Source organism: Pinus tabuliformis, chromosome 7, assembly GCF_031772625.1.
Source record: "Pinus tabuliformis cultivar Carrire ecotype Pingquan chromosome 7, CPIR1, whole genome shotgun sequence".
Lineage (NCBI taxonomy): Eukaryota > Viridiplantae > Streptophyta > Pinopsida > Pinales > Pinaceae > Pinus > Pinus tabuliformis.
The window spans coordinates 715,384,858-715,673,215 of NC_142293.1; the positions used below are offsets into that span (position 1 = coordinate 715,384,858).

Sequence of the window (288,358 nt, forward strand, 5' to 3'; positions counted from 1 at the left end):
GGATGAGGGATCCATATATAGATGTTTACAGGGGAGTGACACAGCTTCTGGGATTTTGATTAGTGTCATTTCACTGATATTTCTTGGTTCCACAAGGAGATTTTAGATCCCTTACTCATCCCTGGGTGAACTCAGAGAGGCAAGTGTCAAATGAGCAGTTTCTAGAAGATTCTCTGGGTTTCCACCTAGCCAACTGCTTGTGCCATTTGTCTGCTCTCACTCATCACACCCTATAGAAGGGCTTTCCAGTATGCATTGCACTTTTTGCATGTGGAAGGTGAGATGCATCGCACCTTTAGCACTGCGCAGTCTGTATGGTCCTGCTTTGACCAGTTCTGAGTAGTTTTTCATGGAGAACTTCTGGGAGATGATGTAATCAGCTGACCTTGCTCCTTTAGGGTATGAAACAAAATTTTTAGGGACTTAGAAGCCCTTGGTTTATGGACATGTATGATTGGGGTTGCACTGCCCAAATATGTCTATAATAGTTTCCCCCTAAAGCATGAGGTCGTAAATCCTTTTGATGTCGGGTGAAATGCTTTATAATGAGGATCCGAGGTTTTTTGAACTGGAAGGTGACCTGTAATAAGATACAATACAATACATTATCTTCATATTATCTTCATGATCTAGCTGAGGCAGGCATTCCCATGCTCAGCTTTGATAAATTCATTTTCATGTACATAGGACAGACAACCATCTGTGTGCAGACTGATGATTCTGGTAGAGCCATCATCCCTTAGTTTGGATGATTATCTGTGCAGCAATGATGTAGATTTGATGTCTTTATTCTCCTGAATATATCGCAGCCCGGATGGATGAAACTAGATCCGGGGTCTTCAAAAACTCGTTCAATCTTTGCCCGAAATACAAGTCGATCCATGCGAATAGATGTTCTAATGTCGAACATGGAAAGACATCGCCTGATTACTAGCCAATGATGTAAGCTGTTAACAGGCGCGAGAGGAATCACCGATGATGATGATGACCCTCAAGGTACTACAGTACAATTCACATGGTGTGAATACATGAGTTGATGTCAAACACCACGCAAAGTCTTTCGGTCAAAGGCCATTAATGTAAACCTGTCGCCGGAAGTGAGAAACTTGCCATTGAGGCATGCAAGCTTCAAAGTACTGAAAGGGTTGTTCCTAGGTCGTCTTCTTGGATAATGAGCTGATGTCGACAAGAAGTGACCCATCGTAGGAGGGCATTGATGGATCCCACATCTATGACACGGAATGGAGCAAATGATTTCGTAGAGGTGAAAACGATCTGATGATATAAGGTTCAGGGTGGCGGTCATGAAAGAATGAAGTGTGTAGGTATTGCAGTGGATGAGACACAAGCTGGGTAGGTGAATTCTCTGAACGACTTCTCTTGAACATATCGGTGACATTGAAATGGATTGGTAGCATTAACCCCAAAAGTGGATGGTACGGTGGACCAATGGTGGTATGACCGGTGAATGGAATAACCCAACCTGACTCAATCATGGTGATGGAGTGAAAGTGTCATGTTCAAGAGCGACCTGCAACCAATAAAGTTTCTTCAAGTTTTCTTCCAAATTTTCCCCAGTCATTTCTGACCAGTACCTCTTTATTTTTTTCAAGCTTGAGGAGGATAACATATTCTTGTTCTATAATTTTCCCTTCGGGAAAACCCGTCGCTATGTTTTAACGAGCCTAGCGACAGTGAAACTTGCTCTTGTCTGAATGGAAAAGTTTGTCGCTATTGTTTTAACAAGTTTAATGACAAGGATAACTCGATTCTTTTCAATTTTAGAGAGTCTGAAAAGAAACAGAAAGAAGACTCCAATATTCCTTTTTTGTAATATAATCCCTTAAGTCCGAAAAAGTATAAAACAATGTGAAAGGGATGACTTTTCGATAGTTTTAACGAGCCGAACAAGACAAACGCTCGATCTTTTTGTGTAGTAATCCCTCAGGTCCAAAAAGATTAAAATCTAGAGGAGGGATAGCACTTCCAATCACTTTAACGAGCTGGAGAGGCCAATTGCTCGGAAATATTTTCATATTTTATGAGTCAGATGAAAAGAGCTTAAAGGAGACTTGTTTTTTGAGTAACGAGTGATGCTTTCAGATAGCAGCTGGTTCCAGGTAATGTCTGGAACTTTTCAATCACGATAGTGTAAAGAAGGTGGCTAATAGGATCACTCGTCGCAGTTGTTCCTCAAAAGGGGTAAACAATCAAATGGAGGTGAATGATTAGCTAAAATAGAGTGGAAGTGATGGTAAGAACACGACCAAGGCTCAAAAGTTGATAATAATCATTCACAATGGTTATTTACTAGAGGTGGGTTCATTTTTTAATGAGCTTAAACTTTGGTGGAACATATGCTCATCGCTAGGTTTAATTTTTAACGAGCTTGAACTTCGTGTAAAACTTCTCATGCCAGTCGTATAGTAAGGATGTCTCATCGATAGGTTCATTTTTTAAGGAGCTTGCACCATTCATAATTATGCTCCGACTCCTTTTATTATGTAAGCTAGGAATGACCAATCCTACAAGTTTAAAGGGTTAAGAACCTACAGACTAAGAAAATAAATGGTCATTTTTCACTTTCATGCAAAAGGGTTTGCATGCCCCCAGGTATAGCGAAGTAGAGTTTCCCAGGTTACCCCTGAATTTGCAGACAAAACATTTGTTCTATCGGGAAAGGCCTACCTTTTCCAAGTTACCCTTCAATTTGCAGACAAAACATTTGTTCTATCGGGAAAGGCTTACCTTCTAACAGAGGTATCTTATTCTTTTCTAATCCCATTTTCCTAAATGGATGGGTGTGTCAGACTAGTCATATATCCTCTGCGGAAACCTACCCTATACCTAAAGTTTCCCTGCCGAAGTAGACCAAGGTGCATGCCCCCTGGGTTTCAATCACGACCATCGAATCACTCGCGCTCATCAGGTAGACAGACTGGAGATTGGTGAGACATTCCTTGAGAAAAAAGACTTATCAGGGATGGCATTTGACTATTAGCTATGTGTGAACCGGGGAATGAAAGTTGGTCTACGAGCTGGACCACTCTGCCTTCATGCGGAAAACACATTACTCAAAAGAGTGAGGAGACAATGGCTCCCATGCTATAAATGTAGTCACACCCAAGGAGTAGATTGTAATCTAAAGGTCCTTGGACTACCATTACGTTTAGATAAATGGTTTTCCTTCTCAAAGTTATAGGCAAACTTGGAAGGCTCCCTAACGATCGACTAGTTCCTTTGTCGAAGCCTGTCAGATTTCGCATCTTAGGCAGAAGCGATGGTGAACCAAGCGCTTTCCAAGCAGTTGAGGAAAGGATACTCATAGAAGCCCCTTCATCTATGATGGTACCAACCATGACCATTTTGTAAGTTTGCATTATGATTCGAAATGGTACATTATATGGTAAATGGGGTCTGCCTAGTAGATCCCAATCGAAGGAAACGACTAGGTTGCTTGGAGGTGGGACCGAATAAACGGCCGGATACCACTCTGATGAATTTCCTTCCTGCAGTAAAGGAATGGGCAGATTTCCCCCATGTTCATCAGAGTCTGTGTTTACGAAAAGAATTTGAATGGTGTCGTTCTCATTCTCTTCGGTGACTGTATCATCTGAAGGTAGATCTTCTGAAGTCAAGATGGGGTCTGTTAGAGTCGGTCTTGTCACCCTCCATCAGCGATCAAAGCTCTTTGCATTTGCATTAGTAGGTGTCTCATCAGTGTCAATTTTTTGCATCCCATTAGGCATGCCATAACCCTGATGGAGGAGCTGGTGTCTTTGTCCCCCTCTTGGCATTGCTGGATCAAGTCATTTCAGTCCTTAGTCACTTTTAAGCTTGTCTTGTCTTGTCTTGAGGTCAAATTCCTAGGTCTAGGGTTTTGGTCAAGATGGTTTACAAGGTCATGTCTCTGAAGGTCAAATGGTGCCCAGCAAGCCAGAGGGATGTTTTTCAAAGTCTTTCTTCGAAAATTTCTATCTTGTATAGTTAATTTTCACCTTGGATTTAAAACTCTGTTTTTAAAGCCAAGGTCATTTTTCAAATTTTTGTAAAAAGTGATGAAATTTCAAAAAGCTTCCAAGGACAGTATGAAACCCTGGCTCCCTTGCCAAGATCCCTCAGATGATGTCCCTGCAAAGAATATCAAGCAAAAGCATTAAATGAGTCAATTTCAGGATAAAGGAAACCAAAATGGTCAATTTTATAAAGTGTCAAAGAGAAACATTACAAAGTGGGTTTGGGCATGAAATTATTTCAAATCAAAGCTATAAAGGCCCAATCTCCCTCCATCGACCCTCATTGTGCATCCAAGTTGTTTGCAAGAGTGATTGAGTGAAAGATTGAGCGAATTTGGGAGCTGGACAGGCGCGTGACCCGTCAGACCAGGTGTGCGACCCGTCAGAGGCGTGCGACCCGTCAGCAGTGTTCCAGCAGTGTATTTCTTCAACGGGCGCGCGACCCGTTGGGTGAGGTGCGCGACCCGTCAGCGCCCTGCCTACCAAACCGACTGCAAATTTGTCCAAGGACCCTCCGAAATGGCCAAATTGCCAAGGTAGGCTCTCCAAACTTAAGAATGGTTGCTTGTTATGATCAATGGAAATCTTAATGGAATTTTTAAAGGATCTCCATGTGCAAGAAAGCTCCATGTTGCTGCATGTTAAATTTGTAAAATATGCCTAGGGTTTTATGTTGTTTGAAAGGTATTCCCCTTGTAATCATTTTCCCCATTTCCCATGTCATTTTCCCTATTTTTCTATATAAATTTCTCTTTTAAATTTGTAAAGAAAAATCCAAACCCTACCCCTCTTCCCTAAAAAATGAAAAATTAAGCCTTAACCCTATCTCTCATTACCCATGTAAACAATGTATATAATGATGCATATGCAATGATTTTTGCAATGTTTTTCCCTTAAATCCCTGTTTTATATGTTTATTCCCATTTTCCCTTTAAAGGTGTCCCTCCCCTAACATTCCCTTCATGCTCCTTGTCCCCCTTGAAACAGCATACAAATCAGCATTTTACAAAGCAGAAACAGCAGTACATTTTGTCCACTCTGCTCCTTAAACAATGTCAGAAACCGAGACCTATGAGCAGAGTGATGACCAGGCATCAGCTTCAAAGGTTGAGATACAGAGGAGGCCTCATAAGGGTGGAAAGGGTGGTCATCATAGGCGAGAGGAGCCCACCTCTTTGACAGATTTACAAGCTCGCCCTATTGCAATCTCATGCTTCCAGTACATGTCTTGCTATGAGTTTTGTGAGAGGATCTCTCGGATTCAGCACCACAGAGAGTTGGCTCGCCTGTTTGTTTTACACTTGCATTATGGACATGTCAACCTTGTCGGGGTGGACTTTACATTGACACCTGAGGTGATTGCACAGGCCACAGGAATACCTAATGTTGGAGAGGTATGGAATAAGCGCAAGGTGCTAGACAGTGTTCATTTTGAGCCTTTCGTTAGACCAGCACTCATGAGACACTTGACAGGAGTGTTTCCCTTCAGATTTCTCAGGAGTGAGTATGCTCCCATCATGAGGCTCATCATGCTCTATTTTACCTATGAGGGCAGATTTTCACAGGTATATTCATACCATATTCGCCTCTTGATGCACTTCACCCGAGTGAGGATGATGAACATCCCTGTTTTCTTCTATCAAAACATTGAGAAGATGGTGTCCATGATGCAGAGGAAGATCCCGGCACAGCAGTACAGGAGCCTTTACCATTATGGTTTGATTCAACTAGTGGTATTACATCAGTTGGCTCAGCAGGGCATCTCTTGGGAGGAGTTCATCTCTCGTGAGCTTTTCACGCCACCACCACCACACCCTGAGGCTATTCATGAGGAGGGAGGACCATCACAGCAGCATGACATCCCCGTCACCAGACATGTCAGCTCCTCACCTATGGTTACTTATCAGAGAGGCCAGAGGGCCTTATTTGCAGCAGCTCGGCGAGTACTTTCTCCACAGCATGTGGAAGGGGTCTCGCCTCCTTCATCGGCTCAGCGAGTGTTATCTCCACATCAGGTGGAAGGGACCTCGCTTTCTTCAGCAGCACAGGTACCAGGGAGGGGTAAACAACCCAAGATTGATGAGGGACCATCAGGTGTTCCGGATATAGAGCTTATTGATCTTGAGGTCAGTTCTCCTAGCCGAGAGTCAAAGGAGATCATTCAACACCTTAGAGCTGAAAATGATGCCTTGCAGAGGAGATTAGAGGGGGCACAATGGACAATCTCATACTTGGAGCAGCGCAACAAACAGTTGGAGGATGAGCAAGCACTTGATGAGCTGTGGAGGATTCGTAGTGACCGCATTTTGAACCGGAGAAGACCTGGTGATCTATTGCCCGCTGAGCGAGAGTCCATGCTCATCCGGGTAAATGCACACTTGGAGAGGCTGTTGGCTAGGGCCAACCGAGAGAAGAAATTACTGAGGAACATGAAGAACCATTATTGGGCAAGAATGCACATGTGCAAGGCAAAAATGAAGATGTTCCAAAGGCGGTTGGCCAAGGCACAAAAAAGGAGAAAGAGGCCTGATCCCCTTCATATCTTGGCCGAGGCTTCACTGAAGGACCAAGGCACTAAATAGCCTAGCCACAGCACAAATCCCAAAAAACATTTGAGCATTTTGGGCAAATTTTGGTTTTTTCAGGCATTTACAGGTTTTCCCCATTAACGGGTCTCACCCCCCGCGCGACCCTACATCATGGCAACTCCATTTTGCAAAAACTCAGCATTTCCAGATTTTTCATGAGAAGTTACATATGCTCATCAATGGACTTGAGATTTTATGAAGTTTTGGGCCTCCAAAAAGTCAAAAAACAAGCAAAATTTGACTTTCTGCCACATTTTTGAGTTGCAGAAAGCAGTCTTGGGAGATTGCACTTTTGGAGGGGCAAATGACCACCAAATTCAGAAATTCCAGTTGGGTTGGAAAGTAGACTCATATACCTTTCCAACAAGCCTAGTCTTGCTCAATTTTGACACCTAGAAGTGCCCCAAATGTGGTCCCAAAGGCGCGCGACCCGTCAGGCAGAGGCGCGCGACCCGTCAGGCAAACTTTGCCAGATTTCAGTGTACAGCTCAGAAAAACGCAGTTTGACCCTGTTTGACTTTTTGGGGTGGATTATTACCTTATTTGATGTAATTATTGTACTTTATTGACACTTTTACTCTTATGTACCTCTTCTAGAAGATTCATTCATGAAAAAGGTGAAAATTAAATGAATGAATTGGTTTCCTAGCTTATAGAGGCAAGTTGTTTTGACTGCCTAATTTCTAGTGCTTAGTTTAGAAGTGGTTGAAACAGCTCCTAGGATAGTGAGCTCGACCCATGGAGGCAGGGAAAGAGGTTAGATGATCTATATTATGTACTTTCTTGCTCATTTTCATGGTTGGACTCTTGAGGGAGGAACTATCATTGTATTATTCACTGTATCTCTGCAATTTTTGGCTAAGGAAGACCAGGGTTTTGCAGTCCTTTTTGGGATTCTTGTGGTTACATGTATTGATGGTGTGTTTCTCTATGTTCTTGTAAGTGTGTTATGTGAATCATTTCCTTTCTTTTCCTTCTGCACATTAAGCAAACGAAGTGTTAAAGTAAGAATTCATGACTGTCATGCTCTGCTTTTAAGTTTGTTTAATTTCAATGTTTTCTACTGTTTAAGGAGAATTAAAAGTTATTGTTTGCTCTCCTTAGCTCCTCACCTGTCATTCCTGACCATCCACCTCAATCAAAGGCATCAATACTGTCTCCTACCTCGCCCCAAAGAACCCCCTGCAGAAACTGTGTCCAATCCCCGCACCCGAAATTGCCATCCCCTCAATTTGCCACCGAAAACCCTAAAAACCCTAAATCAACCTTTTTGATCAGTTTACTAGCCTAAAATTAGTGTTACCCTATTGGTCATCTCATCCATTTGAAGATCTCACCGAGATAGACCGGAGAGAGCCCTCTCCTGCCCCGTAGGGCTAGCTACGAGGCGAAGTGGTTTGATGTTGCCTTGAGGTTTACCTTTCTCAGCCTGAGGTGAAATTTCAAGCGCTAACAGGGTCGACTACCGTCTCGACCTGTTGACTTTGTTCCGATGTGGACTCAGAGGGTTTATATTCAACGATAGGTGTTTCAACTGACACCAAAGGTGGGTCAGTCAGATTTTCAACTAGCAATGGATTCGGCAAAAGTTTCTTGTATCCAGGAGGAAGTCACTGCGGTGATGCAGGACGATTGTCCAAGACTCTTTTAGCTTCGTCCAGGAAGGGACAACAGTGGAGGGCATGATCGCCTTCACATAGTCTGTAGGGAAATTTATATTTTCCTTTTTGTCTGGTGACTTCGCTTTCACTAGTTGATGGTGTACTTTCAACATGATCATCAGAGGTTGACGACACTGGATTATGCAAGCGGGGAGACCAATCCCTTAGGATCCGTGGGATGCAAGGACAATCTCAGTGATAGTGGTCTCATTTGCATATGACACATGGATATTTAGGTTTAGATGGTGCAATGTGTGGATTTTCACTAGATGATGCACGTTTGCCCCTTTTCGCCATTGGCTCCTTCTTCTTCTTCCCCTTCCCTTTCTTCTTCTTCTCGGTTACTTGGTTTTTAGTTTTACTATCTTCACCAAGCGAAGAGGAAGAAGGAGAGGGAGAGACAAACGAAGTAGAAGGTTGGGGGGGAAATCTGGTATCATCTAGTTGCTGATTCAATTGTTCAAGAATCACAGTGCTTTGAATGACAGAGGTCGAGAAAAGCCATACCAGCAGGCCAATTGTCAGTCCTGGAAGGGACAATGTGGCCATATGAGGTGCACCAATATCTCCCCAAGAGGAGAAAGGACTAGGATTTCCCCAAGGGGAAATCCTTGGTTGGTGGACTCCATTTTCTCAACCTAAGACCAACGAGGGAACAATGAAGTTATTCTGATTAAAATAAATTTTAGACGCTTTGACACAACTTGCTTTTTCAATTTTTAAGAGTCGAAAAAAAGCTAAAGATGACTCTAGTCACCTTCGATTTTTAATGAGCTTGAAGTGACAAGTGCTCATATGGACCTTTTCCTTTAAGGAGTCTGAAAAGGAACGAAAGAGACTACTCTGGAAATCTAGACAGAGGGATTACCAAACCAATCGCAAAATTGCAGAATACTTTTTATGGTACGACAGTCAATCTTCCCAAATGTTGTGTTCAGTGCATTGCGATCGATAGGGCGGTAGACACGGCTTCCTAAGGATAAAGGATATAGCCTATTGTGGTCTCCCAATATATACTCGACGATACGTGGGAGCACAAGTCCATACTAGCACTTGTCGTGTCAAAGAGGAGGAATCACCCAACCTACGATGAAAGCGACATTTACCAGGCTTTACGATGCCAGAATACGTCTCTAGCCTAGACTTCTAGATGTTGTGTGTTAGGTTCCAAAGCATTTTTATCTTCATTGAATTTATTTTACAATTGATCTTTCTTAAGAAATTTGCCTTTCAGGTTCACCACGTGATGTAGATGTACAATTCCTAAAATGCAATCTAAGATGATAAAAAGTCGTTTACTCTTCTTTTTGCAATGAAAATCCTAGCTACTAAGGAAAGAGAAATGAAATCCTTTCAACATAGAGCAGAGATCACACACTAGATGCACTGTCCTAAATCAAAATCAACAAGCAATCTAAATGCAAATGCACATGCATGTATTTTTTTTCCGCTTTCTTAATGTGTGAATGACAAAAAGAATGCTAAATACAAATCTGAATTATCTCTTCTTTCAAAGCGACAATACTAACGATTTTCTTTTCAAAAAACGACAGGAAGGCAAGACGACACTTTGCGATTTTGAATTGAAAACTACTTTCGACACTTGAAATACTTATAAATTCAAATCAAATACAAGAGTAACAGTCTAATTGACTATCAAAAAGAGAAGTATTCTTTTCTTTGACTGAAAATGACACTTGCGACAGTTTCAAATAAAAGGACGACAGTTCGATTAAGCTACTATTTTGTAAATGAGAACTGTGAATGGCAAAAAATACATAAAAACATTCACAAATCTTTGCACAATGGAGGTTGAATGATGCAAAGGAAGGAGGTTTCTACAATGTTCTACTAATAATAGACAACAAAACTCCTGAATAAAACTAAAGACAGGGAAGAGAAAACCAAAATCTGGAGGCAGATCTAGTCTTGTCTGATCATCGCACCTGTAACATAGGGAAACAGGGATGCATCTCACCTACTGCACACGGGAGGTGCGATGCATCCAGTCTGCCTAAAGGAGAGGGTACGATGGTCTAGGAACGAGGCTTTAACTTTGTTTTTGGTCACAGTTTGCAGTTTAGTTCAGGGATTTAGGCTGAGCAAATGATAGTCAGTAACTACAAAGTATAGGGATGATCTAATGAGGTTACTCAAGCTACCTCTAGGGCACTTAGGATGTTTGCAAGTCAATTTTTCAGTTCATAAACAAACCTGGAGATTGACTGAAGCAACGTTGATCTACTTTGCATTGCATAGCAAATGCAGTTCGAAGGCTAGCTGGCTTGACTTCAGGCTCCGTCTATGGTTTATGAATCAAACAAATAGAGACAAGCAATCAAACTAATTGCTCCCCAGCGGAGTCACCATTTTGTTATCGGGAAATCTAGTGTCTATGTAGAGCTGCTAGTCCCACTAAGATGGGTAGCTATCTTAGAAACGAACAGATTATAGTCACTTGTTTTTCCTTTACGAGAGAGAGATGAAAAAGAAGCAGAGAGTACCAACCTCAGTCTTCTGCTTGGCTCCTTGCTTGTCTCCTTTCTCCTTTGACAGAATCTCGCCACTGCTTCCTTACTTGTCCTGCTTCAAAGAGCACCTATAGATTCATAGCAGCATAATACCATCAAAGCATAGAGATCTATCACTGTAAACAATATAGGATCAGATATATATTGACCATACAAATGCATATATCAACACAATATTCAAAGATACACAAGAATATGGAGGAAAACTCAACTAGCTTTATTAGTAAAAGTAGTAGAAGAGAGGATTACAACCATTTGGTCTGACCCAGCGCCATCCTCCCAGCATGAAAGCCCTCTTCACCTCATACAAAGCAAGATCACCCAACAATGTCTGCAAAGAGAAACCAACAACACTTCCTTGCAAATTACAAAATTCCAGCCCCTTGGATCTCTTAGATGAGGGATCCATATATAGATGTTTACAGGGGAGTGAGTCAGCTTCTGGGATTTTGATTAGTGTCATTTCACTGATAGTTCTTGGTTCCACATGGAGATTTTAGATCCCTTACTCATCCCTGGGTGAACTCAAAGAGGCAAGTGTCAAATGAGCAGTTTCTAGAAGATTCTCTGGGTTTCCACCTAGCAAACTGCTTGTGCCATTTGTCTGCTCTCACTCATCACACCCTATAGAAGTGCTTTCCAGTATGCATCGCACTTTTTGCATGTGGCGGGTGAGATGCATCGCACCTTTAGCACTGGGCAGTCTGTATGGTCCTGCTTTGACCAGTTCTAAGTAATTTTTCATGGAGAACTTCTAGGAGATGATGTAATCAGCTGACCTTGCTCCTTTAGGGTATGAAACAACACTTTTAGGGACTTAGAAGCCCTTGGTTTATGGACATGTATGATTGGGGTTGCAATGCCTGAATATGTCTATAACACGTATAAGAATATCTCGACCCCTATAATCACAAATATATTAGTTACATAACAAGGAGATACTATATGCTTTATCTCCCTCAACCATCAAACTCTTATCCAAAGTTTTTTTTCCATTAATTTACCTTTGCTACAACCTCTCCATGCTCTATCTCTGTCACCAAGATCAAACTATACCTATGCGATATCAGTCACTAATACTAAGAGCTTCATTCACCTCATTGATCTTTTCATTCTCTTTCCATTTACCTCTGTATGTTCTCCAGCTGTAGGAATTCGACCTCTACTCTACACAAACCTATGCTCTCCAATATGTGCATCGTGTAACATCACATTGATTGATATGATTATCTATTTAAACAATTTGATCCACTATCTCCACTACCAAATTGATCAATGCATTCACACTTTAATCACTCACAAGTCAATTCATACAGCTGTAGATTAAGTCAAGTGAACCATTTATGCAATACTACAAGAAAATACCTTGGTTACAACCCCTAGAAATCATTGGAGTGCGCACAAAATCCTAAAAACTCCACTTACAAGTAATAATTCAGGTCTCCCTTTTGCGAAGTGAGTTCGTAACACTGGTTATGTACAAAGAACCCGTTTTACCATGTCTTATAATGTAGGTTGTATTTCTAGAACATTCGTTACCTTGTATAAGGTTCTCTTGATGCTCAAAAATTGATTTGCAAGAATCTCGAAGGGCTGTAACACCTCCTACAACATTCACCAACCCTATCAAATCTCCTCCAACTCCTCTACATCATCAAGAACATCATCATAAGGGAACTAGAATGCCAAAACACATTTTCACCAATTCAGGATCATGAAGACCTAGTTGTTCAAACACCTCTGCATGGATCAACATCTTTGCATCAAGTCAACACCTCTGAATCATATCAATGATAACTCATCAATAGTTGTCCACAAATCATGGGGTCCACCATCATCAATTTGACATCAATGATAGGACAAACAATACCAAGTCCCTGTAGGGGGGAATCCATGCCAACACTACAATGTCAACATGCTCCCCCTTTAGCATTGATGTCAACCTCAACCTGATCTCCACAGCTCTAAGGATGAACTCAAAACTCTTTCCATACTCCATTCTCTCTTCCATCTTTCCATTATCTCTCCCCCTTTGACATCAATGGAAAAGGGAAATACCAACACTGGAGATCAATGAGAACACATACTAAGGAAAATAATCCCCCTGAAATGCTCACACCATGCTAACTACAGGTATAATACAAAGTGATCCCCAGATAAGAAAAATAAACACATGAAACAATAGAATCAATTCCCAAACATGTCTCTATGCATCCATGTATCCTCTCTTGTTGAACATGCTACCCTTGAACATGTGATGTGGTTACAACCGTCCTCTCCATATTTTTGTACATCAATATTAGTTGCTGCAAATGCCTCAAAGCAAGATAGAGGCCACCAACCAGACCAAAAGGCCATACAACTCATGGCCAAATGATACATATTGAGAATAAAGGGATAATACATAAGATATAAGGCTTAATCAATACATAATACATGGCTATACCAATGACTCCATAGACCCACTCATGGTTTAAGAAACTCAAGACTCTCCTAAAATCATGCATGAAAACAAGACCACTTAACCAACTAAACCAAATTATGAATGCAACAATGTTATGTGGATGATCTTGCTCACATGAGAGCATACATGGCTGATATAGATTGTCTAATACAATGCATGCCAAATACCTCTCTCTCTCATACTCATCCAATACAATGATTGCATACTAGGATGCATACATGGATGAAATATATATCCACTCCTATGCATGCCTATCATCATGACTACTCACAAAGACCTGATCCAACAAAGATAAAACATCCCATGCATGATGCTGCAACACATTATAACTCTCACACAAATGCATGACCAACTCTATGGAGACACAACCAATGATAATGATGATCATGAAAAATTACATAAAAACTTGATTCACAACTTCCAACTCATGATGACAAAAAGATAAATATGTTGTGAGACAAATGAGTGAAAGTATGAGTGAAAGCATAGCTCTCATTGAGCTCATTATACCTCCAATTAACATGTTGATCATGTGGACCTGAATGTGAAAGTAGAATCATGATCGAACATGCTCCTGCTACTACAACTCATACGCATATCCATGATACCATAGTGCTACTCATTAATAAAAAATCATGATACCTCATGCTTCCATACTCTTCCATGCACTCCCCTTGAGGCTATGAAGGAATCTCATATATTTTTGCAGTTTAAGATATCTTTCATGCAAGAATGGACTATAATAGGGGTTGATCTCTCCTACCCAGAATCTGATGAGTAATATTTCTTCTTCGATCTCTTCTTTTTTCTCTCTCTTCCCTTTAACACATACACATTATCCACTGTCTTGACTCCTTCGGCAATCACTCTTTTTTATCCTTATTTCCGGATGAAACAACCTTTGGAGTTGAAGACCACTTCCTTGCCTCCATCAACAATCTGGCTTGTGCTCAAGATATTATGCTTCAGTCCTTCAACGAGCTACACATCATCTGCACTGGTCTTATTTTCACCAAGGTTGGCCTTTCCTTTCCCCAATACTCTTGCTCGTTCATTACCTTCAAAAACAACATGTTCACTCTCGGTTCTCTTCAAAAATTGAAATATGATCCTATCACCTGACATATGGTGGGAACATCCATTGCCAATGTATCACTTATCATCCTCATCACAGGAGAAAATAGCTATACCACACTTCCCTAGTTGCTCCTCCATTTTCTTCCACATGGTATTTGGCTGCTTTCTTGATCGAGTAATCCCTTCTATCTTTCTTTTAGGTCTACTTTGATTTTTCTGCTCCTTTTGATTAGATGGCCTAAAGAATATGGAAAACTTACAATTTTTGGCCATGTTCCCGAAATAGTGGCACATATAACACTCTGCGTGACCAAGATATGAGGTTAAGGGATCTGATCTTCTATTGCTTATGCTAGACCTCCATCTCATCGTGCTAGATCTACAATCAATGACTTTATGGCCAAATAGGTTACAAACATAAAAATAACCATTAAATGAACTTGTATACCTAAATGTGAGTCCTCTTCTTGGTTGATCAAATTGCTACATAGATGTGTACATTCTGCTCTTACAAGTAGTTGTCACATGTCCAAAATTGTAACAAATGAAGCACTTGACCTCGTCCATCAAGGGGACAAAGGAGTTTTGATGACTCCTCTGAAATTTGCCACTATCAACTCTACGAGCGAATGATCTTCTAGATGTAAATGTTCCCCTCAGTTCTCTTCTTGGATGTTGTTAGTGGATTTGTTATTTCTTTCCTTTCTTGTTGTCATTTTTGGTCCCATTCTCCACTACAAGATTTGTTGGTTCTTCATTGTTGTTTTTTCTTGGTTATGAGCTATACTCTCCAAATCCAAGACCAAATCTATTCATAGGAGATCTTTTAATTTGAAGCATACTATCCAAGAGCTTGGTGCTCTTACCTTGCTTCAGCTAACCATTATTCTTCTCTAACTATTTCCTCATGGATACCACTTCACTTTCCAAGTCTACAATTTTTCCATCTTTCTCCTTTTGTTGATTGGTCAATACATCCTATATTCTTTTGGCCTCCTATAGTTGGATATTTAGGCTAAGTATCTCCTCTCTAAGTGCATTCTCCTTTTCATCAAATATCTGCAAAATCTTCTCATGATCCCTACATGTATCTGTTAGTGTACTCACTTCAAAAGATAAATTTTCAATCACTACCATTGCAGACTCCTATTCCACCTTAAGGAACATGTAATCATTCTCCTCTTCACTGTGCAAATCATTAGATCCGTCAAAATCACAACTCAAAAGTAAATCATCCATATTTTTACCTTCAGATCTGTTCTCTTATAGCACAACTGGTTTGGCTATGGTTTCATCTTTTGATTTATCTTTAAGTTCCGTTGCACCATTCACACTAGGGGAATTTGTTCCTTTAGTCCGAGTCTCCTCCTTCTTCAAGCCCTTCTTCTTTCCTTTTATTTTTTGCTGGTATTTTCTAATTCACCATTTATGCTACTTTTATCATGAACAAATATATATTATGAATATTTTCATAAATTATGCATCTTGATAAAGCATCTTGTTGCAATACCTTTGTTGAGCTAGACTTCGCTACACATTCTTCACAAACAAGATGCCAAATTTCATATCCATGAGATAATAATAAATATTTCATCTTTTCTTTCCATACCTTGAAATTGGTTGTTGTGAGCATGAGACACTCCTAGAGAATTTATTCTATAAAAAAATTCACTTTTTTTCCAAACACTCCTTGGATCTACTCTTCATCGATCAAGCTACAATCAAGTGCCTTGTTATGATACCACTTGTTAGAAACCCTAAACACTACTGAGAGGGGGGGGGGGATGCAATAGTGTGAATTATAACAAGATTATACCAACTTTTACTTTTCTTTTTACAATCATTAATTAATGCATAAATTAACCATGAACACATCACAATGTATTAGCAACAAATAGCATATATATAACCACAATCATATGAGCAACATTAATAATGAACATATAACTATGAGATCATCGATGCATAAACCATAAACCATCAAAAACACATAACGACAACACATCACTAATCACATCACACAAGGACACCAAATGTAAGGTGGAAATTGCAAGAGTAAAAACCATCGTTGACAGATAGTCTTCATCTTTGTCTCTTCGATTATCATAAAATACTTTTACATCTAATTCATTGGCCACCACTAGTGTGCAATCCATACATTTCCAATCATGCAAGCTGCTACTCACTCCAAAAAACAACATGTATGAACTTTGCAGGCCACCACCTGTAGGGAACCGCCACTCCCTCAACTTTCCAGGCCACCATCTACTAGAAGCCACCACTCCCAAAAAGTTTCGCCTAACCACCACTAGACTATCCAACCACCATTGGATGGAAGCCATTGCTTCCAAGCTTTCAGGCTAGTATGTGAAGAATGCCACTACACCCTAAATGTGAAAGCCACCACTCGCCACACTAAATTCCCCAAGCTTCAAGCACATCTCATGGACCTCATTTCATCTATTTTGAAACTATGGCCCATACTCTGTAGACAAAAAAACTCGCGAGCCTCGTTTCATTCGATTTTCACACTGGAGTCACAACATACAATAAGCACATCAACTGAATATTGTCTCTCCAGCAAAATCTCTCTGCAACAACCAATCTGCTCACAAACAATCAACATCATATATAAAACTCTTGCAACACCACAACAAATATGATCCACACATCAAATCCCCTGCATACACACTCTCAATACATTAGAAACATATCAACACACCACAATCTAAATCTCAACACTATTATGCGGTAATGATACAAGCAATGGCTCTCTCTCGCACACAACCATGTTAGAAAATCAAATCCTCATTGAAAATACAAACACTACATGAAAAAATAATACAACCAAATAAGAATGTCTTTGTCCTTGCAATTAGAAATATATTAGTCACATAACAAGGATCTACTCTATGCGTTGTCTCCCTCAACCATCAAACTCTGATCCAAAGTTTTCTACCACTAATTGACCTCTACTACAACCTCTCCATTATTTGTCTCTGTCATCAAGATTGATCTCTCCCTCTGAAATACCAATAACTAATACTGAGCTCTTCATTCACATTACTAATATATGCATTCTCTTTTCATTTACCTCAATGTGTTCTCCAATTGTAGGAGCTCAACTTCTTGAATCTACACAGGCCTTTTCTCTCCAATATGTGCACTGTGTAACCTCACATTGATCGATTTTCTCATATATTTAAAAAAAATTATCCACTATCTCCACTACTCAATTGATCAATGCAATCACACTTTAATATCTCACAAGTCAATTAATCCAGTTGTAGATTAAGTAAGTCGAACCATCTAAGCAATACCACGAGAAAATACCTTATTTACAACCCCTAGAAATCACTGGAGTGCACACAAAATTTAGAAAAATCCACTTAGAGGAAGTGACAGAGGTCTCTCTTTAGGGAAGTGAGTTAGTAACACCAATTATGCATAGATAATGTTTGTTACCTTGTCTTATAATGAAATTTGTCCTTCTAGAACATGTTTTACCCTGTATAAGGCTCTTTTCGTGCTCAAAAAATTATTTGCACGAGTCTCTAAGGGTTGTAATACCTTCTACAACATCACCAGACCATGCCAAATATCCTCCGACTCCTCTGCATCATAAATAACATCATTATAAGGGAACTAGCATGCCAAAACACATTTGCACCAAATCAGGATCATGAAGACCTATTTGGTCAAACAACTCTACATGAATCAACATCTATGCATCAATTCAACATCAAGTCAACACCTCTATATCTGATCATTGGTACCTCATCACTAGATGTCCACAAATCATGAGGGCCACCATCATCAGTTTGACATCAAAGATTGGACAAACACTACAAAGTCCCTGTTAACATTACTGTGAAAACTACAATGCCAACAAAGAGGAGGGTAAAGACATGCCAGGTGGGCACCATATGGGGACCACATGGTTGCCACATGGCATGAGCAAAGAAGTGGCATATTAATTTAATAAAACTAAAAAATGGTATAATTTGAAATCCCGTAGTCCAAACTAGGTAAAATTCTATATCATCGAAAACATGTCACTGAGACAAGTGCGATGATGAAATCTGATTTGAGTTTTGAAAAACTGAAAGAGAAGTAATTTTTTTACCACCCCATTTCTCTAACTGCACATGGGAAGTTGGGTTAGTAAGTGAACACTTCACCGAGGTTAAAGTGGGGTGTTTACAGAAAAGGGAATTTTAAGCCCTATATAAACTCTGTGTTAACCCTAAAACCACTTATTAAGCCCTAGACATTGAGGGATTACATTTATATTGTTATATTTTTATATAGGCTAGAACCTTTCATGGCCCTATTTTATTATAAATGTACCCTTTATCTCTCTCTCTCTCTCTCTCTCTCACACACACACATGAGACCTAGGCTTACGAGCATAAAATCTTGTTTGGTACATTGTATACATTGCAAAAGGAGGTTCCCCCCTCAAAGTGGATTGTAATTATTTGTTTCTTATCATTTTCAATGCACAAGATTCATAAAAAATGAGTGGACGGAGTAAGTAGGGATTTTGGGAATTACTCTTTCCTGCTTTGTACCTTTTGTTTTTTTAATTTGTTTTTCTTTTCATTCTCTTCCTTTCTTCCTCTTTCTCACATAAATTTTTTAAGGGAGGGTAAATGAGAAATGAAGTAGGTCTATCGAGAATATTATTTTTTTGTTTTATATATTCAAAATGTTTCCTCAAAAACTTGTATTATTTTTTATGTTTTCATTATAATTATTAGTAGTAGTAGCTTTATTTTTTATTTATTTTTGTTCTAAAAGTAATTATTATTATTATTACTATTAAAAACCATAGTTTTGATTTATTTTTTCTCTTTATTTATTTTGGTTATTTTATGATTTTGCTTGTAATAACATTAGTTTTTTTGTGCATGATTTTAACATTTTTGTAGTGTTAAAAGCACAAAATGAGTGTTATTAATAGCACTTCTTTTCATCTCAAAAATTGGCTTTAAGATTTTGGTTGTAATGGTATTGGTTATGGTTTCAAACAAGTTGTAATTTTAATTATGTAAAAAAAAGTGTTACTAAAGCTACTACAAGGAACATTTCTTTATTGACATGTAATAATAACATTAATAGATTATTTTCAATGCATCAATTTCTAATATTCGTTTTTTAATGACGTAATTAAGCCTATAGAAGGTTACAAAATATTGGACATATGGTTTTCATGAATTCCAAAGGGTTTGAAAATATTTGAATGTGGCATTTTATTGTTTATTTTTTAAGGATATATTTTGTCTCTTTACTTTGTTTCTTTTGTTATTGGGATGTTTCTCTCCTGCCTTTCACTCTCCTCTTATTCTCCCTCATGTGAAACACTTCTTAGTTCCTTCCGCCTCCATTAATTTGCCCCTCTTAGGGTGACATTGGCCATGGTAGGTTGTTGGATGCATCCAACCATAGATATGGAAATTTCAAGCACCAAGAGTTGAATATTATCTTGTAGGAATTGAATATGATTTTGTTCCTCTTTTCTTGCATGTATTTATGTTTTCAATCCAGTTTAAGAACTAGACTTTTGGGGGCTTTATTTAAGCTTGACTATTATTGTATTGTCATTTTCCTTAAATTAAATCATTATACCTTATCTTTAGACCTAATAGACTTCAAATGGAAAGTTTCATTATGCATTGGACTCTTTCGGTTGTGAACATTTGCATATTTTAATTTATTATAGATAATTGATATCATCCATCACTCAAAGATTCTTCGATTTTGTAATGGGTTCCATGTTTACTGAATTATATTGTATCCTTTTCCTATATTGAAGGAGGTTTCCTTGGTAGCTTGCAATAATAGATAATGTATCTAAGAAGTTTTTCTTTCTCCCTTCCTCTATTATCTTCGTGTGGGTCTTCGCCTCTCACATTTTATCGTAGAGATTTGCATCATTCTATTGTGCTTAGTTCATGACCAATGCTTTAACTCTATTACTTACAATTTTATTTTTAGTTTTAGCAAACTTGATTAAATTTCCTTAAACTTCCTTAGTCTTAGCTCAATAATTTGAACACATTTTGTATGACTGAGTTTCCAACTTATAAGGTAGTAGTATGTCAAATCTCAAAGCATGGTAAACATATTTTGCACAACATATAGATTTTTAATGCTAAAAAATATCTATCAAAATCACAACAAGGGAGTAATTTAACCTAAAAACACGTGCTATTGTACAATAAAAACATATTATTTTTTATGGAACCCTCGAAACAACCTATGTAATTTTATATTTGAAAACATAATATGCCCATACTACAATTCAAAACTTACACTATCTAACAATGAGGAGGTGCACCTTAATTCTCCCTTATAGACTAGGAAAGATGAGGAATGCAATTAATGTAGACGCATGCACAACAATTGTCTAACTGGAAGAAGAAAACCCTAATGCTAACACACCTATCTATATGGATTACTACACCGAAGCAAAGAGTATCCTCCTAGTGATTTACACCTTTCACTAAGATGGAATATCTTCAAGAAAGAGAACTCCCCTATGATCTTGTAGAACCATACCCTTACTCGTATGCATGCAAACTAAATTAAGCTCAAAACTCAAAATAGGATTGATTATTTAAATTAGAAAACTTTCTAAAATATAAAACTAAAATTAATATGGGTAAAAGTATGCATGCAACTTCTTTCTCTCATCTGCATAATAGATAGTGCACCCTCTAAAAATATTGTATAGTTTTTAGATGTAAGAGGTGCTTATCTACTCTTGAAAGATATTGTGTGGACTATCATATGATCTACTCTACCTAAAGGAGAAATCATTGTAGTTGAAACAAAATTTAAGCTACGTAGGTAAACTAACGCTCTCCATTAGTAGGGAAGTTGTTCTCCTCCATATGATTATGCTCCCTAAACATCTCAAGCTTCCCCTTTTCCAGGGGCTTAATCAAAATATTGGCTACTTGTTGACCCATAGAAATTTACCCCTTGTAAACCCTATGTTTGATGCAGTGGTACTCAATCTCAATATGCTTATACTTATCATGAAACAATGGATTGTTAGAGATTTATACACATCTATAATCATTAAATTAAAACCCACAATAGTTTACAAAGTTGGATTAATAAACTTTTCTAATAATTTATGAAGCTAGATGATTTTACAACTAGTAGAATTGATTACCATCTCTATCTCTATTAAGCTAGGGAAAATTGAAATTTGTTTCATATTTAATTAAAAAACCATAATTGAGCTCAAATTAAAATAACATCCTAAAATACTCCTTTTATCAATAATATTATTTACTTAAATAAATATATAAATCTCTACTACTTTTTTATTAAATTTACTTATATTTTTTTTTTATCCTTCATCTTTATAAAATTATCATATACCATAAAAATATAATAATAATGATATTTTAATATAGTGATAATATTTTAATATATCATATCATGTAAATACAATAATGATAATATTTTTTTTATTAAAAATATTATAATAATTATATTCAAAAATATATTTAAATACAATTACATTGCTATTACTTTTATCATTTTTTTAAAGGGATTTTAACCTATGAGTTATCAAAATAAATTCACCTATTCATCATCCGTCCAAATCCCTATATCGCAAAACTACATTATTATCGTTAATATACAACTTCTTTGAAATATTGATATTTGTAATTTTTTTTATGTATAAATTTAAATTTTTTCCCGAGTTGTAAAGAATAATTTTATTCTTATATTAAATTATTTTTAATAATATATTTAATGGTATTATTTGATAATTTAGACAAATTTTAATTAAATTGATGTATTGTTAATTTTATTTATATTTTGACTTTTTAGATTAATGTATTGTTATTCTAATTCTTGCCTTTTTTTTAAAGGATGAAAGTTTTATTGAGAAGTCAAAAAAAACATTGTTCTCATGACATTATTTATTTAGCCTATTACTCATAATGTTAGGCTAGAAACATGAATTTATATATTGCAATTCCCCAAAATTATAGAGAGAAAACCATGACCAAACCAAAGGATATTGATTAGATATGATACCTCACCAATAAGGAAACCAACAGTTAAGCATAACCAAAATAGTAATCTCATAAGGATGTAGATTCATATAGGTCTAACTAATATTAGAAAATACAATTTTTTTCCAGGGAAGGGGTTGCTCCCAATGAAAACTAACACAACATTTTAGAAACTAAATGTCACAAACAGTAAGAATAAATTGTGCATTAATATGACAAATAGATGTCCAGGTTGATAGGCTAATTCTCAACCTTGCATGGTGGGGAAAAAGGAGAACCAGGGGGTGAGCCATCTCGAGCCTAATTAGGAGACCTTCCAAATCCAACATTAAATTATTTAGTTCATCCAATGTGTGCAACAGGTTGTCCTGAGTTTGGTGGATTTCCACTAAGGCTTTACCAAGAATCATATTCACATGCCATTAGAGATCCACAATGGAGATCCACAATGTGGAGGTAATGATTTTGATGCCCAAACAAATTGCTAGTGTCTTGAACTCACAAAGTGACTCCTTCCATTATCTATGGATCAAGAAATTCTTTCCTCCCCTGGTGAATTTCTTCTTCCACATCCTGAATTTCAGATCGAACCTATGGCAGAGTGTGAGCCTAATAATTTTGGGCAAATGAATCTGCTTGAAAGCATACCCTACAACCAATTACAATGATGTGACCTCCACCTCCTCTATAGCTACAAACTTTCTATTGATTCATGGCTACTGGAGGCAGAAAAATATAGGAGACTAAGCAGTTTCTAGACCAAGGAGGAGAAGTCCTAGGTAGAGGAAGATGGAGAAATTGTCTTGCTAGGAGGGCGGTAGAGTAGAGGTGGTCTGGAATATACCTTCTCCATTGGAAAAGGACAACAATGGTGATAGGAAATCTAGAGGAGGGAAAATGTTTGTTAACGCTCAAGATGGAGTGTCTCGGTTGAAGGTTATTGAGGGAATAGGAAACAACATAAAGATGCGACAAAGGAGTAATAGAAAAGCTACAAAATCACCTAGAGAGATAAACATACCAGTGAAAGATCTAGATGCATCAGGGGAGTTAAAGCTCTTGTAGTGTACCCTTCCATCTTCTTTGATAAGAAAGACACATTAAACATTGGCATGAGTAGTGGCATGTGGGTGTGGGGGTGGGGTGAGAAGCCCCATCATGTCATCCCATGTAGACATTAAAACGACGATAACACCATGTATTCTTTATATATATATATGAGATTTAATTTAATGCCTTTTCTTTTTTTAATTATATAATTAGAATTTTATACATATGAGATGATTTGATATTATTATAAAAGTTAAATTGATTAATGTATAATAATTTAATTTTTATGATAACGGATTTTATAGGTTTGTAAATTTGCTTTATGTATTAAGTTTTTATTTTTGATTAAGATCTTATATTATTATAAAAGCTAATTTATTTATAATAATTTATTTTTTTATGATAATGAATTTGATAGGTTTGTAATTTGATATTATTATAAAAGTATATATATATATATATATATATATATATATATATATATAATATAATATAATATGAATTTGATATATTTGTAATTTTGCAATTTATTTATTTAGTTTTTACTTTTGGTAAAGATTATTGTAATTAATTTACTTTAAATTATGGTGTGTTTGATAAAATGAAAAAATATAATATTTTAATTTTGAAAAAAAAATATTTAATTAATTTTTTTTAATTAAAAATTATTTATTTAAATTTTTTCATATTACTAAAAAATCAATTATATAAATAAGAGAAAATATAAATAGTTATATATAAAGGGAGGGGGGAGTCTGTTAGGTGTACAAGGCTATCTTTGGGTTTTACGGGTTGGTTAGGTATACATGATTATCTTTAGGTTTTGAACCAATAACTTTAACATTCTATGGATTGAAATGATTAATATTATTGTCAAGTAAATCATATATATATATATATATACATATATATATATATATATATATATATATATATATTACTTATAGAAAACTACATCTATGTGTATTGTCCAATAATTTGCATTGTGGATATATATAGTAAAGCATTATGCTTCTTTGTTATTTACTCAAGCTTATTGGTAATTGGATGGAAATAAGGTTCCATATTAACATCTATATTCACATTTTATGCTTATTGTAAATAATGTGTTAAAGAAGGTGAGTTGTACCATGGTTCTATAACTCTCTTAGAGACTCCAACTACACAACAATTCAATTGAGTGAATTAATCCTCTAAAGATTTATTTCCGTCTTTTAAAAGTCATGCAATCAATGCTATTCCATGGTGACCAAAAGTTTATCTAATCACATGTAATTCTAGGTACAAATCATTTAGCTTTCGATGGAGAATGGTTCATCACATGTAATTCTAGGTACAAATCATTTAGCTTTCGATGGAGAATGGTTCTCTTGGGTAAGGTGTGAGTTGTTGCAACCCTTTTGTTTTATGCTATTGTGTCTTAGAAAGTTCAATTTCTTTTTGGGTAAAACATAAAAATGTTTTAACACTTTTTTAGCCCCAAAAAAAATTGCAAAATGATTTGTTTGTGTGGGAAGGTCGCTGCATTATTTAGCATGAAAATTATTAGCATCTTTGCTTAGTTTTTAAATAAAAAGAAATTGCAAAATATTTTGTTCCTTCTATTTTAACTTTTTTAAACTAATATTTTTTTAGAAAAATTAAACTAATATTTTTTGAAAATTTTACTTTGAAATAAAACAAAAAATATATTTTTAGACATACAATAAGATAACTTGGTTATTCATTGATTACCTGAAATTTAAAATTTGAAATAAAAATAATGAATAACCTACCGGGTAGTTTTCAAAGATTCAGATTCATTTTAGGGAAGAAATATATGCTCAGCATCTATGATTGTGCGTTCCATTTGACACATTTATTTGGACACCAATTTTTCTACTAAGATTACAAGACCAATTTTGGATCAGCGCATTACAAGAAAATGTAATATGATTTTTTGGTACTTAGTAGTGTGGTTTTAAAAATATTGAATTTTCATTCAAATAATTTTAAAATTAATAAATATGTCAAAAAAAAATTTAATTTAAAACAATTTTTTAATAAATAACCATTTATAACAAAAATCCACCATTCATATATCATTACAAACTGGATTCGACAATGAATCTATTGATAACGAGTTTGATTAATACTCTTTAAAATCTGTAAAGCTCTTAGTCGAGAGTTTTATAAACTCTGAGAATTCTTAAAGAGAGTTGGTTGCAAATTCAAATTAAAACTTTAAATTAAAGCTCTTAGTCTTTATAATAGATTCTTAAAGAGAGTTGGTTGCAAATTCTAAATTAAAACTTTATAAAATTCTTAAGAGAGTTGGTTGCAAATTCTAAATTAAACTTTATAACATTTTTAAATATTATTTTGTTGTTTTGTTCACATGTTTGTGTTGTTTGTTGTGTTGTTTTGTTTTTTTTTTTTTTAATATGATATTTTATTATAATATGTATATATTGATTTAAAAATTTATTATTTATTATTTTAATAATAATAATAATAAATTTTAATTATATAATATTTCTCAATGATATATATAAATTTATATTCAAATTCATTTATAGTTTATTCTTTAATTTTGTGTAATAAGAATAACTAACACTAAAATATAAGTTAAATAGTTTATTAATACATATTGGCCTTAGTATTATTGAAGGTGATTTGTATTCTCTTATAATTAAGCTGATTTTTTTTTTAATTTTACTGTTTAAAATAATGTTTGTCTCACTTTAATCCTAGCTCCTACTTTCTTTAATCTTACTTTTTTTTTTACTGATTATGAAGTGCATATGTGTTATTGAAATAAATTAATAAAGGAAAATTGATTAATTATCAAGATAAATGTTAGAGTTTAATGTGATCCTTTTATGTGTAAACATTATGAAGAATATACCGTCTTTATTAAATATCACGTGCCTATGTATTTTTTACAATAGTAGGTTTGTTTATATCTGTCACAGGATATTATGTGTATGTGTAAGTATATATATATATATATATATATATATATATATATATATATATATATATATTCATTCTTTGTCATAACAGCTTCATGAAAAGTTGTGATTAAATTTATTAAGTTTTTTTGTATTTTATGAATGAGGATTTGTAACTAATTTTGGGTGATTAAAATTTTTCTCGCCACCTAGGTAACTTTCAGCCATATTATAATGTCTTAAACCTATTGGCAATCATCAACTATCTAACTTATATAATTGAACTATTTTTTATTAAAAAAAAAAAAAAAATTAAAAACCCTAATTCTAAATAAAAATACCTATCAAAATAATATTAAAGTTAAAGTTAAATCTCATCATTTAATATATGTGAAAATGACCCAAAAACAAAAAACAAAAAAAATTATATTTTTTTATTAAATTTCATCCATCTAAATAATTTCTTTTATTCAAAAGAAAAAAAAAATAATTTTCATTTCAAAATAAACACATCTAATATCATTAAATACTACTCATGGTATTAAAAAAAACCACTATGTTTTCACAAAACTAGAAACTTTACAAAGAAATCATAATAAAGCTTTTGACGGGCCCATATATCTTATTTGGAGTTAGTTATATATATATATATATATATAATAAAATTCAAAATTATTTTAATTAATTTTTTAAATATTATAATATAAAAATATAAACATATTTATATTATTGTAAAATGAATATTTAGAAAATGATTGTGTTTGTGAATTTAGTTTGTCTAATTTTTTGGGTGGACACATCACTCATCATAGGGACATAAAAAATTTAAGATTATGTGAAGAGGTGTCATTAGGAGAATAAATACAATGAGAAAGGATATATTTTTTTTTTGGATAAGCAAGCCAAAATTCATTTTATTATCAGAATTTACATAAAATACTTGTAGGGAAAAACATGAGCAAAGTGTGTTCATGATGAGTTTGTTTTGTCTGCAAAAAGCTTTCCCATCCTAAAGTAAACCTAAGGGAAACCATATGGCCTTGGGTAGGAAACCAGATGGCCTCCTTGAGAGTTTTGAGACCAATTTTTTACAACATGGAGCCATAACAAAAGTATATTTAATAGAAACTGAGAGGATATGGATGACAAAAACTATAGGGAAAAAAGAGAAGTAACAAAGCCTCAGTAAGCCTTTCCTAGAAATGGTTAACGAGCTTGGTCATTTTGGTCCTAAGCTTGATCATGCTTGGCTTGGTTGCGTTGATTTTGGTTGCTCTGAGCCTTGTCATGCTGGGCCTTGTCACACTGTGCTTGGTCCTGCTAGGTGAGATATTGGAAGGGGTCATCATAGCCTTCTGGTAACTAGGAAGGGCATTCCCACTCCACAAACATGCCCTGTGTAGGTGTTGGCCTCCTTTAGAGAGGTTTCACCATTGGTGTTGTTTGCGTCAACTATTTGGTTGGCCAAGTTGTGCGCCTACACCTCATGGCCAGAAGAGACATGACTAACTGAAATGTTTTGCTTATTTTTTTACTCCCTGGGTGTTCAGGGGGCTTGGTTCCTTGGTGGATCGAGTCTATAGCTTCTGAGCCTTTTGGTGAATTCGAGGAGGCCAAAGGAGGGAGAGGAGGAAGGAATGGGATTCCCAGAGCTCTGGATAGGTTTCTCAAATTTGTTCATGTGTGAACCAGATATGAGTCTATGTCTGTGTTTTGGCTTTCCACCCCCATTCCAGACTTCTTCTTAGTCCTAGATATGGCGTTCAATCAGGTTCCCGAGTGCCCAATGGCCATTGCCTATGTTCTTGCACTTCCATGGCAGCAACCAACTAAGAAATGGATATGCAGTGGTATATCTTCGTCAAATTGCTCCTTGCCTTGACCATGCCGGGGGGAGGCTGAAGCCCACCTCATCTTTCTCCTCTTTTGGCTTGTCCCCTTTTGCGGACCATGACAATCAAGTATAAAAATTCTCTGCCCCTGGCTTTGAGCTTCTTGAACCTCGCCAACCCACGAAAACCATAAAGCCCAGCGACATGCAGAGCAAATTGAATGAGGGAATGAACATCCTGATGTCTTGATGGTAGAATTCATGTTCCAAATTGGGAGTAAATGCATTGTCCTCAATTGTTTGCCACCTTCCTCTCAACGTTGAATGAGACCTGCTAAACGCTCAGAGAATGAGCACCACGGCCAGCTCTAATCATAAATGTCTTAGACAACCCTAGCATGAAAGACATGTTGTCCATGAGAAAATGTGAAGACATCCGAATCCAAAATAATGGAAAAGAAAATTAACAATTATGAAAAAATTAAATTAAATACTAAAAATAACCAAATTACTTAAAAACCAAAAACAAAATATTAAATTATAAAATATTTTATTATTTAATTAGATTATTATATTAAAATTATATTATTATTATTATTATTAAATCAAAATTAATTTCACCATTTGGAAGAAAAAAATTTCAAAATTAGATTTGCATAACATCATGATTGACCTCACCACTCATCAACTCCAATGTAATAGACAACGACACAATGAGTCAACTTTGAAAATTTTTATATGCATATGAAATGCACTATGCAAGGTAGGATAAAGAGGACGTCACAATATGGCAATGGATGTCATAACACAACCTGCTTAAAATCCCAATAAACAGAGGCGATTTTATACCCATTAATGAAGTCATGCGGCCTTAAAAAAAATATCCCGTATATAAAATATATCTACCTTCGTCATTCACATCTTAAGAAAAACTAGAATAAAAAATATCGCCGAGTTCGTCATACAACCAAAACATTCAGTGAGATTATTTATATGCGTAGCATTCCTTCACTGACTACATTAAATATCGCCGAGTTCGTCATACAACAAACATCATCTCACAGTGGGGTTCGTTGGACATCCATATACTTCGTAGTAACTGAGAAAATCCAGAATTAGATCGATACTTACATTGCATCATCTTCTTCTTTACGCACCCACTGCAATGCAATGAAGACTGGACCAAAATTAGCGTTATTTAAACTGGTTTGGTTTATGACGGCAGGTATACCCAATTCAATACCACTAGAAGCTACCTAATCAGTGAGTAAAATTTTTTGCTTGGGTTCTAAGCATTTGCATGCGTATTTTTCAAGTATATATACAGAGAAACTCACCTTCATTTATATTATCACATACTACAATATAGCGATTGTTTATCATCACACCTCATCAGTGGACTACTGCAGGATTAACTGGGTGGAGTGCTGGCTTTGACTTGGTACTGATAATTTGCCAGTTTGACTTTGGAGAATGGAGCGTATTATTCTCAAGTGCAGGAATAATATTCGTGCGCTTTTTCTAATGACGCTGCTACTTTTTGTAGAGATGAGCTGCTTTGAAAATGCAAAAGCTGCTATTAGTAGAAAAATGATGGTGGATGATGCAAATGTTAATAATAATGATGATGCTGCTGCTGCAATTCCTCCTCCGTTTGAGCCTGCGCCTCGGCCTCAGCCTCAGCCTGCAACGACAACCGTGACTTTCTTTATGCACGACGTAGTTGGAGGACCCAATCCCACAGCAAAGCCCCTCTCCATCTCAGCAGGCAGCAGCACCTATGGATTAATACCTCCTGTTAATTCTGCAGGAGGCCTACCTAATCTGCCCTTTCAAAATCGTGGTACTCTCCCACTAACCTTTCCAAGCGGTGCAATTCCCCAGAGTCCTCTGTTCAATGGCCAGTTTCCTGCTACTTCCATTAATCCGAACGGATTTATCTCCCCTACTAATCCTTCTTTTGTCAATGGAGTCGGCCCCATTATTCCCGCAGCTACTAATGCAGGCTTGCTTAATCCCTTACTTCAGAACGGCCCGGTTCTCCCATTAACGTTTCCAAACGGATTTGTACCATCTTCTTCCGCTAATCCTCTCCTTAATGGAATCGGCATTAATGGGCAGAACCTTCAGTTCAATCAATTCCCAGCAGCTCTTAATTTTCCTTTCACCTCCCAGCAGGGTATCCCCTTCACCAATTCTCCTAATTTACTTCACCCATTGCCAAATTCGCCGTTTCCCGGACCTGGAACACTGGGTGCAGCACCACTCCCATTGAATCAGCCGGGTGGTCAGGGCTTGGGCAGTAGTAGCAGTGAGGTTATAGTGATTGAGGACCCGTTGACGGAAGGGCCCGATAAGTCTTCTGGTTTGATGGGTAAAGGGGTGGGATATTACATGGCGTCTCCTAAGGATCCCAAGACCCTTCTCATTACTTTCACTGCGAAATTCGATGGAGGATCGGAATACGAGGGCAGCACCATCGAGTTGTCTGGCGAAGACAAGACTGCTTTGGCTGAGCGGGAGATCGCAGTGGTGGGGGGAAGTGGTAAGTTCGAAGGGGCGAAAGGCCACGCCGTTATCGAGACTGTTGCCAACACCGCCGATGAAACGGTGCTCAAGTTCACCGTCAACCTCACCTACTAGCCGCATATTGTTATTTGCTGCATCCTCTCTCTGTCTTCTTGGCTTTTGCGTGTATAAATTTAATCTGTAACAAGATGTATAAGCTGTCTATAGGGAGGACGATCGTCCATTCAAAATGAATTCCCATCTTAATATTAGGGGGTTAAGTGACTTTCATATCAATCCTAAGTTTAGATTTTTTTATTTTAAAAAATAATGCTTTTTTTTCTTAATTATAATGGTGAATAATTAAAATTATTTTTATTGCGTATAATTAATTTATGTTATTAAGTTAAATTAGTTGTTACACTCTAATAGTTAGTTAGCTATTTTCTACATATATTTATTGCATTATCCAAATCTAATTACTTATCTTGTCTTTAAATGAACACACTGTTTGGTATTCAAACACGTGATCAAAATATATTTTATGTGATTTTTACCAAAAATTACTATTATAATTATTTTTATTATTTTTATATTAAAATTTATTTATTATTTTTAATTAATTTTTGAAGAGATGAAAAAAATTATATTGAAATTTGTATAGCCTTTTTCCAATCATAAGTTTTTAAATCACAACCCATATCACAAACCACACAATATTTATAACTTTATTAATTTAAAACAATAATTATTAAATTTACATTAAAAAATTAATAATTCTATAAATTATTAAAATATGTTAGAAATATAATTTATAAAATACTTTAATTGTAATTTAAATTAAACATTTATAAATTTAATTATCTTGAAAACTTATTTTATTTATTAAGATAAAACAATTCAATGATTAGTGAGGACACCATTATTACATAATGGTATTATTTTTCTTAATGGCCGTTATTTCTATTATTCCATATTATAAAGGGAATCAAAATTTTATTGACTATGTTATTTGAAGTTATGATTTTTATGGTTTTAATTTTAATATTTTTTTAAGTTTATAGGATATGTGGTATGAATTAAGGTGAGAATGATAAAAAAATTATTTAAATGTCTTTTATTTTCTTAATTTTTTTTTGTAAGTTTAGAAGGATTATATCTTCATCATGTTTAACATTTTGAACGAGTGACTTTACATCACGGAGTGCTTTAACAAAGCACTCGTCACCATCTATCCAAGACCCCGTAGACAATTTAAAAATATGTTTAATATAAATATTTTTTTTGACAAATTCAAGAAAAGATATATGTAAACTACTCCAATATTAAGCAAAGTCTTTTGGTAGAAATCAAATAAGAGAAATTTTTGACCAACGCGTTTCGAACCAAGTGGTTCATCATCACAACCAGATGAAGAGGCAGACCATGGAAAATGCTTAAATAGATAATTATGTCTCTACATTGCTCTCTATTTAAGCCTTTGCCATGGTCTGCATCTTCATCTGGTCCTGATGATGAAGCACACTTGTTGGTTCAAAACGTGTTGGTCAAAAATTTCTCTTAAGTGATTTCTACCGAAAGACTTTGCTTAATTCATTATGGATCACGGAAGATTGAATACAGAAATCACTCTAATATTCTTATTCAATCTAAAATAATAGAAAAACTAAACTAAATCAACAAAATAAATGTTTTTAGATATTCTTCTTATAACATTGTTCTTTTATGGAAATAATCATAACTATGGTTTCATGTTGATAGAACTTCCATTTTTCCCTAAGATGTTATCACAACTTTTGTCCTTTTCTTTAGAATTTCAAAAAATACTTTTTCCAAAAAAATAGTAGTATTTCATAATCATAAAAAAGTAAAAACAAGAGGTAAGAAGTTATATATCTAATAAATTGACATTTAAACATATATTTATATTTAAAGGTTATATACTTTACAATATATTTTAAATAATTTGTATTTATGAAGTGATGATTGACGGTATGTGATTCATTTCTCTAGTTCATATCCCACTTCTTAACTCCTATGAGCATTAACCGATGCAATGAGTGTTAAGCATATTATTCAAAAATCATGAGAAATTAGTCAGTTACGATTACCTCTAAGTGGACTATTCAAAAATCATGAGAAATTAGTCGGTTACGACTTCCTCTCATGGAAATGGTCGTACATGAATAACTTACTTAACGGAGTTGAATCCCAAAAAATGTGTTAGGCCCCTATATTACTAGTGCAACCCCTTATTGTTATTAGTACAACCCACTTATTATATTGATGTACCCATGTAGTGCCCATATTGTTATTATTGTGCCACATAGAAGCCCACTATTGTTATTATTGTGCCCTTACATTATTATTGTTATGTCGGCTCTGATACCAAATGTTATGAAAATAGCTCACAAAAAGATATAAAATGTAGATCAACGCCTTAGAATTGGATAAACAAAGCAAGGGATGAATGGAAGAAGGACAAAGAAGTATGGCCACTTATTCAAAAGTTGCAAAAGATCCCAATTCAAACAATATTGCCAGAAATTGAAGAGGAAGGAAAAATCATATTGGAACCTAGAGCAATCACAGAAACAAGAACCTGACAGCTATGAAATCGATCAATTTCAGAGTATCTCATCAAGTGGAAGAACTTACCCGCTGAAGATTCCACATGGGAGGACAAGAATTTTATATAGAAGCATCAAGAACTACTCAAGCGTTGAGGACAACGCTTTTTGAAGGAGAGGGGCATGTTAGGCCCCTATACTACTAGTGCAACCCCTTATTGTTATTAATACAACCCACTTATTATATTGATGTACCCATGTAGTGCCCATATTGTTACTATTGTGCCACATAGAAGCCCACTATTGTTATTATTGTGCCCTTACATTATTATTGTTATGTCGGCTCTGATTATGTTATGACCCCTTAGACTCCTATATATAGAAAGGAGGTCTTTTCATTTTTATCATCCAAGAATTGTTCATTTATGTAACGTAAAGGAGGTTGCCCCCTCGAAGAGGCTGAATTCTAAGGTGTTGATCTATCTTTTCTATCTTTTTGTGAGCTAGTTTCATAACAAAATGATATCTAATACAATGCACTACGAAAACCCTTTAATACTTAAATGGGTATTTATTCTAAAGGTTTTGTATGTTTTCATATATATATATATGTGTGTGTGTGTGTGTGTGTGTGTGTGTGGCTTTATAGTTAGTGATTATAAAATGAGTGCAAGAAAAGCCAACAAAATGTAGTAAATATTTTTAGTTTTTTTAATAAAAATCATTATATTCCATATGAAGAATATAAAAGCCTTTTACTTAGTGATTATGAAACAAGTGCAAGAAAAATCAACAAAATGAAGTAAATATATTTATTTTTTTCAATGAGAAATATGACTCAATAATGAGGCTCAAATTCATTACAACAAAGCTCATGACATTAGTGGGTATTGAACATAGGTGGGGAGGATAACATTCTTTCCTCCCACCTACCCAATATAAACCCAATTGAAAAATGAACATTTTCATGGTTAAAGCCATGTAACATTAATCTTCCTAATTCACATTATGAAGAAACCTCTTCATCCCCATTTTTTCAATGTAGTAAGAGGGAAAGTGAGTTAAAAACCCATTGGGCTAAAGATAAATCTAATTAAGCTAATGTGCATCCCTAGGAAATAAGGAGTGCACAATCATTGTTTGACAAGTGGCAAAAAGTTTTTATTTTCTATCTTAGGACAAGTGTCAATTCCTCCTTGATTGTAGACATGCATGTAATAATCCCTAACCTAACACCGTCGGGGCTAGATCTATATAATAGATGCTTGTAGAGCTCATTTTCACACTCGACATTGGAGCTCTAGCCTTCCCCATGAGATCAAGGAGCTTTGGACTTGGTTTGCAGCGCTTTTCCAGGTAATTTTTCATGTGTCACTTTTTGCTTTTTTTTTGGTCACTTTTATCGCCTTTGTCTCTGTGATTGTTATTGTCCCGTTTCTTTTCATGGTAGCTGGTGTTTCTATTATTATTTATTGTACATGTGTTTTTTTCTGTCCGTCATTTATTTTTTATAAGTGTCGCATCACATTCTTTCTTTTTTTCCTACCAATAGTTGCTGCTACTGGGACTTTTGTGCATGCATGTTTTTCCCCTTGCATGATATTTTTTAGCCCATGTTATTGATTGATATAAATCACCACAAGGTTGATCTACTATTTTTCCTGCCCTAGCATTAGATCTCGAAGTTTCTACCTCTCTCTCCCAGGCAGAATTGCACAAACCTTGAGCAGTTGCTGCCTCTCCAAATGCATATTTCACAACTCCAAGGCTCAAGATCACTCCTTGACCTCTAATATTGTGTAGTTCAAATCACTGTCTTTCCTAGCTGTGCACTGCAGTTCCAAGCCTCAACCCTCATCCTTGGCCTCTGAGACTGTGCATTGCGCAGTCCCTTCTCTCCCCTACCTAGTTGGTACTATGCATTGCATAGTCTCAACCCTCAAGCTTCATCCCTATCTGCTGAGACTACATAATGCACAATTCCACTTGCCTAACTTTCCCCTAGAACCCAAGAACTACGCAATCCTCATTCTCAGTTAGTGTATTGCTACTTTAAGTTTTATTGATTAACTCGTGTACTTAAGCTAAATTGTTTCACCATGAGTGCATTTCTCCTTATAGGTACTGCAGGTTTTGAGCTCATCTCTTTTTCATCAGTAGCCATCATCATGCCTCCTAAGAGATCAACCTCAAAAGAAACAACAAAGAGCAATACTGATGAAGTGGTTGAGAGCACTCCAGTTACCATTCCTATTCTATTTGATACTCAACTCTTCATTGAAAAGGACTCAGATATTACATGGCATATAGTCAAAGATGCGTTGACACTTATAGAATTCAAGGCATATATAGAAGATAGAAAAGTGTACATTAACATCTAATGATCACGCTTTCACAGAGCTGCTTACAAATTCCCAGTCCTACCTTACACAAATGTTATCAAATGGATATTTTAGCACTTGGATAGTAAGAGCATGACTCTCATCAATGTCAGTGGGTAGAATCTTGCTTCCTATTTATCCCATGATATTCAATTGATGTAACACTTGCCTAAGCCAGAGGGATATATGGATTCACATTTATATGCAGTCACTAGTTATTGAAATGCCGAGGATATTATCAAGACATGGGTAAATTAAGAGCTAGCTAAGTTCCATGAGACACCCAGTAATACTAACAAGACTAGATCTCTCAGAAAGGTGTTTCAATACCTGATTGTTCTATGTTGTTGAATATATGGACATAAGAGTACCAAAACTTTCCCTGAAGGATGGGTTTATAGGTTGCATTATATTTTCAATGAGGGGAAGATATTTTACTGGTTGGATATTTTAGCTCAACAACTTAGGATTAATGTAAATAATGTAAAGAATCCACGTAAGGATAAGAAAGCTAAATTCTACATGTCTGGATACTTATTGGATGGTATTTGTGCTTGAAATGCTTTTCTTGGCATGGATTGGAAATGGAAACCCAAGGAGCCTCCTATCCACATTCATTGCAAACTGCTTTTAGAGTGCAATTATAGAGGATTCATGGAAAAGTTGGCTAACCACTTCCTCAAAGTCCTGTACCTGATGATGTTTGAAGAGGAACATCGTTGCATGTCCTATGAGGAAATGGACTAAGTATCAGAAGTTACCAATTGGTTTGCCTCACTAGATAGCACTTACCTCAGGGTGTTTTGCTGTTAGAAACCATCACATTTGTTAGCAAGGTATGCCACAGATAATTTGGTCATGAAGGAGGTTTCATATCATCTAGTGACAACAATAGTACAGAGGAAAAATAAATCACCTTGACCTACTTTTCCTTTGCAAGTGGGATCCTATGAAATCAAGAACCCGAAGGTTGTAGAAGTTGAACGCACGAGTTGGAGAACTTTATGTTTGGCACCATGGCGTATCATCAGTATGATCCCAAAGGTATTTACAAGCAACATTATGCCAAGTTGAATTTTAATTAGCCATGTGGGACTTATTCTAGGCCGGAGAAGGCGAAGATAAAGAGCTACTATAATACTTCTAGGTCCCAAACACTAGATAGCCACGCAGGCCCTTCTCATGTGGCTCCAAAACTGTATACTACTCTGAAAGAAATGAAACCAGAAAAGCACAGCCTCGTGAGCTTTAACTATTAAAGGAAGGTTGCTCATAGTCCAACAAAGGAGCAAAGCCGTAATTTGAAAGTGGATCCAGTTATTCTGAAAGTGGTTATGACAGTTGAGAAAAAGAGGAAGCATAAACAAGAAGAGCAGAAGAGACAAGAAGAAGAGAAAAGACATAAGGAAGAACATGAAAAGAGAGAATAGGAAGAAAGGAAGATACAAAATGAAGCATTAAGAAGGAAGGAGGAAGAAGAAACAATGTTGAAGTAAGCACGAGAAGAAAGACAGAAGTAGTTATAGGAAGAAGAGAATAAACAACATCAGGATCAAGAGCAGGATCAGGAGAATAAACCCTAAAACAAACATGATTAGACATTATAGACCATGATACATTTTTATATTCATAAAATATTTGTCACAATGTGACGTGTAATCATAGTTGGGATTGTTTGACCGTCATTCATTTTTGTATCGAGACAATCTTTCTAAGAATGGAATGTATGACCATGGTTGATTTTCAAGTTCAGACAATCTTTGTCACAAACCCACATTGGAGGATGGTTGAATATGAATAACCGTCGTTGACCATAATTGAATTCAAAAAACATGGTTGACTATGGGTGATCATGGCCAACCTAAAATCACCATAACATGCCACGATTTACCATCGTTGTTAATAGTTCATAGTTATCCATGATCAATATTATAAACTGAATGCGATAATAAACCCAACAAATTGATACTAAAAACCCAAGGGAATGATAAAACCAACAAACAAACCAAAGGATTAAAAACCCAAGGGAACAATATTAAATGCAAGGGATTATGAACCAAAGGGATTAATAAGAAATCCAAGGGATGAATATAATAAACCCAATGTATATAAACGCAAAGAAAAATATTAAAAACCCTTAAACAAACATGGTTGACCATGGTTGATTTTCATATTGACACAATATTTGTCACAAAGTGATGTTAGGTCATGGTTGACCATGATTAGGCATGGCTGAGCACGAGTGCTCGATTTCCTTCATTGCCCACTATTTACCATGACCAATGATGTTTGATAGTAATAGTCCAAAAAAGAAATACTTAAAACAAAAATGATTAATAACCCTACGTAGAAATATTCAAACCAACAAAACAATATTAAAAGATATGAAATAATATAAAGCCAACGTATATAAACCCCAAGATAAATATTAAATACCGTGTAACAAACACACTTTTCCATGTATGGTCATGACTTATTTCCATGTTGATACAATATTTGTCACAATGCGACGTTGGATAGTGGTTAACCATGCTTCAACCATGACAACAACAAATCGAATACATTGATACCATTAACAAAAGGGAACAAAAAAGGCAACGGGACAATACTAAAACCCCAAGGAATTATCAGCTGAAGTTAAGAATAATAAACTAAAGGGAGAAACCTTATAAACATAATATATCTAAACCAAAATATAAATATTAGAAAACCCTATACAAACATGGTTCACAATCATTTTCACCATGGCTAATTTTGAGAGTGAGGCAATCATTGTCAAAAATCGACATTTCCACATATAATTTCCATATTGGAACAATCTCCATCAAAAAGTCACACATAACCATTCACGACTATGAGTTACCATTGCTAACCAAGGTTGAGTATGAACATATATAACCATGATAAAAAACAGTTGACCATGGTGAATTTTAAAACAATAGACACAAACCCATGACAAGAACATTTTTTATCCAAAGAATATAAAGTGAAAGATAAGCAATGTAAATGACTAAATAAACCTAAATCTCTCACATTAATACCGTAAACCTCAAAAATATTTGCGACAAACCATAAGTATAAATAAAAATTTGGGGTTGACTCTAAAAACCCAATCATTTAAAAACATAATAGAACAACATTAAAACAAAGAATTCTTATTAAATCATAGGAACATAAATGGAATAAGAGAAGAATTTTCATTACCAGAGAATAGAACACAGGAAGTTGAAAGGAAAAAACACATATGAATCGTAAACATTGGATTGTAACAAAAACAAAACCATTCAAAATTTGAATACCATACACATACAAGTCTTTAGATAATAACACAATGACAAACAATTGATTTTACTAACATTGAACACGGCTTGCTTTGAGTAGTTAGTGTAGGTAGAGTTATTAGCCGATCGTAGAGTAGTTGTTCCGTTTGAGTAGTTGTTTTCAATTAGAGTTGTTGGACCATTTGAGTACTACTTGCCCTCATACTCCAACTTGAACCGCTCTAAGTTATAAATAGAATATTATCGGATCACACCGACTAATATTACCTGTTTATTACAATATAGACATGATTATACTCCTGTTGGTATTTGTGTTCCCACAAGAGTTGGCAGTAGACATGAATAGGTTTTTCACTTGGATTCTATGCCCATCCCATTCTTGGAAAAGGATTTGCTAAACATAAGGCATTTACCAAGTAGGAAGACATGTCAAACTCACTTTATTCGGAACCAACATCACCAAATTGATATGCTTTAGTTGTAGAGTCCCCAAGACCCTGCGCTAGGTGAGTTTACCCCACAGAGAAGTCAAAGGTAGCAACATCTGAACCCACAATCTCAAAGGCAGGACTAGCACCAATGGATCTGTTTCTAGGTACACCGGTTGGAGATCAAGTAAACCCACTCTCACCCACCCTATTGGCTAATAGAAAATATACTATTCCATCCTGTGCTTCTAATCAAAGAGTAGTTATTAGTAGTACCTCCTAAGGGCTAAATATAGTAAGTTGATTTGGGCTAAAAGTTCTATCTATGAAAGTGGATAAGTTGAAATAGTTAAGTAAAGGTAAGGCAAGGTAAGGCAGAGTAAAGTTTCATGCTGTATTTTGGTCCAGAAAGGATTTCTCTCTCACTTATCATTTTATAATTGAATTATAAGTGAGGAAAAGAAACGATCAATACATGAACTATTATTTTCCATATTCCATGTGAAGGGCAGGTAGTGGGAACCAAAGAAGAGAATTTAAATCAACAAATAATTATTTTGTCTTCACATCAAAAAAAAATTCCACTAGCAATACAAACTTTAAGAACTTCACACAAAGCATATATTAAATAGCCTCTTCCAAAACACAACCAAATTGATGATAAAAGCAACACCATTTCAAATCAACAGCGTAATGATTGTGACCTTTAACACTCTCCAATTAGTCCCTTCTTGTTTTCTTCCAGATTCCCTTTGGTGCACATGCAACAAGTATTTGACATATTATTTCATTTCTTCTAACAAATAAACATGTTCATCAACAAAACTAGGATGAAAGCCAAATTTTCTGTTAAACTATTTACAACTAAACAAAACAAAATTTATTTCTTTGACAATAGAATGAACCATCGTGGCATAATACTGGTCATTATTTTTTTCCATATCTGCATTTCAACAAGAAAATGAAAGAATAAAATTTGTACAAACAAAGACATTAACACAAATGTATTAACTTATCTATATAAGTATAAGATAAAGATTCAATAGGTGAATACGTAAGTATCATTCCATTGGAGAACAAGGGGATCTCTGATGATGGCGCATCTGATGAACCCGCGCAAAGGATTAGGTTAACTAGGGTTTCACTGCAGGTATCTCCAAACCGCGAAGGTGCCCGGCTGACCGACATTCCCTATTTCTGCATCGTTGTCATTGGCTCCCGGCGGTCGCAGTGTCAGGTGCGTTGCCCAAAAGTGGAGGACTGCATGGATACCGAAGCGGTTGATTACTACCCTTACCCGTATCCTAATCAACCTATTTTCTATAGCCCTAATCCTAGTCCCACATCTTCTGGTTTTTTCTCACCGCACGCACCAAAACCCTCGTGCACTAACCCGGTGGTCTCGCTTCCATCCTTCTCTGCATCTCCTCACATATCTAAACCGCCTCATCTAGATTCCTCAAGACTGGACTGCCCCCCGCTCTCACCTAGAACGTTGCATCTTCTGGCTACTGTCACCCCGCCCTCCCCTTCTTTTGAGCCTCATCCATCCAATGGCATGTTGAACTCATCAAACCCTAGGCATTTCTCGGCGCCCCCTACTAGGTTTCAACATAGCTCCATCCCATCTTCTCAGGTCCCCCCACCCTCTGGTTACTTTGGAACCCTGGTAATAAGGGTTAGACCGACTGTTCAGTCAAATCAGGAGGGTTGCAAATCAGCGGATCCGATTCAAAACCACCCATCTACGCCGAGAACTAGAAAAAGGAAGGAAAGGTGTGTAAAAGCTTCGGCAAAAGACCTCACAATCTCGTTCAGGGAAGATATCACAATGGGTGAAGCCGCTGATAAGGCTGGCTCGATCGTGGTAGGGCATGTCAGGGGTGGGGCATACATAGCCAATAGATTGATCCGATGGGTACAAGAAATCTGGGGCAACACCCTAAAAGAGCTACCGAAGGTCCAGGTTCTCTAGAGGGGCTGGTTTGCTCTGCACTTCTCCAAGGGAGAGTACACAGATCTGGTTCTTGCAAGATTTTGGCACATTGAGATGGCACCGGTCCTTCTGAAGCGATGGAGCCCTCTTTTCGACCCCGAACGGGAACAGATAGGGGCGGGACCTATCTGGGTAAGATTTCCAAGACTCCCATTACATTTTTGGTCTGAAGATGTCTTTATCAGGATCGGGAACACTCTGGGTACATTTCTCGACTATGATCAATCCTATGTTCAATCCAAGAATAGGTCGATGGCTCGCATCCTGGTTCACCTAGACACAAGAGAGGGTTTGGAGGAGAAAATCACCCTAAAATGGAGGAAATATACTAGGATCTAGATCTTGGACTATGAAGGAGTCATATTCCACTACAGGCGGTTCCACAAAGTGGGGCACATCTTCAAGGATTGCCCTCTTAACAAAAAAATAGAGGATTCCTAGCCAGCTCCTGTAATGTCAAAGGGTAAGGCATCTTCCCATCTTAGACGTGCCCCAAATTCAGCCCCTCGAGTTTCAACATGGGAAGGTACTTCCTCGACCGCTGAGGACTTAGGCATGGCTCCATCACCTCCAATGACTCGATCCCAAGTAGCTGCCGAGGCTGCAAGGAAAACAGGTACTACCTCCTCTTTCTTCCCTGCTTCATCTATTTCTGTACATTATAGGACTATGCATTCATCGATAAAATATCTCCCTCCATTACTTACGCCATCTCCTCCCCCCCACCCCCATTATTTCCACCACTATTCCATCTGTGTCGTCCCCCTCAGCCTCACCTCTTTTTTCCTCCCTGGAGCATTCGGATCCACCTCACCCGTATAACCTATGATCTCGCCCTATCTCAGAAAGCCATACCCCTTTCAGCTTAGGGCTTGGCTCCTCCATCACTGAACATGTGATCCAATCTACTCGTGGCCGAAAATCTAATCTTAAAAAATCCATTCAAAGGGTTGGGGCTGAAGTTGTCTCTAGACGACAATCCACACTAGAAGGGGTTCTTAGAGCTATGAACACCCCAGGGAAACTTCTACCATGAAATGGATTTCTTTTAACTATAGGAGTATGGCTAGTGCCTCCAAAAAGCTATCACTTTGTAGGTTATTTGATGCAAAACCTGTGGACATAATAATGCTGCAAGAAACCCTAGGAGATGTTGACACTATCAGCAATACCTTATCTTCCCTTAAACCTGGTTGGCATTTTATTTCCCTTGATGCCACAGGTAGATCAAGAGGCTTAGCCATCAGATATAACCCTCGCTCCATTAAAGCTACTACATCTTGGGGAGGGGCAGGGTTTCTCGGCATGGACACCTTCTCAGCTAACCTAGGGTTAAGCATCAGGGTTATCAATGTATATGGCCCTTGTCAATAGAGAGAGGAGTTATGGCAGCATTTCCTCAACTTGGAGCTCACTTTGAAGGAAAACCTGATTGTTGGTGGAGATCTCAACTTTTCCATTGGTTTTGGGGAATCGTGGGGTTCCCATGCTCAGGTTGACCCTCTATCTGGATTTTTTATGAACTCCCTGGAGCAGCATAACCTCTTTGATGTCCCCATGATCAAACCCTTGCCCACCTGGAGGAATCGAAGGATAGGGGATGCAGCTCTGGCAAGAAGGCTGGATAGATTCTTAATCAAGGTGCCCATGTTACAACACCTACATCGTTTCAGACAATGGGTGGGCTATGGGGGTATCTCGGACCACTCTCCCATATACTTGGAGATCCTTGGTCCCGAATCAAAACCAAAGGCCCCTTTCAAATTCAATCATATCTGGCTAAAAGATCAGGATTACTGCAAGATGATCTCTGATTATTGGAGGGAAAACCCTATCTCCAGACATAGATCATTGGCTGAAGGGTTCTGTCGTAATCTCTCTCATCTCAAACAATTGTCCATTACCTGGGCCAAAGAGAAAAAATAGAGGGAGGAGCAGATACTCTTGCAGATTGAATCAGAACTAAGTATGCTTATGGATGACAACAATAAGGGATTCTCATCTGCTAATGACAGAGATCATCTTATTATGCTGGAGAAACAGAAGGAAAAGATTTTGAAGGACAGAGAGGAATCCTAGAGACTTAAAAGCAGGGCTATCTGGCTACAGGCAGGGGATGATAACACAAAGTTTTTCCAGAGCTATGCTAAGGGCAGAAAGGTAGCAAACACCATTTGGAATTTGCCCAGCCCTGATGGAGGAGTGGCTGACACCTTCAAAAAGCTATCTCTCCTTGGTACCTCTCATTTCCAGGACCTCTACAAAGCTCCCCCTGAGACCAATCTAGTAGATATAATTAAAGTGGCAGGCTTTTTCCCCTGGTTTGTAGACGAAGAGAAGGCAGCAGAGCTCAACTCACCTGTCACCTCAGCTGAGCTGGAAGAGACCCTGAAGTGGTTTAAAAAAGATAAAATCCCAGGCCTAGATGGATGGTCTATAGAGTTCTACTTGGCATTCTATGAGATCTTGGGACAGGATCTGCTTCATGTAGTGGAGGAATGCAGGTCCACTGGCAAATTATATGATGCCATCAACTCCACTTTCATTGCCCTCATCCCCAAATCGGACTCCCCTTCATCATTCAATGACTTTCATCCTATCTCCCTCTGCAACTGCCTCTACAAAATCATCTCCAAGATCATAGCCAATAGGATCCGACCTATTCTTTCTCAGCATATCTCCCCTGAGCAATTTGCTTTTCTTGAAAATCGCCAGATTCATGAGGCCATCGGCACAGCGCAAGAGGCCATTCACTCTATCAGATCCAAGAAGTTAAAAAGCATCATCCTAAAGATCGATCTAGCGAAAGCTTTTGATCATGTTAGCTGGCTTTACATCAAAATGCTCCTGATTCATCTGGGCTTCCCTCATCTTTTTACCACTTGGATCATGTCATGCATTTCTACTGCCTCCTTCAACATCCTCATAAATGGATCCGCTTCACATTTCTTCCATGCTGAAAGGGGTCTCAGACAAGGCTACCCCCTATCGCCTCTCCTTTTTCTCATTGTCATGGAAGGGCTTAGTCGCTTAATAGCTCAGGAAATCCGAAATGGCCGGTTTTATGGGCTTAAAATTGCTGATCATTGCTACCTCACACACCTCCTGTTTGTTGATGATGTTCTTATTTTCTTGGATGGTAGTATTCGAGACTCTGCTTCTTTCAGCAATATACTTCTACTTTTCTCCCGGGCAACTGGCATGCTGGAAAATCAAGGAAAATCCACCATTACCCTTGCTCACACTTCCATCCATGAATCTAGATTTGCCCAGCAACATTTTCCCTACCTCATTACTCCACTTGATCAGGGCTTCAAATATCTCAGGTTTTGGATCAAACCCCTAAGTCAGAAAATCGCTAATTGGATCTGGTTGGTCATCAAACTAGAGAAAAGACTAAAAAACTGGAGCCATTGTTTTTTATCCCGAGCAGGGAGGCTAGTGCTAATTAAATCAGTCCTGGAGGCTACCCTGGTCTTTTGGATGGCCCTAGCTTGGATACCCAGAAGTATCCTTGCTCGCCTACAACAAATCTGTAGTAGATATCTTTGGAACGGGCACCAAGATAAGAAAATTTTCGCCTGGGTTAGCTGGAATAAGATCGCATTACCCAAAAAGTGGGGGGGATGGGGATTAAAAGACTTACCACTTTTTGCACAAGCATTGGCTGCTAAAATGGGTTGGACTCTCCTCTCCAATCAAAACCTTTGGACCTCAATTACATATCATAAATATATATGGCCTCTTCAAGTGATGGACTGGATCAGGATGCCTCGATGGCAAACTACAAGTACATCATCAGTTTGGAAAGCCCTAATAAATGCTCTTTTGATTGTCTGAACCCATCTAGCTTGGTGCATAAATGATGGAACCAAAGCTCGCATTGGATTAGATCCCTAGATAGGGGGAGGGGGACGTTTCCAGCTCCCAAGGGAGCTTATTCATCACCTAAATCAAAGAGACATCAGGGTCATTGCACATATTGCTAATCACAATAACTCGACTCTATTTGGGTAGGCTTGGAAATCTGCAGATGATCTCAATATCCCGCAACATTGGCATCAGCTGTGGCATGACTACATCTCTGCTTTAAGAGAATCCCATATCAGAATTAAGGAAGGACCTGACGAATTAATGTGGTACCTCGCAAACAACGGAATCTATTCCCCAAAGGTTGGATACCTAGGTCTAATAATAAATAGAAAGCCTGAGCAACTCATTGACTGGTGGCAAGGCATATGGAAATTAAATTCGCCACTGAGAACCAAACTGTTCTTTTGGTGTGTTCTTAGCCATAAAGTCCCTGTGGGGGATGCATTAACCCGCAGAGCCATTCATGGACCACATTGGTGTGTCCTTTGCAGAAAAGCATCTGAAACAATTGATCATCTCTTCATAAAATGCGAAACTGTGGTAAATATATGGAGATCCATTACACCTGTAATTCATTATAATGGCAGCTGGGAAGGAGACAACATCGTACAAGCCTGGAAATCCTGGTACAAATCACATTCGGGTTCCAATATGCTCTGCCTCCCCTTGATCATCTGTTGGTCCATCTGGCTAGCCAGGAACAGGATCATTTTTGAAGACCAAACAGTCAGGTGGCAAATCATCAATGCTAAAATTATTTCTACATATCAGGAGCTCCCCGAATACACTCAGCCCAGGCCGCAAAGACCAATTGCACCTGAACCTATCAATCATTCCACTCCTTGGGCTTTTTTTGATGGTGCAGCCCAGGAACATGGATGTGGGGGAGGATTTATATTGCATCTCACTAAACAACACCATTTTAGAGTAAAGATGGGACTTGGAGAAGGGACAAACAACTATGCTGAATTAATCTCCCTTTGTCATTTACTGCACTTTGCATTAAGTCATGATTGCATAAATTTACAGATCTTTGGGGACTCAAATATCACCATAAATTGGTTTAATAATGTTACCTCATGCCACTCACACACACTCAGAAACATTTTGGATGAAGTTAACATTTTCAGATCTCAGTTTAACTCTATCACATGTCGCCATATTTACAGGGAGTATAATGACAGCGCTGACAGGCTTTCCAAGGAGGCCACGGTACTCCCCAGAGGTCAGTGGATAATACAGGAGCAAAGGGGCACGAATCAGTACCAATTTTACCACAAGCCTTACATAGACCAGGATTATCATAGGGCGGGACAGCCCTAATTTTTGCTATGGACTATAGTCTATTAATCTATTTATTTGTTTTGATGTATATTTGCAGAACTGTTAAAGATGTCGCCCTACGTGGTGTACATATTGTAAAAAACTTTGGTGTTTTTCTTTTTTCAAAACCTAATCAAGAAGTCACCTGTGTGGTGTACTTGAAATTTTGTTTTTCAACAGACAATTCAGGAAATATCCTGGAATTTTTTTGAGACAGGTGCCTAGATTAGATGAAAAGCAAATGAAGCATATGCTTATAAGCATCTACCATATGTAATTTTTCACAATCTAATGAAAGATTACAATTTTTTCCGTGGAAAAAAGTATAAGATAAACTATGAATCACGAATTAACTAAAAAAAAGGAGACGTTAATTTAACATGGTTGAAAACAAGGACAACAAAACAAAACAATAGCCATTATATAACCAATTAAATAACAACAACACTAGAACAAATCATTTACTCATGTAATTTTTTCTAATTATTTAATATGGAAACTTTAATAAATAACAAATCTTTTCAAATCATTGAGAAGCAAAATGAATAATTCATTTATGACCATACAATTTATTGCAAGTAAAAACAACAACAACAAAAAACATTCATATTAGTTTCAAAGCTATCTCAAAGCACTAAACTATGTTGAAGATAAGAACCTCAAAATGATATAGAATTCAATCACTTCTCCTCTTTCTTCCTAATTGTAACATAAGCACTATTTTGCAATTTTTCATAACATTGATAAGAAAAAGGTGGTGAAATTTGTAAACCATCAATGAATTTCACTATTGATATATTTGTAAATGTCAAACCCTGCCTCTCTTTATCTCCAATATCTACAATGGCTCGTTGCAAAGTCATCCCTTGTGACTTGTGTATAGTCAAGGCCCATGACATTTTCAAAGGCACTATCTAAATTTCCCTCTAATGGCAGGTGTTATGGGCACACTATTTGGACAATCCTTATCAAATGGAGCATCGGTGTACTTCTCAAAAATAACTGTGGCAAACTATGAAAGTTGTGGCGACTTTGAACTAGGTGAATAAAAAATATCTTCAATATATCCAAGCACACCATTAACTGACCCAAATTCAACCTACAAATTACATGTAAGCATGACATGCTCTTCAAGACACAATAACACTTCATGCTTCAAGACATCATCATTATTGTCAACAATTTCTAACCTTCTAGAACATTCCGCGACACATCTTTCAACCAGACACTAATGATTTTAGATTTTAATGGGGGTTATAAGAGTTCATAAAAATATACCATCTAAACTTATAGGTTATACTATTATCATAAGTTTCTATGAAATGTAAAATTTGGCATAATTAGCACTTGTTTAGAGTTCATTTACACATGACATTGTAGAGGTGAGAAATTGAGTAAATAATATAATTTAGTCGCTCATAAAGATGATCTTGCATAACAAGGTGCTAGTTTGTGGAAGCTCTATAACAAATAATATATGTGCCAAAAATGTTACAAAGACCATCTTCTCAAACATTAGGTAAACTAGTACATTCCATTAACAAGAAAAATGTTTGGTGCTCTTATTAAATAAAAATTGTTGTTGATGTCCAGACTACCAAGGTTGAGATTAAAATTTTTTGCGTTGATAATTGAGTAAGAGTCAAGATTATATTAATATTGTTATTTATTGAAATAATAAATATAATTGTTAATGTAATTTGGGGCTAAGCTCTCTACAAATCAATATGGGGAGATATTATAGTGTTCCTCTACAACCCAGTGTAAAGATGATGTAGTAGTGTCCCTAAATGAGTATAAACATTTAAATGTAAAGTACAAATATTAAAAAAAATAACACTATTTTGTATATCTGCTGATATATCCATATTTGCAAGCCAAAATTTTAGTTTTCTAGATATTCTAAAGGCATGTATTTATTATTTCTCACATTTAAATTTAAAGGGAAGTGTTTCACATCAAAAATATGTGAATTTAAATAGAAGTGTTTCACATCAAAACCGTGTTAAAATCAATGAGAATATGCATGCATTTATCTTTGCCAACTTATAGAGGAGGCGTGCATTTAGTAGCCTTTTTCTTCAATTTGAAAATAGAATTATGTTACTTGTGATTAAAACAATTTGGTAAATTCCAAAACCCCTTATGTGTAGTCAACAAAATTTATTTTGAGAAACTATGCTCCTGCATCATTAATAATGCATCCAACTAGTGGCTATAAATCTATAAGGAGAAAAATCTAAAATATGTTTTAAAATTTTATTTTTCTCCCTCTCCCTTCAAAAGTATATAGCATTATGGTTGACATTATTATCTTGAATCCAATTGGTTCTCTAAAACTTGATTTAACTTTATTTTTATAATACCATTTTTTGTTTTAAGGTCATTTTTACCTTAAATTTTTCCTATGGTTGGATCCTTTAGCTTAATTCTTGTGAGAGGTGAAACTAGCTAGATATGAAGTTCTATAGGTAGCTAGAGGGATAAAAACATTGTCTTGGGTAACGCTAGAAAGCATCTTATGTGGTGATGCACCTATAGTTGGACATGGTTGTCACGTATTCAATTAATTCAACGTACAATGTTGTATATTTCGAATGTGATAGGAACCAAGTAATTTCATATGAAAACAAAAAAAAATTCACTCATCTCCTAAAAGGTCTTGAGATATGTAATTAGATTGTGTATCCATGAGTCTAACAATTCACCCTACATTTACATCCCATATTTGGGTCATTAGATGCAAATATCCAACAAAGAATTATAAGCCATTAACCTAGATTGACATCATAGAGCCTTAGTAAGAGTGTGAGTGGCAATTATCTAGACAATGTTGGAGATAAGAGTTTCATATTATTGTAAGGAATTGTCACATCATAGTCATTTTGTGAAAATAACTATATTCAAAGACCATACACTACTAGGGAAGTGGGCTTGAGAGGGGTGAGTGGGTTTTAATGCAAAGCATTATTGACATTGATATAAAAGAGGCTTATAAATCCAATGTAGTATTGAAATGAGGCCATAGGTGTTAATGAAAATGCGCTTGAGAGATAACAATAAGAATGCACTATGTGACCTTGCACAGTCTAGAATAACTAATCATGGATAGAGTGGATAATGTTTCCACTTAATATGACATTTAATTAAGAAATGTTGATAAGAAGTAGCACATGGAACATAAGAGGAAATATTAAAGGCATTTTCTTTATACCATTTTCATTAAGTTCTTGAAACTTATTAGCAAAAGTAATTAAAAATATGATGATCAGTGCATTGAAAGTGGTATAAACCAATTTGTTCTGAACTTGGTTTAGTAAATGATATTTTTTTATGTTATTAGAACTATTTAAAACTATTTTTATACTTATGTTTATAATTATTTTTATATCCTATTCTATACATATGATTAGTGAATCAACCTACTAACATTATGACAATTCTTCTTTTTGAAACTTTTCAATCTTAATATATTTTTCTTCTTTTCCTTTTTGCCAACAATATTTTCTAGTTATATGAATTGTAATATGAATCATTACAAGGTTGTGATCAATGGTCACTTGCTTTCCTTTAATTTCAGAAAAAAAAAATTGTTAATAAAAAATGAAAATCCACAAGTTTCATAGTCTTATTGTTTATTTTCTAGTACCTTGTTATTTGTAAGTGTTGGAGGATAACTAAATATCGTGATGAAGAATGCTCTACAATTTGTTATAAAAAATAACAACCTTGCATTATTATAAAAAAATATGTGTTCTGTAATGCCTTGTCCCAGTGTAGAACACTTTATTGTTTGTACTACAAAATGCTATAACCACAAAAATATTACAAGATAATAGTGAGAGTTATAAGATAATAATGAGGGTTATAAGAGTTAATTAAAATATACCATCTAAACTTCTAGGTTGTACTATTATCATAAGTTGCTATGAAATATAAAATCTCACATAATTAGCACATGTCTAAGGTCTGTTTACACGTGACATTGTAGAGGTGAGGAATTGAGTAAATAATATAGTTCAGTAGCTCATAAATACGATCTTGCATAACAACGTGCTAATGTGGGGAAGCTCTATAACAAAGAATATATGTATTAAAAATGTTACAAAGATTGTTTTCTCAAACATAATGTAAAATATAAAATATTATATTTCATTAACCAGGAAAATGTTGGTTATTTTTATAAATTAAATAATTATTGCTTATGTCTAGACTACCTCGATTGAGGATTGTATTAATATTGTTATTTATTGAAATAATAAATATAATGGTTAATGTAATTTGGGGTTAGGTTTATATGGAGATATTATAGTGTTTTTCTAAAACATATTATGAAAAAGATGTGGTAATGTCTCTAAATGAGTGTAAATATTTAAATATAAGATATAAATATTAAATAAATAACATTATTCCATATTTGAAAGGTGTGTATTTATTATTTCTCACGTTTAAATTTAAAACAAAATGTTTCACATCAAAACTATGTGAATTTAAAAAGAAGTGTTTCATCTCAAAACTATGTGTTTAAACCAATGAGCAGATGCATGTGTTTAGCTTTGTCAACTTACGGAGTGTTTAGCTTTGTCAACTTATGGAGGAGGCCTGCATTTAGTAGTTTATTGTGTTACTTGTGTTTAGAACAATTTGTTGATGGCATTGCATATCACTTTATTGAGTCGAGAGGCTCATTCTACAGCCCAATGTGAAGACGATATGTAAGTAGGTTCATCCATCTTAAAATAAAAATAAAATATTCTCTAAATAAAACAACAATGTATGCTATAATAAAAAAAGAAAAAAATGTGCTATGCATATTTGATCATTTGTCCATATGACCTCATATAATTCCATGTAAAGTAATTAGAAGTAAAAAATAATATGTGAGTAAGATGTTTACACCTTATACTTTTCAAAAATATTTTAACAAGTGATATCAACTTCATCTATATATATATATATATAATATATTGAAAGAAAATATTTTAATATTATATAGAATAAAATTTCTAATGTCAATTATGAATAAAATATTTTAGTATTAAATAATATTGACCTATACTTAAAAATATATTAATAATAAAAAAATAGTTCAATGCACATGTTATGTAATCTCTGTAACATTCAAAAATACAATTTAAACAATAAAAATGCACATGTTATGTAATATCTATAACATTCAAAACTTATGCTTAAAAATATATTAATAACAAAAAAACAGTTCAATGCATATGTTATGTAATCACATTCAAAAATACAATTTAAACAATGAAAATACACATGTTATGTAATCTCTATAACATTTAAAAATACAGTTTAAATAATAAAAAATTACATTATTTTTTACACTTTAAAATAAGTTTGTACCCAAAAAAAATTTGATCTCAACTCATATTAAATTCGTGATTAAGCTATATCTCTATTAGTTTTATAGTTTTAGTACATTATGGAGAAATGTTAAATAATAACAAATAAATTATATATTGAATGCAATGCACCTTATGGATTAAGTACGTATGATAGATGTTGATGATGATACTCCAATTGCTTCCCATCCTGTAAGGTTTTACCCCATAGGAATTTGCCATTGCAGAACTCCGCATATCTTGTTTACATTAAAGTTTTGAGATTCATGTATTATTATTTATTTTTTAAACTAAAACAATTAATATATTTATAAATCAACAATTAAGCCGTAGCTTAATCAAGCGACATTATATAGAGGCTCAATTCACAAATCCTTACTACGCCTAACATTCTTTCCTTCTTAGTTTTGAGACTTAAATAAAAATTGCATCAGCAAATGTAGTTTACAAAGTGGCGACCTTAAGACTTAAAAGGGTGCGATTTGCGATCCCCAATTAATCGCATCGGAGAAGAAATTCATGTATTATTTTTAGGTTTAATTTAATTTGTTTTAATATAGCATAATATTATATTATACCATTTATAAAATTTATTATTCAATGGTCGAAGATTCATGCACCTGCTTCTGTAACGTAAATGGGAGGGTTGTTATAGGAGAATCTCCAAACTAGCACATCTGTGTTTACTAGATTCACAGTTTCTCTTTATGAACTTCATTTTTCATTGTGCCTTTGTGTGAATAGACCTCGTATGGAATATTAATATCTTCGCTTGCCAATCATTCTAACCACAGAGGCAAAAGAATTACTTAACGAAGAGAAAAATCCACAGTGCTATTATTGAAGAAAGACATGAGTTTTATTTGAATCTCTACTTCTCCAAAAGAACACATTTTGAAGTTACATAAATTTATTCTGACTTAACATTTATATTAGAAAATTAGTCAGAAATTTATATGAGAAAATTCAAAATATTATTTTAGTTTTTTAAAATGATATAAATTTTAAATTAATTAAATAAACATTTAAATTTATGTTTAATATTTTTTTGCATGGTTAATTTTTCATATTTTTACTATCACAATTGATCATCTCTGGCATTCCATGTAGGTAGATTGTGCCCTAATAGTCTTTTCTAAATTACTGAAATATTTTGTTTGAGCAAGAAGTAAGTGAGATAAAATTGGAGGCTGATAATAGAAAAGAAAGGTGATGGTTCTATCAATTTATGTTGGTGATAAAATAAATTTCAAAAAAATAGAAAGGAAGGTAAAGGCTACTATCCAAAACAAATTCAGACAGTTTTATCCAATTTTTCTTAAATATAACTTAGAGAGATAATTACAAATTCATATATTTAAATAATATAAAAAAATTTAGTATAATATTAAATTTAGTAAGTTTAATATATTATAATATTAAATATCAATTTGGCATATAGAAATATTCCCTTATATTTGAGTTTGAACCTATTGTCATGAGTATTATATGTGGATATTGAAACATATTAATTTAAAAAAAAATCAAAACTAAATATAATAAATTGGGCTCTCTCTATCTACACTTCAGAGCAATGGGAGGAAGAACCTATCTAAGAGACTACACCGAGCAGAAAGGGAAGAACCTCATTGACTTTTTTGGTTGGCTTGTTTAATAACTGAATGAGATGCTTATAAGACACTATTATATATAGATTAGCTAAACCAATGAATAGATAGGGTATAATAGATTAGCTAAACCAATAAATAGATAGGGTTGATTGACATAGATAGAAAGTTATAACTGGTTCTTTTGCCTTTGTAATTACAAATACCATTTTACAAAATGTATTCATACTACTTAGATATAGTTGTATAGAAGATTTTTTTATTTAATTAGTATTTTGATATTTTATAATTCAAAAATAAATTATTAATCATATTTATAAATATACAAAATTCATAATTTTTTCTCATTAAAATTTAAGTATTATATAATTGATATAAATTTTATTTAATTTTATTAATATATATTTAAAAAAATATTTTATATTTATATAAAAAATTTCGTTTGATTTCATAAATATAAATTTAATTTCTAAAATGAATTTTAATAGTATGATTTTTTAAGGTGTGTTTTCTTAGGATTTGCTTGGAATCTTTCAACTATTCCCACTGCATGGATGATGTCCGATCAGGTACCTGTTAGATAAAGCAAACTGCCAATCATGGATCTGTAAGTTGGTTGATGTACTATCGTTGATTCATCATTTGAGCTAACACTGCATCCTGTTACCATTGGGGTACATACTGGTTTAGAATCTTCCATGCCGTACTTTTTGAGATATTTGGTTTGTGAGAGAAAAATACCATCTTTATTTTGTTGAACTTGTAGACCAAGAAAGTAGGTAAGCTCACCAAGCAAAGACATTTCAAATTCTTGCTGCATTACTGAGGCAAAATTCTGACTCATGGGTTCTTCATTGCTACCAAAAATTATATCATAAACATACACATCAATTATTAGCAATTTATCAATGTCCATCTTTGTATATAGGTTGCTATCTGCTGACCCATTTGAAAAACCCTGTTGGTGGAGATATTTCTCAAGATGGTAATACCATGCCCTTGGAGCCTATTTTATACCATAGAGAGCTTGCATATAATTTTTGCATCATTTCCAAGTATGAATCCTTCTGGTTGTTCAATATAGACTTCTTCTTCTAAGTCTCCATTAAGAAAGGTAGATTTTACATCCATTTAGTATACTTTGAATTTCTGAAAACTAGAAAGGGCAAGAAATATTCTTATGGCTTCAAGTCTAGCAACAGGTGCAAAAGTTTCTTCAAAATCTATACCTTCTTGTTGAGCATATCCTTTACAAACAAGTCTGGCCCTGTTTCTAATAACTTCTCCATTTTCGTTCAGCTTGTTTTTGAATATCCATTTAGTTCCTATGATATTCTTATCATGAGGTCTAGGAACTAATTCCCAAGTATTATTCTTTTCAATTTGCTCAATTTCTTCATTCATGGCCTTGACCCAACATTCATCTTTGCATACTTCATTTACATTTTTAGGTTCGGTGGAAGATAGTAATGCTAGATAGCTTGGGGCTTCGGTAATGGTTCTTCTTGTCTGCACACCTGCTCCTTTTTCCCCTAAAATTTGAGTTTTTGGATGATTTTTCTGAACATACCTGGACGGAGTCTTTTCTTCTAGTGTTATCTCTTCTTCTGGTGCTTCATTGGTTTCTTCTTTAGAATCAGTGTGATTTGATGTGGGACAATGATCCTCATCTTCTTCGTTGTCATAACCTTCGGTTTTTATCTGTTTTGGATTTTTGCATGCTTCATAAACCACAACATCAATACTTTCAATCATTTTCCCAAGTCTTTTATTATAACATTTATATAATTTACTTCGTGAAGAGTAGCCAAGAAGAATACCTTCATCTGCTCTAGGTTCAAACTTACCAAGTTTTTCATCAGTCATTTTGATGTAACATTTGCTTCCAAAAACTTTGAAGTATTTTACAGTAGGAGTCTTACCATACCAAAGTTCATGTGGAGTTTGAGTACTATTTACCCAAACATTTTCTTAGTTGAGAATAGTGACGGCGGCGAATGTAGCTTCACCCTAGAAGGTTGTAGGAGTTCCAGATTCATCTAGCATAGCACGAGCCATTTGTTGAATAGTTCTGTTCATCCTTTCTACCACTCCATTTTGCTGAGGAGTCCTTGCAGTGGAGAAATGCCTTTTTATTCCATGTTGTTCACAAAAGTCAAAGAATTCATCCGAGGTAAATTCCCCTCCTTGATCAGATCTGAGGCATTTGATTTTGCGATCTGATTCATTTTCAACCAAAGCTTTGAAGACTTTGAACTTTTCAAATGCTTCATCTTTATGCTTTAGAAGACCTATCCAACACATTCTGGAAAAATCATCAATGTGTTAGTGTTGGTCTTGAAAGCCCTCCATCAGTGATCAAAGCTCTTTGCATTTGCATTAGTAGGTGTCTCATCAGTGTCAAATTTTGCATCCCGTTAGGCATGCCATAACCCTGATGGAGGAGCTGGTTTATTTATACCCCTCTTGGTTTTGCTGGATCAGGTCATATCAGTCATTAAGCTCTTTCAAGCTTGTCTTGTTTTGTCTTGAGGTCAAAGGTCCTAGGTCTAGGGTTTTGGTCATTTATCTCTGCAAGGTCATGTCTTTGAAAGTCCTTGAGTGCCCAGCAAGCCAAAGGGAGGATTGTAAACATGTTTCTTTGATATTTTCATCATGTACAGTTCATTTTTAACCTTGGATTTAAAAACTCTGTTTTTAAAGCCAAGGTCATGTTAAATTTTTGTAAAAAAGAATGAAATTCCAAAAAGTCTTCAAAAGTACAGCAGTAACCCTGGTCCCCTTGCAAAAGTCCCTCAGATGATCTACCTGCAAAAAGAATCAAGTCAAAGCACTCAATGAGTCAAATTCAGGGTAAAGGAAACCAAAAATCAGTGTTATAAAGTGTCAAAAGAAAAACATTAGAAAGTGGGTTTGTAAATGAAATTTTTTCAAATGAGACCTATAAAAGCCCAAATTCCCTCCTTTCACTCTCATTTTGCATTCTAACGCTTGCAAGAGAGATAGAGAGAGTGATTGAGAGAAAGGAGCAAAATTACAGCGATTTCGGGCAGCTGAGAGGGGCGCAACCCGTCGAGAGAGGTGCACGACCTGTTGGGTGGTGCGCGACCCGTCCAGGGCTCTTCCGCAGTTCAAAAAATCAACGTGCGCGACCCGTTGGGAGGGGCGCGACCCGTTGGACCGCTTGGCTGCAAACTTCAAAAAATTTCCCTAATCTTCTTCCAAATCACCGAATTTGCTCGAGGTAGGTGCTCTAAACATGGATTAATTGCTGTTATGAATGGTGGATGTCATGGGCATGCTTCTATGATCAAAATTTTGCAAGTGGAACTCTTTATAGGGCTGAAATGTTAATGACCAAATTGTGCTAGGGTTTGTGTTGTTTCAAGTTACTTTTCCCTTTGGTTGGCTTCCCTCCTTTCCCTATCACTCACATTTACATGTTCATCTCTTTTCCCATTTTATTTTATAAATGAAATGCAAATCTTTCCCCATCCCTAGCCATTAAAAATGAAAACCCTACCCCTTTCCCAAAGCATCAAAAAACAAAAATTCAAAACCCTAATTCCCCTATACCATATGCATGTGCAAAATAACAAAAACTATTGGTAAACATGTCAGCATGTTTTGTGCATGGTTTCCCTTTTTCCCCTATTAAACATGTATACATATATTCCCATGTTTACTTTCATGCTGTTTTTCCCATATGCAATAATCTTTGCAAATGATTTCCCTATTACAAATATGTGTTCTAATATGCATAATGATTTGCAAAATTTCCCTTGAAATTCCCTGTTATCTTTATATATTCCCATTCCTTGTTAAAAGATCCCTCCCCTAAAATTTCCCTCATGTTTTGTTCCCCTTGAAACAGCATAGATTTCAGCACTTTTTGCAGGCAGAGACAGCAGTTCTATTTGTCCACTTTGCTCCTAAACCATGTCAGAAACCGAAACTTATGAGCAAAGTGATGACCATTCATCATCTACAGAGGTTGAGGTACAGAGGAGGCCTCGTAAGGGTGGTAAGGGTGGACATCATAAGCGAGAGGAGCCCACCTCTTTGGCAGAATTACAGGCTTGTCCCATGGCAGTGACTTGTTTTCAGTATATGTCTTGTTATGATTTCTGTGAGAGGATTTCTCGGATTCAGCACCATAGAGAGTTGGCCTGCTTGTTTGTTTTACACCTCCATGATGAACATGTCACTCTGGCAGGGGTGAACTTCAAATTGACACCTGAGGTGATCTCACAGGCTACAGGGATACCAAATGTGGGTGAGGTGTGGCCTAAGCGCAGGTTGCTAGATTTTGTTCACTTTGAGCCCTATGTCCGGCCACCATTCGTGAGACTTTTGACGGGTGTTTTACCATTCAGATTTCTCCGGAGCGACTATGCTCCCATCATGAGGCTTATTATGCATTATTGTACCTGTGAGGGCAGATTTTCACAGGTGTACTCATATCACATTCGCCTTTTGATGCATTTCACCCGAGTGAGGATGATGAACATCCTGGTCTTCTTGTTTCATAACATTCAGAGGATGGTGCCTATGTTGCAGAAGAAGACCCCGGCCCAGCAGTACAGGAGCTTATGTCATTATGGTTTGATTCAGCTCATAGTCTCACATCAGTTGACTCAGCAGGGCATCTCATGGGAGGAGTTCATCTCCCGTGAGTTTTTCACAGTGCCACCTCAGCCACATCATGAGGTCATTCATGAGGAGGGAGGACCATCTCAGCAGCCTGATGCTCCGGTCACTCGACATGTCAGCTCCACTCCTTTGGTCACTTATCAGAAAGGCCCAAGGGCCTTATTTGCAGCAGCTAGGCGAGTACTATCTCCACAGCAGGTGGAAGGGTTCTCGCCTTCATCTTCAGCTCAGCGAGTGTTATCTCCACATCAGGTGGAAGGGGCCTCGCTTTCTTCACCAACACAGGTACAACAAAGGGGCAAAGAGCCCATGATTCATGAGGGTCTGGTGATTGATCTTGAGGCCAGTTCTCCTAGCCAAGAGGCGAAGGAGATCATTCAGCATCTCAGGGCTGAAAATGATGTTTTACAGAGGAGACTTGAGGGTGCCCAATGGACTATTACTTACCTAGAGCAGCGGAACAAACAGTTAGAGGAGGAGAAAGCGCTTGATGAGCTATGGAGGATTCGTAGCGACCGAGTTTTGAACCGTAGAAGACCCGGTGATCCATTGCCTGCTGACCGAGAGTCAATGCTCATTCAGGAGAATGCCCACTTGGAGAGGCTGTTGGCTAAGGCCAACCAAGAGAAAAAGCTGCTGAGAAACATGAAGAATCACTATTGGGCAAGGATGCATGTATGCAAGGCCAAAATGAAAATGTTCCAAAGGAGGTTGTCCGAGGCTCTTAGGCGGAAGAAGAAGACCAATCCACTCCGTATCTTGGCAGAGGAATCCCTCAAAGATCATGGCACTCACTAGCTCAGCTACAGCACAAATCCCAAAAAAATTTGAGAATTTTGGGTAATTTTGGAATTTTTTGGAAATTTACAGGTTTTGGCTCCTCAACGGGTCTCACCCCCGGTGAGACCCTTTGTCATGGCAGCTCCTTTTTGCAAAAACTCAACATTTCTAGATTTGTCATGCAAAGTTACATATGACTATGGATGGACTTGAGTTTTTATGGGGTTTTGGGCCTCCAGAAGGTCAAAATACATGCAAAATTTGACTTTCTGCCCCTTTTTTGAGTTGCAGAAGAAGTCTTGGGAGAATTGACTTTTGACTGGGCAAATGAACTCCAAATTCAAATATTCCAGTTGGGTTGGAAAGTAGACTCGCAGACCTTTCCAACGAGCTATCCTGCACCCAATTCTGACACCTGGAAGTGCCCCAAACAGAGCTCCAAAGTGCACGACCCGTTGAGAAAAGGGGCGCGACCCGTTGAGAAAATTTTGCCAGATTTGACCAGTTCAGCCCAGAAATTGCAGATTTGACTCTTTTCGACTTTCTGAGGTTAATGACGGTCCTCTTGGATGTAATTGTGACACTTTTTGGATACTTTTACTCTTGTTTAGCACTTCTAGAAGATTTATGCATGTAAAGGGTAAAAATTGAATGTATGAACTGGTTTCCAAGTTTATAGAGGCAAGTTGTTTTGACTGCCTATTTTGTAGTGCTTAGTTTAGAAGTGGTTCAAACAGCTCCTAGGATAGCGAGCTCGACCCATGGAGGCAGGGAAAGAGGTTAGATCATCTATATTATGTACCTTCTTGCTCATTTTCATGGTTGGACTCTTGAGGGAGAAGCTATCATTGTATATTTTCACTATATCTCTGCAATTTTTGGCTAAGGAAGACCAGGGTTTTGCAGTCATCATTGGGATTCTTGTGGACTCATGTGTTGATGGTGTGTTTCTCCATGTTATTGTAAGCTTTGTTATGTGATTCATTTCCTTTCTATACTTCTGCATATTAAACAAATGAAGTGTTAAAGTATGAATTCATGCTAGCCATGCTCTGCTTTTAAATTTGTTTAATTTCAATGTTTTCTACTGTCTAAAGGGAATTCAAAGTCATTGTTTGCTTTCTTTAGCTCCTCATCTTTCATTCCTGATCATCCATCTCAAGATAAGGCATCAATATTGTTTCCTACCTCGCCCCAAGGAACCCCCTGCAGAAACTGTGTCCAATCCCCGCACCCAAAATTGCAATTCCTCAATTTGCCACCAAAAACCCAAAAAAAACCCCAAATCAACCTTTTTAATCAGTTTACTAGCCTAATATCAGTGTTACCTTGTTGGTCATCTCATCCCATTGAAGATCTACCGAGATTGACCGGAGAGAGCCTTCTCCTGCCCCGTAGGGCTAGCTACGAGGCTGAATGGTTTGATGTAGCCTTGAGGTTTACCTTTCTCAGCCTGAGGTGAAATTTCAAGCGCTAACATACTGGCGACCATACTGGGGAGAACAAACTGATCGTTTGCTCATTGACGTGTTATTTCATAAGTCTTAGACGGAGCCTGAAGTTATGCCAGGTAGCCTTCGAAACGCTTTTGCTTTGCATAAGCGGAAGTAGATAAACGCTGCTTCAGTCAATCTCCGTGAGCTTGTGAATACGACCACTTCGATTGCATTTTACCCCAGTACATGTATCAAGTTCAGATCTGATTGTTGATGGTGAACAACGATCAGACACTGACAAGGCTGAAATCATTCACCTAGCGACTCTTTTCACTGAAGAATCCAGCAACCTGTGCTTCATGGTGACTTCACTGCAGAGAGATCAGTAGCTTTGAGCTTTTCAAGATGGATCGGATCGCAAGAAGATACGCTCCCCTGAGCCGAGATCACATCCCTGGTTTTCCAAATAAAATTCCGAAGGTAGATTGGTCAAGGAATTTGCCTACATTTAATGATGATGGTAAGAAGGATGCTGCTCTTCATCTAGTTAGATTTCATATGCATATTCGCGAGTTGAAGGTGCATTTTCCTTAAGATTGCTTGATGAAGATATTCCTGGCCACTCTGGAAGGTGAAGCCCAATCATGGTATGAAAGTTTGCCGCCTGCTTGTATTTACTGTTTAAAGGATTTTCATGCTGTGTTCATTGAAAGATATCAAGCATCTTATCCATCATTAAATTTAGTTCAAGACTGTTGCAAGCATGCTTATAGTTTTATTGAAAGCCTTGAGAAATATTATGAAGATGATAATTTTATGGACATTGAGATCATGGAAGCATTGTATGAACATCCAATTCAGCAACATGAAGAGAATCTAATGGATACCCATCAAGATGATCAAGAAATTTTGCAGCAGAATCAAGATCAGCAAGCTGAAGATGGTCATATGGTGGAAGATGATGAAAAAGAAGAGCTTGTTTCAGATTTGCCAACAGAAGAAGACAGCATGCAGATTGAAGAATGTGATAATGTTAGGACAGCTACTTCAATTCTAGATTCAGATTGTGATGACCAAGCATACCTTGTGCTAAATCCTGAAAAGGAGAGTTCTGTTGTTGAGATCATCTGGAACGAAGAAGACAAAGTTATTGACCGAAGCCTTCATGAGGAGGTAATGCAGTCATTTCATGGAAAACAAGATGAGATCTTTGTTCAAGTAAGTGAAAAATCTTCTTTCAATCATAATTTGGATAGTTTGATTGTCATGACATATGAATATGATCAACAATGTTTCCAAGTTTCAGAAGATCAGGACTGTCATTCAGATTTTTCATGTTCTGAAATGTTATTTCAAGAAAACAAGACTTGTTTGAGCAAAAGGAAACAGAAAGTATTATCTCCTTTGTCTGAAGAGGAGATCGATCAGCTTTTGAAAGGTCATGCTACAACCCAAGCTAAAGCAAATCGGCAGTGTGCACATGGTCACGAAAGTGTTGGTGAAACTTCTTCCTCTTTTGAAAATGATGACAGTCTTGTAATTAGTTTTATAGATCAGCAAACAGATAATATTTTCTTTCATGAAGATGATGAGGCTGTCATGTTTGATGATCTTGAGGATTGTTTTCTGTTTAAGAATGACTTAGACCATGAAATTGAGGAATATAAGCTTGAGAGAGACAATATGTCAAAAATTTTCACGGTCAAGGAATTTACAGCCAACACTCATATGGCAGAAGCTTATACTTCTCTGTGCCTTCCTATCAATCAGCAACCCACTGTTCTTTCAGATCAGAATGAAGCGAGTACTTATATTTTTGCAGCTGGATCTCCAAACAAGGTAGTGCTTCAGGATTATCAAGATCCCTTTGGCATTCTTTTGCAAGCATTAGAAAAGATAAATGTTGCCTGGTTCATTATCATAAGCTTTGGTTTTAGTGGTTATTTTGAGTTGCCTACAGGTTCATCGTTTCGCCTGCTCAAGATAAGCGAGAGCAGAAATTTGGTATGTAGCCATCTGCTGGATTGGTTACATTGGAAAGCTCATTATACATGATTGTACATATTTCATTAGTATGCAGGTGGTTGTCATCATGATTCCAAATCTTGATGGATTGCTGCCGTTTTTCCAAAAGCTTTGTAAAGTTCTGTTTTAAGTCGGTCATGAGTCATTTGTGTTTGGTCTGTTGAGTGAGTTTTTTCAAGTTATTTCAGTTTGCCATCGAGTCGGTTTGAGTCAAGTTTCAGTTAAGTTTCAGTCAGTTTTCAGTCAAGTTTTCATTCAATAAATGAGTTAAAGTCTTGTGTCGTTTGCCAAAATAATGACTCCATTGCCCAATGATTGAAAGGCACTGGTCTGCTCTCCCAGAGGTCTAAGGTTCTTGGCACCTCCAAGGAGCTACCATCCCCATTGGAGCCAATGTTAGTGTCGGTCTTGAAAGCCCTCCATCAGTGATCAAAGCTCTTTGCATTTGCATTAGTAGGTGTCTCATCAGTGTCAAATTTTGCATCCCGTTAGGCATGCCATAACCCTGATGGAGGAGCTGGTTTATTTATACCCCTCTTGGTTTTGCTGGATCAGGTCATATCAGTCATTAAGCTCTTTCAAGCTTGTCTTGTTTTGTCTTGAGGTCAAAGGTCCTAGGTCTAGGGTTTTGGTCATTTATCTCTGCAAGGTCATGTCTTTGAAAGTCCTTGAGTGCCCAGCAAGCCAGAGGGAGGATTGTAAACATGTTTCTTTGATATTTTCATCATGTACAGTTCATTTTTAACCTTGGATTTAAAAACTCTGTTTTTAAAGCCAAGGTCATGTTAAATTTTTGTAAAAAAGAATGAAATTCCAAAAAGTCTTCAAAAGGACAGCAGTAACCCTGGTCCCCTTGCCAAAGTCCCTCAGATGATCTACCTGCAAAAAGAATCAAGTCAAAGCACTCAATGAGTCAAATTCAGGGTAAAGGAAACCAAAAATCAATAAAGTGTCAAAAGAAAAACATTAGAAAGTGGGTTTGTAAATGAAATTTTTTCAAATGAGACCTATAAAAGCCCAAATAAGGTAAATCCCCTCTACAGATAGAGGCGATCCCTACTAGCCCAACAGGGGTCTAGCAACAATCACACAATGCTGCCACGCATGTTCCTAGTTACAATTAGACAAGAAGTAAAGAGCACCTACTTGGATTCCTGCGCTGTCGTTTGTCGAGGGGATGTTTCCCTTGCTCCTTCGCTTCAGCTGGTCATAGTCTTCCGCGATCCCCGCGAACGGACACCTGCACACACGAAGGGAAAGCAAACGCAAGCGTGAAATCTAGTAAAAGTAACTATATGCCAGTCAGAAAAGACATAATTCACATTTATCCATTGCATAAACAAACGAGAATGGAACAATAATAGCAGTCATCTATTATTAATCAGAATAGAGAAGAGTACAACCAAATGTTCTGACGTCGATAAACTTCTCAGGAGGGATCAGTCAGCATGTATCTCAAGCATTCACCTTTGAGGATGGTTCTCCCAAGACAAACTAGTCTCTCTCTCTCACACAAATGTCACAAACAAACTTCCCAAAGCAATCAATCACTTCCACTCCTAACACACCACACCTATAGCAGCAATCTGAGCACTACAAGCTCTTGTATAATCCAAGCTAAGTCTAGCTATTTTCTAACCACCTGCTCATGGTAATGGTGGAAGTTTATATAGGAGAAGGAGTCTCCTAAAAAGGTGGAAGGATGAGCTTATCTTCAAGGGGAGTAGTTGCAAAAGGTCGAACAGACATGCCATAGAAGGGAGTCGACATTCACAAAGCTAACAACCAAGCCTGGAGAGATCTGGAAGGCTGGTTGTTTGAACAAATTCGCCCAAACTGGATCAGCGCGGATTATATGGAGACTGCCGCGCTGTCAGCACATGACAACAACTGAACAAGCCATGTCAGCGCGGAAGGACACGTGAAAGCCGCGCTGTGCGTCATCGCGGAAAAGTGATGTTCTTCCGCGATGGCAGCGCACGAAATAGACTGTGGGGCGCTGGTCATCGCGGTTATTTTAGGAACAGACGCGCTGATGCACAAAACTTTGGAAAAATGGGTTTTTAGCCAGTTCAGGGAGCAAACATTTAGTGATTGTGACTTCTTGGACACAGCAGGGTGACTGACAGGAAGGCAGTGATAAATTACTGTGTAACAGATGCCCCCTAAAGCATGAAGACCGAGAGAGTGGGAGGGGTGAAATGCTTTACAACACACGCCGAACTGGAACACCACCAGGAAGTACCGAAAAATCTCTGACAATCATGTACACGCAGTCTAGGTATGGGCGCAGCCATCCAAAAGACATGCAAGACTGGTCTATGGTATGGACGCAGCCACCCAGCTAAAGAGACCATAATAAAGACAAGGTATGGTCGCAGCCATCCATGAAGACTCAGGTATGGGCGCAGCCATCCATCGATGAGTCATGTAATGATTATCCACAAAATCGCAGCCTGGACCACAGTGAGCAAGGATCCAGGGTCTTGCGCTCCATCTCGACCCGAACAGAGTACAGGTCCACACATGTGAATACAGGGGTTGGAGTCGAACATGTATGAACATCGCCTGATTACCGGTCAATGATGAGAACCGTTTAACAGACGCGAGAAGTACCACCAATAATGACAATGGCCCTCAAGGTACTATAGGTACAATCCGTAGCGTGTGAATCAATGAGCTGGTGTCGAACACCCACGGAATCATTCGATCGTAGGTCAATGATGTAAACCTTGCGTCGAACACGAGGAACCTGCCATTGAGGCATGCAGGCTCCAAGGCACCTGGAAGGAGTCTCTAAGTCACTTTCTCGGATAATGAGTTGAAGTCGACGAGAAGTGGCCTTGATCGAAGGTGGGCCATAATGATTCCCACATCAGCGACACGAGACAGAGGTATAATAATTTGTGATGAGATAGCGAACGAGGTTGCTTTGTGGCAGAGGACAACTTCTCTTGAACACATAACGGCACTATAACGGATTTGGCAGTACTTGACATCAAATGAGCAGCGGGTAGGATGATGATGGCAATAAACAGATGAGAGGTCAAATAGGATGTCCCAAACCCATGGAGGTTAGTGAAAACGAGATGAGATGACCCCACCCAGACACGAAACAGCGGAGTGCCGTGTTCAAGAGCGACGTACTGCCGAGACGACTGTAATCAAAGTTCCATTTTCCCCACCTTTGCAGGCAGGTACCCCGATTATTTTTGGACGACAAGCTTGACGGGGGTAACATATGCTTGATGTGTGTCATGTTGACAATATCCGATGTCATTGAGTGTTTAACGAGCCTGACAAAGGAAAAACTCGGCTTCTTTTCTTGTTTCGAGAGTCTGAAAAGAATGCGGAAAAGGAGGCTCCAGGGGGGTCCTTTTTCGTACAGTTGTGTCTCTCGAGCCCGAAAAAGTATAAAACTGTGCTCGAAAGAACCGCCCGGTCATTACAACCGAGGAGTACTTTTCATAAATAGTGTCGCCGACCGGAAAAAGTAAAAAAGTGGTCGAAGACACGTCGTTTTAGAGCCAATATCGAGTGCGAAACGACAAGCACCCGGCGATCTTTTTGGTTTAACGGTCGGAAAAAGAGCTTAAAAACGACCGCCTTTCGTTCCCTTTAACGAGCTGAAAGGGAGCTCGGCCATCTTCTCTTGTTTAACGTCGGAGAAGAGCTTAGAGACGACACTTTGGGAATCACATGAATCGTGGACTGTCATGACCAAGCTGCGATACCTGTACCTGCACAAGGGCACTACCCGCATAAATCCATTCGATATACGTAAAAAACATATTGAAACATGCTTGAAAACAGAACCAAGGCTAGTTTTATGGCAAAAAATGGTAAAAACCCAAAAAATATGGTAATTTAGGAGTTTTTACTATAAATAGGGGGGGGTAATAAGTCATTTTTACCATTTTACTATTTGGAGTGCGAAGAACGTGGAGAAGCCAAAAAGTTGACGGAGCGATTTCCAGCCCATCCGGAGACCATTTTCAGATCTGCTTCTTCCAGGTAGGTTCCCATTCCTTTGCCCTGCATTCTGGTTCATTTTAGGAGTTTTTTAACGGTCGAATAGGCCCAATTGGGCATTTTTTATTTGCATGGGTGCGCCCTCGGTCAGCGCGGAAATTGCCCACGGGGTCGCGCTGATCGAAAAATAGGCAATGTAACCAACTTCGGGTCAGCGCGGAAAAGGCGTGTTCTTCCGCGCTGACCTCGCATTTTTAACAAAGAGCTGCCATTGTCAGCGCGGCTGTTTCTAAAACAGTCGCGCTGGCGCGGAAAAATTTTGTTTTTTTTGAGAATGAACGTGAATTTTTTACCTGGAAGCTCTTCTGATCGGTTTTATTGTTCATGCAGGACATCATGGCTTTTCAATGGCAAGAGAGAGTTCACGATGTGGAGGATGTGGCTGCTTGGGGAGACGTAAATTGTTGCAACGCCATGCGGGCGTGTGGATTCATGAAATTCTTCCTGACGCCGCGTCTAAGGGCCCAACATGATTTGCTGGAGCTGCTGATCAGGGCATGGAACCCGGTGGACCAAAAATTCACCATCCGAGGTCACGACATCGAGTTCGATCATATGGACATCTTCTTCTTGACTGGGCTGTCGCGCCGAGGTGGGAGGCCCATCTTAGAGGGGCAGCGACCTAGCGGTGGTACCCTGGATGACTTAATGGCTGAGGTTTGCCCAGGGGCAGTAAAGACGCGGAGTGGGAAGTGCTCGATCCCCACAGTGAGAGACATAGTGTTGCGCACCATCCTGTTCATGGTGACCCGGGCAGCGGGCAGCATGGCGAACCATGAGGCGTCCAAGACTCATCTCCTACTAGCCCTCGAGTGTCTCGAGCCTACCGTGTTCGACTGGTGCACTGCAGTGTGCAACAATATGAAAAGGCAGTTGAGCAACTGCCGTCGCGGAGAGACGAAGCAGTTCGGGTATGGATCGATCCTGGTCCCGCTTATTCTGGAGCGAGTACCAGCCATGCGGCTGCAGTCTATGGCTGTGGATGCCCCCAGAGATCCTCGAGAGACGAGGGCCACTCGATGGGCTCGGATTATGCCACGTGGGGGTGGCGGCCGACCACATAGCTGGGGGGTATATTTCAGAGACTGGTTGGACCAACAGGAGATCTTCGTACAGGATTGGCCATATGCAGGGATGGATTTCCGCAATGATCCTGACTTGGTGCTGCCTCCGGGTGAACAGTGGGATGATGCAGGTATGACACTTTTTGTCTTTTTGAGTTTTGTATATTTTTTTTTATTATGTACATGTCCTAATAAATGTCTTGTCACGCAGATGTAGGGCCTACTAGACCGATTGGCCTGGCTGTCACGGCACGGAGAGAGGGCCCAGGAGCCGGAGCTTTGGCCTTAGCCCCTCCAGAGGCCAACACGCCAGAGGTTGTGGCTCGCAACCTTGAGGGGTTGCTGGAGGGGGTACCGGATTTCCAGGGGGTTGAGGAGGTCCCTGTGGAGCATCAGATCCACACAGTGGGTGTGGAACCCAGAGTGCACCGCCTTCTGAGGCGGGTAGCACGAGCGGCTGTGTACTACAGAGAGCACCACCCAGCCGATTAGTCACCTAGGCTTTATTTCCACTGTTTATTTTGAGACATTATGACTCGGATGTACTGAGATTTTGGGACACGTACTTCTATTTTTGAGCGCCTCAGTGCGCCACACGATATATATATATATACATACCGGTTTTTGGATGAGTCGTTGTTACATATGATGATGTGTTATCTGTATTATGCGTTTGTTTTAGTACAATTTGTGATCTTATGTATGGATTCGCATGACACTCGACTCATGGATTTTATATGTTTAATGCAAGCTTAAAAACACACGTGCAAACTATGCTTGGAATGACTTATTTACATATGCTTATGGTCTTACTATGCTGTTCTTTCCTTCTTTGTATGATGTTTATCTGTTTCGCAAATGTCTGTCTAATACACGATTTGCCAATGCATCAGTCAACATATTTAATCGTCTTGGAATATGCTGATAAGTAATGAAATCAAAACTCCGTTCTAACAATCTCACACGTAGGTATAACCTTAATATGCGCTGGTCTCTGACGGAATATTGCCTGTTTAGTTGATGGACCACCAACTGGGAGTCCAGGTTTACCACTAGCTCTCGGATGCCGAGGTCAACTGCTTCGGCAAGCAATTCTATTACAGCACTGTACTCGGCAACATTGTTAGTGGTACGACCTAGGCACACACCCTGTAGGTTTATCAACTCCCCGTGAGGATCGTAGATCACCCACGCTGCCGAAGACAAATTACAAGTACTACGGCAGGCACCATCAGCGAAACCAACATAAGGAGTACGAGACATCTGCGCAGGAAAGAGAAAGCATAATAAGGGGCAAAAACACGCCTTCACACCAAAGCAAAAGAAACTCATGCAATAAAAACTCAAAACACACGTATATACAAAGTGACTGTGAGCAGTTATGCATAGTACTTCTTCAGATAGAGTCCATTTCGGGGCTTGTCAAGAGGATTCCCTTCATAATCAATCAACTCATATGCGCCCTTTTGTAAAACACGTTTCACGATGTAGGGGCCTAACCACATGGATTCGAGTTTTCCTGCCCCCAGCTTATCCTTAGCTTGATCGTAGAGCAGTACTAAATCTCCCTCAACAAAGGAACGGGGATGAATATTTTGATCGAAGTGAGCCTTGACTCTCTTCTTCTGCGCTTCGATAGCCAGAGAGGCCAAACGACGAGTCTCGTCTAACCGTTCTAGGTAAAGAAGTCGTTCCTCCACCGAAGTGGTGTTGGGAAGCAACTCGACAGCTAATTTTAATGAAGGAATTTCACATTCGACGGGAAGGGTAGCCTCCAGTCCATAGACTAGTTGAAACGGGGTGAAACCGGTGGCATCCTTCACAGAAGTCCGGTAGGCCCACAAGGCTGGGAAAAGCATTAGATGCCAGTTTGACTTGTGCGTATTGACGGTGCGTTGAAGCATGGTGATCAAAACTTTGTTCACAGCTTCAACTTGACCGTTAGATTGAGGATAGTAGGGTGACGAACTATCTTGACGCAAGCCTAACTGGTTTGTTAACTCTGTCATCATATGATTTCGGAAATGCTTTCCATGATCTGTAACGATAGCCTGAGGGACTCCGAAGCGAGTGATGATATGATTGAATAGAAACTGCGCCGCTGTGTGACCGTCTTCGTTTAATGTAGGCATTGCTTCGGCCCACTTGGTGAAATAATCCACGGCAACGATAATGTACCCATGCCCCCCGGCCGAACGAGGGTTACAGGACGTATAATCGATGCCCCATTTGGCAAATGGACCTACGGTTACCACAGGGTGCAGTGGTGCAACAGGTGCACGCATCTTCCGGTGGTAAACCTGGCATTCATGGCATGCGCGTACAGCAAGGATACAATCCTTGAATATAGAGGGCCAGAAATAACCAGCGCGGAGGATCTTTTGAGCGGTAGCGTATCCGGACATGTGGCCACCACAAGCGCCGGAGTGGCAGTCATTCATGACTCGCTCAGCTTCCTCGAGAGTTAAGCATCGGCGAAGAAGGGAATCGACGCCGAGGCGGTACAGGGTGTCGCCCAAAATGCGATACGGTTGAGCCTGATGACGGATCCGTCGTCGGGCTTCTTTTGATGTATTAGGACGAAACGAAGACGTTTGTAAATATACAATGATGTCTCCGTACCATGGGTCGAGAGTGCTGATGAGAAAGAGTGTTTCATCCGGAATTCGCTCCTCTAAATGAGATGGTGCAGATTGAGATGGTAAGGAACAGAACAGTTCAGCAAAGACCAGGGATTTCTTGGACTTGGCGGCAGTAAATTCCAAGTCGAACTCTTGGAGGATTACGATCCACTTCGAGTATTTGCCCCCCAGCAACTGACGTGATAAAATATAGGTCATGGGGTTGCAGTCAGAGATCACGGTCGTTGTGCGCAATAGGATGTAATGACGGAAACGTTGGACGGCACATACAGCAGCCAATGCCAACTTTTCGACATATGCATAGCGAGTCTCCGTATCAAGGAGGTTGCGACTAAGATAGTATACAACGTGCTCTGAGCCATCGTCATCATCTTGCACTAAAACCATGCCGATGGTGGTATCGGCGGCGGCCAGATAAAGGGTGTAGTCACGGTGGTAATTTGGAGGTCTTAGGAGCGGAGCTGAGACCAGAAGGTCTTTAAGATGCTCAAAAGATTGCTGAGCGATAGCGTCCCAATGAAAGGGCGTGTCTCGCTTTAGTAATCGCGTGAAACCCTTGGCCACCTCGGCATAATTTGGGATGAATCGTCTGAGAAAATTGGCTTTTCCCTGCAAGCTTTGTAATTGCTGTAGAGTGGCAGGGGGAGGAAGATTCACAATGGCCTCGACTTTAAGGGGATCCAAACGGATGCCTTCTCGGGAGACGATAAACCCGAGTAGTCGGCCAGATTCCACGCAGAAGACACACTTATGCGGATTGAGTCGAATACGGTAGTGTCGACAGCGAAGGAAGATTTCGCGTAAATGAGATGGATGGTCTTGACGTTTAGCTGAATGAGCGGGTAGATCATCCAGGTAAGGTTGTACGATGTTTCGGATATCATGAAAAGCATACGACATCGCACGCTGGAAAGTGGCACCGGCATTTTTAAGACCGAAAGGTAGCTTCTTGTAAGCGAAGGTGCCCCAAGGACAAATGAAAGCGGTCTTGTGCTGGTCTGCGGGGGCTATGTTGATCTGGTTGTAACCAGAAAAGCCGTCCATGAACGAATAAATTTCGCTTCCTGCGCAATCATCGATAAGCTGATCAATAAAGGGCGTAGGAAAGTTATCTTTTGGACAGGCGCGATTGATATCGCGATAGTCAACACAAACCCGAATAGTGCCCTGTTTTTTATTGACAGGAACTATATTAGATACCCATTCTGTGAGGGGAATGGCATAAATGAAACCAGCTCGAAAAAGCTTTTCAACTTCGGCCTTGATGGCTGCAGCCTTTCGAGGGTGCACCGGGCGTAAACGCTGACGAACAGGCTTAGCCCCAGGATAGGTAGGGATTTCGTGCTCCACGATACTGGGGTCAATGCCGGGCATTTCTTCGTAAGACCATGCGAAAACATCACGAAATTCACGAAATAGATCTGTGTAGATTTGAATTTCCTCGGGAGTACATGTGACTCCAATATGAATATTTTCGACAACTCCTGTTTTGACAGAGATGTCGATAGCCAAAGTTTGTGTAATGTTACCCATGTTCCCTTCCGAGGACACTTGATATAACTGGATAGGTGTTTGGAGAGGGATATGTGGGAGACATGAAGCAAACTTTCCGAGACACGTGGCCATTTCCGAATGAGGAGGGAGGAACGAAGAGCGATGGTGGTGATCAAACCATGGGAGCTCTTCGGGAGACATAGTCTCGATAATGGCCTCGTCGGATGGGAATGATTCTTTCAGGGGGTCCGAGGTGGCCTTCTCTCCCAACCAGGGGAAGGTTTGAGGTGAATCGGGAACGCTGCTTGGAAAAGCAGGTCCGGAGGTTGAAACCGATGCAGCAACTATTTCGATGTAGTTGAGCTCGGCTGGGCTCAACGGCATCATCTCGCCCCATGAGTCTTCTTGATTCACGGGAGGGAGAACCCATGGATCAGAATGCGTCCTGATCATGTTAACGGAGGCGAGATTTGGAGGTGGGAGGGGAAAGACTCCCATCAAGGAGGGATCTTTAAATAATCCGGCACCCACACTCTCGAGCGATTTGTAGGTATGCTCCACGAATGGTACATTCCCTTCAGAAGAGGAAGCAAAAAAGGACAGCTGGTCCACCGTGACGATTTTTCCTTGATGGGGAAAGCGAACGACACGGAATAAAGAGGAAGCCACGGCCTGCATGGCATAAGTCCAGCTTCGTCCTAGAAGGAGGTTGTAAGTGAGGTTAGCGTCAACGACTTCAACCTCGACTTCTACAGTTTTGCCTTCTAAAGAGATAGGTAAACGCGGGAGGATACCAAGTGGACGAGATTCTCTTCCATCGAATGCCTCTAGGGTGGTGGGAGACTGGTTCAGAGCAGGCGAACCAAGAGCCTTCCAACAAGCAACTGACATGATGCAGGTTGAGGCTCCCTCATCAATGACAGTACGGTGAATCGTCTTGCCTTTGATGAGAACTTGTATAAGGAAGGCCACCTGATGAGGTAATCTCTGCATGAAACCTTCGAGGTCGAAAGAAATGAGATCCGAATCTGCCGGGTCGATGCCACCAATTGCTGATAGCAGGGACTTCCTCTGGGAGGGGCAGCTCTGGAGGACTTCTAACGCGGACATAGCAGACGGAGCCTGAGCTAAGTCCTCGACAATGCTATAATGTTGTGCGGCACGAGCATTGGGGTTATAAGATGACTTCCTGAGTACACCTTTGGGAGGGGGTCGGGGGATCGTCTCGGTGCTGGGCCGTTCAATGTGAAGAGGGCCAGAACTAGACGCGGGAGCGCTGGAGGGGACCTCCGGCTCCTTCCCGGCTGAAGATGGATATTCTTTCGTTCGAGTCGTGACGTGGACGGGGATGGTTCCTGCCATGAATACTTGAGAACCGAACGAGGAAGAGGATTGAGAAGGGTCTGCCACCTGATGCATCTGCTGGGATGGGAAAGGCTCTTTAAGGACGGCGGGGGACCCTGAAGCACCTTTTAAAAGCCGACTAACCTCGGACCGCCTAGGGCAGTCCTTGGTGTAGTGATCCTCCTCGCAAATGAGGCAGGGATACTTAGGCTTCCGCTTGGCTCCGTCCTCGGTGGGAGGTTTAGGAGAATTTTGCTTAGGTTGTCCGGATTTTTCTTTGGCCTTTCCTTTCTTTTTGCCTTTCGAGGATTTGTCTGCCGCGGTGGACTGAACGGCATTTACCTCGGAGGTATTCCCAGGAATAGATGGGCTCTGAGAAGCATTCTCGTTAGAGGCGTTTTGTTTCTGCTTCCCAGAGTTTGCGGTTGATTTCTTACTTGGTGAATTCACGGAGCCAATAACTCCATCCACAGACGGTTTCGGTGGAGCTTTGGTTTGTCCGTGCCTCGGGGCATCTGGCAAATAGTCATACAAAGTACCTGACTGAGAATATACTAAGTCAAGGTATTGAGCTCGCGCAATCGCTTGCTCTTCAGTTACACACGCCCCCATTGCAATATCTTTGGCAATTTTAGGAACAAAGGACGTGGTAAACCAGTCGGTCAGGAGTTGATCGGGAATCCAAAATTTAATCAAACGACGGCGCCTTCTCCATTCATGTATATGATCAGAGATGTGCGTTGCCGTATCCTGTTTTAGAGACGTGAGCAAATGGGTCCCAGTCTCGTACCGAATGGGTAACTGAAAATGAGTAAGAAAGGCCATAGCCAACGAGTTAAAGTCTGAAAACATACCGCGATGAAGTTCGATGTACCATTTTGCGGCTGAACCAGTGAGGGTCCTCTGGAAGAGGCGCAGTCGGATAGAATCATCAAGCCATGAGTTAGATGAACACCAAAGGTGATAGGTCATTACGTGGGCTTGAGGATCCTCTCCGGCTTTGCCGTCGAACTTTGGACAGTCACCTGGTATTTTGGTCGGAACCGGTGGCCACCATGAGTTATGCAAAATAGGATCATTTGTTAACTTGGACACATCGGGTAGTTCCAACGTAGCCAAAAATGGTAGCTGCGGGTCGAAGGACATCTGTGGCTGAGGGTTCGAGGCGATATTAGGGTTCCACCCAGATTGGGGTTGCCCCCACGAACTTTGTCCAGACGGACCTGGCCCGAAAGGACCGGCCGCATAGGAATTTTGTCCCGATGGACCTGGTCCGAAAGGACCTGGCACATAGGGAGTTTGTCCGTAGGAGTTTTGTCCGTGTGCGGACGACTGTCCCTGTGTTTGCCCCCCAGCTCCCCATGAATTAGCAGCTTGCCCGCCAGGTTGACCATATTGATAATTTTGATAAGGAGTGACCTGTGGTCGCTGATAATTTTGGTAAGGAGTATACTGATTTTGCCCCTGGGGTTGCTGGTAGCCATGTGACTGCTGGGTCGCATACGGAGCTTGGTAGGCAGGCTGCGTTTGATATGGAGGTTGATAACCTGTTTGAGTCTGAGGCCCAGAGTATTGTCCTTGAACCGGTTGAGGTTGGACTACACGTCCCGAAGGTTGACTTGGCCGGATTCGAGATGGGCCTGGTTGGCCAGCAGGATAGCCTTGCTGAACGCCAGTTGGCCCATGTGCCACCAAGGGTTGTCTTCGCGGAACGGGTGGTCGAATGGGTTGGATAGCTGGTTGACGCTGAGGCTGGCCAGCTTGTCCAGGTTGACGGTGAGGGTAGGCCCCGGGTTGATTTGGCTGTATAGACGGTTGGCCCGTTGGTCCCCCACCGTAACCGGGTTGGGAAGAGGGTTGGGCTTGCTGTACGGCAGGCTGCCCTCTTTGGTATATAGGCTGGGCAGAGGGTTGCCCCCCTTGCCCAGAAGGGTTTGCGTTTCGAGGGGTAGGTGGGCCCTGTTGAATATAGGGTTGTCCACCCTGGCCATAAGGATACCCTTGCTGGATGGCTGGTTGATTGGAGGGATTGTAAACTGAGCCAGTTGGTCCAGAGGGGTACCCTGGCTGGAAACCAAGCTGGTCTTGAAAAGACGGTTGCTCTGGCTGCCCAGTAGGTTGATTCTGATATGGGTATGGCGGACCTCCCATGTCCATAGGTTGTTCCTGGTAAGGTTGACCTTGTGGGTGCCCAGATTGTCCTGGGTCAGGCAGGCCATATAATGGTTGCCCTTGAGGGGGCTGCACGTAGAATGACGGGTCCTGATTGGGTGGTCCTATGGGCTGCCGAGGAGGGTCTCGGTTTCCAAAGTACTTAGTAGTGTGGTCATACCTGACATTCAAAGATTCCTCGTTCTCTTCGAAGGGGTGACGAGGGAGACCTGAGATTTCCTCAAGGAACTCACCATTTGCATCAAAGAAGAAAACAGGACCATCGTAATCTGGGTCTGTTATAGGTTCCCCATAAGCATCATACGGTCCTGATCCTGGAATGCCTCCAACAAAAGAACCAGCTTGAGGAACTTCAGACGAGGGAATCGGCGCAGCACTGACGACCGGAGTCGAACGTGCTACACAAACAGTAGGTTGAGCGGGAACTGAGGTGACGATCGGGTTGAGTTCTGAGGTGAGGGGTGGGAAAAGAGGCTGTGAAACAAAAGGGCCAATCGAGGCCGCGAGAGAAGGATCCCATATGGTGGTAGAAGTTGTTCTAGCATCATACCTATCCCTTAGCGATTGATATCGTGGAGGGAGGGGAGATGAAGACGGGATCGGGGTCTCAATGTCTGTGACCGCGGGTGTCTGGATGTCTGTGACTGCGGGTGTCTCACCCGTGCTGGAAGCTGCCCCCTCCATTGGAGATGACATACCTAAAGGGGTACGGGGGGTTTGGGGGGTATCCCAATCTTCTTCCCAGACGGGATTCCAATCCTCCAAGTAATCTGGGTTGCCTGGGGACCGTACGTTAATAGGCTGGATACTCGGAACAATGGGAAGAGTACCGCCTTCAACTGGTACCTCGGGAGCAACAGAGGATTGAGAACCTAAGTCACTTGTACCGGGAGGTGATGGGTCAGCCAGGATGACCAGACCCCTTAGAACTCTTAAAGGAAACTATCGATAAAAGCCTACTCAAAACTATCGCACACAAGACCTAAAAAGGAGATGTTATCGTGGCCAAATTAATTTTTTAAGACGCAAGGACCAAACTTGACCTTTTCATATTTCAGGAGTCGAGAAAAGGACAAAGATGACTCCAGTCTCCTTCGAATGTTTAATGAGCACGAAGTGACAAGACGCTCACAGGCACCTTTTCGTTTAGGGAGTCCGAAAAGGATCAACAGTGACTGCTCTGGAACTTCTAGGTAGAGGGTGTGCCAAACTCTTCGCAAAACCACAGAATACTTTTTAGGGTACGGGTGGTCAATCTTCGTGAATGTTGTGTTCACTGCATTGCGAATTGTAGGGCGGCTGACTCGGCTTCCTATGGATAAAGGATAAAAGCCTAGTGGGGTCTCCCTATATACTCGACGGTACGTGGGAGCGCAGTCCGTATTAGACCACTATCGAGTCACAGAAGGAGGAATCACCCAACCCAATGTGAAACAACAGTGACTATGTTTTAAGACGCCGGAACACGTCTCTAACCTAGACCTCTAAATATTTGCGTTTAGTTCCAATGCGTTTTTAGATTCATTTGGTTCATTTTATAGTTGATCTTGAGATTAAGTTTCGATTTCAAGCTCTATCGTATGTTCGCTCACAATTACTTAGATGCAATCTATATGCAAAAGAATTTCGTTTCGTTCGATGAATTCTAGCTACGAGAGGGCAGAGAATTTTTGAAACAAAAGGAAAACAAACAAACAAGTAGCTAAATGCAACTAAAGCGAGGAAAGGAAACTTTTCTTTTGAAAATGGAAATCAATGAAATGTTCTTTTCCTTCTCGAATTTTAAAACAAGCTACTAATTCGTTTCCTTTTATTGACATAACACACCTAAAGGAATTTGGAGGAACTTGAACACCAAGTAAACTACTTAATGAGAGCACACGAAGTTCCCAAAACACTCAACCAAAGTCTCGAAATCAAAGGGAAACAAGGTAATGCACGAGCTATGTGATCTAAGCTCTGCAAAACAAGCAAGGATTGCAAGCAAGGAGGAAGCGGAAAAGATCACTTGGAAGCACAAACCAATACACTCTAACAATCACTGAAAAAATGCGAAGAGCGAGTCTAGAATGAGCTGGTCAATCAAGCAAACAGGGGTCCTTGCGGGAGGCTTGACACACACACGGCCGCTAGATGTCCTAGGGTTCAGAGCGTGAAATCAAATAGAGAAAAGCAAACATCCGATGGACCAGAGTTGCAACCAGTCAATTAGAGACTCAAACACAATCCAGTAATCGCGAAAGTCAGGACGAAAACGTGAACCAAGCAGCTAGAAGGGAAGTTGTTTGCAAACTTAAAACCAAGCAAAACGAAACCCTATGGAGTTGAGCTTCGTAATCAAACAGTTCAAAGTTCAGAGAGTGAAAAACAAGTCATCAGACAAGTGGGGAGAAGCAGGGAAAGTCACAGCAAGAGGTTCAGGAGGTCAAATTGGACAAAAAAAAAAAAAAAAATTTCAGGCTCAGCGCGGGTAGCCTTCAGCAACTTTGCGCTGACAGGGGGAGGCCTTCAGCAACTTTGCGACGTCAGCGCGGAAAGTCAGGGAAAAAGCGCGCTGCCCTAGGACAAACGAGGTCAGCGCGGATATAAGACACACAGACGCGATGACCGAAATCGCAAAGAAGAGGGGGCGCGATGTCAGCGCGGAAGAACACGAATAAAGCGCGCTGCCCTTGAAAACGAGGTCAGCGCGACTGTTAGACGTACAGGCGCGATGAAGAGAAAACCAAAAGAACAGGGCCGCGATGTCAGCGCGACTGTTCCGAAATAAAACGCGCTGGGAGTAAAAAACAAGGAAAGCCAAAACAAAAACTTCCCAAACCAAAGGCAGGAGCTTTTTAATAATAAAGACGCTTTCCAGAAACACCCAGAAAGTTCATAAGCCACAAAAGACAATCCCAAAAACCCACAAAGAGATCAATCAAAGCCAAACACAAAAGTGGACTCAAAAACAAAAAGGACGTTCCCCAGCGGAGTCGCCAAATTGTTGAGAAGGTAAATCCCCTCTACGGATAGAGGCGATCCCTACTAGCCCAACAGGGGTCTAGCAACAATCACACAATGCTGCCACGCATGTTCCTAGTTACAATTAGACAAGAAGTAAAGAGCACCTACTTGGATTCCTGCGCTGTCGTTTGTCGAGGGGATGTTTCCCTTGCTCCTTCGCTTCAGCTGGTCATAGTCTTCCGCGATCCCCGCGAACGGACACCTGCACACACGAAGGGAAAGCAAACGCAAGCGTGAAATCTAGTAAAAGTAACTATATGCCAGTCAGAAAAGACATAATTCACATTTATCCATTGCATAAACAAACGAGAATGGAACAATAATAGCAGTCATCTATTATTAATCAGAATAGAGAAGAGTACAACCAAATGTTCTGACGTCGATAAACTTCTCAGGAGGGATCAGTCAGCATGTATCTCAAGCATTCACCTTTGAGGATGGTTCTCCCAAGACAAACTAGTCTCTCTCTCTCACACAAATGTCACAAACAAACTTCCCAAAGCAATCAATCACTTCCACTCCTAACACACCACACCTATAGCAGCAATCTGAGCACTACAAGCTCTTGTATAATCCAAGCTAAGTCTAGCTATTTTCTAACCACCTGCTCATGGTAATGGTGGAAGTTTATATAGGAGAAGGAGTCTCCTAAAAAGGTGGAAGGATGAGCTTATCTTCAAGGGGAGTAGTTGCAAAAGGTCGAACAGACATGCCATAGAAGGGAGTCGACATTCACAAAGCTAACAACCAAGCCTGGAGAGATCTGGAAGGCTGGTTGTTTGAACAAATTCGCCCAAACTGGATCAGCGCGGATTATATGGAGACTGCCGCGCTGTCAGCACATGACAACAACTGAACAAGCCATGTCAGCGCGGAAGGACACGTGAAAGCCGCGCTGTGCGTCATCGCGGAAAAGTGATGTTCTTCCGCGATGGCAGCGCACGAAATAGACTGTGGGGCGCTGGTCATCGCGGTTATTTTAGGAACAGACGCGCTGATGCACAAAACTTTGGAAAAATGGGTTTTTAGCCAGTTCAGGGAGCAAACATTTAGTGATTGTGACTTCTTGGACACAGCAGGGTGACTGACAGGAAGGCAGTGATAAATTACTGTGTAACATTCCCTCCTTTCACTCTCATTTTGCATTCTAATGCTTGCAAGAGAGATAGAGAGAGTGATTGAGAGAAAGGAGCAAAATTACAGCGATTTCGGGCAGCTGAGAGGGGCGCGACCCGTCGAGAGAGGTGCGCGACCTGTTGGGTGGTGCGCGACCCGTCCAGGGCTCTTCCGCAGTTCAAAAAATCAACGTGCGCGACCCGTTGGGAGGGGCGCGACCCGTTGGGTGGCCTGCGCGACCCGTTGAACCGCTTGGCTGCAAACTTCAAAAAATTTCCCTAATCTTCTTCCAAATCACCGAATTTGCTCGAGGTAGGTGCTCTAAACATGGATTAATTGTTGTTATGAATGGTGGATGTCATGGGCATGCTTCTATGATCAAAATTTTGCAAGTGGAACTCTTTATAGGGCTGAAATGTTAATGACCAAATTGTGCTAGGGTTTGTGTTGTTTCAAGTTACTTTTCCCTTTGGTTGGCTTCCCTCCTTTCCCTATCACTCACATTTATATGTTCATCTCTTTTCCCATTTTATTTTATAAATGAAATGCAAATCTTTCCCCATCCCTAGCCATTAAAAATGAAAACCCTACCCCTTTCCCAAAGCATCAAAAAACAAAAATTCAAAACCCTAATTCCCCTCTACCATATGCATGTGCAAAATAACAAAAACTGTTGGTAAACATGTCAGCATGTTTTGTGCATGGTTTCCCTTTTTCCCCTATTAAACATGTATACATATATTCCCATGTTTACTTTCATGCTGTTTTTCCCATATGCAATAATCTTTGCAAATGATTTCCCTATTACAAATATGTGTTCTAATATGCATAATGATTTGCAAAATTTCCCTTGAAATTCCCTGTTATCTTTATATATTCCCATTCCTTGTTAAAAGATCTCTCCCCTAACATTTCCCTCATGTTTTGTTCCCCTTGAAACAGCATAGATTTCAGCACTTTTTGCAGGCAGAGACAGCAGTTCTATTTGTCCACTTTGCTCCTAAACCATGTCAGAAACCGAAACTTATGAGCAAAGTGATGACCATTCATCATCTACAGAGGTTGAGGTACAGAGAAGGCCTCGTAAGGGTGGTAAGGGTGGACATCATAAGCGAGAGGAGCCCACCTCTTTGGCAGAATTACAGGCTTGTCCCATGGCAGTGACTTGTTTTCAGTATGTCTTGTTATGATTTCTGTGAGAGGATTTCTCGGATTCAGCACCATAGAAAGTTGGCCCGCTTGTTTGTTTTACACCTCCATGATGGACATGTCACTCTGGCAGGGGTGAACTTCACATTGACACCTGAGGTGATCTCACAGGCTACAGGGATACCAAATGTGGGTGAGGTGTGGCCTAAGCGCAGGTTGCTAGATTTTGTTCACTTTGAGCCCTATGTCCGGCCACCATTCGTGAGACTTTTGACGGGTGTTTTACCATTCAGATTTCTCCAGAGCGAGTATGCTCCCATCATGAGGCTTATTATGCATTATTTTACCTGTGAGGGCAGATTTTCACAGGTGTACTCATATCACATTCGCCTTTTGATGCATTTCACCCGAGTGAGGATGATGAACATCTCGGTCTTCTTGTTTCATAACATTCAGAGGATGGTGCCTATGTTGCAGAAGAAGACCCCGACCCAGCAGTACAGGAGCTTATGTCATTATGGTTTGATTCAGCTCATAGTCTCACATCAGTTGACTCAGCAGGGCATCTCATGGGAGGAGTTCATCTCCCGTGAGTTTTTCACAATGCCACCTCAGCCACATCATGAGGTCATTCATGAGGAGGGAGGACCATCTCAGTAGCCTGATGCTCCGGTCACTCGACATGTCAGCTCCACTCCTTTGGTCACTTATCAGAAAGGCCCAAGGACCTTATTTGCAGCAGCTAGGCGAGTACTATCTCCACAGCAGGTGGAAGGGGTCTCGCCTTCATCTTCAGCTCAGCGAGTGTTATCTCCACATCAGGTGGAAGGGGCCTCACTTTCTTCACCAGCACAGGTACAACAGAGGGGCAAAGAGCCCATGATTCCTGAGGGTCCGGTGATTGATCTTGAGGCCAGTTCTCCTAGCCAAGAGGCGAAGGAGATCATTCAGCATCTCAGGGCTGAAAATGATGTTTTACAGAGGAGACTTGAGGGTGCCCAATGGACTATTACTTACCTGGAGCAGCGGAACAAACAGTTAGAGGAGGAGAAAGCGCTTGATGAGCTATGGAGGATTCGTAGCGACCGAGTTTTGAACCGTAGAAGACCCGGTGATCCATTGCCTGCTGACCAAGAGTCAATGCTCATTCAGGAGAATGCCCACTTGGAGAGGTTGTTGGCTAAGGCCAACCAAGAGAAAAAGCTGCTGAGAAACATGAAGAATCACTATTGGGCAAGGATGCATGTATGCAAGGCCAAAATGAAAATATTCCAAAGGAGGTTGTCCGAGGCTCTTAGGCGGAAGAAGAAGACCAATCCACTCTGTATCTTGGCGGAGGCATCCCTCAAAGATCATGGCACTCACTAGCTCAGCGACAGCACAAATCCCAAAAAATTTTGAGAATTTTGGGTAATTTTGGCATTTTTTGGAAATTTACAGGTTTTGGCTCCTCAACGGGTCTCACCCCCGATGAGACCCTTTGTCATGGCAGCTCCTTTTTGCAAAAACTCAGCATTTCTAGATTTTTCATGCAAAGTTACATATGCCTATGGATGGACTTGAGTTTTTATGGGGTTTTGGGCCTCCAGAAGGTCAAAATACATGCAAAATTTGACTTTCTGCCCCTTTTTTGAGTTGCAGAAGCAGTCTTGGGAGAATTGACTTTTGACTGGGCAAATGAACTCCAAATTCAAAAATTCCAGTTGGGTTGAAAAGTAGACTCACAGACCTTTCCAACGAGATATCCTGCACCCAATTCTGACACCTGGAAGTGCCCCAAACAGAGCTCCAAAGTGCACGACCCGTTGAGAAAAGGGGCGCGACCCGTTGAGAAAATTTTGCCAGATTTGACCAGTTCAGCCCAGAAATTGCAGATTTGACTCTTTTCGACTTTCTGAGGTTAATGATGGTCCTCTTGGATGTAATTGTGACACTTTTTGGATACTTTTACTCTTGTTTAACACTTCTAGAAGATTTATGCATGTAAAGGGTAAAAATTGAATGTATGAACTGGTTTCCAAGTTTATAGAGGCAAGTTGTTTTGACTGCCTATTTTGTAGTGCTTAGTTTAGAAGTGGTTCAAACAGCTCCTAGGATAGTGAGATCGACCCATGGAGGCAGGGAAAGAGGTTAGATCATCTATATTATGTACTTTCTTGCTCATTTTCATGGTTGGACTCTTGAGGGAGAAGCTATCATTGTATATTTTCACTATATCTCTGCAATTTTTGGCTAAGGAAGACCAGGGTTTTGCAGTCATCATTGGGATTCTTGTGGACTCATGTGTTGATGGTGTGTTTCTCCATGTTATTGTGAGCTTTGTTATGTGATTCATTTCCTTTCTATACTTCTGCATATTAAACAAATGAAGTGTTAAAGTATGAATTCATGCTAGCCATGTTCTGCTTTTAAATTTGTTTAATTTCAATGTTTTCTACTGTCTAAAGGGAATTCAAAGTCATTGTTTGCTCTCTTTAGCTCCTCATCTTTCATTCCTGATCATCCATCTCAAGTTAAGGCATCAATACTGTTTCCTACCTCGCCCCAAGGAACCCCCTGCAGAAACTGTGTCCAATCCCCGCACCCAAAATTGCAATTCCTCAATTTGCCACCAAAAACCCAAAAAACCCCAAATCAACCTTTTTAATCAGTTTACTAGCCTAATATCAGTGTTACCTTGTTGGTCATCTCATCCCATTGAAGATCTACCGAGATTGACCGGAGAGAGCCTTCTCCTGCCCCGTAGGGCTAGCTACGAGGCTGAATGGTTTGATGTAGCCTTGAGGTTTACCTTTCTCAGCCTGAGGTGAAATTTCAAGCGCTAACACAATGAATAATATAAAGTATTCTTCTCCACTAGGTGACTTTTTCCTTGATGGTCCACATAAATCAGTATGAACAAGCTCAAAAGGCTTCTAGCTGATCCTTCCTTTTCGACGAAGTGAGATCTAGTTTGCTTAGCGAATTGACATGATTTGCATATATTATTTTCAGGAATGTTGATATCTGGAAGATCACGAACAACCTGGAATCTGCATGCTTTTCTTATTTGAGAAAAGCTTATATGCCCCAATCTTTTGTGCCATAGCCAGTTTTCATCATTTTTTCTTATATAGCACTGTTGTTGTCCTCCCTTGAGTATGGATAGGTTGTTTGGAGTTCTTGTACCTTTGATCACAGTTTCTCCTGTATCAAGCTCATGAAAAACACATCCATTTGATCGAAACGCTACTTCTTTTCCTTAATCACACATTTGACTCACACTCAACAGGTTATGCTTTAAGCCATCAATATACATAACATTCCCAGCTTTATCTTTTTCTTTGAAGAAAATAGAGCCTTTACCTTTTATGATAGCAGGAGTGTTGTTTCCAAATGAGACACTTTTTCTTTTTCTATGGCATTAAATGAGTGTAGTTTTTCTTTATCACCTATCATGTGTTTTGAGCATCCATTGTCGATGTACCACTGGTTTTCTTGTCTTTCTGCATACAAGGCTATACCACATCTTTCTGTTCGCAGTTCTTTCTTTCTCCATATTTTGGGATTTAATGGAGTTTGCTCCTTTTGAGATATTTGTCAAAATTTACTCTTGCATTCAGATTCTTCATGGCCAAAGTTGTTACAGATTGAACATTCTGTTTCATTTTCAAGAAGAGAAAAGTTATTATATGAACTTTTCTTGATCCCTATCACATTCCTTTGATTTCGTGCTTCTCTAGTCATGATGGTTTTGTAAGTAACACATTGAGTAGCTTTGTGTCCAAAATTATGACATGAGAAACATTGACCATTAAAGAAGTTCCTGTGATTATCGAATCTACTGACCTGGTGATTGTAGTTTCTATTGATATTTGTCTTTGAAGAAAATTGAGTACGATTTACCTATGGTTGATTGTGACTTCTGTTCATCCTTGAAGTAAATTGAGCTTGATTTACCTGGTGATCTGCTTTATACCTTTGCCGACGATTGTCAAGCTGTTCACTACTCTTTGCTACATCAAGTTAGCTTTTAGTGGAGGTTGACGACTTCTATGATTGAGATGCTTCTTCAGTATATATCCAAGACCTATCTTTATCAGAGGAGAATGCTGCACTTTGATAATTTCATTTAAGGTTTCTGATCCTTTAGCAAATCTAAGATTGAGAGCTTTTTTTTTTCTCAAGATCCTTTCTTAGAACCACAATTTCACATTCTAGTTTTTCATTGTGTTTTTCTCTTTCAGCAAGTTGGTATGTCAAGGTATCTATAATCATGTTCTTTTCTTCTAAACAGATTTTGAGTTTAAAGATTTCTTCATAAAGGTCATCTTCATCTAAAGCATCCAAATCTCATCATCTTCATAAGCCATCAGAAGTCTATAGTCATTACTATTTTCATCTTCATCACTATTTGATAAACCATCGCTATCTTCATAAGTATAGTAGCTCTTTTTACTTACACTTTAATTTCTATTCCATTTTTCAGATTCCTTCCCTTTATCATATTTATCTTTATGAGGACATTTGGTAGCATAATGACTGACTCTACCATAGACAAAACATTTGAAAGGTAGTTTACCTTTGAATCTTTCGGAACCCCGTTGAAGCTTCTTGACAAAGTTTACTTCCTCTTCTTCTTATGAAATATGTCCTGATTCATTGAGTTCTTCTTTTCCTTTTGCTGAAGCTTTAAATGCGGTTTCTCTCATATCTGATGGGCCTCCTTTTCTCATCTCAAAGGTAGTTAAGATTCTGTGAAACTGTGTCATAGTAATAGTCTATAGATCCTGTTTTTCTTCTATGGCAGATACTTTTGATTCAAATTTAGCAGATAAGGATCTTAAAACTTTTTCAACTAAGGTAACTTCCTTTATCTCTTCACCCAGATTCTTCATGCAATTAACAACCTCATCTATACGTAAGAAGTAACTAGCTATACTTTCATCAGTGTGCAACTTGAGAGTTTCATATTGAATTTTGAGAGCTTGTAGTTTAGCACATTTTACCTGAGCGTCTCCTTCATAGCTTAGAACGATTTTGTCCCATATTTCTTTGGCTGATTTGTGTTGCATAACTTTGACAAACTCTGATTGTGACAGACTTCCCAATAATGTATTGACAGCTTTGGCATTGGTTTCATATTGTTTTTTACCTGCTGTATCTGTAGGATTTGTTGATGGAAATGTATATCCTCCTTCCACGATTTCCCAGACATCTGTTCCAAGAGATTGAAGATAAGTTGTGGTTCTTACCTTCTAATAAACAAAGTTGATCCCATCAAATATTGGCGGTCTGATGGATCCCCCGTTTTCTTGATTACTCATGATGATGGATCTTCCTTCAAGCGATCAAACTTCTTCTGAAGGACCTGCTCTGATACCAATTGTTGGAAATAATACTGAGAGGGGGGGTGAATCAGTATTATCAGATCAATAATTTAATTTTCAAAATTGATTTGTATATGCTATTTCAACTTAGTGAACTAGCGTGTATACGCAACTTTACTTAATGAAACCAGCGTATATGCAGAGATCTTTAGATTTACCAAAATTATCATGTAGTGAACTTTAATCAGTGTATTAGGAATTCATTAGACAATGCATTAAAAGCAGAATAAAGCATCACACATAAGCAACACACATAAACACCAAGATATAAGGTGGAAACCCAATGTGGGTGAAAACCACCTGCTGCAATAGTCTTTGTCTTCTTTTAATAGTAAGATAATTCTGTTTACAATTTTTGTATTGCTGCAGTCTTATACCAGTACGCAGGCTTCTACCTGCAGAAGGCTACAACCTTCTCTCATTCTCTAGCTTCTACTAAAAGAGAGCTACAACCCCCTAGCTCTTGTACTAGCTGATATGTTTACTAGTACGTAGGTGCTAGCCTACAGAAAGCTACAACCTTCTCTTGTCTTCCAGGGACCACGTTTCATAAATTTTTAGATTGGATCCATCAACAACTTCATTCAATCATCAAATATATCTGCATCAACCAATCTCCTTCACAACCGAATCGATCAATCACTTTGACTACCCATCAATCTGATCATTCAGAATGTTGTTACCAGAATATAGTAACCATAACCAAAACCAGATGCAATAGCAAACAGAAGCAGCTAAAACATATTTTAAAAGGTATATGCTACTTCCATGTGTTGAACCTGCATGCATACGCGCTTTCCTTAAAGCAAACCAGCATACAGATCTGCAAATCAAATTTATGATGTATACGCTGCTTTGATATGCAGAACCAGTGTGTATACGATTCTTTTCTAAAGTGAACCTGGGTATAGATCTGTAAATGATGATTTAAACATTACAACTATTCCAGACTTTAGTTATACCCAGATCATCATATTTATAGACTACAACATGCGCCAGTTATTCAGATATATGATCAAACCACATAAAGATAATTCACTTCAAGCCTTGAGATCCTGATACATAAGGTTCATCCTTGGTTCAGATCAAGCACAACACCATAAGCCAATAACCTGCATATTAGATCTCACACTTCATCAAATATTTGATACTTGCACACTTTGGCCTAATGATCTTCTCCTCCTTTTATAGTTTTAGGCCTTTCTTAATACCATGGACCAAAACCACTTAGGACCAATACCTTGGACCCAATACCTGAGATCAATACCTTGGACCAATACCATGGACCAAATATTTTAGACCCAAAAATTTAGTTTTCCAAGGTATATGCGCTTTTCTTTCTGTGAAAGTGCGTGTGTATGTATACACGACTTGTATATAGTGAACCTGTATGTATATGTAGCTTGGTCAATGGTGAACCTGCGTATACCTCTCTTTTCTTCATCTGTGAAGACTGATCTACAATTCTTTGTTGTTTACCTGCTATACTTTCTAAACTGATTCCTTGAAGCTGCCTTGCATTTCATCACACTATAAACACTGTTGTCATGCATTCTTTCACATATGATATCTCTTCTGTAGATTTGTTTTGCTACAAGTGGGTTTCCATCAAGTACAACACATACATCATAATTCCAACAGAAGTGTGTTTTAGCTAGAATTTTATGTAGAAAGTAAGGAGATGAAGGATTGAATTAAGATCATTTGTTATATTTTTTTGCTAGTGAATTCATCAGATTATTATTTTGTATGTAGTGATTGTTTATAAATATAATTATCTATTGTAGAGAGGGTTGTTGTTGATGTGTTTATCATAATATCTTATGTAGTGTTTGAACTCATCGAATTTATATTTTTATAAAGGATTGATATGTTGTTGTTGAGTTGTGAAGTTCTCCTTGGATTCCATTTTGAAAACTAATGAAAATGAGGCTCTAAGAGTTTGAGGAGGTGATGGCCTTTGTTCAGTAGTGGTTGAACAAGATCATGTTTGTGGCTCCTTGTTGGTAGTGGCCAACAAAATGGTACATTGGGAGTTGTATCTCTATATATTAGTGGTTGGATAACCCAGTGGTGGTTGGGTGAGGTTGGTTGGTAGTGGTGGCTTTTGGAAAGTGGTTGCCTGCAAAGTCATGTGAGTAGAGACTTCCTTGGATTCATTATTGAGAGGGGGGAGGTAAATTAGTGGTGACTATGAGAATTTAATTCTTAACTCTTTTTACCAAAGAACATGATTTAGAAATTCAACAGATAAACTTGTGGAACCAACATGAAATCAATGTATCAAAGCATGCAAAATCACCCTAAAAACACCATAAAGAATTAGCAAGGAAATCATGCACATAAGAGGACACAAATGTTTTCTAGTGGAAGATCCTCTCCAGGGAAAAAATCCTCATGATGTTGTTGCTGCAAAAATATTCTATTATGCTAAAAAATTATTACATAGAGGAACTACCACCTAGAAGCTGGAAGACTCGACTACTAAGATAGTATGCTAGCAATATTAGTTGGAAAGAATCATCTCTCATGACTCTACAGACAACAATTAGTTGGAAGCCATAAGTATCATTCCCTCATTATAAGTAGTAGGATTTGAGAAAATAATGCTTTCACTATCCATCATCACTACATCATATGTTCGTCCTCTACTTAATTTACTATGAACTTGAGTTGTTTGCTGATATTCATTCCCTTGATACATTCATGCAGTCATTGTGTTTTCAATATTGTTTCCATCACTCAACATATATTCTTTAGTTTCTTCATGAAATTCATTCAAATAATTGTCGATCCTTTTACCCATCCTATCAAAGACACTTTCCACTGACTTGATTTTAGTTGCATCTATTGCATACGATCTTTGAAAAGAGTGGATCAAGTCACACCAATTCTCTAGAAAGAAGAGAGATAAGGTATGCATACATAAAATTTCCTAGGTCATCCATTAATGCCTAATCGCTCCCTTTTTTTCCACACGCACCAAAACCGATTTTGTCCAGATTAATATTCATTCCCAGGCCACTTTCACCATCAACAATTTTTAAATTGTGTTCACACAACTAGAAATTAACCAAGTCAACCCATTAAGGTATTCACATCGGCTTCCACCTAATTGATATCATTGTGTCATATTCATTTTCTCTTATTGACCTATTGGAATCAAATAAACTATATGCAATAATTTTATTTTATTTTCATAAAACGCTCATAATTTATGATGCTCAAAATTTCTCCATGAAGTTCTGATCGACTAGAATTCAAAACAACTATTATTTGGTCCATAGCTTTTGCATAGAATATGACCAAATCAACATTATTTCTAGATTGATTCTGCAAAAACACATGTGCACTAGCCTCTTTCCCAATTTTTTGGCAATTTCATATTTTAATGTGCTAACTAACTTTTGTTTTGTTTTGTGTTTTTCTTCTAGGTGCACACAAAATCAGAAGTGGCCATCATAATTGGATCATATATAATTCCACAATATTTTTGTCATGCACTTTGTTTTTTTAAATAAATTCAAATGTATGCCACAACTTACTCTCTTGATAGCCATGAAATATTTATGCAAGTTGAGATCTGATCCGAGTGAAAAAACAAACCTCAAATACATACTTTTTTTTCTTCGAGGAGCTCCCTGGAATTGTATACCTTTTGTTGCATCCTACTCTGAGACCGTGTTGGTCTCAATTATTCTTTGTTGCCACTTTCTACTCCATTTCTTTTAAATATTTAGTTGTCTCAGTTATTACTTCTAGTTGTTCCTTTCTTTTCCATAGTGAAATATGTTGCATCCTAGTTTGATCTCCTTTTGGTTTTCCTTTTGTCCTCCAGATCCTTCTTTGTTGATAATTACCCTTAAGAGACACAAGCAATAAACAATGTTTGACTCTATAGACAACATTATTGCAGATAAAACATGTAATGTGCCCAAGAGAAGGTCGAAACAACTCAAATCTTTTGTTGGTGTGCATTTTTCTACTTGTGCCATGAAACCTACAATCAACAACTTTATGCCCAAAGTCATTACATGAAAATCAATAGCTATGAAATTAATTTTTGCACCTAAAATATGACCAAATTTATGACAATTAAAACATATAATGTTTCTCATATCTTTATTTAACACAACTTTTGGATTTTTTTTTTATTGTGACTTCCTTCAGAGCTATTGCAAATTTCTGCTTTAGGTTCTTCAATTTTTTCCTCATTTTTCCCTTTTTGGCTTGATATGCTTTCTTTTTTTTGCTTCAAATTTTCTACAATTAATGATATGTTCCTTTAGTTGGTTTTCAATCTCTTCTCCAATCTTCCATGTCTTCTCCAATTCTCTTTCCTCAAGAATTTGGAGCAATTTCTTCAAATCTTTATTTTCAACCATCAACTTTTCAATTAACCTTTCTTGAGATTTGTTTTCAGCCTCAAGGGTCACTGATATTTTAAGTTCATTATCCTCAGATTCTTGGACTAGAAAAACACTTTCCTCATCTCTTGAGGAATCAACTTCAAAACTATGATTATCAAATCCTTCAATAACCCCAAAATCTTCATCACTGGACTGGCAATGAGAAATAAAATGTTCATGACTATATGAGGTTCTCCTAATTTTGTATCATTCTTTACTTATTTGTAACACTTCTTCTTCTGAGATTGTTTCCTCTTGTTTTTGGCCATGGTCCTATGATCTGCCATTAATTGATCAAGCTTCATCGAGAGAACCTTACTTTGATACCAATTGTTGGAAATGGATTCATTGTTGGGAGGGGGGAATGAATCAAAAGTGACTCAGATAATTTAATTTTTAACTCTTTACCAAATAACAAGATTCAGTAATTCATTAGCTAAACTTGTGGAACCAACTTGAAATCAATGTATCAAAGAATTCAAAATCACCATAAAAACACCATAAAGCATCAGCAAGGAAATCATGCACATAAGAGGACATAGATGTTTTCTGGTGGAAAATCCTCTCCAAGGAAAAAAACCACCCGCTACTACTGCTCATATCCTCTTTCCTACTCTTATGTTGGATGGCCCACACATCCTTAAAGAGCATCAAATTCCAGATGAATACTTTATCCTCCATTCTTTCTTCCCAAGTGAAGACAAGAATGTTGTGTCTATCTCTCTCTCTCAACTAAGGAAGACATGCCCATTCATGTAAAGTAATGTACCCAAGATCCCTTTGACTAGGGACTTGCCCAAGATCCCTCTTAATTAGGGACTTGTCAGAGCTCCCTCTAACTAGGGACTCTCCTTTTCGATCAACAACTTCTTCTTGTGGGTCCTTCAACTTCTTGATCAATTTCTTTTCTTGATGTCATGAAATTTAGTGGATATTATTCTTTGTAGGGCATCAACCATCGATCACTTTCCTTCTTGGTTCATTATGTCATTGCTTTCTTCATGGAAAGTGGCCTTCTTGATACATATCTGGAACCTTCATCCTCTAGCTACTTCTTCTTCATCATTCTTCTTTCAGGAATTTACATCCACCACATGAGTATCCCTGCATGAACTCTTCCAAATATTATTCACGAAATAAAAAATAACATTAAATCAAATAGTACCTTACGAGATGTCTTTTCATCATGACATATCTGTTGGCTTTGAATCATAAACATCTTGCATGTTCTACATTTCTAAGGCCTTTTCAAGTATGAAGGGTCCTTTGATCTTTTTCTTCCTTTGTCTTAATTTTCTTGCCTTCTTCCAGGAGATGCCTTCAAAAAAATTATTGAATGTTGATTCCTAGTGTCCATAGTGTCCTTTTATCCCTAATCTCTGTATCTCATATGCTTCTTTATCGATTCTCTTTGTCAACCACCTCATACTCCATATGAGGACATTTCTCATGTTGACCTTTATTAGCGAGTGAACAATGCCTTTGCGTATTTCATTCAATGAAAAAGATCTACCTTGTTCATGACCATGCTACCAAAGCAATTCCCCATGCTTATGGATACAAATGATGACATGACTTGGAAAACATAGATGCATACATACCTCATCTTAGTTCTTTCCTTGATCATCTCATCTTCCTTTGACAACTTTCTAGATTGAGATTACCTCAATCTCCTTTCCTTTCCTACATATCATCCTTTCTTGAAACCCCATAAGTGGAATTATTTATTAAGACATTTGCTTTTCCTTAAAGTCATGAATCCTCTATTGAAGATTTTACCAGAGGATCCTTGTAGTCCTCATCCTACAAATGCTCTGTTATGTTGATGATAGTGGCCTTCTAAGATGATTCTTCTTGATCATTATCATTCCTTTATAAATTGATGAGGTCATTCAATGGCTACATACTTCCTACATGAATATATTTATCTGAGCTATCTCTGCATAATGCTCCTATATTCTTGAAGATGCCATTTTCATAAATCATGCATTTTATCGTACATCTACATGTTCCTATGATACCCAAAAATTTAAAGAAGACTTATGTGAAGAAGTTGATCTTAGTCATAGTAGAGATCTGGAGGGTCCTCTTTCTTCTACTTCTTCTCTTCTTCTTTCACTTTTTGGGTAATGTGGGCTTCTCCCCATTTCCTTTTGTTGTTGTCCTTCTTGAACTCAGGAGAATCCCTCTTATAGTGTCCATACTCTTGGCAGCCAAAGCATTGGACTTTGGAAATATCTCTTTTACCCTTTAACTGTGGAACAAACTTACCAAGTTTTCCTTTTCTCTTGGCCATAGCAGAAAATGCATACTCCTTTGATCCCACATCATCTTTGGATTTGAATCTAGTCTCATCAATTTTGCATAGAGACCAAAGTTCATTCAACAGGGTAGCTTCCTTCTTGGCATATATACTTGATGTGAAGTTTCCCCATTCCTTAGGTAATGCATTGAGCACCATAGTTGTCGTCTCTATGTTTGACATAACTTCTCCCAGTTCTTGCAAATGGTCTCTAATATCAAAGACCTTCATGAAGTAGGGAGCTATTCCTTCTTCCTTGGATATCTTCATTTTACATAACTCATTAAACAATGGTATCACTTTTCCATATGTGTTAATTGAGAATAGCTCCACCATCTTATCATAGATTTCTTTAGATGCTTCAAGTTTGGAAACATAAGGAATGAGAGGGTCCTTGATGGATTCTATCAAAATCCTTTGAGCCCTTGTTTCACCCTTATTGCAATTTTCTAGGGCTTGAGTTTTTTCCTTAGCAGGAACAATGACACCCCCTTTGATGTAGTCCAAAAGTTCATTTTCTTTAAGAAGTAGATTAGTCCTCATTTTCCATGCAAGGAAATTAGCATTCCCAACCAATTTGTTGTTTTCCTTGCAAAAAGACATTTTGATATTTTCAGGAGAGGATATAAAAATACTTACTTGAAAGTGTTAGTAATGAGGAGATCTTGTTGCTTCCTTGATGAATGAAGTCTCAGCTTCTTGTATCTTGGAGTTATTCAAGATTCTTACTTCAAAGGGCCTTGTGATAGATTTGTTGTTGATGAGAACTTCTCAATGTGTAGATCTAGAGATCTTCAATGAGGGGCCTAGATCTGAGAACCTTCCTTTGAAGATGATGAGTAGTTGATGTAAGCTCTTCTTAGATGAACCTTATTGTAGATTACTTTAGATGGAAGGCTTTCTTCTTTCTTCGTTCCCAGGATGGTAGTCCTTCTTGATGGATCTAGGAGAGAAGATAGTAATTCTTCTTGTCTTTGATGGATCTGGAACTCTTGCTTTTAGATCTGATGCTTCAACCTTTGTGTGTCCTTGCTTCTTGATCTTGATGCTTTCGATCTTCTATGCATTCTTGAGATTCCCTTCCTTAATGAGCCACCTTAGTTATGATACCATGTTGAAGAATCTACCGCATCTGGGTTATGGTGAGATTCTTCTGATGATGATAACTATTTGTGAAACACTTTTTACTTTTTTCTTATTAACACAATCTTCTCATATTATTATTAGTGTGTTATCTCTTTCTTCATCAAACAGTTAGAAAAAAACAATAGAGACAAGAACACAAGATGTCGGCTCTCAACCAGGGAAAAACCTCTCTCTCATAGAGAGGAAAAACCATTCTACAAATTTCTCTTATTGAAGCTTCAATTGACAAATGCCAAACCCTACACCCTTGACCAGTAGATCCTCCAACACAAGACACAATCTCTCTTCCTTCTGTCCTTCAATCAATGCCTTCTTCTGCGTTGTACCTTGATTTCTTCCTTCACACTTGTTCCAACAACTGATAGCTCTTGATCCGAAAATTGTAGAAACCCTAAGGTCATATTTTTGAGAAATATCTCTCAAGGAAGGTCATATTTCTGAGTTGAGAGGCTGATCCTCTTTACCCTACAACAACACTGATTTCTTCACACGTGTCGCAGATATAGACTTGTACTTGGCCCTTTTTCCTGCTTGTTTACGCCGCTTGAGATGGAGGCCTATTTGGAGCCTCTTTCTCACCCAAAACACCTCTTCTTATATCGTTTTAGTTAGGGTTCTATTATGACAACAGAATGATCCTTCTTCCTTCACACGGGTGGCAGATATTAGCCCCAAAACAACCCTCCCAAACTCGGTTTCTCTTCCTTCTTCTTTGTTCCCCTAGAATCACTTCAATGCTCCTTTTCCACACCTCTTTTTCGTCCTTCCTTCTTCGCTTCTACTATTCCACACTTGTGAGATCTCTTACCGATGACAACAATATGGCTGATTGACAATGTAGCTTCAAAAAATATCACAGGGGAGTGTCATCATCTTACAAGTTCGATGGAAAGAAGATTAGCACAAAAGGCAGATCTATCGAGTCAAAGGAAAATGTGTGGACCTTCTGGATTGAGATAAATTCATATCATTTGTTGCAAGTTACATTTATTGAAAAATGGTTATACGTGCAGCAGTAGTTCACCAAATACGCTAACTATCGTCAAATTAGCACTTGGTTTGGCAAGGCATACATATACTCACTCGGAACCTTGAAAATCGGGAACTAGATGGATAACTACATTCCGTCATCTTCTTCTTTCTCATACCCATTGCAATGGATCATGATCGATCAATCAATGACGCCGATGAACCAAACTGATTTCTGAATGCAGGTATACCCAGTTCAATAGCACTATTCGTTAGTTAATTAATGTGTATCAGGCTTTGCTTTGACTTTGTGCATTTGCGTGTTTCTTCATCTATACATACACAGAAACATATCATCTCATACTAAAACATATCAATTGCATATCATCTCATCTCGTTACTCGACTGCTTTAAGGTTGGATTGAATACTGACGTGATACCAGTTCATTAAATTTGAAGTATGGAGTGTATCATTTTAAAGTGCGGGAATAATGCTACTCTTACCTGTACAATTTTATGAACTGCTATATCCCATTATTATATTATAGTATTTTGTGGCTACTCATGACATTTTTTGGTAAAAAATTGTGTATTATATTAGGATAAGTTATTCCATAACACACTATTACTTTTTATATCAACACACCATCTTTTTGCATAGGGCATTTTACATCATGATACCACAACACTTCTACAAACAACATTATGCTTAAAAAAAATAAAAATAAAAAATGAAACATGTGTTTTTTTATTTTTTATTATTTTTTTTATGAAATTAAAGAAAAAGAAAAAAAATAAATTAAAAATGAAACACATCCAAAAGAAAATTTGTCATAATGTTAGTAGGTTGATTCATTACACATATGTATAACATAAGGTATAAATATGACTATAAACATAAACATAAAGATATTTTTTAATTATTATGATAACATAACAAAATCATTTTTCATAACAAAATCATTCTTTACGAGACCAAATGAAGAATAAATTTGTTTATACCACCTTATTATACTTTTTAATTAGTTGTCATACTTCTTAACTACTTTTTTTAATAAAATGCTAAGTACTTACATACAAGTGGTATAAAATAAAATCCTTTAATATTTCTCATTATGTTCAATTTGCTACTACATATCAACATTTCTCAATCAAATTCTATAATGAGTGGAACCATTATCCACTCTAGCCATGATTAGTTATTTAGGAGTAAATGATAGTTTACTAATCCAAGTGAGGAATAAGTTGGTTTATACCATCTTCAATGCATTAGTCATCATATTTTTTAATTAATTTTCTTAATAAAGTGCCATGTACTTGCATACAAGTGGTATAAAATAAAAGCCTTTAATATTTCCCATTATGTCTAGTTTTACACCACATATCAACATTTCTCAATCAAATTTGAGTGGAACCATTATCTACTCTAGCCATGATTAGTTTAGGATTGTGCAAGGTAACATGGTGCATTCTTATTGTTGTCTCATAACCCCTTGATTTCTCTAGCACATTTGCATTAACATGTACAACCTCATTTTAGTAACTCATTGGATTTATGTGCTTCTACTTTTTCATTGCCATTAGCACTTTGCATTAAAACCCACTAAACCCTCTTAAGCCCACTCCTCCTGTAATGTATGGTATTTGAAGACAATTGTTTTCACAAAATAACTACATTAAGGGACAACCTCTCACGGGAAGACAAATCTCTTGTCTCCAACATTGTATAGGATCTAGCTACTACTCTCACTCTCATGAGGCCCTAAGATGTCAATCTATGTATTTTACTAGTAATTTTTTCTTGGATACATGCATCTCGTTGCTGAAAATATGGGGTATAAATGTAAGGTGAATTGTTAGACTCATGGACAAACAATCTAACTAAATATTTCAATACTTTTGAGGAGATGAATGAAGCGCAAGTTGCTTTTCATAGGGAATTACTTTGTTCCTATCATATTTGAAAGATATAACATTGGAAATTGAATGCATCACCACATAAAATGCTTTCTATATTTCCCTAAGACAATTGTTTTGTCCCTATAATTACGTACGAAACTGTATGCGTTAATGGTTTCACCTTTCAAAAGCCCCAAGCTAAAGAATCCAAGCATAGGAGAAATTTAATGTAAAAATGGATCTCCAAACAAAAAAAATGTACCATGAAAATAAACTTAAATCAAGTTTTAGAAAACCAATAGGATTCAAGATGACAATCTCAACCAAGGCTAAATATTTTTTAAGGGAGAAGGAGAAAAGTACTTTTTTTTTAAATCATATTTTAGATTCATCTCCTTATAGGTTTATAGCCACTAGTTATATGCATAACTAAATTCCCTATCTGAGTACACACTCTATGAACTTTTGATACACCCATAATGAAATGAACTTTAAATATATGGGGGGATGTTTCTTTCAAACTATTTATTTATTTATTTATTTTTTATGTATTTCTAGTTTATCTCACTATGAGTTTATCAAAATTATATATGGTGGTATTCTTTGGATGAGGAATTTAATTATGCATTATCAGAGCTTTTTCATTTGAAATTTGATGTAAAACAATAATGAGATAAGATTAAAAAACTTTTATTTTGTTATTTTAAGTATTATTTTATTATTTTCCTTAGGAGGTCACTTTCAACCCTCAAATTTCCCCTATTAAATATACCATGGCATTAAAAAAATCTTGATATACAATTCCAATCACACATTCTAAAGAGATATTGGCTCTTAAATTTAACTCTATTTTGCTATTAGGTAATGAATTACATTTGTCTATGTGTAACAATCTAGATCAAGACTTACTCTCTACCTTTAATGTGTAATGTAGACTTGAAAAAATTCATTTTCCTCCTACTTATTTCCCTGAATTTTTTCATAATCCTTTCTATAATTCATTGGCATTATACATCACTAACCATTTTCATGTTGCATATTTATGTTGTTGTTGAGATTTTCTGGAATATTGTGTTGTGCCACTGAAGTGTCTGATGTTTTAGGTAAACACTTCACCCATATTCAAGTCTAGAAAGTTATATTATTGATGATGTAATGTGGATATATTATTAGTATCATCTCAAAAAGTCCCATTTTGATGATGTTTCAAAGTGTCATGCCTACTAATAAAAATCAACCCATAAAACTTTATGAAATTGTGAGCAATTACAAGAGGTCTTTAAGTTTCTACATTATTTTCATAATGAACCTCAATCTCCAAACCATGTTTCCAACCAAAAATAATCTCTCTTACCAATATTGTTTTAGTAGACCCTTACTTACTCCTAATAACAAATACAATTATTTTGGTATCATTTTTACTCACAACCATTAAGTAAAATATTATCTAGCCACGATCACGCTTTACAATAGTAGCTAAAGATTTGATATCCCAAAAATTTGTAACATGTCTTCATTGACACATTGCAACAAACTCCTCTCCTTCTTCTAGTAGTTGGGATAGGTGAGTAAAACAACATGGCCCCCTTATTTTGGATAGTAAATGTTGTACAATAACATTTTCCATAGGTCCTTTCCAAGATGCCATCAAATGGTAGGTATCACCCCTCAATTGTTTGAAAATACTTTTGCACATCCCATGTAAACATTAGTATAATGCATTATCTAAAAACCAACATAATACTTATGGAGCAAATGTCTCATTCAAAGGCCAAATATTTCATTTTGAGGTAATTTTGGCGGTTAAAGGAGATATTAATGGGTTATGATGCCTATAAAATTAATTTATATCCTACCACTCTTATTTTCCATTGTCAAACCATAGTTAAGGCAGTAATAACTCGACATGTTATTTAAAATGTCTAAAGGATGCTCATAACCCACTAACAGGGCAATGATCTAGGTCTACATGGTGCTTTTAATCCTAGTTTATGCACTAATGACCTAGAAGCTTCATTTTGGGCTAAATACATGAGACCCATGCCCTGTTTTCAAAACCTCCCAATGGTAATTATAAGACATTTATTATTCATTTAAGGATTAAGGACCTCACATTCCTTCCTCAGTTATGGTATGTGCCTTCATACTCATCCTTGCAATATAAAAATCCTAATGGCGGCCTTATTGTCTTCCATGGACTATGGCTAAGGCCATAAGATATAGCTTAAAGGGACTATATTATGCTTTAAGGCCTAGATCATGGCCTGCATATCTAGCTTAAAGGAATTGTGGTAAGGCTCAAGGCCTAGATCATGGCCTTTATATCCATAATTTTGGTTTATTACCTATTTCCTGGGATTTGTTCCCAACCATATCATGGACAAGGCCCTCAACCCATGCTCCTTGAATATGAATTGAGTTTCAGTGTTGTATCATGGTTAGCATGTCATTTTACACCATTCCCATGAGAGCCATCCTCCTCGATTATAATTGGCCCCATTAACATCTCATCTTTCTCATCATTGTAATCACTTGCAAGTCACTACTACCCATAGTTGCCCCATCCCATCCTTTACCATTGGCTTATCTTACCCTCCATCAATGTATTTTACTTATTCTTCCCTTTTCCTCCAAGATATATTCCTTCACCTCCCCATTCGCCACTGTAACCATCTCTTATATATCCCCTTCCATTTCCTCTACCATCACCACTCCTTATACCTTCTCCTTCACATTTTTCCCTTTTCTCCCTTTTTACTCTCCCATACCTAGCTTAATGCTTCTTACTTACAACTTTATTGTTCATACCTCATATTCATTCACCACATCCTCATCCCACCAAACCTACCTCCCTCTAACTTATTGTTACTTCCAACCTCCTTTACCCCATCCTCTCTTTCCTTTAAGCTCTCTCTTCCTCTTCCCCACCAACAAACCTTGTCCATTATTATTTCCACCTTAACCTCCCCCTCCCAACCCTCCATTGTAGACACCTCTACCTCCCACCCCCTCCTTTACCATCACCATTGGATTTTTCTCCTCCTCCATATGCCCCCATATCCTTCACCACATTCCCATCCATAAACTCTCCTTCCCTACCTACGAAATTTTTAGCTACCCCTCATCTACATTCACCACATCCTCATTCTAAAATGTCACCCTCCCAGTAATTTTTTTTTTACTGTCAACCCCCTCTACCCCCTCCTCCCTTTCCTTTTTCCTCTCTCCTCCTCCATATGCCCCTATACCCTTCACCACATTCCCATACATAAACTCTCCTTCAATACCTACAAATTTTTTAGCTACACCTCATCTACATTCACCACATCCTCATTCTAAAATTCCACCCTCCCGGTAATTCTCTTTTTACTGCCAACCCCCTCTACCCCCTCCTCCCTTTCCTTTTTCCTCTTTCCTCCTCCCTTCCACACACACCCCACTACATGGTATGAAAAATGTATAAAGGATTCCCATAACCCACTAAGATGGAAATGATTTGGATCTATGTGGTGCTTATAGTCCTATTTTATGGAAGAATTCCCTAGAATATTTTTTTTGGGCCAAATACTCAAGACCCATCCCTTTTTTTCAAAACCTACCAATGGTACCTAAAAGATATTTATGATTCATTTAAGGATTAAGTACCTTATCTTCCTCCACCAATGATGGTTGGGGCCTTTATACCCATCCATACAATCTAAAACTCCTAATGGAACCCTTATTCTCCCCCCATTTATTATGTATAAGGCCATGAGATCTAGCTTAAAGGGGTTATGTTATGGTTTAAATTCTATATCATGGTCTTAAGATATATAAATTTGATTTAGGACCTAATTCCTTGGAACTATTCCCAATGATATCATGGCTAAGGTCCTCACACCCTTTCTCATTGAATATTAATTGGGTTTCAATGTTGTATCATGGTTGGCATGTCATTATACACCATGCCCATGAGACCCATCCTCCCTAATTATCACTAGCCCAATTACCTTATTCACTTTTTCACCAACAAAACTACCTTCAAGTCACAATTACCCATGGTTTCTCCATACACTCCTTTACATTACCTTCGATCATTTCATTTTACATCTCCTTCCCTTGTCCTCCAAGATTGATTCCTTTGCATCCCCATCCCTATTCTCCATTTTAACCATCTCCTCTATCTTTCCTTCTGTAATCTCTACCATCACCACTCCTTCTACCATATTCTTCATATTCCCCCCATTCTCCTTCTTCACTCTCCCATCCATAGTTTCATTATTCTTACATGACACCTCATTTTCATTAACCACATACTCATCCTACCAAACCACCCTCCCACTAAATTATTGTTACTTTCCACCTCCTTTAGTCCCTCCTCCATTTTATTTTTCCTCACTCCTCCTCTTCCCCCACTCCACCAAAATATTTTCCATTATTGTTGTTACCTTCACCTCATCCTATGCATCCTCCACTCTACACATCTCTACCTCCAATTCCCTCTTTCACCATCACCATTGGTTCTATCTCCTCATCCATATTCACCCCCCCATCCTTCAGTACTCTCCCATCCACAACCTTCCCCTCCCTAACTATGACTTTATTTGCTACCCCTCATCTACATTTACCACATCCTCATCCTACAAAACCACCCACTCACTAACGTATTTTTGCTACCAACATCCTCTATCCTATCCTCTCTTTCATTTTTCCTCTTTCATCCTCCCTTCCACACCTACACACCAACAATCCCCTTCCCACCTTGTCCTTATTTTTTGTCACCTTCACCTCCCCCTCCTCATTCTCCACTGTATAAACCTATAACTCCCCTTCCCTCCTCTACTATCACCATTGGGTGTACCTCTTCCTACATATGCCACCCTCTCCCACCAATTTTTCACTGCTCTCCTATTCATAACCTCCCTATCTACAACTTTATTACCTACCCCTCATATACATCCCTTCAAACCTCTCCCTCTTACCAAACCAATTGTTTGATTCTTTTACCACACTTCCCATAGCTTTCACTTCTCTCCTCCTCCCCCATCCCTTCTCACACTAACTTTTGTTTCATCAAACCGTCCTCTTTCCCATATGTGACTACCTTCCCTCCTCACATTTCTCTTTGCCTCTTTCTTCCCCCTCCCTTTCATCATCTTTCTCCTCATCCGATATCATCTCATTCCCTTTCAAAAACATTTCATCATCTTCATCCTTCAATATCATTCCCTTTGATATGTCTCTCGCAACACTTTTCTCCTCCTTCACCTCCTCTTCCTACCCTTTTCTTTATGTCCCATATTCAGTTGTCTTGTATTCCACTACTACTGCCACTCCTCCTCCTCTACTAGAATTCCTACTCTAATCCACCCTTGTCACCCTCCTTCTCACTTGTTTTCATGTTCCCTACTACACCCCTTCACCTTCACCTCGCCTCCCCACCCTCACTGCCTTCATCCATACCCACTACCCCTTGCCAACATTGTCCCCCATCCCACTCCTACCTCCATCTACATCTCCATACTCTCCTTTTGCTTTAAGACCAACCTTGAATTCATTAAATGAATTTTAAACTCTTTCTTTGTGCATTCTAGAATCTTATAAACACTAAAGTTTTAAAAAATAAAATAATTTCTCATATTATTAATCTTAGTAAAATGCATATCAATGTATATAAAAAAATATGTGTTTTGGTGTGTGTGTCTGTGTGTGTGTTGTTGACGGACCTTGGTTGCTTCTTAGATGCCATGAAATAATTCTTGTACCTGAGTGAAATGCATAACCTGAAGTACTCATTCTATCATTAATATTTCCTACAAATTCACTATCTGTGTAACCATAAAGATGACTACCTTTTGAATCAGTTTACAAAATTCCATATTTTTTTTGTTCCTGCAGTATACCTTAAAATCCCTTTTCCTTTTTTCCAATGAATTTCTTTTGATGACTCCATGAACCTAGATATAAGACTGACTAAATACATTGTGTCAAGCCTTGTTGCTATGAGATTCATTAGGATTCCTACTAGTTGCTTGTACAAAGTGAAATTGACTACTAGACTACTATCATGTTTGATAAGCTTGGTTCATAGGACAATTTGTATGTATGTTGGCTTGCATTCACTTGTCCTAAATATTTCCAAGATGTCCATTTCATACTTTCTTTGAAAAATTAAGTTTCCTTTCTCAAATTGTTCAAATTCTATCCTAAGAAATATTTCATGTGACCAAGATTGGTCATCTCAAATTCCTTCTCCATGTCTTTTTGAAATATTCAAGTTGTAAATTTCCTGTGTAAATCATGTCATCAACATAAATGAAAACATTTAAAATGTTACCATGTAGATATATTTGTGTATGGGTTCATTCATGTTGTATTTGACTCCTTTATTGAGTAGATATTTATTAATTGTGTTGTACCATGTTCTTGGGGATTGTTTTAAACCATAAAAATCCTTCTTTAACATGTAATTTTTTTTTTCTTAACCCTTAATTTCATACGCTAGTGGTCAATCTACATAAACTTCTTCCTTAAAGATCCCATTTAGAAATGTTTATTTGACATGTATTTAGTAAATTGGCCGATGATTATTTAATGTTATTGCTAATATTGTTATGATGGTATCCAATCTTGTTATTGAGGTGAAGGTTTCTTCATAATCCACTATAGGTCATTTTGAAAAACCTTTAAACCTGACTTGAAAACCATTTTAGCTCATTTTTCCTAGACTTAACAGATCATGTTTCAGACTTTATACATAATAGACATCACGGATGTCCTTCTTTTAATTATATTTCGTTACAACTATAACATTACCCTTTCCTAAGGAATTAACAAGATGATCATCCCCCAACTTAATAGGAGTTTTAATTTTTTCATCAAAACTTGAAAAATATATATTTTTTATTTATCATATGGTTACTACAACCATTGTTTAGAAACCATAAATATTCATTCTTGTTTTCTTAAGCTGCTAAACAAGAAAAAAACATATATGATTTTGTACCTTCATTAGTGCTTAAAACATTTACACTACCTTTATTCAAATAACTCTACATTTTCCCGCGTTTATTTTCAAAATGGCCATACTTCTTGCATTAATTTCATTATATATTTGACTTGTCCATCCTTCCTCTTCCTTTTTTATTTCTTTCTCTTTCTCTTTGATTCGATGGATGATCTTGTGGTTGTTAAAGTTGACTTAATGCATTGTGTCTTTGAGGTAGGAGCATCTGGCACTCCTCATTAAAGAGGAATCCAAAGCGGAGGAAGCAAGGAGGACGTGGACCATCGAGCAAAACAGGGGATAATTCTGTTTAAAACAGAGAAAATGATGGAGCGGATAAATTCTCTCGAAGACTTAATTCAATGTAATTTGCCACATATGCATGTATGCATACAGAGAGAATTAAGGGTAGTTGAGTAATTGTGGGGAGAAATCGTGCATCTTAAATGATCCACGACTGTTGTAATCTCTTATAAAAAGAGAAGTCTATGTGTGTGATAGAGATATAGAGAGTAATAGACAGAAACCTGTGAAAATAGAGTATTCCCAATGTAGTCGAGAGGAAAACTATTACTAAGGCTGAAATGACTTAGCATGTAACTATGTCGTGGATAATAGAAAGTGTGTGTTTAAGTGTGTGCCTGTGTGTTATGTAATTATGCCTTTTTCAATTCTGTTATGTATATGTGTGTTGAGAGCTTGGATCCCAGTTGTGAGTGTGTTGATCGACCATCGATCACTGAAGGATCGATGGCGATCCAAAGATATATATTAACGAATGTTGTGTGTGTCGTAGCAGAGCATGGCAAAGAACTCTGTTAACAGAGAAATCCATCAAAAGAAGTGTGAAGGGTTGAAGAATGAATGCACAGGAGTCATATCGCGTCGGTGAAGTCATTTGACATATTTTTGGTTCTGCGAACATAAATCCAACTTACACTAAGATTTAGCGCAAAACACAGTCGGATTTGGAAATCCGGACTTTAAATTTTATATAGGGAACCTATACCCTTATCGGGTCCGTAAGGCTTTATCACATTGGCAGAAGGCCTTGGTTATTAATGGAACTAGCCATGGGGCGATTGCGATTGCAATGATGCGATAGACCATGAACCGTCGGATCGAGATTCAGATCGACAATCCATATCTAATCACATATCGGAGCAGTCAAGGGACAGTGTGATGGCGGACTATGGAACGTTGATAGTGCCATGGCCAAAACAGTGATACACCGATAGTGATAAAGCGCCAATTGGTGATAGGAGATCAGAGTGATCGCTTATCGGAGGTTGGAGGAGTGGCGCAGCGGAAAGTCTAGCGATGAACGGAACTGCCGATATTCATAAAAGCGGATGGATAATATTTGAGATATGGCTTTGTGTTCCGGTAGAGTTTTTCCTTTGTATTTCCTTTATTCCCGTGTATTTTGATATATGTATTTTCCTGGGGTTCTTAACGTAAAGGAGCAACGTAATGCTCCTGATAGTATAAAAGGCTCTGACATGTTATATGATCGCAGTTTAAAGGCTAAAGGCCTCAATAATGCTTCCGATAGATTTGTGGGCCCATAACCCACAAGTCCAGGATCAAATATATTTAATGAAAGGGGATTTTTCCTAACCCCCAAGATCCCTTTTCATCAACTGGTATCAGAGCAGAAGAAGATTCTGCGTGCAAAAGTAGGTTAAGGAAAAGGATTTCCTACAATAAGGAAGAAAGAGTGCAAAGAGAAGGAGAAGGAGGTACAATTGTTTAAAGCTGGAGAGTTTGTGGTCTTACTGTCGTGCAGAGAATGGCATCGGAAGGTGAGAAGACTTGCAGCAGCCTAGAGCAAGGTGTGTTTAATTGGTTCCAGAGAAGAGAGCCAGAAGGATGCCAAAAGACCGAGTGAGGAGGACTTGGTGAGGTATCGTGTAGCATAGGAAGACTGTTACTGTAGAGGTTGGTTGCAGCTCACTGAAGATCATGAAAGTAGTTCCACTGAGAAGTGGGTAGACTTGCCAAGGAGAAGCATATGACCAGGAGGTCATAAATTTTTGTGCCTCGAGAGTCTGATGTAGGAGCATCTGGCACTCCTCATTAAAGAGGAATCCAAAGCGGAGGAAGCAAGGAGGACATGGACCATCGAGAAAAATAGGGGATAATTTTGTTTAAAACAGAGAAAATTATGGAGCGGATAAAGTCTCTCGAAGACTTAATTCAATGTAATTTGCCACATATGCATGTATGCGTACAAGGAGAATTAAGGGTAGTTGAGTAATTGTGGGGAGAAATCGTGCATCTTAAATGATCCACGAATGTTGTAATCTCTTATAAAAAAGAGAATCTTATGTGTGTGATAGAGATATAGAGAGTAATAGACAGAAACCTGTGAAAATAGAGTATTCCCAATGTAGTCGAGAGGAGAATTGTTACTAAGGCTGAAATTCCTTAGCATGTAACTATGTCATGTATAATAGAAAGTGTGTGTTTAAGTGTGCACATGTGTGTTATGTAATTATTCCTTTTTCAATTCTGTTATGTATATGTGCATTGAGATCTTGAATCCCAGTTGTGAGTGTGTTGATTGACCATCGATCACTGAAGGATCGATGGCGATCCAAAGATATATATTAATGAATGTTGTGCATGTCATAGCAGAGCTGGCATAGAACTCTGTTTAACACAGAAATCCATCAAAATAAGTGTGAAGGGTTGAAGAATGAATGAACAGGAGTCATATCGCGTCAGTGAAGTCATTTGACATAGTTTTGGTTCCGCGAACGTAAATCCAACTTACACTAAGATTTAGCGCAAAACGCAGTCGGATTTGGAAATCCGAACTTGAAATTTTATATACAGGAACCTATACCCTTATCGGGTCCGTAAGGCTTTATCACATTGACGGAAGGCCTTGGTTATTAACGGAACCAGCCGTGGGGCGATTGCGATTGTGATGATGCGATAGATCATGAACCGTCAGATCGAGATTCAGATCAACGGTCCAGATCTAATCGCTAATCGCATATCGGAGTAGTCAAGGGACAGTGCGATGGCGGACTATGGAACACCAATAGTGCGATGGCAGAAATAGAAATACGCTGATAGTGATAAAGCACTAATCGGCGATCGGAGATCAGAGCGATCACTTATCAGAGGTCGGAGGAGTGGCGCGGTGAAAAGTCTAGCGATGAACGAAACCGCTGATATTTATAGAAGGGGACGGATAATATTTGAGATCCGACTTTGTGTTCCGGTGGAGTTTTTCCTTTGTATTTCCTTTATTCTCATATATTCCAATATATGTATTGTCTCGGGGTTCTTAAAGGAGCAATGTAATGCTCCCGATAGTATAAAAGACTCTGAAATGTTATATGGTCGTGGTTTAAAGGCTAAAGGCCTCAATAATGCTTCCGATAGATTTGTGGGCCCATAACCCACAGGTCTAGGATCGAATATATTTAATGAAAGGGGATTTTGCCTAACCCCCAAGATCCCTTTTCATCAGACTTCTACTAGAATATCCTCTTCCTCTTCTTCCTCTGCTTCTACTAGATCTGCCTCTTCCTCTACTGATTTTGTCTTCAGTTGGAAAGGAATTTTCTAATGAGTCATTTCTACCTTTAATTCTTTACTCATGATTCAACATTGAACCTCTCAATTCTTTAATTGAAAATTTGGTCAGATCTTTACTTTATTTTATGGCTATCACAAGAATTTCAAATTAAGGCAATAGGCTTCTAAGAATTTTTTCAACCACCTTTTGATATGGGACATCCTCTCTAATAGTTCTAAGTTGATTTACCACTTCCATGACCTGAGTAATGAATTGATCTACTGATTTAGTATCTCTCATTTGCATAGTTCCAAACTTCTTCCTAAGAATTTAGACCTTTCACTCTTGACTTTGTTTGTACCTTGGTATTTCTTTTCTAAAATATCCCAATTTTGATGTCCATTGGTTGGTGTAGCAATCTTAGAAAATATAGTCTTCAACTCCATTGTATAGATTCCATAGTGTTCTTGAATCCTTTATTTTGCACTCTACTGAAGAATTTCCTTGGACATTTGAGATTGTTCGAAGTCTACAACTTTTGAATCTTCATATTTTGTGACTACTACTTCCTAGCAATCCAAATTCTTCAAAATAATATTCATATTTATTGCCCACATTGGATAATTGGTGGCATTCAATATGGGACCCTATGTATTATAATTGCTAGTGGAAGCCATAACTGACTTATGTAATATCTACCCCTCATTGTGAATTGAAAGGATTCTCTTTGATTTTCAATTTGATTTAAATGCTAAGATAGGTCTCGATGCTACATCTAAAATACACAATATCTAAACCACTTTTGACCTTTCTAAAATAGTAAAATCTCCAAAAAAAAAAAAATTATATATATATATATATATATATATATATATATTTTATTAAATAAAAACAAAATCACCGAATAGAATATATTTTTATCTTTTTGTGTTTAACCTTCAATCACATATTGTAATTATTTTGAAAACAATCAAATATATAAACTTCAAATTCCTTAAATACAAAAAAAAATCGTTTAACTTATTATTTTTGTTTGAAAACTTATCCATGCTTTAAAAAAAGGAACAACAACAACTTTGAATATATCCAAATTGGTCCACGTCCATGCATAACTTTATCACTATTTTAAAAAAATGGTGTTGTTTTCACCCCAATGAATATCCCAAAAAATTATTGTTAAAAAAAATCTCTTTCTTTTATTTTCGGTCTTATTCGATCATTTATCCTTGTAATAAATAAATGATTTAAACACATGCATAATGTCACAACTTTGACTGATTACAATCTACTCAACCAATGATGGCAGGGCTATAACCATTTTCCCCTCAATACAGTAATGACTAGCAAATATTCCCAACAGTGGCTCTACTGCTTGACTTGATTGACAGTGTGTGGGTGGCTTCACATTTGGTATCTGAGCTACGACTCTTTTCAATTTCTAGATGGTGGGATCAAGTTATAGCTCTGATATCATGAAATAATTTACAAGCACAAACATTAATAAAGAGAATGCTAAAATCCTTGGGGGCATATCTTGCATGCTAAAAACCTTAGAGCATAACTTTCCCTTCTCGTCATTAAATAGTATGGAGAATTTTTTAGAATTTTTTAACACTATGATATTCTAAAGATATTGAGAATTAACTAACTCTAAAATACTAGTTATCTCAAAATATCTTGGGCTAACAACTAAGTTTCAAGATGGAGTTAATATGCAACTGACTGCTCGCTCTAATTATTAAGGGAGATTATTGTACTTTAAAAAATCACTCTCAATCACTAATACAAAAAGAAAACAACTAGGTATTTGTGGCTCTAATTAATAAGAGAGATTATTGTATTTTAACAAAAATTACTCTTGAACACCAATATACTAAGAAAACAACTAGGTGTTTGTGGTTCAAATCGCGGCATTCGATATTTTGAGAATGGGTTTTTGATATAACGGTAGAAAATCTCTTTCATGTAGATATAACAATGGGGAAACTCTATTGCTTAATGATAAAAGGCATTAAAATATATTAAACAAATCAAACCAAAAGATAAATAGCATAATTAAGGACTTTGTGTATGTGGTCAAATCATTTCTCCCACTAAAAATTCAAAATAAATCACTTGACCCATAAGAAACCCTTCCAATCTCCAATTCAAAGGGTTTTTTGAAAGGTGTGTGAAGTCCCGTGATGAGATATAGACACCTAGATTCCAATTTAACCCTATAATGGTTTTTTCTATCCAAATAGAGTATACTCACAAACTAATAAAGAAAGTAATCCAACAAAGAAAAACAATAAAATGATGGACACAACAATTTACCTTCCATAATTGCTTGTAGGTTGAAATGCAGATGCATTTTTTCGGGTTGAGAATCAAAACATTACTACTCCCAAATTTTTTTTTTATCTTAAATAAAATAATAAATAAATCCATCAAATAGCTTCATGATAACTGGATTTTATTATTCTACAAGGCATAATTATTTTTTTATAGGACATTTGTCCAAATATATAAACTAAAACATGGATTTTAAATAAAAATAAGGATTTAAATTGATTGAAAACAAGAGCATACATGTAATGTACCCCCTACTAACCCCAAGGTTAAGAGGAGGAAGTTACTACGTTGAACGAACTTCCAATGTCCTGTTATGGAAATGGGGTCTAAATTATTTGGTCTTTTTCAACTTCCTCGAAACTTCAAACTGATAACATTGCTATGTTTTCCTAGTTGAAACCTTTCCAACGTTATAAAGTTTTTCGCAATCCAACTCCCATATCAAAAGATATGGTATTTCAAAAATTGGCCTATTAGATAGTGCCATGTTACCCTCACCTGCCATGTGGCACCTATGTGGTCCCCATGAGGTTCCCACATGGGAATCTGTGTCATCTCCCACATGGAAGATCTACATGGAAGGTCCATTAGCTTTTATAGTCAGAGGCCAGATGATGAGCCCTAGTATTGCAACAAGAATGTTGCAACTCTTGAGGCTATCAACTTAAATTATCAACCCAGGGTTCGTACAAACTTAAGAGGGTTCGACATTCTATGTGCAGTAGACACCTTCCTCTTCCTAGTCCGGCTCCCTTTGATCAAAGTGAAAGAATAAAATGAAACAACTTCAAATGAACAAAGATCTAAGTAAGCCGCCAATCCTCAGTTGCAAAAGGCAAATAAAAATAAGCAAATATATTCTACTTGGAAAGTAAATGGCAGGAAGGAAACCTATTCTCTTTGCAAACATGTAAAGCATAATGAAAACTAAGAAAATCTAATATATCTTGTTGGAAAGGAAATTAAATTTCAAGGAGATCTATTCTATTTTGTAGGAAAGGAAAGTCTTACATTACGTTTGCAAGAAGGAAAACACACTTTGCTTGAAGTAAATTGCAGAAAGGAAATATAGACTAATTGCAGAAATCAATATTCAAGAAGTAAGCAATGTAAGAGCTAAATGGTGACCTAACCAAGCCTAAAATCAAAAAAGTGGTATTAGAGCATTGATAGGCTATAAATATACTTATATAATGAATTTGGAGTGAATTTTGGCAAGGAATATCTCGAAAACACATTGCTACAGGATAGTTTTAGTAGTGACAAGATTGGTACAGGAGTACTACTCCTCAAGATAACTTGCCGAATTCCCAAGAAAATCAAATTAAAATAAGATGCGATGAATTTTTTATAAATTTGGATTTCCTAGGACTCCATTCCAAGTGGAATTACTAAAAAAAAACCCTATTAACATGTGCTAAAAAATAGCAGAAAATTACTACACTAAAAACTAGAAATTCAAGAATTAGTGAGTTAGTTAACCTATCAAATGCCTAACCTGATCAAGTGAAAATACTATGGTGTAAATTTTGTTATTAACTTGAACGTTTTTATGACTTAACACTAATGAAATCAATTCAAATGAAACTCATTAACATGTTCTAAAAAATAGCAGAAAATTACTACTATTTTGCTACAAGAGTCTTCCAAAAATTCTAGATTTGTGAACTAGTAAATCAATCCAAGTAGATTAATGACGAATATGAATTTTCAAAGTTGTTATAAGGATCAAAAATTCTTGTGAATTTGTAAATAACCTGCAAAAAACTCACTTCAATAATTTAACCAATGTACCCTACAACAAAAGAGGCATGAACACTAAATGCATAAATAAGAGATGTAAGTAAAAAAAACAATCAAAGAAAATATAGAAATTGTACAAGAGGGATTTGAGGCTCCTAGGATGGCCAAGCCCAAGGATAATAAGATCCCTATGAAGGAAACCAAGCTTTAGAAGCTAAAAATGGCACCCAACTTTATTATTTGAATCAATCCAAGTGCATCCCTACTAGAAATGAAAGTGGAGTTGTTAAATAACAAGTTTTCTCCATAAGAAGACTAAGACATACATGCCTCTAGAGGAAAATTCGAATTGGTAATTATAAAAATTGATGAGTAAGCATTCTCCTTGAAAGGAGACAGCTTTCCCCTTCAAAATCCCTCAAAAAGTGGATCTAGTTCCCAACAATAAGAATTTGCATTAAATGATAGGGAACACATTCCTAGATTTTCTCAATCATTGGAGCTCTAGAATTTGTGCAATAATTTCATAATATCTTTTTCATTTATTATCCAATATTGGTCCTCTTGTAATAGGGAACAAGTCCCTAGATTATCTCCTCCAAATCTTCATAACCTGCTCAATATTCTCACAATATTCTATAGAAATAAATAATATTAGGCACATAATATGAAATTATCTCTAAACCTTCCTAATGAACATATTAAAGTTAAAAATATTGTTGGAATTATGATACAGGTGTTGTCCTTGATGGAAATTCACTCAGATGACAGTTCACAGTACAGCAACAAAGGATTACATATCAGACTCCAAAGAATGAAGAAAGAGAGGTATACGCAGGTTCACTTTGTCCAAGAAGCGTATACACGCGGGTTAACAGAACAAAAGGAGCGTATAATGTATACACTCACTTTCACAGGAGGAAAAGCGCGTACATGTTGGGAAACCAAGTTTTTGGTCCAAGGTATTTGGTCCAAGGTATTGGTCCAAGGTATTGACCCTAGGTATTTGGTCCAAGGTATTGTTCCTAAGTAGTTTTGGTCCAAGGTATTGAGAAAGGCCTAAGAGTATATAAGGAAGAGAAGATCATTAGGCCAAGGGTGCAAGTATTGAATATTTGATGAAGTGTGAGATCAAGTATGCAGGTTATAGGTTTCTGATGCTTTTCTTGATCTGAACTAAGCATGCACCTATGTGGTTGATGATGGATGATGGATTGGGATCATAAGACCTAAAATGTATTATCATTATGTGGTTCGATCATGGATAGTCTAGATCTAAATACTAACACATGTTTTATTCTACAAATTTTATGATCTGGGTATGACTGAATTCTTAAATAGCTATGAAGTTTTTTAAGTTAGTATTTGCAGATTTGTACATTGGTTCGCTTCGGTAAAAGTGTGTATACACATTGGTTCGACTCATCAAAGTAGCGTATACATTATGAAATATGATATTTGAATTTGCAGTTGGTTCTATTGGTTGTTGCAGAGTTTTGGATTCTGCCTATGTTCTGGTGACCGTGTTTTGATGACAGTATTCTGAATGTTTAGATTAGTTCATTGTGACTTTCTTCAGTGATGATGGGCCTTCAGTGATTCAGTTATGGGTGATTCAGAGATTAATTGTTGAGTTTTAATGATTTGTTAATGCAGATGTATTTGATGGTTGTATTGCAGTGGTGATTTATTTTGAGCTTCAATGTTGTTGATGGGTCCAGTATGGAAATTGGATGAAACGTGGCCTTCAGATTATGGTGTTGTGATCCAGGAGTATCTAGTCTGAAAATTCATGAAACGTGGTCCCTGGAGGAAGAGAGAAGGTCGTAGCTTTTTGTAGGTCGGTGCCTACGTACTGGTAAACATATCGGCTAGTACAAGAGCCAGGGGGTTAGAGCTCCCTTCCAGCAACAGCTGGAAAATGAGTGAAGGTTGGAGCCTTCAGTAGGCCAGCGCCTACGTACTAGTAAACAGATCGGCTAGTACAAGAGCTAGGGGGTTGTAGCTCCCTTCCAATAGAAGCTGGAGAATGAGAGAAGGTTGTAACCTTCTACAAGTCGGTGCCTGTGTACTGGTTTGAGTCTGTACTAGTACAAGATTGTAAACAGGTTTCTCTTATATTAAAAGAAGACAACAGCAGGTGGTTTTTGTCTCGCATTGGGTTTCCACCTTAAATATTGGTGTTCATGTGTGTTTCTTATGTGTGATGGTTTGCTCTGTTATTACTGCACATGGTCACTGTTTATATGGTTAAAGAAGCACTGATCCACTGATTAAAGATCAACATATGATGAATTAACTTAATCATAAGTTTGTTGGATATACGCTGGTTGCCTTAAATACAGTTGCATGTACATGCGAGTTACCTTCATTGAAGTAGCGTATATAAATCAGAATATGAAAATAAAAAGTTATTGATTTGAATAATACTGATTCAACCCCCCTCTCAGTATTATTTCCAACAATTGGTGTCAGAGCAGGTCCTTTGGTAGAAGCTTGATCGCTTGAAGGAGATCTGTAGAACAACAGGAAAGAAGCTAAAGAAGAAAGCGCCTCAGAAGAAGAAGACAACTCAAAGGAACAGCGACAACAGGAGAGACAATTGGCCGTTAGGTGGAAGCAAGTATTCAGATTCCGAATCACCTTAGATTGAAGATGGACAAGCAAATGAAGCATCAGGTACAATTGTTTGGTCTTTAAGTGATAATTTTCTTTGTTCATTGATCCGGACTTAAACAGGAACGCAAAAAATTACAGAGATAACCATAAACACAGATATGCAGCAGAAATAATACTTCATTTCATTAATGTAAAATACTGAAATATGCTTACAAATGGTAATGGAAATAAACTAGCTAGGGCGATGGTAGCTTATCTCTGAGGAGAGATGTGGTGGCTACATGCCTCTGAACTGTGTTACAATGAGGCTCGAAGGCCTATTTATTGTTGAGAAACAATGGAAAACCCTTAACATTCCAAAACCTAACCCTAGAAGATGAAACGCCAAACTGTGGGCCCCGTTTGGGTAAATTGGTATACCAACTTCCCGGGGTCGTAACTTTGGCATACGATCTCCGTTTGACGCGTACAATAGCTCGTTAGAAAGATCTATCCGATCATTGCCACTTTGGGAGGCAACATGGGTCCATGGACCCATGTTGCCCTAGATTTCCAAAAAAACGTCGTTTAGGGCCTCAAAACGGCTCCGGAAGTTCAGGACCCGAAAAACTGCTAAAAATAGTAAGTTGTGCTACAATTAAGGAAACTGAAAATGCTGAGAGAAACAATGGTGGGGGTCCAGGTGGACTTGGCAGGTGGCCACCAGTATCCACCTGGATCATTCCTCCCCCCTTAGGAAGCAATGGTCCCCATTGCGTTGAGTTCCTCCATGAGATGAGGAAACTTTTGCTGAACTTGTTCCCTGGTGAGCCACTTGCCCTGGTGAAGGAGTTGGCCTGCTTTGACAAATCGATACAGTTGGATATTCTGTTGGCGAGTGTTCTTGATTTGTGTATCCATGATCTGATCAGTTGTAGCTTGTTCCATGCAATCTGGATTTAATTCTGTGGGTGTGAGCTGTTCTGCAATGTCGGATGTGTCTAGCAATGGTGGAAAGTATGGCCGAAGGCGGTCCACATTGAACACTGGGTGCAAGCCAAGGAATGGGGGAATGCTGAGCTCAAATGCATTGACTCCCATAGCCTTAGTAATGGTGTAAGGACCATATCGAAGTGGTCTCAGTTTCTGATAGGCTCTAGTAAGGCGTTCCTTTTGCAAATGCAACCAGACTTTGTCGCCTACCTGAAACTTGTGTTGCACCCGATGTTGATCACATCTCTGCTTGCACTTGGTATTTGATTTCTCCAGAATTTCATGGACCTGCTGGCGAATATGTTGGATGCGCTCAATGAAGCTGGTGGCCTTATCTGTTTCGGACTGGACATGAGCTGAATTTATGTGAGTAGCTGCAAGTGGCATGGCCACATCAATGGGGCATAGTGGTTGGAATCCCAAACCCACCTGAAAAGGGCTATGGCCAGTGGAGCTGTGAAGAGCTCGGTTGTAGCTGTGCTGAACATAGGGGAGGCTCTCGTCCCATGTGCGTGGATGCTTTGAGTTATACATGCGCAGAATGTGCACAATCATCCTATTGACAACCTCTGTCTGGCCATCAATTTGAGGATGGAAGGCCGTGGACTTCGTGAGTTTGGTGTCCAGCATTGACCAGAGACTGGACCAAAATGTGCTGAGGAACCGACTGTCCCAATCTGAAATGATAGACTGTGGGATCCCAAAGTGCACCCACACTCGTTCAAAGAAGAGTTTAGCAGTGGCTTCTGCTGTGATATTCTTCTTGCAGGCCGCCATAATGGCCATCTTTGAGAACCTGTCGACGACCACAAAAACACAGTCATTTCCATGCTTGTGGAAGGAAGGCCTGACATGTAATCCATGGAGATGGATTCCCAAGGTCGACTAGGGGTAGGCAACGGGGTATAGAGGCCTTGCTTCTTGATGGTCGGTTTGGCAATGGCACAGGCAGTACATGATCTGATGTACTTCCCAACATCCTGTTGAAGATTCGGCCAATAGAAATAATTTTGCAGTACTGCCACTGTTTTCTCGACCCCGAAATGCCCAGCAGCCCGACTGTAGTGTGCTTCCCAAATCATCTTGGCACACTCGCTTGAAGGAACACAAAGGTGACCCAAGTGGCATAAAAGGGCATCCTGGAGGTGAAAATCTGGAACATGTCGACCCTCCAAGAGTGTCTGGTATGTGTGGCTGAATTCTGGGTCGCTTTTGTAGAGAAGTGGCCAATCAGAGGTCTCGTGCCCACAAGAGTTGAGCACGGTGGTTAACGCCATGATCGGTGGTCGACTGAGGCAATCTGCAACATTATTGGTGCTGCCCTTCTTATACTTGATATTCCAGTGGAACTGTTGCAGGTATGTAGACCACTTCTGATGGCGATCATTCTGCAATTTCCCTTGGGTCTGTATGAACTGCAGGGGTCGGTGGTCTGTGTCGATGACCGTTTCCTTCCCCAAAATGTAATGCTTCCATTGTCGGCAGGCCTGTACAATGGAATACATCTCTTTATCATAAGTGGGGTACTTCCGGACTGTGTCTGAAAGTGTTTCACTCTGATATGCCACTGGATGTCCATTTTGAGTAAGGACTGCCCCAATAGCATAGTCAGAGGCATCTGTCTCGACCTCAAATGGTTGTTGTAAATCTGGTAACGCGAGCACTGGTGCCGTGCAGAGGCGATCCTTCAACTCTATGAATGCCTTCTGTTGAGATTCAGACCAAAAGAATTTTGCTTTCTCCCCTCCCTTGGTGACTTGACTCAAGGGCCAAGTAATATGAGAAAACCCCAACACAAACCTGCGGTAGAAGTTGGAAAGACCTAGAAAGATGCGGAGCTCTGTTAGAGTGGTTGGAGATGGCCAATCCTGAATGACTTGGATCTTGGCTGGATCGACATGCACCCCCTTTTCATCAATGATGTATCCCAAATACTGAACCTGGGTCATGCCAAAAGTGCATTTCTCCAAATTGGCACATAGCTTGTGTTGCCGCAGTGTTTGGAGAACTTGTCGGATGTGGTGGAGGTGCTCTTCCTGTAGGAATTTACAAGGTAAGTTCCTCAAAAAGAACACCAAAAGGACACCGCTCACAACCAGATCACAGATCAATACACCAGTATTTTTGACGTGGTTAAAACCCTCAAAGAGGGAAACAGTCCATGGCCTGAGCCAACGCGGCCACTTCAGGCAATTTATTAATCAAAGAATGAAAATTTACATAAGCTTCTCGCATGCACGGATTACCCTACAAATGACCCTCCATGCGCTTTAAATAGAATTCATGGACCAATCGGGTGTCAAGCCACAGATCAAGTGTCGGTAATACCGAGGAGAGAATGAACCGTCGGATCACTACATATCGTGACCGTCGGATTGTAAGTTACAAAATGTACAACGGTAAAGAAACACACTTTACCTAACTCTATACCTAACTCTATACTAGACCAAGTTGTACTTAACTATTTCCTATGTGTCGGAATATCCTAACATCCCCCCTTAAGAACAACTTGGGATAGGATTGAAGGATTTACAAATATGACACAATAGGAGAAGGAAGGAGGCACTAGAGCCTATCCCCCCTTAGTGACAACTTCCAGAACTCCAACCATAAATCGAAGTTTAGTGAACTTCGCCTCTGTGAGAGCCTTTGTGAAGATGTCTGCAACTTGATCATCTGTTGAACAATATTGCACTTCAAGAACATGGTCGTGAATGAGCTTTCTTATGAAGTGCATGTGCAGTTCAATGTGTTTGCTGCGCTGATGTTGGACTGGATCTTTGCATAGTTGAATGGCACTTTGATTATCACACCAAAGTGTAGTCGGATGTTGCTGCTGAAAGCCAAACTCTGACAGGATCTGACGAAGCCACAAGGCTTCCTTACTAGCTTCTACGGCACCACGATACTCTGCTTCTACTGATGAAAGAGAAATGGCAGCTTGTTTCTTACAAGCCCATGTAATAGGTCCTGAGCCAAGAGTGAACACATAACCGGCAGTAGACTTCCGATCATCAGGGTCACCAGCCCAATCGGAATCAGTGAAACCAACCAATAGAGGAGATGCTTCGGCACTGTAATGAATCCCAAACTGAACTGTACCTCGAACATAACGAAGTATTTTTTTAGTTGCTTTCCAATGACTTTCACGGGGGTTTTGCATGAACCGAGCAACAAGGCCAACAGCAAAGGAAAGGTCAGGACGAGTATGGGTTAGATACAAAAGTTTTCCTACAAGTTGACGGTATAAGGTAGCATCAACTTCAGGAGAAGTACAAGTGACTGAAAGTTTGACTCCAGACTGAAAGGGAGAAGGGGCTGGCTTACAGTCTTCCATGTGAAAATGACGTAGAATATCACAAGCATACTTGGACTGGGAAAGGGAAATACCCTCCTTGGATTGCAAGACTTGAAGACCGAGAAAATAGTGTAAGTGTCCTAAGTCTGTCATTTCAAATTTCCTTTTAAGGCTAGACTTCACATTGTTTATAAGGTTGGGATCACTACCAGTAAGGATAAGATCATCAACATAAAGAACAAGGATGATAAGAGAGTTTCCCACTTTCTTGGTGTAGACAGTATTGTCAAAATGACACCTAGAAAAGCCAGATTCTAAAAGAAAGCTATCCATTTTGGCATACCAAGCCCGAGGAGCTTGCTTGAGACCATAAAGGGATTTCTTAAGTCGACATACAAGGCTGGAGTCTGTTTGTATGAAGCCAATGGGTTGTTCCATATAGATTTCTTCATGCAAGTCCCCATGCAAGAAGGCAGATTTAACATCCATTTGATGGACTTCCCATTTGAAAGAGGCAGCAACAGAAAGAACAAGGCGGATAGAGTTCATTTTGGCAACAGGGGAGAAGGTTTCAGTGCAGTCAATGCCTTCAACCTGTGAAAAACCTTTAGCGACAAGACGAGCTTTATGTTTATCAACTTTCCCATCTGGTCCATACTTGGTTCTGTAAACCCATTTGCATCTAACAAGTTTTCGTCCCTTTGGTAGAGGAACAAGATCCCATGTATCATTTGCCAATAATGAATGATATTCTTCATTCATAGCTGCTTCCCAATCTGGATGGCCTGAAGCTTCTGCAAAGGTGTCAGGATCATAATTTACTGGAGCTTGAGCCAGTAAAGAAGAGGCTCTCTCGAACTGAGAACGTGTGCGTCGCTGATCTGTAGGATCACCGGCAAGATCACCTGCTGCATCTCGAGTAGCACAAACCCATTTTGGAAGCTCAGGAGCTGAAGGAGGATCCTGAGATGGTGGGGGAGGATTATCATCCTCACTTTCATCATCTGAAGAAGAAATGTTTTCAAAAGTAGAAGAGATAGGGAGAGGTGGCACAACCGCCGGACTAGGCTCGCAAGCCGATATATTTTCATCAAATTTTACATCTCTTCTAATGATAACATTTTTGGACTTAAATGGAATAAGTCTATAGCCTTTTACATCTTCAGAATATCCAACAAAAGTACATTTTTCACTCTTAGGTTCTAAAGCTTTATGCTTTTCATCTGGAATATGGGCCCACGCTTCACTTCCAAAAACACGAAAGTGACTTACATCTGGTTTGATTGAGCTCCATGCTTCTTCTGGAGTGATATTCTTTAAAGCCTTAGTAGGAGTGCGATTTATTATGTAATTTGCACAGTTAATTGCTTCTGCCCAAAAACTAAGACCAAGTCCTTTAGATTGTAGCATACAATTAGCCATTTCCTTTAAGGTGCGATTCTTCCTTTCAGCTACACCATTTTCTTGTGTAGTATATGGAACAGTATGTTGCATTTGAATTCTATTCTCAGTGCAATAGTTGATGAATGTGTTTTTAACATATTCTCCGCCATTATCAGATCTTAACTTAAGAATTTGATGTCCAGATTGTTTTTCAACAAAGGCCTTGAAGGCCAAAAAAGTGTTAAATACTTCACTCTTGAGTTTTAAGAAGTATACCCAAGTGCGTCTGGAGAAATCATCAATGAAAGTTAAGAAATACTTGCAGCCAGAGAATGACACAACTGGAAGTGGACCACATAAATCACTATGCACAAGCTGTAAAGGGGCTGAGGCGTGCCAAGAGGCACGTTTTTCAAAACTGTCCCGATGATGTTTTCCGAGTACACATCCAGAACAAACACCATCTCTGCAAGATACCATAGGAAGACCTGTCACCATATTTTCTTTACATAGATGCTGAAGGGAGCGATAGTTTAAGTGACCAAATCGCTCATGCCAAAGTTTGCTCACTTCATCGTTATGAGCAACAAATACTGAGGGAAGATTTGATGACCCAAAGTTGTGAAACTTATACAACCTTGTAGAATCATCAGCAATGCCAGTAGCCAAAATCTGTTTAGGATCTTTTAAGTCCTTGATTACAACATCATGAGGTGAAAATTCAACGATTCTACCTTCACCTGAATGAGTTATCTGATATACAGATAGAAGGTTGCAGGATAAGGTTGGAACACATAATACATCATTAAACTGACCATTGTCTAGATGAACAGTTCCGGTCCCTACAACATAAAGAGATCTATCATCACCAACATATATATTTTTGGTGTTACAATCATTTAAAGAAGAAAACATGGCTTTGTTTTTGGCCATGTGATAAGAAGCTCCAGAATCAATGAGCCACTCATGAGAATGAGAAGAAGAAGATACATTTAATGCATAGCCAGACCGAGATGCTTAACAACCACATGCAGAAAGTGCCATTCCTGAAGATGAAGTTGAAGTTGAAGATTGCCCCAAATGGATGTTATGCTTCTTCATTGCTGCTTCCAAGGCTTCCATCTTTTTAAAGCATTTTGATTCTAAGTGGCCATCTCGATTACAAAAATTGCAATGTCTATCAGTCTTCTTCCCTTTGTTTTTATTTGTCTTATCATTTTGTTGAAATGATTTTTCATTTTGGGGCTGAAATTGCTTAGGACCCTTGTTTGGTTTAGGACCATTCTTTTTAGGATATGACTTCTTAGGATTCTTTGAATTTGGTTGCTACTGGGCGGCTAACGCTTTCTTGGAAGAGTTTCCAAGATTAAGAAGACCAAGGTGTAAGAGTTTTTCTTGTTCTCTTATTAAAGAATCACAAAAAGAGTCAAAGGAAGGGGGCTTGTAGTCTTTTCCTTGAGAAATGAAGGCTTCTCTTGTAGAATGGAAGGTGGAAACAAATACAGAGTAGGCTGGTCCCAACTTAGTAAGGATGGAATAAATAAGGTTACTATCTTCTTTCTTAACCTTAACACTTTCCAAGAGATATCTAAGGGTCTTGAACTTGGACAAGAAATCTTCAATGCAAGAAAAATTATTAGGGTCCAATGTAAGCAACTCATTTTCAAGTTGATGGGCTCTAATTTCATTTTTAATCCCAAAAACTTTATTGATTTGTTCCAATGCTTCATTAGGAGTATCAAGTTCTGCAATATGGAATCTAAGATCAGGAGAGATAGACATCCCTATCAAACCACGTGCTTGATCTTGTCTATTTTCCCATTTAGCAACCTTATCTTCATCCTTCGGTTTCTTCTCTTGGCCTGTGGCTATTCTGTAGAGACCTTTACTTCTAAGTAAATCCTCAATGTAGGACAACCATTGGAAGTAGTTGGTGTTGTCAAGGGTAACTTGGTATTGACTTTCCATTTCAACAGAAAGAAGTTATGGCTTTTTGAAAAAAAGTTGTTGAAGTTGCCGACGAAGTGCGGGAATGTGCGGAAATGAAAAAGTCTGCCCCCACAAAATGGAGACTTGAACCCAAGACCTCTACTCTCTTAAAATAGCTTTGAACCAATTGATCTATACAAAAAATTTGAGAGAGAGAGAGAGAGAGAGAAGGGGGGGGGGGGGCTTTGGGTTGCGTGCTTGCTTTGAGAAAGCTCTTTTTCCCTACAAAACAAAAAACACAAAACCCAACACGGACATGCAAAGAAAACGAACCTGATGGCTCGAAGTTAGCTTTAGCCGAAAAACTAAATATTTTCAAAAATGAACCTTGTGGCTCAAAGTTAGCTTTGGCCGGAAACTAAATATTTTCCTCAATGTTTCTGATTTTCCAAGATCACCCTAAGGCGCAGGGAAAAGAGCATACGCATGAGAAAAATCCTTCCTTTCTATTTCTGATTTGCCCAGATCACACAGAGTCGCAGGGAAAAGAGCATACGCAGAAATGAAAGGTATAGATCCGGTAATAAAAAGGCTAAATAAACCGAAACCGAAATAAACAGAGAGAAAATAACAGTAAACTGCAAATAAACACTGTATACCTCCAGATCTTAAAAATGACGCAGCTAGGGCTACCGGAAACCTTTTCGTGTGAAACGAAAGGGGTTCCTCACTGGAACAGATGCTCCAAACACAACAGAGCAGTCCTCTCGGCCCGAAAGTAGTCAGAAACAGCAGATCTAGGAAACGGCAGTCGGATGCAGTTCTACCGGCTTCATATTTGGATCACCAACGGACGCGGCCCTCAAATAGCTCTGATACCATGTAGGAATTTACAGGGTAAGTTACTCAGAAAGAACACCAAAAGGACACCGCTCACAACCAGATCACAGTTCAATACACCAGTATTTTTGACGTGGTTAAAACCCTCAAAGAGGGAAACAGTCCACGGCCTGAGCCAACGCGGCCACTTCAGGCAATTTATTAATCAAAGAATGAAAATTTACATAAGCTTCTCTCATGCACAGATTACCCTACAAATGACCCTCCATGCGCTTTAAATAGAATTCATGGACCAATCGGGTGTCAAGCCACGGATCAAGTGTCGGTAATACCGAGGAGAGAATGAACCGTCGGATCACTACATATCGTGACCGTCGGATTGTAAGTTACAAAATGTACAACGGTAAAGAAACACACTTTACCTAACTCTATACTAGACCAAGTTGTACTTAACTATTTCCTATGTGTCGGAATATCCTAACACTTCCCAACTCTGGCTGAAGATCAGAATGTCATCCAAGTATACTACTACAAAGGAGTTGGTGAATGGTCGCAAGATGTCATCCATTAGCCTCATGAAGGTTGCAGGAGCATTCGTCAATCCGAAAGGCATAACCAACCATTCGAAAAGGCCCTCCTTGGATTTGAAGGCAGTCTTCCACACATCAGAGGGTTCGATTGGTACCTAGTGATATCCTGACTTCAGATCGATCTTGCTGAAATATTTCGCCCCCTTTAGTTGGTCCAGGAGGTCATCGATCCGCGGGATTCGGTACCTATTACGGACAGTGATCTTGTTCAACGCCCGATAGTCAATACAGAGTCTCCACGTCCCATCCTTCTTCTGTACCAACACGATCGGGCTCCCACAAGGCGATGAACTCGGACGGATGTGACCTTTCTGCAGGAGCTCCTGAATCTGCCTCTTGATTTCATTGTTCTCCAGAACGGAGCGCCGATAAATTGGTCCATTGGGCAGCGGCGCACCTGGGGTCAGATCAATGGAGTGCTTGACCTGACAGTGTAGAGGAACCCCTGCAGGGGAGGTGAAGATGTCCTCGTACTCCTCCACAACCTTGTCCATCTGTAGTTGTCGTGCAGAGGGACCCCGTCTGGAGGCCACGGCCACTGTCTTCTTCTTTCCTTGAGGGCGTATCATCAGGAAAACAAATTTCCTGGTTTTGGAAATGATCTTACTGCATTGTTTTGCAGTAATCAAAGAGATGGCGGTAGGTGGTGCTACCTCTGGTATTCTGTACAACTTATTTCCCAATGTAATAATAACAGCACGGGGCCTTGATTCATACACAGCATGTCGCTTCCACAAGTATGGTTGTCCTAATAATACATCACAAACTTCAAGGGGAGCAATGTCACACAATACCTCATCCGTGAAGGGCTTGATGTTGTGTGGAAGGCGACATTGCTGGCTCACGCGAAGATCTCGTCCTTGGTGAAGCCACCCAATGGTGTATGGTTGTGGATGTGCTGTGGTCGATAAGCCCAACCGCTTCACGACCTCTGCCGAAATGAGGTTCTTTTGACTCCCGCTATCAACAATGAACTGTATCGGGGAGCCCTTTACCCACATCTGGGAGTGGAAGAGATGCTCCTCCTCCTCCGAATCTTCGGGTTCATTTTTCTGGATCTTGGCGGTAGCAACAGTGGCGTTGGGATTCGCATCAATGATCTGCTTCCCTTTGTCATTCCCGTTATTGGGTTCTGACTCAGAGTCGGAACATGCATCTGATTTCGAAACCTTTAGCTCAGCCACCAGTGACTGCTTGGCCCGACACTCACTTGTGTTGTGAGTGGAGCTCTTGTGGAACTCACACCATTTTCCCGTGTCCTTTTTCGGCTTCGCGGCGCTGTTCTTTGCTTGCGGCTTCGACGGGTTGTCTTGGGCTGTCCCGCCTTGGCTTTGTCCTTTGTTTTGTGGTTTAGGGGCACCTTTTCCCTGCTTTGGATTCGCAGATCCAAAGTCTCGCTTCTTTTGTTTAAACTTCTGCTCGACCTTGACGGCATATCGGTATGCTGCGCCGAGAGAGGAGATGTTCAGGAATTGTATTTCTTCCTGGATGTACTTGTGCAGGCAGCCACGGTATTTGAGTATCAAATGTTGCTCTGAATCTTTGATACCCAACTTTGTGCGAAGGGTATGGAAAAGATTGGTGAACTCCGGCACGTCTTGGTCCCTTCCCTGCCGTAGCGTGGTCCACTTTATGTATTCATTCTCATAGCTTCCGACAGGGTAGTACTGCTCCTTGATGGCATCCCGGAATGAATTCCAGGTGGGTGCGGCTGAAAATAGTGAGCCAGTACTTTCATCCTTCTGCTCGCAGTAGGTTTCCCACCAGTCCTTGACATGGGGGGCTGCTTTGAGAAGAGCGAAAACAATCTTTTCCCGACTCGAAAATTCATGAACAGAAAAATAACCCACTAGCAGATTTAACCATTTATCTACGGCATCTGCGTCTATCTGACCCTCTAATATGGGGATTTCAAAATTAACTTGTACCTTACAAGGCATGGCATTTCCAGAGTAGCTGCTGGAAGCCGATGCGTCGCTTCTGGGTAGCCGCTGAAGGATCTAGGCAAAGTTGTCCATCATCGCGTTCCATTGTCGCTCGAGGGCTTCTTCGAGCAAGATTTTGATGGGATCTCCTGCCCCCTCGTCTTTCTTCTCATCCGCCATGGGAGGCCGTCGAGATTTGCGAGGCTGGTCTTGCAAAGGTTCGACCAGTTCAAGCCCTAACTCTTTATATCCCGACCTTGTTGGGGACATGCAAAGAAAAACAGAGAAAAAGCAGAACGCTCTAATACCACTGATCCGGACTTAAACAGGAATGCAACAAATTACAGAGATAACCATAAACACAGATATGCAGCGGAAATAATGCTTCATTTCATTAATGTAAAATACTGAAATATGCTTACAAATGGTAATGGAAATAAACTAGCTAGGGCGATGGTAGCTTATCTCTGAGGAGAGATGTGGTGGCTACATGCCTCTGAACTGTGTTACAATGAGGCTCGAAGGCCTATTTATTGTTGAGAAACAATGGAAAACCCTTAACATTCCAAAACCTAACCCTAGAAGATGAAACGCCAAACTGTGGGCCCCGTTTGGGTAAATTGGTATACCAACTTCCCGGGGCCGTAACTTTGGCATACGATCTCCGTTTGACGCGTACAATAGCTCGTTAGAAAGATCTATCCGAGCATTGCCACTTTGGGAGGCAACATGGTCCATGGACCCATGTTGCCCTAGATTTCCAAAAAAACGTCGTTTAGGGCCTTAAAACGGCTCCGGAAGTTCAGGACCTGAAAAACTGCTAAAAATAGTAAGTTGTGCTACAATTAAGGAAACTGAAAATGCTGAGAGAAACAATGGTGGGGGTCCAGGTGGACTTGGCAGGTGGCCACCAATATCCACCTGGATCATTCATGCAATATTGGAGATATTGGAAGTGATCATGAAAGAAACATAGAGACATAAGTTAAAAGACTCGCAGATAAAATCAAAGATCAACAAGATCTATTTAACAAAAAGGAGTGTGCCTTCAAAGAAGAAGTTACTGGATTAAAAGCTCAGCTAGAGGAAGGAAACAAAGTAAGGAAGCAATACAAGGAAAAGGAAGATCAATGTCAAAAGCTGTAGGATGAAGTGACATCATTAAGAAATGAAATAAATGATCAGAGTATAACAATCAAGAGACTTAAAGATAGATCCAGTTACTATGTAAGTCTTGAAGCTAAGATCCTCTCTCTAAAAGAAGATCTTGAAAATAAGCAGAATGAAGAACTACCTCAAGCAGATGAGCAACAAGAAAATGAGATTCTCAAATTAAGGCAACAAGTGGAAGAAGGAAGAGGCTGAAGAAATCTTGAAGAAGCAGTAGCTGGAAAAGGAAGAGCAATATCAAGTTGAGGTAAATATCTTAAAAGGCAAATTAGAAGAAAAGGATAAACTGTTACGATTTCAAGACAATACTAAGATTTTGGATAATATTCTTAGTAGTCAAAGGTCTCCTACCATTGAAACTGGCCTTGGTTTTCATGAATTTGTTGAAGGTGAATCTAGCTCACAAGGTGAGGCAAGGAACTCTAATGCAAAATCTGAAATGCTCAATAAGGAGATGAGAGGTCAATCCCATCAACAACCAAGGAAAGAAAGTCTTCAAAGAAAATCCTTTACTCTTAACCGTGGAAGTGATAGTTGGTTATTCCCTCCGATAAATAATGTTGAATATTTTATATATCATAATTTTGGACATGTTGCAGCGAGATGGAGATGTAGAATGGTTCAAGACCGTCACACAGAAAGATCATCAACTTCTAGGTACTTTAAGGGATATTGCTTTTCCTACAATATGTTTGGTCACAAAGCCATTGACTGTTATAGAAGGAATATGAAACATGTAAGATGTTATGCTTGTAACAAGTTTGGACATATAGCAAAGAATGCATGAGCAAATTTTGGCCACCATACCAAAGGGAGAAAACATCATCACACTTGAAGATATGGAAGAAAAAGGAAGTACAATCAGAAAGATGTGGCATAGCAGAGTATACAAACATAACAGACTTAGAGGGAGCTGAAAGTGTGAAACTTCAGAATTTCTATTCTCATACACAGTTAGCATGAAGACAAGTTGCGTATATACACGAGTTTCGAGCTGCACAGTCACATATATGGGGTTTTTGAGGAAAAAGCAGTGGGACAAACTCAAGAAAAAGGGGTCTGATATGGTTTAGTCAATTATCAAATATCTGTTTAGTTCTGATTGATGATGATTACAGTTTACTGATAATATGTAGAAGTGCTCTTGGCCCTCATAAGATGTTGATAATTTGATGAATAACTGGTAGATGATGATTCCTTGATGATTCTTATTGATATTTGCAATGATCAGATCTAATAGTGAATGACTGGCACAGGGTCAGGGGGATCATATGCTTCTAATAATGCATTGTTGGCATTATCTTAGAAGATCTTGGTACAGATCCACATAGTTGTTTTGATGATGGAAATATACAGGTTGTTGATCCCGATGCTGGCGATGGTGCAGATCATATATGGTGTATGATAGTTAATGATGACTATCATGGTCTTGTTTAGACCGGTTGTCCTTGTTATAAATTTCATGTATACCATTTGATGTAAAGGTCATGAAAAGACCTAATTTGTAACCCCAATATGCATGAGAAGGATGATGCAATATTTTCTATGTCAATCATGTATAAACATTTGGTATATCCCCACTTAGTTGGGTGGATGAGTCAAAATTGGTGTATTCCCACTTGGTTGGGAGATTGATGTATGTATGAGTCATTGGTGATAGGAAGGTCATTTATAGAGTCATGTTATTCTTTTGGAAAATATTTTTGCAGACTCTCCATGTGCTCAAGGGGAGCATGGATGGTTTAGTGCATCTCAGCATGTACAAAGGGGGAGCTCAATTAGAGAATTCAGCATGTACTCAAGGGGAGCATGGACAACATAATGTACATCAAACGGGGAGAATATCTTGGTCCACCCTTTCCCTTGATGTCAAAGGGGGAGAGTGTCTTGGTGTTGTTGTTGCCATCAAGTCCAAAGGTGGAGATTGTTGGCATTATGATACAGGTGTTGTCCTTGATGGCAACTCACTCAGATGACAGTTCACAGTACAACAGCAAACAATTACAGATTAGACTCCAAAGAATGAAGAAAGAGAGGTATACGCAGGTTCACTTTGTCCAAGAAGTGTATACACGTGGGTTAACAGAACAAAAGGAGTGTATACACGCACTTTCACAGGAGGAAAAGTGTGTACATGTTGGGAAACCAAGTTTTTGGTCCGAGGTATTTGGTCCAAGGTATTGAGAAAGGCCTAAGAGTATATAAGGAGGAGAAGATCATTAGGCCAAGGGTGCAAGTATTGGATATCTGATGAAGTGTGAGATCAAGTATGTAGGTTATGGGTTTCTGATGCTTTGCTTGATCTGAACTAAGGATGCACCTATGCGTGGTTGATGATGGACGATGGATCGGGATCATAAGACCTGAAATGTATTATCATTATGTGGTTCAATCATGGATAGTCTAGATCTAAATACTGACACATGTTTTATTCTTCAAATGTTATGATCTGGGTATTACTGAATTCTGAAATAGCTGTGAAGTTTTTTAAGTTAGTATTTGCAGATCTGTACGTCGTTCACTTTGGTAAAAGCATGTATACATGTTGTTTCGGCTCATCAGAGTAGCGTATACATTATGAAATATGATATTTGAATTTGCAGTTGGTTCTAGTGGTTGTTGCATATTTTTGGATTCTGCTCTGTGTTCTGGTGACTGTGTTTTGATGATAGTATTTTGAATGTTCATATTAGTTCATTGTGATTTGCTTCAGTGATGATGAGCCTTCAGTGATTCAGTTGTGGGTGATTCAGACATTGATGATTGAGTGTCAATGATTGGTTAATGTAGATGTATTTTATGGTTGTATTACAGTGGTGATTGATTTCGAGCTTCAATGTTGTTGATGGGTCCAGTATGAAAATTGGATGAAACGTGGCCTTCAAATTATGGCGTTGTGATCCAGGAGTATCTAGTCTAAAAATTCATGAAACGTGGTCCCTGGAGGAAGAGAGAAGGTCGTAGCCTTTTGTAGGTCGGAACCTACGTACTGGTAAACATATCAACCAGTTCAAGAGCCAAGGGGTTGGAGCTCCCTTCTAGTAACAACTAGAAAATGAGTGAAGGTTGGAGCCTTCAATAGGCTGACGCCTACGTACTAGTAAACGGATCGGCTAGTACAAGAGCTAGGGGGTTGTAGCTCCCTTCCCGTAGAACCTGGAGAATAAGAAAAGGTTGTAGCCTTCTACAGGTGGGTGCCCGCATACTAGTATGAGTCTGCACCAGTACAAGATTGTAAACAAGTTTTTCTTATATTAAAAGAAGACAGCAGTAGGTTGTTTTTGTCTTGCATTGGGTTTCCACCTTATATCTTGGTGTTCATTTGTGTTTCTTATGTGTGATGGTTTGTTTTGTTATTACTGCACATGGTTACTGTTTATATGGTTAAAGAAGTATTGATGCACTGATTAAAGATCAACATATGATGAATTAACTGAATCATAAGTTTGTTGGATATACGTTGGTTGCCTTAAATACAGTTGTGTGTACATGCGAGTTACCTTCATTGAAGTAGCGTATATAAATAAAAATATGAAAAGAAAAAGTTATTGATTTGACTAATACTGATTCACTCCCCCTCTCAGTATTATTTCCAACAAATATATCATATAATGCAAAAAGATGGGTTTTAATGCGCTGAAGGATGGTCAGATGGGCCTTAATTTATGTTTAACTTAGAGGACCATCACCAACCTTTCCTTGCGAAATAATAAAACGTGAATCTAACCAAGGCCTCGACCTCAACCTGGCTGATCGACCTAACCTCTCAACCCCAAACTGGAATTCGGCCCGACCTCCAACCTGGCCCGTGCCCAACCCATAGTCAGCCTGCTAGTAATTAACCCTTGGGCTATTTGTTGGCATATTTGTGTTTCCATTGATGTCACCTGATGTATGTCATGTATTCATGAGTCTTATGTCATGTACTGGTCTTATCTATGTCTTTCATAAGATCTTCATGATGTCAAATTCTTTGCATAAAGTTTTCATGTTGTATCTATTGGCATTATGATGCATGTGTTGTACTTGATGGCAACCCACTTGTAGCAGAAAAACTCACTTGCACATGGTAACTAGATGAATCTACAGAAGAGATATCTGATGTGATAGAATGCATGATAGTAGTATTTATAGATGTGATGAAATGCAGGGCAACTTCAAGGAATCAGTTCAGAAGGCAACTCTCTCAGATGAAAGATCACAGTATAGTAGGTAAACAGCAAGAATGAAGAAAGAAAGGTATACATAGGTTCACTATATACCAAGTCGCGTATATACGTAGGTTCACTATATACCAAGTCATGTATACACGCAGGTTCACTATATACCAAGTCGCGTATATACGCAGGTTCACTATATACCAAGTAGTGTATACATGCAGGTTCACTATATACCAAGGCACGTATAATGTACACACGCACTTTCACAGAAGGAAAGGTGTGTACATGTCGGAAAAATGAGTTTTGGTCCATGGTATTTGGACCATGGTATTTTGGTATTGGTCCATGGTATTTGGTTTGAGGTATTGACCCCAGGTATTGGGTCCAAGGTATTGGTCCTACGTGGTTTTGAACCATGGTATTGAGTAAGGCCTAAGACTATAAAAGGAGGAGAAGATCATTAGGCAAAGGCAATCAGCAAGTCTCGAATATCTGATGAAGCATGAGACCAGTATGCAGGTTATGGGTTTATTATGCTTTGCTTGATCTGAGCCAAGGAGGAATCTCAGCGGTTGATGGAGGAAAAGATATAATGATGGATCGGGATCTTATGGCTTGGAATGAACCATCTCTATATGGTTTCATCATGCTTATTCTAGATCTCTATACTGACGCATGTAATGTTCTGTAAATATTATGATCTGGGTATAACTGAAGTCTGGAATAGCTGCAAAATTATGAATGAATATTTACAGATGTATACGCTGGTTGACTTTGATAAAATCACGTATACATGCAGGTTAGATACATCTAAGTAGTGTATACCATATGAACTATGATGTTTGAAGTTATAGGTGGTTCTGGTTGTTGATGCAAAGTTTTGAGTTCTGATGACTATTTACTGGTGTCAGTATTCTGCATATTCAGATTGGTTGATTGTGATTAGCTTCAGAGTTGATGGATGAGATCTAATAATGGATCAGGATCATAATGACTTATCTTTATGTGATCTAATGGACTAGATTTGGTTGCTAACACACGTATTATCCTTTTGTATGTAATGATCTGGGTATTTCTGAAGTCAGGAAGTGCAAAGAAGTTATAAGTATTTTATGACATATACACTGGTTCGCTTTGGTGAAGTTGCGTATACACACCGGTTCGGCTCTTCCAAGTAGCGTATGCACTCTGATGCAAGGTTTTTGATGATACAGTTGGCTCTGAATATTGTTGCAGAGTTCTGGATTATGCTCTGTGTTCTAGTGACTGTGTTTGATGACAGGGTTTCAGTGATTAAGTTGTTGGGTGATTCAAAGAGTAATGATTGAGTATTCAATGAATGGGTAATGCAATAGTTGTATTACTATGGTGATTGAATTTGAGCTTCAATGTTGTTGATGGGTCCAGTATGAAAATTGGATGAAACATGGCCTTCAGATTATGGTGTTGTGTTCCAAGAGTATCCAGTCTGAAAATTTATTGAACGTGGTACCTGGAGGAAGAAAGAAGGTTGTAGCCTTATATAGATCAGCACCTACGTACTAGTAAATATATCGGCTAGTACAAGAGCTAGGGGGTTGTAGCTCCCTTTCCAGTAGAAGCTGGAGAATGAAAGAAGGTTGTAGCCTTCTGCAGGTAGAAGCCTACGTACTGGTATGAGTCTGCACCAGTACATTGTTGTAAACATATTTTCTTATTATTAAAAGAAGACAGAGACGACAACAGTAGGTGGTTTTTACCCACATTAGGTTTCCACCTTACATCTTGGTGTTCATGTGTGATGCTTATGTGTGATGGTTCTTTCTGTTATTAACTACACATGATTACTGTTTAATGTTTAATAAAGTACTGATACTCAGATTAAAGATCAACATATGATGAATTAATAGATTCATTAGTTTACTAGATATACGCTTGCTTCCTTAATCACAGTTGCGTACACACGCAGGTTGCCTTCATTGAAGTAGCATATACGAAATTGAGTAAGAAAAGAAAAATATTATTGACTTGACTAATACTGATTCACCCCCCCCCCCCAACTCTCAGTATTATTTCCAATAGTATCAAGATCACTCCTGAAGCTGAGCTACAAGTTTGATGTCATTTGATGCATGCCCTGTAATCATGAAGTCTATGCCTTGTACTGAGTCATAAGTATGTTTTCTAGAGGTTGGCAGAATGTGTCAAGGTGTTAGACTCCTTAGAGAAGGATATCATGTTGTCCCAAACATCCTCTTGAAGCAAAGCTGCCAAAATCCTTGAATAAGTTGAGTTCTAAGAGGTATACACTACTCCTATGAAGGAAACTAGCGTACATACACTAGTATTTTGAAGGAAGATAGTGCACATGTTTTGAAAGTGATTTTTTCCTAATTATGCACGCACTTCAAATGTTAGATGATGGGCTTTTCTGATGGTTTTGTTTGGGATTTTTTATGAAAATGTTGGAAAAGGTTAACTAACTTCTAGAAGGTGGTTAAAGTGAATAATTATTCTCATTAAGTGAAGTGGGTGGCAAGATCAAGTCAAGGAGAAGAAATGTTCAAAATATTGGATCAATTCATGAGTGTATGAATAGAGAGTTGTTGAGATTGGGACTCTTTTGTAATTATTATCTTAATCACTCCATAAATTTATATATTGGAGAATGCCTTGAGAAATATTGGTTGGTTGAATTATTGTTTGAGAGAGTGTGTGAGAACAGAAGAGTGTGCAAGTTGTGAGGGACATTATGCATAAAATCGGAAGCACTTTCTAGAAGTTGCAGTAGGTAGCAAAAACGTGTTTCAACCAAAATTTTATGCAGAAAGCGAATAGTTAGAGTAAAGATTGATTGAAGACCATTTTTTGTATGGTTTTTTCTAGTGCATTCGTCAGATTATTATTTTGTATGCGGTGATTGTTTATGAAAAAAATTATCTATTGCAAAGAGGGATGTCGCTGATGTGTTTATCATATTATCTTAGGCAATGTTTGTATTTATCAATTTTATTTTTTATACAGGAAAGATATTTTTTTGTTGAGAAGTGAATTTCTCCTTGGAGTCAAGTTTGAAAATTAATGAATGTGTGGCTTTGAGAGTTTGAGGAGGTGGTGGCCTTTGTTCATTAGTGGTTGAACAAGATAGGGGAGGTGGCTCCTTGCTAGTAATGGCCAACAAAACAATATATTGGGAGTGGTATCTCCATCAAATAGTGGTTGGATAGTCCATTGGTGGTTGGGTGAGGCTTATTGGGAGTGGTGGGTTCCAGCAGGTGGTGACCTGCAAAGTTGTGTGAGTAGAGACTTCCTAGTTGGTGATGGATAGCAATATTATTCACAGGATTAATGGCTCCCAGTTGGTCGTGGCGAGCTAAAAGATGTAAAATATTTGATTTATAATAATAATAGAATGAGAAACAACACAACAATAGTGGGTAGTTTTTCTCCCCTTAAGGGTTTCCACCAGAAATAATTGGTGTCTCATGTGTTGAATGTTTTTATGGTTTTTGTGTAATGTTTTGATGCTATGATCTCTCTCTATGTGTTTTAGATTGTGAATGGTTTAAAGATTAATTAATTGGTGAAAATTTAATAAGTGCCATCACTATTGATTCACACCCCCCTCTTAGTAGTTATCTACATTTATAAAAAGCAGTATCAGAGTGGGGCTCTTGATTGTAGCTTAAACATTGAAGACTAGATCTCACAAAATCTAGAAAAAATTGGAAAAGAAAAAATTCGCAATGGATCAACAAGGAGTTCCAATTCTTCACAAAAGTAAATTTTCAATATGAAAGGTGAATTTAGATATGTACCCATTGTATCTTGATGAAAATATTTTGTTGTCAGTAGAATATGGAATGAAATATGAATTTAATGATATGGATAAAGAGGTTATTTTGCATGGGATTTCAAGATCTGAAAATCTTTATGTGAGACATTGTGAGACTGCAAAAGAGAGGTTGGGTGGGTTGTAGAATATGTATTGTGGAGAAAACTTGCAGATCTCAGAGAAGGTTGAAGGACCTTACCACTCTCATGTTGATGAGAAGAACAATGCAAATGATTCTACACTTATAGTAGTGGAAAATCAAGTCTCCTCAGAAGAAGAAGATGAAAGCATTGGTGGCTCACAAGAGGAAGATGAAAGCACTGATGGTAGAAATAGTAAATCAAGTATTGATCTAGAGGGATAACAAGAGGAGTTTAGTGGAAAAAATGAAATGTTGGAAAGTCTGGAAGAGAAATGAAAGACAATAGACCTAGAAGTGGAGATTAAATGGCTTACAACTAAGAATAAAGACTAGCGAAAGTTATTTCATTTTTTTTATGAAAAGGAGTGTTCCTATAAAGAAGAAATTTCTGATTTGAAAACTCAGTTGCAAAATACAAGGAAAATCGAAGAAGGAATGAGGAAGTAGTACAAGGAAAATGAAGATGAGTGTCAAAGACTAAAGGCTGAAGCAAATTCTATAAAAGAAGATATAGAAATGATTATATCTAGCACTCAAAAAACTACAAGAAAATTAGAAAATATTGAAGTAGCTAGTAGCAGTGTGGAAAAGGAAAGTGATCAACAAGACCAACAACCAATAAAGGAGCAAAAGAATGAGCCAAGAAAGGTTTATTCGCCAAGAAAATCTATTACTCCCATAATCAGAAATGTAAGGTGCTTTAACGGTAAAGAAATTGGACATATAGCAACAAATTGCATAAGTAAAGAGATCAAGTACTCCTCTCAACAAAAAGAGTAGCCAAAGGAAAAGAATCGTCAAGCATGCATGCAAGGAATATTTCCCTCATCACAAATACCACCAATAATCAGGTATAATAGTACCTTTTATGGTTATTATTTTTCATGCAATGATTTTGGCCATAGGGCTATTGACTACAAGGCATATGCAAGATTATAAAATAGATCAGCAAAAGATATGAAACTATTCCTTCATTCCTTGGTCACATAAGATGTTATGTGTATGAAAATATTGGACATAAGGCCAAATATTGCAATCTTCCCATGTGTTATAGGAGATCCAATCAAAAAGAGAAGTTAATGTAAGGCCAACAACACATGAAGAAAGAAGGAGATGTGCATGTCAAACTTCAATCCATTAAAATATGGAGGAGAAAGGAGTAGCAAGGGACTCCCACCAAAAAATAAGGCTTGCATGGTTTTAGGGGGAGCATATGGCTGCATCTTGAGTTGCATGTAGATCCTTGGAGGTGAAACCATATTAGAGATATTGCATGAAGACAAATATGCATATTAGGGAAGAGATGCACATGCTCAAGGAGGGCTACATGAGGTTTGAAGTGTTGGTTTTATTTATGATCTATTCATATTTTCAATCTAATATTAGTTGGATCAACCATATCTGAATATTGATAAGCATTGAAGCATATTTCTTGTTGAGACCCTAATGATTTTTTTGAATACATGGCAGCCAAGCATGTGACCCCATGTGCATGTTCAAGGTTCATATTTAATGCAAGTTGGATGTGAGCTAGGATTTTCCCCTATTTTCTTGATTGATGTAGTTGCTATTATACATGATGGAAGCATGTGATATTATAGTATTTTTGTTTCTCTGAGAATAACCTACAGCTAGAGTTTGTTGATTCTTATATTTTTTATGTTAATCATATTCTGCGAGATTTATGCTAATTACGGTGAATTTTCTGAGAGTTTTATGATCATGATTTAGAGCTTGAACTCCTCATAGAGAGAGTGGTCAATAAGTGAAGGATGATCACACTTTTATGGGGGGTTGTTATGTGGAAAAATCAATCTTGCGGACTGTTATGAAACCAGCTCACAAAATGAGAGAAAAGAAAGATCAACGCCTTAGAAATCAGCCTCTTTGAGGGGGCAACCTCCTTTACATTACACAAATGAACAATTCTTGGATGATAGAAACGACAAAACATCCTTTCTATATATAGGAGTCTAAGGAGTCACAATATAATCAAAGAGGACATAACAATAATAATATAAGGGAACAACAATAACAATAGTGGGCTTCTATGGGGTACAATAATAACAATATGGGGACAATAGGGGCACAACAATAACAATAAGGGCTACAATGACAATAGTAATGGGGGAATCACTAGTATTATAGGGACCTAACATGCCCCTCGCCTTCAAAAAAGTGTTTTCCTCAACGCTTGAGTAGTTCTGGATGATTCTGTATAAAATTCTCATCCTCCCTTGTGGAATCTTGTGCAGGTAAGTTCTTCCACTTGACAAGATACTCTGAAATCGATTGATTTCACAGCTGTCGATTTCTTGTTTCTGTGACTGCTTCAAGTTCCAATATGATTTTTCCTTCCTCGTCAAGTTTTGGCAATATTTTTTGAACTGGGAGCTTTTCACCAATAACCTTCATTAAGCATGAAACATGGAAAACTGGGTGCACAAGCTGCAGGAAGCTCCAATTTGTATGTCATTTTACCAATATTTTGCAATACCTTGTATGGACCATAATACTTTGGTGATAATTTATTATCCTTCTTAGCTTGCTTGAGGGACATTTGATTATATGGTTGTAGTCATAGAAATACCCAGTAGCCTATATCAAAACTTTTTTCATTGTGATGTTGATCTTCCTGTTGTTTCATTCTATTCTATGCCAAAGTTAGGCTATCCTTTAAGAGTTGGAGAACTTGTTTTTGATGCTCGATGTGATCTTCCACTGCTTGAACCTTAGAAATTTATCTTAAATATGATGTGATGGACAATGGGTGATATCAATAAAGTGCCATAAATGGGGTCATTTTTGCTGCAGTATGGAGGGAAGTGTTATACCACCATTCAACTAAAGGCAACCATTTGACCCATTGTGTCTGTTTATCAGATACAAAGAAACGAATATATCCTTCCAAAAATTTGTTTACTATCTTAGTTTTCCCATCAGATTGAGGATGATAAGATGCGCTATGAGCTAATTGAGAACCAAGACAAGAAAATAATTCTGTCCAAAAATTTCCAGTGAAAGTGGGATCTCTGTCGCTTACAATAATCTTTGGGTTTCCATTTAGCTTTTGAATTATTTCCATAAATGAAGTAGAAACTATACTGGCTTTAAATGGATGAGATAATGCACAAAAGTGTGCATACTTGGTAAGTTTGTCAACTACCACCATGATGACACTCTTTCCTTCAGACTTGGGTAAACGTGTGATGAAATCCATTGAATCCTCCTCCCAACGCTAACTTGGAATGGATAAGGTTGTAATAGACCCAGGGTCTTAATTGTTTCAAATTTATTTTTTTGGCAAACCAAAAATTCCGCCACAAAATTTTGAATATGAGGTTTAAGTCCATCCCAAAAAAACTCCTTCTTAACCCTGTGGTAAGTTTTTAAAAACCTGAGTGTGCTCCTAAGGGAGAGGCGTGCAATTCCATAAGAATCTTTTGTTTGAGTTGGGAATTCTGACATAGGTATAAGTGATCTTTGTACCATAACAAATCATTTTTCTAGCTAAATGTATCAAATGTACTGGGATCTTGTTTTAACTTTTGAATGAGTGCCCACACTTCTTCATCATTCTTCCATTCATCCCTTGCTTCATTTATCCAATCTAGTTGGATAATAGAAATGGCACAGAGAAATGCTTCCACATCCTCATCCTTTCTTGAGAGTGCATCTGCCACAACATTTTTCTTCCCTTTTTTGTATATGATTTCAAAGTCATAACCCAACATCTTTGTGACCCATTTTTGTTTCTCTTCTGAAGATAATCTTTGTTCTAAAAATTATTTCAGACTATCATGATCCGTTTTTACCTTGAAGTGTCTTCCCATTAGGTAGGGTCACCATTTCTTAAGTGCATGTAGTATTTCCAACATTTCCTTCTCATAAATAATTTTGTGTAAATACTTTCCTTTGATTAGACGATTTTTGAAAGCAATGGGTCTTTCTTCTTGCATTAAAACAACACCAATTCCATTTCCTAAGGCATCACATTCCACAATAAAGGTTTTTGGGAAGTCTAATGTAGCTAAGACGGGTGCTTGGCACATTGCCTCCTTAAGATGTTCAAAGGCCTTCGTTGCTTCTGGAGTCCATGAAAATGCATCTTTCTTCAATAATGTTTTTAGAGGTGCTGCTATTCTCCCATAATCCTTAACAAACTTGCGATAATACCATGTCAACCCGAGAAATCCTCACAAATGATTTAAGGATGTGGGGATTTTCCACTCCTTAATGGATTTAATTTTGCTAGGGTCTACCGTAACACCTTTGTGAGATACAATATGACCTAGATATTCCACCTCTTGTACTCCAAAGAAACATTTGGAGCTTTTTGCATATAATTGTTTCTCCTCCAATAGTTTGAGTACCCTGTCAACATGTTGAACATGATCCTTCCAAGACTTTCTATAGATTACTATATTATCAAAAAATACTAACAAAAATTTTCCAAGGAAGGGTTTGAAAATGTAATTCATCAAACCTTAAAGAGCAATCTCCCTAGACTCAAATGAGATATGGTAACAAACAAGCAAACTAGTAAATTTTTCCACGAGTTCATTCCTATTGAATGATAAGCAAGAATGTTGGAATTATGAAATCCATACCTTTCAAATGAAATTCCTGATGAAGATCCTCACTATGGTTCATTGCATCTCCTCAATGCTCAAAATCAATACCTGCAAACATAATAACAACAAAGGATCAAAGGCATATGATAGATAAATGACTCAATGAAACCCATACTAATGATCAAGGAAACTAGTACCTATTATCATTATCAATGCAAAAATAGAAGTAAATACACAATAAATTAGCTCCATTGAACAATACATTGGGAAATAAACACGCTTTTGTATTAATCTTGAATAAGAATAAGCAATACAACATTGCCTTGATGATGTAAGCCTCATCCTAATAGTCTGCAATCCTCTCCTTAGGTGGCATGCTTTCCAACCTTATTCCAACAACATAAGTTTACATTCAGTAGTCCCCCATTAACCCTCAGGTCTATGTTGAATTTATAAACCAAGAGGAGGAGGTCTGAAATCCTCTTCTCAAGGGATGAGATCCTCAAAAGGAGGGATCAGGGTTTCACAAAGGGAGGGAGTTTTCTCCATGAACAGAAGGATGAGGCCCAAGTATGTAGAGGCTCAAGGCCTTCAGTTGGGAAATATCCCTCCAACAAGGCTTCTAGAAATCATTTTTTATTTTTACTCACATTGAAATATTTGCGTAGTTTATAATGGAAGACAGAGCACAAATTGTCGCAGGCCACAATGGTAAAAATTACGGTTGCGCAAAGGTTGGCTAGAAGACCATGCAAGTGCTTAAAAATATATTTTTGAGAAATGTAATCCAGTATTCTTGTTGTCTTTGGGATTTTTTTGCTTCTAACATTGCAGGGGAATGCTTGGAATACTTCATTGGATAGTGAGAGATATGGATTGGCGATCATTTGCCTATTGGTGACAAAATGACGTGTAATAGATTGCCCCCTAAAGTGCAAAGCCAGAAAAGATGTTTGAGGAATGAAGTGGTTTATCATGCCAAATTTCATATTAGAGACCATGGTTGGAGACCGAAAAATAATCAATAAAGCGTTACAATATAATATCTTCTGATAATCATCATTGAGGTAGACATTCCCATACTGAAAGAAAGAGTATCTCAAAGAATCGGTATGGAAATATACAAAGATCCACATTATCAATAGACACAATATGGACACAAACATTAAATATGGATCCATATTTACAATCATTAACATTTAAAACTCCATGCAACCTAGATGGATGAAACTAGATCTACGGTCTTGGTCTTCATATCTATCGATCCATAGTACGAATCTAACCATGTGAGTGAATGTCTCGAAGTCGAACATGGTAGAAACCACTTTATTACTGGTCAATGATGTAAATTGTTAACAAGTGTGAGAGAAACCACTAATAATGACAATGATTCTCAAGGTGCCTTAGTACAATCTGTGAAGTGTGATTAAATATCTTGAAGTCAAACACTTATAGAATCATTTGATCGAAGGTCAATAATGAGAACCTATCGTTGAAGGCAAGGAATCTTCCATTAAGGCATGAAATCTCCAAGGTACTAAAGAATGTTATGAAACCAGCTCACAAAAAGATAGAAAAGATAGTTGAACGCCTTAGAATTCAGCCTCTTCGAGCGGGCAACCTCCTTTACATTACACAAATGAAAAATTCTTCCATGATTCAAATGACAAAACCTCATTTCTATATATAGGAGTCTAAGGAGTCACAATATAATCCAGCCGACCTAACAATAATAATATAAAGGCACAAAAATAACAATAGAGGGATTCTATGGGGCACATTAATAAAAATATGGGGACAATAGGGGCGCAACAATATTAATAAGGGATACAACTACAACAGTAATGCGGTAATCACTAGTATTATAGGGATCTAACATGCCCCTATCCTTCAAAAAAGTGTTGTCCTCAACGCTTGAGTAGTTTTGGATGCTTCTGTATAAAATTCTCATCCTCCCATGTGGAATCTTTAAAGGATAAGTTCTTCCACTTGATGAGATACTCCGAAATTCATCGATTTCGTAGCTATCGAGTTCTTGTTTCTGTGACTGCTTCCAGTTCCAATATAATTTTTCCTTCCTCGTCAAGTTCTGGCAGTATTGTTTGAACTGGGAGCTTGTCGCCTATAACCTTCTTTAAACATGAAACATGGAAAACTGGGTGCACTCGAGATGCTACAGGAAGCTCCAATTTGTATGCCATAGTACCAATATTTTGTAATACCTTGTACGGACCATAATACTTTGGTGATAATTTATTATCCTTCTTAGCTTGCTTGAGGGACATTTATTTATATGTTTGTAGCCATAGGAATACCCAATCACCTACATCAAAACTTCTTTCGCTGCGATGTTATCTTCCTGTTGTTTCATTCTATTATCTGCCAACACGAGGTTATCCTTTAAGAGTTGGAGGACTTGTTGTTGATGTTCGATGTGATGTTCCACTGCTTGAACCTTAGAATTTTCTCTTAAATATGATGTGATGGATGGTGGTTGATGTCAATAAAGTGCCATAAATGGGGTCATTTTTGTTGTTGTATGGAAGGAAGTGTTATACCACCATTTAGCCAGAGGCAACCATTTGACCCTACTGTTTATCAGATACAAAGCAACGAAGATATCCTTCCAAACATTTGTTTACTATCTCAGTTTGCCCATCATATTGAGGATGATAAGATGAGCTATGAGCTAACTGAGTACCAAGACAAGAAAATAATTCTGTCCAAAAATTTCCAGTGAAAATGGGATCTCTATCACTTACAATAATCTTTGGGTTTCCATGTAGCTTTTGAATTATTTCCATAAATGCAGTAGAAACTGTATTGGCTTTAAATGGATGTGATAATGCACAAAAGTGTGCATACTTGGTAAGTTTGTCAACTACCACCATGATGATACTCTTTCCCTTAGACTTGGGTAAACCTATGAAAAAATCCATTGAAACCTCCTCCCAACGTTGTCTTGGAATGGATAAAGATTGTAATAGACCCAGGGTCTTATAATTGTTTCAACTTTATTTTGTTTGCAAACCAAACATTCTGCCACAAACTTTTGAATATCCGATTTAAGGCCATCCCAAAAAAATTCCTTCTTAACCCTGTGGTAAGTTTTTAAAAATCCTGAGTGCCCTCCTAAGGGAGAAGTGTGCAATTCCATAAGAATCTTTTGTTTGAGTTGCGAATTCTTACAAAGGTATAAGCGATCTTCGTAACATAACGAATCATTTTGCCAGCTAAATGTATCAGATGTACTGGAATCTTGTTGTAACTTTCGAATAAGTGTCCACACTTCTTCATCATTCTTCCATTCCTCCCTTGCTTCGTTTATCCAATCTAGTTGGATAATAGAAATGGCGCACAACAATGCTTCAACATCCTCATCCTTTCTTGAGAGTGCATCTGCCACCACATTTTGCTTCCCTTTTTGTAGATGATTTCAAAGTCATAACCCAACATCTTTGTGACCCACTTTTGTTGCTCTTCAGAGGATAATATTTGTTCTAAAAAGTATTTAAGGCTATCATGATCCGTTTTTACCTTGAAGTGTCTTCCCATTAGGTAGGGTCACCATTTCTTAAGTGCATGTAGCATTGCCAACATTTCCTTCTCATAAATAGCTATGTGTAAAAACTTTCCATTGATTGGATGACTTTCAAAAGCAATGGGTCTTTCATCTTGCATTAAAACAACACCAATTCCATTTCCTGAAGCATCACATTCCACAATAAAGGTTTTTGTGAAGTCCAGTATAGCTAATATTGGTGCTTGACACATTGCCTCTTTAAGATGTTCGAAGGCCTTTGTTGCTTCTGGAGTCCATGAAAATGCATCTTTCTTCAATAATGTTTTTAGAGGTGTTGTTATTCTCCCATAATTCTTAACAAACTTGCGATAATACCCTATCAACCCGAGAAATCCTCACAGATGCTTTATGGATGTGGGGATTTTCCATTCCTTAATGGCTTTAATTTTTCTAGGGTCTACCTTAATTCCTTCATGAGATACAATATGACCTAGATATTCCATCTCTTGTACTCCAAAGAAACATTTGGATCTTTTTGCATATAATTGTTTCTCCTCCAATAGTTGTAGCACCTTGTCAACATGTTCAACATGATCCTTCCAAGACTTGCTGTAGATTAGTATATCATCAAAAAATACTAACACAAATTTTCTAAGGAAGGGTTTGAAAATGGAATTCATCAAACCTTGAAATGTAGAAGGTGCATTGGTAAGGCCAAAAGGCATGACCAAAAATTCATAATGACCCTCATGAGTTCTAAATGTTTTTTTTGGAATGTCTTTAGTCTTCATTCTGATTTGATGATATCCTGAATGAAGATCCAACTTGGTGAAGTAAATTTATCCATGAAATTCATCCAGTAATTCATCAATGACAAGAATGGGAAACTTATCTTTAATAGTGAGCTTGTTGAGCTTCCTATAATCTGGACACATGCTCCATGATCCATCCTTCTTGTGCACCAATACTACTGGAGCAAAGAAAGAACTTTGACTAGGTTGAATTATACCAGCCTCTAGCATTTCTGCAACCATATGTTCAATTTCACTCTTTTGGGCATAGGAATATCTGTACGGCCTGATGTTTGGAGGAACACTTCCTGGAATCAGATGAATAGCATGATCATGATCTCGAATAGGTGGGAGACCTTTGGGAGTTTCAAATACCTTGGAATGATTGTCTAAGACTTTTTGGAGATCTAGAGAAATAGATGATTCCGATGTGGAAACATCTAGGGAACATAATTGTGCAATTACACCTCTTTGTTCCTTTTTTAAAGGCTTTGTCATACCGTTAGAGCTGATTATCTTTCCCGGTTTCCCTGCAATAACCCTTAATTCAACTTCCTTTCCTTCCATATATAATTTCATGAAAAGTTCTTGAAAATTAAAAGCTATTGTACCCAAGGATTGTAGCCATTGGACTCCTAGTACAACATCATCACCTCCCATTGGAATGGAAAGCATTGGGCTAGTCAATACATATTCTCCCATGGATAGCTTGATATTATGGCACTTTCTAGAGCAATTTATCATTCCTCCATTTGCAACCATCACTTGTCACTCTGGTGTTGGATATAGGAAGCAATTCAATTCTTTTGCTACCTTACAATGAACAAAATTGTGGGTACTTCCTGAATCAATCAACACTATTACCTTTTTCTTCTTGATTTGTCCTTCTATCTTGATGGTTTGAGGAGTGGTAATTCCAGCCAATGCATTACAAGATATGGTGGGATTCATTTCTTCTTTATCTAGGCTTTGTTCCTAGAGTATATCCTCTTTTTTTGACCTTTCTTGCTCCTTTTCTTCTTCCTCTTCACAATCTATGTAGAATAATTTCTTCTCAGCACACTTATGACCTTTAGTGTATTTGCTATCACAATTGTAAAAAAGCCCTTTTGCTCTTTTTTCTTCCAATTGTTGTGGTGTCAACCTTATAGGTTGTTGAAGGTTAGGGATAACAACACTTCCATCTTTATAATTGTGACTGGTATGCTTCCTGGTTGCCATAATTTTGCTTTCCATTTTTCTTGCTAACCTGAATGCCTTCTCTAATGAATCAAGTTCCCAAAGGCGAACATCATGTTGGATATTATCCTTTAAAGTCCCTATGAACACATCAATCCTATGCTCCTCTGGAATTTTTTTACTCTTATGTTCAATATTTGGAACTCCTCAATGTGCTCCATTATTGAACCCTTTTGTTTGAGACTTATCAATTGGCTAAAAAAAGTATTGCTCTTTGTGTCCTCATAATGTGTTGTCAATTCTTCCAGAAAAATTGCCCAAGTGATAATTTGTTTACGAGAGCAAAGCCATTGATACCATACAAACTGATTTGGTTCCAAATATAAAGTTGCAATACGTACCTTTTGTGTCTTTTGCACATTATTGAGATCGAAAAATTGCTCCATTTGTAATATCCATGTTGCGGGGTCCTTTCCATCAAACTTCCTCATATCGATTTTTGGAATATGGTGGGTCTTCAATCCAACATTAGAGTCTATGGAATCATGATTAACATTTCTTTTGTTCTCATCATGAGTTTCATTTACTACCCTTTCACCATTAGTGACCATTTCTTGTAGCAACTTATTCATATTTATCTTCAATTCTTCCATGTCTATCTTCAAATTTGTCTTCAAATCGTCCATCTTAGCTTCCATGCTTTTCATCTTAGCTTCCACACCCTTTATCTTAGATTCCACGCCATTTATCTTAGCTTCTGTTAGCTTTTGTGAGAGTGACATTTGTTGCACTTGGTCTTGTAATTTTGATATATCATGTAGCATTTCTTCCTCTTCTTCATGATTCATGCTAGCGCTTTCAGGTTGCTTACTAGGTGTTTGCATTTTCTTTCCTCGGGGCATCAGTTACCAATAATAATGCTCTACTATGCCTTTTGAATTCTTCAAAATAATTTTTTGAACCAAGCTTAAGAAAAAATCTACACACCTTTTTTCACTTTGAAGGAGCTTGATATTGCCTCTGATGTATCTTTGTAATTTCAAATCATCCAGTTCTGAAATTGTGACTTGAAGTATCCCTCTGTGTCCTCTTTCCAATTCCACTAGTCTGATCCAAATTGGATTCTCCAAGGAAGAGTTATGCCAAATCTCCCACAGTGACCTGATTATAGACTACTTCAGTAGAGCGAACTTGTACGACATGCCACATGTCCCTGTTTCGACCTTTGGCTTTGAAAAATATATACAAGAAACTACAGTCCATCCTCTTTCTATAGCTTCTTACGAAACTTCAATCCGATGCTCAGAGAGAAAGTTATGACGATTTTACCTAGGTCACCTATTTGGAATGTAATTCAGGAGTTTGCAAAAAGACCAACTTCCTCAGATCATATCTCCGCAAATATAGCACGAAAAGCTCTAAAATTTAGACCCGAGGTTCAGTCCGATTTCTTCTCAAATGTGTTTTTTTTTCACTTCTGAAACGTCACGGAAAAAAAGTTATAGCGAAAATTACACGATGACTTATTTGGAGCAGCAAAACCCTAGAATCCAAAGCTCTTATACCAAATGTTATGAAACCAGCTCACAAAAAGATAGAAAAGATACTTGAACGCCTTAGAATTCATCCTCTTTGAGGGGGCAACCTCCTTTACATTACACAAATGAACAATTCTTCCATGATTCAAATGACAAAACCTCCTTTATATATATAGGAGTCTAAGGAGTCACAATATAACCTAGCTGACCTAACAATAATAATATAAAGCCACAAAAATAACAATAGAGGGATTCTATGGGGCACAATAATAAAAATATGGGGACAATAGGGGTGCAACAATATTAATAAGGGATACAACTACAAAAGTAATGGGGTAATCACTAGTATTATAAGGACCTACCAAAGAAGGTTTCTAGATCAACTTCCTAAATAATGGGTTGAATTTGATAGGAAGTGATTTGTCGCAGGAGGGCCTACAACATGAAACTCATGCCAAATTTTGAAGAACAAATTTTGGAGTGATTCAAGACTGACTCAAGGATGGTTGATGCGATTGAAGGCTATGAATTGGAAGGTAACTTTAACTGAGTTTGGACTTCTCTTGAACATACTGGTGACATGACATTTCGACATGACAACATTTGATTAAAAAATAAGACCCAAAACCAAACTGAAGACTTTCAATGAGGTATGATCAATTGAGATACGAATGGATTTCCCAACCTAGACATAAAGGTGACAGAGTGTCATGTTCAAGAGCGACGTACTGTCTTCTTACAATATAGAAATAAACGTTTCTTTCTAATTTCCCCCCACCATACTGGCAAGTAACTCTTTATTTTTGTGCAAGCTTGAGGAAGATAACATATGCTTATCCTACAAGATCATCCTTCGGATGAGTCCTTCAGAGTATTTTTAACAAACCTTGGGAAGGAGTGGTTCAGTCTCGGCATGATTGGAAAGTCATGCACTGTTTATGTTTTACGACTCCAGTAAAGGGGTAACTCGATGTCATTTTCATAAATTTTAAAGAGTTTGAAAAAGAGACAAAAGAAAACTCATACAGTTCTTTCATCATAAATTTTAACGAGCCCAGAGAATGTAAAGCTCAGTGTTTTTCATTTTGGGGAGTCAGGAGAAAAACATAAGTAAACTATGAAATGTCCCTTTTTGTAAATTTAATATCTCAAGCTCGAAAAAGGGTAAAATAATGTAGGAGATAACTCTTTTGACCATGATTAGTCAAAGCATACCTTTTTCGTAAATAGTACATATGATCCGTAAAAGGGGTAAACTTATATCAAGTAGAACTTTTTTTTGTTTTCATTAACGAGTTCGAAGCAAACAAGCATACTTGGCAATATTTTCACATTTTGAGAGTCAGAAAAGAGCTTAAAGGTAACTCCAGAGTTTCACTTTTTCATAATTTTTAAGAGACTGATCCTTTTTTGTAATTAAAAAGAGCTTACTCATTGCCAAACTGATATTTTTTTGTAATTAAACTTGTGAACTGCACATTTAAACTCAGAAAAACATCATAACTGCTCAAGAAATAGTAAAAAGAATTAAAAATTCACAAAAAACATCATAACTCAGAAAAACATCATAACTGCTAAAGAAATTTGTGATTTTTACCATTGGGAGCTTTTGAAAGTCTATTTTCATCCTAAAATTTAGAATGAGATTGCGATCAAACCAATGGACCATTTCACAAACCGTTTTCTCTAGGTAAGAGATCATTCCATTCTCTTCATTTGATAACTTCTATTTTTCAATTCACCAGTGTTTTAGTGTTTTAAGTGTTTTTAAGGGTTTTTATCAATTAAAAATGTGCCTTTGGCGTGTGTAGTTCCTCTTCATCGAGACTGTGCAAGCTGACCATTTTTTCATCGCTGAAAATCATGATTTCTGTAGTAATCTTAAGGGTAACCGCAGAAATATGTGTTGTCCCTAATAGGAGACTGCATAAGACGCCGATGGTTTTCAAAAAAAAAAAAAAACGCCCAATTTTTTTGTAAAACTTTCTACATTATTTTTATTACCAATTTCCATCATTGTTTTTAGGAATTTGAAGTGCAAAAATGGAACAGAGAGAGAGAGAGAGAGAACATGAATCTCAAGATGTAGAGGCTTTGAATGACCCATAAACATTACAAGCTTTGAGAAATTGTGGTATGTACAAATATTTTATGATTCCATACATGAAAGCTCAAGTAGATTTACTGACATAGTTAGTGAGAGCTTGGAATGTCCAAGAACAATGTTTTCTAAGTGGAGATTAGAGTATCACCAAGGATTTTGATGATATTTATTTTCTTGCTGGGATTTCATGTTGTGGTAATGACATTTCATTGTTTGAGAGGAGGAGATCAAGTGGTGGAACAACAAATTCTTATCTAGTCGAGCATTGTTTTCCCAGGTCCAAACTCAGTAATGGAAGAATTGATATTAAAACCATTAAGAGACTTCCATTGAAGACAATTGCATTTATTGTTTCACAGCTATGTGAAAGTGTTTCACTCCACGTAGTCACTAAATCCCAAACGAAAATTTCACTAGATTGCATGAAACCTACAATTTTCAACTAGTGTGAAGGATTTGTTGTCAACATCAAAGGGCAACTCATTAGAGCAAAAATGGCAAACTAATTTTTTTTGGATATGGTGCCATAATTGTTTCATTTTCTCTGGAGAGGATTCATCCTCTATATCCACGGGAATCTATGGATATGGGAGGACCATGAGATCCTCGCATGTTACAGTGGGTGACATTGATGGCTCGCCATAGAGTTGGTGATGGTCCAATAGTGAGATATACTTCTGCATTTTTTAAATGGTTGGACCACCATAATTTTATGATTGAGGATTACCCATATGCAGGTATGGACTACACTAGATATCTAGATATCCCACTCCCTATAGGAATGCAATGGGGTGACATAGGTTATAAATTCTCATTTTGGTTTTTTATATATATTTTTTTGTTTTTTCTTTTTACATCCAAAATTAATCATTTAAAAAAATCATGCAAATGTGGGCCCTATTAGACCAACAGTGATGTGTCGATTTGGAAAACGTGATGAGCAGCCAGTTCCTCCCATAGCATAGAACCTTGAGGTAGCAGAAGCTTTGACTGAGATAGAGCATAACCTTGAGAGGTTGACTTTGGAAATCCGAGACATTGGGATTGATGATTTTCCTCTCTGCTACCAGAGGCACACTGTGGGAGTACCTGAATCATGATTAGTCATTTGTTATGATGAGTGGCCCATGCTATAGTCTACTATCATGGTCATCATGCTCAGCTACTAGTCATAGGGCTAGATTTTGTTTTTTGATCTATCGGCATGTTTAGATAACAAAGGTCATGTGGCCTCATATGTTTTGGATGGAATTTTTGTAAACTCAAACTTTTTACAAACATTATGATTAATGGAGACTACTTCTATTTTCTCAACTTATTTTGTACAATGTATGAATGATTATTGTTTTTTTTTACAAACGTTGAAAATGTTGATTTAATATATAATTAGGCAATGCATCAATTAATGTTTTTAAATGTCTTGGAATATATTGATATTTGATGTAATAGAACTCTCTTTCCAAGAGATGGACCCACAAAAACACTCTTAACATTACAGAACTTCTCACTGAATAGACGTGACTTAAATGTAATACTATGAGTTGAGAATCCAACCTAATGATTAAATGACGAATACCAAGTGAAATGGAATTAAATAATAGCTCAATAACTGCACTATAGTCTATAATATTATTCATTTTTCGACCAAGGCATATCCCATGGAGGCTTACTAACTCATCAGTGGGTGAATAAATTGCCCAAGATGCAGAAGACAAATTATGTGTACTACTACTAGTGCCATCAACGTAGCCAATGTAAGTTTGAAGGAGCGTCGACATATGCAAACAAAGTGTAACACAAGATAAATAGGAGAAGTAGAAAGGAGTTTAAAAAAATAAGTAAAATTTCCGCACATGTACCCATGCAAAGGCACATGCCCCCCAAGCTTCGTTTGATCTGCCTAAGTAGACTACGGGTTACTAATAGGCAGATGAAATGAAGGTTCATTTATAATATTAGATGAAATACTCTACTTAATTAGAGGGGAATATGTTTCATTTTTAATGATCTTGACACATAAATATGCTCGTGAATCTTTTTCATATTTATGCGAGCTTGAAATGAAAATAACCATGCTTAGACTTTGTTTCATTTTTTTTAACAAGGTTGACATAGAAAAAGAAATATCCTCATAATAATCTTAATCTTGGCTTCCAACCAAAAGAAACACATGTTAAGGGACATGCCTCGATCATGGCTTCCAAACAGTCTTCATCAGATGGAAGACTAGTTCTGTAGAAAGAACACATGTGAAGGGAATCAATAGGGGTAAGGAAATCAAGTTCAAATTCCCCCATAGGATTTACCATGCCAGTTACTAAATCTGAGTCAAAATAGGTGGAGCAAACAGTGAGAGGCTCATCTACATCGGTAACTAAATACATGGGATAAGATGCCACATAATTAACGTGTGGTAGGGAAGATACCACTTACATATAAGGAACATTCAGGGGTGTCTGATAGTTGGTAGTCGAATCAAGACCAACAAAGGAAAGTTGGTCAATAGTCACAATGTTTCCATTGTGAGGGAAAGACATCATTCAAAAGAGTATGGACACGACAACTTTCATGGCATAGACATAGTCTCGCCCAAGGAGAAAGTTGAAATCCAAGGGGCCTTGGATTACCATAAGGTCAATACAGATAGTTTTATCTTACAAGGTAATAGGAAACTTAGGAAGAATCCCTAACGGTTCACTAATGGTTCCATTAAAAGTTAACAGATTATGTGTAACAGACACAAGATGAGGGCAACCCAATGCTTTCCAAGCAGTTGAGGATAAAATACTAACATAAGCGCCTTCATCTACATTTGTGCGATGCACATTCTTACCATAGGCCTTAAAAATTATTTGAAAAGGGGTGGAAGAAGGAAGACAGGGATCTGTCAGTCTACTCCAATCAAAGTAAATAACCTTAGTACTTGGAGGGGGTTCTGTAGGAACAGGTAGAATTCCCCCTTGTGTAAAAGAATTTGAAGTAACAAGGAGAACCTTAGCAGTATTAATGCCACTCTCTAGAAAGAGAGTGAGATCGACTAGATGTGAAATTGACTCAACCACACGATCAAATAAAGTTCATAAACCTTAGTGATATGTGTTTCACTCTCCAATGGAAGAGTGGGATTGACTATACTTGGAATTAGATCAATGACCCTGTCAACTAACGGTAGGTTGGTGGAAAGCATACAATAGCCAGTTTGAAGTTGTTATTGAGAAACAATAAGGTTTTCCAATAATTTTGAGGCTTCATCCATGTGAGGGAAAAGATGAGTTTGATGACTCCCTTCACAAAACCTACGAGGATACCTAAATTTACCCCTTTTCCCTGGAACTTGACAATCACTAGTTGATGGATCAACAATAAGTTGATGAAAATTTTTAGACCACACCTCTAATACCTTTGGAATATCAAGACAATTAATAAGAAGGTGGTCACCCTTACAAAGCTTGTAAGGGAATATAGGCTTGTGACGTATTTTGGAAGGCTCCTTAATATTTTTCGTACTTAGAGTAATATTTGGTTGGTTGAATTATTTCTTACATTGCTTCTTCTTCTTCTTCTTCTTCTTCTTCTTCTTCTTCCCTTTCTTCTTCTTCTTAGTCACCTGGTTACTAGCATCAAGGCTTTTACTAAGTAAGGAGGAAGAAAGAGAGGAAGCCATTTTGGGTGAAGAAGGTAAAGGGTCAACAAATAGTTGGTCTTGTTGAGATGGATAACTTGGTTGAGGTGAAGAACATGGTTGAGGGGGAACAATTTTGGTATTTGGGACTAAATAAGTTGAAAACAACCACACCGATAAACCTATAGTGAATCTGGGAAGTGACAATGTAGCCATATAAGGAGGACCGACATTTCAAAATCTAGGAAAAGGACTAGGATTCCCGTTAAAAGGGGTTTCTTTATCGGTAAAGTCTAGAATTGTTCCACTAGATTCAATTTTAATAGCTTTAATTAAGAATTTTAACAATATTAACAATCCAAATTCATAATCCACACCTAGGGTCTATGAAAAGTAAAACAAGTGAATAACACACGCTAATAAATCTAAGGATTCAAACCATGCAAACAACATTTTCACAGCGAAATCACTAGTTGGTGATGAAACCCAACGTTGCAAAGATCAATGTGAAAAGTAACTAGAGATAGAGTAGGAGGAATCAGTTACACTAACAACCTACTTAATGGCCATGATCTGGTGCAACTAAATTCCTTTATGCCATCTTGAGTGAACAATTCCCTCCAAAAAGGTCCAAGTGAGTCTAATCAATGTCTACTCCAAGTACAACAAGGACTTCCCCCCGTCCATCACCTTGGGTAAACCCTAAGATAATGGTCTCTAAGGTTACCACATACAACAATTTAACTTGGGGGGACAGTCGCAGATCAAATGTACACGCAAGGGCAGAGTAACAAAGCTCAATCCCCTTGAAGTTTCCTTAACATGGTCAATCTGAGGTTTATCCTTCAAGTGATTCCTAAGAATATTTTGACACCATTTTTAATGTGTGAAAATGATGCTACCATAACCAATGAAGAAGGGTTGATCACTTCACTGGGTCCAATATGATCTCGTGCTTAACTCCCTTGTAAGAGGAGCTTCACACAGTCAGACTGTAATATATGGATTTACTCCCTATTGCAATATTCTAGTGTATGTTTGAAAATTTGGAAAGTTAACTCACTTCCTTATTCCAAAGCCCTACTATATGTTCTAATGTAGGTGTAATGAGCCCTAGAAACATAAAAATTATAATTTATTTTATTAGCATTGTTTTTAAGTTGTTGTTTACTCAGTAGGTTGATGGATGTGAAACCGGTGGTGTTATAACCTAACTCAAAGTTAATTTCAATCGAGCATGATAATGTAATCTTTTCACTTTGATGAATTGTAACTAAAGTAAGGAAAGAGGTTTTATTTACTTTTCAACAATGCAAGAATAAATGGATAATTTTCAAAATGAAAATCAAAGAGAATGTTGAATACATGATTCTTGCCCCCCCCGGCCATGAGGGGGATTTTTTTTTTAAATGCAACCTAATTTCCTTAAAATCCAAGATAGAAAATGCAAAATTTTAGGCCCAGCAAATGAAAACCCTAATTTTTCAAAAATTTATGAAACTTGCACAGGTAACTAGTTCAGTTTAGTTCGCAACTATAATGTTGCTAAAGGAAAAGAGTGCATATATGCGCTTTTTTGCTAAAGAAAAAGTGTGCAAACTGAGAAAAATTAAGAAAAATAAAAAACAGGGCCACAAATCTAGAACTTTAGGTTTTCAGTGGCCAAAACATAGTTAGATCAGGTTACAGAAAGCAAATAAAAGGTCATAGAAGAAGATAATGAAGAACAAATTGTTCCCGAGTATGGTCACCAATTTGTTATGCGGACAAGAGCGATCTCCCTAGACTAAAATGAAATCTAGTAACAAAAAAACAAACTAGTAAATCCATACCTCTCAAACAAAGAATGTTGGAATTATGAAATCCATACCTTTCAAACAAAATTTCTATTGAAGATCCTCTCTATGGTTCGTTTTAGCTCCTCAATGCTCAAAATCAAGCCCTACAAACATAATAACAACAAAGGATCAAATGCATATGATAGATAAATGACTCAATAAAACCCATACTAGTGATCAAGGAAACTAGTACCTAATATCATTATCAATGGAAAAATGGAAGTAAATACACAATACATCAGCTCCATTGAACAATATAGTGGGAAAGAAACACTCTTTTGTATTAATATTGAATAAGAAGTAGCAATGCAAACTTTCCTTGATGATGCAAGCCTCCTCCCAATCGTCTCCAATCCTCTCCTTAGGTCACAAGTTTTCCCACCTTATTCCAACAACATAAGTTTACATTTAGCAATCCCCCCTTAGCCCTATGGTTTATGTTGAATTTATAGGCCAAGAGGAGGAGGTTTGAGATCCTCTTCTCATGAGATGAGATCCTCAAAAGGAGGCATTAGGGTTCCACAAAGGGAGGGAGTTTGCTCCATGAACAAAGGGATGAGGCCCAAGTATGTAGAGGCTTGAGGCCTTTAGTTGGGAAATATTTCTCCAACAAGACTTCTAGAAATCACTTTTTATTTTTACTCACGTTGAAAGATGTTTGCAGTCTATAATGGAAGACAGAGTGATGCAGGAGCATACAGCTCAACAATTTCATTATGTTTTAGTTGACTTAGGGGGTTCTTGTGTTTTCAAGGAAGTTGGATTCCTATGTATGTAATAATTAACGTTTTGAGTGGATAAAGTAGAAATTTATTAGATAAGTGTGAGGATGTTTGTAAATTCTCTCGAATGTAGGAGAACATGAGTGATTAATGATGATGAGAGATTTGGAAATCAATTGTAACTCTTATAGGTCTCATGATTCGAGGAACTAGAGAGGATTCTTAGGGATAAGTAGGAGTTAAAAGTGGACTTAGAATATTTTTAGGAGTTAGTTCAGCAAATCAAGGATCTGAACCAGAATTAGTTCAACAAAACCTTTTGTATAAATATAAGCCTAAAAGACAGTCAGTCAGTAGTGAGAGAGGTAGTTAGAGAAGTCAATCAATCAGATTGTAAGCCTACGGGCAGGAACGAGGGCCACTGATACCGAAGATCAGGCCAAGGAAAGAGTTCCTGTGTAAATACATGTTTACTAAATAGACAACTCGATTCTGAGTTCATGTGTGTGTATTGAGTAATTGAGATGTATATTGTATATGATCTTGAGTTATTCTGTGTAACATAGGTTGCAGGTGCAGATCCAGAAAGGAAGTGAAATACAGAGAAAAGTAACAGTGAGGTGTTACGGCTTTGTACCTATCGACAATACAGGAGGAAGCCTTTAGTGTTACAATGAAGGTGGAGGAGCTCAAAGGTGTGAGCGGAGTTAAAGAGGAAGTTGTGATGTAGAATAGTGAAATACCAGAATCCTGAAAAAAGCTGATAGCATGGAGGAACAATGAAGAAAGGGCCTAAAACACAAGGTCAACAAAAAATGATGAGGACCATTAGATCATGTAAGATCAATGAATATAAATGGTGGAAAAGACTAGCGGGAGTAGGAGAGAGAGGAAGTCCTTGAACCTGGTTGAAGTGCCACAATAAATCCTGACCGTCGATCTTATTTCCAAACGCTGATGTCACAAGTAACTACAGGGGTTCAGCCAGTTGTAACTCGCATGCTAGTTGAAGGGTCGTAGACCGTAGGATTTAAAGGCCTCCGTTATCCAATGCATATCGGGTGTTAAAGAAATCGGAGGTTAAGTCTAAGTGCGGACCTGAAGTTTTATAGACCAAGGTTTATGAACCATATCAGCTCCATGAAGTGGGTAAGTGTCGCCCAAGTTCCCAATGTGACATCATTGAGGACCATCGGATCAAATGGGTTTTGATCTACGACGCAGGATCACCGAGCAACTCTATTGATTAGAGAAATTATCAACCATCGGATTGAGGGTAAGATCAATGGTGGATATTGAGTGATAAGACTTAGGCAGAGCAGACCCAAGAAGGTTATAGGTGGGGTTTCATTTATTTGAAGTCTAGAAGTGTTATCGTATATCACATGCGAGAGGTGATGGAGTCACATGATGGTGTGATGCGATGTTGCGGCAGCCGTTGATCTAGTGGACAAAATCGACAGTGGAAAGCATGAACGCATTCCGCAGATCAGGAGTTTTGAATGTTAGATTCTGAAGAGTCCTTTTGAAACCTGCATTTGCGATAGCGATAAAGCTAAGCCTCAAGAAATGTGCAGAGGTGAGGAAAAGCGAAAAGGTAAGTTTGTGCATGTTTATGTGGATTTCTATTATAAAAGGTTTATAATAGAAATAGTGTCGATAGAAGGTTTTTATGTGTTGAGTCCAAATATAACCATATAGAAGAGTGGGGGTTGGTTATATATATATATATATATGTTGGCATAAGGATTAACGAAGGTTTAATGGAAAGGATGTATAAGTCCCGATAAAAGGGTAAATAAGGGGAAAACTGTGGTTAGTTATGAAATCATTCTGTTATCACTGAAAAACTTTCAAAAACAATTTGGACAACTTTTATGGTTTCAAAGTTGTAAGTCAGTCTTGGTCAAGTCATTTCTATTGTTTTATTTAAGGAGTCTAAAACATAAGATAGAGTCTTTTTCCCTTTGTTAAATATGGTCAATAATCTTGTTTAACCCACCATTGGTCCCACATTTATTCAAAGTTTCATGTGTTAAGGCTATTTCAAAAATTACATGCACTACGAAATCAACTAGGAGTTTTCGTAGCGCAAACTCACAAAAATACACTATATGCACTACGAAAACACCTAGACAATTTTGTAACTAAGAGATTTCGTAGCGCAAAACACAAAATTTACACTGGTTGCGCTACGAAATCAGGGATTTGTGCCAGATTTGGTCTAACTGTCTTTTCCATCAAAATTCGTTAATTTTTCATCACCATGTGTCAGTCCTTGAACCATGCCTATCACATGCAGCCATTCATTCTCATTATTAGAGTCGTTAGGAGTCTTGGTATGCTTAGGTTGCAAGTTTCAAAAAGAGCCAAGTATTCACAGTTATGATTTAGGTTTGGGTTCATGCATGAGGAGCACATTGACAGATGTTCAATTTGAATTCTTTGAAGATCAAGCGAGGCAGCTCTTAGTTTCAAATTCAAGTAAGGCAGCGTTCAAACCAATACAGTGCAGGTTTATCTTCAAGTTTCCTTGCAGGGATTTCATAGAAATGTTTGAAGAAAGGAAAAATCACAGATCAGGCCAGTGTCTTAGACCTGAGCCTAAAGGATTAGATGTTCTCACGAGGAATAGAGAGGTTGAAGAAGCATTCAAACAGTCACAGAAGAAGACGGTTCAGATCAAGGAAGTGGTACAAGAGCAGTCTATTGATAAAACAATCAAAAGAAGAGTAACTAGAAGTCAATTAGCCAAGGAAAAGGGGAAGACAATGATTGTTGATGAAAGCCCAGCTTCAAAGGGAAGTTTGAATGATCTCCTCCACACCATCTACATAGAAGAGACTCCTCTGGTCCAAGCAGAGCTACTTGAATCCAACAAGAACAAAACCAAAGGAGTTAAATATTCCAAAAAGCTTCAATTTGGTGACCAAGTCTCAAAGTTTGTTTTCAAAGCGAAGAAGGCCTGTGACTAGGCATTTAAGAAGATTAAAAGAGGAAGAACTAGAGGTAAGAGAGACAAATTGAGGACCTGCAAATTCATTTGAGCAAACTAGGAGGACAATCTCAGCATAAAAAAACCAGGTTGTAAGTGATTGGAGCCTTAACACAATTTTGGTTAGAACATTACCTTTTCGAAGCTGTTTATGGATGAATTATGTCAAATATATGTGGCCTATTGGCATAAGATGAAGCTGTGAAGAAATCACAAGAAGAATATTTTTTTTGAAAAAACTGTGTTTTTTATTCACACAGCAGTTTCGTAGCGTGCTACGAAACTGCTGTAGCTGCATATTATGACTTGATGGACCAATTTTGAGAGACAAAAAGTAAATATTTGTGAAGAAAGGTTTCTGAAAGGGATTATTTACAAGGTTTAAACATCCAGCAAGGGAAAAACAAGTAGCAGAAGGTCGAAGACAAGAATAAAAATGAAACTCTAAAATGGAGGAACTTTGTCTCCTAGTTTTTACCAGTCAACTTCTAGAAGAGTTTCTGAGCAGTGGAAAACTCCTCTCTGAAAATTGAAAGAGGTTTTCATTCCTAAGATACTAAAGTAAAAAAACATCTTCTACTTTCTTCAAATCCATTATGATCTGGGAGAAATGAAGGACCAAACTTGCGCTACGAAACTGTTGTAGGTGCAGTTTTTCACAAGCATATTTCTCTGTTTTACACCTGTTTTTCAAAGACACATTCTAGGCGGTAGGAAAGGTGTTTCAAAAAACCAAGAGAGGTTTTTGTTCAGCACGGATTGGTTCACAAAAAGTCCTTCAGTTTTTCCAAATACATTTTTTATGAGAAGTTATGAGCTCTGTCCCAAGACCTATTTTTCAGCCAGAACAGAGCAAGGGGCAGTCTCCTAGTTTCTAGGAACAGCAAAAGGATGAGTCATCAAGGGCTAGCTGGAAGGTTATGAGCACCATCAAATTCAAATTCATGGAGTTATAGGTGTCAAAGAATTCTTTAAATTTTTAGATAAGGTTGTTGTAATCATAATAAGGAGTTACACTCCTAGTTGTATTAGGTCTCTAGGACTCCTAGTTAGCTGTCTTTTGTATTAAATAGTTAGTTTAAGTGTCAATAGGTGTCAAATTAGGATGAATTCGAATTCCCCTCATGTTGGAGGAAGGAATCTACATGAACTCTATATATGGGAGAAGAGCAATGTAATAGGGGTTGGAAATTCTCAAAGAAACAGAGGACTTTGTGTTATTGTATGTGACTGTATGTTTTCAGGATAATATAAGGAGTTGATTTCACTACTCAGGATTCAGCAAGGGTTTTTAATGTTTGATTTTCTTCATGGTTTCTTTCCTATACTTACTTGTAGTAGTACAGATACATGTTACTTAGAACTCATTTGAAGATGCTCTAATTTCCTTCATGTATTTGTGGACTGTGTTCCTACACCATATCTTTGTTCTACTTTTATGTGAAAGCCCTCTATGCCCTAACTTCCATGTGAATTTAATCTCATTGTTGTACTAAAACACACCTTGACTCCATGTCCCAATGGAATTTTGTTAATTGATATTTCAACCATCCATATACTGTTGTTCGAATTTTTCATAAGAGTTAGCCATCTTAATCTTCAAAGTAAAATCATTAACCCTTTGAGAGAGCCCTCTCAGGCTAAGGAGGCTTAGCCTTAGCTAAAAGATTGGTTTGAAAGAGTTACTTGAAATCTACCTGATCATAGCAGCCTATCAGGGTTTGATTTTTGAGATAACACATTCCACATGAGATTTATAAATGGGGCCTTAAACCATTTCAAATGAAGATTGACTTGGCAGAGAGTCTGAAATTCCTAGGAAAAATGAGATTATGCATTTTATATGCATACTATGGGTATACGTAGGGTTTTCCTTGCATCACAGAGTGCAAATTGTTGTAGGGTACAATGATAAAAACTGTGGTTGTGTAAAGATTGGCTAGGAAAGTGCGAAAGTGCTTAAAAATAGGTTTTTGAGCAATGTAATACAGGATTCTTGTTGTCTTTGGGATTGTTTTTATTCTAACATTGCAAGGGAATGCTTGAAACACTTCATCGGATAACGAGAGATCTTTATTGGCAGTCATTTGCCTAATGGTGAGAGAATTTATTCTTGCTTCTAATGGTCCAGTATATGGATGATATTATGTTCATTGTGGAGGAAATAGTTATGCATGTATTTGACATTGCTTATTGCAAGAAGATGTTTTGTTGTGGTTTCCTCATGAATATTCATTATACTTTCATGAAAAGCTAGTATGTTGCTAGTTCTTACATTGTTGGACTATGTTTATATCATGTATATTCATGCATGTGTGGCGTCTATGGAGCTCAAATGATGGTACCTTGGAGTTAGCACATCTAGAGTGTGCATATTGTTACTCATGTATTTTATTTCTAGATGTATGATCTGTGTTTCCACTTATATGTTTTTCCTTTGTATGGTTGAGTTGTGATGAGCTTATGCTAATGAGCAAGTTGGATTAAATGTTTTAAATTGTTGTTGATTCATGGAGACAGTATGTTATTTCTAGAGTATCATGAGAGTATGTATGTTTCCTATGATGTTTTGGTCCGAGAGATAGATATACTTCTGCTACTTGGGATTATGATTTCATTGTATGAGGAGAGATTGTGTTGACCTTGGTATCATTAGGTCAAGGAGATGATGAGTTGTGGACAATAGTCTATATCAAGATTTTATATTGTTGTTTTTATTGCATATATTAGTTATATGTTATTGTTTCTCGGATGCATTTCTTATTTGGCCATGCATTGATGATGCTTTGGAGATTGTTTATTGTCTCATATGTTGCTAGTGATGCTTTTGTTGCTAGCTGATTGTTGTTTGGAGCCAAAGTTGATGATTCAGGATCATGCTTCTTATAGTTTATCCTATTTGATGATATATTGTCCATTGATGATGATGATGTAAATTTTGATGTCATTATGTCATGTTATTTATGTTGTTGTTGTTGGATGATTATGTTGTAGATGTCTATGTAGAGCATGGTGGTTGTTGGTGGTTATCATGGTTTTGCTACAAATATTTCATTATTGATGTGAATGTGTGATACACACATGTTGATGGCGAGATTCGTGTTTATGGATGAGATGTTGAGAATAGCCATGCACTATCATATTCCATGTATGGTACTCCTATTCTTGATGTTGCATATAGAGCTTATATAATTTCTTATGGATGCCATGTATTTAATGTATATTTTTGTATTGGACTTGCATAGAGGAGATCACACTTATGTGCATGTATAAAAGCCATGTATCATGTTTGTCTCATCTTTTGGTGCTTTGGTCATGGAGAGACCTATGGTGCCTAACATGTAGTATAAAATTTTCAAATTTAGCTACGTATGGGCCAATGGGTGTCAAAGTTATGTCTTATTTTGTATACAACTGACGTAGCCCTGTTGCATTGGGTGAATGTTGTAAACTTGGGTCCATAAAGTCATTTGTTGGTGATAGGTATGCTTATAGAGGAGTCATATGTAAGTCTTATGTGCTTATCACAACCATGTATTTTATCCATGAAGGCTTGTATTTTTATGGCACTTCATTGTATATCAATGCTCAAAGTAAGTTGGATTCCTAGTCCATGAGGAGTAGTCTCTTGCACTTGGAAAGGAGGCTTATTATAGAGAAGTGGAAATGTTGTTACAACAACAAAAAGAGTGAGTTTGCAACTCCATTACATGCTTAGGAGGAGCTGTTCAGCATGAGAGGATGCATGGTATTGGCTAGATACATGTTGGTAGTTGAGTTCAATGGTTCATATGATTATCTCGTGGTAGAGACATGTTCTTATCATAATATCATTTTGCATCAACCATGTAATCATGATGGTGTTGATCATGATAGTGGGAGTGTATGATGAAACCCCTTAGGTGGAGTTTGTAAACAATGGCCATGCATCTCATTTTCTCTATGTATCTTGTCTTTCCATGTAAAGAGCCTTATCATTGATGTCAAAGGGGGAGAGAGTTTTGTGTGTGCTCAGCTTCAGAAGTTAACTTCGAAGAGGTAAATTTCAAGTTGACATCATTGGAAAAAGAGGAGCTTGTTGGCATATTGGTGTTGCCATTGATGTCACTTGATGTATGTCATGTATCCATGATTCTTATGTCATGACCTAGTTCTATCAATGTCCTTCATAAGGTGTCGTGATGTCAAATTCTCTGTGGAAAGTTGTCATGTTGTATCAAGCTCACTCTTGAAGTTGAGCTACAAGTTTAATGTCATTCGATGCATGCCCTGTAATCATGAAGTCTATTCCTTGTACTAAGTCATAAGTATATTTATGGAGGTTTTCGTGATGTGTCAAGGTGTTAAATTGCTTCGTGAAGGCTATCATGTTGTCCCAAACATCCTCCTGAAGAAGAGCTATGAAAATCCTTGAAGAAGTTGAGTTTTCAGAGGTATATGATACTCCTGTGAAGGAAACTAGTGTACATATGCTATTCTTGTGAAGGAAAGTAGCATCCATGTCCTGGAAGTTATTTTTTTCCTAATTATGCACGCACTTCAAATGTTTCTATGGATTTTTCCAATATTTTTATTTAGGATTTTTTATTACAATGTTGGAAAAGGTTAAATAACTTCTAGAAGGTGGTTAAAGTGAAGAATATTTCTCATTAATTGAAGTTACTGGAAAGATCAAGTCAAGGAGGAGAAATGTTCAAAATACTGGATCAATTCGTGAGTGTATGAACAAAGAGTTGTTGAGCTCATGACTCTTTTGTAATTATTGTTTTAACTACTCCAGAAAATTATGTATTGGAGAATGCCTTGAGAAAATTTGGTTGGTTGAGTTATTGTTTGAGTGAGTGTGTGAGAAGATAATAGTGTGGAAGTTGTGTGGGGCATTATGTAGAAAATATGAAGCAGTCTACAAAAGTTGCAGCAGGTAGTAGAAGTGTGTTTTAGGCAAAATTTTATGCAGAAAGCGAGGAGATGGACTAAGGATTGATTGAATATCATTTGTTATATAGTTGTTGCTAGTGCATTCATCATATTATTATTTTGTATGCAGTGGTTGTTTATGGACAACATTATCTATTGCAAAGAGGTTTGTTGTTGATGTGTTTATCATATTGTCTTATTTAGTGTTTGTATTCATCGATTTTATATTTTTACAAAGGATTGATATGTTGTTGTTGAGTTGTTAATTTCTCCTTGGAGTCCATTTTGTAAATGAATGAAAGAATTGCTTCGAGAGTTTGAGGAGGTGGTGGCCTTCATTCAGTAGTGGTTGAAAAAGATCGGGGTGGTGGCTTCTTACTTGTAATGGCCAACAAAATGGTATATTAGGAGTGTTATCTCCATCTAGTAGTGGATGGATAACCTACTGGTGGTTGGGTGAAGCTTATTGGGAGTGGTGGCTTCTGGCAGGTGGTGGCCTGCAAAGTCGTGTGAGTAGATACTTCCTAGTTGGTGGTGGCCATCAATACTATTCATAGGGGTAATGGCTGGTTAAAAAATGTAAAAGATTTTATTTATAATAATAAGAGAAAGAGAAGCAACATAGCAGAAATGGGTGTTTTTTCCCCTTAAGGGTTTCAACCATAAATCATTGGTGTCTCATGCATTGAACAATTTTATGGTTTTTGTTTAATGTTTTGTTGCTTTGATCTCTCTCTATGTGGTCTAGATTATGAATGGTTTAATTATTAATTGATTGGTGAAATATTTATAAGTGCCATCACTATTGATTCATCCCCCCACCACTTAGTAGTGATCTACATTTCTAATACTAACTCCACTAGATGATACAATTCCTTCATACTTTGTGAGGGTTTCTAAACTAAGATATCAACTACAAGCTATTTATGAAATTATCTCTAATAAAATACTTGTGACTTCAACACTTAATGGAATACCACGTTCATGGGATTCATTTGCAACAGGTATAAGTAGCTAAAAGGAAGCTCCAAGTTTGGATGAACTGTGGGTAGCTTGTGCTCAAGAAGAATAAGGACTTATATCAAGAGAAAGAAAGCCAAAATAATAAGAGGATTCTCAGGCCTATGCAGCTCATTCCATGAAACTTGGAGGAATAAAGAAGTCCATTTTTCAGAAGAAGAAAATGGGTTTTGGTAGTAGACCCAATCCTCAAAGGAAAAAAGATATGTCTCAAATTCAGTGCTTTCATTGCAAAAAATTTGATCACTTCAAATCCCAATGTCCTGAAAGATTCAATGAATCATAGGAAGAAGAGAGGAAATCAGCATGCTACCATGATAGAATTTGATGAGTACTCTAAGAGATCCAAAATAAAAGGAGATAAATATCAATTCTACTATTCCACACTTGTGAGAACTCTTGCAAATGACAAAAATATATGTTTGATTGACAGTGTAGCTTCAATAAATATGAAAAGGGAGTGTGATCATCTTACAAGTTTGATGGAAAGAAGATAACAACACCTATGTGGTCAAAAGAAATTGGGACAACATCCATTGAGCTAGAAACAACTGAAAACATTCACTTGAGAAACATGCTATATGTTCCATGTTTGAAAAAGAATTTGGTCTCAATCTCATGTTTAGAAGACAGAGGAGATATAGTGGCCTTCATTGATGGGAAAGTCCTTGTGTGGGACAAGGTTTCTAGTATAAGCTCCATTAGAGTTATTGGGGTTCATGAAGGAAGAATGTATAGACACTTGTGGTAATATTCTAAATATTTAATACATAATTATATTAACCATAGTGAGCTATGGGATAGGAAATATGCACATCTTCATTATAGAGCTTTTCTAGCTTTGAAACAAATTGTTTCAAGATTACTAGATTTGTAGATAGACCATAAATATGTGTGTAAGGGATGTGCTCTTGGCAAGAATGTTAAGAAACCCTCTCCAAGAAGTGAATATAGTTCCAAAGAAATTTAGATCTTGTCCGCTACTATGTGTGTGGTCCCATGCTAATGAAATCTCTTGGAGGTGCTCTATACTATGTATCCTTTACCGATTACATCTCTTTGAATTTTTTAGTAACTAGGGAGAAATTTCCCTAGAAATCACTTTATGTGGTTAACCCCTTTCACCCTTGAAGCGAATTATTTCTGAAGAGAAAATAATTTTTCATAAGAGCAAAATTTATTTCAAAAATATTTTATAAAGAAATTAGATATGTGAAAAACAAAATCACTTAAGTGATTCAATTAGACATGTGTAAAATAAAATCACTTAAGTTATCTAATTTGAATGGATCACTCTAGGAGCTTCCAAAAAACTTAATTCAAGGAAGGTATTTTGCCTCAAATATTTCTATATATTGAAGATAAGCCTTCATTTGCAACACATCGAGTTCTCTCTCTCTTGCTTTGGTGATGTAGCTCTCACATTAATGAGCAAGCCCTTGCATAAGTTATTTATCTCTTATTATCAATAGTAGATCTATTGAATATTTTCAAATCTCTTATCATCATTGGTAGATCTCTTATTATTAGTAGCGGGTCTCTTATTATTAGTAGCAAATATATTTCAGATTTTCATATCTCTTATCATCATTGGCAGATCTCTAATTATTAGTAGCATATCTCTTATTATCGGTAGCAGATCTATTCCAGATTTGCATATCTCTTATTATCATTGGTAGATCTATTATCTGGCAGAGCTATTGTTTGGTAGATCTATCATTTGGTGGATCTATTGACAGATCTCGAAACTTTTTTTCAACCTCACCCCAGTGGTTTCTGCCTTTGTTATTTATTGTTGTTAATTCTCTCACTTTGGACAAGTATTATTGCATTTGGTATTGCTCTCACACGAGAAGTATTTAGCTCTTGTATTGATCTCACTCTGGATATATTCTATTCTTAATATTGCTTTTGCACTAGATTTTGATTATTGGTATATTTTTCCTCACTTCAGTAGCATTTTGATCTTGTATTTCGAGAATATTTCTCTCAGTATTTATCTCTCGTATTTGTGCACTTTGTTCACGCAGTTGTGTCTACTGCTCTTGTTTTGGAAGCCTTTGTAGGCTTAAGGTGGTATTTTGAAGTTGTCATATTAAAAAGGGTTCTTACTACTATTATTTGTAAAAGGGGTTTTGTACTCTAGTTATGTATATTTGTTGAATGTTTGAAGACAATATAATAGAAGAGCATTTTAAAAAAGGGTTTTCCCCCATAGTGGGGTTTTTCCCTGGTCTTAAACCAAATCCTATGTCTTGTTTTTCATTTACTGTCTTCTATGGTTTATGATCTCATAAATTGATTTTTAAATCTACAAAATTTAACATGGTATCAGAGTTGTGGTGAAGATAAGCTCAAGAACAATTAGCTTAAGGAAATTATCCGCTGAAATACCTTATTTGCTGCTCAAAATACAACAGTAGATCAGTTCAAATGGCTACATTCTTCTTCAAAGACAATGAGAAATTGACAAGGGCTTCGAATTATGTTGCTTGGAAACTCATACTAGACACCAAATTGGATGGATAAGATGTTCTAGAGTATGCCCAAGGAGGTGTACCCCAACTTTTTGAAAATTCCCTTGTTGCTGCTAAAGCAAGATGCAAGAAAGGTGAGATCAAAACCCGCAAAATTATCATTGCTTTGAAATACCATCTTCTTATTTGTATCTCCAAAATGAAGACATCTAAGGAAATGCATGACAAGATTTTTGGCATGTTTGAAGTCCAAAATTTGAATCACTTCCTTGACAGGAAGAATTAGCTCAAAGATATCAAATTGAATATGGGAGAATCTATTCAGTCTTATTTTATAAGGATTACTTAACTCAAGGACCAATTTTTGTCTACTGGTGAGCCCCTATCTGATAGGGAATTGGTACACACAACCATTTATGGACTTCCTACAACTTGGGAAGTATTCATTACTACTATCAACAATAACGATGTTTTGCCAACTTTTGTTGAATTGATCGAAAGATGTAAGTAGGAAGAATAAAGGATGATATCAAGGGGTAGAATTCAGAGACATGAAGAAGTAGAACCATCTGCCATCCCCGCACAAGAAAAGAAGAAGAAAGGAAAGGGAAAATCTTCTAAGCCAAAGTTTAAACCCAAGTTTTTCAAGAAGAGCATGAGGAATTTTGAATTCTTTAACTGTCACAAGCATGGGCACTATGCTCGAGATTGTCCAAAAATAAGATCTTCTTATAATCAAAGGAATAGCAAAAACTAATTAGTCTCCTAATCGAAAAAGGAGGAATTATGGAGGAAGAAGATATGAAGGAAGAAGTAATTCTCATAGTGATTGTGATCAAGAGCCTTGTCCTCAAAAGAGATACAGAAATACAAGGTATGGAAATAATGTTGCTGCTTCTCAATCTGAGTACTTTCTAATTTCATTTTTTTCTAGTGATTCTCCTCCAGATTATTTAGATAGCTGGTTAGTGGATAGTGGTTTCTCTAGGCACTTCTCTAGCTATAAATAAGTCCTCTCTAATTTGGTTGAGAGGGAGACCAGTTTAAACATTATCCTTGGAGATAACACTACATACCCTATAAAAGGGTTTGGTTCAGTTTCTTTTCATTTGGATTTTGGAGAAATTATTCATCTTTCAGATGTTTTATATGTACATGGTCTAAAAAAAAATCTTGTGTCTATATCTACTCTAGAAGATAAAGGAATGAAGGTGCATTTTATAAAAGGAAGGTGTTAACTTGGCCAAAGAAAACAAAAATGAAAAATTATTTTACTCTTGGATCGAGACTCGAAGGGATTTACAAGTTCAATGAGAGACCTATTAGAGTTATGGTTCAAGAATTCAATTTCAATCAGATCGAGTTATGGAACCACAAATTTTATCATCTTCATTATAAGGCACTACCCAAAGTAAAGAAGATGGTTTATGTAATGCCATAAATCCAATCAAAACATGATGGTGTTTTCTCTGGTTGTGAAAGTGGAGAGAAAACAAGAGGGCATTTTCTCTCTTACAACACCAAATCTAATGACATCTTGTAGCTAATTCATTCAGATTTATGTGGACCTATTCCAGTGACATCCATAGGTGTATATTTGTATTATATCACCTTTGTGGATGATTTCTCTAGAAAAACGTGGATATACTTTCTAAAGCACAAAGATGAATCTTTTGATATGTTTAAAAATTTCAAAGCATTGATTGAAAGCCAAATTGGAAAGAAAATCGAAGTCTTCATATTAGATAATGGAGGAGAATTCATTTCAAATTAGTTCATTCACTTTTTCAGAGAAGTCAGTGTCAAGAAAGAGACCATTATACCATATAATCCTGAATTGAGTGGTTTGGCATAAAGAAAGAATAGAACTATCATGGAGGTTGCTCGTGCCATGCTACATGATCAGAATGTGCCAAAGTTCCTATGGGGAGAAGATGCCAACAATTTTGTATATGTACAAAATAGGACTCCACATCGAGAATTATATGACAAGAATCCTGAAGAAGTATTCACAAGAAAGAAACATGATGTAAACCATTTAAGTATCTTTGGTTGTCCTAGGAACAAACTTGAGGCTTCATTTAAGAAAGGTATGTTTGTGGGCAATTGTGAATATTCTAAAGCATTTAGAATTTATATACTTGGTCAAAGAATAATAGACTTCAACAAAGATGTAGCATTTGATGAAGATGCAGCTCTTGAAAAAGTAAGAATTAGTCCTCCTTCTATCTCTTCTAAAGAAACAAATGATGATGTGGATCCCTATACCCATTAACCTATTCATGAGGACCTAGATGAACCTATTGAACCTATGGATCCACTATATCCTCCTCCATATAGGAAAAGGCCTATAAGGCTTCGTGATACTCTACAAGATGTTGAAAAATATACTTCTCCCAGGGGCACTTTTAGAGAAAGCAGGAAACCTAGTTGATATCAAAACTATGTTGTTGCTATGAGTTCTATCATATAGAGTGAACCTCAACCAATTGAAGAAGCAAAAAAACACCAAGTATGGAAGGATGCCATGACAGAAGAATATGAATCCATTATGAAAAATGATGTATGGGAAGTTGTTCCTAGGCCTCAGGGAAAATCAATTGTGACCTCAAAGTGGTTGTTCAAAATAAAACATGGCATGGGCGACAATAATGAAAAATATAAGCAAGGTTTGTGGCTTGAGGATTCTCTGAGAAAGAGAGAATTAATTATGAAGACATATTTTCTCTTGTTTCTCGCTATACCACCATTTTCTTTATTAATTCTTTAGCTTCTAGTCAAAAGTATACTCTCCATCAAACGGACAACTTTTCTCCATGGTGCTCTTCAGGAGGAAGTATATGTTGAAAAACCTCAAGTCTTTGAGGTATATAACATAAGAACCCATGTATTCATATTGAAGAAAGCACTATATGGCTTAAAGCAAGATGCCAGGGCTTGGCATTCTCGCATTGATAGCTAATTAGTAAAGTTGGGATTCACGAGGAGCAGTTTTGATCCAAACCTCTACTTCAAACTTGTACAAGGTATGCCTTTTACTTTGTTATTATATGTTGACAATATGTTTTTGACAGGTAATGAACTTCTGATGACTCAATGTAAGAAGTAGCTTGCCTCTGAATTTGAAATGAAAGACCTTGGGATGATGCACTTATTTTTGGCCTTGGAGGTCTGGCAAAGACATGGAAAAATTATTCTCTCCCAAGGTAAGTATGTTGTAAACCTATTGGAAAGGTTTGGAATGGTAGTGTAAATCCATGAGCAATCCCATGGAGATGAACTTCAAGAAACTTTGTGGTGATGAAGTTGGACCTGATTTATGTAATCCATCTGAGTATCGTTATTTGATTGGAGAATTGATGTTCCTAGTGAACACTTGTCCTGATATTTGTTATGTTGTAAACACCTTGAGTCAATTCATAACCAATCCTTTACATAATCAGTAGGTTGTTGCTAAGCATGTGCTTAGATATTTGCATGGGACAATTAATTTCGGTCTTCAATATACTGCTGGAAACATAAATTTGCATGGTTATACTGATGTTGATTGGGCATGAAATATTGTGAACAGAAAAAGCACTTCAGGATGTTTTTCAGTTTGGGATCTACCATGGTCTCTTGGATGAGTAGGAAACAAAAATCCGTTTCTATCAGTTTTGCACAAGCTGAGTATATTGTTGCTAGCTTATCTAGTCATGAAGTTGTCTAGTCAAGAAAACTCTTTGGAGAGTTATTTGAGAAATTTCTTGATACTACAGTGATATTCTATGATAATATGAGTGGGATCTGATTGTCTGAGAATCACGTATTTCATGAAATATCCAAACATGTTGAAATCATATATCATTTCATTCAAGACATGGTACTAAGAGGAGCAGTGAGACTCCACCTTATTCAGAATGATGAAAAGATTATTGATACACTTACCAAAGCACTGTCGAAGAAAAAATTTATAGTCTTCAAAGATATGCTTGGATTAAGGGATGTAGCTCTTCTAGGTTTGGGACCCGACTGATCAAGAACACTGAGATGTGTGCTCTTCCCCCATGGTTGAGATCCCAGGGATGAGGAATTGAGCTAGTGAGATATTGGGGATGAGGGACCTCCAATTAGGAGTATTCCCCAGTCATGCATTTTGTTGCCCACCCATCTAGCCAATGGGTGTTGACTACTTGAGATCAGATGGTGATCCTTACTAGTCATGGTAAGTTGTATCTTGCTCAAGCTAGAAGATTTTAGTTTTCTTGAAAATCATAGAAGTTGGTGTTCTTGAACAACATGGATTCTTATCCTTTGAGCTTAGATATTGTGGATTCTTAACCTCTGAGCTAAGATATTGTGTATTCTTAGCCTTTACACTGAGCTATTGTTGATTCTTAGACTTTGAGTTGAGCTATTGTCGATTCTTAACCTTTGAGCTAAGCTATCGTGGATTCTTAGCCTTTGAGCTTAGCTATTGTGGATTCTTAGTCTTATTGACATAACAATATTCATTTTGAGTGGTAGCATGAATCTTCCCGATGGTATTTGTTCCAGGTTGTAGCATGTGACTCCCTTATGTCAGGTGGAAGAATTTCACTCCTCGATGATTATTTGGACTAGGTTGAAGCTCAAGACTCCCTGGTGAAGGTTTCTTAGCCTTTATTTGGCTGAGATTGGATTCAGGGTGGTAGTAGTAACTCCCTTGCTATGAGTATTCTTCTATAGATTTGATAATGTTCAGTATGAGCCATGATGATTTGACAGGTATAGCAGTTTTGGCTTTATTGATGGAAATTCCTCCCTAGTTGAGAGGGAGTGTTGAAATTTTGAGAAACTTGGGAGAAATTTCCCTAGAAATAACTTTATATGGTTAACCCCTTTCACCCTTGAAGCGAATTATTTCTCAAGAGCAAATCATTTTTCATAAGAGCAAAAGTTATTTCAAAAATATTTTATAAACCAATTAGACATGTGCAAAATAAAATCACTTAAATTATTCAATTAGACATGTGTAAAATAAAATCAATTAAGTGATTCAACTAGACATGTGAAAAATAAAGTCACTTAAGCTATCTAATTCGAATGGATCACTCTAGGAGCTTCTAAAACACTTCATTCGGGGAAGGGATTTTTCCTCAAAGATTTCTATATATTGAAGAGAAGCCTTCATTTGCAACGCATCGAGTTCTCTCTCTCTCCCTTTGGTGATCTAGATCTCACATTGATGATTAGGCCCTCGCATTGATAATTTATATGTTATTATCAGTAGTAGAACTATTGCATATTTTCATATCTCTTATCATCATTGGAAGATATCTTATTATCAGTAGCAGATTTATTGAAGATTTGTAGATCTCTTATCATCATTGATAGATATCTTATTATTAGTAGTCGATCTATTGCAAATTTGCAGATTTGTTATCATCATTGGTAGATCTATTGTTTGGCAGATCTATTATCTGGCAGATCTATCGTTTGGTAGATATACTAATATATCTCATAACTCTAGTTCAGGTCTCGCACTAGTGGTTTCTACTTTTTTTATTTCTTGTTGTTAATTCTCTCACTCCAGAGAAGTATTATTATAGTTGGTATTGCTCTCACACCAGAAGTATTTAGCTCTTGTATTGATCTCACTCTAGAGTTATTATATTATTGATCTTACTTTCGCACCAGAGTTTGATTTCTAATATATTTCCCTCCCTTCAGTAGCATTCTGATCTTGCATTTGGAGAATATTTCTCTCAATATTTATCTCTTGTACTTGTGCACTTTGCTCACGCACTTGTGTCTACTGCTCTTGTTTTGGAAGCCTTTGGAGGATTGTTGTCATATTAAAATGGCTTGTTACTATTGTTATTTGTAAAAGGGGTTTTGTACTCTGATTATGTATCTATGTTGAACATTTGAAGACAATCTAATAGAAGATCATTTTAAAAAATGGTTTTACGCCATAGTGGTGTTTTTCCCTGGTCTTGGACCAAATTCTGTGTCTTATTGTTCATTGATTGTCTTCTATGGCTTATGATCTCGGAAATTAATTTTTAAATCTACAAAATTTAACATTCTTCTGCAAGACGTGGATCTATCTAACGAAGTTAAAAGACTAAGTTTTTAGAATGTTCCAATAATTCAAAGTTGAAGTGGAGAACTAGACAAGGAAGGAAATCAAGATCCTAAGATTAGATAATGGAGTAAAATTCACCTCTAAGGAACTCCTTTCATTCTGTAAGGAAGTTGGGATTAAGAGGGATTTGATAGTTCCCTATAATCCTCAACAAAATGGAGTAGTTGAAAGAAAGAATGGATTTATTGAAGAGTCCATGAAGGAAATGATACATGATCAAGATTTATCAATGTTATTGTGGGGAGAAGTTTTCAAGATAGTCATCTACATTTTGAATAGAAGTCCTCATAGGCTTCTGAAAGATAAGACTCTCAAAGAAGAATTCATAGGTCAGAAACCACAGGTTGATCATATGAGAATCTTTTGTTGTCTAATGTTTGTAACACCCCCTCCTCCCAAGTCTACCCAAGAAATTGACTAGCCGGGGTAAACATGCAACGAGGGATGTCACTATAAGGGATTCAACCTCCTTGGTGACCTTAAGGAAATGGAATCGATAGAACATATCAAACAAACCCATCCACATCAGCAACAACACCCTCAGGGGACATGTCAGCGACTCAGACATCCTGCCCCTGAGTCCCACTGATTTTTTAAGCCTTTTAACCCATGGTTGCTCTCATGCTATAGGAATGATAGAATCTAGAAACTAGAGTCTCTCTCACAGGCCTATGTGCTAGCGTCCTTGGACTCTTTTCATCAGACCTATGCCAGCATCCCCGATATTTGAGCCACTTTTCTAGCCTAGAATCCTGGCCTCTGCTCAGAACTTGTTAAAACCCATAATCCATCAAATACATGATGCAATACTAATAAATCAAAAATCAACCTTAGGAGTAGGCCTGAGCATCCCCAACCAGGACTAACATTCTGTCAAACACTTGGCATCAATCCAACCTACAGGTCTAGGATACAAGATAGATCATGAATGACTGAAAGCACTTATGAAACATAACTAGAAGGATCACCACCTTCTCCATTGAACTGTTATAACATCAATCAGGTCTTTCATCCATCAATTAACAATTACAAGTAAATACATGAAATGCCCATGACATGAAACAATCATATAACCATGCTTATAGCCAACATAAAACCATATAAAGATTAGAGATATGACAACCATTAAATCCACATATAAATAAGTGCAAAAGTAAGAGAACTTAGCTTTTATTAATCATAGGAAAATCCAACCAAGTTCGGGACTTCCACATACCACCCGACCATAGACATGTATGAACCAAATCTCCCTTTCTGCCAATCACCCCTGTACCATATTCCAAGCATGAATGTGGGATCTCATAAAATAACTAATCCAAGAACAACCAAGGGAATCCATAGGTTAAACAACCTCCACCCTCACCAAACCATGATCACACCAAAAATGCTGCTCCAATCACAATCGAACCAAACTTGGAATTCCATCTAGAATCCATCATTATCCTTGAGGAATTTTTCGTCTCCTTGTCTCTCAAGCTTTACCGCAATCCAATCCCATATCGCTAGCCCCAAAACCGAGACCAGTCTCTCAGGCTTTACCGCAATTCAAACCCAGATCACTAGGCCCTAAACCGAGAATCCTCCCTTAGGATTTACCATGTATCCCAAAAACTGGTCAAGGGATTCCTAGGCCTTTAGGAATGAAACTTGAGACCACCTCCGCCCCGGATTCGGAAATCCATCTGGAAAACAAAAGCTCAAAATCAAGATAAATATCCCAACATACCATGGCATCCAGAAAAAGGAAAGGCTAGGTTGAAAACCACTATCATAACTTGACAAAACCATGCCACCAACAGTAAGACAACCATACACCAACATGCAAATCCATGAATGTCCAAACTAGCTAGGAACTCACACATGCAAAAGGTTACCTACAAGTATTCCTGCTGAGGCTACCTGATCCTTCTCTTCTTCCTTGATCCTTGATTTCCTTCCTTTCCCTTTGCTTGCTTTTCCTTTCTTGATCCAAAACTAGAGTGCTCCAAGAAAACTCTAAGTGACCAAGAGTGAGAGAGAGAGAGAGAGAGAATAATGAGAGAGCTACAAACTTGAACTGACAAAAGGTTAACATCGACTAAGCTTGAGCCAAGAGCTTGCCAACTAATCCTTAGAAGCCTTTTTATGAATGAGGCCTCTATTTTCTTCATTTCCCATTATTTTCCTTCAATTTCCTCCTCACATGTAACCTGTGACCTTTCACCTCCTTTTTCTCCTAATTTCCATTGTTTTCATAAATAAATGTCCCAAAAATTCCATTTTTCCTTTCCAAAGCCTTTGTTATTGCCTCTACCAATTTCCTTAGTAAAAAAAACACATTGTGTGATGCCCACTAGGATATCTTTGCCCAGAATTCAGTTTGGAATACGTGTCCCTTAACTGTGGTCTTATTTTTCCTTTATTAACTTTTCTACATAAATGTTTCACGAGGGTTGTTACATAACCCTCCCCCTTGGGGAAGAATGTCCTCAGTGTTAAACCACACCAAGACCTCAACAAAACCACTAAAAAACAAACATACTTCCCATGGAGATTTATAACTTAGCTCATTGCAGTATTTACAATGAAATACATGCTCAAAAGAAAAACGTCATGACAACATGACAACATACCGCATACTGGAGCTTTATAGCAAAACTCATTATATTATTTACAATAACCACATATACACATATGCGCATTTACTAAACCAGAAAATAAATGGATATGATGCCCATATCAATCAACAAGGGAGTCCAGAGGCTCACACATCTACCCTCAAAGTAATACCAGGATTCACCTCCTTCCCAAGAAATCATGAATACACTGCCATAGTCAAAGCTACATCCAATGTCCGTCGCTATAATCCTGTGCCACTTGTCCCCTCAGCGAACAATTACCAACTCATTGTTACAGGGCACACTCCCAATGTGCATATAATTCCATCTGGTAATGTTAATGACCAAAACCAATATATTCATGACCTTCCCTTCTCTGCTACATGATCCCTTAGGAAATCTAGTCACCCTGTTTCGTGCAATCACTCACCTTCCAAGTTCCCCGGCATCCCCTATCCAGAGTGATCCATCCCTTGGCAAGGCTTCCTCACATCAGAAGATCACACAACCAAGGCATATACCTGCCTCAACCATCATATCAGTCATAGCATACTCATGGAAATCAATGGACACTATTGGGTACAATTGTCCCACATGGCCCTGCTCTTGGAGTACTCTACCAACATACTGCTGCATGTTCCAATTTCTTTTGATGTTGCTGCCAATTCTTGTAGTCAATTTCAACCACTCAACCACGCATGTTCATGCATTCCTGTTCCAAGCACAAAATTTCCATTAGATTCAAATAAATTGAAATAACCTCAAATCATACCTCATTAGTAGTTCGTCAATAAGGTACACTTGCAATCCTAATTGCTTCCTATCACAACAAATCAAACTAACTATTTGATCAAAACATAATGTATAAACATATCACGTCAGGTTAGCTAAAAATAAACCCATCATAGATCAACATCATAAATCACATGTAACCATCATAAACCATAATCATAGATCACATATAATCATCATATGCCATAGTCATAAATCACATGCATAATAAAATTGAAATAAAATTTTGATACTTATCCTTTCATCAATCCTTAGCTTCTACCTGTCTTTATTCTGTATGCACTCCAAATTGGTTTCCACACCTGTCAAACACCCTGTGCCTTACCCTCAACCATGTGCACATACACATAGTGTGCTTCAAACAAATACAACCACACATGACATACAACACCATGCAATACATGCACCTAGTACCGCGTGCCTTCAATGCAGCATGTATGACATGCGCACAATACCACACGTACACTAGTACCATACGTATAAAGAACCACCTGCACAACGTGTGCACAACATCACATGTACACAACACCACCTACACAATGTGTACATAACGACATATGTACACTGCACCGTTGTATAATGTGTACACAATACCACATGTACATAGTACCATACGCACGACATGTACGCGACACCACATGTACACAACACTACATGCACGACATGTACATAGAACCACCTGCACACAACACCACTTGTCCAACATGTACACAACACCATATGCACACAACACCACTTGTACAATCATACACACAACACCATATGTACATAACGCCAAATGTACTACATGCATGTAGTACCACATGTACATAGCACTACATATCCAACATGTACATAGCATCATCTATACACAACACCGCATATCCAACATGCACAAAGCACCATATGCACACAATGCCACATATACATCATGCACATAGTACAATATGTACATAGCACTGCATATCCAACATCTACATGCACATAACATCACGTGCACAACAATAGTACCACACATCCAGAACCACATTGTCTCTGCCAAGAAACCTTGCTTCCAATGTCTTATCCATGCTTGTCCCAACATGTCGCATACCACACTTCTTTCATTTCGATTTAGTATCCCTCGTTATAAGCTCATACATTTGTCATGACTACTCTTCCCACTTGATTCCTCATAGCCAGGAACCTCTTCCCACCATTCACCTGCGTAAGCAATCATTACTCCACAAGGATGATTCCTAATGACCCTGTCAAATAGTGATATAGATACATGGATACATGCATATATATACATAAACATTATCATAAAACAATCATGGTTTTGTCACACAACGATATACATACATACATACATGTATACATATAAACATCAGCATAATCACAATCACAACATAATTACTAGATAGCATAAGCTCAAGGTTAAAAGAACTCCCTTTATCTCTACACAACATGCACTACATCGAGAAGAACAGGTACCAACATAGCCAAGGCATCTGACACCTAAGATTCATTTGCTTTACCTTTTTTATTTACCTTTGACATGTATGTACTTCCAGCATTTGTTTACCACTATGGACCAACCAGTCCAATTGACTGTCATATTCTTACCTTCCGCTGCACTTACTCATGCACCGAGCTTCATCTGGGTCTTACATAATCTATTAGGTACCACACATCTCTCCCATAGCTCCATTAACTTCCTCCTTTCCCAACCAATTCCCAAGACTCAAAACATAAAAGGCAATACCAAGAAACAACCAAGAAGAAAACCATGAAAACCAATAACAACACGACACTGCAATAAAGTGATATAGCTATGCACTAGACACAATAAAAATCACAAATCAAGCGCAACAATCACAGAGGACCAAAAGCACAAGACTAATCACAAACACCATGACTCAATCCCCACGATTCTCAAGGAAATATCAACCTGAGCCTTCTTCAAGATTCATGGCAATCTCTCTTTCCATGCAACTCCCTACATCATACTGCCATAAACATATAATGTTAGTGCATAAATAAACATAAAAATACACCAATTACCTTACCTTTTTGTGCCAAGTATGTTGCCTTGCAACTGAACACATCCACGCCATCTCTCATGGAACTCCAATTCCTTGATAGATCCACCTCTAACTAGAGATTATCTAACATATCTATCAAGTACATGTTCATGAATCTATCACAGATCCACATAATGTCAAACAATATTAAGGTCAAGAATACTTCATGTATGCAAGCACCCATTTGTTTGGAATTAGGGTTTCCAAACCTATCCAAAGGAGTTCTTGTCCAATTCCTTCCTTTTACCTTTTTACTTATTTTCAATCGAGGCTTACTATGTATTGTCGCATCACCCAACTGTTAGTTATATAAACACATCAACTATTACCTTGTCATGCTAATACCAATCGTGTTACCCCGCAACTGCTCACACATGTCAACCACATGTTCCAAATATCAGGACAATCATATCTATCAATTTGAAATCAACTTTTACATTTCATATTCCATACTCAACTCATAGTCATTAGACATAATGCTACAACTGTCAACTACATACAAACTATCTCAACATATATGTGTTATTACAATCATCTTAAAACAAGATCATTGGAACACATACTCATATTATTAATTCATCAAACATTCAACCAACTTGCAAACATACCATGTTAAATAAATCAACTAAATGACATAAGCAAACCGTTAAGAACCAAATATATTACATAAGTGAGCTCATACCTTACTGTATCTCAAGGGAGGCTATCTTGTCTGCACAATCAGTCCATATTAGCACGATATAACTTCACAACATATCAACTCAAACATAAGTAAGCTCATGCTATCCATAACAATCACTAACTAAAATGTTCACATCCTAACTCATAAACAATTATCATTTATGCATAGCCATCACATATGTACGATCGGTCTAGATTAGTACCACACAATGCACCATGATAAGCTGACACATACCTAAATGTCGTAACCCTAACCATTTGCATAGGGCAATCCAATTTATCATGATGCATATAACATCAAGATCTTAATGTAATAACCATAATCATTAAGTTAGCTATCATTTAACAACAACAAGTTAACCTATACGATACTTCATCAATAATATATAACATAATAATTAAGTTATCTAATATAAAACAACAATAGCAATGCATACAACTATAGGTTACCATCATTCTTGACTATTTGACACATGTACATGTAACTACACTAATCAACTAGAATCCATCATGAATGCAACCATAACATCAAAAGACATCTACATAAACCTAATGCATACAACAATCCTTGACTTACATACCTGCATGCCAGACATACAATACCTATATGATGATCTACTCTTACCCCAAAGTCCAATGTTGCAACCTAATTATGATGATATGCATCTCTTTCTCTATTTCAACCAACACATTAGCATCATAACATACCAACATCATCCTGATGACCTAGATTGCATACCATAACTTCATAAGGCATGTTTGACCTACTATTCATGCATAACTATAACCAAGACCATACATGCATGAAAACTGCATATAGACATATAACACATAAGTACAAAACCATATACACATCCTTCTTGCTAGAGTCTCGTCCTCAATGCATGACCCTATCAACTACACAAAGCATGACCTCATGCATGACAACAACCATTACTCCATTGTACACATTTCCACCTGCAACCATCAACATGCATAAGAAATGCCTAATCAACTACACATATGCATGAACACATGTAGTTGAGCATGAGCGATCACTTCTTGTAACCAACCTACAAGACTAATACATGTAATCAAACAACCAAGAATTCAACCTAACATACAAGTATGTAATCAAGCTACATATAATCATGTAACTAGTCATATGCTTCTGACGAGGCATTCCACAAAATCAACATCAAGTTCCTCATAAAAACCTTATTACAACCATGATCAACATGATGTCATGCAACAAGCACATGGAATGCAAGAGTAAGATACACACATATAACTGACATGCATGCATGGCCAACACATTCACCCAAGGAGAGTGCAACCATGCTATGATACCAATATGTAACTCCCACTCCTCCCAAGTCTACCCAAGAAACCAACCAGCCAGGGTAAACTACGATGAGAGAGGTCACTATAAGGGATTAAACCTCCTTGGTGACCTTAAGGAAATGGAATCGTTGAAACATATCAAACAAACCCATCCACACCAACAACAAGACCCTCAAGAATCATGTTAGCCACTCAGACATCCTGTCCCTAAGTCCCACTGGTGTTTTAAGCCTTTTAACCCCTGGTTGCTCTCATGTTATAGGCATGACATCATCCATAACCCAAAGTTTCTCTCGCATGCCTATGTGTCAGCATCCTTGGACTCTATTCAGTAGATCTATTCCAGTGTCCCCGATATTTGAGCCACTTTTCTAGCCCAGAATCCCGACCTCTACCCAGAACTTGTTACAACCTACAAAATCCATCAAAGACATGATGACAATACTAATAAATCAAAAATCAACCTCTGGACTAGGCCTGAGCATCCCCAACCAGGTCTAACATTTTGTCAAACACTTCGCATAAATGCAATCTACAGGTCTAGGATACAAGATAGAGCATGAATGATTGAAAGCACTTATGAAACATAACCAGAAGGATCACCACCTTCTCCATTGAAGTTTTATAACATCAATTAGGTCTTGCATACATCAATTTAACAATTACAAGTACATACATGAAATAACCATGACATAATCAAGTCATATAACCATGCTTATAACCAACATAACACCATATAAATATCAGAGATATGACAACCATTAGATCCACATATAAACAAGTGCAAAAGTAAGAGAACTTAGCTTTTATTAATTAATAGGAAAATTCAACTAGGTTCGTGACTTCCACGTACCACCCGTCCATAGACATGGCTGAACCAAATCCCTCATTCAACCAATCACCCCCGTACCATATTCCAAGCATTAATGTGGGATCTCATAGAAAAACCAATCCAAGAACAACCAAGGGAATCCATAGGTTAAACCACCTCCACCCTCACCAATCATGATCACACCAAAATCGGTGCTTCGATCACAACCAAACCGAACTTAGAATTCCATCTGAAACCGATCACTATCCTTGAGGAATTTTTTGTCTCCTTGTCTCTTAGGCTTTACCGCAATCCAATCCCAGATCACTAGGCTCTAAACGAAGACTATACTCTCAGGCTTTATCACAATCCAAACCTATATCACTAGGCCCTAAATCGAGGCTCCTCCCTTAGGCCTTACCATGTATCCCACCAAAACTGTCCAACAGATTCCTAGGCCTTTGGGAATGAAACTTGAGACCACCTCCACCCTGGATTCTGAAATCCATCCAGAAAACCAACGCTCAAAACCGAGATAAAAATCCCAACATACAATGGCATCCATAAAAAGACAAGGCTAGTTTAAAAACCAATGTCATAACCCGACAAAACCATGCCACTGACAACAAGAGAACCATACACCAACATGAAAAGCCATGCATGTCCAAACCAACTAGGAAATCACACATGCAAAAGGTTACCTGCAATTATTCATGTTGAAGCTACCTGATCATGCTCTACTTCCTTGATCCTTGATTTCCTTCCTTTCCTTTTGCTTGCTTTTCCTTCCTTGATCCAAAACGAGAGTGCTCCAAGAAAACTCTAAGTGACCAAGAGTGAGAGAGAGAGAGAGAACAATGAGAGAGCTGCAAACTTGAACTGACAAAAGGTTAGCATTGACTAAGCTTGAGCCAAGAACTTTCCAACTGATCCTCATAAGCCTTTTTATGAATGAGGCCTCTATGTTCTTAATTTTCCATTATTTTCCTTCAATTTCCTCGTCACTTGCAACCTGTGACCTTTCACCTCCTTTTTCTCCTAATTTCCATTATTTTCATAAATAAATGTGCCAAAAATTCCATTTTTCTTTTCCAAAGCCTTTTCCATTTCCTTTTCTAATTCCTTAGTAAAAAAAACAAAAATCTTGTGATGCCCACCAGGATATCTTTGCCCAACATTCAACTTGGAATACGTGTCCCTTAACCATGGTCTTATTTTTCCTATATTAACTTTCTTACATGAACTTTTCACCAGGGTTGTTACAATGTTCATACATGTACCCAAGGATAAGAGAAATAAGTTAGAGCCTTCTAGTAAGAAGGGAATATTTGTTGGGTACAATGAATCATCAAAAGCCTATAGGATCTATGTTCTAGGGCAATGACAAGTGGAAGTGAGCAGATACATGACTTTTGATGAAGATGTAGCTTATTGGAAATCTATAAAAGAGAACCCAAACGTTGAAGATGGTGAGAAGAAGCATTTGGATCCTAAAGAAGAGGCTACATGTCCTCCCTCATCCTCTAATCATCTTGAATATTATGAAGATGGTCTAGAAGGACCTTACGAACCGTTGGATTCTATGGTTGTTCCTGAAAATTGAAAAAAATGAGCCTGGCTAAAATCTACTTTGCAAGATGCAGAAGGATATGCGGCTCCAAAAGGCACCTTCAGGGAATCTAAGTGACCTAACAGGTATTCTTGTTATGCATCTTTAATAACTAAGTTGATTGAATCAAAACCTTCCAACTCAGCGAAGCAACTACTTCACAAGTGTGGACAAATGCAATGATGGAGGAATACCAATCTATTATGAAGAATGATGTTTGGAAAATTGTTCCAAGACCTGAAGCAAAGTTTATGGTAACCTCAAAGTGGATTTACAACATCACGTATACAACAAATGGGAGCATTAGAAAATACAAGGCAAGATTCGTGTATAGAGGATTCTCCCAGAAAGAGTGAGAAGACTATGATGAAGTCTTTTCACTAGTTTTCAGATTAAAGAAGACCTTATATGGACTTAAAAAAGATCTGAGATCTTGGTATTTTATAATTGATGTATATCTAACGAGACTTGGTTTCTCTAAAAGTGTTATTGATCCAAATCTTTATATCAATGGTGTAAAAGGTGAGTCAATGATACTACTACTATATGTTGATGATGTGTTCCTAACTGATGTAGAGCATTTTATTTCTTAGTGTAAAATGGAGTTGGCCTCTAAATTTGACATGAAGCACCTTAGCTTTATGCATTACTATTTGAGGTTGGAATTCTAGAAGAACCATGGTGAAATGCTTTTTGGATAAGGAAAATATGTCATCAAGATCCTTCAGAAGTTTGGCAAGATGAAGTGAAAGTCTATGGAATCTCTTATGGTGATGAACCTAAGAAAGTTGAGATATTCTAACTCTGACCTAGTGGATCTGTCCATGTACCTGAAGTTGATTTGATCATTGATGTATTTGGTAAATACTAGGTCATATATTTACTTTGTAGTAAACACCTTGATCTAGTTCCACATGGAAGTGAGACATGAGCATTGGATTGCAGAAAATAATATATTGAGATAAATTTGCACGGTACTATTGGCTATTGTTTGATATATTCTTTGAATGGTGAGATACAACTGCATGGATATACATACTCTGACTAGGAAGGGGGTGCAGATGACAGGAAGAGTACATCTAGTCTATGTTTAGTTTTGATTATGTTATGATATCCTAGATTAGCATGAAGAAGACCTATGTCACACTCAGTATTGTAGAACTAGAGTATATTGCATCTTGTTTGGCATGTTGTGAGGAAGTATGGCCTCGAAAGCTACTCTATATATTGTTTGACTAGATACTGGAACCGACAATGTTTTTTTGTGCTAAGAAAAGTTGTGTGAAGATGCCATACAATCAAGTGTTTCATGATAAGACAAATCATATTGAGATAAAGTACCACTACATTCATGATATGGTACAAAGGGGAGTAGTGAGGCTCTAGTATATCTCCACTGGTGAGTAGACGACTAACATCCTCATAAAGCCTTTGTCTTGGGTAAAGTTTGTATACTTCAGAGACAAGCTTGGACTAGTGGAGAACTCCTTTATTAGTGAGAGGAAGCATTGATGTGAAATCAAAAGTGGCATGGCTCGGACTATTGGTAACAACATGAGCTTGGTATAAATTGTTGATGGGTGGACAACAGGGGTATAGCTTGGATTGTTTGTGAAATTAGGAGCATGACCCAGATTATTAGTGAGATAGCATGAGGGATGGACATTCTTAAAAGGAATGGTCTTTGAGGATCAAACACTCTTGGAGTGGGTGCCTCTTTAGCATCATGTCCTAGAGAGAGGCATTTGGATTTGGGACATGGGTTTCCCTAAGGTTCAACCATGGGGGATGGAATCCTTGAACTAGTTAGAGTATGATGAGGTGAGGCACCCACGAAATCATGGTGACTAGTTGAGTAAGTACCATCGGTCAGGAGAGCTAACCTAATTTGTGGTACATATTGATGATGATGTTGATGTAGGTCAAGGTTATTGACCTAGATAAAGATATTATCAATGATATTTACCTTTCTTTTTAGAAAGATCATGTATACATAAAACATATAGATAGTCATTATGAATACCTCCCTTGCTAAGAGGGAGTGTTGAATAATGTAGCTATGATCGGTCTTCATAATCCTTGTTGTAATTATAATACTATGTAAAAAAAAAAAATGAGAAGAAATAAAATTAAAGGAAAGGAAATCACAAAACCACCTAAAATTAACATCATTGAAAATAGTTCATACTCACATAAATAACATATTTACCATCAATTACTACTCACCATAATTTAAGCAAGTACTTGCATAAAATACGAAATAGGAACAAGATGTAAATAAATATACTTACGAGGAGTTACTGTCCACCATTATTTATGTGATCTTGAACGCTTTAACAAATATGAATAAAAATGTAAATGTGCAAACATACTAGACAATAATTTACAAAGGGATGTGATTTAATTTAAGAGACATGTCTCTTGGGTATCTTGGGTATAAAATACACAAACTTTTTTATTTTACGTAGACAGTTATCACTCACATTTCTCTCTCTAACATATTATAATATATACTTTATTTTCATGAAATTTTTTATTTTATGTACACACTCATCACTTACATGTCTTTCTCACATATTATGATATATAATGTATTTCCATGATTATTACTTGAATTTTTGAAGTGTGATTTCTTGATGATGATAAAAGAACTATAATATATATTCAAAATTAATTACCATAGTTCAAAAATATAGTAATTGTATCAATTCTACTGAAAAATCAATAATAATGATGCTTAGAGAAGAGTTCTTGTTGGTCTCGTTGTGGATGTAGTGACACTGTGCCAAATGTAGCAATAGGAGACAAAATAGGCTTCATTATCCACCATAAGCATTAAAAATCCAATTTGTGTAGAATTTTCTCTACAAATAAGCTAGCTCATTGATATCATGTAGAAATTTCACCTGCAGATCCAACTGATATATGCAATGTACTAAAGCATAATACTAGATCTACATCTACCATAAACTTAGCAGAAGCTTAATTGAACATGAGCAACATCAATAATGAACACATATAACTGATAAGAAGGATTCAATCACACATAACACAGAATATATCACTGGGGAAAGCACCAGCATAAAACCCCAACACTGTATTATCAATCAAGTGGAAATCCTCAACAACATACAAAAAGAATCAGTTCAAAAGCTATCCTGCTCTCTCTGTATTCTGATGATAAAGTTCATGGACTACCTACCCCTGTATATAAAGGCTACACCTCAGGTCCAAGCTCCTATTTCCTTGCGCAGTTTTGATTGGGGTCCAATTACAAAACACATGTAAATTGGCCTGATCATACCTGTTGTCACGTCAGGTCCAACTATGCAGTCATAGAAGGAAAAAGCTTCCTTCCCCATGCAAGCAATACTTACTAGAAATATCCTAGCATATGATAGTACACTATCCCACATCTGATCTCAGCTAGGTCTCTGACAGAACTGACATGCATCAGTTATCCATGAATGAATACACAATTATATGAAAATAACAGTTGTCACATGCATGCAAGCATCAACAAACTGTATCTCATTAATTTAACAACTTGTTAAATTAATCTAACTGAACTTGACTAAGTTAAACTAAGTCAACTGATCCTCTCAATATAGAACTCATCCTTAATTCCTCAATCAGTGGAGCAAATCAAGGACACATTCCCCAATTAGTGGAGAAATAATTGCATGTTCTCACAAAGACTTCAAGTTTGCTTTTCCTTAACTAATTAACTCATGGAGAATTAATTAATTAATATTCCAAACTGCTGGTAAGACCAAATTCGAATTTACTTCCTATAGATAGACCAGGGACTACTATAAATAGGAAGGGACCCAGAAATGCTATTTTTAGAAGATGTTATTTTTAGCAGTTTCACCTCTCACCCAAGGTGGCCAAAATTCCACACTGGCCAAACTGTTATTTTTAGCAATTTCTATTTTTACATTTCTTGTTGCACACTTTTCAACACTCCCTCTCAATAAGAAAGGCTTCCTCTCGAACCCGATCTTGTAACTTTGGAATGTTCTGCATGCAACACATCTACCAAGTGCGGTTGCTCCAACAACACTCGGAACAAAGAAAACTCCCAACTGACCACTCTGTTGGGCTAGAAACATACTCTGATGCTGAAACTCTACCTGCTACTGATAAGCGCTCCCTCTCTGACCTCTGCACTACTGCAACATCTCCATGCATCTCGCACCGTTGCACCCTTCTCTATGCTACCCTGCACTGTGCAACACACTTGTGCCTCTCGCATTGTTGTAGCCTGCATGCTCTGTGTTGTCCTGGGATTCCATGCACTGTAGCTCTCTCTGCCACTCCATCCGCATCTGTCTCTACCTAATCAGTCAATTCCTACTACTCCACATCAGGGGTCCCGTAGAAAGGTCTCGTCCAAGAGGTTGGGTACCTCAAGGATCCTGCCCCTCCTCCTTGGAATGATCACTCTATATCGCCCCACCTCCTACTTGGACGTATGGCTGCATGTGATCCCTCTACCCACCTGGCTCGAAGTTTCCCCTATTGGAGGTCTCTGCATGAGTAGATGTCTCTACTTGATCTCCACTCAGCTTCCCCTGTTGTGGCTGCTCCACGACCTCCTGAAGCTACTGCACCAATCATGGCTCCTCCACAATCGTCTGAGACTTCTTCTAGCACTACATGTTGAGAGGTAACATACCCTCCCTCTCAACCAACAAGTCTCCATCAGTTTCCTTGCTGCTCAAGGCTTTGCATGCATCTTGAATATCAAGAGCATACAGGTTCTTGACCCGTGAACCAATCTGCTTCACCTGTCTAGTGATGATGTGTCTAAGGAAAACCTTTCCCTTACTGAAGACTACATCATAGCCTCTGTCTTCCAGCATCATGATCGACACCAAGATTCTCTTCAGTCTTGGTACATACTTGACATCGGTCAAGGTAAGGCGAGCTTCGTGCTCCCTCTGAAAAATAATCGTGCCTACACCTGAGACACTATACTTCTCATCATTACCCATCGCTATGAGTATCTGGAGATCTTTCTCCTCCAAAGTACTGAACAAACTCTTGTCGTTGGTCATGTGGAAAGAAGCTCCATGTTGAGCCTCAAACCTGCACTCATTTACCTATCCTCCCAACAGCTTTTTCCTACTCACTTCTCTCTTTTGTCATCATTTCCTCCATCAACTTGTTCAATTCATTGCATTATATGTCTTTTTAACATGATTTGTTGACTGTGCTAATGATTGACTGTTGGTTTAGAATTTTGGTACATGTACAACAATTCCGCAGCTGTTCTGCAATTCCGCAGCTGTTCAGAGATTCCGCAGCCTTTTTGTTGTTTGCTATACTCCACGTGTCTTCTCAAGGAACGGGCCACATGGGCACGTTGGTATGGATGTATACATGGTTCGTATGCTATTAGTTGGGCCAAATCGGTCACATATGCCCCCGGTCAACGCAGGTGCACCCACGGTCAAACAGCAAAGTTCCAAACGGTGGCACGGCTCTGCGTGAGCAAATGAGACACAGAACCACAGCTGGCACTTCCTCCACGCCACGAAGACAGCAAGGGACAGGATCTAACCATAGATTTACTCCCCATGATGACCGTTTCCTCCAAACGTGCACGGAGTTGCCTGCGTGTTGCTGCATAGTTAATTAGTCAAGACTGTAGTTGCTTAGTTTACGCAGAGGACAGTTTGTCCCTGTGCCTATAAATAAAGTGTTTGCCAACACTTAGAGATTAGCTTTTTAATATTGTAATTGCTGTAATTATTTTGGTTACCAAACTCTGTTTTAAAGACTGTTTTTACAGCACTTTTTCACTGTATTTTGACATGCTGATTTAATATAAGAAGACTGTTCCTGTTCATCTCTACGTAGTTGATCTTTAGCTGGTTGAGTGGATGGAGGGCCCCCATCTGCCACAACCTATGTACAGTAGCATTTAACTTTATTTTCCTGCCTTTCTTTGTTTTCCTTTTCACATGTACAATAATGTATAGTTTGATTTCTGCAGTTTTTCATTTCTTTGAACATGTATAATAATGTACAGTTTGATTTCATGCCTCTACATTTCCAGCACTTTTCAGAACTGATCAGTTTGTTTATGCAGGTGTGTTAGGAGCCCGGGATAGTGTGTTTTTATTTCTTTTTATCACTGATGGTATTTGAAGTTGTCTTGTCTTAGCTGCTGATTCTTACCTTGCTTAGTTTCATTGCTAGTTTACTTTATCAAGTTTTTGACAAGTTGCTTACTAACCTTTTGATGGTCTTCTCATCATAATTGACTAACCTTTATTGGACCAAAATATCATTGAGTGGCAGCTTGGTTTGATTAGCTTTTGGACTCATATTACTGATTCCTTCTTAACTATTTTTCACATGAACAATTTCAGCTAGAGGCAGAATGTTAAGGAAGAATGAAGTGTTATGATTTGTCATTTAAGTTTTGTAGTTAAAGTAGTGTTTTTCACTTTCCATTGAGTTAACATAGATGCTATTTTTGTTCTTATCAGCAGCATAGATAGTGGACTAGTGCCATTAGTCACTTTGTTTAATGCTTTGCTTTCATTTGAAGTTTCAATTCCATTGCAAGTCACTTTTCAAGCTTTCTCTTTAAAAAGTTCAAGAAGCATTTAGAAACCACCATGTGCACACACACTCACTCATTTGTTTATAAATCCATCACTCCATCTTAAGAAGCTAAATCAACCACAAACATCATCCAAAAACGACAAAAAGAACTAGGAAAGGTTGCTTAAGTATATATTGTACACTTCACTTCATCAGCTTACGAGCCCCGGGTTGACAATTTATGATAGCAATTTAGACAACACTAAATTGACCAAACACTTTGGCGCCGTTGCCGGGGAAGTGAAATTAGGTAGCCAATTTCTAAAAAAAAATTAAGAAAATTTCAAGAAAGGGAAATTGATAACCTCTCAAAGTATGCTCTCCTCTTGCACCTAGAGTGATCTGGAGGATCAGAAAAGAGAAAGTTATTGGTTTAATAGTTTCTTAAGTATGCTCTCTTCTTGCACCTAGAGTGACCTAGAAGATCAGAAAGAGAATTATTAGCCTGACTTGAAGAAAAATAAAAAATGACATGCATAGAGCTAGAGATTCTAGGGGAAGGTTTTTAGCTAGAGCCAAGAGTTCGATTTTTACAAGTCCATCTACTTCAAGGAATAGACAAGAGACACCTCCCTCATCTCCAACTGACACTCCTAGCCCTAGGATTCCTGGAATTCAAGAGGCAAGAATTGACTCTCCCACACCTTCTATTGAATTTGAATCAGAAAGAGATCCTTTCCTTTCTTCTACAGAAAGACCAATTGTAATTGAAGAAGTAGAATCATCTGAGGAAGAGGGAGAAATTCCTTCTCATTCACCCTTTGTAGAAGAACCAGAAGATTCTGAAGTCTCTAGGGAAACCATTATGACAGAGGAAGGAGGTGGTAGAGGTAGAGGTAGAGGAGGAGGAGGAGGAAACAATGGAGGAGGTAGAGGTCACATTGGAGGAAATAGAGATGGGGATAACTCATTTGGGTTTCCTATCGTTGATGAGGATTCTCGAGCCACTATGAAAAACATATCACCATCTGTCCTCCCAAACTTCCATGGGTTAAGAACTGAGGACCCTGAAACATTTTTATTCGAGTTTGAAGTCGTATGTCGAACTTATGACTATCTGGATGACACTCAAAAACTCAAATTGTTCCCTTCCACATTGAAAGGACAAGCTTTGAAATGGTTCATGGGGTTACTCACTCAATCCATTAGGTCTTGGAATGATATGAAACAGACATTTTTGGATAGGTACCTGGATTATTGTATGCCTACCAATCACAAGGATGAGGTATTTAAAATGGTACAAAGAGAAGATGAGAACTTAGAGGATTTACTCGAAAGATTTCAATATAACCTGAAAAGAGCAAAAATGAGTAGCTTGGATGAGGAGACCTTGAAAGCCCTCCTACTAAAAGCCATTAGAGATGAATGGATAGACATTCTGAACATGATGGGGAAAGGAGATATATCTCAACTTTCACTCAATGATATAGCAGAGCTATGTATCCATCTCTCAAGGGGCAAATCAAAAACTCAAAAAGGGCCTAGAGATCCTTCTCTCCTCAGAGCAAATAAATCTGTAACTGGATCAGTAAGTAGGGCTGAGATTGGCAATATGCTTGATGAATTCAAAACTGACATCTTAGGGAGTCTTAGTGAACAATTAGACACCCTTAAGATCCACAATAAACAGAAAGCAGAAGCCGAGGCCTTGGCCATCTTTTGCCCGAAATGTAGGAAGAAACATGCTTTAAGGGAATGTCCCTTGGAAGCACAAGTTGTGGAAACATGTGTGATTTGCTCAGAAAACCATGAGACCAAGGATTGTCCTTCAATCCCTGGGCTCAAAGCAGTCTTTCAAGAAGATCCAAATACACTCGAATCTCTCTGTTTTGTTGCAAGGAGACCTTGGCAGGGGCAACAAAATCAAGGGTTTAACAACTCTATGAATTTTCAACCCCAACCAAATTGGAATCCTTGGCAACAACCTTGGCCTCAACCTCAAAATCCTTTTCAATCATGGATGCAAAGCATGCAAAATCCTTATGGGAGATTTGCTCAATTCTATCAATATCCTCCATCTTTTCAAAACCAGCAAGCTCCACAACTTCCAAATCAAAGTCAACAACTATCATTGCCATTCCCTCAACAACAACAACCTTCTCCACAAAATCAAAATTCTCAACTCTTGCTCCAATCCCAACAGAAGTCAAATCAACTTCCTTCTCAGCCATTGCCAAACCCCAATAATAGGAACCCTCAAAATGCTTACATGATGGAAGGTCAACCATTCCCTACCTATATGATTGTTCCTCTCAATGAAGTACAACTCAGATCAGGTAGAATCCTAGATCAACCTTCTATAAATGTTCAACAGCCAAGCATTTCTGAGGAAGAATCTCTTAAAGCTAATAAGGGTTCTGAAGCATCCCTTCAAAACCCAAACACTCAAAAAGAAAAAGAAAAAGAATCAACCCCCACAACTCCCATAGTTGAACAACCTACATCTTTAGCCACACCTCCTTTTCCTGAAAGGTTACAAATTGACAAAGGAGTGGAAAAGCAAATTTGGTTGCCTGACTATAATTTTCTAGATGAATTGAAGAATGTCTGTATCAAGATTCCCTTGTTACAAGCCATTAAAGAAATTCCCATTCTAGCCAAAACAATAAAGGAGTTGAGCCTTAAAAGACCAGGAAGGAAACCAAGAGATACCAGAAGGATCCACCTGGTAGGAAAAATTGCAGATATTATGATGGGAAAGATTACCATGCAGAAATATGTAGATCCCGGTAGTCCAATTGTCAAAACACATATCAATGGGGTAGAAATACCAAATACTTTGATTGATTTAGGGGCTGCTATCAACATTATGAGTAGACAGACCATGGACCAGTTAAAACTTCCTAACCTTCTCTTTACACCTACTTTACTGCAACTTGCAGATAGATCAATCATTAAACCTGATGGTGTATTGGAAGACATTCCAGTCTCCCTAGACTCTTGGGAATATCCAGTTGATTTTATGATTTTAACTCCCAAGAACAATCTAGGAGGACATCCTCTTATTTTAGGAAGACCTTGGCTAGCCATAGCTGATGCTTTCATAAGTTGTAGGTCTGGGGATATGTATATTTCTGATGGCAATTCAACAAAGAAGTTCAATCTGTATCCTCCAGCGAAAGCAATTACAGAAATAGGAGATAATGAGTGGGTTGATGATGAAGATACTATACAACCTGTCTTTACCATTTCTGAGATTAGTGAAGATAGTCAAATTCTGAATACATTAGAAAATTTTGAACCATCTTCAGAATATGACTCTACACAATTTCAGTTAGATTCTGACATAGAGTGTCTATCATCTAGACAAATGTCTCTTTTCTCTATGGAAGAATTTGGTAGTTCTGCCATTGAGATCTTTCCAGGAAAAACATTAAACATTAACAAAAACTTGGAAAAATCCCAACAGGAAGAGCTAACCAAAGTCTTGCAAAGACATTCTACTGCTTTTGCATGGGAGTATACCGACATGAAAGGTATTGACCCTAAGACTTGCATTCATCACATCTACATTGAGGAAAACAGTAGACCAATCAGACAACCTCAAAGAAGGATGAATCCAAACCTTAGGGAGATAGTGAAAGAAGAGCTCCAGAAGTTACTCAATGTAAACTTCATTTACCCCATTTCAGATAGCCGATGGGTTTCTCCCTTGGTGATAGTACCTAAAAAGAATGGTAAATGGAGGGTTTGCATTGATTACAGAGAATTGAACAAAGCAACCTTGAAGGATCACTTTCCTTTGCCCTTTATTGATCAAGTATTAGATACTTTAGCAGGCAAAAAGTATTTCTCATTTTTGGATGGTTTTAGTGGTTACAATCAAATTCAGGTAGCACCTGAAGATCAAGACAAAACCACATTTACTTGTCCTTGGGGAACTTTTGCTTACCGAGTACTTCCTTTTGGATTATGCAATGCACCCGCTACATTTCAAAGGGCTGTACTAGGAATCTTTTCAGATCTAATTCATGATTGTGTAGAGGTCTACATGGATGATTTCACAATTTATGGTAACACATTTGAAGAAGCATTAGAAAATTTGGAAAAAGTCCTAATTAGATGTAAAGAAACAAATCTTTCATTAAGTCATGAAAAATGTTTTATGATGTTTACTGAAGGATTGTTTTAGGACATCATATTTCAGGAGATGGAATTAAAGTTGATAGATCCAAAGTTGAAGTTATCTCCAAGTTACCTGTTCCAAATTGCCAGAAAGATGTTAGAAGTTTTCTTGGGTTTACTGGGTATTATAGAAGATTTATTGAAAACTTCACCAAGATAGCATCTCCTCTCTTCAAATTACTTACCAAAGACTATGAATTCAAATGGGATCCTGAATGTCAGTCTGCATTTGAAACTTTAAAGACTAGAATATCTGAAGCACCCATTTTGAGAGGGCCAAATTGGAAACTCCCTTTCCACATTTCTACTGATGCTTCAGATACAGCTCTAGGAGCTGTCTTGGGACAAAAGGATTTGGTCCCTTATGCCATTTATTACACCAGTAAAAATTTGACTCCCACTGAGTTAAATTACACTGTGACTGAAAAAGAATTCTTAGCCGTTGTTCATGCAATTAACAAGTTTAGACATTATATAACCGGCTATGAAACTTTTGTCCATACTGATCACTCTGCAATTAGATATCTCATGAACAAACCTGTTACTAATGGCAGAGTTACAAGATGGCTTTTACTTTTACAAGAATTCAACATTACTGTGTTAGATAGACCAGGGAAACAAAACACAGTAGCTGATTTCTTGTCTAAAATCCAAAACACTAACGAAGATTCTCCTGTAGAGGATAAGTTTCCAGATGAATACTTGTTTGCAGTAACTACCAAGACTCCTTGGTATGCAGATATTGCTAATTATCTAGTTACAGGGAAGCTACCTCCACACTTATTTCCTAATGAGAAAAGGAAAATCATTCAGGAGAGTTCACATTATTCTTGGATTTCTAATGAATTGTTCAAAAGAGGGCCAGATTGTATGATAAGAAGATGTGTTCGGGAAGATGAAATGCCTGACATCCTTAAGGCATGTCATGATGAACCGTGCGGCGGACACTTTGCTGACAAGAGGACGGCCTATAAAATCCTTTCTTTAGGATATTATTGGCCTTCTCTCTTTAAAGATGAAAAGCAGTATGTTAGAAGGTGTGACAGCTGCCAAAGAGTTGGGAGACCAACTCCTTCAAATGAAATGCCACTACAGCCACAGGTATGCATCGAACCCTTTGAAAAATGGGCTCTAGATTTCGTTGGACCTATTAATCCACCATCTAAGCAAAAGAAGTATATATTGGTTTGCACTGATTATGTTACTAAGTGGGTAGAAGCCAAGGCATTGCCTTCTGCCACTGAAAATTCAGTTGTTCAATTTTCTTTTGAGGATATTTTTACTCGTTTTGGTGTCGCAAGAGAAATTGTGACAGATCAGGGAAGTCAATTTACATCTAAATTGATGGAGAAGCTGATGGAGGAATACAAAATCAAGCACAGAACATCTACTCCATACCATCCGCAAGCAAATGGTCAAGTGGAATCTACAAATAAATTTCTTGAAAGCATCATCACCAAGACTGTTCATCTTCATAGAAGAGATTGGGCAGAAAGGCTTCCTGAAGCCTTATGGGCCTATAGAACTACATGGAGGAACACAACAGGACATTCTCCCTATGAACTTGTTTATGGGAAAGAAGTCCTGCTCCCCATTGAGTTCCAAATCAAGACCTTCAAGATGGCAGTTCAATTGGGGATGAGCCTATCAGAAGCCCAAAAACACAGAATGGACCAGCTAAATGAGCTAGATGAAATAAGACAAGATGCAATTCTAAGGACCGATCCAGTTCAGCACCAAAGAACTAAGTGGCATGATCGACACATCAAAGAAAGAAAGTTTCAGAAGGGAGATTGGGCACTATTGTTTGATTCCAAGTTTAAGGACTTCAAAGGAAAATTTCAAACTCATTGGCTTGGGCCATATGAGATTGATGAAGTCTTTAACAATGGAGCAGTTCGAGTGAAGACCATTGACGAGCTTCAGACTCCTCTCATTGTGAATGGCCACCAATTGAAAGTCTACCACAAGCCACTCTCAAGGGAGGAATTTGTTAAAATGTTCCAAGAAGATTCTGCAATGAGGCTAGTGGAGAAGAATTCTTCTCCTCCATCAGCCTAACCTTTGTTTCTTTCAGTTGAAAAAAAAAAAAAAAGGAAAAAAAATCTCTTGTATAAGCCTGAAAACCAATCTTGGATTGGCGGTCTTATGCAGAAAATATGAAGTGAAAATCAGGGTCACCTGACACTTTATATTTTCCAACAAAAAAAAATCTCTCTCTTTCTCTGTCCATCTCATCCATCTCATCCATCTCATCATTTTCATTCCACTTCATTTTCTTCCAGTCCATTCATTCCATCTCATTTTCACCAAATAAAGTCCCTCTCAGGACTATTCCATTCAGCCAAGTTGTTTTAATCCTCTTTGTGCAGGCAGAAAAGTGTTGCTGCAATTTCCGCAGCTGATATCAAGATTCCGCAGCCAATACACTATGTTCCTGCAACAAAAACAAACTTTGTTTCAAAAAGAAAAAAATCTGCAGTCAAAAGCACCAGCATCATTAAAGAGCAAGGACACATAGCATATACAAAGGCGGCAATAAATCAAAGGTTAGCATCATAATTAGCAAAGGGATCAAAATGCAAATACACGAAGGTATGTTCTAAATTTCTAACTAACAGTTATATCATTTATGTATGGTTTTCGGATTATGGTATGAGGCACTTAATGTAATGATTGACAAGATCCCCGTCCACTCCTCATCCATTATTCTGCGTAATCCACCTCACCACCTTCCTAACGGTTCCCTAATTGTTGTTGATTCGAACTTAATACGGCCTGCTCTCTCATTAATTCTTCGTACCAGAGTGACGTGTACTGTTGTACCACGGCTCTCCAATTGATCATTCCGCAGCCAGGTGTACACAGCCACCCGACGTCCATGGGATTCAGCCGTTTCATCCTTTACTCATAACACCCTTCTACGCATGCATAACCCCATTTCTATTGTTGTTCACTCCCTCATTCCACCGTTTTTCACTCTCGGTTTCATTCACTACTCTGTTTCACCGTAAACATTCTCTGTTCTATTTTCCTCACCTCTCCACTCAAAACCCTGACCACCAGTCTTGTAATTGCATCACGGCCATTCTGTTGTAGCCGTAATACCCACTGCTGAGCACTGTTTTCCCGTATAGCTCTCTCCTCCAGTATTCAAACAGCGCTGTCAGAGCAGCAAGAGAGCTGGTAACCGAAATGGGCAAGTTATTAAGAGCAGAGCCGGAAGGTTCTAAGTTTCTAGACGGTTACCCACAAACAAAGGATGCCCTGCAGAAGGCCAAGTGGTTAAAATTTATTCAGAAATTCAAAGGATATCACAAAGAAGTTACCAAAGCGTTTGCCCGATCATTTAATGGAAAAACAAATACTGTGGAGGTAGGAGACCTGCAGTTCACTGTCACAGAGAGCAGCTTGGCTCAAGCAACTGCTTTGCCTCGTACTGGGGAACGTTGGTTCAAAAATCGAACTGTTGAAGACCAAGAGTGGAAGAACATGTTGAAAAATCCAGGTATGGATACCACTATCTTCACCAAAGGAATACCTGTAAGTGTCATTAAAGAGGAATGGACTGCCTTACTTTTGCTAGTTCAGAAATTTTTAACATGTGAAGGCAGATTTGGTATAATGTATGTTTATCATGCAAAGATAATGATGCATTTTATGGGTGGACATACCATCAATCTCCCTTATTTCTTGCTAGCTAGTCTAAGAAAAATGAGTGCCACTGTTCAGAAACACGTGGGAAACATTGAGCCCCACTTATATCACCATGGACTCATTAAAATCTTGATTGAGGAGCAGTTAAAAATTAAAAAGGATACATGGGAGAAGTTCCTTGTTAGAAACCATTTTCAAGAGGCATCTGAAGCCTCTAGTAGCTCTCCTAGGGTACCAAAGAGAAGTAGAAGAAAAGAGAAAGAAATGGTTACCCAAGAAATTGCTATAGAAGAAACTGCTGCCCAAGACACTGCTGTAGAAGTTGAAGAAACTGCCCAAGAAATTGTTGCAGAAACTCTTCAAGAAATTGCCCAAGAAACTGTTCAAGAAACTATTCAAAAGGAAAAGAAAAAGGGAGGCAGAACAAAAAGACAAAAGAGGGATAAAGGGAAAGCCATTTTGCAAGAGTCATACCCTTCACCTGAGCCCTCAATTGAAGAAGATACCCAAACATTAGCTCATAGGCTTGCTCAGCTCCATGAAACTGCCATCTCCAAAAAGAAACAAAAGCAAAAACAGCAAAAGCCAAAGAGTACTAGCCTGCAAGTGAGAAGAAGCAGTAGACTTATAGAGAAGAAGAGTGTGACTAAAGAGAAACAGTCCCATTTCATTGATTTGGGCACACCTGAGAAGACTCCAATTCGGCTAGATATTGAGCTAAGTCCTCCAAGAGAGGAAAGTCCTTTCCAGCAAGAGAGAGAAAGCAGTTTTCAAGGATTTGAATTTAGGCCAAGACAAATACCTGACATTGACCCTGTCCAGCAGGAGGCATATGATTATTTGGAAACATTAGAGCAATCTGTTGTTGGTCCTAGCACTATCTTGCCCCTTGAACAATAGGTTCAATCTCTGAAGCAAGAAGTATTTGAGCTAGAGGTCCTGAATCGCCATATCAAACAGGAAAACGAAGCATTGAGAGAACAGAGCAAAGTGGACAAAATGGTCCATGACAACACAATGCTTCATTTGGGTCTTTGGCAAAGAAAGAACAGGAAATTGAAGAGGAAATGCAAGAAATTAAGCAGGGCCTTGGTTAACTTGAAATTCAAGTGCTTGGTTAGGAAGCCAAGAGCAAATTTGACAACAAGGAGGAAAAGGAGAAGGTTGGATGTCTTGGCAGAGGCATCTGAACATGTGGACTGAAAGATTATGACAAAGTTTTGCCCTCACAGTGGGGGTATGTTGAGCCTCAAACCTGCACTCATTTACCTATCCTCCCAACAGCTTTTTCCTACTCACTTCTCTCTTTTGTCATCATTTCCTCCATCAACTTGTTCAATTCATTGCATTATATGTCTTTTTAACATGATTTGTTGACTGTGCTAATGATTGACTGTTGGTTTAGAATTTTGGTACATGTACAACAATTCCGCAGCTGTTCAGAGATTCCGCAGCCTTTTTGTTGTTTGCTATACTCCACGTGTCTTCTCAAGGAACGGGCCACATGGGCACGTTGGTATGGATGTATACATGGTTCGTATGCTATTAGTTGGGCCAAATTGGTCACATATGCCCCCGGTCAACGCAGGTGCACCCACGGTCAAACAGCAAAGTTCCAAATGGTGGCACGGCTCTGCGTGAGCAAATGAGACACGGAACCACAGCTGGCACTTCCTCCACGCCACGAAGACAGCAAGGGACAGGATCTAACCATAGATTTACTCCCCATGATGATCGTTTCCTCCAAACGTGCACGGAGTTGCCTGCGTGTTGCTGCATAGTTAATTAGTCAAGACTGTAGTTGCTTAGTTTACGCAGAGGACAGTTTGTCCCTGTGCCTATAAATAAAGCGTTTGCCAACGCTTAGAGATTAGCTTTTTAATATTGTAATTGCTGTAATTATTTTGGTTACCAAACTCTGTTTTAAAGACTGTTTTTACAGCACTTTTTCACTGTATTTTGACATGCTGATTTAATATAAGAAGACTGTTCCTGTTCATCTCTACGTAGCTGATCTTTAGCTGGTTGAGTGGATGGAGGGCCCCCATCTGCCACAACCTATGTACAGTAGCATTTAACTTTATTTTCCTGCCTTTCTTTGTTTTCCTTTTCACATGTACAATAATGTATAGTTTGATTTCTGCAGTTTTTCATTTCTTTGAACATGTATAATAATGTACAGTTTGATTTCATGCCTTTACATTTCCAGCACTTTTCAGAACTGATCAGTTTGTTTATGCAGGTGTCTCAGGAGCCCGGGATAGTGTGTTTTTATTTCTTTTTATCACTGATGGTATTTGAAGTTGTCTTGTCTTAGCTGCTGATTCTTACCTTGCTTAGTTTCATTGCTAGTTTACTTTATCAAGTTTTTGACAAGTTGCTTACTAACCTTTTGATGGTCTTCTCATCATAATTGACTAACCTTTATTGGACCAAAATATCATTGAGTGGCAGCTTGGTTTGATTAGATTTTGGACTCATATTACTGATTCCTTCTTAACTATTTTTCACATGAACAATTTCAGCTAGAGGCAGAATGTTAAGGAAGAATGAAGTGTTATGATTTGTCATTTAAGTTTTGCAGTTAAAGTAGTGTTTTTCACTTTCCATTGAGTTAACATAGATGCTATTTTTGTTCTTATCAGCAGCATAGATAGTGGACTAGTGCCATTAGTCACTTTGTTTAATGCTTTGCTTTCATTTGAAGTTTCAATTCCATTGCAAGTCACTTTTCAAGCTTTCTCTTTAAAAAGTTCAAGAAGCATTTAGAAACCACCATGTGCACACACACTCACTCATTTGTTTATAAATCCATCACTCCATCTTAAGAAGCTAAATCAACCACAAACATCATCCAAAAACGACAAAAAGAACTAGGAAAGGTTGCTTAAGTATATATTGTACACTTCACTTCATCAGCTTACGAGCCCCGGGTTGACAATTTATGATAGCAAATTAGACAACACTAAATTGACCAAACACTCCACTGTCAAGAAACCAACCACTTCCCACAATGGATGAAACCATGCATGTGAAGAGTGTAAAATCCAACTCAAACTGTGAAGCAAGTGCCTCACCTTTAGATCTTTCCCTAGATCCCTTCTTGGATTTCCTCTATGGACAATTTGTAGCATAATGGCCCACCTCATGACAATGAAAGCATCACACTTTCGATTTGTCAACCTTCTTCCCACCATTGGAAGAACTGGATTCAGAAAGAGAAACCTTCTCCTTCCCCTTCTTTTCCCTACTCGCTAAGGCACAGTTCTCCTCATCCTCCATGGATGAAGAACCATCTCTAGTGCTCCGTCTAATCTCCTCTTGCATCAAATCCGACCATAGTCGTTCCCAATCTGGCAGTTTCTCCCTTCCATTAACCGAGTCCTGGTAGCTATGCCAGCTCTTAGGAAGGCCAAGGAATGCTAGACTCGCCATATCATCATCAGCTATCATGACCCCTACACTTGCAAGCTCATCCCTAGATGTGATGAGCTTGGTTGGATACATAGAGATCGTCTCATCCTTTGCACACTTGATCTTTAGAAGTTTGTCCTTCAGTGCTAACTTCCTCTAATCACTGCTATTCTGATATAAATCTTTCAATGTTTTCCACATTGCAAATGGAGTCTCCTTCCCATGGAGGCTCGAGACAATGTGATCTCGCACTCCCTCCAAGAGATTCTCCTATCTCTATCCACACACTTCTTCCATTCCGCCAGTTGAGTAGCATTAGTAGGCTTAGGGACTTCTTGATCAATGAAGTCCTTAAGGCCGTTATCTTCCAATACTGCCTCCATGCGATCCTTCCAAGCTATATAGTTTGAGCTACCATCAAGGGCATACTCAAGCCTCAAACCATAGAACGTCATCGGTGAAATAGATGTGACAAGAACTTGAGATCTATATCCCGAATAATAAACTTCAAATTCCTTCTTGTATACTGTTCTTCCTTGATCACCTATGCTTTGATACCATGTAGAATTTTCTCTACAAATCAGCTATCTCACTGATATCATGTAGAAATTTCACCTACAGATCCAACTAATATATGCAATGTACTAAAGCATAATACTAGATCTACATCTACCATAAACTTAGCGGAAGCTTAATTGAACATGAGCAACATCAAGCATGAACACATATAACTGATAAGAATGAATCAATCACACATAACACAGAATATATCATTAGGGAAAGCACCGGCATAAAACCCCAACACTGTATTATCAATCAAGTGGAAATCCTCAACAACATACAAAAATAATCAGCTCAAAAGCTATCCTACTCTCTCTGTACTTTGATGATAAAGCTCATGGACTACCTAGCCCTATATATAAAGGCTACACCTCAGGTCCAAGCTCCTATTTCCTTGCGCAGTTTTGATTGGGGTCCAATTACAAAACACATGTAAATTGGCCTAATCATACCTGCTGTCACCTCAGGTCCAACTACTTAGTCATAGAAGGAAGAAGCTTCCTTCCCCATGCAAGGAATACTTACTAGAAATATCCTAGCATCTAAGTACACTGTCCCACATCTGATCTCAACTAGGTCTCTGATAGAACTGACATGCATCAATTATCCATGAGTGAATACACAGTTATCTGAAATAACAGTTGTCACATGCATGCAAGCATCAACAAACTGTATCTCATTAATTTAACAGCGTGTTAAATTAATCTAACTGAACTTGACTAAGTTAAAATAATTCAACTGATCCTCTCAATATAGAACTCATCCTTAATTCCTCAATCAATGGAGCAAATCAAGGACACATTCCCCAATTAGTGGAGAAATAATTGCATGTTCTCACAAAGACTTCAAGTTTGTTTTCCTTAACTAATTAACTCATGGAGAATTAATTAATTAATATTCCAAACTGCTGGTAAGACCAAATTCGAATTTACTTCCTATAGATAGACCAGGGACTACTATAAATAGGAAGGGACCCAAAAATGCTATTTTTAGAAGATGCTATTTTTAGCAGTTTCACCTCTCACCTAAGGTGGCCAAATTTCCACACTGGCCAAACTGCTATTTTTAGAAATTTCTATTTTTACATTTCTTGTTGCACACTTTTCAACAATTTGATATCCAGAAACATAACTATAATGCTTTATATTATATCTCTCCCAAAAGAGAACAATAAAAAAGTAGGGACCAAAAAAACTACTATGATCTACTCAATAACATATCAAAAAACGACAATATGCCTTTCGTACTCTATTAAATAACACAAGAACCTTGTCACAACAACAAAAAAAATATAGAATTTAGGGTCTTGCTTCTCTACCCCCAAAAGACTTAAACATGCATTTCCTTAATTCGCTCAATAGACATTGAAAGCTTTGTTATTTGATTCATTAAAGCAATTGAATCATGACAAAGATATTTATGAATGCCTTACTTCGTAGAAGCAAGTGTAAAATTCTCATTGGTAACAACTGTCGAGCGCAAATCTATTAAATATCCAGGAGAAAGTCTCAAGTATGTTGAATAGAAATGCGATGTAACAAGAAAATTCAACGGAGTCCCCTGAATTTCTAAGCATTACAAAATTATAACTTTTAAACAACACATCATCCAACGATAATTTCACAATTTTCTAGAGTATATTGTACAAGTTACTTACATAAAGTAGAAATATTATTTTACTTATACAAACAGTTAGCATTGAAGAAGACTCTCTCTCTCTCTCTCTCTCTCTCTCTCTCTCTCTCTATATATATATATATATATATATATATATATATATTGAATTATACAACTTGAGTGGGCCTAATGGTTCAGAGCATGTGTTTCCTCCTAAGAGGTCAGAGGTTCATAACCAGAGGAGGGTAGAGTATGTATGCCTTTGTAGACTTAACAGTCAAATCATTGTGCAGAGGTGGGTCCCTTGTCCCACAAACAAGGGGTCTCATGCACCAATGTGGTGGTTGGCTTGGCCATGACCTTAAAATTGGATAATAATAATAATAATATCACCTTATCAACTTATTTTCATAGGCATATTAACAAACAAGTATTTCAATATGACCAAAAGTAACCAAGGAAAAATTATGAAACAAAAGCTAGATCTTATATACATAATCCCTTATTTACCTGGTAACTACATCCTCCCATGTTTCGTTGTGATACATGTGTGATAGCTTACAATAAAAGAGCCTTATTCTTGAATTCACATCCCAACATCAATCCAAGGCTATGGAAATTTGTGTCCCTTGAAGAAAAAGGGGCACATCGACATGATGCCTCTACTAAATTAGGTTAAAATCAACTTCCATATTCATCCACTTTATGCATTCAAAGGCAACAGCTACACCACCTAAAACAAAGCATGCTCCAATTAAAGCTGCATAGCATTAAATATTGTTTTTAAGTATGGGGGATTTACGCAGTGCATTATATTAGATATCATTTTTGGGATTCAACTGCGTTAAGTAAGTCATTCAAACGTATGACCATTTCCATGAGAGGTAGTCGTAACTGACTAATTTCTCATGATTTTTGAATAGTTCACTTAGCACTCATTGCATCGGGTGATGCTCACAGGGGTGAAGAAGTGGGATTGAAACTAGTGAAATGTGGAGAACGAATCACATAGCATCAATCATCACTTCCGGGGCTTGCACCCGGTAACCAGGACTTCCCAGGAGGTCACCCATCCCAGAACTCCTCTGGCTCAAGCGCGCTTAACTGTGGAGTTTTTCCCCACAATCAAGCCCACTTAGCTTGCTACCCCATTTGCAAAACCTTAGCAAGTATTGTGCCTCATGAACCATTCAAGTAGAGATCCCTTGACTCTTTTTGAATTTAAGTATGGGGGATTTACGCAGTGCATTATATTAGATATCATTTTTGGGATTCAACTGCGTTAAGTAAGTCATTCAAACGTATGACCATTTCCATGAGAGGTAGTCGTAACTGACTAATTTCTCATGATTTTTGAATAGTTCACTTAGCACTCATTGCATCGGGTGATGCTCACAGGGGTGAAGAAGTGGGATTGAAACTAGTGAAATGTGGAGAACGAATCACATAGCATCAATCATCACTTCCGGGGCTTGCACCCGGTAACCAGGACTTCCCAGGAGGTCACCCATCCCAGAACTCCTCTGGCTCAAGCGCGCTTAACTGTGGAGTTTTTCCCCACAATCAAGCCCACTTAGCTTGCTACCCCATTTGCAAAACCTTAGCAAGTATTGTGCCTCATGAACCATTCAAGTAGAGATCCCTTGACTCTTTTTGAATTTAAGTATGGGGGATTTACGCAGTGCATTATATTAGATATCATTTTTGGGATTCAACTGCGTTAAGTAAGTCATTCAAACGTTTGAATGACTTACTTAACGCAGTTGAATCCCAAAAATGATATCTAATTAAATATTGTTTTTGGAAACATCCACCAATGATCATGATCATAAGATTTCCCAAAAATAACTAAATTATCTTCCTTTCCATTTTTACCCAGATTTTCATGAATGACTCTTGTGCAAAAGGCGGCACATCGACATGCATCAAATGATTCCTAAAAAATATGTAACAATAACAATATATCATTAGTATAATCTAGCCCTTTGAAGGATATTTTCATATTCAAGATACTCTTTCCAATTCATACTCCTATTAATGTGTCTCGTCTTATCATGTACAAAGTCATCACAAAAAGAAAGTGAGTTATCATATACACTCGAAACAACAACTCTCCCCCTCTAAGGAAAGGAAAAATCAAGCATGATACCAACACCTTTCACTAAATCTATCACCCGCCAATCCCCCCATTACCCCTCGAAAATAGGCATTCACATTATTTATCTTAGCATGGCAAAATCCTTACATATATTCACTCACTTCTCACTCACACATGTCTATATTATTAGACATGAATTCTAGGTTATAAATAGGCATGTCTATTTCGAAATAGGGTTTCAAAAATTTAAATTTTATTATGAATCATTATTAGGTGGACGGTAGAGATTTAATCTCTGTGGATTTTCTAAAATATTATTAATATTAATTACAAATAAAAAGTTGAAATTTATCTAAAAAGTAGTAATGTCTAACCCTTTAATTAAATTAATTAATTAAAAAATGTCATATAAACATAAGTTATGGTTTTTTAGGCATGTTTTATTTATAAGTTATGGTTTTGACCTATGATGTTGTAACAAAACTTTATACAGAAAATGAGAATGTATTTTGAATTAATCACATTTAGGATTTGGTCTATGTTTCGAACCAACTAATGTGGTTCGACTTTTGTCCTGAGGATAACCACATTAGTTGATTCGAAACGTTGACCAATCCTCATGATGTTATTAATCCGAAAGACATTCTCATTTGCAATATGGATGACAAAAGTCTTAGATCTAACAAAACTTTATATAATTCAATTATCTCCATAATAAAGTGGAATTATCTCCATATAAAAATCAATCTCTATAGTTAAAAATTTTGTTACATATCTTTTAAATTTTTATATATTTGATTTATATATTAATAATTAAAATTAAAATATTAATTCATATTAAATATTTTTATAATAAAAATAAAAATTAAATTAAATTAAATTATTAATAATTACTGGTAATATTAAATTATTACTAATAACAACATTCACGAGTAAAATAACTCTATTATCTCTAGTAGCATAGCAAGGAAAGACCACATCGCTTCTTTCTACCTTGACGTCTACTAAGAGAAAACCGACTTATTGATTGGTGTCGGTGTAGGTGTCGATACTATCCACTCATTTCCTTTACCAGTTTCGGTGTCGGTCCATTCCTTCCTGCCAGTGATCACTACATTTCCCACCTTTTATAATATTTCTATAAAAAAATTACTAATAAAATAATATTTTGTAAAAATATTTCAATTAAAATATTAAAATTAAATTATTATTTTTTAATATTAGAAATATGAAATATGATGAAGTAACATCTATTTGTTTAAATTTTTTATTAATTTTTTTTATAATTGCTAATAATAATAACTTAAAATAAAATTAAAATCGACTTAAATTTTATATATATTTTTAGTATTAGAAATGTGACAAATCATGAAGGAAATATTTTAATAACAATATATTTTTTTATCAACAATTTAATTTATATAATTATAGTGATTTAACTAATTAATTATGCATTCAAAACAACATAACCATTTACTTGTGTAATAAATCATAATGCAGTGAGCATCACATCTTGCAGTGAAATAAGTCATATTATTATAGTCAGCACTTGCATCAAGTTCATCAACGATGATGCATTACTACTACTCGTATCATTCCCCACCTTAGCAAATGGGCTTTGCAGGTTGATGAAGAAAATCAAACTAGGTATTGTGTGAATCCATTCACCTCATTCCAATTATCAAACCTAAAGTTTAGGATAGCCATGAAAAAAAAGCTTCAACAACATTGATGTAGATTCATATTGTTTTTTGTAAGTTACATTCATTCACAAATGGTTATAGGCACAACAATAGCTCAAAAAATATGCTAACTATCATCAAATTAGCACTTGGATTAGATTGACATACATATACTCACTACAACCATGAAAATCAGGAATTAGATGGATAATTACATTGCGTCATCTTCTTATTTCTTATACCCATTGTGTTAGTTATGTTGCTACAAGTAGAAAGATGAAGTTATAATATGTTAATTATGGTGATCTAACATCATTGATCCCGACAGAGCCTCAGTCCTAGTGGTTGGCCTATATGTGGAGGTGGAATACCCAATTGAAGATCAAATGTTTTTCCTGGTTGTTCTTACACAATCATATCCTCACATGGGACATTCTCACCAAAAGAGGCTTTTCGGGTCCTAGTTTTCGTTTGCTTTGTGGATCGGTCCCTGAGAATGTTGATCACTTAATATTACACTATCCTTTTGTGCTTGATGTCTGGGTGGAGATCACACTTGCACTCAATGTGAATTCCATGGTGGTCCGATCATCCATTTTCGCTTGGATTTCCAATTGGGAAGTTGCAAAAAAGGATTTTCATTCCCTTCCCTTATATTTCCTTTCGAGTATCTGGACTTAGAGGAATGAATTCATTTTTGAAATCCATATACCTAATAGACACAGTACCAGCCTTGTAATTCTGAATTATTTCATGGAGGTGGGTCCTTGGGTGCCTTGAGGTCATCGTCGAGTGGCCTCTTTCACTCAGCTTTATTATTCCCACCCAATTGGCTTCTTTGATGGTGCTTGCATTCAGGGAAACTATGGTTGCAAATTTTATATAGTGTTGGACCATTTTTTTTGGTCGAGTAGCTCTGGAAGCAGTTGCAGAGCGGATTTATCCAAGTGATTGAGTTGTCTATCAATAGCGGAAGCATCTTTAGAAGATTCAAGAAAAATTACATCTCTTGAAATAATATTTTTTTTGTTCTCCTCATCATATAACCTGGAAGCTTTGGAAGTATTGGAATATCCTAAGAAGAGACAGTTTCGACTTCAGGCACCTAACTTATTGCATTATTGTTTAGGAATCAATGCATAACCTAGAGATCCAAAAACTCTAAAATGTTGAACAACGGGAAGCCTATTATACCACACTTCATAAGGACACTTATTATTAATGGAAGAAGAAGGACAAGGATTGCGAATATAGGATTCACAAAGCATTGCTTCTCCCCAAAACATTAACTTAACATTCTTAAAAAACATCATTGGTCTCACCATATTTAGTAATGTTTTGTTCATACATTTTATGACACCATTTCTTTGCAGATTATAAGGAATTATAGTTTGATGTTTGATGTCATTGTATTGCAAATGATTTTCAAAATCATGAGATGTGTATTCAATACCGTTATCAGATTGTACAGTGTCAATGTCAAGTTGAGTTTCATTTTTAATTGATAAATGAAAATTTTTTAAAGTTTCAAAAACTTGTGATTCCTCTTTTAACAAATAAACCCAACACATCCTCATGTAGTCATCAATGAAAGTCGGCATATATTTATTACCATCAACAAATGGAACAAGAATAGGCCCACATAAATCAAAATGTATGAGACCTAACTTCTTGGAATCTATAGAAGTAGATTTATGAAAAGTTTCCTTACAGTGCTTGCCCAAAATAGAAGCATCACATGGTGTAAAGTTTCTTGGAATAGTAGGAATCCCTTTAATTCCTTGTTGTATCATAACATTGATATTATCATAATTTATATAACCAAAACGAGCATGCCATAACAAAATGGAACATAGAGTATCACTTTGATGAGTTAAATGAGCATAATTAAATGTAGAAGATGAGGTTCCTTTGAGCTTAAAGATTTTGTCTTCTTCAACACTAGTCATAACAATCATATTATCAGATGCTCTATGGATTTCAACTATACCATCAAATATATGTATATAACCCTTACTTCCTGATACATATGAGAGACATCAAATTTCTTTGAAATTGAGGAATGTAAAGAACATATTGTAAAATATAATTATCAAGTCCTGGTATTTTCAGCCAAATTGATCTGATTCCTGAATGCTTTACTTGTGATTTATCAGCAAAATAATCGACTCCATAAACATTATTACTGAAAGTTTCAAAAAAACCTCTTCTGATGGTTATATGACAAGTGGCTCCAGTATCCAATATCCAAGTATTTTTTCAATTAGATAAAGTAGTGTTAAAGACATCATTTATGCTAAAATTACAATGTGCAACAATATAGTGGGAAAAATCTGGTGGTTTTCCTTTGTTTGGAGGTGGTTGCTCTTTCTTTTCACTAAAGTTCTCTCTCTTCTCAATAATATTTTCCCAAGGAATGTGAAAATTAGGGGTAGTATGACCAAGTTTACCACATATATAACCTTTACAAATTGTTTATCATTATGAAAAATATTTTGTTTCCTGTCACCTTGATGGTTATTAACCCCCCTTCCTCTAAAATATTTCTTACCATGACCTCTGCCACTTTTTCCATCTCTAGCGGACTCTCTTTGACATTTCTCTCTCTTTGCAATTTTCTCTACAAGTTTATCAAATGTTATTTCTTTCTTTTTTTCACTAGCTTGAAGAGATTTCAAGTAGTGAGATTAGGTAGGGTATAGGGCTTTAATAAAATAAGTGAGTTGCAAGTCAAATTTTATGCTAGTGGCATTAATATCATGGTAGATACCTTTAATTTCTGAAGCCAACTTCATTGGATCGTTATCTTTCAACTCCAAGTTAAACAATTTCATCAACAATTGTATGATTTTTAGCTCTGAATGGGAGTCAAAATGATCTTTTAATTTCTTTCAGTTAAATTTAGTTCAATTGATGAAGAAATGATATCAATAACTTCAAACCCAAACTTCATATTCATTTATGTTGAAAATGCAACAAGAAAATCATAATTTAATTTTGTCCTTGAATTAAATTAGGAATAAAATTGTAACTTTGCATATCATGACAAGTTGTAATAGTTAACTAACTTAATTTGACTTAGTTGGATCATTTAATTCAATTTGAGGGTCTAACTAGATTCATATAGAGTGTCTCCTACAATTAGGAGCACTAGTTGAGTTATTTTGAGTTGTAATTATTTAATTTAGTCTAAATGAGGTAAAGTTAGTTAAACGAGTTCCAATTGGTGGAGGAATTATTGGGAGGTCCAGTAGTGGGGTGCAACTTGCAATAGTGGGGTGCATCCTACAGTAGTGGGGTGCATCTTGTAGTAGTGGGATGCAGCCTGCAGTAGAGGGGTCAAGCCTGCAGTAGTCGATTGCAGTCTGCAGTAGTGGGGTGAAGCCTGCAGTAGTGGGGTGCAACCTGTAGTGATGGGGTGTTGCCTGTCGAATAGTGGGGTGTTTCGTGAAGTACAGTGTGGTGCTACCTGTAGTGATCAACTAGTAAACTGAAGATTCACTCATAATTAACTCATGCATGTCAAATCAGAGATAGACCTAGTTGAGATTGGAGTTTAGGGATAGTGTACTATCAATTGTAAAATCATCTAAATTAAACCGATGGTGCATGCAATCAGAGGAAGGCCTATGAGGATTGTGCAATTCATAATTTTGGAATTTCCCAATTAAATAGGGTTTAATTCACAAGGGAATAGTGCAAGGAAATAGGGACTTGGGAAAGCAAGAATTAGGCTAAGTATTGGCTTGAGTTTGTCTAACAAGAAGTGAGATAGATATAGATAGTACAGAGGTTTCTCAGGTTTGAGAAAAGCATTGTAATCTTCTCATATTTTTTTATTAATGCAATATAAAAATAGAAGGGGTTCTTACTTGTGGCTTTCCCCAAAAATCATTGTGTTATGTGTGATTGAATTCTTTCTCTTATATGCTTCGTGACTTCATCGATCATTTACTGTTTCCACTCATGAGTAGAGTAGATTCAAGTCAATTGTTTTAGCATATTACAATTTGTAGTTTGAATCTACAAGGAATTTCTACATGGTATTGGAGTTGAAATCACTATAGAAGAGGAGAATACAAGATTTTTGTAGGAGAAATCGAATTTGCAGTATCATACTTCAAAGCTAGCAAGATGTTGTTCTACAGATTTGTCTTGAATATTCCCTTGAGGGTAGTTTGAACTATATTGCTTGGAAGGACATGATGAAGGCAATGTTGGAAAACAATGGGCTTAAGGAATTCATATAAAAATATATTCCTAAGCCTCCAATAGCTAATGCTCAGGATCTGGTAGAATGGAGAAAGTGTGTGGCAAATGTGACAAGGATTATCCTATAAGGAGTTCGAGATCATATTATCTCGAACCTCCACAGTATAGAGAATCCATTTTCAATGTGGAAGGCCTTGATAGACTTGTTTCAAAACAAAAATGACCACAGGAATCTAGCATTGAAGGACAAGCTCATAAAGATTAAGATGGAGAAGGGATACACAATATCGAAGTACTTAACCAAGTTCACCCAATGTTGGGATGAGCTCGGAAGTGTCGGTGTTACAGTTGTTGAAGATGATATGGTGAGCCTAGCACTTCCAGGCCTTCCCAAGCACTGGCATAGCTACTAGGACTCAGTTAATGGGAGGGAGAAGCTACCGAACTAGGAGAATTTGTGGTTTGACTTGGTAAAAGAAGAGATTCGGTGAAACACTAGAGATGGATTATCATCCAAGCATGATGAGGAGGATAAAAGTGTCTTAGATGGAAAGGTGAAGAAAGGGAAGGGGAAGTCATCCCATTCCAAATCAAATTCCAGTCAGGGTTGTTAGTGCCTAAATCTACCTTAGGCTGAGAACGTTAGGATCTAGGGTAATATCAAACCAAGCTTAACCTGGTAGTTATCCCTACCAGGTCGGGAGAGGGCTCTCTCCTGTCAATCTCAGCAAAAATGATCAATGAGGCTTGAGATGACTGATGTAATGACTGATTTTAGGCTAGGTATCTGTGCAAAAGGGCTTGATTGAATTTGATGATGTTTTGTTGGGTCAAATGGAAAGGCAATTTTGGGTCTTGGGAATGCGGCTCAGTTTTGCAGAGGTCTCAATGGGGCAAGGTAGGCAAGTGATATGATACTTAAAATTGAATGAAATGGAAAGATTTAGACAGGTGAGGAGTTGAAGAGGGCAAGAAAACCTCAAGGATCCTCTTCAAACAGCTAAAAACATCAATAACTAAGCAAACCCTAGGTAGAGCATTGAAATTTCAATGGATTCTACCTTTATCCTTGTTTGTTTTAGTTAAGAAGAAGCAAGAGAGATAATGGCATACATAAAACACATATAAACTTACAATTTATAGAAGGAAACACAATATCAAAGCAACATGCCACATGAATCCCATAGAGTGTTGCAAACCACCGGTCTATTCCTTAGCCAAAACTGCTGAAATGACTATACAATAAGCTCCAAGCTTTCCCAAAAGCCCCCCCATGCTAATGACTGAAAAACATAAGATATAGGCAAACAACAACTCATCCTAGCCTCTAGGGGTCGAGCTCATTATTTTAGGAGCTGTTCCAACTAATTCTAAACTGAGAACTACAAATTAGGCAGTGGAACAACATGCCTCTAAAAACTAGGGAACTGATTCATTCAGTTGCAAACTAACTTTTTATGGATGAATCTACCTTCATGAGTGAACATTTGAAATAATTACATCAAGATCCATCAACTTACATTAAATTACATCATAATTTTGACATTAAGAAAGAGAAAAGTCAAACTGTCAAAGAACTAGCCAAAAAACAAAGTGTACTTGATCAAACTGAGCAAAATTTCCCCTATGCGCGGCGCTGATTTCTCTATGCATAGCGCCTGTTTGCAGCTACTTTTGGAGGCCTTACTCGTTTCCAAATTTGCTCCAAGTGTTCTTTTTGGAAAGGTCTACTTGTCTACTTTCCAACTCAAGTGGAATTTTTGAATTTGGTCTCCATTTTCCCCTCCAAAGTTGAGCTCTTCCAACACTGCTTCTTGTGTGTCAAAATAGGGGCAGTAAGGTCATTTTTTGAGTGTTTTTGACCTTTTTGAGGGCTCAAAACCTGTCAAAATTTCTTGGCCATTGGTAGGCAAGCATATTTTTTCATGCCAAATCCAAAAATGTTGAGTTTTTTCATTTGGAGGCTCCCATCAAAAGTGAGCGCCAGGTGGCGCGATGCATAGGGCAGAAAATTTTGTGTTTTAGCCCAAAATTTTCAAAAATGCAAAAAGTGTCCCAAATTTTTTGAAATTTGGGTTGAGTGCTCTCCATCAAGTGTTTTGTTGGGCCAAGGAAGCCTCAGACAAGATCTAAAGTTTATCTTGTGCTTTTTGCCTCCTCGATCTCTTCTTCAATTTTGCCTTCAAGCTCTTGATTCTAGCTTGGCACACCATATTCCTTGACAAATAATGATATGCCATGTTTCTCAACATATTCTTCTCATTGATGGCTTTCTCCAACCTCCTCTCTAAGTGGATATTAGTCCTCTCCAACCAAGACTCACGATCAGCATTGATTTCTTGCTCAAGTGTTGTGAACTTGACTCTCCTCCGTTTGGCAACTTGGCAGTTTTCTCGTATGTTTCGCAACTCCATAATCACTTGTTGATCCTCAAGTTGCTTGTTTCTTTGCTCCAGGTACTTTATTATCCACTCAGCTTTTTCCAAGTTGAGGGATAAAGCATTGATGTCCGCCTGTTGCTCTTGGATGACTTCCTTGAGCTTTGAGCTTCGTGGTCCCAAATCTGTGTCATCATCCTGAATGATAATGAAATTGGTCTCCTACTCACCTGAAGGCCCCTCATCATGTAATGGCCTCTTTCCCTTATCCTGACCCTGCTTTGCTGATGAAGGAAGCGAGACCCCTTCCACCCTGGGTGGAGATAATACTCGCTTTGCTACTGCAAACAACTGTCTAGTGCCCTTCTGATAGATGACAAATACGGGCACACTAGCGGTCTGTGTCTCATGACCCTCCTGCTGATGAGAAGGTACACCTGTCTCATGAAAATTCTTTGGAGGTACCTAAGGAGCTGTGAAGAACTCATGAGAAATGAAATCCTCCCATGTGATGCCCTGCAAACCAAGCTGATGCATGACCACAATTTTAATGAGAACAAAATGATATACACTGTTGAACTGCTGCTAAGGAGTCTTTTGTTGTACTAGGGTGGTCATCTTCTCAATGTTTCAGCACATGAAGTAAGGGAGATTCATCATCCTCACCCTAGTAAAGTGCATCAACAACCTGATATGATAGGCATATAGGTGAGAAAACCGGCCCTCGCAGCTGAAATACTTCATTATCAGTTTCATTAAAGGAGCATATGAATCTTTCAGGTACCAAAAGGGAAAAACTCTGCTGAGTTGTCTCAAATAACTGGGCTTGATGTATGGTTCATAATGTTCCCTATCAATTTGCTGCCTCTTATTCCATTGCTCTCCAATATTAGGAATGCCAGTTGCTAGAGAAATAGACTCTGGTGTTAAAGTGAATGTTACACCAGCTAGAGTGGCTTGACCATTATGTAAATGAAGCACAAACAACTAGGCCAACTCATGATGATACTGGACTCTAGCAACCATCTCACAGAACTCATAGCAGGATTGGTGTTGGAAGCATGTGATAGCGAGAGGGCAGGCCTGCAACTCAGCAAGTGTGGTAGGTTCCTCTCATATATGTTTGCCACCCTTATGAGGTCTCCTTGGTGCATGTATTTCTGTTGGAGAGTCACTGTGTGTCTCTTTCTCATGGTCATATGAAGGATCATACTCCATTCTTGCTAGTGGGTGTGTTTTCTTGATGAGTAGTAGGAGATTTATGGTGTTTTTAATTTTCTGCCACCAAGGGAAAAGTATATGAGGGACTATGGAGGGAGAGAGTATGAGGGATTTTGGGACTATTAGGATAGGGTTTTGTTTGAGAAACAGGGGATTAGGGAGTGATATGTAAGCTTTAGGGACAACAATTAGGGTTTGGGGATTTATAGTTAGGATTTGGGAAAATGGGAATTGGAGATAGGGATGACTGAATATGGGAGTCAGGGAATGGGTGCATAAGCTGAGAAAATGAGTGGATAAGTGAAAAATGAAGGAGTGGAAGAACAAACTTGGCAGCAAAATGACAAGTAAAAACCCTAGGCAATATTTTTTGAGAAATGACAAGAAAGTAGGGTTTGATTTTTCTTTTACACAACCACCATAAATTGTCTGAAAAACTCCTTCACTAGCAAGGAAGAGGGCTTAACTTACTTGCACACTAGACGTTTTGAGTGATTTTAGCAATTTGAGAGAGTTTTTGAGAGAAACGGGCTTGGCAGCTCTATGCGCCACACCTCAAACCCAACGTGTCGCGCCTCCTGTGTGCGTCGCGCCAGTTCAAATTAACACTGAGGAAAGCGACTCTATGCACCACACCTCTTATATGGGCCGCGCCACTCACCCAGTGCACCGCGCCCACAATTTTACACAGTTTTTCTCCAAGTTCGCTCCCTTTGCTCAATACGACCTTCACTTTGCTCACACTTTGTTCTATGAATGAAAATGAGATTTTGAACTGAGAAGAATGATTTATACACAAGAGATTTTTAATTTTTGTTTCATAAGACCCACTTTAATAATGTTTGCAATATGACTTCGTTTTTCACCTCTGTTTTTTGAGCAATTTGCTTCATTTGAGCCTTTTGATGAACTGAATGACTTGATCTTTGTTTGCCTTGCAAGGGATGGAGCTACTGAAGCTCGGCAAGGTGACCAGGGTTTCCATTGAAGTGATGTACATATGAAAGAATTGAAAATACATGAATTTATACAAATAAAACCTAAAATACTCTGTTTTTCCTCAAAACTCTGTTTTGAGGAAAAATACATTTCCGAGTGAAATTTATTGATACTGGAACTTTATTCAGCTTCCTCATGTGCCTGCTGACTATTATTGGAGATTTTGAAGACCTTTTTAATGAAACCCTAGACCTAATGAAATTGAAACCCTAGAAATGACTCTTGCAAATTTAAAGACAAAAAGTGACTACAGATGATCTTGATGAATGGAAATGAGCCAGCAGGTAAAGGACATGAGGGAAAATGTACAACAAGCCACTATCGTCAGATGATCCATGCTCCTAATGGAATTCAGCTGACTGAGCGAGTGATCCAGGTGGATATTGGTGGCCACCTGCCAAGTCCACCTGGACCCCCACCATTGTTTTTCTCAGCATTTTCAGTTTCCTTAATTGTAGCACAACTTACTATTTTTAGCAGTTTTTCGGGTCCTGAACTTCCGGAGCCGTTTTGAGGCCCTAAACGACGTTTTTTGGGGAATCCGGGGGCAACATGGGTCCATGGAATGGACCGATGTTGCTTGTTCCAACAATGGTAGTGCTCGGATAGATCTTTCTAACGAGCTATTGTATGCGTCAAACGGAGATCATATGCCAAAGTTACGACCCCGGGAAGTTGATGTACCAATTTACCCCAAACGGGGCCCACAGTTTGGCGTTTCATCTCCTAGGGTTAGGTTTTGGAATGTTAAGGGTTTTCCATTGTTTCTCAACAATAAATAGGCCTTCGAGCCTCATTGTAACACAGTTCAGAGGCATGTAGCCATCACATCTCTTCTCAGAGATAAGCTACCATCGCCCTAGCTGGTTTATTTCCATTTCTGGTTGTAAGCATATTTCAGTATTTTCCATTAATGAAATGAAGTATTATTTCCGCTGCATCTTTGTGTATATGGTTATCTCTGTAATTTGTTGCGTTCCTATTTAAATCCGGATCAGCGAGACACCTAATATGCAATGCAATAAGAGAATTTTATCTCTGACAGAGGGATGAAGATACCGACACTAACAAGGGCAATAAGAAGAAGGACATGTCCAAAATAAATATTTTCGTTGTCATGAGCTAGGACACTATACCACAGAGTGACTGCATAAGAAGGCTAGTAAGAATCCCTTAGGAGGAGCAGAAGGTGAAGCTCTTTCTTCACAATTCTAGTTGGATTTCACCCTCATCACTTGCATGTTGATATCAGTGATGGGTAGTGTGTGGTACCTAGATAGTGGAACCTCATTCAATATGACCGACAACAAAGAGTTCTCTAGTGACTTGGAGGAGAAGGACCTCTAGATGCACATCGAGATGGGAGATGATGGGAGGTGTAGTGTGACCGACATCGGTACCATTACCTTTCAGAGGGAGTCTGGTTCTCCTCTCACATTAAAAGATGTCATGTATGTTCCAAGTTTGAAGAAGAATTTGGTTTCAGTTTCCATGTTGGAGGATTGTGGCTACGATGTGATATTTAGCAAGGGAAAGTATTTCCTTCATAACATAGCCTCAAGACAGGTGAAACAAATCAAGGTTTGGGGGAAGAAACTCTACATATTGGATGTAGAACACTACATTACTTTGAGCACAAAACCAGAGAAGGTGCAGAGCTGAGACATCGGTGAATTGTGGCATAGAATATTGGGTCACTTGCTCCACGGATCTTTGGAGATCATGCAATAAATTTCTACAAAAATTCCCAAGGGTACACTAGAGTAGAGAGACACATGGAAAGGGTGTGCATTAGGGAAGTACACCAAAGCTTACTTTGATGATAAATACAGCCAAGCGCAGGTGATCCTTGATAGAGTTCACTCAGATGTGTGTGGACCATTCTCGACAACCTCCTTGTCCAAGAACAAGTATTATGTAATATTTGTTGATGATTTTTATCGTAAGTGTTGGATTTTCTTCATGCAGAAGAAAGATCAGACGTTCGCTAAAGCACTTGTTGAGAAATATACTGGCAGGAAAGTGAAAGCTCTCAAAAGCGATAACGATGGAGAATATGTGTCAAATGAATTCAAGAACTCGTGCAATAGAAGGCATTCAACAGGAGTTAATAGCACCTCATAAACCACAGCTAAATGGGATGGCTAAAAGGAGGAACAAAAGTATTATGGGAGCCCCATAGATGATGTTACATGATCAAGGCCTACCGTTGCACTTGGGGCCTAAAGCATGCAACACAACTGTTTATTTGCAGAACATAAGTCCTTGTCGAATTCTTGGGATGAGTACACCAGAAGAACAATTTTTAGGTATGAAACTAGATGTGACACACTTCGGGATCTTTCATTCATCATTTTACTGTCATGTTACGAAGGATGTGTGGAAAAATCTAGAGTCAGCAGCAGAGTTAGCCATATTTTTGGGGTACATTGATACACCTCACAACTATTGGGTGTACCTTCCATCCAACAGGATGACAATGGTTCGTATATATGTGAAGTTTGATCAAGAGAAGGCCATGAGATGTTCCCTTTAGAGGGAGCTTTAGTTACATGCAGATGAGGATATTTTAGCTCCAAAGGAGGAACCTCGAGATGATGTGGAGAAGCCACATACAGAGGAGCAGAGAGTGGAAGCACCCACTCATGCAAAGACTTCTAGAGAAGGAAGGAAGCGCAACATAGATGTTGACAGATTGATGCACAATGTTAGAGATAATGTGGGAGCACTCACATCACATCACAGGCAAAGGAGGTCACCAGATCAGTACATAAGATACATTTCTTTGAGGAGCAAGAGTGTAGAGGTTGAGCCATCCTCATTTGAGGAAGCAGTGTAGCAACCAATATGGGTTGATGCCATGGTTGAGGAGTATGACTACATTATCAGAAACATTGTTTGTGAAGTGGTCCCAAGACGAGCAAACAAGTCAGTGATGAGTTCCAGATGGATTTATAAGGTAAGGAAAGTAGTATATGGGAGTGTGGAGAAACATAAGGCTAGATTTGTGGCAAGAGGGTTCTCTCAAGTGGAGGGAATTTATTACAAGGAGACCTTTGCTCCAGTAGCAAGGTACTTTTCAATAAGATCTATTCTAGCATTGTCAACGCAGATGGGATGGAAGATACATCAAATGGATGTAAAGACAACATTCCTCAATGGTATGATTGAGGAAGAGGTGTATATTGAGCATCCGGAAGGATTTGAGACCTTCAACAGAGAGTCGCATGTGTGCAGAATCAAGCAAGTGATTTATGGACTAAAACAAGCACCCTGTGCTTGGTACACCAGGATTGACAGTTATCTCACTAGGTTGGGCTTCACCAAAAGTGAAGCAGATGTGAGAGCTTACCATATTGTGGTTGAAGGTAAAAAATTTATTATAGTATTACTTGTCAATGATTTGATACTAACAAGTGATGAGAAGCTAATACAATCTTGCAAAGAGGATCTTGCAAGAGAATTCTAGATGAAGGACGTGGGGCTCATGCACTACTTTCTTAGTATGGAAGTATGGCAAGGAGATGGGGAATTGTTTGTCTCTCAGGGAAAGTATGCCAATGAGATACTGAATTGATGCAGGAGCATCCAGCTCAAAAATTTCATTGTATTTTAGTAGACATAGGGGGTCTTGTGTTTTCAAGGACGTTGGTTTTCAGAGTATTAAATTAATGTCATTTTAATGTTTTTAAGTAATTTTATGAGAGATATTAAGAATAGGATTTAATTAAGTATTGTGAGGCATATTTGTAAATGTTCTCGAATGTTGGAGAAAATGAGAGAATTAAGATAGTTGAGAGATTGAGAGATTTGGAAATCAATTGTTAATCTTAGATTAGAAATTGGTTTCATGGTTTGTGGAACTAGAAAGGATCCTTAGGGATTAGTTGAGTCAAAAGTGGACTTAGAGGATATTCAAGAATTAGTTCAAAAGATTAAGGATCTGAATCGTAATGGTTTACGGAACCTTTTGTATAAATGTAAGCATAAAAGGCATAGAGAGAGTTAGTTAGTTAGTGAGTTAGAGTGAGAACCAGAGTTCATAGATTAGATAAGGTTTCACTGTAAGCCTACGGGCAGGAAAGGAAAAAGGCCACTGAATAGAAAATTGGGCTAGAGAGAAAGATTAATTATGTAAATAATTGTTTACAAAGACAGAGAATTCGATTCCAGAGTTGTGTGGTGTGTATTGATTAATGGAATTATAAATTGTGTGTGAATTAGAGTAATTTTGTATATTATATGTATGCAGGTGGAATTAAAGCATAATGCAGAGGTGGAGAATGAAGGATAGTGGTCTAAATGTTTGAATCTGATTGAAGGATCAAATTTGAAGTTCATATGTGATAGCGTTTAAATAATATGCAAAACAAAGTTCAAGAAGGAGTCAAGCTGAAGAACAACTAAAGACCAGAATCCCCAGAGAAAACATAAACCATAGAAGAACAAAGAGAAGAAGTGCAGAGAGGAGTGTTAAGGGTGTGCACACAGACATTATTGGAGAAAGCCTTTAATGTTATAGTGAAGATATAGCTGCAAGGTTTCCTAAAAACCTAAGGATTTACGAAGGAAGCGTAAAGGTGCGAAGGAGTGAAGTAACGGAGCTGAAGATCAGGATCAGAACAATTGAAGACCGTAAGGCAAGAATAAATACACAGATAGAGAAGCGAGAAGACTATTACACGGTGAGATGCAGAAGAATGTAGTAGTGAAGCACAGTCGTTGGATCAGTCAGATCAACGAACGAGAGTGAGGGAGATAGACGGCTAGGATTAAGTCACGCAAAATGAAGTCAAGAGTGAATGGATCAGATTAAAACCATGTGTTTGCAGAAGGATGGAGCAGTCTTCGCAAGGGGTAAGTGGCATCTCGCGCGCCCTAAAAGTTGTAAACGGTATTCTACTATTTCACGTGATTAACCTGAGGGGTTGACACATAGCATGAGGAAACCTCTTTTCTCATGCGCTCTCGATCTAATATCGGTCGTGCATGTAATCACGCGATATGGCGCGATGACCGTTGGATTGAGGTAGGAGAAATAAACGGTGGAGATTGGCCACGATAGTTGGTGCGAGTTATTGCACGATAACCGTCGGATTGAGGAATGAGATCGACGACGAAGATTTAATGCGCTAAAGAGAGCATCGATATCTGTGCAAAGGTTTGTGGAATGGAGGAAAGGTAAGGTTTAAGTGTGGGTTATGAAATATTTCTATAATATAGAAATTATAATAGAAATAAGTGGGGTTAAGGTATTATGGTTTAAGTTGAGTTTTAACTAAAGTCTAAAATCCATGGTATGGTTAATATGTGCGGGTAATAAGAATTGACGAAAGATTATGAAGGTTCTCCTCAAAGGTTTATAAAGGTCTAGACTTTGGATAGTTAAATCAAACGTTTCCGCATAGAGTTTATTGAAGGAGCATTAAACCTTGGTTTAAGAAGGTTTTACTCGGCATGAATATTAAAATTCCCGAGACATAGTGTGACATGCAATTTTATTTGCATAATGTGTGTAGATGCAACTTTTGCTACGTCATTTTTGGTATTAGAGCTGAATAAGGAAACTTTGCGTGTCAAAATTCTTTAAGAAATTTAGAACAGAGTTATGTTTTGGAGGTATGTATACAGGCAAGTGGAGATTAGATTTTAAATCTGACAAACAGTAGGCACACAAAGATAAAGTGTAGCACAATTTGCAGATGCAAAGAAACAGAGAACAATCCATTCAAAGTGCAGGTGAATGGTAGAACAAGATCATGTAGAGATCTTGAAGGTGAGATGATATGTTTTTGTTTTAATTTGGTTTGAAGATTATGGTTGCAGAATTCAGGTTGTAGACAAAAGAAGGTATCTTAGCAAAAGAAAAAAAGCAGTAATAAAGGAAGTTGGTAATAATTTTTGAGTGAAAAAAGAGGTGGCCAGAACCTAGTATTTCATTTGTGATTGAAATACAAGAGGACAATTGTGCTCTTAAAAGGTGCCGATGAGTTGAAGCCTAGAAAGAGCAGAGAGAAGTGCTCAAAGAGGTTCTAGAGAATAGAGAATCAAGTGCTTGCCAAAAGACCAAGTACAGAGGAAAGCTTGGTGAGGTAAGTGACAACAGGGAGGACTTTCTATTGCAGAGGCTTTAATATAGTTCATAGTAAGTGAGTGAGGAATTCATGAAGATAGAGAAGGAAATGACTACTGATAGCCATAACAGAGATAGCAGAGGTTCTGAGAAAGACCACAGTAGAAGAAAGGTGAAGAAAGAGAATGCCAAGGCAAATGGCCTACAAAGACAATTAAGTGAAGAAGAATATGAGAGGGAGAAGGTTGAGATTGCAGTTCATCTTGAGTTATTGATGGAGATGTTGCAAATGAATAAGGATGACCAGAATCATGGTTGTGTCATGAGGAAGAAAGTAAAGTGGCAGAGGCTACAAGAGAAGAGAAATCAGCAGGTGAATATGCAGTTAGCAGAAGAGCTGATGAAGCTTGAACATGTAATGAATGTTCAATTGAAGTCTGAAGAACTCAGAGAAGCTGAGTTGAAAATGGAAGTTTCTATTTGTGAAGTAGAACAAGGTAAAGTTCTGGGTGAAGATGAAGACTAGAGATCTATGAAAGATCTTATGAACCATTGTGCGAATTCAAGACAACAAGAAGTTTACTTTGCTGAGGAAGGAATTATTGATGATTTTCTGAACTGTTGGACAAATTCGGATTAGCGGGAGGATGTACAACCTTGTATATTTGAATCTAATAATTTTTATGTGATTACAGGTTTTGCAGAAGATGAGCAGTATTTTGAAGCTGTCAAAAGTATGGAAGAGTATCTTTCAAAAGCTAAATACTCTAAATAAATAATGATGGAGAATGTCACTTGAATGAAAAAAGCAGTGAATTATTGCAGTAGAAAGAATTTAGTAATACATTGATGTTTGAAGTTGTTACAACACAAGAACAATTTCTTGTGAAAGAAGGAGATGAAATTCAGTCTGAAGAACTGAGAAGCAACAGTTGAGACTTTTCAACCTTGTAATTTTCAAACTGATAATTTATGCATAAATTTAGGAATTATAAGTGATGATGAAGTACTTATGGAGTGTCAAAGAGAAATTGAATTGCTGGAATATTTGTTGGAAAACTCAAAGTATGATAGTGTCATTATAGAAGAAACAGTTCACTACAGTGGACAAGAGTAGAAAGACATCATTGAAGCAGATGGTGTGGAAGAGAGACTTGCTGACAATTTCAAGAGTCCTTTAGAGAATTCTTTAAAGAGTTTGAATCAACATACTAATGTGCCGATAGAGGAGGAAAACTCAGAGCAGCATACTGAGATGTTGCCAAAGAAAGAGAAGGTAATGAGGCGTTATATTTTTAATTCTGATAATTGTTTTATGATTACACGATTTGATGAAAATGAGACAAACATGTTTCAAGTTGAAGAGTCAGTTTTAGAACTGAAAAAGACATGAAGTTGCTAGGTCGGACATGCTGATGAGGAAAAAGAAAAGCATGAAGATACCGTGCTTGAAGAAACTAAAATGACTGTAAGAATCAGTCAAGGAAGTGAAGGACAATTACTGAAATTTTTCAAAGAAGAGGAAGGAAAATATGTCGGAATTGATGCACAACATAGTGATTTATTTGAGAGTAATCAAGTACAAGGAGAATTGGAGGATCTGTTGGGGCAAAGTGATTTCCTGTCATTTAATTTTTCAACCCGGGGGTTTCATAAACTTGTGAAGCATGCGTGCACTGTATGTGCTAGAAATTGTCTTTTAGTTTAGAACAATCTAACTACAAAATAACGAAAACCAATTCATCTAATATATGAAATCAAAGAATGAAAATGAAATTCAACTAACCTGTGAAATAAAAAAACAACTAATGTATACCTAGTTACTCCAACATTTAATTATGAAGTGTTGCCTTCTTGAGATGATGTGTAAGCAACTGTTTATACTTTAACTTCTAATGTCCTAGACAATCAAGTAAATGTGCAGAAAATAACTCAGTAATTACATGTATTAAATATTCAACCATTCAACCTTGAAATATAATTAAATAATTTCTTAGAATGATCTTTAGGAATGTCAGTTAATGCAATTAGATGAGGATCGTAAAAGCAAATATAAAAGCATGAAAAAGTAAAGCTCAATGATTGCATAAGTTGAACATTCAATCACCCAATTTGAAGTCACCTTCTTGGCTTGATCTTTTATTCAATCATACAATGAATTGATAGTTTTATCTAAGAAAGTAAATAACAAAACATGAAAGGAAACTAAATAACTATGAGCTTCAAACTTAATCCAATTAGAAAATACATAAATCTTTCTTATTGAAATGTTCTTAGAAAAACAAAGATTACATAGTCATTCTAAAACTAATACTAAGAAAGCAAATGAACTTTAATATATAAAAGCAATTAAATCTCACACATTTTAGGTAGCTGATCTAAAAGTGCGAGAGATGGTAAATCGAAATGCTCCATATGTAAGCAAAACCAAGTCAAAATGAAGGAACATTCATGAGTAAGGTGCCACAATCTAATTTTGTATTCAAAGCTTGAGAATAACTCCAATTTTACGCATGAAAATGATAGGAGAAAACTTCCCCTATTTATACAAAAAGATGAGAAGCTATCTCATTAATGAGAGTCCATGAATCTCTTCTCATATCTCTAGGGTTACAATCAAAATAGGAAATGATAAGACACATGTCTTCTTAGAGTTTCATTACAAATAGGAAATGAGACACATATCCTCATGATCCCATGATCTTCTCCACTCAAATTCGAATTTGGTTTTGGGAGGCCGCATAAGGGTCTTTTAGAAGCTTCCTTTTGACCTACACATGTCAAAAATCTCATCCCACTTGTTAGGTATAAGCATATGCACATTATTTTTTTAATTTTTAATCATAAATTCACTTAAAAATGCTAAGAATTAATAAATATTGGAAAATAATAAATGTGACCCAATAATGATATTGGTAAGGTAAATGTGATGAAATGCAGATAAACGTAATGAAATAAAGGTAGAGTGAAGATGACAATATGGAAATATAAGTGAAAATGTGATGGAAGTGAATGACAATTTCAAGGCCCAACATACCCCCCAACTTAAGCTATTGCATGTCCTCATGCAATCTGTTACATTAATTATTTTTTATCCTTGAGATTTGGCTTAACTTTGCATGATATCATTTGATAACTTCATACTTCTGCAAAATCTTTTAGGTTAATTGCAACATGATTGGTTCTTGTGTTACAACCATATTTTGTTGTTGCATTCATTTTTTATCTTTGAACATTGCATAATAATAATTTGATTATTGTTGCAAAGTATATCTTTATTGGATTGCATCATTGTTGGTTATTGTGTGACAACCATGATTGTGTTTGTATCCAATGATCATTTTAGTACTTTTGACAAGCCTTTGTATGCTCATAACAATAATGTAATAGTTAATATCTTTTGAAAGTATGTGGGATTTTGAATGTGATATGAATATGGAAAAATATGAATATGAATGTATCCCGCCCAACTGATGATATTGGTAATTTTATGAGATGAGGAAGAGAAATGTTTTTTTTCCAAAAATTATCATTCTAGCTTTTCAAGGAATTTTATGGTAAAAAGTTAGAAAATGACATACCTTAAGTTACCCTTTAGAAATGGATGAGCTGCAGGTGTGGTGGCTGCAAAATTTTGATCATAATCTTCTTCAAGTGGTTGGACGAGTCATGGAGAAAAGAGTCAAGATGACTTTTATTTGCTTTTATTAAAACTTACTGAATCTGCTGCGGAATAGTGTTGATTCTGTTGCTACCATCTAATTCCATAACTGTTATTTAATTTTGCAGCTGTCATCTGATTTAGCTATTGTTTGATTCTATAGCTGCCATCTAGTTCTGTAGCTATATATCTTCTACATTTGCTCCAAAATGTTGAAAATGGTAGTCTTCATGTCTTCAAAATTCATTGGCACAATTCCTGCTATGTGAATAAATGTTTTGATGTCGAACATAGCAAGAAATTGTTGACTTAGTGACCATTAATGGATGCCACTAGTCAACACGAGAACTCTCACCATTGATGACAATGAGAGTCAAGATACCCGAACACATCTTGCTAAGTACGAATAATTTTGTTGTTGTCGAGTATCTAGAAGATCCGATGAACAAGGGACATTGATGTATTCCTATTGTTCATCAGCATGAGGACTTGCCATTAAGGCATGCAAGCCTCAAGGTGTTTTTGTAAGGATTTTAGACTCAAAGGACTATGGATTCAATAGTTTGCATTGAAGCAGGGTTTATTTGCGAAATGAAAAAGGATAGGAAAGGAAAAATGAAAATGGAAGATGACAATGGAAAATAATAAAGATAATGGGAAATAAGCATGTAAGTGAGCTTCTTGCTTTTATTTGTGGGTCAGGTGGAAAGTGTATGTGAGTAAAAGAAAATGACCAACTGATTCTTGCTAGGAAAAATGATTGTGGCTTGCTTTGAATTGCTTGGTTGGATTTATAATTCAAAAGGGAGGAAAGGTAATGGTTTTGGTGGATATGGACATGGACTTGTTCTTATGTTTCTCATGGAATCGGTCCTTTGAAGACCAATTGTGCGCACAATTAGTTTTCTTCAATGATCATTCGATCATCCCAAACCTGCAAAAAAACTTGACATAAAGAACATAAGTGTGTTAAAAAAGAAATGGCCAAATTACTTTCTGATTCTTATGCAAAATGTAAATGTCAAATAAAACAGATTAAGGAAAATCAAAAGTGTTATATTCAGTCCAATTCATGATATTGATAACAATCCATTTTTAAGAAATAACCATGAAAATTAAATTAACTCCTTGTTGTCGGATGACTTCATGCATTGTGCTTAGTAAAACAATTGGCATCACAAAGATTTGTTGTGCTCTGCAAGTTAAAACTTCATATAAAAATACACAGCAACAATGTTAATGCCAATTGTTCATAAATCATCTAAATAATTTTCCAATTGTTTTGCAAGTTATTATTGAATAGTCATTTGTGCTGCAAAAATAACATGCTGTCAAAAATATTTGATGTGGCAAAAATATGAAAAAGTACTTGTACAGTTTTTTTTTTTTATTTTTTTTTTCAATCAAAATTTGCAAGTATTTTTCACTTTATAAATTGCTTCAATAAATTGATTGCATATGTATTAATCATCACAATTTTATTTTTTATTTTTTTATTTTTTTCACAAATAAAATGATTTCTTTCATTCAATCTTTGAAAATTATTGTTGTTCGTTGTATCAACCACAAATCTGAATTCACTAATTGTGTATTCACGCTTCATAGCATTCAAAACAGGATCACTCCTTGACTACACTGGCACATGACAAAACGAGTATATACATGAGTGCAGCATTAAGTTAGCAATTTCTTCCAAGTGTAAGATGTAAGAAGGATAAATCTATTGAAGAGGAGCAAGAGTCATTGTTTGATTAGAAGTCTTAGTGAATTAAATTTGATATTGCTAGCAAAACCTCGTGCATAAAAAAAATTCGTTTTCCTCATGTAGTCACCAAATAGGGTCCAAACCGCAATTTTCTCCTGAATGGTTAAGAATCTGAGGAAACATTTTATGGGTTATTAAACTCATCCCATTTCCGAAAAAACCCATGTCCTATTTTTTTCAGATTCGCCTTGGTTTTCTCAGAAAATTCATTTTAAAATCGAGTGTCAAGACAGTTTACGCTTTCTAACAATTACATTTTCTGCAAAAATAAATTTCGGATTTCTCCTAAATAGTTGCAAAATACATAAAATAATTCATAGTTTACCTAATTTGCCCCGTTCCAGAGAAAACCCATGTCTCAGTTTTTCAGATTCCCCTTGGTTTGCTCAAAATTTACATTTTAAAATCGTGTGTTTATGATGTTGCATTTTCTAGAAATGTTTCGGTGATTTTTTATTTGTAGGGTTTGAAGGTTGGGCTTGTGGCTGCGTGGATGTCTTCCAGCAAAGAAAAATGGAAGATCTAACTATATCAATCATCCTATAGATAATTCTGGGGGACTCGAAATCTAGAATGAGATAAAAGATGGGACAATGCTTTGAAGAAATCTAACCACATCATTTTTGTAATCCCGCAGAAAACTCTTGCATTACAAAGGTAAAGATTTTTGCACATGGATTTGCAAGTCTTGCAGTAGCTAAATAATTTTTACGATATACTAACAAAAAAAATTCTTTTTCTGATCCTCCAGGTCACATGAAGTGCAGAAGGAGAGCATACTTGAGAGATTTATTTTGTTAGCATAGTCAAGGTTTTATCAATCGATTCCTCTGTAAATTTTGCAAAAAATAAAATGAAAAGGCTTGATCTCATACTTTAAATTATCGTTTGTGATCTTCGCATGCGCTCCTTGTTCTCAACCATTTGTTTTATTGCAAATTTTTCCTTCCAAGGGTTAGTAGATGGGTGGTTCTTACTGCACCATAAAACATGAAAACTATAAAAAATTATTTTTATTTTTCCTATCTATCTAAAAACTATTTTTTTTTAAAGTATATTCATGCTTCCAATGAAGCCATTTACGGATTAGAATTTTTGAAATGTTCATATCCAAACTCGAAAAATGTACCTGATTGTTTGTAAGGATATACAAAATCGACTTGACCTTTCAATTTTCCGCAAAGATCTCTTGAAGAATTGATGAATATTGTGGCATAACCGCTTCTTGATACCATTCCTCAATATAGTCTTTGGGCAGCATTCTAGATCCTTTGTCCATAAATGGTTAGTAAAAACAAAAACAAATAAAATACACTATAAACTGAAAGCTAGTTTCTAAGCACACTTCCCTATCAACGGCGCCAAAATGTTGGCGCAAAGTGATTGCCTGTCATTTAATTTGTCAATCCGGGGGTTTCGTAAACTTGTGAATCATGTGTTCACTGTATGTGCTAGAAATTGTCTTTCAGTTTAGATCAATCTAACTACAAAATAATGAAAACCAATTAATCTAATCTATGAAATCAAATAATGAAAATGAAATTCAACTAACCTGTGAAATAAAATAAAAAACTAATGTATACCTAGTTACTCCAGCATTCAATTATGAAGTGTTACCTTCTTGAGATGATGCATAAGCAACTATTTATACTTTAACTTCTAATATCCTAAAAAAGCAAGTAAAGTGTGCGGAAAATAACTCAGTAATTACATGTATTAATATTCAACCATTCAACCTTGAAATATGATTAAATCAATTTCTTAGAATGATCTTTAGGAATATCAGTTAATGCAATTAAATAAGGATCTTAAAAGCAAATATAAAAGCATGAAAAAGTAAAGCTCAATGATTGCATAGGTTTAACATTCGATCACTCAATTTGAAGTCACCTTTTTGGCCTAATCTTTTATTCAATCATATAATGAATTGATAGTTTGATCTAAGAAAGTAAATAATAGAACATGAAAGGAAACTAAATAACTATGAGCTCTTGCCTCAAACTTAATCCAATTGGAAAATACATAAATCTTTCCTATGAAATGTTCTTAGAAAAACAAAAATTACACAGTCATTTTAAAGCTAATACTAAGAAAGCAAACGAGCTTTAATCTATAAAAACAATTAAATCTCACACATTTTAGGTAGCTGATCTAAAAGTGCGAGAGATGGTAAATTGAGATGCTCCATATGTAAGCAAAACCAAGTCAAAATGAAGGAACATTCATGAGTAAGGTGCCACAATCTAATTCTATATTCAAAGCTTGAGCATAACTCCAATTTTACACATGAAAATGATAGGAGAAAAATTCCCCTATTTATACAAAAAGATGAGAAGCTATTTCATTAATGAGAGTCCATGAATCTCTACCCATATCTTTAGAGTTACAATAAAAATAGGAAATGATAAGACACATGTTTTCTTAGAGTTTCAATACAAATAGGAAATGAGACACATATCCTCATGATCTCATGATCTTCTCCACTCAAATTCGAATTTGGTTTTGGAAGGCCACATAAGGGTCTTTTAGAAGCTTCCTTTTGACCTACACATGTCAAAAATATCATCCCACTTGTTAGGTATAAGCATATGCACATTATTTTCTAATTTTTAACCATAAATTCACTTAAAATGCTAAGAATTAATAAAGTTTGGAAAAGAATAAATGTGACCCAATGATGATAATGGTAAGGTAAATATAATGAAATGCAGGTAAATGTAATGAAATAGAAGTGGAGTGAAGATGACAATATGGAAATATAAGTGAAAATGCAATGGAAGTGAATGAAAATTTCAAGGCCCAACAATACCATTTAATTTTTTTAAAGTAAATTTATAGATATTGAATAGAGGTTGTTTGGAAAGTCACAAGAGGGTAAGGATGAAAGTGCAGTAGTAAGAATCAGACAACTTCAAAAAGAAGATAATGGACAGTAGTTTGAAGATGAGTGGACATAGTACATCAACAAATGGCAGAGTATGTACCAACCCAAGGATGGGTTGGATATAGAGATTGAAGAATTATGGCAATTAATGATGAAGCAATCCAGATGGAGGAGATTTACAGCAACAGGAAGAATGATCAATTAGAATTTGAATCTGATTGACAATGAGAGGAAGATGAAACAGAAGACAAAAAACATACAACAACAACAAAGGAATAGAGCATTCAGACAACTACAAACTAAAGTTTGGGACCCTGGAGGTTTTCTATCAATGTATGGGAACACATGATCTGGAGATCATGAGTGTTTTCAACCTTGGCAGTCTGATGCAGGAGCATCCAGCTCAGAAATTTCATTGTATTTTAGTAGACATAGGGGGTCTTGTGTTTTCAAGGAAGCTGGTTTCCTAAGTATTAAATTAATGTAATTTTATTGTTTTTAAGTAATTTTATGAGAGATATTAAGAATAGGATTTAATTAAGTATTGTGAGGCATATTTGTAAATGTTCCCGAATGTTGGAGAACATGAGAGAATTAAGATAGTTGAGAGATTGAGAGATTTGGAAATCAATTGTAAATCTTAGATTAGGAATTGGTTTCATGGTTTGTGGAACTAGAGAGTATCCTTAGGGATTAGTTGAGTCAAAAGTGGACTTAGAGGATATTCAAGATCTAGTTCAAAAGATTAAGGATCTGAACCGAAATGGGTTACAAAATCTTTTGTATAAATGTAAGCCTAAAAGGCATAGAGAGAGTTAGTTAGTTAGAGAGTTAGAGAGAGAATCAGAGTTTAGAGAGTAGATAAGGTTTCACTGTAAGCCTACGGGTAGGAAAGGAAAAAGGCCACTGATTAGAAAATCAAGCCAGAGAGAAAGATTCATTATGTAAATAATTGTTTATAAAGACAGAGAATTCGATTCCTTTGTTGTGTGGTGTGTATTGATTAATGGAATTATAAATTGTGTTTGAATTAGAGTAATTCTGCATAGTATATGTATGTAGGTGGAATTAAAGCATAATGCAGAGGTGGAGAATGAAGGATAGTGGTCTGAACATTTGAATCTGATTGAAGGATCAAAGTTGAAGTTTAGATGTTATAGTGTTTAAATAATACGCAAAACAAAGTTAAGGAAGGAGTCAAGCTGAAAAACAACCAAAGACGAGAAACCCCGGAGAAAACATAAACCACAGAAGAATAGAGAGAAGAAGTGCAGAGATGAGTGTTAAGAGTTTGCACACAGACAGTATTGGAGAAAGCCTTTAATGTTACAATGAAGGTATAACTACAAGGTTTCCTAAAAACCTAAGGATTTACGAAGGAAGCATAAAGATGCAAAGAAGTGAAGTAACGGAGCTGAAGATAGGGATCAGAACAATTGAAGACCGTAAGGCGAGAATAAATACACAGACAGAGAAGCGAGAAGACTATTACACAGTGAGATACATAAGAATGTAGTAGTGAAGCATAGTCGTTGGATTAGTCAGATCAACGAACGAGAGTCAGGGAGATAGACGGCTAGGATTAAGTCGCGCAAAATAAAGTCAAGAGTGAATGGATCATATTAAAACCACGTGTTAGCAGAAGGATGGAGCGGTCTTCGCAAGGGGTAAGCGGCATCCCGCATGCCCTTAAAGCTGTAAATGGTATTCTACAATTTCACACGATTAACCTGAGGGGTTGACACGTAGCATGAGGAAACCACTATTCTTGCTTACTATCGATCTAATATTGGTCGTGCATGGAATCGCGCGATATGGCGTGATCACCGTTGGATTGAGGCAGGAGAAATAAATGGTACAGATTGGTCAAGCAGTTGGTGCGAGTTATTGCGCGATAACCAGTGGATTGAGGAATGAGATCGATGACGAAGATTTAATGCGCTAAAAAGAGCATCAATATATGTGCAAAGTTTTGTGGAATGGAGGAAAGGTAAGGTTTAAGTGTGGGTTATGAAATATTTTTATTATACAGAAATTATAATAGAAATAAGTGGGGTTAAGGTATTATTGTTTAAGTTGAGTTTTAACTAAAGTCTAAAATCCATGGTATGGTTAATATGCGCAGGTAATAAGAATTAACCAATGATTATGAATGTTCCACTCAAATGTTTATAAAGGTCCAGACTTTGGATAGTTAAATCAAATGTTTCCACATAGATTTTATTGAAGGAGCATTAAACTTTGGTTTAAGAAGGTTTCACTGGGTAGGAATATTAAAATTCCTAAGACATAGTGTGACATGCAATTTTATTTGCATAATGTGGGTAGATGCAGCTTTTGCTGCGTCATTTTTGGTATCAGAGTTGAATAAGGAAACTTTGTGTGTAAAAATTCTTCAAGAAATTTAGAACAGAGTTATGTTTTGGAGGTATGTATATAGGCAAGAGGAGATCAGATTTTAAATCTAACAAACAGTAGGCACGTAGAGATAAAGTGTAGCAGAATTTTCAGAAGCAAAGAAACAGAGAACAATCCATTCAAAGTGTAGGTGAATGGTAGAACAAGATCATGCAGAGATCTTGAAGGTGAGATGATATATTTTTGTTTTAATTTGGTTTGAAGATTGTGGTTACAGAATTCAGGTTGTAGACAAAAGAAGGTATCTCAACAAAAGAAAAAAAGCAGTAATGAAGGAAGCCAGTAAGAATTTTTGAGTGAAAGAAGAGGTGGCCAGGACCTAGTATTTCATTTTTGATTGAAATACAAGAGGATAGTTGTGTTCTTAAAAGGTGCACATGAGTTGAATCCTAGAAGGAGCAGAGAGAAGTGTTCAAAGAGGTTCGAGAGAATAAAGAACCAAGTGTTTTCCAAAAGACCAAGTACAAAGGAAAGCTTGGTGAGGTAAGTGACATCAGGAAGGACTTGCTGTTGTAGAGGCTTTAATACAGTTCATAGTAAGTGAGTGAGTAACTCATGAAGATAGAGAAGGAGATGACTACTGATAGTCATAATAGAGATAATAGAGGTTCTGAGAAAGACAACAGTAGAATAAAGGTGAAGAAAGAGGATGCCAAGGCAAATCCTACAGAGACAATTAAGTGAAGAAGAATATGAGAGGGAGAAGGCTGAGATTGCAGTTCATCTTAAGTTATTGATGGAGATTTTGCAGATGAATAAGGATGACCAAAAGCATGGTTGTGTCATGAGGAAGAAAGTAAAGTGGCAGAGGCTACAAGAGAAGAGAAATCAACAAGTGAATATGCAGTTAGCAGAAGAGCTGATGGAGCTTGAACCGGTAATGAATTTTCAATTGAAGTCTGAAGAACTCAGAGAAGCTGAGTTGAAAATGGAAGTTTCCATTTGTGAAGAAGAAAAAGGTGAGGTTCTGGGTGAAGATGAAGTTTGGAGATCTGTGAAAGATCTTATGAACCATTGTGCAAATTCAAGACAACAAGAAGTTTACTTTGCCGAGGAAGGAATTATTGATGATTTTTTGAATTGTTGGACAAATTCGGATCAGCAGGACGATGTAAAACCTTGTATATTTGAATCTAATAATTTTTATGTGATTACAGGTTTTTCAGAAGATGAGTAGTCTTTTGAAGCTGTCAAAAGTATGGAAGATTATCTTTTAGAAGATAAATACTCTGAAGTAAATAATGATGGAAAATGTCTCTTGAATGAGAAAAGTAGTGAATTATTGCAGCAGAAGGAATTTAGTAATACATTGATGTTTGAAGCTATTACAACACATGAACAATTTCTTGTGAAATAAGGAGATGAAATTTAGTCTGAAGAACTGATATGTGAAGCAACTGTTGAGACTATTGAACCTTGTAATTTTCAAACTGATAATTTGTGCATAACTCAGGAATTATAAGTGATGATGAAATACTTATGAAGTGTCAAAGAGAAATAGAATTTCTAGAATATTTGCTGGAAAACTCAGAGTATGAAAATGTGATTGTAGAAGAAGTAGTTCACTACAGTGGACAAGAGTAGAAAGACATGATTGGAGCAGATGGCGTGGAAGAGAGACTTGTTGACAGTTTCGAGAGTCCTTTGGAGAATTCTTTAAAGAGGTTGAAACAACATTCTTATGTGCTAATAGAGGAGGAAAAATCAGAGCAGCATACTGAGATGTTACCAGATAAAGAGAAGGTAATGAGGCCTTATATTTTTAATTCTGATAATTGTTTTATGATTACAGGATTTGATGAAAATGAGACAAACATGTTTCAAGTTGAAGAGTCAGTTTTAGAATTGAATAAGACTGGAGGTTGCTAGGTTAGATATGCTAATGAGGAAAAAGAAAAGCATTAAGATACTGTGCTGGAAGAAATTAAATTGACTATCAGAATCAATCAAGGAAGTGAAGGACAATTACTGAAGGTTGTCAAAGAAGAGGAAGGAAAATATGCTGGAATTGATGCACAACATAGTGATGTATTTGAGAGGAATCAAGTACAAGGGGGATTGGAGGACCATTTATTTTTTGAAAATAAATTTACAGATATTGAACAAAGGTTGTTTGGAAAGTCATAAGAGGGTAAGGATGAAAGGGCGGTAGTAAGAATCTAACAACTTCAAAGAGAAGATAATTAACAACAGTTTGAAGATGAGTGGACAGAGTACAAAAACAAATGGCTGATTACGTACCAGCCCAAGGATGTGGTGGAGATAGAGATTGAATAATTATGGCAATTAATGATGAAGCAGTCCAGATGGAGGAGATTTACAGCAACAGGAAGAATGATCAATCAGAATTTGAACCTGATTGACAAGGAGAGGAAGATGAAATAGAAGACAACAAACACACAGCAGCAACAAAGGAACAGAGCATTTAGACAACTACAAACTAAGTTTTAGGACCCTAGAGGTTTTCTATCAACATATGGGAACACATGATCTGGAGATCATGAGTGTTTTCAACCTTGGGAGTCTAATGCAGGACCATCTAACTCAGAAATTTCATTGTATTTTAGTGGACATAGGGGGTCTTTTGTTTTCAAGGAAGTTGGTTTCCAGAGTATTAAATTAATTTAATTTTAATGTTTTTAAGTAATTTTATGAGAGATAATAAGAATAGGATTTAATTAAGTATTGTGAGGCATATTTGTAAATGTTCCTAAATGTTGGAGAACATGAGAGAATTAAATTGTTGAGCGATTGAGAGATTTGGAAATCAATTATAAATCTTAGATTAGGAATTGGTTTCATGGTTATGGAACTAGAGAGGATCCTTAGATATTAGTTGAGTCAAAAGTGGACTTAGAGGATATTCAGGATTTAGTTCAAAAGATTAAGGATCTGAACCGAAATGGGTTACAAAACCTTTTGTATAAATGTAAGCCTAAAAGGCATAGAGAGAGTTAGTTAGTTAGAGAGTTAGTTAGTTAGTGAGTTAGAGTGAGAATCAGAGTTTAGAGATTAGATAAGGCTTGATTGTAAGCCTACGGGCAGGAAAGGAAAAAGGCCACTGATTAGAAAATCAAGCCAGAGAGAAAGATTCATTATGTAAATAATTGTTTATAAAGGTAGAGAATTTGATTCCTGAGTTGTGTGGTGTGTATTGATTAATGGAATTATAAATTGTGTGTGAATTAGAGTAATTCTACGTATATGTATGCAGGTGGAATTAAAGCATAACGCAGAGGTGGAGAATGAAGGATAGTGGTCTAGACGTTTGAATTTGATTGAAGGATCAAAGTTGAAGTTCATATGTGATAGCTTTTAAATAATACGTGGAACAAAGTTCAGGAAGGAGTCAAGTTGAAGAACAACCAAAGACCAGAAACCCCGGAGAAAACATAAACCACAGAAGAAAAGAGAGAAGAAGTGCAGAGAGGAGTGTTAAGGGTTTCTACACAAACAGTATTGGAGAAAGCCTTTAATGTTACAATGAAGGTATAACTGCAAGGTGTCCTAAAAACCTAAGGATTTACGAAGGAAGTGTAAAGGTGCGAAGGAGTGAAGTAATGGAGCTGAAGATCAGGATTAGAACAATTGAACACTGTAAGGCGAGAACAAATACACAGACAAAGAAGCGAGAAGACTATTACATGGTGAGATGCAGAAGAATGTAGTAGCGAAGCACAATCGTTGGATCAATCAGATCAACGAACGAGAGTGAGGGAGATAGATGGCTAGGATTAAGTCGCACAAAATAAAGTCCAGAGTGAATGGATTAGATTAAAACCATGTGTTAGCAGAAGGATGGAGTGGTCTTCATAAGTTGTAAGTGGTATCTCGCGTGCCCTAAAAGCTGTAAATGGTATTCTACAATTTCACACGATTAACCTGAGGGGTTGACACGTAGCATGAGGAAACCACTTTTCTCACGCGCTCTCGATCTAATATCAGTTGTGCATGTAATCGCACGATATGGAGTGATCACCTTTGGATCGAGGTAGGAAAAATAAATGGTGGAGATTGGCTAGACTAGTTGGCGCGAGTTATTGAGCGATAACCGTCGGATTGAGGAATGAGATCGACGATGAATATTTAATGCGCTAAAGAGAGCATCAATATATGTGCAAAGTTTTGGGGAATGGAGGAAAGGTAAGGTTTAAGTGTGGGTCATGAAATATTTCTATTATATGAAAATTATAATAGAAATAAGTGGGGTTAAGGTATTATGGTTTAAGTTGAGTTTTAACTAAAGTCTAAAATCCATGGTATGTATAATATGTGCAGGTAATAAGAACTAACCAAAGATTATGAAGGTTCCACTCAAAGGTTTATAAAGGTCTAGACTTTGGATAGTTAAATTAAACGTTTCCACATAGAGTTTATTGAAGGAGCATTAAACCTTGGTTTAAGAAGGTTTTACTGGGCAGGAATATTAAAATTCCTGAGACATAGTGTGACATGCAATTTTATTTGCATAATGTGGGTAGATGTGGCTTTTGCTGCATCATGAAGAAGTTCCACATGGAGAGAAAAAAATACATGGAGATTCCTCTAGTAGGTAATTTGGAGGAAGGAATATGCCACTTCAAGTGAAGTTATGGAGGCTACTATTTATAGACATATTGTTGTTCAACTTATGTATTTGGTGAACACACGATCATACATGTGTTTTGTAGTTAACGAGCTTAGTCAAGCCATAGTTAAGCCAACCAAACTCTATATGAAGGCAACTAAACATGTGTTGAGATACCTCAGAGGCACCATTCAATTTGGTCTTTGGTACAGACAGATAGAGGGAGTGAAGCTTCAAGATTTCACAATGCATATTGGGTAGGGAGTTGATCTGACAGGAAGAGCACATCAAGGGTAATTTTTAGTATTGGGTCAGTAACAGTTTCTTGGTACAAAAGGAAGCAGAGATCAGTTGCACTCAGTTCAGCAGAAGTAAAGTACATGGTTGCTGGATGAGGAATATCCTTGTTGGGTTATTTGGTTAGCAGATGGATCCTACAATGATTTACTGTGACAACCATAGTTGTATCAAAATCTCTGAGAATCCATTTTTTTATGATCGGTCCAAGCATATCGACATCTGGTATCTCCATCTATGAGATTGTGTGCATAGGAGAATCATGTTTCTAGAGTACATGGAAACAGAGGAGCAAGATCTCGATATTTTGACAAAGGCATTGTCAAGATGAAAATTCGAGTTTCACAGAGGCGGGATCGAGGTAATAGATAATCCCTTTCTCGTTGAGAGGGAATGTTGAAAATGCAACAAGAAAATCCTAATTTAATTTTGTCCTTGAATTAAATTGGGAATAAATTTGCAACTCCACATCTCATGATAACTTGTAATAGTTAACTAAGTTAATTTGACTTCGTTGGCTCAGTCAATTCGAGTTGAGGGTCTAACTAGAGTCATGTAGAGATTCTCCTACTTAGGAGCACTAGTTGAGTTTATTTTGAGTTATAATTATTCAATTTAGTCTAACTGAGTTAAAGTTAGTTAAACTAGTTCCAACCGATGGAAGAATTAGTGGGAGGTCCAGTAGTGGGGTGTAACCTGCAGTAGTGGGGTGTTTCCTATAGTAATGGGGTGAAACTTGTAGTAGTGGGGTGAAACCTTTAGTAGTGGGGTGTAGCCTGTAGTAGTGGGGTGAAGCCTATAGTAGTGGGGTGTTGCCTGCATTAGTGGGGTGAAACTTCCAGTAGTGGGGTGTTTCCTGTCGAACAATAGGGTGCGGCCTGAAGTGCAATGTGCTGCTTCCTGTAGTGATCAAACAATAAACTAAAGATTCACTCATAATTAACTCATGCATGTTAGATCAAAGAAAGACCCAGCTAAGATTAGGGACATTGTACTATCAGTTGTAAAATCATCTAAATTAAACTGATGGTGCATGCAATCAAAGGAAGGCCTATGAGGATTGTGCAATTCATAATTGTGGAATTTCCCAATTAAATAGGGTATAATTACCAAGGGAACAACGAAAGGAAATAGGGACTTAGGCAAGCAATAATTCAGCTAATTATTGGCTTGAGCTTGTCTGGGAAGCAGTGAGATAGATAGAGATAGTGCAGAGGTTGCTCGGGCTTAAGCAAAGCATTGTAATCTTCTCATATTTTCTTATTAATGAAATATATAGATAGCAAGGGTTTTTAGCTGTTTCTTTGCCCATAAAACCATTGTGTTATGTGTGATTGAATTCTTTCCCTTATATGCTTCGTGATTTCTTCGATTATTTATTGTTTTCGCTAATGAGTAGAGTAGATTAAATTCAATTGTTTTATCATATTACAATTTGCAGTTTGAATCTACAAGGAATTTCTACAACTTAACCCCAATCTCACAAAATAATATCAAATTCAATAGCTCCATAAGGATATTTGGAAGCCTAAATACTAAATAGAAATTTAATCGATCAATATGTCTAAAATCTATGCCAACAAAGTGTTGAAGTGAAGAGTTTAAGAGCCTTTTACAACACCTCAATGTCAGCTTCACCAAAATTGCAGTCGACTATATGTATATGTATATCTATATATCTATATATATAAGACGAATGTTAAACCTCGATATTTGATGTTGCCTTTAGGGGATGAACCAAACAAAACCTCATAGCACAAATTTTCCACTGTCCAATAGCATGATGAACGAACCAAGATTTAGGCTTATAAAAACATGTGAATTTGAGGCGGAGACGGAGGAATGAGTAGTTAAGTTGTCCTATTGCTTCTTTCTTCCATAGAAATTTCCTTGCCAGGGCACGAAAATTAATTACAGGTTTGCAGCAGTCCGTGGACTTCGACTCAATCTAAATTTGATCCATGTAGCTGGGAAAGAGACAAGTACATAATGCTACACCTTCCCCCTTCTAGACTGTATGGGTTGCCACACATGATGACCTCATGCTTCAACTGTAGCTAGCAGCCACACCAATTCCAACCAATCTTCAAAACATGGAGATTATAAATTTCATCAGTGCTTTAATACCACTATAGATAAGCCCAAGAATAAACTCCACAAAATAAATGTTGTATTATTCATTTAGAAATATGATATTTATACAACAGAAAACCAAAGGGAGACACTTATGTCTGATTAACTTCTCCATAATGAGAAATACAAGGAAAACTAATAATGATAACTACTAATATAGAGGGCAATCCCGAAGGATTAGTTAACACATGCATGACATAGTTGGAGGACCAAATCCCATTGCTAAACCGTTCTAAACCCTTCTCCATCTCAAGAAGATAGTAGCAAGTCGTAAAGATGAAATTCCAAAAGAAAATTGCTAATCATAGGGTGATTTACGAAAAAATGATTTAAACGACCATTAGAGGTGCATAAACTATCAAGGTGATACACATTCAGTTGGTCGGGTTGAAAGACAGTTCAGATGATACACTTAGCTTCTTCGTAAGATAGGAGGTATTTCTTGAAAAAAAAGGAGTTTATAATAGTCTTTTATCATATTTTTGGTTATTAGATGATGATGGTGAATATATAGTGAAAAGATACATACTGTTGTCCTTTTTTTTAATAAAAAGATAGGCATTTTTTTCTATGAAAAAAAAAATTGGCCATCCTTATCCCAATTGCACAAATTTTAGAAATATCCCAAATTAGTAATATCCCAAAAATGGTTTGGATAGTTCCCCTACTTCCATTAATCCAAAAGGATTTATTTTCCTTAACAAATAGTCTTTTGATAATGGGCTCAACCCTAATATTTTTGTACCTTTCTAGTATTGGCTTGCTCAATCCCTTATTCCACAATGACTCGATTCTCTTGTTAACCTTTCCAAATTATTTTTTACCACTTTTCGACAGAATTGGCATTAATAATATTAACACAGTCTAAACAATAGGAATTCTGGCATAATTTTAAGAAAATCTGGCAGAATGTTTTGAAAATATTAGTTATAGTTGTCAAGCTTTAGGATTTTGGGTGCCCCTGGGGTTATTGATGGTGTTGAATCCATTTCTTCCATGAAAATTTTGATTTAAACACTCCCATAACTAGATTTTTGAAACAATTTTTTGCCAGATTTCAGCAAAATACTTATCGTCCTAGCAAAATTGTGGCCTTGCTAGACAACACCTAATATTAATTGCAAGTACTTCTGGTTTAATCAATTTTATTTTGACTTTCGAACAAATTATTCTATTAGTAATTTTTTATCACAGATAATATAAACTTAATTGCACTTCAAGTAACTAGGACTATCTCATGGGATAGTTAACTAATGACTGCATGACCAGTTAACTAGACTATTTCCACTTGCATGACATGGTTAATTGATGACTGCATGACAAGTTAATTAGGACTAGTTGTCAATTTTCTTTAGTACTATGTACATCTATATGGATTCACTATTAGACTCACTACTATATTATTTCCGCCATGTAGAAAATATTTCATGGAATTGTATTCTCTCGTAATTTTCCTTTTTTTGCATGAATAATATTCATTAATTTTTTTTCTATCAAATTTATTTCTTCTTTACTTGCAAGTTTTGTTCATTATTTTCTATCTAGATCCAACCTGTCCATGTTTAGCTACAATTTCACATGGTATAAGAGCCCACTAGGAAGAATGACCATAAACAATCTATTTGCAGGTATTAAATATTGGAGTTATTAGAAAGAATGGAGTTTCCACTTTCGCTTCTCATGCCATATAACTATTTTGAATGGAAACCAAAGATTATACTTCGACTCAAAAGTAGAGGCTTGTAATAGATAGCCATGGAAATAGAGATTGAACGAAATTTTGCAATTAAAAAATCCAAATATTTCAACCACATGGACAAGGCCTCTAGTCTGCTATGCTTATCAATTTCTCCATAATTATTGTTTCATGTTGAAGCATGCATGACTCCAAATAAAGTTTGGACCACATTGGAGACCTTTGTTAGAAAAGTTGTGATTAATGGAAGAAGGTATTGAAGGTTTCCTATGTTGGTCTAAGCCACAATTGAATATGGTATGATGTTGAGTATGTGATATGGTTGATTTTGTATTGCTATTGGTGTTCCTATGTATTCGTTGAGCCAATTTTGTATTGGTGCTCCTATGTTGACAGAGTATGATGATTGTAAGAGGTATGGCCTTGCCACAAGTGCATATGTTGTGATGTTTTCGTGCAAATGGTTGCAGATGTTGTGATGTAAATGCTTGAATATATTTGATGAGCCAAAAGAGTGGATGGTGTGCATGAGAAGAATAGCAAGAAAAAATCAGAATGAATAGAATATATGCATCTTTTTGATGAGCATATTGTGTATGTACGTGGACTATCTTTAAAGAAAAACGTGTATGCATCCTATAATGTGAAAAAAGAATTTTTCTTTGGAATTTGACTTATGAAATCATTTTGGATTTTAGACATCTGTGGTTTATATCTTTTGACTTAGTTACCGGAGAACCCACAGTAAAAACCATTTTTTGTCAACGTTTCAAATCCCAACAGGGATCCATCATCAGGACTTCTTGAATGTTGATAGTAGAAGAGCTTAACTGAGATATTTAAATAGTTATGAGGTAAGATGATTTAAGGATGAGATGAAGGTCGGCTTGATTAATAATATTTATTATTATCTTTTCTAAGTTTTTTATTGTAATTTTTAGTAATTTTTGAATAATGAGTTAATTTATTAATTTTTGAAGTATTTAAAAATTATTATTAAATCATTGTTGTTGGCTTATGTGACTCTATATTTTCAATAGTTTGAGGTAGATTTATTTTATTTTAATCTTCAAATTTTGAAGAATGTGAAACGAATAGGTGGAATCCAGTGATACAACCATTCAATTTCAAATCTCTGAGTTGGAATACAAAGAGACAATGAGTTATATAAACATATATTTTAGATGGCATAATAGATAATTGATTTATTTTGTGAGAGACCTAGTTCGTGAATTACCTAGCAAAGAGAGAAAGAGAAAGAAGAGTAAATGTGAAGCAAAATTGAGGAAATAAATAGTTGTAAAAGAGGTAAAAACAAAGTATAGAAAAAAGACAAAGAAATGGAAGTATTAAGAATTAAAGACCAAGTAATCCAACATATTAAAACTTAATGTATCAGGAGATTGGTATCTCCTTTCAGGTAGTAACCTGAAAAAGAATGGGTTGGAGCCTGTAAGTGGAAGTGGGGGCTTCCAGTAAGTTGTAGCTTCCAAAATAAAAGTGAGGTTGAAGCCTCCTATAGATAGGATCCTACAAAAATTGTTGTTTTGGAAGTGGGTGTTTCCAACAAGTTGTAACTTGAAAAATAGAAAAGAGGTTGAAGCCTCCTATAAGTTGGACCCTACAAAAGTTGATGTAAAATGAGAGTTGGACCCTTTATGCGTTTCCACTTATGTTTGTAGTTTACATGTATTTCTTTAATATTTTGATTCTTATGTTGTGATTTAATGTTGTTTATATGTTAAATATGTTATTCATATGATGTATTATTGCCCATATAACAATTCAGATAACTATTAAGAAGAAAAGTAAAAAATTGTAAATTAATGACCATGTGTGCACTATACTGATTCACCCTCCCTCTCAGTATAGTTAAGTTTCCAAAAATTGGTGTCAAAGTAGGTTCTTTTTGTATTAGGCTAATAGTTGGAAGGTAGACCTGGTTGAATCTTTGAACTTATAATAGTTGGAAGGTCATTGGAACTTTCAAGTTATAATTGTCTTTTTTGTTTATGCCAATTTTAAATTAGATGATTCTCGTGAATTGAAGCTTTTCCTGAGACAATCTCCTTTAATAGGAATTTGGCATTCTGTGATTCACAATTGAATAAATTTTTATTTTGTCATTTTTAATTGACTAAATTTCCCCTATCTCCTCTTTCTACTATATGAGTTGGGACCCATGTTTGACCCCTAAAATCTACCCAGAACATTCTACAATTTTAGATATGAGATCCTTGTCAAAAACTCAAAAAATCCCAGAAAGGGTTTCCCTTAGTTCCAAACTTCAAAATTTGACCCTTCACAGCTTGGCCCTTCACCAAATTTGAATTATGTTACTGTGGCTGCTCCTATCAATATATTCTCTCCAAACTACAATAATCCTCCTCCAATGGCCCTCCAAATGAAATCCCCTAAATCCTTCTCTCAAGCCTCCCCACAATCAGCTCCACCAATGACTGCGTAGTCTTGGGAAAAGTCTATGCAGGCCCAACCAAAGAAATCTGTCTTGCTGAGAAGGGCACTCTCAACTCCCATAAATTCTCTTCCTTCACCTGCAATTTGGATAAGGAATTGCCCAATAATGCCATAGCCTCTAATTTCAATACCCCACTTCACCCAAGAACTATGTGGTTCTTCTTCTGCATCCAGGATGAAGCTAAGGCAAGTCATACCACTTGAGACTTGTCCCCCAAGTCTCCACAAAGTCGTGACAATACCTCCCTAGGGTGGCACTCGTGGTCCACTGAAGAAGAGAGTGAGACTTCCCTTTGGAAACCTCTGGTGCTAAATAGCACTTGTGACTCAGCTGAACAGCTAGAGCAACAATGTGTAAATGTCAAATTATCAAAAGGTGCCCATTGCTGCCTTCAACCCTCTATTTATAATTATTGTCTCACCTTTCCTTGCAGGTCCACCATCCAAATATTTCAACCTCCTTTCCAAAAAATCAATTTTTCCTCCAAGGGGTGTGTATTCCATGAGGGGAGGCCCCCATATTCCACTAATATTGAAGTTTTCGATTTCTCCTAAGTCCCATGTACCAAAAATGTCTCCAATGCTTAGCTTACAAAATTTTTCTATGCTTAGAACTTCCCTAATAAACTTAGTTAATCTTAACGAATTTAGGCTTCTGTGATCCATATCAATTTTGAGAAGAATCTTCGGCGAAAAATCACATAGAGATATTTTAGTCAACGCGTTTCAAACCAACCAGTGTGGTTCATCGTCAGGACAAGTTGAATGAGCAGAACTTGCTATGCAATATAAATAGATCAAGCAGAATATCCATGACCAAATTTCTAGATCAGGTAACGGCTAAAAAAATAACAGCTAGATTTGACCAGGAAACGGCTAGCTAGACTATGAAGGGCATAATTGACTAAATAACCAAAATCAATTATTAATTTCCTTATAAACATAAAAGAATAAGTTTATAATTATAAATATGTGTTAGAATAAGCAAGCTAATATATTATAATCATAAAATAATTCACGTAATAGAAATAAGTTAATTACGTTTTAAATCAAATATAAGTTAAGGGGACATTTAATTCTTAATTTAAATTAAGTAAATACGTGAGAGAATTAATTAGTTATCTAATAGTTTATAAATATTAGCTAGTTGTAAAAGTTAAAATAGAATATAGTTAATTCTACCATAAGCTTAAAGGACATATATTTATGAATATATATTAAAATAAATGGATTAGTTTTAAATTCAAAGTCAAAGAGAAATTACAATATTAATTGATAGTTTATTAAGGGGTAAAAAATAGTTGGAAAGAAAAAAAGAAAAAAAGGAGTTTAAATAACTATAAGCAAATTCAATAAATAAATAAATAAATTAATTAATTAATTAAATACAATAAAATCAAATTAAATAAAAATAAAAATAAAAATATTAATTTTAATTTGATAGTAAAGGAGTTTAAATCGGTATTAGAAAATTCAAGAATTAGAAAAAGAAAAAAATAAAAAATAAAAACAAAAATAAAAAATAAAAACAAAAATAAAAATAAAAAATAAATGAAAAATAAATAAATAATCAAATAAAATACTCAAGGGAGAAAACGACTAGGAGAAGAGCGCTGGGACCCAGCAACTACTGATCTTCTAGCCATTTTCTCTATTGAGATTGTTCGGCCTTTTTTCAATTTCAAGGGCTTCCCTAAATTTCCGGTGATGGAATTGCGACACTCTAGCAATCACACTAGCTTCTTCGATGTAGAAGATGGTTGGAAGATCAGTAGTTGTTGGGTCCTAGCCCTCTTCTCCTTTGAGTATTTTATTTGTTTATTTATTTATTTTTCATTTATTTTTTTATTTTCTTTTTTTTTCTTTTTTTCTTTTTTTATTTTGTTCTTTTTCTAATTCTTGAATTTTCTATTTTTATTTTTTTATTTTTATTCTTGAATTTTCTAACACTGATTTAAACGCCTTTACTATCAAATTAAAATTAATATTTTTATTTTTATTTTTATTTAATTTGATTTTATTGTATTTATTTATATATTTTTATTTTATTTTTAATTCGCTTATAGTTATTTAAACTCTTTTTTTTTTTCTTTTTTTTTCCAACTATTTTTTACCCCTTAATAAATTATTAATTAATATTGTAGAATTAACTATATTCTATTTTAACTTTTACAACTAACTAATATTTATAAATTATTAGATAACTAATTAATTCTCTCATGTATTTACTTAATTTAAATTAAGAATTAAATGTCCCTTTAACTTATATTTGATTTAAAACGTAATTAAATTATTTCTATTACGTGAACTATTTTATGATTATAATATATTAACTTATTTATTCTAACATATACTTATAATTATAAAATTATTCTTTTATGTTTATAAGGAAATTAATAATTGAATTTGCTTATTTAGTCAATTATGCCCTTCATAGTCTAGCTAGCCGTTTCTTGGTCGAATCTAGTTGTTATTTTTTTAGCCGTTACCTGATCTGGAAATTTGGTCATGGGATATTCTGCCTGATCTATTTATATTGCATAGCAAGTTCTGCTCATTCAACTTGTCCTGACGATGATCCACACTGGTTGGTTCGAAACGCGTCGACTAAAATATCTTTATGTGATTTTTCGCCAAAGATTCTTCTCAAAATTAGTTAATCTTGTTAAATAAAAAAAAATCAAAATTAGAGATATCACAGTCCTCTCCACCAAAAATTACTTGTCCTCAAGCAATTCCTGAACAAGCACGCTCTCTCGTTGTTGATCCCCACTGTCATTGCAAAATATGTTAGGGTCTGAGATGCACCATTGAATTGTCCCCAACCTCTGCATTGTCCTGTCATGAAGGAATCCCTCAATACTAGGATCCCAAGCCATCCTGTCCAACATGAAGCTTCCCTTGCTCCATTCACTACCTTGCCAAGTATAAGTACCAAAAGCCTTCCACATACCATCAATGAGTAGGGAATCATGATAATGGGACACCATGTCTAATCCCTCACAAAGCGGCCCTACCAAGTAGTCCATCTCATACACTCCAAGAGTAAACTCTTGAAGATACCACAAAAATCCTTGTGGAGATAAATTCTTGCTCACATGAGGTTCTCCAAATATCATCTTGGTGACCAACCTTCCATGCTAATGAGGTTACTGATGCCATAAATGACTCATTAAAGCCCAATGGAATATCTAAATGATATCCTGATGTAGTAGCTAGCTCATCCCTAAAGGTCATTGAGCTATGAAGTATTTTGTTGCTCAGGTCCCCTGTTAGTCTCAGAAGGGTGCCACCATGATGGCGTTGCGCCACTCTGACTATGGCATACTCCCCATTGTGACCAGACTGTACCCTCCTCTCCTGGGACCTGATGGCAAAAAATCTGTGAAGGCCAAGCTCATCCTACCCAGGCATCTCCATGATGCCAATGTCTACCCATTTACATCCAATCTCGATCATGAGCAACAACAGGATAAATCTGCCTCACCATGCAATGGAGGTCTCAGTGATCCACCATGTAGCAAATCCAAGGTGAACTAGATCACCCTCTACCATGTCTCTGATCATCACAAAGTGGAGTGACCTGTCAGCTGACTAAATCCCCAGATCCCGTAACAAGATTTGCTGAGACATATTCCTGATGACTGTTGGAACCCTCCTACTCCATATCTTTGTTCCTTGTATGTAATCAATGTATAGACTTTGCATGTCATGAATCAACCAGGTGAACTCAAAATTTCCCTACGCCTGCCATACCACATCGTGAAATCTATGATCTTGCCTCTTGAAAGCGCACCCTGATATTGCCTAGAGTCCAAACATCTGCCTGTAGATGAGGTCTACCATCCACTACACCTCATGCTCATATAATTCCTCAGACTATCTCGTTGAAAGTGCATCATGCAGCTCCCTCGCAATCATCCCCCCAAGTGTGAGCCTAGGGGTGGAACATATGCTACCTCAGCAGTAAACCACGTCATCCCTAAGCCTGTATCTCTCAGCTCGTGCACCCACAAAATGTTTCAACTGGAGAGTCTCCCTCTTTCCCATGACACATTGTGTCTCATCCATCTGCCTATGGTGAGCCTCCCATGTCTTGCTGCCTGTACTGAGAGAATCAAAGGGAAACAACCAAATGCCTTGCGACTGTAAGAAATAGTAGAGCATGATAGGTGGGTAAGTCCCAAAGTGCATGACCAAGAGTTTTTAGGGATACTGAAGAGTAACCCTATGGACGTCCCTCCCTTCACCTCAGATCTGATGATAACCCAATTGAAGACCTGTCTTCATTGAACATGTTGTCCCTAGATGCTCAACAATGTCCCCATCGATCCAGGGTGAGCTTCTCCTGATGGTAAATATAACGTCCATGCCCATAATTCTCCTTGGAGGAAACACTCCAAGAACCCATTGTGTCACACCATATGTCACTCCATACCACCAAGTATCCCTGTACTCACTGCCATGTGAGATGCTCCTACTCCACAACGTAATCCAGTGCACCATGACACACCACAATGCACCTCCATGTCCATTAGCCAACCACTGCTCAATGTTGGATGCTCCTACGCATCCCTGGGTTTCATGGCCTAAAGTTGTGATAGTACTCTTCAACCGACACCTCACTGACATCATCACCTCTATAATCACATCACCATGTCCTCTGATGAATGGATCTCCATAATCTCGGATAAGTGGATCTCCCCTCCTGATCCTCCCTAAGAGATCTAACATGCGAATCTCCCTATGTACCTGTGGGGGTGTCCCTAGGGTGCTGCTCATCGGTGACCATTGTGCCCCATATATACATGGGAAATTATCCTCTCCATACAAGGAACTATCCGGTGGCTTGTCAATGCGACCACCTCTGACAACCTCCTATTAAGGTACACTCATCATATTATGCCCCCACACACGGCCAACATGCCAAGACAACTGATGGAGTCTTCCTGCCCCTCTGTTAGCTCGACCTGTCATGGGTGTTGCCCAAAAATTTGGTGGGACTATGAAAATGGGGGTGATTCCAATCATTGGATCCACCATATTGCTACTACCCTGATTGACCCAATCCATGGAGTGGTGGGGAGTCCCGCCTAGGTCCCAACGATGATCCAAACCTCAAGCCCCTCTGGAAAACCACGACCCCTACTGAACTATGCTCTCGACCATGGATGTATCCATAAACCTAGTCAGCCCTATTAGGTACCAACTAAATAACTCGTGCCACCAAAACCCATGAGAGGTATCAAATGCAAGGGTCCCCAAATATGTAGCAAGTCCATCATGCGAGTGTTGCACCCTGCACAACTCATGTCACCTTGTCTCACTGGCTCGTCAACAATTTGTCTATGTAACTTAGGCACTCTCTATCCAACGCACATAGGTAGCCTAACAGTACTGCAAGCCCCATCTACGTAAGCCTAAAGAGAGCTACTGAATGGAAGTACTACAACTCTGCTAGCTTCATGTGCATATATCTGCTCCACGTTGATGGTAGACCTAAAAGATGATTGCCCATCCTCCTCCATCATGGACCATGGGAGCTTCACTCAATGAACCTCTAACAGATCACGTGCATTCGTGGCATATTAAACAATACCCTTAATTTGACTACATATTGGAAAATACCCCTAAAAATCACATTATTTAACCCCCTACCAATATGAACCCAATATACCTTCCTAATTTAAAACCCCTAATTTCACTAGATATTGTAGGTATCCATTTTTCATTAACATTTTTTATACCCCTTTATATTTTTTCATTAACTTTAGGCTCCATTTTTATACCTGTCAATATAAAAACCCTCTACCCCCTATATATCCCCCATTATATTATGTCATTTTTTCCTCAGTAAATATCCCCCAATATGAACCCACGTGGTATGGTATTGCTCCTGTAGTGAAGCCCCCATGTCATGGACTCAACCGGAGTCTCGAGCTGCCCCACCACAGATACCTCCTTAAGCATAACATCCTCATCTATCTCACACTTCTCAAGGTGCTCTCCATGTTGTTGTAGGTAGTAATTGAATAGGAACTCTGTCACATATCTAGGTACCTCTGTGCCTACTAGCACCTCATCAATGGATGGTCCCATGGGTGTGTACCCAATTGTCTCCATCAATGTGTCAATCGGGTCTACCAAAGGAAACTCCCACAAGGGTGGCTCCTGTGTCATGATATGTGTACCTACGTTCTCCTCACAACCTTGTGTGGCCTCAACCTCATTTTGGACCTACTCATCAGTCTCCTGATGTCTAAAACTGGGTCTCCACCAGCAAAATCGCCTTCGGGTCTCATCTTATAATTGCCGACCTTTACATGATGGTCCAACCCTTGAACTATACTGCTCTTTCTCCTGTTCATCCAAGGAATGAGGCATGGTAGGATGGTCAAACTGACCATATGTTTGGGTGTTGTACTGCTAGGATGCGCATGTATGTACTTGGTTTATGTGTTGGTTATGTATCAGTCATTTCATCCCCTCTAGAATCTATTGGTTCTGCCTCACCAATTATTGTCTTTGCCTCATTAACTCCTCCATGATCTTTCTAGCCTCCCCATAGTTGGCCAAGATCATGCTCTGATACCACTGTAATATTCTGAGGGAATATTTACAGTAAATAACAAAGCAAACATAGACATAAAAACCATGAAAATCAAACACATGAATCAGCCCATGAAATTGCCCCAAAAACTGCTTTGCTGAACCATTTTATTATAATATGAAGAGGGTATAATGAGGAGTTGGAAAGAGTGCACCTGGGCTTTCTCAAGGTAAGCTAACTAAGACCAAATGAATAATAAGAAGTCCCTCCCAAATCTGATGCGGCTCTCTCCTAGCTCTACACTAAAACTATCAAGAAATATGCTGCTGATGTGAAGAACTGTTGCTAGGGCCTCCTCTGGTGCTCGGACAATTCTAGGAAATTAACCCCGAGCTCACCAAAAACCCACAATATCCCACGAAGGAATTAGCCAAAAGTTGACCTCGGAATTTCAGCCCAAATTTCCCCTAGCTCCTCTTGTTGTTGGTTGAGTTGGGACCCATGTTTGACCCCTCAAATTTGCCTAGAAAATTCTGTAATTTTAGATATGAGATCCTTTTCAAAAACACAGAAAACCTAGAAGGGTTTCCCCTGGTTCCAAACTTCAAAATTTGACCCTTCACAGCTTGGCCCCTCCACCAAATTCAAATTTTGTTTCTATGGCTGGTCCTATCAATGATTCCACAAATGACTGCGAAGCCTTAGGAAAAGTCTACATAGGCCCAACCAAAGAAATCTGTCTTGCTGAGAAGGGCACTCTCAACTCCCTTAAATTCTCTTCCTTCATCTATATTTTGGATAAGGAATTGCCCAGTAATGGTATAGCCTCTAGTTTTAGTACCCCACTTCACCCAAGAAATGTGTGGTTCTTCCTCTGCATCCAAGATGAAGCTAAGGCAAGTTGTACCACTTGATACTGGTCCCCCAAGTCTCCACAAAGTCATGACAATACCTCCTTAGGGTGGCACTCGTGGTCCACCGAAGAAGAGAGTGAGATTTCCCCTTGGAAACCTCCGGTGCTGAACAACACTTGTGACTCATTTGAACAAATAGAGCAACAATGTGTAAGTGTCAAATTATCAAAAGGTGCGCAATGCTCCCTTCAACACTTTATTTATAATTGTTGCCTCACCTTTCCTTGCAGGTCCCTCATCCAAATATTTCGACCTCCTTTCCAAAAAAGCGATTTTTCCTCCAAAGGGTGCATATTCCATGAGGGGTGGCCCCCATATTCCACTAATATTGAAGTTTTCGATTTCTCCTAAGTCCCATGTACCAAAAATGTCTCCAATGCTCAGATTATAATTTTTTTCTATGCTTAGCACTTCCCCAATAAACTTAGTTAATCTTGTTAAATAAAAAAATCAAAATTGGGGATATCACACCAAGAATCAGTCTTTTTTGTTATTATCTTTCATATTTTCAATTTTTATTTGATTTATGATATGTAGATGTCAAATAATTCCATTAATATATTTTTGTTAGTTGAATGGCTGGGTGTTTATCAAAATTAGTTGGCATTTAACAAAATTATATCGAAATCCTTCTTGCTATATTATGATGTTGATTTTTTAATCAACTCCAACCTGCCAATTGACTACAATCTATTCATATGTAGATTTATAATTAGCTCACAACATTTTCCTTTGAAAATTGGGTGAATATGTTGTCATCAGCATGTCATCACTAATATTCTTTCCTACTCAAAAGGGTGTTTTATTATGTAGGCAATTCTATATTTTTTTATTAGTAGTCATTTTTTAAGATAATCAACTGAACTGATAGTTATAAGAGGAATGTTTGGCTTGTGGCATAAAGGATTTTTCAAATTGTTTGAACTGGGATTTCAGTTGTACAATATTTAGGGTTCATTGTCTATGAGACGTAGATCTCATCAGATATATGAAGAGTGAACCACAATAGAATATCAGTAATGCAGATGCTAGATATTTTGAAAATAGAACTTTATTTTCCAAAAAATGTATCTCATGAGTTTGGGAAAATTGTTTTGCAAAAATTTAGTACACTTTTCCCTCCACTTGCTAAGTCTAGTGTTTTTAGAGATGTTAGAAGAGCTATTGGCCCATGGCTTAAAGGATTTTTCAATTTGTGACGTCATTGTGTCTCTTTGTGTAAATGTGGTTTGTTTTTCTAGTCTACTAAACTATAGATCATTAGATAGTTTATTTTCCTAGTTTACTAAATGAGAGCTTTGAAGTCTACTAAGCTAGAGCTAATAAGATATACACAATGAATGGAACACAAGTGTAGTGATATATACATAGAATTAGTCACTAGTTTACATTTTACATGTTAACTCCTCATTTTATAATAGTGATTTAGACGTAATATTTTTAGGGTATTTTTTTGTGTTTTATAGTGTTTTTTATGTTAAATACCACTCTTCCATATGATGATTAGTAAATTGTGTTAAATTACCCATCTTTATAAAGAGTTTTCTAAAATTTCTCTCATTAATCTAAATTTGTAGGTGTCATTCATCTTTGGGTGTGCGAGTGTACCAAAATTCTCTATAAGATATTTGTGTGCTTCATGAATATATTTCCCATAATTTTTGGTATTTTTGAACCACATCTGCAGTGGTGTTTTTATTTTGCATGCTCTAGAAATATTAAAAGTGGCATCAAGTTAATGATTTTGCATAATTGTCTCAAAAGTATCCATGTATTTTATGAAAATAATAACATTTTGCAGAGTTCAATTTGAAGCTAAACACTAGTGTCATTTGAAAGACACAAAGAAGAAACTATTAACTTGACTTGGGACAATCATATCTCTCATTTAGACTAGTTTCAATGATAACAATGAAATCGATTTGTTGCTTTCTAAGTAGAAAGCTATAATTTCATGTGTGACAATCATATCTCCGATTTAGATTAGTTGTCTGAGATATATTAATGATTGTAGGTGAGGTCCAAAAAATTATAATCAGTATTTACATTATTTTCTTAGCTTTTGTCATTGGTGATGATTCTTGGTTAACAATAGTAGGTATCTGTATTGTTTGCATAGCTTCTAACATTGGTGATGATTGTTGGTTATTGACCTTAAGGCTTGTGAAGAAATGAAACATGAAGTGAGAATAATCTTGGATATGGGCCTTAAGATTGAAAAGAGAAAATGTGATGAAATTGTGTTTATAAAGAAATGAGAAAAGACATGACATGTATCTGAAAATATGTTTGACTAAAGGATTAATGCATTAGTATGAATTTAACATTCAAGTTATAGCTTTTGATATTGGTGCAAAAGTGAAATGAGAAAAGAAATGAAGAAAAAAAATGAAGAAATGTAATTTGAAGGATGGTTTTTTATACAAGATATAAGAAAATGGAGAAAACAAAATTAGTTAGTAAGAATACAATATAAAAGTCATCATTTAGTAGGAATAGAATGCAAAATCCATCATTCTAAACAATCATAAACGACACTTTTGATGTCATCAAAAAGATTGTTTAATTGTCACTTTTGTTTGGCGTGTGAAGTATAAGGAAGCATTAGAATAAGTTGCATGGACAAGGGATTTTTTAGGTTTTAAACCTTTTGGAGAGAGATTTCCAAAGGGCAGTGGATATTGTGCATATAAACATATTTTTTTATGCAAATGAATCTAATGTTCACATGCTATTTTGTATGTAAGCTCATGGTCTTATAAAAATCTTTAAGTATTACACATCAATGATATTTTTTTGTATTGCATAAAGGTCAATGTTTATAAAACACAAACTGGACCATAATAGTTGTGTTATTAAGGGTACTTTGGGCTCTTCATTGAATAGTTTGGATTTGCAAATGAAATCGACCCTTGTTTTACACTTTTGTGATGCTTATTTTTATGAATATATTTTTATTTACCCTTCTATTTGGGCTTCCTTTTACAAATATTTTTTAAACATATTGTCAAATGTCATTATTTTATGCTCTTGAGACATTACACCAACCCATCAACTCTTTGTAGTTTGATTATGTATGAACTATGAGCCCTTGTCATTGATTGCTTCCCCACTTGTATTCACGGGGGCTTCAATAAGGGATAAATACCATATAATGCACGTTCATTTTGGGGGATATATATAGAGGAAAAAATGACATAATATATTGAGCATATAATAGAGGGTAAAGGGTTTTTATATTGGCAGGTATAAAAAATGGAGCTCAAAGTTAATGAAAAAATATAAAAGGGTATAAAAAATGTTAATGAAAAATAGATACCTACAATATCTAGTGAAAGTAGGGGTTTTTTATATTGGGAAGGTGTATTAGATTCTTATTGGTGGGGGATTAAATAATGTGTTTTTTTAGAGGTATTTTTCAATATGTAGTCAAATTAAGGGTATTTTTTAGTATGCCACAAACACGTGATATGTCAGAGGCTCATTGAATGAATCCCCTGATGGGTCCCATTAATAGGTATATTTTGAGGTTCATTATGCTATCCTCCAGCCATTAGAATTGTCCTTTTCTCACATTAATTCACATTTTTAGTCACAATATGCTTAGCAAGAAGAATAAAAGGTGATTTTCATAGTATGTGGCCGAATGCAATTAAATTGCAAGAAAAAAAGCATTTACTATGCAGGGGCTTGATTGAGATAACCGGTAGATAATCTAGGGAGGCTTGCCCACCTCCTTAACTCTCTAACTCGGCTTGAGATCACCAAATCCTCACTCACAAGCTCAAACTCACTGACATCCAACTAACTCCAAGTGCAATTGAAGCGCAAGAAGGACTAGATCCACAATTTTCGAGACCTTGGCGGGAATCATTCTATTTTCAAGGGAGATTCCATCATCTAACCTTTTGTATAAATAAATCAGCTGAAAGGCTCATTAGGATTCAAAATTTTGATTCAGCTAAGAGTAGTTATTGAGCCCGGGTCTTGACCTTTTTATTGTTAACTTTCATGTGATGTATGGGACTACTATTTTCTGCGAATGAGAAGTTTGATATTGAGTTGCATCTGAGCCAGTTCTAGATGGTTGAAACCCTTGGGTTTGGGCCCAAGCCAGAGGCTTTAGTCCCTCTTCTATATTTTTTCTATTTTCTTGTTTCCAATCATTTCATGTGTTTCTTTTGTTGCAGTAGATTTTAAGCTATAAAAACTTGTGATTGTAGCCTTCCCTACCACCTCTCTTGTGGGAAGAGTGATGGAAGGTTTTACAATGTCAGTCCAAAAACATTTGTTTTTGATTTCTTGGAAATAGATAGATGTTATTTATCCTTTTTCATGATTAATTTCTGCAACTTAGGAGTTAGTTTAGTGATCATAGTAGTGTTGTGAAATAGAATAGATGTTAGTCAAATTCAACTCATCTTTTCCATGACAGTTTATCTCACTGTGTTATTGATCATTTGATGCATGCATTTGGCCAGTTGCAGGGTTATGTTGATCTGCAAGGGTGGGCACATATTTTCATCTCCACTTGGACTTCTCCATCTTCTCCCTTTACCCTTCACACTACTCTCAAACTTTTTTTCCACAATCATTTTGTTTAGGAAATTAAGGACACTGTGGGCATCCACCTTGGTGCAAGACAGACCTCTGAGAGGTCCTGGGCTTGGCTAAGAGGCTTCCCCAACATTCATTCACTCCCTCCTACCTTCATCCATCTTATCCTACCCTCAAGACACCATCTCCACCCTCAAAAGGCTTTCAAACCCCTCCTGTAGCAATACGGGGCTTCTTGTAGCAATACATGACCTCCAGTAGCAGCACCTACAATAGGCCTGTAGCACCATTTTCATCCACATGTTTTTTTCCCCACTTCAACCTTAGCTTGATTAAGATGAATAATGACCCCAAAATTGTGATTTTATGATTAAGAGAAGCTCTTAGACCACTCCAACCTCCTCTTTTTGTCACTGCAAAACAGAGTAGAATTAATGTTTTTATTCACAAGTGTGTTACAAGTTAGATTTTTTTATTTTCAAGCAAATGTAAGGTATATCAATGATACATGCAAGTAGGTTATTGATTTAATGAAATTTGAAAAATAGAGTAGCTTCACTTCTGCAAGTAGACTAGCCCTTTCCCTCTCGTGTAATGTTAATTAGCATCTACAAGTTGAATGAATGGAATTTTCTCTTCCATAGTTAAAATCAGTTCCATAAGGAGTTTTCACTATATTTAAGTTGGAGGAATGGTCTCTGAACACCTTGATCTAATATCATGAATGTGGGTCACATGAGTAGAACCTAACCTACTATTCATACAGGACTGTCACCTCTAAATTTGTATGAACCCTGGGTTGATAATTTGAGTTGAGGAGCCCTTGGGAGTTACAACACTCTTGGTGCAATACCAAGGCTCAGCACTTTTTGGCATCGTTGTTGGGGAGGTGTCTAAGTAGGTGTTGTTTTTTCTTAAGCCTTGTTTTTTTCTATTTTTCATCAGTCCTATTACTTGAAAAAGTGAAAAATTCAAAAAATATGTTCTTTCATGCCTCATAGGAGTAGGGATAACCAAGGAAAATTATTACCAAAAACCCCTACACCCTCAAGCAGCCAGCCTTCATCCTTCTTCTGGGGTTGTGAACTTCCCTCTCTGACTACAGTGGAGTTAGAAGATCCTATAGGTGAGAGACCTGAAATTTCTTAAGAACCTAATGGGGAAGAAGAAGAACCCACCTCATCTACCCAAACCATGGCTGAAAATAGGAACAATGAGATTTTCCCCATCAGAGAAACCAATGGAGAGGACAGAATGAAAAATATAAGCCCTACTTCCCTTCCACATTTTCATGGCCTAACCTCTGGAGATCTTGACACCTTCATGTTTGACTTTCATGTTGTTTGTAGGACCTATGATTATGCCTTCGATGATCAAAAGCTGAAGTTATTTCATTCTACCCTTAAAGATGCATCCTTGCATTGGTTTATGACTCTACCTGGAGGCGGCATCACTACCTGCGCCTAAATGGAAAAAACCTTCAATGATAAATACTAGGATTATTGTAGGTCCAAAGAAACAAAGGAGGAAATATTCAGGATGACCCTTGGACCTGATGAATCTTTAGACGACTATGAGGAGAGGTTTCAACTCAATTATAGGAGGGTCAATTGTACCCTTGATATTGAGTCACTCAAGCTAGCTCCTCTCCAAGGGATCATGGGAGATGTAATGGAAACCCTCAACATGCTATCTATAGGAGATATCTACCAATTTCCGGGATGACATCAAAATTGTATTGAAGAATTACTCTAAAGCTTGGTCAGTTTCTCTCCCTCCGCAATTTCCATCAAGCATGAGATAGGGAAAATGTTGGAGGATTTCAAGAGTGAAATGTTGCATACCTTTTCCCTACAAATGGATACTATTCAAATAAAAAGAAAACAAGAGAAAGAAGAAATGTCACTAGCTATTTTCTACCCTAGATGTACTAAAAGACATCATAGGAATGAATGGCCACTGAATTTCATAGAAGCCTACTTAGTATGTGAAGAGAATCTTGCAGTAGAAAAATTCCCCTCTCTGCCAGGCCTAAAGGTTGTATACTGGGAAGGAGTAGAGAGTGGGTCAGAAAATTGTGCTTCAATAACCAAAGGAGACCCCCAGTACCTCGGCCATATCAACAAGGCATGCAAGGTGCATATTATCATAATTACAATCCAAATCAAAATGCACCTATCTAGCCTTGGTACCCTTCCACTTATCCATCATGGTCCACACCTCCTCCTTGGCCTTATGCTCCACCATATCCTCCTCAGCCTGTCAACCATCCTTTCAGCCATATCCACCCCAATATTCCCAATGGGGAAATCCCTCACAAGGGTGGAGTCCTCAAACAAACCAGCCTCCTACTTTACTACCTCCACCCTAACCTCAACCACAACTAACTCATCATACCCCACCTAAGAAACCTCAAATGCCTGCTCAGCCCAATATGAACCCGAAAAATAAGAAGGCACAACATGTATACAATGGAGAGACATCCTATCATGCTTATGTTGTGGAAATCCAAGAGATCAACCTTCAGTTTGGGAGGGTGCTCTTAGATAATCACCCACCTCTAAAGAGCATGAAGAAGAGAAGGAAGAGAGTTCCCCTTAATTCAATACACCTCCCTATCCTAAAAGGTTCGCCTACCCTAACCAACTCACTTGAAATTCTAGGAGAATTGAATAATTTGTGTGTCAAGATACCCCTTCTCGAGGCCATTAAAAATGTTCCCTTCTACAACAATCTTATTATGGAAAATTGTTTCAAAATGCCTGGGAGAAGAAGAAGAGATACACCCACCATCAATGTTGTTGGACAATTATCTGATCTGATGCTTGGGAGGGTGGTCTCCCTAATATACCTAGACCTCGATATCCAAGTAGTGGATGTGCACATTGATGGCATTATGGTCCCTAATACCCTGATTGATTTTGGGGCTGTAATCAATGTGATGACTAGGGAAACCATTTTGAAGTTCAATCTCCAAGGGGCTTTAAGAAAGACCAGCACAGTGTTGCAGCTTGTAGATAGATACACAGTAGTTCCTAAGGGAATTAATGAGGATTTCATGGTCTCCATTGACTCCTAGGAGTACCCTACTGATTTCCTTGTCCTCAAGTCCAAAACCAAGTTTAATGGCTATACTCTCATCTTAGGAAGACCTTGGTTGGCCACTTTTAATGCCTATATTAGTTTTAGGGTTTGGAACATGACTATTAAGAATGGACATTTATCAAAATAATTTGTGTTGTATCCTCCTACTCAACCTTCTATTGAACATGATTTAGCCATATGGTTAGATGATTAGGAAGAGGATGAATTGTATCATACAACCCCCTACCCAGTTTACACACTAGATATTGTTATAGGAGGGGGAAAGGTTGGTGAAGATGACCTTATTGACCATATCTTACATAACCAACCTCCCACTACCATACCAGTTGATGAATTCCTCAAAGGATCCAAGAGTAGTCCCTAGACTGACTTGTGCTATGTTGACTCTATCCTAGAACATGTCAAGATTGTAGAGTTTGGCCCATCCTTAAATCTAAAGATAAACCCCTCTCTCTTGACAAAATAGGAAGAAAATTTGTGCAATGTATTGAGGCAACACCTGGATGCTTTTGGTTAGGATTATAAGGAAATGAAAGGTGTTCATCCCTTGGCATGTACTTATCATATTTACATCAAAGAGGGATGCAATCCTGTCCACCAACACCAGAGAAGGATGAACCCAAACCTTAAGGACATTGTGAAAGAGGAATTACAAAAGCTATTGGATGCAAGGTTCATGTATCCCATTTCAGATAGTGAGTGGGTGTCACCTCTTGCTTTAGTTCCCAAGAAGAATGGGAAGTGGAGAATTTGTGTCGATTACTAGGAACTTAACTAGGCTACAAAAAAGGACCATTTTCCTTTTCCTTTCATTGACCAAGTCCTAGATGGCCTTGCAGGAAAGAAATTCTTCTCCTTCCTGGATGGATTTAGTGGATACAACCAAATCCAGATCAACCCTGAACACCAATATAAGACCACATTTACATGTACTTTGGGTACCTTTTCCTATACAATTCTTCCATTCAATCTATGTAATGCCCCTGCTACTTTTCAAAGGACAGTTCTAAGTATTTTTGTTGAACTTGTTCATGACTCTGTTGAGATATACATGGATGATTTAACTCCTTATGGATGTGACTTCCAGGAAGCTCTTTATAATATGTGCAAGGTCTTGAAGAAATGTATTGAAATGAATCTCTCATTGAACCTTGAGAAATGTGAGTTTTTCATGAATGAAGGGACTATCCTTAGCCTTTCCATATCTAAGGAAGGAATACAGGTTGACCCAAATAATATTTCCATCATCAAAAGGGACTCTATCCCTCAAAAGCAAAGAGATTTAAGGAATTTTCTTGGATTTGATATGTATTATAGAAGGTTCATTAAAAATTTTAGCAAACTGGCTTCACCCTTTTTGAGACTGCTCGCTAAAGATGCATATTTTTGTTGGACAAACAACTGTCAAGAAGCCTTTGAAATGCTAAAAGAAAATCTGACCACTACACCCATCCTTAGGGGTCCCAACTGGGCATTACCTTTCCATATATAGATAGATGCCTCAAACAAAGTTGTATGGGCTTCCTTAGGACAACTAGAAGACAAATTTCCTTATGTTTTCTATTTCATCAGTAAGAACATTTCTAAAATTGACTTAAATTATACGATCACTGAAAAGGAACTCTTGGTTGTGGTACATTCTTTGAAATTTTTTAGGAATTATATCATTGGTTATCAAACTTTGATTCACATTGATCATGCAGCCATTAAGTATTTAATGAACAAACCTAATGCCAATACTAGGATAATTAGATGGTTGTTATTATTGCAGAAAATTGATTTGACTATTGTTGCTAAACTAGGGAAAGAGAATGTGGTTGAAATTTTTTTGTCAAGGCTAACCCTCCCTGCAAGAAAGGAAGAAATGATAGATGATTGACTTCCAAATGAACATGTCTTTGTCATATTGGTGCTTTCTCCTTCGTTTGCTAATATAGGCAACTATTTTGTTGTTGGGAGGTTCCCTCCTAACCTATCCTCTGGGGAGAAAATTAATATTGTTAGGAAGAGTGCCCCATTCACTTGGATTCGGGAAAACCTTTTCAGATTGGGGCCATATCAAATCCTAAGAATATGTGTGAGGGAAGAAGAGGTCTTTGACATCCTCTCAGCATGCCATGATGGACCCTATGGGGACCACATTGCTGCTAAGAGGGCAACCTTCAAATTTTTACAATCAATTTATTATTGGCCCACTTTACATCAGGATGAAAGGAGGTACACCACCAAGTGTGATCAGTGTCAAAGAATGGGTAATCCAACACCCAAGAATGAAATTCCCTTACAACCTTAAGTGACTCTAGAGCCATTTGAAAATTGGGGCATGGATTTCATTGGACCTATTGATCCCTCCATCAGGATAAAAAAGGTGTTTCATTGTATGCACTGATTACTTGACAAATGGGTTGAAATAAAAGAAGTAAAGGAAGCAATTGAGCAGAATATGGTTACTTTTCTGAGGGATAACATCTTCTACAAATTTTGTTTTGAAAGGGAAATAGTCACTTATCAAGGAGCACAATTTACATCAAGTTTGATTGAAGTTCTTATGAAGCAGCACCACATCAAGCACAAGACATCTATTGCCTATCACCCTTAAGAAAATGGGTAGGTGGAAGTCACAAACAGAGCATTGGAGAACATAATTTACTAAGGTTGTTAGTTGTAGTAGAAAAGATTGGGCAAACATACTTGTGGAATCCACTTGGGCCTACAACATCACTTGGAATACCACCACTAGATTCACTCCATTTGAGTTGGTCTATGGGAAGAAGGCCATGTTGTCTATTGAATTTGAGTACAACATCTTGAGGATTGCAGCTTAGTTAGACTTTGATCTCACTATAGCGCAACTAAAAAGGTTTCACCAACTCAATAGTATATATGAATTCATAATGAAATCTCTCCTACACATTGAGGTAATCCAGCTACAAAGGAAGATTTGGAATGATAAGCATATCAAGGAAAGGAATTTTGAAGAAGGAGATTGGGGCCAGGAAAGTTTTAAGGATGGAAAATTTTCTTGAAGTTTAAAAACATTGGTGAATCTCACTAATTCCTAATATGCAAACTATAAAATGTTTATTGATATATTTGTAAATTTATTCAAATTTATAATGATTTATATATAGTCTCTATATAATGTTGGCGATTTTTAAGGTAAAATAATTACATATTATAAAATTTGGGTGAATCTTCTTTTATAAAATTGGAAATTGGCAAATCTTTTTTCTGGAAAAATCATGGAAAATTAGCCCATTGGGCGAACATTAGCCCCTAAAAGTTTCCATGGATTGGGCCCTAATGTCTGATTCCATATTCAAGGGTTTCAAAGGGAAGTTAATGACAGGATGGTTAGGTCCCTATCTGGTAGACAAGTTTCATGAGAATGGGTCTATCCAATTCAGAACAATTGATGAGGAAGGGATTCCCTTACTTGTCAATGGTTATAGGTTGAAGTCGTACAAGAAACCTTTGTCCAAGGAAGAATTTGTTAGTTTAGTCAACAGAGAGTTAAATGTGATTGGGAGGCTCATAGCCCTCAGTCCACCAAATTTATAAGAAAAGAAAGAAAAATGATAAGAGGGCCTAACCGAAAACCTCCATGAGGCATTTGAGGCCAATTATTGAGTTGAAAACCTCTCTAAGGAAACCAAGTAGCAAAAAAAATAGAGAAAAGGAAAAATAAAAGATCCCCAGGTGAAAACCTCCTGAGGTGCCTAGGGTATGAATGCAGGTTGAAAACCTCTACAGAGGCATCCTACTTGTCTCAAAAAAAAAAAACAAACAAAAAACAAAAGAGAAAAAAGAGAAAAACAAGGAAGGAGTTCTTACATCACTTATGCTAACATTTTCTTTTTGCAGGACTCCAAACAGTGACAAAATCATGGTTACAAAGCATAATATACAAGTGTATTCCTCCATTCTTCCACCTATACATTTCATTTCCATACTCTCCACTCACATACCCACCTCTCTCCATCATCTAATCAACAAAATACTCCAATTTTGCCTCCTCGTTGTGATGCTATAGGAGGAACCTGTAATGCTACAGGAGGAGCTTGTAAGGCTACAAGAGGAGGATCCAATGGGAAAAAGAGACCAAAAGGCTATGATGTCTCTAGGAAATGCTAAGAAGGGTCCTCCAATATCAACCCCATCACCCATCCACTCCATCTATCCAAAATTTGCTAAAAAATGCCACTATGTCATGCATATAAAAAAACACAGAAAAGTCGTGTTTTCTATTCTTATATCATCTACACTACTTCCTCATGATCATAATCCTGTCCTTGTGTCTTTCATCACTTTCCCTCAACATGGCATGAAAAATTAAGACTTGAAGGGAGGATTAAATGACTTCTACAGGAAGGATAATCCTCCTGTAGCAGCCTGTACAGTCACAATAGAACTCCCTGAAATTGTTTTTTTCACCCACAGAGAGCATCATGGAGCCATTTCTGCAGCAGAGAGGAGGCACGTCATCCTTATGAAGCAATCTGTCTGCTCTGCCAGTAGCATCTTGGACACAAGGAAGGCGCCTACACACAAATCAAGGTTATCAATCAGAAGATCATCAAGTTATGAAGACCTGAACATGAACAAGACAAGGAAATAAACTCCCTCAAGATCATAATGTTATGATACCCAACTCTAGCATGCAACCATCTCTAGTAATTTGATCCATAAGTAGGCTCAGGTATGGCAAACCTCACCTCTTCCCTATGCATAAAATGCTAAAATGTGTTAATGGTTGAGAAAGGAGTTTTAATAGGCTAGAGGTGGCCAGTGAACTTGGCCACCCTCGGGTAGTTAACTAAAGTTCATATTAAGTCATCCATGCAACGTGGAGATGTCAAATCAAGTGGGGTGGTGCTTACCAGGGGTGAGGTGATAATCACGAGGAGAGGGGTAATGATTTCAAGGAGTGGGGACAATAGTTCAAAAAAGGAAACTTGTGTATGTGCCATGTCACCAAAGCGCTCTGAGCCTTTACCAAAAAGGGAATATTATGTACTAGGCTTGACTCCATTTGCACCATCGCTCATTTCAAAAAAATAAGTTAGAGGAAGGTTGAGTTATTGCTATCAGACTGCCTAGGGTGCCACCAAGTTTTTTCGAACTTTGTTTGCAGGTGCTACAGGAGGAAGCTACAGGAGGGTCTGAACTGCTACAGGAGGGCCGAGAAGGAGCTACAAAAGGAACTGAAGTTTGAAAGAGAGCCACAATGACCCGAAATTGTCTTCAACCCTCATGCACATACAAAGCTATTTTGAAAAGGATTAAGTGGCTTCCTCCCTCCTTGATTTCCATACAATTACATGAGAAATTATGCTTGAAGTTGGTAACTTGTAATAGAAAATTGAGCAGTAGGTCTTTTGGAAATTGTTGTGTGTAAAGGAAAGATAGGGGCAGAGAAAATAATTTGTTTTGATATAAATTCTAGCATCCTTCTCCCTCATTGATAAAAGGAGGTTTAACATTGTTTCTACCACTGATATTGCTCTGAAGAAAATTGAATTCCACACCTAAGTAACACCAAGAAGGGGTAGTAGAAGAAATGGGGGGAGGATTTAATAGAAGAGAACCCATAGACACCAAGAGAATTCACCAACACCCTCCTGTAGTGAACATTTTTAGAAGGCATCAATGGTTGGGTTTCTTTGAACTGTTAAAAGGGTATGATGATGATATCACTCATGAATTTGCCATGGCATTGCATTCTCAAGGAGAATATAATGCCACCATTGTTGTAAAAGGATTGGCCATCTCTTTAAGACTTGAAACTATAAGAAGAGTGACCACCTTACCCTTAGGAACTTGATGGATTAAAGAGAACAAAGAAGTGAGTGTCACAGCTAAGAAAAACTTCTTCATTCTGAAAGAAAAACTAGTAGAAGATAAGAATGGAGTGAGAAGGGAGAGCCTACCTTACCCCTAGGATGAGGTTGCCTATCACATCCTCAAATATATATATCTTTTGAGGGGAGATTGACTGTGGTATATGCCTACCATTTTAGGCTACTCCATGAGTTAATATTCAAGGCATAATTGCCTCTCCCTCAAAGACTTAGTGCTCCCCATTTCCTTCTGCAATCAATCGTTGAAATGAGCTAGAAGGTGAGGGAAGGAAAGCATCAACGCATAGCCCACCATGGCCTAATCAAGATAATTGTGATGGATGCTTTGAGCCACTTAAGGAACCCTATCCTATGAACTGATTTTGTGGACATGGATAGGGAGTTATTCATTGAAACCCAATCCATCACACAAGGAGAAACATTAGCCTATAGCACTAGAGGTAGGAGAGAAAAAACAGAGGAAGAAGACGCAGGCAAGACAGAGGAATAAGAGGTAGGAAAAATAGAGGAAGAAAAATAAGAGGCTAAGGAAGAACAAGGAGAGAAACAAGTAGTAGAAAAGACAAGCCCTAAGGAGACTTCTGATCCCCAAGAAACATAGAAGAAAGGACACCAAACAAGTCTCTCTCCAGGGAAGATTGGGCAAGAAGCCTATTGCAACATTGGCTACATTGAGCACACCTGTCAAACCCAAAAGGAGGTAGCCAAGGAAAGTTTTCCTATATTTCAAAACACGGAAGATCACCAGGGTCAGGCAAGGGAAACCACAACCTCCTTAAGAGGTCCCTATCACTATTGAGGAGTGGCCTAGTAAAAAGGAAGAAGTGGGGCCTAGTGAATGAAAATTTGAGGAGAATACCTCTCCTAATGGAAAAAAAAACCTCTTGTGACATTTTTTACAAGGCCCACCACTAGGGAAGTGACCATCAAGAAACCCAAGACATTATAAACTTCCCTTGAGAAAGCATAAAAAAAAGAGCTGTAGGAGAAATATGGGTTGCTACATGAGAAATAGGGGATTCCACAAGAGCAAAAAAGGAGCTATAAGAGGTAGCAGCCACCTCAAAAGAAAATGAAAAAGGCCTCCAAGAGCCTCAAGATCCTGATCCACAACTCAGCCTAGAACCCCACTACAATTTTGTTGAATGAGCTAGAATTATACCCCTTTTTTTTTCAGAAGTTTGCCATCCCACTCTTCTTTGAATTAGAAAAGGAAAGAGGAAGGACACATAGATGGATGTAGATTACCAAATCCAAAAATGTATAAGATGTGGGCCTAATGGAGGAAAAGATCAATGAAATGGGAAAGGAATTAAGTGACCTAAAACTAAGGGACACAACCATGAGGGAGCAGCTATAGGTAGAAAATAGAAGACTAAAAGAACAGTTGCAAGAGAAGGAAACACAAGTTGCCATTATATGCATATTCTGATCCTAACATATATGAATTTTTGGGACCCTAATTCTAGATTGGGAGACAAGAAAATAATGGCATTAGCATCTTGGTTGACACATGAGGAGATAAGGGTTGAAGAGGTAAAGAAGGTGATGGAAAAGGAAGAGAAATAGCCCTTATACATCATAGCAGAATTGTTAAGCCCTGCAGTTGTCATTAGTAATCACAACCTCATCTCCTATGATTTTGATTTGACACCCAAGTACATAGCAACCCAAGATCAATCCATTCTACATTTTGAGGACACTTTAGGATGTTAGGAACATAGAGTTTACAAGTTTTTCAAAGAAGGTAGCATGCCTTACCCCACAGTCTGAAAATCAGAGAGTATCACTCCCTTGAAAGGCTAAGGAATGCCTTCGAAAGTACCCCATTGTAAAAAAGAATCATGCAAAGACTGAATATAAAATGGATAGGACTCAAACTCAATCCACCTTTGTTGTTGGGCTTACAAGAAGAAATAAACCAGGCAGAGGAGAAAAAGGTATGAACAAAGATAGAGGCAAATGCAAGTTTTTATCCACATGAGGGCACACCATCTGAGGTGCCTTGGGATGTCAGAGAGGCCACCAAGGACATGAATGAGCTTCATATGGATGACTAACTTGCTCAGAGGATGAGAAACACCTTCAGCAGGGGGTGATGATGGGTCCCATTAATAGGTATCTTTTGAGGTTCATTATCCTATAGGATTCAAATTTTTGGTTCAACTAAGAGTAGCTATTGAGCTGAGGGCTTGACCCTTTTATTGTTAACTTTCATGTGATGTATGAGACTACTATTTTCTCCCAATGAGAAGTTTGTTATTAAGTTACATCTGAGCTAGTTCTAGAGAGCTGAAACCATTGGTTTTGGGCCCAACCTAGAGGCTTTAGTCCCTCTTGTATATTTTTTCTTATCTTGTTTCCAGGCATTTCATGTCTTTCTTTTGTTGCAGTAGATGTCAAGCTAAAAAAAATTGTGATTACAAGATTCCTTATCACCTCTCTTGTGGGAAGAGTGATTGGAAGGACTTACAATCTCAGTCCAAAAACATTTATTTATGATTTCTTGGAAATAGATAGATGTTAGTTATCCTTTTTCATGATTACTCTCTGCAACATAGGAGTTAGTTTAGTGATCATAGTAGTGTTGTGAAATAGAATATATGTTATTCAAATTCAAATCATGTTTTCCATGACAGTTTATCTCACTATGTTATTGATCATATGATGCATGCATTTGACCAGTTGTAGGGTTGTATTGATCTACAGGGGTGGGAACATATTTCATCTCCACTTGGACTTCTCCATATTCTCCCTCTACCCTTCACACTACTCTCAAACTTTGTTTCCACATTCATTATGTTTAGGAAATTAAGGACACTATGGGCATCCACCTTGGTGCAAGACAGACCTTCAAGAGGTCCTAGGCTTGGATAGGAGGCTTCCCCAACCTTCATTCACTCCCTCCTACCTTCATCCATCTTCTCCCACCCTCAAAACACCATATCCACCCTCAAAAGTATCTTTGTACCCCTTGTGTAGCAACACCTGTAGCAGGCCTATAGCACCATTTTCCTCCACCTGTTTTTCTCCCCACTTAGACCTTAGCTTGGTTAAAAATTAAGATTAATAATGACCCTCAACTTGTGATTTGATGATTAATAGAAGCTCTTATACAACTCAAACCTCCTAGTTTCCTCACTGCAAAACAGAATATAATTAGGGTTTTTATTCACAAGCATGTTACAAGTTAGATTTCTGTTTTTCAAGAAAATGTAAAGTAGATCAATGATACATGCAAGTAGGTTATTTATTTAATGAAATGTGCAAAATATATTAGCTTCACTTCTGCAAGTAGACTAGCCCTTTCCCTCTCATGTAATGTTAATTAGCATCTACAAGTTGAATGAATGGAATTTTCACTTTCATAGTTAAAATCAGTTTCATCGGGAGTTTTCACTATAGTTAAGTTGGAGGAATGGTCTCTGAACACCTTGATCTGATGTCATGACTGAGGGTGGCATGAGTAGAACCTAACCTACTATGCATACAACATTGTCACCTCTAAGTTTGTACGAACCCTAGGTTGATAATTTAAGTTGAGGAGCCCTTGGGAGTTGCAACACTCTTGGTGCAATACCAAGGCTCACCAGTCCCCATGCTTGTATTAGAGGATAAAATAAAATAAAAACACATTATTCCAAGGAGTGGAAAACCCATAAACCCTTGAGTTATCAATTCTTGATAATCTTACTCATTTGATTTTTCTCATGGTCATATCTCCATGAATATATATACCTATTTTAACTTATCTTTTAGGCCAGAGTCGATGACCTCTTCAAAGATAACATATCTTCTCCCTAGTGATGAAGTCTTTAGCATATCGAAGCAAGGCCAAAGAGCACTATTTAAGTTAAATGAGCTAGAACCAATAATGAAAAAAATCAACAATGGAGTTGTATTCTCCAGTATAAATGGTTGGGACTCTCTATACACCAATTGGAGAAATGTGGTGTTGATGAACACCACCATCCTCAACAAGTTTATTTGCTTGATTCTTAGATATATTGTTTGCACAATGGTTAAGTCTTGAACAAAATCCTTGCTATTTTAGAATTTATCCATCTTTGCTAGAATTTTCTATACTTTTATAGATAGGGAGGGTCCCTTCCCAAGCCATTGTTATTATTGAAAGGAGAGTGTCTATTTAAATGAAAGAAACATATCTCCACTTTTCCCCTTGAGTCATACAATCATGCATTTATTAACACATTTTTGTTGGATTGCAATTGCTATGCCCTTTCTCCATATGGTGAGAATATGAACATCGAATGTGTTGTTGGGTTGTGTTATATTCTTTCTGTTATCACTCAGAATTTTCTCTAGAAGTTTTCAGAAGAAAGAAAATGACTGAGGTAACCACATACCAACTTTTAAGCATAGGCTCTAGCCAACCTATGGCTTAGAGAGGGCTCTCTCTATATGATTTAGCTTTGTTTGCTGGGATTTCAGGCTAGTTCTGAAGGTTCGGGGGGGGGTTTATTTGTATTGAAGATTGGATGGTGGAATCCTTTAAAATAGATGGATAGAATGATGTCTTTAGACCATTGGGATATGGAGTCAATGGAAGGGCAGTAGAACTAGAATTAACTCACTAAAGGGAGTGTTCAAAGGGCAAGCTAGCAGAGTACAGTGCAGGTCTTTAGGCCAGAGGGGTGAAATAGTCTTAACCAAGGTGAGAGAGCAATTAAGAATTCTCAGACCGGGATTAAAACGAGGAACAGAGGGTAATCGGAAACAAAGGGAAATTAAGAATCCTTTGTTATAGATTATAAAGAGACAACCTAAACTAAGGAGCAATTAATAATTCCTTAACTTAAATATTAGTAGAAAACATTTATATGCTTAATAGCTAAAACAGAGTACAATTAAGAAAATTATGAGATATCATTCCATGTTATAGCATTCAGATTTAGATAAACATTAAACATTGTGGAAAAAATTTCAGAAAGATAACAACAACATGAGAAAATACTTGTCTGAACTTCGCTCTACACATGAATCCTGTGAAATATCTTGTCTTTATTCATCAATCCAGCTTGTTGGTCTAGTCAGTGATACAATAGCTTCACAATCTTTGATCAAGAAGTCTATAGAAATGTCTAAGAATCCACCCTACATACTTCGAATTTGTGTTAGTATTTTTTTATGATATACTAATCTACGGCAAGTCTTGGAAGGATCATGTTCAACATGTTGATAGAGTGCTCAAACTATTGGAGAAGAAACAATTATACGCAAAAACCTCCAAATGTTTATTTGGAGTACAAGAGGTGGAATATTTGGGTCATATTGTATCTCATGAAGGTGTTAAGGTAGATGCTAGAAAAATTAAAGCCATTAAGGAATGGAAAATTCCCACATCCATAAAGCATATGCAAGGATTTCTTGAGTTGACAAGGTATTATCACAAGCTTGTGAAGAATTATGGGAGAATAGCAGCACCTCTAACAACATTATTGAAGAAAGATGCATTTTATTGGACTCCAGAAGCAACGAAAGCCTTTGAACATCTTAAAGAGGCAATGTGCCAAGCACCAGCCTTAGCTACGCCAGACTTCATAAAAACCTTTATTGTGGAATGTGATACCTTAGGAAATGGAATTGGAGTTGTTTTAATGCTAGAAGAAAGACCCCTTTCTTTTGAAAGTCGTCCAATCAAAGGAAAGTATTTACACAAAGCTATTTATGAGAAGGAAATGTTGGCAATACTACATGCACTTAAGAAATGGTGACCTTACCTAATGGGAAGACACTTTAAGGTAAAAACAGATCATGATAGTCTTAAATGCTTTTTAGAACAAAGATTATCTTCAGAAGAGCAGAAAAAATGGGTCACAAAGATATTGGGTTATGACTTTGAAATCATCTACAAAAAAGGGATGTAAAATGTTGTTGTAGATGCGCTCTTAATAAAGGATGAGGATGTGGAAGCATTGCTTTGTGCCATTTCTATTATCCAACCAAATTGGATAAACAAAGCAAGGGATGAATGGAAGAATGACAAAGAAGTGTGGGAGCTCATTCAGAATTTGCAGCAAGATCCCAGTACATCCAATACATTTGGCTGGAAAAAGGATTCGTTGCGGTACAAAGATCGCTTATACCTCTGTAAGAATTCCCAACCCAAACAAAAGATTCTTCTAGAATTACACACTTGTCCCTTAGGAGGGAATTCAGGATTTTTAAAAACTTACCACAGGGTTAAGAAGGATTTTTTTTGGGATGGCCTTAAATCTGATATTCAAAAGTTTGTGGCAGAATGTTTGGTTTGCCAACAAAATGAAGTTGAGACAATTAAGACCTCAGGTCTATTACAACATTTATCCATTCCAAGTCAATGTTGGGAGGAGGTTTCAATGGATTTTATCACAGGTTTACCCAAGTCCGAAGGAAAGAGTTTCATCATGGTGGTAGTTGATAGACTTACCAAGTATGCACACTTTTGTGCATTATCTCATCCATTTAAAGCCAGTACAATTGCTACTGCATTTATGGAAACAATTCAAAAGCTACATGGAAACCCAAATATTATTGTAAGTGACAGAGACCTATTTTCACTAGAAATTTTTTGGAAAAATTATTTTCTTGCCTCGATACTCAGTTAGCTCATAGCTCATCTTATCATCCTCAATCTGATGGGCAAACTGAGATAGTGAACAAATGTTTGGAAGGATATCTTTGTTGCTTTGTATCTGATAAACAGACACAATGGGTCAAATGGTTGCCTCTGGCTGAATGGTAGTATAACACTTCCTTCCATACTACAACAAAAATGACCCCATTTATGGAACTTTATGGATATCATCTGCCGTCCATCACATCATATTTAAGAGAAAATATAAGGTTCAAGCAGTGGAAGATCACATCGAGCATAAACAAAAAGTTCTCCAACTCTTAAAAGATAACCTCACTTTGGCATATAATAGAATGAAACAACAAATAGATCAACATCACAGCGAAAGAATTTTTTATGTAGGTGATTGGGTATTTCTATGACTACAACCATACAAAAAAATGTACCTCAAGCAAGCTAAGAAGGATAATAAAATATCACCGAATTATTATGGTCAGTACAAGGTGTTGCAAAAGATTTGTACTATGGCATACAAATTGGAACTTCCTGCATCTTCCCTAGTGCACCCAATTTTCCATGTTTCATGCTTAAAGAAGGTTATAGGTGACAAGCTCCCAATTCAAACAATATTGCCAGAACTTGACGAGGAAGGAAAAATCATATTGGAACCTGAAGCAATCACTGAAACAAAAACTTGACAGCTACGAAATCGATCAATTTTAGAGTATCTCATCAAGTGGAAGAACTTACCCATTGAATATTCCACATGGGAGGATGATAATTTTATACAGAATCATCCATAACTACTCAAGCATTGAGGACAACACTTTTTTGAAGGAGAGGGGCATGTTAGGTACCTATAATACTAGTGTATTCCCTTATTATTATTGTCATTGTAGCCCCTTATTGTTATTGTTGTGCCCATGTTGTCCCCATATTGTTATTATTGTGCCCCATAGAAGCCCACTATTGTTATTGTTGTACCCTTACATTATTATTGTTATGTCGGCTCTGATTATATTGTGACCCCTTAGACTCCTATATATAGAAAGGAGGTCTTGTCATTTGTATCATCCAAGAATTGTTCATTTGTGTAATGTAAAGGAGGTTGCCCCCTCGAAGAGGCTACTTTTAAAGTCGTTGATCTATCTCATTCTTCTATTTTGTGAGTTGGTTGCATATTCCAAGCTGAATGTTGGGCAAAGTATTCTAGTGGCCATCACTTGTTGTGTATTATGACTAAGGGAAATTGGAAAAGGAAATGGCAAAGGCATTGAAAAGGAAAAAAGGCATTTTTGGCATTTGATTTATGAAAATAAAGGAAATTAGGAGAAAAGGAAGGTGAAAGGTCACAGGTTGCATGTGAGGAGGAAATTGGATTAAGGAAAATGAAGAAATTAGAGGCACCAATAATAAAAAGACATCAGAGCATTAGTTTGGGGCCTTTTTTCAGTTCAGTTTTTGAATTAGTCTCAAAGAGGCAAAGATCACCAAGAAGAGAAGGAAAGAAAGCAAGCAAAGGAAAGAAAAGGAAAGAAAAGAAAAGAAAGGATCAAGCAAGGAAAAGTTGGATCAAGCAGCTTCAATGGGAATACTTCCTGGTAACAGGTTGCATGTATGATTTCCTAGTTGGTTTTGGCATCACGTGTATATTTAGTTCATTTGTTGCCATTGGCATGCGTTTTGTCGAGTTTGACAATGGTTTTAGCCTTACCTTTCCATTTTTGGATATCCATGGTGTGATGGATTCATTCTTGGTTGAGATTTGGATTGACAAAAGGTTTTTGGATCCAGTTGAGGTGGTCTCATGAAACATTCCAAGGTTTTGGTGTGGAGATGGTTTTCTACAGGAAGCCCTAAATAGGTGGGTGGAGACAGGAAAATTTCTCAAGGGATGGTGAAGAAATTCAGAGGCATCAAAGCTTGGTTTGGTTTTGTAATCTCAAGACCGATTTAGGTGAGGTCACGATATGGGGAGGGTGGAGGTGGTTTAACCTTTGGATTCCCTTGGTTTTTTATGAATTGGTTTATCCCATGAGATCCAACATTCATGCTTGGAATATGACACGAGTGTGATTGGCTGAAAGAAATATTTGGTTTAACCCAATCTATGGTCGGGTGGTACGTGGAAGTCCCTGACTTAGTTGGATTTTGCATATGGTTAATAAGAGCTAAGTTCCTCCTGTATTTAATGAGCAATTATAATTGTTATTATGTGGCTTAATGGTTGTTCTATCATTGTTATATACCTGGTTATATGTTGGTTATAAGCATGGTTATATGACATATTTAAGTATGGTTCTTATCATATTTTAATTAATGAATGTCTGGTTAATGAATGCATGACCTAATTGGCGTTATGACAACTATTGTGAGAAGGTAGTGGTCCTTCTTGTTAAACCTTAGATAAGTTTCAGATCCCTATGTTCAGATATGCATTCATGGCCTGTAGGTTGCATGTTTACCATGCAATTGACGGAATGCCTGTCCTAGTTGGGATGGGTCAGGTTAATTCCTTGTTCAAGATTTGGTTTAGAATATTTGTTTCTATGTTATTTATCATCTCTAGAAGTTTCATTGAGTTCTGGGCAGAGGCCTGAGTCCTAGCCCTCAAAAAGTGGCTCTAAATTTGGGGTCAATGGCACAAAACTGACTAGAAAAGTCCATAGTGACTGGGAAGCAGGTCTGTGGGAGTGATTGGAGGCTTACAATCGCTTGGAGGCCTTGTCAGGGGAGTGATTGAGAGCCCAGGTCAGTGAAAAAGAAAGTTAGCCCAGGGATTGGACACTTGGAGAGGTTAGGTAGCTCCTGGAGATCCTGTAACACCTGAGGGAATTCATTAATGTCTTAAGTTGTTGACTCCATTTCCTCCAGGTCATAGAAGGTTGAGTCTTATCATAGTGACCCTCAGCTCATGTTTACGTCGGGCAACTGGTGAAAGTGGTTAAATGTGGGAGGAGGCGGTTACACCAAATAAGTAGAACAACAAAAGAAAGGAAATGAGTGAAGCTCACATAGCTAAAGAGAAGGGAGAACTCAAGAAGAAGTCGAAGAAAGAAGATGTCAACAATCCTTACTATTGAATAAGTCATCCTCTCTGTCAGGTTCTTTATGAATATTGTCTTTCATTTAGAATAACATGCATTGTTGTTTACTCTAGAAGAGTTTTGTTGTAAAAGCATGACATCATAAATAGTAGCATGTGATAGTAGAAGATTTAGAGTCTACTTGATTGAGTTGCTTTGTAGAGATCATCTAGTCTTTAAATATTGAGAAGATTGAACCATTTTGCATATTATTGTTCATCCAAACATTCTCTAACATTATGTTAGAGGTAGTCATTTTGCAAAGGTGGATCTTCAACATCCTATAAGAACCATCATTTTGGAAGGTTCTTGGAAGAAGCATTATGACAAGGTTAGTATATATTCCATATAGTCTCAAAACAATATTCTTGAAGGATGGAGGAATACAATTGGTCAAGTTAAAGAAAAAATAGTTAGATGATTGTATGAAATATTAAAAATGCATATTTGAAGTAACTCTTGAGTATGATTCATATGTACAGAATCATGTTAAAGAAGTCAGTCATAAAACATGTCTAGTGAATATTTCATTTAGTTGTATGACGCATAAAAAAATGAATTTGACCTATCTAGAATGAATAAAATGATTAATACTTTCTCACTATATTATATATAATGATGATCAACATCTAATCTTTGAAAGAATATTGTAACTTGGTAATCAAGTTTGATCCTTGGGCACTCTGATGGATGAAGGAAGACTCCTGTGAAGATGGACCATGCAGATGTTGATGTTTTTTATGAGAAGTTTATCATAATAAGGTAAGTCTAATATTAATATTTATTGTTGGTTATCTCGTTAACATATTGTTTTACTATCTAGAAGGATACTAGAGGAATACATGATGACAGTTGAGGCAAGTTCAATTGTATGAATTGAATATATGTTTTTGGCAATCATATGGTCATGATGTTTGCATCATCATATTAGAATTGAAAGGTAGCAGTGTGAAGAGATAACATGAAGTTCAAGTTCATACAAAGAAGATCACTTTCATGAGGAAGATATGCTTAGCTTGAATATCAGTAAGGCTCAATATAATGCCTTCATTAATAATGACAAGATGAAAGTGATGTGCAAGATTATTTCTGTCACAAAATGAAAGGAAGAAGCTCGATTAATGATACCCAGGAAAGAATAAATCTTGATATAATGAGATATGAAGGAAAGAGGGATCCATACAACTATCTCCAAAAAGAACATGTAGCTGACATTCTTATGGAAACAAGCTAGAGAGCTTGTGGTTATGATTTTTCATATTGGAAAGAAGTCAGGGACCTCCTCTATATTTGAGAGTGAGCAAAGGAGTCTCATTGAAAAAGAACAAGGATCTATTCCCTAATCAATAAGGAACAGGGATATCCTCTCTAGTTGAGAGGGAGTGATGATGAGAATCACATGTGCATTATCTTCTTCATGTGTTATGCACTTGACCAGGACTGAGAATTGTAAGTCTAAGTGAAGACCACAAAGACAAAATGGTGAAGGATTGGATAAGCATATGTGGTTTCCTTGAGGATAGATAATCCAAGAAAGGAAAGGTACAGACACTATTTGATGATAAAACAAGTATCCAAGATAAGAGTAGTCGAAGAGGATCAATATTCTTTGAGGATTCAGGATTGGAAATCCAAGACAAGAATAGTCCTAAAATGACATACCTAATGAACATTCAGATGGTTTATGTGCCTTAGAGGTAGTGCAGTATCACAGATAAAGCCTCTCAGCATAATTCTCTCGAATAAAGTTGAGCTTGTAAAGTTAGGCCTCAATGATAGTGTTGGTTATAATGTTGATGCTTACAGCTGGCTTATCAATCTGACTCTTCTTATGAGAACTCTTCAGTCTCAGAATGATGTTGTACTGGTTGTACAATTATGAATACCTCCCTAGTTAAGAGGGAGTCTTAGAAACGTAACTAGTTTCAGTCTTCATAATTGTTATTGTACTCATTTTAGTATGTATCTTATGTGACAAACAAAAGAAGAAAATAAAAAGTTATTATTTTAATGACATGGGTTTCAAGCTTGTTATTGATGGTATTCTAGGTAAAAGCATGTTATTCATGCTTCTAGGGTTTGTTAGGTCATAGGATATATTGTCATGAGTCAAGAGAGTCAACATCATGATTATAAAACCCTTCCGAGCAAGACGTACCTTGTAAAAGAATTTATTTGAGTCTAGAAGGTCATGGAAACCTCCAAAGTACAAGTCAGCCTTGGCAGCTAAAAATTAGCCTAAAGAAGGGAATTCGACCACTTGCAAAGGCTATAAATATAGGCAACTTCAACCTCATTTGACACACTCACTCACACAAGTTCGACCTCTCAAGAAAAAGTTCTTTCTGAAGATGGAAGAAGCAAGAAAGGAAGAGCGAAGGTATGGAAGGCTAGAAGAATCCAAGAAGAAGAAGTAAATTCTATTTTTGGGCTCTATCTCTCTCACATGTTCGAAATCTAGGTTTCTACAGCTTCCAAGAAGGCTAAAATTAAAGGTTCAAATTACAGGAGATCAAGTTGCAGAATCAAGTTGCTGGAAAAGAAAATACTTTAATTTGACTTCATTGACCTTGGGAAGTATTGTCTTTCTCAAAGGATGATCTCTTAAAGAACTATCTTAGGGTTTTTGCAGCAACTACAAGGTAAAAGTTGCAGTTAGAAGCTGGTTGATGCAGGATTGAGCCTTGTTGATATGATCCTATTGGAAGGGTTTCTTGAAGGGCTGACTTGGTACTTGCAGGAAGGACTTGGTCTATGTTATGAATTAAAAATTCATATTATATATATATAACATAAGTAATTAATTAATAAATTATTAAGTAAATTAAGTTAATAACACTTAATTAATATTGAAGAGACATCGGTTCCAAATGACATGTGTTTTTATTTTGGCATGGCCAGTCAACACCTATATAAGGAGAACCGACATAGCCATGTATTCATACAATTCATTCAAATAATAAAATATTATAACTTATTATGTGTAATATCAGTGTCTATGAGCACTGATAGCGTGAATGACTAGGTTCTTGTAACACTGGTATCAGACCCTTAACTCCTCGTTGTCTGTTTCCAAATAACTATCGTACACCATCCTCGCTGTTGTTTTCATCAAACTACCACCCACAACCTACCCGTTTTCGCCCCGCTGCATTCCCGTCATTCACATTCTTTTTCTAGATACCGCACTCTGTTAACCGATCATGTTACCTGCTCCTCCATGTCTGTCGTTGTGCCTTCCCCACTGCATCGACTCCCTTCACGCTGCAGTTCCCTCCACACTACCATCTCGACATTTAGTTGATAGTCAACGTCTGTAACAATTTCAGTCGGTCATTGTGTTCCTCGGTCCACGAATACGCGGCCTTCAATTGTTATGTCCCACCATATAACCATAAGCCATGTTTTATCCTTTCATAACATTATTATATAACATATAAATATAATAGCATTTATACATAATTAAATTAATTAAATTATTTAATATATATCTATATATATTAATTTAATTAATTAAAAAATATATTTAATTAATTAAATTAAATAATAATAATAATAATTGGGTCTACAAGGAAAAAGAGGAACAAAATGGAAAACAATAACAATGACAATGTAAAAAAATCCAAGAAGAACTCAATAAGATAAATAAGTGCCTTGATAATGTCAAGAAGACAGTTAGTAAACAAGACAAATTGGCCAATGATATCACAAAATTAAAAATCATGATGAGCCAGTCTATAGGAAAGGGCAATACACCCTCATCCACACAAAGTCCCAAAACCCCGGAAGACGAAAATTCTCCAAATCATGATTTCCTAATACACGAGAAGTTGCGAATACCGCAACTACACTTCGAAGGAAGTCAGTACTATACGAAGTTCCCCGAAAGAGACCACCTTAAAATTAAAAGAGAATTACCAAAATATGATGGTAAGGACCATAAAGGCGCCATTGTATGGGTAAATAATATGGACGCCATTTTTGGAGAAAATCCACCAATAGGTGAACAAGAGAAGGTCATGATTGCATCCAACTACCTAGAAGTAGAAGTGTATGATTGGTTCCTATGGTGGTCTACTAAATGTGTAGCTCGCTTGTTCAATTGGAAAAAAAAATTAAAACACCCTGCTAAAAAGGTTTCATGAAGAAGAAGATGATGATGTATACGAGAGATTCATTCACCTCAAACAAAAAGGATCGGTGAGTGAATACACCCATGAATGGGAAGTATTAGCGGTAAGGCAAAGGGGATTCTTAGATGAAGAGCTATTAAATGTATCGTTGTGGGCCTTAAGGATTACATTCAGGAAGAATTGAAATTATATAAACCCTTAACCATTGGAGAGGCTAGACACGCAACCATAATTACTGAATGGAAATATAAACTCCATAAAGCACCATATGCTAGTAATGAAAAATCAAACAGCTACTCGAAGGGGAATTCAAGTAAATCGTCTGCAGAGAGCACTAGTAAGTACGTTCCACCACCAATATGCAATGGAGGAAAACAACAATTTAGTGTTGAAGGAAAAGGGATGGAAACTGTAGGACATGCGGAGATAAGTATTCCCCAAGGTACAAATGCACGACACAAAAAATTTACAACTGCGACGCTAAACAAGAAGAACAATCTTCAGAAGATAGCTCCAAGAAAGAAAACAATGGAGAAAATTACAACCCTAACCCAGATTCAGAAGAAGATATGTCACGAATTTCTCTGGCAGCCATCACAGGGATAGCTCAGCCACAGACGCTAAAGCTTAAAGGCCATATCAAGAAACAAAGCATTATCGTTCTACTAGAATTAGGAAGTACACATAACTTTGTAGATGTCAATGTTGCAAAAAGACTGAACATTTTTGCTTACCTTGTAGCAGATTTAAAAGTTATGGTGGCAGATGGAAAACAAATAGATGGAGTAGGAAAGTGCCATAAATTCAAAATGCAACTGAACGAATACGAAATGGAGTCCAGCTTTTATACAGTCCCCCTAGGAGGAGTAGACATCGTTTTAGGAATACAATGGTTGCAAACACTAGGCACGTATTCGACAAATCACCAAAAGCAGTTCATTAAATTCAAAATAGATGGAAGGAAGTATAAGTTGTTTGGGTTCCAAACTCCACCTACTCAAGTCATCTTTGCTCAATAGATGAAAAAACTTATTCGCAAAGGAGCCCCCACATTTATTGCACAATGTCAGCAATTGGAGTTATTATCGATAGAAGGGATTCACCAACCATCAAAAATTTCATCCCTAATCCAAAAGTATGAGAAGGTTTTTCAAGATCTACCAATGAAATTGCCCCCTAAAAGGAAAATTGAACACATTAGTGAAGTCAAACCAGACTCGACACCAGTAAATGTAAAATTGTATCATTACCCCCATCATCTAAAATAGAAATAGAATGATTGATACAAGACCCGTTAAAACATGGAATCATTACGAAAAGTAGAAGTCCATACGTTGCACCTGTAGTATTGGTCAAAAAGAAAGACGGATCCTTCCGAATGTGTATAGATTATAGAGGACTAAAAAAAATTACTATTAAACATAAGTTTCCAATCCCATTCATTGACGAGATGTTAGATGAGCTCCATGGTGCAAAATATTTCTCAAAACTAGATTTGAGATTAGGTTACTACGAAATTCAAGTAAGATTAGAGGACATCAAAAAGACAACATTCAGAACTCACAAGGGGCACTATGAGTTTAAAGTTATGCCATTTGGATTAACAAATGCGCCAGCCACCTTCCAAGCCACCATGAATGAACTTTTCCACCCATACTTGCGGAAATTTGTATTAGTTTTTTTCGATGATATTCTCATTTACAGTAAGACATGGAAGGAGCACCTCAAGCATCTAGAGGAAGTACTATCTGTATTAGAAAAGAATCAATTCTACGCCAAGTTATCAAAATGTACCTTTGGGCAAAAGGAAGTTGAATACCTAGGACATGTTATATCGAGGGAGGGACTCAAAGTGGACCCCAACAAAATCAAAGCAATCAAATAATGGCCAAAACCCAAGAAATTATCCAAGCTAAGAGGATTTCTAAGGCTAAACGAGTATTACAGAAGATTCATAAAAATTATGCACACTTGACAACACCCCTGACCAACTTGTTAAAAAAGAACGCTTTTTAGTGGAATAACCAAGCATCCAAATGCTTAGAGAATATAAAAGAAGTAATGTCAACCACACTGGTACTAGTAATGCCATACTTCTCCAAACTGTTTGTAGTAGAATGTGATGCTTCAGGATTCATAATTGGGGTCGTATTAATGCAAGACAACCACCAGTGGCATTCAAGAGCAGGAAACTTAACAAACGAGAGAGTTTGAAATCAACTTACCAAAAGGAGATGCTTACCATCATACATGCCTTAATGAAATGGCGACAATACTTGCTCGGAAGTAAATTCTCAATCTAGACCGACCACAATAGTCTCCAATTCCTGCTTCAACAAAAGACATTGTCAACAAAACCACAAAAGTGGATGGAGAAGCTATCATCCTTCGACCTAGAAATATTGCACAAGAAAGGGAAGGAAAATGTTGTAGCTAATGCACTCTCACTTAAGGATGATGAAAACACAACATTCGTCGCCATGGTAGTTTTCCTTGAATGGTTAGACGAAATACGAGTTGAATATGCCAAGGATGAGGATTGTGATTCTATGATTGAAAATATCAATCAATATACCAATTTTGAGTGAAAGAATGGCATAATATGGTACAAAGGTAGAATTTACCTAACACCAGCATCCAAATTTAAGATGAAAATTCTAAAAGAATCTCATAGTTCTCTTGCAACCGGACATGTAGGATTCTTCAAAACTTACTACAACATTCGAAGATCATTCTATTGGAAGGGTATGAGCAAGGAAATCCAAAAATACATTGCGGAATGTGATGTTTGTCAAAGGAATAAGAGTGAAAATATTCCAACCCCTGATTTACTACACCCACTACACATTCCAAATCAGAAATGGGAGGAGATTTTGATGGACTTCATTGAAGGACTACCTGTATTTGACAGTAACGACAAGATATTTGTCGTAGTTGACAGACTCACTAAATATGCTCATTTTATGGCTATCAAAAAAACTAACACAACTAAGAAAATTGCGGATATGTTTTGTAAAACGTATACAAATTACATGGGTTTCCCAAGGCCATAGTAAGTGATAGAGACGCAAAGTTTAAAGGCAATTTTTGGAAGGATTTTTTCCACCAAGCAGGAATATCGCTCAACTTGAGTTCACCATATTACCCCCAGACATATGGTCAAACTAAAGTCGTAAATAAATGCTTGGAAACATATCTTCGTTGCTTCGTCGCCGACAAACAAAACATATGGACTCAGTGGCTACACTTGGCGGAATGGTGGTATAATACCACCTACCATACTTCAACTAAAATGACGCCTTTCGCGGCCTTATATGGTTATGAGACGCCCAGGTGGAAGGACTTTGCACTACTCAATTCTAAGGTTCCAGCAGTAAAAGAGAACTTAGAAGAAAGCCAAAAAGTCATTAACTTATTAAAAGAAAATCTAATTGTGGCACATAATAGAATGAAACAACAAGTCGCCCAATGTCGCACTGAAAGAGAGTTCAAGGAAGGATATTGGTTCTTTGTTAGGATCCAACCTTATAAGCAATTGTCATTAAAACAATAAGGGAAAAATAAGTTATCACCTAAATATTATGGCCCATATCAAATAATAATAAAAAATTAGTGTGGCTTATGGACTAAAGTTACCAGACAATTGTCGAATCCATAACACCTTCCATGTATCAAGTCTCAAAAAAGTACTAGGGAAAAATAAAATAGCTCAAATAGAGATACTAGAGACCGATGAAGAAGGAAGAATTGTACTAGAACCTGAAGGTATACTTGCTATGAGAGAGAAGGTATTACGGTCCAAGACAATTAAGGAGTACCTCATCAAAAGGAAGAAACTACCAAAGGAAGACTCATCTTGGGAGACAGAACGTTTTCTTCAACAACACCCAACCTTACCTATGCTTTGAGGACAAAACATTTTTAAGGAAGAGGCAATGTTATGAATTAAAAATTCATAAACTAAAAAAGTATATCTATATATATTAAGTAATTAACTAATAAACTATTAAGTTAATTAAGTTAATAACACTTAATGAATATTGAAGAGACATCAGTTCCAAAGGACATGTCTTTTTATTTTGGCATGGCCAGTCAACTCCTATATAAGGAGAACCGCCATAGCCATGTATTCATCCAATTCATTCAATTAATAAAATATTATAACTGATTATGTGTAATATCAATGTCTATGAGCACTGATAACGTGAACGACCAAGTTCTTGCAACAGTCTATGGTTTGGGCCTTGGTTTTCTATTTTGAAGAAGTTTCTATAAGAAGAGAAGAGATTTTTTTGGCTTTTCCCCTTGTAGGAGTTTTGTCGTGGCTTGGAGCATAATTTTGTGTCCATTATTTTTTATTTTGTTCTTGATAGTTGTTTGATAAAGAAGAACTAATCAAGAAAACACAAGAAGATAAATAAAGTTCACACGCAATTATTAATGTTAAGGAAAATCTAAATTATTTACTGCCTTATTGCGTTTTCCAACAATATTGTCTCCATTTCCTAATTGCATGTCATATGGCCAACATTTCTTTGTCATATGTGGGTTTGAGTAACTTTTTTTACCTTTATGTTGGCTACTTTTAATGGTAAGGTACCATCCTTCTTGCATCAAAATTACACCAATGACATGGCTTGAGGCATCACACTCCACAATGATGGTTTGCGTGAAGCCAAGTGTGGCCATGATAGGAGTTGTACACATAACCTCCTTAAGTTTCTCAAAATATTTGGTTGCTTCTTAAGTCCAATAAAATGCTTCCTTCTTTAATAATGTCAATAGAGGTGCCACTATTTTGCTATAATTATGAACAAACCTAATGTTATATCCTACCAATCCTAAAATTCCTCTCAATTTCTTCAAGGTTTTGGGGATTGGCCATTGCATCATATCTTTAATTTTGTTAGGTTCCACTTTTACACCCACATGAGATACAACATGACCTACTTATTCAAATTCTTGAACCCCAAAGGCACACTTGGAAGGATTCACACATAGTTGTTTCTCTTCTGATATTGTTGAGACCCTGTCAACATGTTGTACATGCTCTTGCCAAGATTTATTGTAGATTAGTATGTCATCAACAAATATTAACACAAAATTTCTAAGGAAGAGTTTGAAAATATAATTAATCAAGTTTTGAAATGTTGAAGGTGCATTAGTAAGTCCAAATGGCATAACCAAAAATTCATAATGATCTTCATGTGTTCTAAAGGTCGTTTTTGAAATGTCTTCTTTCTTCATTTTGATTTGATGATATCCTAAATAGAGATTCAACTTGGTAAAGAAATGAAATTTATCTAATAATTTATTAATGGTAGGAATATGAAACTTATCATTAATTGTCATTTTGTTGAGTTGTTTGTAATCTAGACACATATGCCACGAACCATCCTTTTTTATAACCATCACCACTGTGTTGAGTACACAATTACACTGAGAGTTGGGGGGCGGGGGCTGGCGCGGTGAATTAATATAATATAATTTTTACTTATTTGAACATTCATGAACCATAAGAAAACAATAACATATGATATTTATTAGTTGTAAAACATGGAACACAAGATTTATGTGGAAACCATTTCAGGAGAAAACCACAAAACTTATTTTTATAATTCTTGTAGGCACTAATCTATTGGAGACACCAATCTCCACTACCACAAATATTCATATCAACCAACCTACTAGAGATACCAATACCCACTACTGCAAATATTCATAAGCACCAACCTATTGGAGACACCAATCCCCATTGTTGCAAATAGTCATAAGCACCAACCTACTGGAGACACTAAAATCAACTGCTACAAATATTTGTAGGCACCAACCTACTAGAGACACCAATCCATTTTACTAAGCACCAACTTAGAAAGAGACACAAATCCCATTTGATTGAACAACAACTCTCAATTACAACTCCACTTTAATGCATATAACTTCTTCAAAATATAATAACATTCAAATTTCCTTCACCAAGTTTTCTTGTTACTTTTGCCTTTATCAGGCCTACTCATTGCTTGACCTTCACTAAGTTTGCTCCTTGCTTCTGCCTTCACTAGGAATGCTCACTACTTCTACCTTCACCATGTCTAACCAAAATTTGAATCTCCAAATGAAATTTATGGTAACTCTCGCTAAGCTTGTTGTTTTTAGCCTCTTTGTAAGAATGAACTTGTATAACATGCCACATATCCAATTTTGCAAATATGATTATGAAATTTCTACCCAAGGAACTTTTGTATGTCTCCTTAGGTCTTTGAAATTTCATAGTTTGAAGAGTCTCAGAAAAGAAGTTATAGCAAAAATTCTAAGTTTACCTGTTTGAAATTGAATTCAAGACCATTTAGAAACCTTAACTTCCACAAGATATATATCCAATGGTATAGTGAACCAAAACCTAAAAAGTCAACCACATGTACCTAGATATGTAACCTCTATCTCCTAAAAAATTCATGGTCTGAAACATCTTAGAAAATAATTTATAACGGAAGTGTCGAACTAACCTATTTGAAACTGATTTTAGGAGCATTCAAGAACCCTAAATTCTTGAGAGCATATCTCTAAAAGTATGGCAAACAAAACTTTAAAATTTTGATCATAAGTACCTAAACTTCTCACCTTTGTATCTTCAAAATTTCATAGCCTAAAATGTACCAAAAAATATGTTATAGCAAAAATCTCAAATTAACTTGTTTGAAACTGATTTTATGAGCATTCATGAACCATAAATTCCACAAGGGTTATCTCATAGAGTATAATGAACCAATTTCTACAATTTTTATCACATGTACCTAATGTTATCTCCTCCATCTCCTAAAAGTTTCATTGTCTGAAAGATAATTGAAATTAATTTTAGGAACATTCAACCTTAACTTCCACAAGGCATATCTTTGAAAATATAATTAACCAATGTATGGAATTTTTATTATATGTATCTAGGAATATTGCTTCTATCTCCTCAAATTTTGATGGTCTGAGACATCCCAAAAAATAAGTTATATAGAAAATTAATGGCTCATATGAAGCAAATTTTAGGACCAATCACAAACCTTAATTTCCACAATGTATAGCTTCGAAAGTATAGTGAACCAAGATCTAAAATTTTATCTCGATGTTCCACTTGATCTCCCCTCAATATGCTCAAAATTACACAAGTTGAAGTAGTCCAAAAAAACTTATAGTGTAAATGCCACAAATTACAAATTACATTTTTTCTCACTCACACTTTCCTTCCAATGTTTTCTCCTTTTATACATTGTCATGACACTATAGAAATTCTCACTGTAGATTAAACTGATTATGCAATGTACTAAAGCAAAATACTTAATCTACTTCTACAATCAAACTTGCGGAAGCTTAATCGATTTTGAGCAAGATCAACCAGAACACATATAATAGAGAAGAAGATTCAATTCACACATGAAACACAAAAGAATACTCTGGGGAAGGCCTCAGCTAAAACCCCGCTATCTGTATTATCATAAAAGTGGAAATATCTTAGGATTACATAAAGCTTTAGCTCTCAAGCTATCCAACTCTCAGTACAATCCCTCACTGCTGCTCATAGACAAAATAGACAACACATATGCCTTCTCCTCTGTCCTCCAAGCCTCCTATTTCCTTGTGTTGTTTCTCCTGGGTGATCCAGTTGTAACCTGTGTGATTCTCCCTTCACACACTGCTCTCACCTCTGTAGTAACTGCACAATCCTCAAGGAATGGATTCCTTCTGCATGCAAGAGATATTCACATGGGAATATTCTAGCAATCGATAGTACATTGTCCCTGCCTTTAATCTCAACCGGGTCTTTGTCTGAACTGACATGCATGAGTTATTTATGAGAGAATATTCAGTTATCTAGAGAACGCTAGTTGCATGCATGCATGCATTAACTAACTGAACTCACAGTTAGTTCCACAAACTGTTTGGAACTAATTTAACTGGACTTAACTCAGTTAACTGAGCCAACTAATTACAACTCAAGTAGAAGTCATCCTTTTCTCCTCAATTAAGGGATAACTTCCTCAATCAGAGGGATAACTGTTGCATGACTTCACAAAGACTTCATGTTTGAATTTCTCCAACTAATTAACTCTATATGAATTAATTAATTATTTTTCAAACAGCTGGTGAGGCTAAATTCGAATTTTAATTCTCAATTTTAATTCAAGGACAAATTAAAATTGGAATATATCCTGAAATACTATCTATAGAAATGTTATTTTTAGCATTTCTTGTTTCTATTTTCAACACTCCCTCTCAACAAGAAAGGGATTATTTGTCACACTGATCCTATCTCTGTGGAACTCAAATTTACACTTTGACAATGCCTTAGTCAAAATGTCAGCATCTTGCTCCTCGATCGAAACATAAGGCAACAACATAATCCTCCTCGCCACACAGTCTCTGAGATGATATTACTGAATGTTGATATGCTTGGACCTGTCATGAAATACTAGATTCTCAGAGAATTTGATACAACTCTGATTATCACGATAGATCACAGTTGGATCCATCCTCTGATCAAACAAACCAACTAGAATTTTCCGCATCCAAATGGCCTCACATGCTACCTAACTTGCAGCCATGTATTTAGCCTATACTGAGCTAAGTGCAACTGACCTCTGTTTCCTGTTGTACCAAGAAACTGCAGTTGAACCAAGGTTGAAAATTCCTCCTGATGTGCTCTTCTGATCTGATGGACACCCTGCTCAATATGCATCTGTGAAGCCCTGTAGCATCACTCCCTCTGACCGTCTGTACCATAATCCATACTGAGATGTGCCTCTGAGGTATATCAAAACATGCTTCGTTGCCTTCCAAAAGAACTTGGTAGGTTGAACCATAGCTTGAATCAGATGGTTCACCGCAAAGCACAAATTTGGTCGTGTGTTCACTAAATACATCAATGAACCCACAAGCTGCCGACACACAGTAGCTTCTACTACCTCACCTGAAGTAACATCCTCCTTCTTCCAGTTACCTGCTAGAGGAGTCTGCATGGGCTTGCACTTCTCCATGTGGAATCTCCTGAGCATCTCATTGGCATACTTGCCTTAAGACACAAACACTTCCCCATCCTTCTGCCACACTTCCATGCCTAGAAAGTAGTGCATGAGACCCATGTCTTTCATCTCAAACTCTCTTGCAAGGTCCTCCTTGCAAGACATGATCAACTAATCATCACCTGTCAATATCAAATCATCAACATAAAGAACAATGATCAACTGCTTACCTTCCACCATGATGTGGTACAAGTTTGCATCCACATCACTCTTTGTGAAGCCCAACCCGGTGAAGTAGTTGTCGATCCTGGTGTACCAAGCACGAGGTGCTTTCTTCAGCCCATACAAAGCTCTCTTGGGTCGGCACACATGCGATTCACGATCGAAGGTCTAAAAACCTTCCAGCTGCTCTATGTACATCTCTTCCTCAATCTTGCCATTGAGGAATGCAGTCTTCACATTCATCTGATGGATCTTCCAACCCATCTGTGTTGATAGAGCCAACATCGATTTGATAGATGAGTACCTTGCTACAGGAGCAAAAGTCTCATCATAGTCGATCCCCTCGACCTGTGAGAAACCACTGGCAACAAACCTTGCCTTATGTTTCTCCACACTACCATCAGCAGCATGATTTAATTTGTAAAGCCAATAGGAACTCACAACTGACTTGTTCTCCGGTCTTGGAACCACATCCCAAACACTGTTCCGAACTATGGAGTCATACTCCTCCACTATAGCATCAACCCAATGCGACAACTGCACTTCTTCCTCAAATGAAGATGGTTCAGTCTTTACACATACCCCAAGAAGGGCCATGTAACCAGTGTACCACTCAAGTGACCTCCTCTGTCTGCGTTGAGAAGATGGTTCTCCCACATTCTCTCTCACATCCGACAACAATCTGTCAGCTTCTCTCGTGCGCTTCCACCCATCTCTGGAAGACTCTACATGACTGGATGTCTCCACTCCTGAAACCTTTGCATGCAGCTGCTCCACATCAGTCTAAGGCTCTTCCTCCTTAGGAAACAAAAGTTCCTCCTCTGCTTGCATCTTGAGTTCCCTCTCAAGGGAAATTCGCATGGCCTTCAGCTCATCAAACTTAATATCTCTGCAAACCACTGTCCTCTGACTGGTAGGCAAATACACCCAATAGTTGTGGGGAGTATCAGTGTACCCCACAAGTATCCCCAACTCTATTGTCGGCTCTAGCTTCTTCCGGGCATCCTTGGTCACATGGCAATAAACCGATGAGCCAAAGATCCTAAAGTGACCCACATTTGGTCTCTTCCCGGCGAAAGCTTCTTCTGATGTCTTCATCCCAAGTATGTGATGCGAGCTTCTATTCTGCAAGTAAACCATTGTGTTGCATGCCTCAGCCCACAAATGAAGTGGTAGGCCTTGGTCATGCAGCATCACCCGAGATGCCCCCACAATCGTTATGTTCTTCCTCTCGGCCACCCCATTTTGTTGTGGGTTATGAGGTGCCGTCAACTCCCGTTTAATTCCTTCTACTGCACAGAAGTCCTTAAACTCTTGAGAGACATACTCTCCACCATTGTCACTTCGCAAGGCCCTAATCTTCTCTCCTGAATATTTCTCAACCAAGGCTTTGAACTCACAAAACCCTGAGAAGGTTTGATCCTTCTTCTACATGAAATAGATCCAACATCTACGAGAAAAATCATCAATGAAAATAACATAGTAACTTTGTTTAGTGGTGGAGGCTATCGAGAATGGTCCACACACATATGTATGAACTCGTTCCAAGATTGCTTCAGCATAACTGTCTCGATCCTGAAAGGAATATTTTGCATACTTACCCAAGGTACAACCTTTGCATGTGTCCACTTGCTCAAGTTTACCTTTGGGAAGTACGGTAGAAATTTGTTGCATTATCTTCAAGGCCCCATGATGCAAGTGGCCCAACCTTCTATGCCATAACTTGTCAATATCTTGGCTTTGCACCAATTCTACTTTGGAACTTAATGCAGCACAGTCATCTACCTCCAACTTGTAGAGATTCTTCACTCGAATCCCAATCCTCTTGGTCTGACCCGTGGCTATGTGTCTTGGGAACGCCTTTCCTTTACTGAAGACTACATCATAGCCTTTGTCTTCCAACATTGCGACCGAGGCCAAGTTTCTCTTCAGTCCAGGAACATACTTTACATCAGTCAGGGTGAGAGGAGCTCAATGCTCCCTCTAAAACACAACCATACCTTCACTTGAAATATGGTACTTTCCATCATTGCCCATCTCTATGCGCATCTGGAGGTATTTCTCCTCCAAGGTACTAAATAAATTCTTATCGTCGGTCATGTGGAATGAGGCTCCACTATCCAGGTACCAAACACAACCCACCATCGATGAAACCATGCATGCGATGAGGGTAAAATCCAATTCGAACTGTGAGGTCAGTGCCTCACCATCTGATCCTTTCAAGGATCCTTTCTTGGATTTCTTCAATGGACAATTAGTTGCATAATGGCCCACCTCATGACAATTAAAGCATTGCACTTTATATTTGTCAATCTTCTTCCCAATATGGGAAGAACTCAATTTGGAATGGGAAGCCTTCCCTTTCCCTTTCCTCGCCTTACTTGCTAAGGCTAGATTTTCTTCATCATCATGCTTAGATGAAGAACCATCTCTGGTGCTTCTCCTTATCTCCTCTTGCATCAGATCCGACCATAGTCGTTCCCAATCTGGCAGTTTCTCTCTTCCATTCACTGAGTCCTGGTAGCGATGCCAACTCTTAGGAAGACCAA

The 288,358-nt window shown here is 37.4% G+C and overlaps 1 protein-coding gene across 1 annotated transcript; it reads left to right on the forward strand.

The window, feature by feature from the left end:
• Window positions 1-66,884: 66,884 nt before the first annotated feature.
• On the forward strand, window positions 66,885-232,209 carry LOC149249526 (uncharacterized). The gene is made up of 5 exons (XM_089453400.1): window positions 66,885-67,647; window positions 67,728-67,960; window positions 231,377-231,502; window positions 231,783-231,821; window positions 232,111-232,209. Exons 1-5 carry the CDS (start codon window positions 66,885-66,887, stop codon window positions 232,207-232,209), a joined length of 1,260 nt encoding a protein of 419 aa, XP_089309526.1.
• The last annotated feature ends 56,149 nt before the right edge of the window (window positions 232,210-288,358 follow it).

What these genes read in the sequence shown, in the direction of transcription:
- LOC149249526 (XM_089453400.1), top strand. Translation starts at nt 66,885, where the DNA reads ATGAAATTCTTCCTGACGCCGCGTCTAAGGGCCCAACATGATTTGCTG. An exon ending in TGCACCGCCTTCTGAGGCGG is followed by an intron (nt 67,961 to 231,376) that starts GTAGCACGAGCG and finishes GAGATTTTGCAG; the next exon opens with ATGAATAAGGATGACCAAAA. An exon ending in AGCTGATGGAGCTTGAACCG is followed by an intron (nt 231,503 to 231,782) that starts GTAATGAATTTT and finishes ATGTGATTACAG; the next exon opens with GTTTTTCAGAAGATGAGTAG.